This window comes from Ochlerotatus camptorhynchus, unplaced genomic scaffold (genome assembly GCF_037179485.1).
Source record: "Ochlerotatus camptorhynchus isolate MF236.1 unplaced genomic scaffold, CSIRO-AGI_Acam_v1.1 ptg000005l, whole genome shotgun sequence".
Lineage (NCBI taxonomy): Eukaryota > Metazoa > Arthropoda > Insecta > Diptera > Culicidae > Ochlerotatus > Ochlerotatus camptorhynchus.
The window spans coordinates 487,683-776,040 of NW_027040497.1; the positions used below are offsets into that span (position 1 = coordinate 487,683).

Sequence of the window (288,358 nt, forward strand, 5' to 3'; positions counted from 1 at the left end):
TAAACCCATTACCCCATGAAAAACGCTTTTTTTTTGTTAGTGAAAATTGTAATCCTCTAGTTCAATGACCAAGTCAGTGGAAAGTAAGTCCTCTGTAGTTGGATATTTTTTTTAAAAACCGTCAACAAAAATGACCATAATGACTACCACCCAAAAAGAGGCATTTATTATGCCCACCACAGACGGTTGTCGTTGCTTGACCAGCAATAGGAGTCCATCTGACTCTTGAAGTCCATCTTGACCCGTTAAAATATTTTAAAATAGTATTTTCTGCAACAGTTTTTAACTAGAGGGAGTTTTTATTTTTATTGTAAAGCCATTGTAGTAGTACTCAATTTAAATACCGTTCCGATTCAAATTTCGGACGATTCAAATTTCGGACACTTTCATTTTTAATTAAATATTACATCCAGTTAGAAACAAAGTAATAATGTTAGATGATCGTGGAGGGCACTAGTCAAAAAATTTTAAAATTTACAAGACATGTGGATCACATTCGACCGAGATAATCAACTTTTAAAAGTGTCCGAAATTCGAGTTTAAGTGTCCGAAATTTGAATCGGCACGGTACGTCTAAAAGATCTTGAAATGGCATTGTCTTGATTTTGACATCATAGCAGTTGTGCCTAATATGAGAACGCGCTGTAACTAAGTAGCATTTTCCACCTGAGTTCTATTTAAAGCATGTAAGGCATTGTAAGCGTTGATTATCAGGATTTTGATGCATTACGGTACGCCATGGCATCAATACGAATAGGTTTATACAATCTATCATCAGGTAATCTAGGTTTAATTTTCCTAACAAATTACTAATGGCAACCAACAGTGACCACATTCTATTGTGGTCAAATGGTCAAAGCCATCTATGCTCTCTACAATGTGACATGTCCATTTTCAAAGCTATCTTATATCTTATTGTCACTGATGTTCCGATCGTTGTCAGTGGAAATGTTATGTGTCCATAGGGCATAACTTGTTTCAACGATGAAGATATACATAGACATAATGTCTGGAAGCTCAAAAAGCGAAATGCAACGGATGGCATGCCACGGGTGTGGGCAGTAAAATGTTTAATTAAATTAATAATCTAAACATGGAGCAATTGGGATAGATAGAGCAGTGTGATGATGTGAAAATCAGATGTGTTATTCAGCTTTGGTTTCAAACAAGCTTATCTTGAAAGTTCTGAGTTTACATTATCGCAGATTGCTTGCTGCTTTCTCAAAGTACCTACGAATAATAGCCGTCTCACAGACAAAACCTATTTTTCCATCATAGCTATTGACTATCATAACATAAACATTCAATGACCATTCAGATCCCATCCTTCTGCATCATGTTGCAAAAGAAAATAGCCTCCCGTGGACTAGTAAAAGTGCGACTATAAAGTAAAACGATGCTGCAGGCGGTGAGTACTCTGTCAATTCAAGGAATTTTTTGGCTACAAAATGTCTTGTTTTCCCTGACACAGCTTTAATTTTACAGCTGTAGAAGTGCTCAATGCACATTAAGTTGAAGGAAGTGCGTAGTTAATGTAAATTTAGGTGCTCTGAGCGTGACATATACGAGCGTTAATTTTGACATAAATTTGAGTCATAACAGACGCAAAATATAGCTTAATCAAAAGTACTTTTCGTCGAGCAATGAACTTTTCCGTCTCGGAGCACTCAATATTACATGACATGTTTGTTTACGTCTCATCTTTTATGTCAAAGACGGATTCCGTCACGTGTAAAATTAGTTATTTCTAAAGGCCCAAAAGCAATGTGGGCGGAAGCTGAACAGAAAAGGAAAGTTTGACAGTTGTCACAAATGCCATCAAGATGTCTAACTGAAGTCAATTTGATACTAACTAGCTTTCAATCCGACAGATCACAGCAAAAAAATAATTTTGATATCACGTCAAAGTGGATGCACTACAATCATGTCGAAAATATGGTGTAAAATTACTTGCTAAAAAGGACAAAATTATCATTAATACAATACATGAACTGACATTACGCTGCTTTTACTGCATTTGCTTATTTATGTGGTCATAAAAATTACATGAAATTTTCAACATGATTGTAGTGCATCCACTTTGATGTGATATCGAAATTATTTTTTTGCTGTGTACGCTTACTCAGATCGGGCTTTTCCGCTGCCGCTTCCGCTGTCATTGCGCTTGGGCCTTAAGCGAGGGGGACGACTCTATCTACGATGCAAAAAAGATTGTGTTTTGCTGTGGCTAGCTGCACGCACGCTGAGTAGATAGAAAGAAGATTGATGACGATTCTGAAGATTTCCTGCAAAAAATTGATGAGCAATGCAAGTAGATGCGACAAATGAAAGAAGATTGTTCGAAGATTGATTCGCTAGTGTGAGATTTGTTGACCATCTAAACTTGAGATTTAGATGTGTCGCCCCCCTCGGCCTTAAGTGTGTAGTTTGAATGCAATAGCCAAGAGAAAAAACACCCAACTAATAAATAATAAAAAATCTCAATTGGCCACTCGGAACACCTCTCTACGCTTATCTTTGTCTGATTGAGTCTCCCTAAGCGCGTCTTCTGGCTCTGAGACAGTGTCTCGTTCCAGGAAGCTGGGCATCTTAAAACAAAAAAAAAAATACTAAATAAAACTAAATTTTATCAAGGTATTTTGCAACGGACTTAATCTTTGCAACGATTTTTTCCTGAAATTATTAATTATTTTGTTGGACATTTGTTCCAAAGTCTCAACTCTCAAAATTCGAAATTCTATGTACCTCGGTAGTACCAACAATCAATACGAAACTAACGATTATAAATTGGCTCACTACTTGACTAGCCTATTGGTCCCAAGTAAACGATTAACGTACCCTATTCTAGTCGAAATTCTACTACTAGACAATGTTTGTTTTGATTCGCTATAAAAGTTTGACAGATAAAATGAGGGGTTAGTGAATTTTCCTATGTTTCGAGGGGTGAATCGATTAGCTTGGGACCGAAGAGAGTACCAGAGCTGAGCCAAAAAGTTGAGCACGTTTCTTCGGGACCTACTAGTCTTAGAGTTACCTCTATGGTAGTACTGTACCAGGGAGGCAACTTTAAAATCATCTTCAGAACTTTGTTCTGAATCCTTTGAAGTGCTATTTTCTTGGTAGTGCAACAACTAAAAACTTGTTCAAATATAAGAAGTTTATTTTTCAGGCAAAGTTTTGATTTCCTGTTTATAAGAGAATACGAACATTTTATTTATATTTTACATTTGGCTTGAATGCCCTCAATGTGATCATTAAAAGTTAATTTTTGGTTTAGTACTAATCCAAGCTATTTCACTTGACTTGACCACGAAATTGGAACTCCGTTCATAGTGACTGTGTGACTACTACTAGGTTTCAAAAAGAAAGCTCTAGGCTTATGTGGGAATATTTCAAGTAGAGTTTTGGAAGCATTCTGAGAAATCTTCCATTTTTGTAAATAAGAAGAGAAAATATCTAAACTGTCTGTCATTGGCGAACGAAGATTTGTGGCAACCCTGAGGCAAATCAGGGAGGTCCGAAGTGAAAATGTTATACAATATATGCCCGAGAATGCTACCCGAGGAACTCCAGCTCTAACAGGTAGTCGTTCAGATTTGAAATTTTGATAGTTTACTTGCAGAGTTCGGTCAGTTAAATAATTGCATAATAAAAAATTAAACTTTTCAATTATGCAACCAAACCTTCATGCCAAACACTGCCGAATGTTTTTTTTTTTTCTATCTAGAAGAGTAACTCCAGTAGAGCAGCCTTCATATTTGTTTGAACGAATTAAATTGGTAGTTGATGAGTAGTTGAATGCCCATGGTGAAATCCAAACTGCTCTTCTGCAAAAATCGAGTTCGTATTGGTGTAAGGCATCATTCTATTCATTTTTTTCCAAAAGGTTTACTTATTGAAGAAAGCAAACTTATTGGACCGTAGTTAGAAGCTTCAGCTGGATGTTTACCTGGCTTCAAAATTGGAACAACTTTCGCATTTTTTCATTTATCGGGAAAGTTCTTTGCGAAGAGCATAGAAATCGGAAGTGGTTACAACAATATGGGGAACCTTTTCCTTTTTGGCATCAAGCCGGGAATGTTAAATGGAATTTTGCCTGGATGATGGATCATTCGTGAGCATATCAAATTGATTGCTCAATTGACATCAGAAGGGGGATCAAGCGATTGCCCTTTTCTTTTACGCTTAAGCGCCATGACCAAGTTTCTTCAAATCGACTTCCAAGCAGTTTACAATAAGAATCGAAAGGATCGAAGAGGAATTTTTCAAGTCGATGGCCAAGCAGTATTACCAACAATCAATACGAAACTAACGATTTTAAATTGGCTCACCACTTTAGTAGCCTATTGGTCCCAAGCAAACGATTAACGTACCCTATTTTCGAGGAAATACGCGGTGATAGCATAGAGGTAACTCTAAGACAAGTAGGTCCCAAAGAAACGTGCTCAACTTTTTGGCTCACCTCTGGTACTATCTTCGGTCCCAAGCTTGTTGAATCACCCCTCGAAACATAGGAAAAACCAATAACCCCTCATTTTATCTGTCAAACTTTTTTAGCGAATCAAAACAAACATTGCGTAGTACTAGAATAGGGTACGTTAATCATTTGCTTGGGACCAATAGGCTACTAAAGTGGTGAGCCAATTTAAAATCGTTAGTTTCGTATTGATTGTTGGTATTACCTCGGGTAGGGTCGGTCGATCCTTGTCGAAGAGGAATTAGATTCAAACAAGTTAGAAATTTTACAGGTTGAGCACTGAAAAGTGCTGTTTAAATTTGTTGTACCTTTAGGTAGGAGTAACACTTCCTTCAGCAAAAAGCAAATAGATCCGCACGATGCGGTCTGACCGTTTTTCCTTCTGATTTTCAATAGTACACTTCCATTCATTGCCTTCCTTGTCTTAATTGTGTTTTTCAGCTCATCTGTGCTCATGCACATCTCAAAATCTCTGCGCTAGCTGGCATTGCTAGATTCCTGTTAATCTCTCCATTTACGTTGTAGCTTCTTTTCGTCACATTTCATCGACGACATTCTCCGCGTTAAGGGCAGGCATATCCCTTTGCGCTGCTCTGAATCAAGGGCATTTCCGAAGTTTACTCAAAGCGTATGATTTTTCTCCTACACAGCATCAAAATGATTATCGGGGTTTCAGATTTATGAAGAGCGGAAACATTTAATACATAGCTTTCCGTTTTCATGGATCAGATCACCTTTGTACACCCAGTTGCGATAATGACTAACTTATCTTCTTATCGGAACCGGAAATCTCTTGATTTTGATAAGCAAAACGAAATTGTTCGTTATTCCATTCGTATGCTTAGTACCCTCGAAGTTCACCATTTGACTAGTCACACTCGTCGCTGCTTCCTCCAGTCATAATGCTCAAATCAACTACTCATACCTTAGTTTATATTTTTGCTCTGCTAGTCTCGATGCAAACCCTTTCAGCAGATCCTCTTCCCTTGAACAGTCTGTTTGATCAAACACTGTTAGGAATCAGACAAAACGAAGGCCTAGGAGCACCAGCTAATGGACCAATTAGCATCCGAGAAAGTACGGTGGGAGATATCATAAGCATTACTATCAACATAAACGGTACGATCCAGTCCGACATTTCTATGCAATTAGTCAATGTACTGGTGACGGCGTTAAATAACTTTGGGAATTATGGGATTACCATGAGCGACGTGCAAGCAGCCTTGCTTAGTTATATGGCTAAGGTACCACGAAATGATCCATAATTAACATTGATGATAATAATAGAATGATTAAAATAAAGTATAATCTTACGACAACAGTTTGAACCATGGTCATAAATAATCCGAAACTACCTTAGAACCTAAAAATATAGTGCGTGTCAGAACAATAGAACCAGCATAGTGTAACAGTCCTGGTCGTTGACGGCCGGGTGTTGGTGTTTGGTATCTGAAGAGAGAAGCATAAAAAATGTAACAGTTCTGGTCGCTGACGGCCAGGGGCTACCTTCTATTAACTTTCAGCGGCAGACGAAGAAAAACCACGTTTAATGTTCCTTTTAGTAGCGATTTTTTTTTCTTTCACGAAAACTTCTTGTAAACTGGGAGACAAATTAACGAAGGAAGAAAAAATTCACTCCACAAGAAACTGACAACTAAGATTTGTTATTGGTTACTACGGTAACAGGTTGCAGTAGTTGACGTCATGTTGGGAACACATAGTGTCACTAAAGCACTTGTATCAGCCCTGTTTGGCCGACAAACCAGTGTTGCTTAGTTTTACAAAATTTCACATAATTTTTTAGGATAAACTTCTGAGACTAGGGATAATTATATAATAAAGGGTGTCCACGATGAAATTGCCACACTATGAAATTGCTCTAACTTTTTAACCGTTGGGTAGAATTTAATGAAAATTTGGGTGGATTTAGTTCACAGTGCATTATTTACATCCTGCAAGTTTTAAAGTCCTGTGATCAAAACTCGCGGAAATGGAGTCGAAAGAACAGCTCGTGCGTGATAAAATCTTGCGCATTCATCACGAGAACAAGGATCTCTCGCATCGTTCCATCGCTAAAACGTTGGGAATCGCGAATTCCACGGTTTCGCGAGTGATTAAGCGGTTCGAGGAACGGTTGACCACCGATCGGAAGCCCAGCAGTGAAGGAAAAAGTATTCCGTACAACACCAAAAATTATTGGACATATTTCGGTTAACTATTTTCTTTTCGTGATGTAAACGTATTGTGGGTTCAAACCCCAACGGTTGCCGTAGATTTTTTCGCAAATTTTCTCACACAAATGTGTCTTGACGATCAGGTGTACTTTGCTTCTCAGGATCTTCTAATTTTTCCAAAATCATAAATAACATGACTGAAAAGAGTTGTTTAATCTCAGTAAAAAGATGTCAATATATTTATGCCAGAATACCTGAGCATTAAAATAGGTAATCTCAAAATTATATGTTTTTGTTTTGCATAATATATATATATATATAGGGGAAATGACGGCTTAGGCATGACAGACTATTTTCGGCAACCCAAATTGAAACACTATTTTCACTGGATTTTCTTACGAAAACACTTCGCTGAATGCATGCAAACGATTCTTTATGCTTTCAGCTTCAATTTGACTATATCTTTACCACTGAGAAAAAGCAATCTAGCAGGGTTTTCTTGAAATGAAACACACGCACTACAAATTGTAGCTGATTTCGAGTTGCCGATAATAGAACAGCAGATTTACATGCAGTTCAAATGGAACGGTTGCCGAAGAAAAACTGGTTGCCGACAATACTCGCTCTCACTAGAGAAAATTGGAGCTTTGTAAAAGCGTTTCAAAACAGTTTTTGACAATTCTTTCGACTGAAATTGTTAGAGTAGCTGGCAGCAAAAGATTGTAAACAAACCAATACTGCATATGTGTGCGTTCTATAAAGAAAAAGGCTATAGAAAGAAGGTCGCTGCTTAGGTTGCCGAGAATACGTAAATTTCCCTATATATATATATATATATATATTTTTTTTTTTTAGGCTCATTGTCTCCTGAAGCCGAGGGACTAACATTTTTTATCAATATAAATATTCACATCACATCTCCATCGCTTCGTGAGGCACAAGATTCGCCCAATGTTTGCTTTCAGGTCGGGTTCCGACTGGGGGTGGCTCTGGTTTCCGGCGTCACCACGTCCATTTTTACCAACTCCTAATGCTGAATCTTGACTACATCCTGAGAGTACCTATTGCTCTGTCTTGTCCGTTCTTTATGTCCATCCATTCCTTTTCCCTCTTCCGGTTTCTTGTGGGCCTTCCGCTTGGAACAGGAATTCCTCCGCCTTACACAGGAAGCCTTTATCCTTATCCCCCTTCCGATTGAGGAAATTAAGCGAGGAGGGAATCTTCCATTCCACGTCCATTCAAATACCTCTCACACCTGTATGCACATCCAGGCCCAACTCTGGCGGAAATTTTTCCCGGCTGACACGCTTCACTTTCGCCTTTTTTTTTAACAAAGGCAAGACCTTTATCATGTATCGAATCATATATCAAGACCAACTATTGAAAAGGCCTCAACTACATTTTGTAAACAAACCTTGTAAGGCCATTTTGTCACGAACCAAAATCCGCCAACGGTAGAACAGGTAGGGTAAATTTTCCGCTACCCGCTTGTGTTTAAGGTTTGCGAATGTAGGTTTCGGTTCGCGAGAAGATTGCCTTACAAGGTTTGTTTACAAAATGGAGTAGAGGCCTTTGAACGTTTCCACCCGCAAGCGACATTCGTACTTTCACTGCTTTTCCATCAGCATAATGGAAAGTTAATTGCTCTGGGTTATGCGTCAAGGCATAATGCATATCGTGGACTCCCGTTAATCTGAACGACACTTCGTGCAAATTAACGCGGGTTATTTTTAATTTGCACTTCCAGTAACCCTATGACCACCGGAAAAGCGAGTTTCTGGTGGCCTTATTTCTATTTTATTAAATCTGTTCTTTTCAAATTGTGCTACATCAATAGAATCAGATTTAGTTAAATATGAAAATGCTTAATTAAGTATATTTTCTACAAATTTTTAGCGATGCAAATTTTACAATTTTGTAAACAAATTCCTGTGAAATTATGTGTTTATATTCATCAGTGTTTCGATAATTTATGGGCAACTTTTTGTATCATAATATCATTGTATTATATGTATAATGATTATATGTTTTTGTATGATATCAACAACATGAAGACCATCAACTTTTTCAGTAATAGTCATCCAATATTATATAATTGCCATTATCTCAGGAGTTTTATATTATAATGACGTGTAATTATGAGGAAAGATGAAATTTGGTTATTTCATAAGCCCTAATAATTGCATAACGATTGGTTGACAAACAACAGAGATACAATATTTTTAGTGAGAATATGATTAAGGTTGGCTCTATTATCCTGACACGCATTGAATGTGCATAAACTTCATAGAGTTCATTCAAAATAATGTAATGTCAATAATCATCAACTGATTTCGCGTGCAGTGTTTTCTTTTTCTTTCATCTAGATTTTGACAGTAATAATGTTTCATCATTTCCTTGCAGTTTTTCATACATGTCATTTGGTTCCCTCCTTGTACGAATTCTATTTTCATTTCTCAGGAACGTTGTCATAATCCGTCATAAAATATAAGGACATTCATTGCTACACCACGACAAAATTTATGACATCCATAGCACCAACAAAGTGACGGTTACAGCTCCCTCTTTGGATGCTGCTGCATATCGAAGGAGACATAGACCACTGCTCATGGATAGATTTGTTGACATTGAAATATGTTAAGAAAACCACAAATCTATTAGACTATGACGCTTGGTCCGTTATTCATCATACTCCGAGATGTGAACCATTCACAAGAACAATGTCAGGAGCAACTGGCGTGTTATGTCACATCTGATTATATATATTTATTTTTGTTGCGTCTGTTATAACGAAACGATTTAATTAAAAGTTGAATCAATTTTCATACTTGGACTGGTACCAGGAAACACTGATTCCCTCCCACCATCAATTTTCCATTTCGCAATCAGCAGTGGTATGCGTTTTTTTTTTTGCTTTTGTGGTTCATATGGGTTGCTATAGTATGAAAATGTATGGGAGAAAACAGATAAATTACTGCTACCGTAATAAAAGTTTTAAAACTGTCATGTTGGCCTAATATGTGTTAAACTGACAGTAAACAAAAATTGTTGATCAACTGTATTTTATCCGCCATAAAACTGATTTCAAACTAAAGAAATCGAGTTTCTCGATAAAAATAAACACCGATTCCTATAGGCTGTAGATGAATTTCATCCGGACTTGATAGCACCATCTCAGATTCCAATGAAATTTTGTTGGTTTAAAGACATCGACTATGTAAGTAACTTTGCATACTTATAATCTTAGAAAAGAAAACAAGGCTTCGTTTTGAAAAGGCAAAACTATTTTTCTAACTTTTATAAAAAATATATTACTAAAAGTGTATAAGAAATAATCGAAACCGCCCGATTATTCAAAAAAAAAATATAAAAGAAATTAGGGAAAATGTTTGTCTATGGATCTAAGATTGGGCCCATCGCTAAAAATCTGCTATTTATCAATTTTATCTAGAAGAACGCGTCATTGGGACGGCACTAATGGATATTTTTAGTTCAGTTCATTGCTGAATTTATGTATGGGTCCAAATTAGGGGCATTTAGGCCGACATTACATCAATTTTCCCTATTAAAAGAGTTTATACACTGAAAAAAAAACTAAAAGTTTTTAAATAATGTTTGAAACATATCAATTTTTAAATCATATATCATAACCTACAAGTCTTCGATACATCGCAAGATAGGCACTTTTTTGGAAAAAAGTTTTTCCAACAAAAACAATTTGTTTCATGCCTGCAGTGAATAAAATCTTAACAGACGAATTTCATGTCAAATCATCAGATTGTAATGAACCCTGCGCTTCGGTCAGAGAGCGTATAGGGCGTCGTTGAACCAATTTGGTCGTGGCACATTTCGAGTATGAGAGAGTAATTGCAGTTAGATCAAAAATGCCTGAGAAAAATGCAAGTACTTTCGCAAATTACCCGAAGTTGCGATAGTGAAGGTATGCTCACAGACAAGCAGACATAACACTCTTAAAACGGTCAATTTAAATGTTTCTTAGCTGGTAGTACTGCCACTTGTGGTGCACATAATCAATTACCTAACGTTTGATATTTACACACTACAACCATCTGTTGAGTGTATTGCCCATCATAGTGTATACTACAGATGGCGGTAGGGTTAACAACGATAAATGTTCAATGTGTTGTGTCTGCTTGTCTGGGATATAACATTGAGGTAACGTTAGGATAAATTCAAAACATTGAGAAATAACACGCAGAAATACTTCACTTCGCAACCGATGAACCATTCTGACGGCCATATGAGTACCCACACACTTAGATTTTTTCGCCGAGATGGGCACCACCGAGCAGCTCGGCATTTTTTTTTTTTTGAAAAACTTGCCGAGATTTAGCTAACAAACGGGAATTTTGCCGAGATCTCAGCTAACAAACATATTTTTTGCTGAACTTCGGTGGTGTCCATCTCGGCAAAAACTCGTTCTGCAAGTAACCATATAGTCGCAATATAGCTTGTATATTCTTACTTTGCTTGAGTATGGTTAGTTGGGGATTCTGATGAAACTGTCACTTCTTGAAACTGATCCCTTTCGTATTTCTTTCATTCTCCTTCCGCACACGGAGCGCTCGGTGGACCAGCGACTTTGGACGTGAGCCTCGTCCCAGATCACCATGGCAATTCAATAACATATGGTGGACATCAAACCGACCAAAAAAGGCGGGAAAAAGTCCAAGGGAATCCAAATTAACGGCGGTGGAAGAGCAGAATATGGTGAGGGCTGTCCAAATTTTTGTTTACAAATTAAATTTCAAAATTAAACTAAATACATGTATATTTTCGAACCTGGAAGTGTGTATGTATCACCAATATTTATTTATTTATTTATTTTATTGCGCATTTTGCACCTTACTGTACTCCGCACTTTGAAAGTGCGTGGATGAAAATATAAGTGCGGGCCATGCGTATGACAGATAGAGTTGTCAAAGTGACAGTTATGCTTATCAGTTATGCTTATCACTCTCATTGCATTCTACTCAAAACACGTGTAAAAATAATTTTGCAAAATATTTGCAATTTTGCAAACAATTCTAAATTACTTATTTGTGAACAATTATATGGTTTTCCAAGTATGAATTAGATTGAAAATGATTTTGAGACGTGTTTAAATTCAAATGGTACACCTTTTTTGTTTCCAAATGTGTTAAACTCAATAGCGTTCTAGGCGTGAAATAACCAAAAAGTTCGTTGTTTTTCGTCAGCGTACCATCAAAGTGCGACTCAAAATATTCCCAAAAATCCAGTCACCACTGCAACAAACAATACTAAGGGGAAGCTGGGATAGAAAAATCCCCAAAAAAATCTTTCGTAATAAATGCATGGTCCCTACAGAGCTGGTGGCAAAAGGCTTCCTGAACACAGGGTATCATTGGCCAGACAATTTTCTAGAGAAGAAATAGAAAAGAAGAAATTCCCAAAGTAATACATTCTTGATCTGGCTTAATCATCACTAACATTAAATGTTAAAAAAAATAGCACAACAACTTCAGAAGAATAGAAAACTACAACTCGTCTGGCAACTTTTTTATCTGTGCCCCATTCACTCATATATATTGCAAAACAAATGTCATGGACTACCTCTTTGAATGGCCGGTCAGCCAGTCTGTGAAACCAAGTGTTGAAAAATGTATGGTTCGTTTCGGCATTCCAGTGCTTCAATGAGATGAAAGCTTTAATTAAAAAAAATTGCATTATCATAATTCAATCAAATTTATGTATTTACGAATAATTAAATTTTCATTTCGAGGCCCACTCCGTTCTTTCCACAATGAAAATATCGCAATTGTTTCTTAGTGAATAATTAACCATAAGCGGAATTTTATTAGTCTACGTTGTTACCAATGTCAGCCATAATTGGTGCGGTTGGTGGCAAAACTGCTGGAACATGATTCGGCGTGAGTGCTGGTGGTGCAGGACGCTGCTGTGATTCTTTAATTGCATCCACCATTTTCTGAATCTGCTCCTGGCTAAAGAAAGGAATGCTATTGAAACTAGATCTCCATGGCATGCTCCGGAATGCCTTGGAAATGCCGTCCCATGCTCCATCATCTCCTTTTATATTGTTGGAAATCCTGGCTCCTAATTGTTGTCCAATGTTTGGCCATCTCTCTGGTACAGGACTACTTTCGGTCCCCGATATAACAACTGCGATGGCTAATAGCAGAATCACTGCCGACCTCATGTTAGCGCCGAGCTGTGGAATATACTAAAGGTAATGCTGAAAATCAACTTTATATCGATCAAAAGTTTATCAGTTGGTGATAAAGCTAACGAGGATTTAAATGGGTTACGTTGCAGCCTTGAAAATATATACTCAAACTTAATAACAAGTACCTACTCAATTTGACTATGACATTAATTGTTATCACTCAGAAAAATCTCAAAGCCTGACCACTGAAACAAGCTGAATAATATTTTTATTAGTGCCGTAAAGCGGGGGAGTCATACACCATTCAATTTGGGCTCAATCATATTGTCTGTTTCATTGGAGGCAAAACACACAGAAATCGTCTCCATAGAAATTCCTATGGCAACGATTTCTGCGACGGTTTCGGTGCTATTTTTACCAATGAAACAGACAATATATTATATCAAACATTTTCCGGAGAATTTATAAATACCCCAGTAGCGCATTTTTCCTATACCTAATACGTGTAATGCTCTGTAAGACTACTCCCATCCCCTCTTGCGTTATGTAATATTTTAACGGGTACTTTTCAAGTGTTCACATTGCGGAGTTCGAGTCGTTGTACCTTCGTTCAACGTACCTTAAGTGAACGAAAAGTTAAAAAATTTGATCATAACTTGTTATTCTATGCCTTTTCTACACAGATAAAAATTCTGAATTTTAATAGTGATGTAAACATTTATTCACGTAAACTTGTATTTCATTTCACGCAACCGAGCAACTTGTAAACAATGTTGTTTAAAACAATGGGCTTTTGTAAACAATATTTGCTACATTGCATGAAATGTCTCAGAACTTTACATGATATATAATGTAAAGTTATATGATATGTTATAGTACATTCAGGCTACAGAGTTATAACATGTTATAACGGTTGTCAAATAATTGCAACACAGAAACCACCATCAAGATAGCGCTATAACATGTTATAACTCTGTAGTCTGAACGTACTATAAGAGAGGATCTGCCAATATATAAAACTTGTATTCAGATACGTATTGGGAACTTCTCTGAAACGTTCTGAAACCATAGAGGATCTTCGGAAAATACCATCAAACACTGCTATTTTATAAAACCACAGCATTCTTCCAATGACTCTGTTAAAAACACTTATTTAATCGCCTCAAGAAATCATCGACGTTCCTCCTATTTGAAAATTTGACCTTAAAATGATTGGAATTGAGTCTTAAAATAATTAATTCTAAAACTTATCGGAATTCAGACTAAGTAGATCTAATCCGTGTGAAAGTCACGCCAGACCCAAAATCTGAAATTCAAATTCGAGTGAAATCCATGGAATTGCTAAACACGTGTCTCCCGAGTAGTACACCAGACGTTCGCTAACTGGAATTTATTTGATGTGTCAACATTTGCAACTAGAATGCATTTAATACACATCAACTAGAACATGCAAACCAAACATATATTACATTGAATGTTAGTCGCATTTCCTATCATTCTCTGCAGCGAATGATATAAGTTGACAATGCAATGAGCCGGCGCTTGTGGTGTAGTAGTAAGCGTGATTGCTTTCTCACCCCAATGGGTCTGGGTTCAATTCCATTGTCTGAGGCATACAAATCTCTGGTCACGTCTTCCTTCGGAAAGGAAGTAAAGCCGTTGGTCCCGGCCCATGTGTGTTGAATTGAATGGATGCGATATCTTACGCAGGTGTGGAAGCTGTCTTCCTGCTCATTCGACTGCTGTCAATAGATGGCAATCGATGTCCGTCGGTGATTGCACACCAAAAAATTCTGAATTTTACTGGCGATGTAAACATCCATGCATGCAAACATTCATACATGTAAAATTCCTTTTCACGTAAACTAGCAGCTTGCAAGAAAGGTTGCAAACAAAAGTGGACAGTTGAATACAATATATGGAATATTGCATGACATGTCTCATAAATTTACACGATCTATAATCTAAACTTGTATGATATACGACGCTCCATTTATGTGCATCATAGTAACGGAAATTTACACTACTTTTTTTTAGCTGTGTGGCATTAGATTGCGGAACAGAGACCGACGTTAAATAAAGGAACGACAAAACAATGCAATGATATTTTTTTCTTTTTTTTTTTCGTGTTCTGTCTACGCTTTCGACTATACAAGGAAGCATTTTATTTATAACATTGTAGAACGACGCACACACTTGCCATGATTCTCTCCAATTTCCGTTCAGCTGGAAAAGCACGAAATCGAGTTATCGTACTATGAGCAACAATCAATACGAAACAAACGATTTCAAATTGGCTCACTACTTGACTAGCCTATTGGTCCCAAGTAAAAGATTAACGTACTCCATTCTAGTCGAAATTCTAGTACTGCACTAGGTTTGTTTTGATTCGCTACACGCTAACTTCTGCTAACTCACCAGGTGAGTCGATCGTACTCACTTTCGTCCGATGTATCGAGTTGTCAAAAATTGAGTAAACGAGAAATGTCAAACTGAGTAAAAGCCCCTCAGTCAGCAAAATCCTGGACTTGGAAAAAATGCCAGTCATGTCGGAGGAAACCTCCTAGAAAATGTTACTCAAAACCGGCTGAAATACCTTCAGGTAAGTACGAATTGCTTAGGGAAACGGTGTTGAACCGTTTTTTGCTCCGGTAGAATGAATCCGGAGCAGGCAATTTCCATTTCTTTGAATGAAAATAAAAACAAACACCCTCCCCGCAACTGAAAATACCGGCGAGTGGATTTGACTCAGTCTACGTGAGAACGTAGTTTACTCAAAAGTGAGTCAACATAAGGCTACTCAATTTTGAGTAGCCATACTTGCCGCTGAGATGAGTACATTTGACTCAATTTTGAGTTGACCAGAATAAGCGTGTATGTAAGTTTGACAGATAAAATGAGGGGTTAATGGATTTTCCTAAGTTTTGAGGGGTGAATCGATTAGCTTGGGACCGAAGATAGTACCAGAGCTGAGCCAAAAAGTTGAGCTCGTTTCTTCGGGACCTTCTGGTCTTAGAGTTACCTCTACGCTATGAGCACTTCCTATTCGCTTTTAGCCTATCCATATTCCGAAGCATGGAGAGAGCAGTCAAGGTCTGATACTCATATCGTTTTTCGACATAATTAATTTCACACACTCCTCATTTTTTCGGCCTCCATTTTCTTTCTTAGGACCGTAACTTGCTATATCTCATCCTCCACAGGCGGTCTCCACTCACATCCTGCGATGATGAATCACTCATTATTGAAGCAAATTGTGGTTTGGTGAATCCATTGAAAATGCATCAATGTTCAATACGTAATGTTTACCATCGAGTTATGATTCATCATGATGATAAGGAATGCACAAATTTAACAGATAAGTGTTCGATAACTTAAACTTCTTTCAGTTAAAAGACATTTCAGTTAAAAGACATTTCAGTTAAAAGACCTTTCAGATAAAATACATTTCTGTTGAAATTCTTTCAGCTAGCGAATGTTAAGGCTGATTATAACCAACAATCAATACGAAACTAACGATTTTAAATTGGCTCACCACTTTAGTAGCCTATTGGTCCCAAGCAAACGATTAACGTACCCTATTCTAGTCGAAATTCTAGTACTACGCAATGTTTGTTTTGATTCACTATGAAAGTTTGACAGATAAAATGAGGGGTTATTGGTTTTTCCTATGTTTCGAGGGGTGAATCGATTAGCTTGGGACCGAAGAGAGTACCAGAGCTGAGCCAAAAAGTTGAGCACGTTATTTTGGGACCTTCTAGTCTTAGAGTTACCTCTATGTTATAACCCAGCATTTTGACAAATAGCTGCTGTAAAAAAAATGTTTTAAGCAAGTCAATTTTTTATTGAACTCTTTTAAGATGTTAATGGCTAATAATCAATGTCTGTTTAAATCTAAATATCTTAAACCAATGTCTGTATAATGGCTGTACTCTGTATGAAGTCTGTATGAATGATCAAATGGCTGTACATCGGGCATCCATGGGTTCTTTTGTGGCTTTTGCTTCTCTTCACTCCGCGCCAGGTTCCATCTGTGATCCACTTTTTCCGCTGAATGCTCAGCTCACCCAGGTTTTTCTCACTTGTAGTAGCATTCTTTGTGGCCGGCCACTGCTTTGCTACGCTGCTACCTTAGCCCGGGCGCCCACTAATATGGCGGAGGTGTGGTATCTGTCAGCATGTCCATCCATCATGTCGACGTGTGCCACACAACTTCGGCATGATGTTATGATATGTTGTATAATTACACAAATTTGGAGAACTTATTCAGCCACATCAATAAGCTGCTTGGTGTTGTTCAAGGTACATCGAAATGCTTTTATAATACTATACATGTGCTGTAACAGAGGTTATTCGATAATTTGATTGGCCGGCGTTTATTAGACTTCATTGATTTCTTAACCCTTTGCTTCCCAGAAGGTTTCTCATTGTTTTGAGATGCAGAAACGATTTTTTTAAATGCTTGAACAAACGATGTTCCATACAGCTTAAATTTATCAAATCCATCAAAACGAGGTTTTGTTTAAAATAGTATGCTTATTGTTTTCATAGCTACTTAGTTGAATCTTCAAGAATACATTTAGACTAGAATAAAGAACACACGGAGAAGCTGGTAAGAATAGATAAATAGGTACTGACTATTTAATGGTTGATTGACATACATGAGATGGACCGAAAAGTTGTGGATCATCTATGTATCATGGTAAGGAGAGGGTTAAACAGCAATGCTCTACCTATACGCTCGATTCTCATATGAAGTAACGTTTACTTATCGCGAATTCGTTTATTATTCAGTTCCAACCTGGATCGGGTATCAAGATTGGGTCTGCTTGTTTTCTGAAAAACGTCAGTTTGCTCGTTTGTTTTTAAAACCCAGCTCAGGTTGAGGTTCGCACTGACAAAAAGTTCGGTATAGCATTATTAACTATTATTCAACTACGGTTAAAAACAACCCGAAAATAAGAATGGAGACATGGATTGAAAAAAATGATTATGTTTTACATTAGATGATACCGACGAAAAGCACGCAAGCACAATATAATTTTATTAGAAAATTAATTACATCTACGTCGTTGCATTGGTTTCGAACCTAGAATACAACATACGACCAGCTCAATGATAAAAATGCGTACATGCCACTGAATAGCTATCAGCACTGAAGAATACAACTTTGACTCTAGCATGGTCTTTTGGGAATGATTAATAATTCAACAATACATAGTTAGAGATGAACGTTGCCTCTTCATCTCTAGAATTGCCAATAAAGCACAGCCGGAATTATGGTAAGGTTTCGAAACCGTGTTCTAAATGTCGCAATGATAACCCTCTCAAAAGTGGGACCCTCTTGATGAGGTCGGCCTGAGCCTGAATGCTTAGTAGGACACCAGAGGAGCGTTTTCACCTCGAATACCAGAATATAACAGTCCTTATACCGACGACACTTTCTGTTCTCAAAAGTTCAGCCAAAGGACTTCACTTAGTCCCAAAATTTCAAGCTTCATTCTTCATGTTGGTTGGTGATCTGTAAGAATTTCGGCTCTAGTTATAGACCTACACTGAAACAATGACCATAGTTAGGAATACTATTTTGCAGAAAACACTTATTATCAATATAACCACGCTTATTACTGTTAAATCTACTATGAATTCAGTATAGTTGGCTATGAATGTTAACAAATTTACTATGATTCTGGCAAAACTACTATGCTTGCTCAAAATACATAGTAAATAATAGTAAAATTAAATGAAATTGTTTTCTGCAAAAATCAATTGGTGAGGGTATTTAATCTTAACCATCAATATAGTATTTTTGCCAATGGATTTTGTTTCAGTGTATCGTTTGAACTCGCCAGACTGCTCAACTGTAACGATTATCATTTGTAACAGTTTAAACATCAGGCTTCTTTTCCGTTAAATTTCGCCTTTCGAAATTCAAATCAAGAGGAGTGTAATCATCTCACTGTCAACACGGAGAGAAAAAATACTCAAAATTAAGTTTAAAAAAACTCAACGTTGGGTTCTATCATTTGAGGTCCGCCGTTGAGTGAATCAGAAAAGCGACGTTGATTAAAATTTACTCAACTATTGAGTAATAATAAATGAACTCAAATATAAGTTTATTTTCATTGAGGTTGCTCTTATGCGCCTTTAACCATTTCATTTACACAAGCGTTGATAGACGAGTGGTCAACACACGGGTCCCATATTCTCAACGTCCATGGTTCGGTTCCAGTCTGCTCCGTTTTATTATTTTTTTGTCAACTTGGTCAACGTGGATTCATGATCAGGATTACTCAAAATTGAGTTTTCTTCTTTAACTTAATTTTACCTAGCCCCACGGAAGCCACGGGATGAGTGAAAGGAACTCAATTTTGGGTATTTTTTTCTTACCGTGAAGAATTCACTCCCAAGTTCGAGGGAACACACTTGCATGCATAAAGGGTGATACGGTCAAAATTTGGTCAATATCAACTTGACGTATTTCTTTCAATTTTGCATTTAAAAAACCTGAAAACCCCTCATTTTGAAGGTTTGTGTGTGTAGAATGTTGCTCCTATTTTGATTTTGGAATTCACTCTTCAGTTGTCAAAATGCCGTCCAAGCAAGAAGAGCAACGTATCATAATTTTGCTCGCGCATCGCGAAAATCCGAGCTACTCGCACGCAAAGTTGGCAAAATCGCTAAAAGTTGCCAAATCAACCGTTACAAATGTAATTAAAGTGTTTGGGGAACGTTTGTCGACAGCCAGGAAGTCTGGATCGGGGGGAAATCGAAAACCGGAAGCCGCTGAGACGACAAAGAGAGTTGCCGGTAGTTTCAAGCGAAACCCTAACCTCTCTCTCCGAGATGCCGCAAATAAGCTGGGTGTATCGTCTACAACCGTGCATCGAGCCAAAAAACGAGCCGGACTATCGACTTACAAGAAGGTAGTGACTCCAAATCGCGATGATAAACAAAATACGACGGCCAAAGCGCGATCCCGGAGGCTGTACACGACGATGCTGACGAAGTTTGACTGCGTGGTAATGGACGACGAAACCTACGTCAAAGCCGACTACAAGCAGCTTCCGGGACAGGAGTTATATACGGCAAAAGGAAGGGGAAAGGTAGCAGATGTTTTCAAGCACATGGAACTGTCAAAGTTCGCAAAGAAATATCTGGTTTGGCAAGCCATCTGTACCTGTGGCTTGAAAAGCAGCATTTTCATAGCTTCCGGGACTGTCAACCAAGAAATTTACGTGAAAGAGTGTTTGAATAAACGTCTGCTGCCTTTCCTGAAGAAACACGGTTGTTCCGTACTGTTTTGGCCGGATTTGGCATCTTGCCATTACGGTAAAAAGGCCATGGAGTGGTACGCCGCCAACAACGTGCAGGTGGTTCCCAAGGACAAGAACCCTCCCAACACGCCAGAGCTCCGCCCAATTGAGAAATACTGGGCTATTGTCAAGCGGAACCTAAAGAAGACCAACAAAACTGCTAAGGGCGAGCAGCAGTTCAAGGCAAACTGGCTTTCTGCGGCGAAGAAGGTGGACAAGGTGGCTGTACAAAATCTGATGGCAGGGGTCAAGCGTAAGGCCCGGCAATTCGGATTTGGAAAAGCGGAAGCCTAACTGAATATTTTTCCTGAATTTTAAACTAATTGAACTTGAAAAAGAAATTTAATTTGATTTTTTAAATAATCGATTTCACCGATTTACACGCGTTTTCCCTTGACCAAATTTTGACCGTATCACCCTTTATAAAAGCAAATGCGTGTGGGAGTTATATTAGCATTAGCATTAGCATTATTGACCGCTCATGGTTGCTAAATACGTGTGGGAGTTATGGTTCAATTTACTTTGATGCATTTTTTAAAAATTCAAAGGCAGTTTTTTTCGACGCATTATTTTAGATTGCAAAAAACTCGCGTCATTTTGTGTAAAATATCAACAGGAATCGAATAGTGCGAGCTTTTCGCAATCTGAAATAATGCGTCGGAAAAAAACTGCTTTTGAAATTTTCCAAAAAGCATCAAAGTTAATTGAACCTTATATGCACCAGTTAGTGTGAGAATCGTTTTTTGTGTTCTGGGACAATTAGACGGATTAAACAGGTACGAGGAACGATCGATTCCTGGAAGCTATGCTGGTCACTAGTATACATCGACGCTGACACGTGACTACTGCATGCAGCCTTTCGCTACCCACATCGTGGATCGTGGAAATCTACTACTTCCAGAACCATCAGAAGAGCAGCATCGTCAGGAGAACGGCCGCAACGAGAAAACACCAGTAACGTTAGTACCAAGTCCCCGGCAAGGTGACAGATAACCTTAGTTTCACGTACCCACTTGCAAATAGTAGATGTCACCATACGACGTAAACAAAGGGATTGTCCTTCACCGCCGCTGCGATATTTCTCTATGGAAAGCCAACTTTTTGTTTCACCATGTGTGGATGCCAAACAACGGACAAGAATGCCATATGAAAAGATCTAATTTATGATTTTCGTGGTGAAGTGAAATAAATCCATACAAATTGAACCTAGTTTAATTTTCTTATATCATCTAATGGCAATAACAATACTTTGGTTTCTTCAGTTATTTTTTGCTCTTGAATTTGACTATCCTTCAGTTTATTGCTTTCAGCATAGTTGTGCAATGAAGACTTGTCCTGGGCCCATAAAATAAAAAAAAAAGTTTACTTTCCCGTGTTTCTCTTACGGCGTAAGTAAAGTAAACTACTGAAATTTAAAATTAGTCAAATTGCATGATATATTATATATTTAGCTTAAATGCATTTAAGGCCTTCGAAAGACGGACAAAGTTCACCACTGTAATCTTTTAAGCAAGTTCCTCAAATTGTACATTTTGCAGTACTAGCTGCGTATACAGCAAATTGTTTTGCTGAAACAGCTCACGAAATTGTATATACATGCTGTCAAATGAACTCTTGGCTCTTTCTCCTCTGCTCCAGAAATAACGTATACATGGTGATGGGAGTGCACCTGCCCACAAAGCTCACATGACTCTTATCAAGTTTGATTACATTCTTGTTTCAGCAACCCAGTTTTGGCATTATTAATCTATATATATAAAAATGAATTTCTGTCTGTCTGTCTGTCTGTCTGACCCTTATAGACTCGGAAACTACTGAACCGATTGGCGTGAAAATTTGTATACAGGGGTTTTGGGGCCGTGGAAGTTTCTTATGATGGTTCGAGACCCCTCCCCCTTCTGTAAGCGGGGCTCCCATACAAATGAAACAGAAATTTCTGCATAACTCGAGAACTAATCAAGCAAATGGAACCAAATTAGGCATGTGGGGGCGAGTGGGGGGGTGGGGTATAAAGAGATAATCATAGGGGGTAGGCCCTTAGATAATAGGGGGGGGGGGGCTACGTACAATATAGCATGCTTTTTTTTAAATCGGCGCATAAACTCAAGCTAATATTGAATCCCGAGCAAGACCGGGCACACTCAGCTAGTATCAAATAAAAACACTTTTTCGAGCATCACGCTTACATTATCCGCCCACTGATGTTTCGGCAGTTTCATAATTATAATTCTTAATTTGTTTTCAGTAGGTGGCAACACCTCCTCTTGTGGTTCAAACAGTAACTACCTACGTTACTTCTGAGATCTTTTGAATGTTTGGCTCCCGTTTGACAGTTTGACTCGGCTCCCAGATGACAAACATTTTGAGTTAGTTCGCAGTACTCTGGTATACAGTATCTCCTCCGGCTTTCCTTAATCCGACATCACGGTCTCTAACGTAGCTTTTTTTACATTGGACTTGACAGTCAGATTATCAAATTTGGTTCTGTTCTGCTCAAAGACACACGAGACTACAAAAATAGTTTAATAAACTGATTATGAATTGTGCATGCGACCTCGCATACTACTGAAAATCAAAACGACATTTCTCGCTGGCATCACTGGACTCCCAATGCCACTAATGTTAATTTTGACGTGAGACGCGCGTTGCGGTTTGGTGTGCGCACGACAATGATATGAATTTTAAGCTTGGATTTTATTTATTGTTCATCATTTCCGCATTCGCCCTATTCAGATAACCCTTCTGAAACTTGTGAGTTTGACAGAACCACCAGAACCAAACTGTTGGGGTACTGGCAATATACTGGAGTTGTCAAGTTGCCCCCGGGTTGGTTAGTACTGGAGTTGTCAAGTTGCCCCCGGGTTGGTTAGTACTAGGGCATATACGGTATCACGGAGTAAAAAAAAACTTTGCTGATACCGAAAAACTATTGACTATATATTTACAACAGTTGTGCTGATTCATTGTTGTTTTGATTTGTGCATAATCATAAGTTCATTTATTTATTTGTATCGAGGTTAAATTATAAAGAAATTGCATAACTTACATGTCATCACCATCATTAAACCCGGTAAATAAAATTAAGTTACAAGATTCAGAAAACTCAAAATTGCGTTGATACTACTCACCGTGTTGTTTACTTCAGCGAACTTGACGTTGAGTAGATTTAACTCAAATTTGGATGAAAAAATCTAGCGGTGCGCTGTCGGCGCCGCAGCGTCAGTCAGTTGGAAGCAGGTGAAGTGGTGACAACAGGTGAAGTGGTTCGCGGATTTTTACGAATTTATTATCATCGTATACGTCTTTTGAGAGCTGCTTTGCGACGACGATTCCTCAAGTAAGTTAAACTATAGCTATTATTATAAACTATAAGCTTCTAATGTAATTTCTACTGGGAGTTTTTCGGCTTCGTGGCATACAGCAATCAAACGGTTATTTATTGCCCTTCATGAATGGCAATATTAACCATTTGATTAATGTTTGACTGCGAAGCCGAGAAACTCCCAATGATTAAGTACCATAGTCGAAAGCATATAATGTAATTTCTTCGTATTTGCAGGATCTGTCTTAGTCTCGGAATGGAAGCACTGGGAAGAAAGCTGGATGGTGACGTTCATGCCAAGCTAGCAGGTAAGTTTTGTCGAAAATTAGATCGAATTTGGGAAGAAAAAATTAAACCCAAACGCAGTGGCGGCGCCTTAACCTCAATCTACCTGTGCATTCTAACAAAGCACTTCTTCGAGTATCAGATGCTTCGTGAAAACAGGTACGGTTCATATTATCTGAGAATCAGCTAAATTGAATGCATTTTCCAATCAATCCATGTTTATTATTATTTGAATACTTTAACCATCTTGTAAATGCTTCTTTTTTATTAAAGGTATCCATCCTGGTACGATAAGCAAACGCTCGCAGGGAAAATTCTCGAAGAATTCCCTCAGCTAGAATCAACACGCGTGAGTGAAGATTCCCCACCGGAGGTATTTTAAACATGACACTAATATTACTTTTTCTCAAGTATATAAAATGACTCCTGTATTTATAGTCTTACTTCTTTTGGCGGAATGGAGGAAAAACTCAGGGTTGCCATACTGGCATTATTGAGACTCGAGTGGGGAATATGCGGAAGGATGTACCACGCGACGAAAGATTGTTTCAACGGAAAAAAGCTCCAAAGATTGTCGTACCCGATGGAATCGAGGACTATGCAGGTCGTTTGGCGGCGTTGACCTCAGCTCCACAAAACGCTCGTAATATCTCCGAAGGTATGGAACAGTGTTTCTCACTGCACCAATGGATTTTAAAATCACGGAAAGATGGACGAACTGATGACATTATAAAGGCATTCCCTCATCTGGTATCATACCGCGGAATTTTGGTACGTTAAAGTTTTAATTTAAGTCCATAAAATATTGCTTGTTTATTTAATTTTTTTTATTTTTTTTAGATCCAACAAGTATTCGAACGACTGATGATAAATTATGATGACTCAGCGAATTTGAGCGAATTTCTTTCAACAGGAATAATGCTGGATAACAAAAACTGGAACAATGTGCATGACAGTAATAATTTAAAATACCCCGTTCACATTACAGTCTATATCACGTAATATGGGCTGTCTTGCAATGAGCACTCATACAACTAGTTTTCACTGGAAATCCTGGTGCTCATCGCAAGACAGCTGATATTACGTGATATAGGCTGTAATGTGAACGTCAATTTAATTTCGTCAATTTTAAAATCTATTTCAAGAGCAACATGTTTTCACAGGGCATACAAGCTTCGCCCACGAAAACCATCAACATCAATGGGTAGGGAAAACTTTCTCCTTACCGATGGTGTTGTTGATTTACGTGGGTGACCTTCGGTTGGCGAGAAAAGGGGCTACAAAGGTTTGTTTACAAAAAAGCTTGTATGCCCTTTTCACATGTTGCTCTTGATTTAGGGAATGTTCGATTCTCGGTGGGAATCTGAAATTCGTGTGTATTTATAGTTAGTATTATATTGGGTTTTCACTTGTTTCTAGAGCATATCAAAGGAATGCTTCGGATTTTTAAATGCCTAACGAACAGAGGAATCAAACGGAAGGCCGAAAACAATGAAATGCAACTGGAAGAAATGATGGCATCACCGCTGATTAGATGGCTAAAGGTATATTAACACACTCATTGACATTGCAATATTTTAACATAAAACTTTATTTTACAGAGTGAAGACGGAACTGACATTGATGTAATAAATAATCACGTCAAGAGATCTGATATGCCGCATATTGTATGCCTTGCTGAGTTATTTACTCAAGGGCCGTACTATATAATCTTTGAAGGCTATGTGATTCCATGTGGAGATTCGTCTGCACAAGCTGTCGATGGGTTCTTCAAAATGTTCGAGGTATTTGGTGCTAATGTTCCGGTACTCCTCCGCAAGCTCTACGAGCTGATTTCGCTAAGAGTGTTCAAAACAGCCCTAAACTGCCGCAGCCAAACCGTGATCAATTTGGCGAAGCGATTTGAAGAGATTCATGGTTACAGGAGTAAAAAGTCAATTTGAATAGATTTCAATTGATTGTTATTCAATAAACAAAAATTTAAGTTTATTTTGTGTTTTAGTTCAACCCGCATTTAAGAAAAATGTTAGCCCTTCTTATTATCGTTCAGACTACAGAGTTATAACATGTTATAACGGTTGTAAAATAATTGCAATACTGAAACCCCATCAAGATGGCGATATAACATGAACAAGGCATTAGATTCGCTTTTAAAAGTATCCAATTTTGGGTTATTTGGCTTGTTCCTGAGTTGAGTAAAAACAACCCATTCGAAACTTTTGATGAAACTACTCAATTTTGGGTTTGACTATTACAACTCAATTTTAACTTGGCGCACGGAACTTGATAGTTGGGTGAAACAAACTTAATTTTGGGTACTTTTTTCTTACCGTGCAGTGTTCGGACATTAGTGATTTGTTGTGTTGATACCCTAATAAAAATGTAAGGAGTTTGGATTGTTTTTCGGGATTTTTGATCAGTTGATGGTTGATTGGAGGAACCTGTCCTGAGCTTCAGTCTCAGTTGTAAGTCGGGCGAGAAAACATCGATTCAGCAATCTAGGTTGTAAAGTTGAATTTGGGAATCGTTGTACTGAAATTTTCAGTATGCAGTGTAAGACGGAATTGTTCTGAATTTTACGAAACTTTTTTGATTTGGCTATGAAAGCAGTTTTGGAAATTAAACTGATGGAAATGGTGTTGTGGGTCAGATCCATAAGTTGAATATTCGCTGTAATCTTTTAATTTTTGTCGAACCTCTTAACGGAATCCCTTTATGAAGAGCTTTTGAGCAAGCTGTTAAGTGTGTTGATTATTTCCTTTTAATTCCGTTATAATTGCTTATCGTTTGTGCCAAGTGGTGTTTAGTACTTGGCACTGATGAAGTCTGCAAGTAGTAGACGGAACTCGCGTATCTGTCAAAAGACAATCAATTATAGGGTGTCCCAGAATGTTTAAGCACGACTTTGGAACACCCCTGCTTGTTGCAGATGACGTTTAAACAGCTGATTATCACGCTGAATCATTGTTTACAGTTTCGTGTATCGCAAGTGTCGGTTCTTTACATTTCAAAAGCGCAGAAAGATCGTGCACAAATGGTGTACTATCGCCAACATTTTTCTGAGTCAATTAGCGAAATTTGAAGGTGTACGCATCGGAGCCGTTCGAAATGCGATTCGGAAGTATGGTGATGAAGCAACTTTTAAGGACAAGCTAAAATCTGCGACCCTGGCTGCGACAGCTATTCAACGATTCAAAAATTGCTGACAATCTTAAATGTGCCCGAACGAAAACCGAAGCCATCGTGAACCGTGTCATCGTGCCCCACACTATGCAGAAAACTTTGGAGGCATTAAAGGACATTCGTTTCATCTCGGTCGCCACAGATGCAAGCAACCACAATGCTGAGAAGATATTTCCTGTCATCATTCAGTTCTACAATTGGGTGAGTCTTGGAATAGAAACTAAATTGATTGATGTAAACAGCCTACCAAACGCGGCTTCTAATACAATTGCTGAGTATTCACTCACATGCTTAAAGACCCATGGACTGGCTGAGAAGTGAATTGCATTTACAGGCAGGCTTGCTTCCACTCACTTGCTATAAAAAATTGTTTTTCGGAATTATGAAATCATTTGATATTATAATGATAGTTAGTAGTTGTAAGTCACAAGATAAGGTTGTAAACTAGGTGTTTGACACACAAAACCTGTCATTATTGCTTTCAGTGCGTCACAATCAGCGATTTTACGATTCGTGAACGCTCACTCTGAGTGAACGCTCACGAGTCATAAATTCGCTGATTGTGATGCACTGAAAGCGAAATTGACAGGTTTTATGTGTCAAATACATACTTTCCAACCTCTTCTTGCTTCTGACAAGTACAAACTTTCATAATAGCATCCAATGATTCCATAATTCCGAAAAACATTTTTTATAGCGAAGTGAGTGGAAGTAACCCTGTTTATAGGGGATAACGCTAATGTAAATTTTGGTGGCATCAATCGAAATCCTGGTCGAAACGTTTTCACTTTGCTGATGGAACGTTTGCAAATCCCAAATTTAGTTGGTGTCGGCTGCCCTGTACACATAGTTTCCAACAGCCTTCATCATGGCATTGATCTTATAAGTGTGGGTATGAAGTCTATAACATTGAATTTTTTTACATTTTTTTTTAATTTACACGGTAAGGCTAAGGACTTGGAGTATTTTGTGGACTTAATTACCAACCATTACCGAGTCATAGCAAAACTCGATGGTTGAGTCTGTGGAAAGTGTTCTTAAGCTTTATTCAGCTCTCAACTCAACAAACAATTGCCTATTTAAGAGACGACTTCTTGACGATTTTATTCCACTTCATGCTTAATAATACTTGTACTATTTTTAATAATAACTTCTGTTCAGGCTTTGTTCACACAAATCTGGAGAATTTATTCAACCACAACATCGAAATATTTGGTGTTGCATAAGGTAGGTCGAGAAGCTTTTATTCGACTTTCAACAATTGTAACAGAGCTTTATTCGATCAAATTTTTGATTATTCAGCGTTTATTAGACATCATGCTTCCTTAAACAGCGTTGGTATAAAGGTATATAGAGACGCTTGATTTTCATGTTAAAATAATATTTGATCAAACACTATTTATATATTTATTAAACGATTATTCAACTACGGGATAATTAATCCGAAAATAAGAACGGGACAGAGAGAGCAGGCAGGGTGTTTTTCTCTCTCGTTAGTGTTTGTAGTGTCATTACTTTTGCACGGCACATAGATCCTAGAAAATTTATTACATACACACATATCATAGGATGGGATTAGAACCATGACCTTCCGATCACCAGACGCTTGCCTTGCCATCTGAGCTATCCTAGAATACATCAAATGGGCTGCTAAATAAGTAATAAAAGCTTGAATCTGAAAACCTATCAGCACTCCCAGCCGTAACTCTAGCTAATTCAAGGAGATGTGAGAATGATTAATTCATTCATAGTTGTTTAACATGAGACCAACGCTACCTCTCCATCTCTCTAATTTCGATGGAAAGAATGCTATTATTTTCAATAGATCCATGAATTGGTTGTCGTTAGTGATACGATCTATGATTACGATTTAAATTAATTAGGCGTAGAAAATAAATTAGAAAATAAATAAAAAAAAGGGTTGAGGTTGGGATTGAACTCGCGACCCTCTACTTGGCAAGCGGAAACGGTAACCACTATGCTACCAATTTCGTTTTGTTGTTAGCCTGAAGCAGTGTTGTGGAATAATGAGTGAATACGCCGTTTGTAAAGCATTTACAAAGCATGAAATTAAAACATGGACAGCATTTACAAAGCATGAAATTAAAACATGGACGCATAGTGGTATAAGAGCTATTCTGCTGACTGTATTCACCATTATTCTACAATATTATTAAGCCATGCAATGGAATCTAATAATGAAGCTAGAAAACAGTTATTAGACGTATAATAAAGCATGTTATTAAATCAATTTAAAACAGTCGAATTAAAGCGTCAATGTATGTAAAAATTACACTTATTCAGTTTGTTATTAGATCAAACTTCTGGTGTTGAATCAGGAAGACAGTCATCGTTTGTATAGCTTTAAATAAGTATATTAATCAAATCAAAGCAATCAGCGGAATGAAGGCGCATCATCGATCTCAATGAGGTTTTCTGAGCACATAATTTGATAACCCGTTTTATTCAGCATTGTACACTGTTGTAAAGCATTTATTCAATCTATATGCTTATTTGTGACTCCAACTTGTTTGTTGGATAGTGTTGTGGAATAATGAATCTAATACGTCGTTTATGAAGCATTTACAAAGCATTCAATTGAAACATGGACGCATCGGGGTATAAGAGCTATTTTGCTGACTGTATTCACCTTTATTCAGCAATATTGTAAAGCAATGCAATGAAATCTAATAATGGAGCTAGAAAACATTTATAAGACGTCTAATAAAGCATTTTGTTAAAGCAATTGAAAACAGTTGAATTAAAGCGACAATGTATGTGCAAATTACACGTGTTCAGTTTGTTATTAGATCAAACTTCTGGTTCTAAATTAGGAAGACAGTCAACGTTTATAAAGCTTTTAATAAGTAAATAAGTCATATCAAAGCAAACGGCGGAATAAAGCCGCATCTATCGATCTCAATGAACTTTTTTCAGCACATAATTCGACATCCTGTTTTATTCAGCATTGTACACTGTTATTCAGCATTTATTCAATGTGTATGCTTATTTGTGACTGTGAATTGTTTGTTGGGAAGTAAACCTCCCCTTAAATTATATGGAATAATGGATTCAACCACTTGCAGATTTTAATATGTTCCGTTGGATGATTGAAAGCAATTATAAATCCATATGATGATCTTATTCTCTGTATAAACTATCTGACCAAAAATGGTATTCAAATTGATGATGTTAAACTACGATCAGTTTTGTAATCTTATTTCATTTCTAGACAGTTTAGATATCGATTCAGATTTTTTAGAAAGCTCATGCTCCATGAGCAATGGACAAAGTTTTTTTAAGCTTTTCCTGACCGTAGCACTTTCTTAGAACTAGAAGTACCTAATATGCCAGTACTATTTTTGCATTCCCACACATAACGCAAACGTTGAAAGGGTTTTTTCTTTGATGAACGCACAGTGAACGAAAGAACGAAACAGGTTTAATATTACTTCAATTAAATCACTCTTGCAAGTGAAATACAACATGAAACATAAACATGTTCTACTTTCTATACCGATTTGATTATAAATGACAAACTGCTTGATGCAATTGGAAGCTCGGAAAAGAATGATTAACAAGTGGTTGGTTAAAATGCGTTATTTTACTGTAAAAATGTGATACGATAAAGTAGAGCAGAAAATGTGTTTTTTTTTCATCTTGTCCTCTTTTAGGGTTAACTACCCCATTTCCGGCCTATTAAGCATAACCCGCACTTAGTCTTTCTTAATCTAGTTCAGTTTAGCACCAAACGGAATGTTTTATTACTGATGGCTTCCAAATTTATTTTCCTTTCCGTACGTATCGTAAGATTTGAAAACGAGAAACCAATCGTTGAGATATTGTCAAAAGTCCAACACTGCTTCTTGACGCCAAACTCGGCCTACGGATTTTAAACTCGCCCTAACGCATTGAAACGCAATTAAAACGCTAATGAATTCACTTCGGCCTTTCGGATGAAGATAAAAATTGATTCAGTCGGAGCGCTTCTTTTGTTTTTGGGAATAATGGGTGCAAACCTTCATACCACGCGTTCTCATTGACTTGGTTCGGTAGCTTATTAACTAGAGTATCGTACCAAACGCATAATTGACTTGTTAACTCTGAAATCATGGATTTATTTGAAGTTTTCTGCTCGATAGGCCCAAAATGGGCGATTAGGCCGAAGTAGTTCTCTACCCTACTATATAATTTGTATATAATTTGAAGCGAAAAGTCCTCCTTTCCGATTATTTGATATGGTAACCCTAAGTATGGAACATCTTCTGTTCAAAAGAACGAGAAACCATCGGGCGGGAAAGGGAACGTTAATCACTGAAATTTTCTCTTCCACAATCATCCATCCATCTAGGCGTCAAATTAAAACCCAGAAATTTAACCGATTGACAGCCAAAGTCGTCGGTATTTACTTTCTTTCAGTGCATTATGATAAAGGCATGCAGGCTTCGGTAGCTGTTGTGTGTTCTTCACTGAAATACACCATGTTTCGCTGATCTTTAGTAGAGTAAATTTTATTTACTTTGTATCAAACTTTTATTCTATCACTATCCACATAAAAGTTCCATATCCAGTGAAATTCCTTTTTACAAGGGAAGATTATGCAAATAGTGACAGCTTCACAAGCTAACTTGAAATTACCCATTCATGGGTAAAGAAAAGACCCTTTTTAAAGAAAAGTGTCTTAACTCTTTAATGAATAAATGTGTTTACCCATTAATGAGCATCTGTTAACCATTAATGAGTTACAGTTACTCATTAATGGGTAACAGATGCTCATTAATGGAAAAAAAACTACTCATTGATTTAGTTAAACCACTTTTCTTCACAATTGTAGTCTCGGAAAGCTCCTGCAATCTTGTGAATGGCTTCAAATGTTACCGCTATTCGAATATCAGTCTCATATCATGTGGGCTTTAGATTTATATGGAACTGTTATACGTATAGCGGCACCATATTACACAACAAATTGAATTTAATAGACCACAAACGGCAACTAAGAGGATAGTAATTACGGTGATAAATGTTTACAATATGTGAAGCGCTTTTTTTTTTATTTCGGCTGAACTAAAAATCCCCGTCTCATATCAAGTAAATTGTCACCCTCGCGCGCGTACAAAAGTAAACCGCAAATGTTGAAAATGGAAATCATCCACCGAAATAATTGTCCACGTCTACGTAGGTATACTTCGTGGTTTCCGGCAGCGGTCATCATCATCAAGTGCGACAAGCTTCGATATTTGCACAATATTGATGCGGAATAGTGGAAAAATCAGATTTACAAACACATTAGGCACATGTCAGTGCGAGAAGAGAGTTTAATTTCCACTCGCAATAGATGTCACGTCCCGTACTCCATAAATCAGTTGTATCATACTGATTTATGTATATTTGCATTTTCAACCCTACTTGTGCCCCATCCAAGCAAAAGAGCCATTATATTTTGAGCAAACAACAAAAAGCATTTCACCGGTTTATTTACATAATAAAACAATAATCAGCATAATAATCACCTAATACCATTGGAATTGTTTCATGCATGTGAATTGGATTTAAAATTATTCCAGTTTTTCAAAGCTTCGTTTCAGCTTCCGCATCCAAAATGTTCCTAATATCCTCCATGACCTGGTGGAACGCAGCACGCAATTTGTGACAGCTTGTTACTTCGGAATCCTTGTAAGCCGTCAGTATGGACCACACGTTATCCGTTAGCATCGAGTAAAAGCAACCGTACCCATCCATAACCATCGGGGCCACAAAACCACAGTTGATTGTAAATCCTAAGGTACTGGTTGATAGGATAAAATTTCCACCGCCACCACTAAAATTCAGTTCGATATATGAGAACAAAATTTAATTACATTTATTTAGTTACATTACCTCTTGTTATACAAAGGATCATCATACAGCTCTGGAATGGGTTGTCCTTGGTCATATGCCATGCACCATAGACCGAAAAGATGTCTGTCTATTCCCTTTCCTTTCCTAGCATCGCTCATCAGTTCCATTTGACGATTTGCCGCAGTTCGGAATAATTTTGCTTTGGCACTAGCCGTCTCTTGTGGATTCTCCATGGCCCTAATGAAATTCACCGTATCCACACTGCACGATCGGCAAGTTTCCGTTCTACCTTTGTAGTACTGCCGCATCATTGCCGTTTCGTAAGTTGGAGCGAAGCTTCCATGAAGTCTATAATAAGCCAAAACCAGGGCAGTCTGAATCCAGGAATCCGGATGGATTTTCTTAGATTTCATGTACTCCTTTCCATATCCGACGAACTGGTCTACTGTTACGGCAACACAATTTTGCTGAAAGTATTAGCTCGTGAATGTTAAATGTACCAACAAATAAAAAGGTAAGTTAGTACCACTTTATCCGCAGCATCCTTCATTCGAATAATTTCCGCTCGAATCTCATCATCTATGTCGAACACTAGTTCCGTCGGTTGCACCAATTTTCTCGGAGGTATCGACCAATCTGGAATTCCATCTTCAAACACGCTCAGCATAGCATACAGACTCATTGAGACTGAAATTGTCCCATCATAGCAAGAATGCTCGCCTAGGCAACCCATCCTTCCATTCTGGAAGCATACCGTCGCACAACTTTTATCCGCCCACCTCGAATTTAAATCACCAGCTAATGTTATTGCAGCCACCTCCGAATGATCATTCGGGCAGTTTGTATCCAGCGAAAAAATAGAAATGGCACTCTCAACGTCCATCAACGTTTTTTTGTTATTCTCCGACAATTCCAGCAAGTGATTTCTGTTGCGGGCCCATGACGTTCGATCGTCGTTAGTCAACACCGGTAGGTCTGTATCTTTGACATCCTCGCTGTCTACTTTATGCTTAATCTGCTGTAAACATAAAAGAAAGTCTTGTGGGGTCAAAATCTCCCCATCCTCATGGAGTCCTTCTATTTTGAAAATCCTTCCTTTATAAATCACCAAAATATGCGAGGGGCAGTGACCTTCCTTTTCAGTCTTAAAATAGCTTATAACCTTATCCATTTCCAGCCCTGGAGCTCGCACCGTGTTGAATAATCGTTTGTAAAGATCAGACGAAAATTTTATATTTTTATCGATGCTAACAATAGGTCGCAGCTTTTCTCTTCGAAGCAACTGCCAAAAACGCATATTTATAGTGCAACAAATGGATGCACTTTTCAAAAAATTATCTGGAACGGGATCCAGACCCACAGCTTCGAATATCAGGGGTTGTGCCATTACACAATACGGCATCAAGGGCATGCGTAACGTCAGATAGCCATAATCCTCCCACCATTTGTCAACCTGAAATGGAAATAGTAGAAAAAATAATCAATCAATCTTTAGCGATAAGCAACAATCGATTCATCAATTAAACTCGATCTTCAGCTATCACAACAATAGATTCTACAAGGCTCTCCTCTCTATATAAGTTACTGAGTCAATAATCACAGTGAGTAAACATTCGTTACAATGATTCTTGCAACTACAGTATTGTTTAGTCTCCTCTTGGTGATTGTCCAAGGCGATCCAATCATCTCTGGGAACACCGTTGGTGATATTGTGACCGTAAACGTTGAAGTGAAAGCAGATATTCACAATGAAATACACCAGAATTTCGACAGCTTGGCACCATCCATGGTGAATGTCTCTAATGAACATTCTATTTGGGACAGAATACAGGAAATTGTTGGTCAGTTACCTTTGAACCCACAAGGTAACGATGATCAATTTCCAGATGTTGTCAAACCGGATAACGAAGACGCCAAAGTAAACGAAATTGTTAAACAACTGTACGGAATACTGTCTGGAAAACCCATTGTGTGGAAAAAATTGCAACAAGTAATGAGACACTTGCCAGAAAATCAGGCAATCGAAAACCACAATAAGGACAAAGATAATAATCAATAAAGCGATAAAATGTTCATAAATTTAGAGTTATTTGTCCGAAAACTCCACAGAACAAAAATGATACGCATGTTTTAAAAAGATTCGAATGATAAAAGTAAAGATCTAGCGATAAAAGTAAGATGGGGCAAAAGTTCGAGTGGTACAAAGTTCATTTTGGATTGGAAACGTTTTCGAAACGTTACGGCATCAGTTTGTTTCTAGTACAGTTGAAAATCGGAATAACCAACTGGCGACAATCAATTTTACCCTCGTTTTGTACATTGAACATAGAGTCGGAAGTAGTGCGCTGAATGTCGCATCATTGCGCGACTGTGCCGCCAGGATGTTCTGAGGCATAAAATCTCTGATCAGCCTTCCTTCGAAAGGGAAGTTAAGCCGTTGTTCCCCGGTTCATGAGTTGATGGGTCGATAGGTAGGGTCCAGGTTTGGGAGCCACCTTCCTGGCGTCGGTAGCATTGGTACTCAGCATGGAAAATAAGTTCGACGGAAAAACAAATCAAGGAAAAAAAAAGCAATATTCCTAATATGTACTGAATATCAAACAAACATGTTTTATCATTCAAAATGTATTACTGATTAGCATGTCACCATGATCGGTAAATGCCATGGTCATACTTTAACTATTTGTTTTATTGTTTTACTTCTGCGTGAAGTCAACGATTTACATAGTTGAAGATGTCATGGTCATAGTTAAATGCTGCACAGTAAACAATGTAAAGTGTCCAACAATTGTCAAATTGCCCTATGTTTAATTGCATGAATTTTAATATTATTTGACTGACGCCCTTTAGCATATCATCATTCAAACAATCGATTTTAGGGCTACAGAGAATGCAGTTTTTAGTTTAAAAGTGGTTTGTTTGACTTAACTAAGCAACACTGAATTCGAATTATGAGATATTAAAGTAAACTAATTCCAATGTAAATAAATTTGAGGTTTTTTTCTGAATTTCCAACCATTTTTAGAAATGGCCTACATTTTGGAGGCAGGGGCAATTTGATCACGTTGGCTTTCGAAAGTTTATTCCCCAACCTGCCTCGACTCTTCCGTCGCTTACAGGTCCCTTAAGTATCGGAGCATGCGCTATTCGATCTCTAGAGAGCCTTGAATTTGTTCTCCTCGCTCATTCTGCAGTCATGTTATCGCAGTTGGAGGTTAAAATGCTCTCTCTCGCCAGTAAGGGCGGATGAAATTATTTGAAAATTATTACCGCTGCAACGAGAGCATTTCCGCTTTTACGTAGTTGATGGTTACCAGCATGGCAGGATTCTGATAGTAGCCATCATACGTGAGTCGTAACTGTTCGTATAGACGTTGTTCAACGTTGACGATTTTAAATCTTCGTTCGACTATCAGCGAAAAAAAATTTTGTTTCCGTTTTACGCATGAGAGCCACCATGCCATCCAGGTGGGGAAATTCCTGTGCTGGTGGGTCCAAAACTACCACCACACTTCGAATGTTCTCTGCGGTTAAGATTTGAGGGCGGAGGGACCAGAAACCACGTTCCTGTTCTCGACCAATTTGGGGAAGACAAAGCTTTGTGGTCAGTGAACGACCATACGTGCGTGGCAGCGCTCCGCAGATGCGGTCGAGCCTGGATGCCGCATTGTGTGTAACGTACGTGGGTGCGGGGGATGTAAGGTTCAGTATCAGTCACTTCTTTTTGACGTAGGACTACGTCTTTGATATCTATATGGGGGTACACTTTGTGAAAACCGAAAATGGAACATGTAACAAATTAAGAAAGATTTTGAACGTTAATAACTCAGCTGTCCCTGGTCCAATTTCAATAATTTTATCTCCAATCGATCAGAAATATGGCTACGCTTCCGAATGTTTATTTTCAACAGGAAACTATTGAAAAACTGGTAAATGTCCAGCATTGTCCAAAAGCGTTGAATTAACTAACCAATTACCTACATGCATATTAGAGTGATGCAAAATTTGAAATTTTCGCTCCACAATATTTAAACGATTCCAAATCGGACCTGACTAACCTCTCAAAATTTGAACCCATTTGGTGAGAAACTGAGATGGCACAAACCATTTGAAGTTTGTATGGGAATTACTATGGGAAAACCAAGATTTTTGTTCATGTCGATCTAATAATTCACTATATCGGTCTACTTCAAAAGTTTTCAACTGTGCTTGTAGGAAATTTTCCCAGCTACAACTTTGCTGAAGACCACTTTTTGATCAAATGCAAGGATCGAAAGTTATCAATGGTTCAATGCGCTGATGTCTTATGATCATGCTCAATCAACTGCTCAGCAGGCAACATTGGTGTTTCTGGGCGTTGAATAGGACACAAAAATCATGGCTACTATGTCAGACTACAAAATACAGTGTTGCCTACAGAGCAGCTGCTTGATCATGTCATAGGTTTACTAATCTCTTAAATAATTAATAACTTTCTCCTGTCTCGTTTTACATAGAAACGATCTTCAGCAAAGATGTAGCTGAGAAAATTTTCTATAAGTATAGCTATCGAACTGTTTCGCAGCTCAATATGGAAAAAAAACTAGAAGGCAATGAACAAAAAGTTGAGATTTCCCATAGTAATTTACATGTAAACTTCAAATGGCTTGTGCGAAGTCTGTTTCTAACCAAAAGAGTTGTAACTTTCGAAGGCTTTTCAGGACCCGATTTGAAACCATTTCAGCACTGTGGAGCGAAAAAGTCAAATTTTGCATCAGTCTAATGCATATGCTGCTTCCCCAGCACAGTTGTCAGAGAGTAGTAAGTAGACGAAACAAATCGAAGAGGCATTCGCCTCCGATCCTCGGGCGCGTGCGAATAGGGAAGATGGAATTGCGTAATATTTTGCACACTCATCGCCATATTCAGAACCAAACGCAAATTCTTCGAGATAACTACCATCCGTCGTCTGGCTCACCGTGGCAGTGTCTGACGTATCTCCGGTCTGATCGACGAGGTGTGCTGAAGGGGTTCCTGGAAAATGAGGTCCGTGATGCTGTCACCTACACTAAACACGCCAAGCGTAAGTGGCCATGGATGTCCTCTCAATAAAACGGCCCTTTTCAGGGCCATCAAGCTTACATAAGTAAAGAGTTGGAATAGATTTTATCTGTGCTTGTTTGTCCATATTCAGAACCACAAGCCCTCAACGACCACACAAAATGTTCTCCAGAGTTTTAATCTTGTAACAAAACTTGGAAGCAGGGGTGCAAGTGATTTTTTCTCTTAATTCTTAATTTTCTCTTAATCAACTTTCTCTTTGAAAAAGATTACTACAAATTTTATACGCCTAAATTCAAAAACGGAAAGAGTTGATATAATAGATAATTGATCAATTAAAAGAACTAAATGATCTTCACATTTATTCCGTCCACTGGCGGTCCTACGTCAAGCTTCCGTTCGTGCCCCTAGGCACAGACCCTTCTAATTTTTTTAATTTTCTTCTTTTTCACTTCTGTTAAGGTTCGACAGGTGACAGTAACCATAAATCCATCTGTTTCTTTTACGTCGATTTGACAGCCCGCCCCTATGGGTGCAGTTGCAGCGAATCGGACTGAGTAGGTGGGATAGCCGATCGTCTAATCAGCCGTTGCCTTGTTGTATTTTGTTGTAATAGGTAGTTGTTGTTTTTAACTGTTTAACACTATTTTTTGATCATTCTTTTTTTTTTCATATGTTTAGTTGGGTTTTTTCAAAAAATCCACAACTTCTCGAAGGAATCCGATGTCCTTCGCTTCGAATACCTGTTTGATGGTTTGAAATTTACCATCAAAGCCATGTATTTGCCTCATTTGAGTGTATCGTTTACAATGTAGTACAACATGTTCTGCAGTTTCAGTCACGTTGCATGTATCGCAATTTGGACTGTCTCTCAGTTTAATTTTATCCAGTATTTACTAGAATCGTGTCCGGTTAGCAGTCTTTTTAGCGTTATCGTTCCAATGTTGTTGAGAGATAAGTTGTAGTACCATAGTTTTTCTTTGAATTCCAGCTGGATCTCAAAGAATTTCTTTCCTTTCTCCTTGGCATAATCCTTATACCAAATATTTGTATTTATCTCTTTTGTTTTCAGCAATTGTAAATATGCGTCTTTCAACAATATAGGGTGCTTTAGAAGCTCGCCGTGCTGCGCTCCATGTTTGGCCAACGAGTCGGCCAGATCGTTACCTCGGATGTCGATATGGCTTGGAATCCACTAAATGTCCACCTTCCATTCCCGGCATGTTCGAATGATCTCGTCCGCTATTTCGCTTCTCTCCAGATGCCTCTGGCTATGATCCAACAGCATGCAAGATGACAGTGAATCCGTGAGAATCACGTCGTTCTTCAGTCGACTTCCACTGATCTCTTCTGTTGCAACCTTAATTGCTACCAACTCAGCAGTCAGCGAAATCCTTTTGTTCATGGATTCCACACAAACTCCTACACCGCAGGTTCCATCCGTAATCGAAGCATCCGTGTTAATTTTATTTATGGATCTGTACTTTCCGTTTAGTAGCCCTAGGACCATTTGTTTCATCATCTTCGGGTTAGTATTCTGTTTTTTGAATGCGGCCCTCACATTCATGTGGACCTCGATCACGTCCGAACTGGAATTTGCTTTAATCGTTCGGATAGGACTAATGGTCTGGAAGACGTTTTGATGTTCCAGGTATTGTTTTTCTAGGTATGTCAATTTGCCGTCGTCTCCTTCATAATTTTTAATCACTTGAAGTTGTTCGTAGATCGGATTTCGGTATGCAACGCTTTTGGCGATCTCCTTGCATGCTATATATTCGCTTCGAATATTCCACGGTTCCTGACTTGATATTGCCAATAATGAGTTCAGTGGTGACATTTTGTTACATCCAGTGGCCCTCCGTAAGCATCCATTTAGTACCGTTTGAATTATATTCTTGTTTATTGCAGACGCATTGTTGACCACAGATGATCCGTATTCAACGTAGCTTCTCACTAAGGCATTTTAGACCAAGTTCATCGTCTGTGGATGACCTCCGTTTCGAATGTTACTGATAACTTTTAACATTTTTAGCCGTTCTTGTATCTTCTCTTTTCCAATCCGTATGTGTGCTCCCAATCCCAGAAATCTATCGATTTGTTGTCCAAGGTATCTGTGACTGTTAACCATCGGCGCATTGTTAAGCTTGATGTTCAACGTGTTATTTCCTCCATGGAATAGGATTGCTTTGGTCTTGCTTGGATTGATGTCTAGGTTCAAGTTTTTTGCTTTAAGTGTGAAGTTTGTTAGTTGGTAATTCATCTTCTGATTTATAGCTTCAATGGATTTCGACTATCAAGGCGAAATCATCCGCGAACTGAATTAATACTACATCCGCATCCTCGTTTGTATGCAATTTAGTCGTATACACATTAAAAAGCGATGGAGACATCACATCGCCTTGTGGAAGTCCATTACTAACTATTCTAACCAATGTATTTTCTCCAACCTTCATTTCCACTTTTCTGTTTTTCAAAAAAGACGTGACCCAAATTATCACTTCTGATGGAAATATCATTTCGTGCATAATCTCTTCCAAAACATCTGTTTTAACAGCATTATATGCATTCGTCAAGTCCAGAAATGTCACGGCTGTGATAAATTCATCTTTTTTATTTTTTTTTATTACATTCACCACGTAATTAACGCAGGTTGACGTAGAAACATTTCTTCTGAATCCAAAGGAGAGTTTTGGTAAGATGTTTCGATCGCTCAGATGGGCATGAATCTTTTCCAAAACAGTATCAGTCACAGATCGTGAAGCTGTAGCTGTCATACGGTCGCCTGGAGAGCCGGGCTTGCGTTGGAACTCGTAGAGTCACTTGGACTACGTAGCACGCAGTTACAATTGACAGCGACGATGACGTGTTACGTGTTGTAGCGAAGGTAGTATACGATCCGTTGAAGAATCTCTCTTTTCGCACGAGCAACTGTCACCGATGGCGCATATACATTGCAGAGTGTCGTGTTTTCACCCTCAAAGCGATGAGACGGCCATCCAGGCTCTTCTCTGCATGCGAGAATTGAATAATAGTTTCCACCATCAAATCATACAGATGTCCCCGCCAGTGCTGGATAAACCAGTTTTGCAGTCCACTCCGCCGTTAGCAGGGGCTATTGACCTGTAAAGGGAGTCAACGACCCGCTGTCCGAGGGGGGAATCGAAGCTGAAAGGCTAACGTAGGGAAATACTGTTCAGTACGAATTGGCGATGGTAATAGCTTTTGTTGTTGCCGGTGGGGAATTGGTTTCGGTAGCGGTTGTCCGAGTTTGGTTCGAACCGAGACCAGGTAGCTTGGTTCGGAGGTTGTTTTGGTTTGGATTGCACTGGGATCAATTTAGTTCAAGTTTGCGTCGACTTGAGTCGTTTTTAGTAAAAACGTCTGCTTTTCAGTAAGAAGAATCATTCAGATATTCTGTTATATTATTGAACGTAGCTTTTCAGTAATTTTCGATATTAGTAATTTTATTTATTTTATTGACCGGGCAACTATAGATGGAAAATTAATACAAAGAAGCTGTTTTCCATGAAACGTTGCATGCCTTTAGGCGTTATCTCCGTACACAACAATCCAGGACCAATACTTCAAATACAATTCAATTATTGAACATTCATGTTAATCCTATAAATTTTACTTGGTTGATAAATGTTTTGTAATAGTCTGTTAGATAAATAAATAACCTTAAGTTTTCCGTACAGATTACTTAAGTTAAATAAATTTTAAGCTAGTAAAAGCTTATTTTTCAACTGAGGATTATTAGCTGAAAAATTCTCAAATCGCTTGAAATCACGTCATCGCACTTATCAAGGAACTCGGTGATTTTTAGTTCTGACACTTCGGACAAATCGTAGAGCCCCACCTCCACTGCTCCATCCTGCAACGTGATTCTCAACGGATAATTTTTCCAGGCAGGCCACGAGCTGATCCTCTGTAAGACCCGGGAACAACAGTGAAAGTTCTAAATTAATCAAACTGGCCCAAATCGTTATTATTTTTTAATAAAACACTCTACCTGTGCGTCGTTATGGCTATCCTTACAAAACCACTTGAGAGACAGCCGAAGACTGCTGAAGGAACAGTGAACACGCGTTTGTTAACGAGAAGCATGGAGATTTTCATCGCGTTTGCAGCGTTGATAAACGTAAACGTGTGCTTCTGTACACCCCTATGAATTCAAATTGTACCCAAATTTACTTCAGAATTGTCCGTAATCAAAATTTAGATTCCGACCATTTTGTGTCGAAACGAAACGAATTGAAATTGTTTATTTCCGGAAATATGAAATGCAAATCTTGTATTCTACTGAAAGATCTGGCCTGCAAAACCATTCCGACTTAAACCTTCTTCTTCTTCTTCTTCGCATTTCAAGCTTATTGCCCATCACATATTAGCTTATTGCGTGCTCTCAACTTACTGATGCACTTCCACAGTTATTAATTGAGAGCTTTCGATGCCTGTACCATTTTTGTATTGGTATAATTGTGTGGCAAGTCCAATCATACTTCTATGCCCAGGGAAGTCGAGAAATTTTCCTAGCCGAAAAATTCCTAGACCGGACCGGGAATCGAACCCAGCCACCTCCAGTATGGTCTTGCTTTGTAGCTGCGACTACACCGACTGAGCTAAGGGAGGCCCCTCCGACTTAAACCAGATACCCTTAATCAGTACCACAGCCATTTTATTTGAGAGCTGAGAACCAGAAAAGAGCAAAGAACACGTCAAAGCTCTGCACAATGTTCTATGTAATGCTTCCACGGGTCTAGATCGTGACAATTGAAAAAAATAAGACTAACGATTCTCGAGAGTAAGTTCATGATGCACGTGCGACTGACCCACCATGGTAGATAGCTTACCATATAGACTCTGCTTAGGGCACCTAAGTAAATAAGCTAGTACGTACAGGTTTTTTTTTTCATTTATTATATTTTATATCAAATATAAACACATAAGATAACATTTTGTTCCACACTACAGGAGCATGATGCGCTTCAGACCACCACGTAGCAGTTCATCGATATAATCCAGAGCCTCACGCAGCTGTTCGCGCAGATCATCTTTGGTAGCCTCAATACGGTCCCACAAGTCGGCCGAAAGATCCACAGAGCCATCGTTACTCAGAACGTAGTATAAAGTATCTTCCATCAGTTCCCATGGGATAGCATCGTACATACGATCAATCATATAATCAGTCGCCAGGAATATTTTTTGACGAAACTCATCATCCACGTCGATCAAATCTTCAAATACTTCGAACTCGTAATCCAGCAATTTTCTGCTGCCTTCTTTATAGGCAACCTTACTGTCATCGATCATAGCCAGCACTTCTGGACTCAAGTTGAAAGCACCTCCATTTGCAATAACTTCCTTCGTGATAGCTTCCATCAATTCGAACGGAGCCAAATCAAGCATAGAGTCCACAGCAAAGTCAAAGTAGGTGTGGAGCTTCTCCAGGATTTCCTCCGGAAGAGGCTGTCCATCGGCTGCAATTTCTACCAATGCAACCTTCAGTTTAGCACTCAGCTCACCACGTTTGTCATCAAGCTTAGCCCGTAGCTCCGGTGAAAAGTTAAATGCACCATCATTTTCCAAAACTTCATGAACAATTTCCTGCATCAAATCCGAAGGATAGTTCTCGACGACCGTACGATAAATTGTCACAAAGGAGTTGAATACCATGTCCAACGTCTCCTGGGGCACGGAACGAGATGCACGATGATGCACGGAGCCACAGTTGGCGACGGCCACTAGGGCCAACAGAAAGACCGCGATCAACTTCATTTTGGAACTCGAGCTTTGTAACTGACTACTGAACAAATGAAAACGAGGCAATTTATATAGCATCTACTCTTATCTATCAATGATTGAGCTGATGATTTCTCCAAAAATAAAGATGAAATATAATATATATGTATGTAAATCTTATCTTAAAACGCATTGTTCAATGCCAGCTCATTAGTCACGGTGATTCTTTGAAACATGACGTTTACTGAATATGGCGTTTTGAATTGTGTCTTCTGTGTGACAGAACTTGCATAAAGTTAAAGATAAAGATTCAACTAATCTTGTCAAGTCTAGATACCTATAGGAATCAATGCTAAATAAGATAGAAAATAGGTAATCATATAATTTTTTTTTTTTCGTATAATTTTAGATTTTGGCATCAACATTTCAAAAGGGCGAAAATGCTTATGCGCCTAGGGCAGAGGTTTTGGTGTTCCGCTGAACCAACGTGTGCTCCGTGGATCTTTTGTGAAGCATAACTTTTGAATAATTTCGAGTTTCGTTTTTATTTAACGTAGGTCTCTTCAATCACCGACGGGCATCGATTGCCATCCACTGATGACAATCGAATGTCCAGGGACCTGTGTAGGAGTATATCGCACCGATCAACACACTTGGACTGGGACCAATGGCTTTACTTAGCTTCCGAAGGAAGACGAGACCAGAGATTTTTATGCCTCAGAAAAACTCCACCGACCTCGGCTGGGATTGAACTCAGACCCATGCTTCAAAAAAAAAACGGGGTAATAGAGTGATGCAAAATTTGAAATTTTCACTCTACAGTGTTCAAACTGGTTTCAGTCGGGTCCTGATTAGCAATAGAAAGAAACTGACTTGGCACAAAAATCATTACAATGCACCATATCGGTCTACTTTAAAAAATGAGCACTGTGGAACGAAAATTTAAAATGTTGCATCAGTCGACTGACCAAGCACAAAAAACGTCTGTAAAACATAAAACCAAATGTTACTTAAGTAATTTTAGGGAGCTTTTTGTAATAAACCAGTTCTTGGAAAATACTGTTTCTGTTATTTTCAAGAAAATGAGAAAATTATACGTTTTCCTACACAAATCAAAGGTTGTATTGGAAGAATGTTTCGCAGGTTTAATGAAAATTATGTTGTAATGCTCATTTTCATTAATTTCTTATGCGGTCTGTCAACATTAGCATCATCATTGAGTGGTGAGTCATGAGTGGTTACGTCCACACATATGGTGAAACAAAAAGTAAACGTGAAACTAAGATTATCTATCACCCTGTCGGGGGCTTGAAAAAAATCTGCACAAAGGTGTTGAAAATTTGTCTGTCACATCATGACATAGCGAAATCTGACATCAATCCGCTTCCTGGTCTTATGTTTTACATCGAATTTCAACGTGGCAAGGTCGGCGATCATTTTAAGATAAACAAAAATTTTCGAAGTTCACTAAAAAATTATGTGGTATGGCAGACCATACGTAGTTGGAGATTGAAGAACAAAATCTTCAGAACACCAGGCTCGATAATTCAACAAGTCTACGGCAAAGGGTGAGTACAAAAACGGATACCGTCAACTACATTGAACATGACACATGTTCTGCGTAGTTCTGGCCTGATTTGGCATCTTACCATTACGGAAAAGCAGCTCAGTGATATGCAGATAATAATTTCAACATTTCAACGAAGACCTGCATCAAATCCGACAGATGTCGCCCCGCCAGTGGTGGCTAAACCAGTTTTGCGGTAAGAAGATTTTGGAAACTCGTCGAGTTCTCTTCAACCCTTGCTTCTAGTGGTGAGAAAATAAATAAATTTTGTTCTTTTTAGTAATAGTGAAACTATGTAGAAATAATATATCGGACAAATTGCAACATTATTGATACATTTAATTAAAAGTGAATTTCGCCATAGATTCACAAGTCGATTTTCCACCAGCGAATACGAGGCATTTTCCTTCTGGTGATGATTGCTGTCAGAAGCAGCATAAAGCGCTGGCCAGACTGACATGTTATAACGGTTGTCAAATAATTGCAACACAGAAACCACCATGAAGATAGCGCTATAACATGTTATAACTCTGTAATCTGAACGTTAATTGCAAGATATTGGGCAGCAAATCCTGAGACAATCGATACGAAAGGCAAATGATGTTAAACTGATTTCAAAAAAGTGGTCAAAGCTTCCAAGCTGGTGACTGAGGGCACTGTGCAAATCCTTATGGATGGAATCATACGTTAGGTTCGAACATTTGGATATAAGGCGTCGAATTTATAGTTCTGTTATGTGAATATGATATCAGCTTATCTTTTGTTTTAATGAATTATCCCTGTTTCGAAAATGAATTGAAATAAATTTTTACTGAGAGTTATTCTTTGGCTACACAGCAAAAAATTAATTTAGATATCACATCAAAGTGGATACACTTCAATCGTGTCAAAAATATGGTGTAATATTACTTGCCAAAAAGGACAAAATTATCATTAATACTGTGCATGAACTGACATCACGCTGCTTTTACAGCATTTGTTTATTTTTGTGGCAATAAAAATTACATGAGATTTTCGACATGATTGAAGCACAGAAAAACAGACATAACTCTCACAAGTTGTTCATCGAACAAGCATTTAACGGTCAATTTAAAGGTATCTCAGTTGGTAGTACTGCCACCTGTGGCGCGCATAGTCAATTCCCTTGCGTTTAACGTTTACACACTACCGCCATCTGTTCAGCGTACTACCCACCACAGTGTACTCAACAGATGGCGGTAATGTTTTAGCGACGATGTTTTACAATGAGAAATATTCAATGTGTTATGTCTGTTTGTCTGTGATTGAAGAGCAGCCCTCTTGGATGTAATATTAAAATTTATTTTTCGCTGTGCGCATACAGGGTGTTCAATAAGTTCGAATACAACTTTTCATCGTTGTGTAGGTGCGCACCATGTGAAGTCTGTGTATTGGCATTGGTGTCAGCTTTTGCCTCATATATAGGCTAATCGACGCGGACGGTGTCGACTTGCTGTCTTTTGTTGTTTGTTTACCGCGCACGATGAAGATGCCGAAGGAGCAGGTGCGTGCCGCGTGCGATTCTTTTGAGAAACGTCTCAAGCTCGTCATATAGCCCAGGGGGGGAGGTGTTCCCAGCTAGTATGTTAAAGGTTCTTAATAAACATTGCTTCAATAAAAATTGACTCTGAATAGAATATCTTGTACTTTCATTTTTTTTAAACACAGTTTTGAAGTGTATTCGAACTTATTGAACACACTGTACCTTAGTATTAACATATTTTTTCATAACAGTCGGAATCGGTAGTATTTCTTCAACTCCAACTCCGACTCCTTATGCTCAGAAATACGTCCGACTCCGACTCCACAGCCCAGAGTATAACTCGTTTTTGCAAAAAAAAAAAAAACTGTTAATTCATTGACGGCAATCGAATGTGCACGAAAGCAGCTTCCACATCTGCGTAGGATATCGCACCCATTCAAACACACATAGGCCGGGACCAATGGCATTACTTCCGTTCCGAAGGAAGACGTGGCCAGAGATTGGTATGCCTCAGAAAATCCCACGGACCTCGGCTGGGATTGAACCCAGACCCATTGGGGTGAGAAAGCAGAAACGCTTGTCACAACACATAGCTTTTATAAACGATGTAATTTCGCAAAGAGTTAACAGCCCAGAGATTTAGGAAAAATATCAATTGTTATTCCCCCACTTGCTCACTTCGGAATAGAAATTTCTTTAGTATTAACAACCAAAGAAGAGATGCCGGCGCCGGTATGACTGCTTTCTCACCCCAATGGGTATGGATTCAATCCCAGACGAGGTCGGTGGGATTTTTCTGATGCATTAAAATCTCTGGTCACGTCTTCCTTTGGAAGGGAAGTAACGCCGTTTGTCCCGGCCCATGTGTGTTGAATTTGAATGGGTGCAATATCCTAAGCAGGTGTGGAAGCTGCCTTCCTGCACATTCGATTGCCTTAAATGGATGGCAATCGATGTCCGTCGGTGATTGGCACAGAAACCGACGTTGAATAAAGGAAAAAAAGAAGAACAACCAAAGAAAAGACTATGCCAAAAATGACCTATTGAATAGAATGATGTCTTGCTATTATACATAGTGTGAATCCACGAGGTTAGCTACACAGCACAAAATAAATTTTAATATTACATCCAAGAGGATGCATTTCAGTCATGTCGAAAATCTCATGTAATTTTTATGATACTACAAATAAACAAATGCAGTAAAAAACGAATTTCTGTCAATGAAAATACGTTCACTGTGTTCCGGTAGGCAAGTAAAATGCAATGAACACATCTTCAAGAAACACACATACAAGAAAGTTAGAAAAGATTATGGTTAAAACGACAAGCAATTGTCATCTCTAAAAAGATCCATTTGTTCCCTCTTTTCCGTTCTTACCGAACAGATCAGACAAAGTAGGATAGTGCCACGATGTACGATGCTCTCGTTTTATTGAAACAAATTGTTTTTAATTTTCTTTGTCTTCTAGAACTATGGGAGAGAATCCTCAATAATAACGACAGAGTAATCGAATTTTTGCAAGGAAGAACCATCACCATCACCGTGGAAAGTACACTGATCAGAGACTTGCAAACATCCTTTGAGGGAATGAAAAAGGATGGAGCTGATCGTGCTATCCATCAGGAAAAGGAAAAATCCATTGAGCTGTCAACAACTTCAATGATCGAGTGAAGATAGCTTTCAACAGGAAGTAAACTCCATATTTGACCAAATACTTCATCAGATGGAAGAGCGTGGAGAAGCAATGGCGGATATAACGCCGGAATTTTTAAATTTTAACATGTTATAATTAAAGAAGGTCACGGCAGACTTCGGGCTAAAGTATTATTCTGAGATTGATACAGTGGAGCTTGCATATGAGCTCAAAACTCTTCATAAAGGAATTCCGTATAAGAGGTTCGATAAATTTAAAAGATTTTAAAATCATTAGATGTTATAATGATAATTAGTACTTGTAAGTTACAAGAAGAGATTGTTAAGCATGTATCTAGCACATAAAACCTGTCAATATTGCTTTCAGTGCGTCGCAATCAGTGATTTTACGATTCGTGAGCGCTCACTCTGAGTGAACACGATCGCTGATTGTGACGCTCTGCAAGCAAAATTGCCAGGTTTTATGAGTCAAACACATACTTAACACCCTCTTCTTGTTACTTACAAGTACAACATATCGTTACATCATCTAATAATAACCGTAACCGTTTGGTCACAAGTTCATAAACACTTAAACAGAGACCATGAGTTCGGTAAAAAAATTAATATTTTACTGAAGTTTCGGTAAACAAAAGCGTTCCATTACCTAGTTTGGTAACGGTCACAGCGAGAAACGTCAAATCTGCCATATTATGATTTTTGGTCGGCTTTGCAAACGTAAGTGGAAACCTCGGTGGAAACTGTGATACACACTTAAATTGTTTCGCCGAGATTCCAACAGCCGAATAGTTCTGAAATTTATTTTGCTGAGATTCAGTAAAACAATTACCGAGACTCAGCTCTAACAAATAAGATTTTGCTGAGATAGGTATCAGCTAATAAATAGATATTTTGCAGAGATATCAGCAAAAGTAAATGCCGAGATAATCGGCTGTTGAAGATTTTACCGAAGTAGATCAAGTGTGTAGTGAAAAATAAAAATTTAAATGATGGAGCCTGTTATGGACCAATAGCAACACCAATGAGCGAATCGCAGTTTTTTTTCCGTAAGTAATGAATTTTCGTAATCTAAAGAAATACCCATTGCTACAGATGGCCGATGTTGTTGCTTGTTTTTTCTGTTGGTCGCAAGTTCCATTCCCGTTGGAATCTTCATCCAATGGTTTCATGTTTTCAGTGAAACGCCGAATCCTTCCGACAAAAACTTCGTTTTGTTCATCGAGGGAGCAATTTTCAGCACTAATACATCGACCAGGACTGGAGCTAAATGTTTGCATGACTTGCAGTGACCACCAGCGCTACATGTAAGTTTTTAGGTTTGCGATTTCTTAAAACGTGTTCGTAACATTAAAAAAAATAGCGACTACTTAGGGATTTTTTTTTTTTGCAAACCAATACCACTTTCGGAAAGGTGAGAGTTGCCCGTAACCGATGATATTATTCACTCAAAAAATTCCACACGCCATCATCATGTGTTTCACACTTAATTTTGCGCTTATTGTGAAACACATCCATTTCATGTGTGAATCTTATGCTATGAACCATGCCTGAACACTATGGATTTGAATTGTGACACACTTGTATTCTATGTGTCTCATATGGTGATATCAATAGCTTTGCACACCATAGTTCAATATTCTACAATATTCTACTTTATCGACTTCTACTTTACCGACTCTAAAAATTGAAACGACAAATATATAATCAAAACTGCCAGAGGCCAGAGCTTTCACATATCTTTTTAATGGGTCTGATTTGGGATTCGATCATGGACTGTTGGGGTAAGCTGCTGCCGGAGTCTTCGTTCTATCTCACTGTGCCATGGTTGTTCTCATATATGAGGCGGGTTAATAGGATAAAGTGACAACTCTTGTTTTCGATGTTTACCTTTCTGAGCAAGCAATTCACATCGTATTGAAATGCAAAACACTTTAAATCCATCTGTTTTGAACAGTAGCGTGATTCAATGTGCAATACACTTGAATAGAAAGTGAAAAACTTTCAACATTTCAAAGTTTGAAACACTCTAAATTAACGTGTATAACACATCGAACCAAGGTGAAATACACTTAAAGTAAATGTGATTCTGCATTTAAAAAATCAAGTGTTTAAACACTTCGATCAAACGTGTGAAATTTTTTGAGTGTTGGTTTGCGTGAGCGTTATTTCGGTTCGCGTGCAAAGGACCTTACAAAGTTTGATTACAAAAGCTTTTGTGCCGTTATCAAATGTTACGCCTGATATATTCAGCAGAGTCAATGTTTTAACACAGACAAACAGACATAACACTCACAATCACATTCATCGCAAATAATGTTTTAGTTGGGAATGTGCTTGCATTTGTCATGGTGGCGCCACTGAAGCATTGAGCAAGCTACCACATTTTGAACTTATCAGTGATGTCAGTTCTTTTTCACGTCTAGTTAGTAGATGCCAGCTCTTGAAAACGATAATTGGTCAAGGCATCCCACTGGAGACACATACCACATCTGACGAATACAGAGTTGTTGAATATTACATCAAAACTGCTGCAGATTAGTCATTCGGTTCCTACACGCAGAAAAAAATATTTTAAACGTAATAATATTTGACGTAAAATCAATAAGAATTTCATTTTGTTTTGGCTGCAAAAAGAAATCATTATTGTTTCAACAATCCAGTATTTTTGTTCCTCAAAACCCATGGATTGTTAAACCAAAAAGAAAATCTTTTCGAATTTACAAGAGCTTTCATGGTTTTGACGTAAGCTGTCAAATTTGGCAGCTGGGTCATCAACAAAAATATGTTTTTTTTTTAAAGAGATTTCTTGTTGATTCAATCATATCTATTTTATGAAGTCTGACAATTCACGCAGTAGAAATAAAAATATGTTTATTGATTCAAAAATCCGGAGTGATTTGAGATTTGGGCGTAATTACTTTTGAAAACAAACACGTCAATCACTGATTTCTCTTGAATAAAAGCTCAATCTCACAAACAAACTATACCAAATAATAGAGGAATCATTTCTCTACTTCATAGTGTTATTACTTTTCGGGATTGAGCTTTCATTCGCGAGAAATCGGTGATTGACGTATTTGTTTACAAATGCAATTACGCCCAAATCTCAAATCACTCCGGAAATAATATGGCAAATTTTTTATGTTTTGTTTTCTTTTTCACTGATCATCCTTCGGAAGGGAAGTAAAGCCGTTGGTCCCCAGTTAATTAGTTGATGGGTCGATATGTAGGGTCCAGGTGTGGGAGCTGCCTTCCTGGCGTCAGGAGCATTGGTACTCAGTACGGAAAACAAGATCGACGGAAAAAAAAATCAAGGAAAAAATAGAAAATTGATTATATTTAGCAACTGCAGCATACTTACTTACCTAAGTCTCAAGATTTTCGGAAATTTTGCACTTATTTCCCGAAATTCACAAGTTTTGTTATTGTTTACATTTTTTTCCGGGTGAAAACGAGGGAATGGTTGGTAGTTATTTTTGCATTCATGGTCCGGGGAACGGACACAGCAAATAAATGCTAAATTAAAATGAACTATTGTTGGATTAATAATAGAATATTGTTATTTTTACAATAGTTGCAATTGAAAAATTTCAACCGGAATTGTTTGTTTAAATACAACTAAAGTTTTGTTTGGTTCAATGCAAACAATTTTCTGTTCGCGTAATATTACGTTGTACAATGTACACAGAATTTGAGAACAAATCATGTTGATGACTGTAATATTCTGGTAGTTGGTAAATATTAATGTTCAATAATTCACCATGAATATCATTGACTGATACATATTATTTATTTTTCTTCTGTGTACACATTAAAGTGATGAGCGGTGGTAGAAAGGGCACTAATAAGTGATGCATTACCTCGTTTAAAAACTTGTTTCCTGCAAAAGAAAAAAACACGCTAAGCAAACAAAACAAATCCCTAAAAAAAAATCTTATCTTCTGTGAATTTTTCCTACGGATCCGTATTTCTGCAGAATTCAGTCAATTCTATAGATCTTCGGAAAATTTCGTAGAACCGACATCACTGACATCCATCTGTTTTGTTTTTATTCAACAAAGCTGACGCGTTGACAGAACGAGGGAAAAGCAACTGAAAAAAATGTCATGCACGAGGGATGCTCCGGTTGCAAAACAATGCTTGGGAATGTGGATGATAGATGGTGCTAGTGCGCATGCAAAATACGCTTGACAATATTTTTGAAGAATTTTCTTCTAAGAGTTATGTCTGTTTGTCTGTGGTTTTAATAAGAGTCCCGCCAATTGACGAGTGCACGGGTGAACTTTTGTTCATCTACTGAACAAAAATTGACACAACAGCGGGGCCCTGTTTACTAAAAATGAACACACGAATAATGCTCGCGTAACTTTTGAAAAGGGCCTATCCTCTTTTGTAAACAACTTCCTAGGTCCTTTTCACGAGAACCAAAGTACGCTCACCCAAACCAAGAGCACTATTGGGAATGGGAGAATTTCCCCTACCCGATGGTGTTGTTAGTTTGCGTGGGCGTATTCGGTTCGCGCGAAGAGGACTTAACAAGTTAAGTGTACAAAAGTTGGTAGGCCCGTTTCAAATGTTATGCGAGTATTATTCATGTGTTCATTTTTAGTAAACAGGGCCCCGCTGTTGTGTCACTTTTTGTCGAGTGAGTGAACTCAAATCCATCGGTGCACTCGTCTATAGTGAAGCCAGAAGTACCAATAGAACTGTCAATCGGGGTACCAAACAAGCAAAGTAAATAAACCAAATAAACATTATTGTTCGCACAGCCAGTGAACTACAAGTATTGCATTCATTACTGACAATATTTTAGTAATTTTAGATGAAAAACATTTCTATGGTTTTTAAGTACATTGTGGTATTTATAAGTCGGGGGGCGACCCCGGCGTAGTGGTTAACATCCATACCTCTCACGCCAAAGTCACGAGTTCAAATCTCACCCCCGGACAAGTCACGAATGACACAAGAGTGTTAAAGTGACTATAATAAAAAAAAAAAAAAAATATTTATAAGTTATACCAAGCACTTGTTTGAACATTTTTCAGGTTCTATAATTGTTTTTGTCTCCCAGAAGCTCCGTTATCGACATGAAATTTTTCACTTCCGTTTACTCTGACGAAAAATAAATCACAGACAGTGCTGCTTGTTGGCAACATTTTCTCTTGGCTGGACTCTTATTATAACATCTCTGATATTCAGGACCTTCACGTTTCTTGTGCAAGAACAGTAGGTTCTGTATACCGCTGTGAAAATGTTGTGCCGTTACGATAGAAGCAGAGACCAAAATACAATATGGCTAAACTACGAAGACGGGATGAGGGAAATTTGTAAAAATAACGGCCGTTGCCCAAAACCGGGCTCTTTTAATATCAGGCGTTTGTGTGATAAGACGCATTTCAGTTAACTAGTGCAGTGGTAAAAGTTAAACGTTAAACAGCACTCAGGTCAGTGACAAGGCCACCAACAACAGTGTTTGAAAGTAGGCAGCATATCTCGGGCATCCCGGGCCTGTGCTGGGCCCGCTGTCACGGTATAACATGTTGTCTACGCGCCTGCCACTGGGTTGATATTATTTCATTAAAGAGTATGCAAGTCCAAAAATGTTGTAAGCTGCAGCTAAAATAGTAACAAGTTGTTACTGTTCATCAATAAACTTATTTCATTTTTCTATTGGAAACGGTGTCAATTAATAAGCACATTACCTTACATCTTGGCAATCAACAAACTGATAACTATCATTGAACAAGACTCCATTACGATATGAAGTAGATAGAACGCGACAACCTTTCTCAGCAATTTCGGTCAAACCGGAATGTCAGTCTCAACAGAAACATTACAGAATGTTCATTACATTCACTGTTTTCATTTTATTTTCGGTCCTTGAGGCAAGCAAATCCGAATCATCTATTTTAATAGATCTGATTCACCAATTCATCCCAGTGGCAATTCATATACATTTTGCCGAAGAGCTACATCAAAATGGCAACGATTTATTAATATCAGCAGATCTCAATAACAAAATACAAAACCATGTGAAATCAATGTTAAGCCAGCTTCCAAACTCCGATGCAATCAACAATTTTCTCGACCAATTTCCCTTGGACAAACAGGTAGATGTGCAGAAATCATTGAAAGAAGCTCTGGCAATTGGACTATCAGAAAGAATGATTGAGAAACCAGCCGTCACCAAGCCACTTCATCCAACTCTCATCAGCCCTAAACGTTTGCAACAGATTTTACCAGATAAACTTCTAAGGGAAATTCTCGAAGAACTATTTCTGCGGGGTGGTTTAGAGCATCTATCACCTAAGCTTCGTCAAAAAGTGCATGAACAAATGGAACAACTCCGAAATGCATACGTTCTGCCATCAGATGCCACGATTGAAGAATTCATTCAACATTTTCCATTGGAAATCAGACAAGATCTTAAAGACATTGCGGATAAAACCAAGGTTACAGGACATTTACCACGAGCAAATGATTTGTTGAGATCTGAAATACAGACATCTTTCAAAGCCAATGATCGTCTTTAATAAAAACAAAGACGATCTACAAACAAGTCGCAGAATCAGTCAACTTGGCTTCACATATTTGTTTCCCGAACTCAGTTACCCAGAAACACGATGTAATTAAAAGAAAACGATAAGATAAAGTCACCCTTGAGACTGTTATCAAGTTGAAATATATCGCCTTTGGTTATGCCTTCGAGGTTCGGAGACGAACCAGCGTTCGGCTGAAAGTATCCGTAATAAAGATAACTAACTCGAGTAAATTTACCAGAAACAAATGGTCATGATCACTTACCCAGTTCTTTTCATGTTGCGCCTTCTCATCTAGCATACGATGTAATTTAGCACCGACGCCCATCCGAAACTTCTCGATGATTTGTATTGAAGTCTTCAATTCCTCATCAGTGCCAAATGGTTTCAATGATTCAAAGTACCTTTTGAGGGTATCTTCCAGCTTCGGCAATGGAAGAGCTGGTAGCGATTCATCGTAGCAGAAGGTTGTTTCTTTGCTGCCCTCAGGTAGATGGTAGATAGAATCACGGTTCATTTCTCCTGGATTTCACGATGAAAATGCAAAGAAAACTTCCGATAGGTACGAAATAGACGTTCAACCAATAACGTTATGGCTTATAAAAATCAACAACCGCACTACGTTATAACACTGACTGAACACTCAAAGCGATCGATGGACTTTGGAATCAACTCGGTAACAACCAGCACGCGTAAACATGGACAATACATATATAAAAATACAATTTTAATCGCTGGAATACTTCAACTGAATGACTTTCAATTTCACGTTAGGTAAAGCCTGTCCAGTGGGTACAAAAACGACAATTGAAAGATTAGATGTACTACAGGTATTCCTTTCTTATGATATAAGTACCGATACATATTTAAAAGGGAAAAGAAAAAGAATTTTAAATAAACTAGATTCACGCTACTACTGGATTTTACCTACATGTAGTCGCTAATGTATATAGCGTAGCGGCTAGAGTATGCTGATTTGACTTCGAAAAGCTTATCTACGTACAGAAGAACCAAAACAAACGGTGAAAGCCTGTGAAAGGTATTCACGCTATTTCAAAACTACCCAAATTTGGGTAAAATCCACCCAGATCGGTCAAAACTGAACCTACTCAAAAATTGTTACACTATGTTTGGAGTGACAAGTTGACAAATGGACAACATCGAAATGAATCCGATCGTCTTTGTTCATTTGTCAAGTTGTCATTCTACACATAGTTTACCCATTTTTTTGTAGATTTAGTTTTGACCGATCTGGGTGTATTCCACTAAGAGGAAGAGGAAACCACTGGCTTCTTTTTGTCTATGACGTGTGCTTCTTCTCTCGCGGAAACGACCTTGCCAAAACTATTTGATCGCGCACGGATAGGACCCGATTTGTACGTTGTGTGATAATTAATTTAAACGAGAACTATTACATATTTGACCGTCCTGCCATGGCGGAGGTAAGAGAACTATACACGTTTATTGTAAAATAACAAGGAAACTACAAAAGCAATGATACGGGGACAAGTGGTGACATCTATAAGTAGGTACAGTAGTTACTTTATGTTAAGGGTAGAGGCAGTAGTAGTCGCCTGCACAAACACTATTAAATATAATGAAATTTTCTTTTTTTTTTGTCAATCTAGTGTCAATCACCGACGGACATCGATTGCCTTCCATTGACGGCAATCGAATGTGCAGGAAGGCAGCTTCCACACCTGCGTAGGATATCGCACCCATTCAACACACATGGGCCGGGACCAACGGCTTTACTTCCCTTCCGAAGGAAGACGTGACCAGAGATTTTTATGCCTCAGAAAAATCCGGCTTTTTCTGAGGCATAAAAATATAGACTTGCCGAGATTCAGCCAACAAACGGGATTTTTGCCGAGATCTCAGCTAACAAACATATTTTTTGCTGAATTTCCAGCAAAATAAAATGCCGAGCTGCTCGGTGGTGCCCATCTCGGCAAAAAAATCTAAGTGTATACGTGTTTTCACGTAGCATTGACGTGTGGATTGTTTTGAGTAATAGAAGAGCAAAGGATTTTAACTTTTTTATATAATATTAGAAATTAAAGAAATTTTGAACCAAAATGTTTATTCATCTTCACCTAAATTAGTGTATCCTCGGATCGAATGTACTCTCCAATATCAGCCTGATGGAAACATACCGTCACCAATGGATCAGCCAGCTTACAGTCTGCCGTCGATTTGGCCGCCACGCCGAATCCCAACGGTGTATCGTTCATCGACATAACAATCGCGCCTTGGTACATTGGTGTATTCTCTGTAATCCTGCCCAAACCGGTCTTGGTTATGTGGTTGCCGTAAAGGAATTGCTGTTCTGTTGACGGTTTGACCCAAATTTTATACTGAGCATAAGGAGCCAAGAAATTCAAGGCGGTTATGTGAAGGATAAATTTGTTTCCCTTCGTGAATTTTCCGAAACATGTACCAACGGAAACAAGTTCATTTTTCTTAAGCCCTTCAGCAAGCTTCAGTATTTTCTCCGACATATAATAAACACGGGAATTCATTTCTCTAAAACAATACGTTCCATCCGGTCGGTCGATTAGTAGCTTCACATTGGGACCAATGCTGTAAATGTACATCGTTAAAAAAAATCGTTCTCATCCACGGGAAACATCTCACTATCTACTTACTATTTGGATAGCTTTTCAAACAAAACTTTGGTTTTCTCTTCGGATAGTCGCTTCATATTGTAAAATTGTATGTATAGATAAACTAACTCAAATTTTATTGTAACTTTTAACGCGAAGCGACTACACGTTGTTTTGTTGTTTAACTCTTTATAGTTGACAGCCGACCACACTACTACATGCAAAAATAAACATGTGCGTCCAAAATGCGCAGGGTCACTGCATTCCTATACTCACGCTATTTCAAAACACCCAAATTTAGGTAGAATCCACACAGTTCGGTCAAAACTGATATGACACGGCCGATGAATATAACTCATATTTATATTCCATTTACTCAAATTTGCAAAATCGTACTCGCTACATTCAATAATAAATTAAATCAAAAAAGCTAGAAAGAATGCAAATTCCCGCTACACCTTATTGAGTCCGAGCCATGACTACTTCGGCAGTAGTCATGTATGATTAAATTCGAAATAAACATTTTTGATAAAAAATTAGAATATTATTACATAATCAATAATGATGAAAATTCAATCAAAAATGATTAAAATTCAATAAAAAATGTTTAAAATGAAATCAAAAATGATTAAAATTAATTCAAACAAGATAATGTTCAATTTAATCAAACATGATTAAACTGGGTTAAATATCAGATGATTACTTTTTAGCAAGAGATAATTAATTTTTAATCATTCGATATAACTAAACTTAGTTTAATGTAAAATTGATTCAATTTTAAGCAAAATGATCAGTGTAAAGCCAACAAAGAATGATGCGAAATCTATTTATCGAACTGTCAAACCACCTACCTATCGAGTAAAGTAAATAAACATATTGCTGCTGTAAATGCTTGCTATAAAAAAAATAATATTTCTAAATAGAGCTGGAATTATGGCGTAACCGAGGGCGTAACATGACGTAGCATTGGTGCTCAGAACGGAAAACAAGATCGATGGAAAACAAAATCAAGGAAAAAAGTGCGTAAGATAGAGACAGATATAGATATAGATTCAAGAGTAAGAAGCCAGTTGTCTTCACTCTTAGCTACGATTACTTAAAATTATCGGTAAAAAGTTATCGGTATTTTTACCGAAAAAAATCGTTACTCTTTACTTTAAATAGGTTTTTTTTTCTATAAATTAATGTAATTTTTAAAGTTGATTATTGGTAATCCATGATTACGGATAATTTAGGTATGAGCATGAGCATGAGCATGATTGACCGCCTACGGTTGCTACTCAGTTATTGCCAGACCAGCTGTGATTACACAGAGAACCATTAGACGATGCTTGGGACTAGCAATCATCCTCAATGTGTAAAAACTGGTGATCTCAAACTAGGCAATACCAGCGCCGGCCGCGCCCGAACACAGGTCAAGAAAGGAAGGGGTAGGAATGTGTTGACGTGACACTCGCTTTGATGGAAGCCGAGAACACCTCTGCACTTCCACGAGGAAGCACTGGAATATTGGGTAATAGGGTTGGGTTTGCAGCAGGGTTCGTTTTGGTAAACGATAAGCTGAATTGATGTCCTAACAATCATATAACGCGAAGGAGCTTGGGATTGAACCCATGGTCTTCTGCTCAGTAAGCAAAAACGTTTGCCACTAGGCAAACGAGCTCCTTTTTAATCATCGAGTTGCTGTTATTACCATGTAGTCATGTTAACAAATACAACGATTGACGAATCTAGAATATGGATGGGCTTGAGATTAGACTCATGATGTTCTGCTCAGTAAGCAAAACCGGTTGCTCTAAGGCCACCGAGCCCCTCATATCACATTATAGCGTTACTCAAGTTTTTATGACTATTCAGACCCGGCACCGACGACAACGAAAAGTTTTACGAAATACACGATAAACAAGCGATCTAACCATACATTTGTAATATGAAATGATCTGGGACCGCGTTTTACTGCTCAGTAAGCAAGCCACTGCAACCGACGATCTTTGAAATCCTTAAACTAAAAGCTATGAAAGAGGCCTTCATTAAGATCCATTTTCACGTGACGTTAAATGTTTCGATTTTCTCTTTACGCATGGTTCAGGTAATCATAACAAACTATGACCGACGTTACGATTGTTTAAGACCTGGTTGAACAAGCTATTCAAATGAAATTACGTTCTCGAATTTTACTTGGCATGTAATGAACAACAGAAATACGTGATAATTCATATTTTCAGCGGTTGGTGGTTAATTTTAAATATACTAACGGTACTGCCTACGACTACGACGGCGATTACGACAGCGACTACGACGGCGCCTACGACAACGACAACAGCGAATTTGTAACTTACCATTTGTCTAGTATAAACATCTTTACCCGGCACCTCCACTGGTTCTTCATGTCCGCTATCTGTCACTGTTTGCAAAATATCTAATAGCAATTACCTTCCAATACCAATACTTCGTGTATTGCCATGTTCATCTGGGAGGAGGGTCGCATCTAGTGCTTTCCCCAGGAACCGTTCACGGCCACCAGCTACTGCCCGTCCAGTCTTGGGCGTATCCAGCGAGGCATCCTTCAGATTACTTACAATCTCCGACACTCAATGCAAATCGCAGGCACACTTACGCTAGTTACAAAAAAAACACACACCCGTACCACAGACAAACAGACGTAACTCTTCATTGTGTATCTTCGTTCATGCATTTAACGGTTGATTTGAATATTATCAGTTCCGCGAACTACTCGCCGCAGCGCTGGCATCGGATCACTTTGACGTTTCTATATATTCTATAGAACTTTTATGCAATATTGTTTACGAGTTAGTGAGCAATCTTGTTTTCCGCGAGAAGCCAGAGAGATGTCGTTACTGAGGTTATATGTTTTGAGATACTATGTTTTCAAGAACAAGTTTTTCAAAGAGTTACGTCTGTTTGTCTGTGCCCGTACAAAGAAACGGATCAAATAAACGTCACTCTCGCGAAAGCACACCCGTCGTCGTCGAACGGCAAAAAAAGGAATCGGTGGGTAATTTTGTGATACGGATTTCCAAAATCAACCGGGAATGCACGAATTTCACCACACCCAACTACGAAACACGTTCAGAAGCACTTTTGGTACACTTTCGTTCGAAAACACTTATTTTTTTCAAAAATAGTTGCGAACCAACATCATTACCGCGTAAATAAACTAAAATTAAAATTATCGCTTGCGATGCCACAAATTTCTGGAACGGGAGAAAAAATCAAACAACGCAGATAGCACAGAACAGAAGGAGAAGTGCAAACAAATCGGTGAATCAAAAAGTGCTCGTTTTTCTGCTTAACAAGCGATGTATTGTGGTAGCGTTCCACACGGACTTGCACTCACACTATCATAGCATGCTGCCTATCTTAACTGCAGGCAGAAGATGCCTTCTACCGCTAGGTGCGCTAGTGTTCGCAAATGACAAGTGGAGCCACTTTCTGATCCAAAGTTCCACTCCTGTGCAGATAGCGTCAAATCTTCTGTTGCTTGCAAACATGATGAATCATGTTTTCTTTCTCGATTCTAAAACTTCTCGGAAAGCGAGAAAACCACCACTCACACACGTATAACCGTCCGGGAGGCAGAGTGCCAGCGCTAATCCAGCAAATGCAGCCGAAGACTATGGAAGCTAATGCATGCACAAAACAGAGGAGAAACTTAAGACACAACCGTATCCAAAGGCGTTCGAAACTCGACCTTCCCATGATTACGGATAATTTAGGTATGTGCACTTTCTTCGATTATCGGTAATTTCTACCGATATTTAGGTATTCTTTACCGACTTTAAGGTATGTGCATCTTAGCGTGTTCACTTAGCTTGGGTCCTATCAAGGGGGGGAGGTGGCTGTCAAATACGAACAATCGTCGCCTACCTCGCATAACAGTTACTGGTTCCAAACGTAAACAAGCCATAAGAAACCTACACACTTAATTTTTTTCGCCGAGATTCCAACAGCCGAGCGATTCTGCAATTTAATTTGCTAAGATTCAGTAAAACAATTGCCGAGCCTCAGCTAACAAATAACATTTTGCAAAGATATCAGCTAACAAACAGATATTTTGCAGAGATATCAGGAAAAGTAAATGCCGAGGTTGGAGATTTTACCGAGCTAGATTAAGTGTGTACAGCGTTTTTTTACGTTTGGAACCAGTTTCATACAAGAATGATCAGTAGTCTGATTTGACAGCACGTCAATCAATTTTAACAAAACATAAAAAAGTTTTTTTTTTTTATCTGAGTGTATACGCCCCTTAAGCGAACATTTTCACTACTCAATTGGCGTCTTGCAGTGAAACTTTTCCAAGCTTTCGCCACCTACATTTCGAAGTGAGAACTACTAGAAGGAGGATAGTTTCCAAATTTTCCAAGTAAAACAGACGCTTTTTGGGGCAAATCGGTCCATTAAGAAAAACTAATAATTTCCCGTGGAAACTTTTGCTTGAATCGTGTAAGAAAACGTGTTTGAAAACTATTTGTTATTATTTCGGTATGGATCGGAGATGTTTTCATGGCAAATTATGCATAACAAGTTTGCACCCACAGGGAGAGGTTACCTCCTGCGCAGCTGCATTTTTCAGAAAATGGTAAATATGTGAGATTTACACTAAGATGAAAGTGGAAATTAAGTTCATTTACTTATGAAAGGTTGTATCATGCTGGTGGTAATGGAGAATTGGTTGTATAGGACGCCAATATTAAATAAATGTTCATTTTGGCCTTTTCTAAGAAAACATATTGATACTCACAGCTTCGGAGGCGAACCAGCCTAAGGCTGAAAGCCTCCTAAATAAAGCTAAATTAATTAATTGATACTCACAATTTTCGACGGAAAACGCAACGGAACTTGCTTTACTCAACACGCACCATACTATAAAATGGTGCTAGATGGTCTTCAAAGTGATAACAAGAATACAAATCATCTTTATTTTGAGTAATTGAGCAATTTACTTCTGTTTACATCATATTTACAATGCAGCATTGATGGAGCCGCGAAATGAAATGAATATATCTAATGAAAGTTCAACTGGAAAAGTCAAAGATGCATATCAGTCTGATCGTGAAAACGTTTTCTTCTTCAATTCGAATGTTATATTGGAAGGATTTTACACAGGCTTGATGAAAATTATGATTTAACGCTAATTTTCACGAATTTTATATGCAGTCTGTCAACATTATCATCATCATGCAGTGGCGACATCTGCGTTGAGATTTTACGGCAATCTTCCAATTAAAGTGAACACAAAATGAAGAAACATTCCTCAAGACATCAAAATGCTACACTCAATTGACAAATCCATGTTTCAATCGACCGTGATAAGTCCGAAATAATGTGTCAAACTGAATACATTTTTGAAATTTAAACCAAAAAACTATTATTTTCTATTTATTCTAGCGAGTTTCTGTGGAAGTCAAAACATGATCCGAGCAAAAAAGTAGTACTCGTAATAATGGTATATAATGCTGAATTTTATCGTGCTTTGTTTCGAAAATATCTTCCAAATAAACAAACATCATCCAAATCACCCGAATCGTCCACCGACTAAATCTATTGTCACTTAAAAATTAATTTCAGTCGGTGTATTAATCAGCAGATTAAATCGTTTTTCGTCTGGTGCTACACCGAGCAATCGGCCTATTTAATAGTTTTTCGTCGATTGATTTAGTCGGCCAACTTTGTCTGTTGTTTAATCGGCAGATGATTTCAAACCTTAACATGTTTTCAGTAATTTATAAGTCTTGAAGTAGCTTTTTATTTAAGAACAATGCATTATAAAATAGTTTTATGGATTTTGTACAAGATTCATTCATGCTGACAAGAAATTTTCATGAAATTACATTGAAATTAAACAATTTTGCAAACAATAAATGAAATTGTCAAGGGCTGCCACAGACTTATCACCGTCGGTTAGTGCTTATTCCTGCCACCAGACGCGCAGGAGTTTAAGTTGGATTTCTCAATAGGTTCGTCGCAAATAGTCATGTCCCACTATTTTTGAAAACTGCAGCGAAAGTGGAGAGACGATCAACGAACTAGCAACGTATGCTAACAGAACAAAATAGAGGTGTATAAGGGCTAAGAGAAGAGGTGACAATACGGGGGCGAAAATGAACCATTTTTCTGTCAAACGGGAACCAGCTCTTCCTCTTAGCATGAGGGTAAGAACTACGAAGGGTAGAAATGTGTATATATGGTTTGTGATATTGCTATTCATTTTTCATGGTTAATTTTTGCATTTATTTGAATAAATTATAGCCTTATCACAGTTTTATTTATAGAATATTTTAAAGTATCATAGTACAATATCATCCTAAACGAGAAGTGGCATCCGAATGAAGAATTTAACTTTCATTCATCTAGTTAGTTGGCTAAAATTTTACTAACAAAAACTTAAAATATTAAAAACAATACTTCACATTCTTTTATGGCTTGACAATTGCAGTTCAATAATTTTGAGGATTCTGAAAACAAGCAGTGGTTCTTAAAAGGCGCATAGCAATTTGGTCATATTCGTGAATAAAATTTAACTCATGTTCCTATCTACTAGCAGGTGCACTCGTCTATTTATCCATGCGGTAAGTGATGGGGTGTTGGTTCAGAGAAGGCACGCTTCACTTGATATCCAACCGTCGAGAACAAAGTGCTTAGTCAGATAAAAAGCTTATATTTGTTGTTATGGTACCAAAGGCACGTAATAAATACATATGCATCTAATATAGTTTTAATTTACCTGTAACAGAAAATAGTTCTTACAGCTTTTTTAAATTATGAAAGATGGCAGTTGAATGCCACGCCATAGAGCTGATTTGATTGTTATGTAATTATTCATGCATCGTTAAAGGGGTGTTCTTGGCATGTGTAAAGACATGCTTTTATGCTTTGATGGAAACCCCTTCAGTAATACTGATGATTATTCCTGAATTGGTACGCCATTGAAAATTTAGTACAACTTCTAAGCACTGAGTACCTGTTTCGGTTTGTATGCTTTTTCTATCATCAACTCATCTAGATCTTCTTCTCGGTAGTAAACCACAAAGTCGACAGGTGATAGTCCTTCAAACACTGCACACACACTTGGTTTCAAGTTATAGAAGAATAGTGGCTGATCACGTTTGGCAAAGTCCTGGGTAATGCTTCCGATAACCATTGCAGCGGTATAGTCGGCTCCATAGACGTGCGAGCAATCTATCACAACTGGAAGTGATTGGCGGATGGAATGCTTTGTCACTAAATTCCGCACGTAGTCCACCGATGGAAAAATTAAGCATCGATCTGGAGTGATGATCAGATACTCGGTACCAGCAGGACTCTGTTAAATAATATTTCTTGTAAAGGTTGTGTCAACTTGAAGGACAAATGTTTACTTACAGTTAATCGCTCAACGTTTATCTTGGGCCTGGCTGCATGGTACAGAATGAATATCACATTAAGACCAACTCCTAGAAGAATTCCAATTTCTAGTGGTAGAGCTAGGCAGGCGATAAATGTTCCTAATCCAGGAATCAAGTCACTCTCTGGAATTAAAAAAGAAATAAATAGTAATGTTTATACGTCATTGATTTCAATGCACGAGACTCACTTTTTGTTCGCCACATGGGTTTGACAACTTTGACCTCTACCATGAAGACGACTGCTGCTATGATAATCGCAGCGAGTGATGCTTTTGGAATGTATGAAAAGTATGGAGTGAAGAATAAAAGCGAAAGCACCACCAAGGCTCCGGTGTAGATGTTTGCTAAAGGTGTTCGAACACCAGAAGCGTTGAATACGGCACTACGGCTAAGAGCTCCAGTTCCTGGGAAACCATGTGCAAAAGAATTTGCAATATTGGCAACTCCAATGGCAATCAATTCCTGGGTAGCGTCAACTGGTTTGCCGTTAGCTGCATGTAAAAGAGTAAATAATGAAATCTGGGCAGCATATGGGTAGAAATCTAGCACGTTACTTACAGAATGCTTTGCAAATAGCAATGTTTTCCATCAAAGAGATCAAAGGCACCACAATTAGCCCCGACCCCAAACTGGAAACGACTTCGGCGAAGCTTTCTTCTCTACCACTAGCAGTTTGATTGGCATTGAGTGAAAACGGAGGAACTTCAAATGATGGCAGACCTGGTGGAATATCTCCAATTAGCTTGAATGGCGCTGAAGCCGATGACTGGAACACGTATCCAATGGCACCACACACTACGACTAGAATGGCATTGCGTGATGTTCCGATTAACCACATAAACTTATTGATAATTCGATGCTTCTTCGATTTGAGGTCATCTTCGTGAGGCCCTACTTTCAGTCCTGCTACAATCTGAAATACACGATTCGTTACTTATTGTCTTTCTTAGTGACTGTATTTAGTAGCTTACTCTCATAATTAGCAGTACAGCAATGCAGGTGATACCAAGGACCGTGTCCCAAGCACGGATATTGTGAATATCCTTAAAGATTGATTGCCAGATCTCTAGGAACGTAGTTCCTTTTGCCGAAATTCCCAATACATCTTTAATTTGGGATGTTACGATGATCAGCGATACCGCAGACGTGAATCCCGACGACACAGGTCCGGATACAAAATCCACTAGAAATCCCAATCCAAAGACACCCATCACTAGTTCAATTATTCCCGAAAGGAAGCATAAAATGATAGCTTTAGATACATTTCCGCGCGCAGTTTGATAAGTAAGAAGCGCAGAAATGGCTGTTGGACCCATAGGTACATCTTTACAACTACCGAGGAATATGTACACGATGCAGCCAAGAAAGGAACCATAAAGACCATACTGTAAAGAGAAAAAAAAAAACAACATACACAAATATAGCTGACTAAAACTACCAAGATTGTGTAGGAACTTACCGCAGCGGGAAGCCCAGCAATACCAGAATAGGCAAGTGCTTGAGGAATCACAGTTAGACCAACGGTTATTCCCGCTACTAGATCACCCACAGCATCCGATCCATTGTACCTGATTAAAAAGAATGAAAACAAATCAAACGATGAGTGACCACAGATTAATTGAACCGCAATTGCATTGGAATTGGCTTAATTAATTCGTCGAACGCAATAAAGGCAGGCGTTACTCACTTTGGTAACCACCGTAAAATGGGTAGCCGTTTCAACAACATCTTTCTAGAACAGGCACTTCTAGCTTTGCGTTGGCACCATTGATTAACACCTTCGAGGCGGCTATCCGAGGAAATTTTCTGACCGCTTGGTGACACTGAAACCAAACCAAAAGGTAAGTAATGTGTATGTATAAATATTTTTTTTTAATTTAATAACATTTAAACGATTTCGTAATATAAGAGTACACTAATTTGTCGAGACTAATGCATCAAGCGTGAGATTAGAACCCTTTCCTTTAGCGTAGCTATAGGCACTGGTAGACGCTAGATACAGGATTATTAATTTTGATGAATTTAAATTTTCATTCCAAAACATGCTCAAAAATTAAAATTATGTTTTTTTGAGTGTTGACTACACCGGATATTTTTATTATCAAAATGAACCGAAGTGTTTCAGAGTTCTATGAAATTTTGCCCACAGGTAGGGTTTATGGTTATATGAAAGAATTTCTTTTTCCAAAAATTCAATTATGTGAAACGATAAGAAAATTATCACAGCAGTCCAAGGATAATTTGAAAAATATTTTCCACGAAAATTTTCACGCTGGTGGATTTTTTTTTTCACCATAAACATGTCGGTGGAATACAATTTTCAGATTAGATTTTTAAAGTATTGCTGAGATAATTTCTTTGTCATTTACCTATACAACGTTCTTTCGACAATACGTTCATGAATTATGAATTTCAAAAGTACGTTATGTCGGGGAAAGTACGAAAATATCAACTAAAATTTTTAAGGAAAATTACCCCACAATTTTTTTGATTTTTTTTTTTTTTTGGTTCCCAGGGTATCTGTTGATCACAAACTTTTGATTTCAAGGCTAATTCGTAGCTCAGGGTCATTTTTTTAGTATATCCTAACAAGTACTGGAGGAAAATCCTGCCCCAACTATTTGAAAATAAAGCAATTTGAAAAATTTCGGTCACTATGGGAGGTTTCAAGAAATTCAAGCAGGTGCAGGAGGACAAACATTTGCCAGGATTGTTTTGATACTTTTGTAGTTTTATTTAATCTCAATGTGTTGATGTGAATCAAAATATGTTGTTAATTAATAACATTTTTCAATATTTCATGACCAGCTTTTGAAAAAGGCCTAACTTTTTCATGAAAGAAATCATAATATCTTTAAAAAAGTTACAGCTAGAACCTTAACTTCAAATTTCGCTGTTAATAAACGTAGGAACTACTTCCCTAAAATATGGAAAAACTCATTTTAAGTGCTAAATATAGGCACGGGCAAAAATCTGACATACTTAATTATCGTGGCATAGCCATTATTTCTTGCATCCCGAAACTTTTCGAGGCGATTGTAAATGAAAAATTGTTTCTTCAAACTGAAAACAAAATAACTACTATGCAACACGGCTTCTTTAAAAGCCGTTTACGAACTACGAAACTACGCTCCCCTTTTAATTATTCTATTCGTCAATGACATCTTTTTCATTATTAAGAAAATGAAAAATTTAATCAAATTTTTGTTGGAAATAAAAAGTGTCTTAAAGACATTAACACATTCAACAAAATTAAATTTAACTAAATTAAATCAATTAAATGTAAAAAATGTAACTCAATAACCTTCAGTAGAAAACGACACATACCCGGTATAAAAATTACTAAAGGGAACCAAAACGTAGAAAAGTGTGATAGAGTCTGGGATCTGGGATGTTATCTTAGACTCAAAGCTTACTCTCACCGATCATTATAACACAATTATTAACAGTGCTAACAACATGCGTGGTTTCATAAAACGTTTCTGCTATAATTTTCACGATACGTATACGACAGAAACCCTGTACATTGCTTATGTAAGGTCGATATTAGAATATTGCAGCATAGTTTGGTCTCCTTTTTCAATCACACACGAAGAAAGAATAGAGTCCGCCGTTTCTATTGTATGATGGAAATTTTCCATAATGCAACACAGTGTTGGAAAAAATCGCGAGTCATAGTGAGTTTTGGTTAACGTTTCCAACACTGTTCCAATGTATATTAATAAATATCAAGCTTAATTAAGATTTTTTAAGTCGATCTAAGGAATAACTTACATATGAATTCATTGGATCCGGTCAGACCACCATGGGGCTCTCCATTTGGTATTGTTATGTCTAAAGACGAACAGTTCATCCCATCGTTAACGTAAGATCCATCTGGGCTGACGTGTGTTCTCATTTTGTTGTGATTATCGTAGCTCCGTAAACAGTGTGAATGTCTGAAATAAGGACAGAGATAAGATTTAATTACTAAATGAGTGCTTCTCTTACTATCGTTATGTATTTTATAATTTAAACCTCCAGATACAGTGACCCTACATTAATTCTAAATCTAAATTGCGACCGTCACGAAAAGGTGTTAGGGTTTTAACACTTATAACATAATCATTTATAGATGAAATTAAAATCCGAAAAAAACACGTGTTTCTAGTGCTTTAGAAGTAACTAAGTGCTTGTGGGCCTTAGATAACGCAGTAAGCACGGTATTACTAATCTATAACTGGGACGATAGATTGTCGTTAAGGCCTTGACAATATTTCATGCTGGAAATTTCCTTGTATCTATACAATATGCAAATACATGTATTGGTTAGCATAGAAGGCTCTTAACTGTGGAAATGTTTCAAAGAACGCTAAGCTCCTCCTCCTTCCACGCATTTCAAGATTATTGCTTATCGCATATTAGCTTATTGCGTGCTCTTTGTGTTCTACAGATGCACTTCCACAGTTATTAATTGAGAGCTTTCGATGACTTTACCATTTTTGAATCAGTATAATTGTGTGGCAAGTACGATCATACTCCATGCCCAATAGACTAACGCAAAATTTGAAATGTTCGCTCCACATTAGGGTGTTTCATTTTGAAAAAAGTGATGAATTTTTGATAGGCCACCCTCCAGTTCGATTCATAGCCCCAAAATATGAACCTGTGCAAAAAATGGTAAAGATTGATGAAGGTTTAGAGGTCGCGCCAATGATTTGGATTTTGTATGGAGATTTTGGTGAATTAGTATGGGAAATTATTGATTTTCGTTTACATTGCTCTAACTTTGGTTGTAGTTGTCCAAACGTTGAAAAAAAAAAATATGTGGTTGTCATGACAATGATCAACAAGCCTGTTGTTGTTGCGATGAAATTGGCGTTGTTGCCTTGTACATATTCATCTGTCAATTTACCCTATTTTGCCATTTTTTCACATTTTTATAATTCTTGGTACGCTGCAAAACTGAGCGTAGCAACTGTAGGCTTTTTGTTTATTGCCATAGCAATAACATACTAAATTTTTTCGACATTTGGACAAGTAGAAGCAAAGTTATAGCGATATAAGCGATTTTTTAAATTCTTCCATAGTAATTCCCATACAAATTTCAAATCATTGGCGCGACCTCTAAACCTTCATCAATCTTTACCAATTTTTGCACAGGTTCATATTTTGGGGCTATGAATCGAACTGGAGGGTGGCCCATCAGAAATTCATCACTTTTTTCAGAATGAAGCACCCTACTCCACATTTATAAATTGGATCATGATTTACTTCCCAAAATTTAAACTCATTTGGTAGAAACTGACTTGGCACAAACCATTTGAAGTTTATATGGAACTTACTATGGGAAAACCAAACTTTTTGTTCATTGTTATCTAGCCTTTTTCCATATTGCACTGTTGAAAAGTTCTATAACTATTCTTATGGGCTACCACTTTGCAAAATATCGTTTTTCCGCAAGCGTCAAATTAAATAGTTATTAATTGTTTAAGAGATTGATAATCTTCTGGCATGATCAAGCAGCTGTTTTATAGGCCACACTGTATTGTGCAGTGTGACATAGTAGCCATGATTTTTGTGCTTTATGCTACGCGCCATTGAGCATAATCATAAGACATCAGTGACTTGAATCATGAATATCTGTTGTTCCTTACATTTGATCGAAAAGTGGTATTTAACAAAGTAGTAGCTGGGAAAATTTCCTGCAAACATAGCATAGTCTAACATGAGGTTGCCCTTCTACGCCATTAGCCATACAATTTTCCCAAGCGTTGACAGACGAGTGCTCCAGTAACAGGACCAGTAATCTCAACGTCCATGGTTCGGTTCCAGTCTGCTCAATTTTATTATTTTTTTGTTGACATAATTTTTCATAAGGCAAATCTTTGAAATTCACACCGATTTCTTGTGACTAAAATTCATAATGTGGTTCTTTTGCCTCAGTGTAAAACAACTCATTTCTATTTACACGGTAAGAAAAAGTACCCAAAAGTAAGTTTTTTAACTCATCCCGGCACTATAATGCAGGAACCCAAGAGTAGATAAAGCGGGTAAACGTAGTTTTCATTTACTTGTGTGCAATTCGTATGGAATTTTCCACTCGGTTTCTACCCAAAAATAAGTTAGTTGTACACAAGAGTAGGTAAATATGATTTTACTCAACGTTGGGTTCCCACACTCACAAAGGCAGTAATGTTGGGTGGTTTACTCCTCCGTTTTTGACAACATTAAGCCTAGTATACAGATCGAAGCGAAACAAAAATTGAAGCACGCGAAAAATCATGAAATTTCGCTAGCGAAAAAGGTTGTGAAAAAATGTTTGTGGAACATTTTCCAGTTTCCTTTTTTCGCAGTTTACAGCTCACGTGAAACGAAATCGGTCAGTTTACACCTCCAGTGAAGTGAAAATATGACAGATACGCTCTTTCTCGAAACGTCAACTTTTCGCTTACCTGCTGCTCTTTTCGCTAGCGCTGCATGCGCGAAAAAAAAAATGAACGTAAGCGAAAAAGATACGATCCACAAAATAAGATTTCGCTGGATCGCATCTGTTTACAGTTCAAAGCGAAGCGAAATATTTGCCAATTGCGTTTAGTATTTTGTATGAATTTTTCGCTTCGCTTCGATCTCTATACAGGCCTTTAGAAGGAAAAAAGGAGACAAACTAGTCAAAAGTAGATAAAAGTTTTTTTTTTCTTACCGTGTATGCTGGGCGATTTGATAACGTTAAATATTCGATTGGTAACGTTTTGCTTTAATTATCATATTTCATCATTCATTGTATATCAAAAATGTTAAGGATTGTGAGGGACCAATTGAAGCCATTTGGATGGGGAGAGTGAAATTTTCAACTCCCTGTGGATAAAGGGCGGACTTCTCCACACTCCTTAGGGCATCCTTCTGTTTGACGACTATTTTTTTACCAAATTTTTGACAATGTTCCTGGAAGGACAGTCTCTATGGTCCCGTAAATTTACTTATAGATCCACCCAACCTGTTTTTGGCCCAGTGGACAATCAGAGGTTATTAAGCCAAATAGCCAAATAGTGAGGAGAGCCCACTGCTATCGGACTTAGTGTCCGTGCTACAATGAGTGGTAGACAATTATCATTATCATGCTCATCGGAGCACTTATTTCGTGCTTCATTAGAACGATTATACAAAAACACGCCCAGTTATCACCTTTTTTTTAGTTAGTGCAAACGTACTTATTTGTCTAATTAAATGTAAAATATGCAATACTGTTGCAGTGCGAGCAAATACTTAAGGACAAGATTGACGGTTTCCATCCTCTTCGCGTTTTCAGGGACATTAATCTCAACATCCATATCCGGTGCAAATTTTAAAATTAAACAAGGTGTCCCACAATTGGGGGGGGGGATGTATTCGTTGAAGGAGCCTCCCTTAGCTCAGTCCGTAAAACCGCAGCTACAAATCAAGACCATGCTGGAGGTGGCTGGGTTCGATTCCCAGTCCTATCTAGGAATTTTTCGGGTTGGAAAATTTCTCGACTTCCCCGGGGCATATTCCAGACACAATTATACTAACGCAGAAATGGTACACAGGCATCGAAAGCTCTTAATTAATGACTGTGGAAGTGCACTTAGAACACTAAGTTTAGAGCACACAAAAAGCTAATATGCGATAAGCAAGAAGCTTGAAATGTGAAGAAGCTGTAAACGTTGCTGAATTTAGCTTTGTAACACTTCAAACAAATTCCGCTGAACATTTTTTGTTTACTTAGACTAATAATACATATAATTAGCGAAAATATGATTTTTCTTTAACAATTTAGATACAACTCAGACAAAATTCGTATGTACTCCAACCCGTCATGAATTACCATAGAAGTTACAATGAATTATATGATCGTTGCACACTACTTAAATCTCTACGATTATTCGCGGAAAACTTTTAGCTGAACATCTCTACCATGAAATGTTAAATCAAAAATACTCCCACGATTTAAGCACAGATCTACTCATTTGAATCGAACTTTCTTAAAGATTCCTTAATAAAAATTAGACTTAATATTCACTTTGGTTTGTCACTGCTAATTCAACGCTTATGATTCACGTGTGGGTATTTTCGACAGTTTGTACATTGCCCACGCATAGTATACAATTTAAAAATGTTCAATGTTCACACAATATTTTTTATTTGCGTTACCTTGCCAACACTTATATCGTGCTAATTTCAGGACAATCCAACGATACACAGAACTTGTATTTCTGCAATAACTACAATAACTGCTAATTCAACGCTTATGATTCACGTGTGGGTATTTTCTACAGTTTGTACATTGCCCACATTGTACATTGTCTAGGATTTTAAAATGTTTAATGTTCACACAATATTTGTTATTTGCACCTTGTTAACACTTATATCTTGCTAATTTCAGAACAATCCAACGATACACAACGATTTTATCACTACAATAACGCGGCAACGTTTACATGCATAATGGTCGTAAGGAGATTTGCGAATAAAAAATGTCCTTCCACGAACAAACAAATTCACCCGAACAGCTTGGTGATGTCCTTCACGCGACTAAATTTCTACAACTGAAAATATTTGTGAGGGATCGCCATCTTCATCATGTACGATTTTCATTCCACCGAGGGTAGCAGATTGTAAAATGCCCCTCTACAATGCGCCGGAAGAGATACAAACGACACAAAACCAGTTAATCAGGCGTACACATAAGAAAGGGAATGCAAAACATACCACCGTCGGCCGCCCCTAAGAAAGACTCATCGCCGCTCGGTCAAATAACTCGATACATCTAGGAGCTACTCGGAATTTCCAGATCATACTACTTCAAGCTACCTCAATCGAGGCCCAAACACGTGTGCTTGGTAGAATTTGATGCTTGGCATAATCACAGATGGCCACAAAATTTCCCAGACATCACGGAACCTGAAAAGATGTCTTGAACATGTGCGTCACTCTGTTTACATACGTCAATACATTGGAAGGAACTTATTTTTTATTTGAATTTTCAATATACCTTGTGGGTAGTCATAGGTAATCATATAGCGAATGCGTTTATTATTCAGTTCCAACCTGGATCCGGGCATCAAGATAGGGTCTACATGTTTTCTGTCAAACGTCAGTTTGATCGTTTGTTTTTAAATCCTACCCCAGGTTGAGGTTCACACTAACAAAAAAAAATCGCATCGGATTCGCACTGGGTTGGAACTGGCAATAAAAAACGAATTCCTCATAGTCATAGTCTCACAAGCTTTGCGAAAAATATAATATGGGTGTTGAAAGAACGCTTCGTAAGCACTGTTAAAGTAAGTATCAGCAGTAAGTAATATGGTAAAGGATCGTGTAAGTATTTTGTAAAAAATATAAAGCAAAATTTTCAAGTAGCGAATTGGGGCAAGAAAACCATACGACCTATTAACTCAATCTCATTTTTTACAAACGCTTCTAATATGCATCTCCATGAAAACCGTATCAAAATTCAATTATATGTCTATGATAATGATGAAAATGTAACATTAGTTCAAAATCTCTAAGATTTGAGGTCAACAAAATAAGCGCTGCAGTTGCTAAAATACCTTTTGTTTATATTTCACATGATTCAAAATGTTATTTTCTTTAGAAAACATGTCAATACGTTAACTTTTACTAGGATGCTCATATTGCCATATATATCACAGCATTGCTAATAATGTATATATTTATATCTTCTACAGTACTATGGAGTAAACATTTATATCTTCTAAAGTACTATGGAGTCAAGAAAGTAAAAGCGAAAGATGGGCAGCAAAAGGGGCACATGCGATACGACAATGAAGTGATGCTCGTTAAAAAAATACCCGGAGATGGGCAATGTCTATTTTCCGCACTGGTGTTACGGTTTTATAAGACGTAACTAGGAACTCAAGATCATGATACAAAGATAATGGACGTTGAAATATCGTGGAACACATCAGAAATAACATGTGAGACTAGCAGGCAGGGGTTGAAACGGTCGATGTTTTTTACTATACTCGCTTCGTTGTCGTGCGCGAACGTCTATTCGTATTCGTACTCTCATGCTCTACCGTCGTCTCAACAACATTCGAGCAAAAAGAAAATTATCAAATAACTATCATATGACATCTGTGATTTCGTTCTAATTCCTCAATGTTTCCAGAAATGTTATTACTAGGACATCGTTGCTTGCTATTTTCAGAATTCACACTAGCACACTGTATCCCGGATAGGTAAACTATCTCACAAATGGTCCGGATGGTATCCCGAACACGTCGTTAAGCTTTTTTTTATAATTATTTTTATTAGGGCTTTCATATGACAATTTAATTTGGTACTGTAATTCGATAGCTTGTTTTGCAAGTGTCGGAAGCAAAGGCAGTCGATTATCATAGAAAATGTGTCGACTACGGTGATCACTTACAAGAATGCTAGCAGGGACTAGCAGCAATGCCGAGAAGGACAACGAGTTCAAAAATAGGCACGAGAATTGGACAGAAGAGTGAAGAAACAGCTAAAATTGGACAGAAGAGTGAAGTGCTCTTATTTATACAAAAATTGCTAATACTAAACACGCACCACTACTAATAGAGTAAACTATACGCGATTAAGCACGCTAGTGTACATTAATACACTTTCAGTGACGGTGTAGTGGCAAGCGTGGTTGCCTCTCACCACAAAGGGCCTAGGTTCAATCCCAGTCAGCGCCGCTGGGATTTTTTGAGGCATAAAATCACTGATCACGCCTTTCGGGAAGTAAAGCTGTTGGTCCCCGGTCTATGAGTTGATGGGTCGAGAGGTAGGGTCCAGGTGTGGGAGCTGCTTTCCTGGCGTCAGTAGCATTGGAACTCAGTACGGAAAACAAGATCGACGTAAAACAAATCATGAAGAAAAAAAAAAATCAATGCACTTTAAATGCATTTTAAAGGTGATTTGCGTTTAAAATTTTAGTTAGAGAATGCCGTTCGCTAGGTGAAAAGTTAACCTTTTTCAACCGGAAAATAGTTAAGAGCTAATATAAAATGGGCTCGGTGGTTCGATCAGAAGGTTCAGAATTCAATCCCAGGCCCGTCCATTAGAAATATTTGTAGTTTTGATCGTTTTGATATATTTGATTTATTTTGGCTTACACTTCCTACTAACGAAATTCGACTCCTTCCGTGACTCTTATGTAAGTATCCAACTAGGAATCCTTCCAAACCCAATCAGTTGCAAAACGTGGTCAGGCAGTTCTCGATCATTGGAAGTTGTATCGTTTCCATCTAAGAGTAAGTGATTAATGAAAAATTGCAGCATATAAAGTAACGGATGGACGCTCACAATACTCGTACAATAATCTAGGACTTGTACCACCAACGAATTTGTGCAACTTGATTAAGACGAAGATTCAACCAGGTAGAAGCTAATAAAAATTTACTGGAGAACTCTTTTTGAGCGTGCTTGTTTTTCTGATCACTTCTCCAGTGCTATTTATATCATAGAGTATAGAGATCCATTATGAACTAATTTCTATCTTTACTGAACTTATTTGTGGCTATTTTAAAAGCTGTTGAATCCTATTCTCTTATCATTTAGCGCTTCAGTATAAACAGAAACTTAAAAAGGAACCCCGAAATATCCGCATGACTAACTTTATTTCACACTTTATTAACTCTTCAGAGGTGCTAAAGTCCAATTAACACCGTATTTCGCCTTGGTTAAGAACATTTCATTGCCGTTAGTCTCGCAACTTTTGATTGTAATTCACGCAAGCCCCTTCCTTGCACGATTCCTCCTTTACCGACTTCGGTAATATTAATGAACTGTTCGGTAAAATTAAGGCATCTGGATGTATTGGTAATATAACTTCAAAACAACAGATATAGATGTTCTAATTTAAGACTGAGTCATAGTTTTCCGAACGTTGGAATGTACAAAATACAAAAATCAAAAAACAAATATTTATATATTTCAGAGTGCTGTGGAAGTTTGTACGCTCAAAAGTTGTAATGAAACAGGCAACGCTGTCCCAAGGCAAGGAAAGGGCGTGTTACATTCAGGATAGATTAAAATTTGAGAATAGAGGAGACAAAATAGAATGACCTTATGATGACTAGCAGTTGATGTTATTGAAAATTGTATTTTCATCGTGAGAGTTGAATTTTTTTTTAATTTTTTTTTTAAATTAAAGTGCATCTAAATATTGCTTATGATTTATTTTCTAATGAGCAAATTCTAGGAATACTGGAAAACTCGAAGTTAAATCCTAAAATATAAGAAAAGTTCTATGATAATCTGTATTTGAAATGCTAACTTTATCAATAAATTATAGCATTGAAGCTGCTCAATTTGAAAGTTGCAGTCTATAACTATTAATTCGTCCCAGAGGTGACACATTCCAACATGTTTCAATGATTTTAATCTACTAAACGTCAAGGAAAAAAATAATATATATAATATTAATATAATATATATAAAGTTAAAACAATAAGTAATACAATTTCTTTAATATAGACAACCAAACCAATCCAACTATAATAAAACAGATAGACAACAATAACTCCTAGTGAAACCGAAAGATTAACTCGAATAAAGGGTGATACGGTCAAAATTTGGTCAAGGGAAAACGCGTGTAAATGGGTGAAATCGTTTATTTAAAAAATCAAATTAAATTTCTTTTTCAAGTTCAATTAGTATAAAATTCAGGAAAAATATTCAGTTAGGCTTCCGCTTTTCCAAATCCGAATTGCCGGGCCTTACGCTTGACCCCTGCCATCAGATTTTGTACAGCCACCTTGTCCACCTTCTTCGCCGCAGAAAGCCAGTTTGCCTTGAACTGCTGCTCGCCCTTAGCAGTTTTTTTGGTCTTCTTTAGGTTCCGCTTGACAATAGCCCAGTATTTCTCAATTGGGCGGAGCTCTGGCGTGTTGGGAGGGTTCTTGTCCTTGGGAACCACCTGCACGTTGTTGGCGGCGTACCACTCCATGGCCTTTTTACCGTAATGGCAAGATGCCAAATCCGGCCAAAACAGTACGGAACAACCGTGTTTATTCAGGAAAGGCAGCAGACGTTTATTCAAACACTCTTTCACGTAAATTTCTTGGTTGACAGTCCCGGAAGCTATGAAAATGCTGCTTTTCAAGCCACAGGTACAGATGGCTTGCCAAACCAGATATTTCTTTGCGAACTTTGACAGTTTCATGTGCTTGAAAACATTTGCTACCTTTCCCCTTCCTTTTGCCGTATAAAACTCCTGTCCCGGAAGCTGCTTGTAGTCGGCTTTGACGTAGGTTTCGTCGTCCATTACCACGCAGTCAAACTTCGTCAGCATCGTCGTGTACAGCCTCCGGGATCGCGCTTTGGCCGTCGTATTTTGTTTATCATCGCGATTTGGAGTCACTACCTTCTTGTAAGTCGATAGTCCGGCTCGTTTTTTGGCTCGATGCACGGTTGTAGACGATACACCCAGCTTATTTGCGGCATCTCGGAGAGAGAGGTTAGGGTTTCGCTTGAAACTACCGGCAACTCCCTTTGTCGTCTCAGCGGCTTCCGGTTTTCGATTTCCCCCCGATCCAGACTTCCTGGCTGTCATTACATTTGTAACGGTTGATTTGGCAACTTTTAGCGATTTTGCCAACTTTGCGTGCGAGTAGCTCGGATTTTCGCGATGCGCGAGCAAAATTTTGATACGCTGCTCTTCTTGCTTGGACGGCATTTTGACAACTGAAGAGTGAATTCCAAAATCAAAATAGGAGCAACATTCTACACACACACCTTCAAAATGAGGGGTGTTCAGGTTTTTTAAATGCAAAATTGAAAGAAATACGTCAAGTTGATATTGACCAAATTTTGACCGTATCACCCTTTACCAATTTTTTAATTATGAGGACCTCCTCCAAGTTAAATTCTCAGAAGGATTTCAAAGGAATCCCGAAAAGAATTCCATTGGAGCATTCAAAGTTTCTAAAGAAGAGCTCTATGCGGAGAGCTTCAAGTGAATTGCAAGGATATAGGACAACTTCCATATGACAATTTTGGAAGAAAAATAAATATTTGCAATCCCTTCCTTCAACGACGTTAGTTTGATTCACAACCCCAAAATATGAATCAGTGCAAAAAATGAAAAAGATTGATAATGGTTTCGAGGTCGTGCAAATGGTTAGAAGTCTGAATAAAACCATTGTCCAACTGATAGGTTTCACATACTGAATAACTTTTGTAAAAGGCGAGAATCATTAGATTATTAGATAAGTACAAAACAAACCCATATTTTTACTCTTTAAAGCCACGTAGTGAACTATTTTTGTCATCATAATCAAAAAAAGGTTACTCATCTGAATAAGTTTTACGAATACAGGAACTTTTCGTATGGTCAGGATCATGAGATATGAGACTAAATAATATTTTTGCTAAAGAGACCAACCAGCCAAAGGTTTATAATTTCTATAATAAAAACAACAAAATATATATTATATAATTTATTAAGAGAATCGATCAACGTAGAGTTCAAATGTTACGCGAGGATCACTATATAACTGCACAGACCCATTTTTCAACAAAACAGGATAGGTTGGTTGAAGTGGTGTTTTTTTCCATAACATGTCCACGTGCAGGAAAGAAACAAGGGTAAGTGAACTGTTTCCCGACCTTTTTTCAATAAATTTGCACATAATTCGCCTATTTAGGATGCAGTTTAACGTTTTGATAACGATAAACTCGATTAAGTTTTAGTCACAAAGTATCGATTTTTTAATTTATATGGATGGGTCGATCGATATTTCTTGGTCGAAAATTTGTACGTTTACCCTAATACAAAAATGATACAGTGTACGAGCAAGTCAAACGCGCACTATTTTGCCTGTAGATTTGAAGAAACATTTCAAGTTTCCTCATCCATTCCTGTATGAGTTAGGTAAAAAAGTTAGGTACTCATTTTCAACTTCTATTCAATTTTCATACTGTCGTACTGTAGCGGAACTATCAACCTACCCTCTTCAGACCTTTCTCTAGCTAATACATTATCACACAAAAGCTTCATGTTATAGTACGTTCAGACTACTGAGCTATAACATGTTATAGCGCTATCTTGATGGTGGTTTCTGTGCTGCAATTAGTTGACAACCGTTATAACATGTTATAACTCTCCAGTCTGGACAGCGTTTTAAACGCTGTCCAGACTGGAGAGTTATAACATGTTATAACGGTTGTCAAATAATTGCAACACAGAAACCACCATCAAGATAGCGCTATAACATGTTATAACTCTGTAGTCTGAACGTACTATTAGATAGCCTTTTCAAGCAACTCTGAAAATTGTAAACTTCACGTATGAAGTAACATAAAGAGAGAAGAGAGAGAAAGCAGTAGGGTGGTTGTTGCGTGCTGTACCATCATCAGCATCTCTTTGGTTTACCACGGTAACATAAAAGAACTTCTCGCTAACCTCTCAGCACAGTTCGACAGAAGATGATGTTAGCTTGCGCCTGAATCAACACACTGAATGGGAAATTCATTTGCAGTCGGATTATTCGCGAAAGAGAAATTCGATGAAGAGAATCGATTAACAATGCTAGGCCCTTTTCTCGTGTTGTGTGAGTCAAGGCGGGAGTAGCTGTCAACAATGCTGATGATGGTACAGCACGCAACAGCCACCCTAATGCTTTCTCTCTGCGATGACTACGTTAGTCATGACGAGAAGAGCAACACAATAGCTGCATAAAGAAGAATTGCATTATAACACACTATCAACTGGAAATGTTTTCGGCAACGTGGGGCTTTAGGTAGTGATTAAACGTCGCTACACGGTAAGAAAAAAGTACCCAAAAGTAAGTTCTTTTCACTCATCTCGGCACTAGTGCAGGAACCCAAAAGTAGGTAAAGCGGGTCAAAGTAGTTTTCATTTACTTATGTGCAATTCGTATGGAATTTTCTACTTGCTTTCTACCCAAAAGTAAGTTAGTTGTACCCAAAGGTAGGTAAATATGACTGTACTCAACGTTGGGTTCCCACACTTTACTACCCTTGTTGGGTGGTTTTGCTCCTCCGTTTTTGACAACATTAGAAGGAGGAAAGGAGACTAGTCAAAAGTAGGTAAAAGTGAACTGGCCATTGGGTACTTTTTCTAACCGTGTAGAACTATTCCACAGAACTATTGCACAGCCGCAGACAGTATATGAGCAAGTCAAATGCGCACGTTTTTGCCTGTAGATTTCCTCATCCATTAATGTATGCGTTAGGTAAAGAAGTGTGCGTTTGACTAGTACGGCGAATTTAATGGCCCTTCGCTTATTTTCAACTTCAATACAATTTGCATACTGTCGTACACAGCAAAAAAAAAATGTAAAATCGATCAACGCAATTCAAGCTGATGTATGAAATAATGATGTAATAGCAGAAATCAGATACAATACTACATCAACAGATGTAATTTTGTTCGCAAAATCGGTATACATCGTGCAACGTAATATTACACCAACAGCGGAATGACCTCTGTGCAGCTGTTTGGGTGTAATATACAACAACTTTTTTTCTGTGTACTCTAGCGGAACTATCAACCTACCCCCTTCAGACCTTTCTCTAGCATTATTATACTTAAGCTTCATGTTAGATAGCATGTCCAACCAACTCTGAAAATCGTAAACTTCACGTATGAAGCAACATAAAACACTTTGAAAGAAAATACTATTAATAAACTATTACGCGAATTGTAGAACTAAACTATTCTAGAATTGTTACGGAACTATAATAAAACAAAACAAAAAAACGTTTTTTGATTCAATCGCTAAAGCAAAATATTTAATTAAAAAAAAGAGAAAGGCAAAACAAAGCTGAAAATATGTTCAATCACCTTTCAACAGCCAACTAATCACGACACAGTCCGCTTCCGCGTATCCTTTTTGGACAATCAAAGCACAAGGTCACTATTTTTTGCTGCTTGATCAAACCCGTCACTTGAATAGTCCCCCACTCTGCTACTGAGCTGGGCTACCTACAACTTGACTCAACGGCGATCGAACTATGACTGCGCATGCAGAGTAATTTTTTCCCGGTTGATATCATAACAAACTCCCGCGCTCGCATCACCAACAATACCAGCATCATAGACATCGACGCCACAGACAGCGACGACGACGGCACGGTTGATTTCTAACACCCCCTGTTGCTGCCGGTATGCTAAACAGTGCAAACCAAATCTCCCTGTAACCCGCTGATGTATAAATATGATTAGGAGGGCTACTGCACATTTAAATCCATCTCCTCACAGTCATAGATTGGCTTTTGATCAGTGGCCGATACACTTGATCACACGGCCGATTAAACCAACCCAAATTTGAGTTTCGTGCACTAAACATCGCAATAACGTATAAGTTACTTGGTAAAATTTTTGTCGATTATTCTCATATTCATCATATTCCAACAGATTTTTACGGAAAGGTGAGGAAAATTTTACACAGTCTACCAACGTTTTGTGAATTTGAGTGAAAAACCACTCAATTTTGAGTCGATCTCATCCGTTGTGTAGATTATGGGGCTTTCCATTGATACGCACTGTCTGTGCTTCCGAACAAGTTATTTTTTATGGTTCAAACGCGGAAAGTCACCCGCTTCATCGGTTTAAACGTTGCTTCCACACGTGTTTTCTTGGAATCACAGAATTCCCACTGATCACGTTTCAATTTGATGGGCTCATCAAGAATGTTAGAGTTGGTACATGCTGTGTTGCGTTTGGTGCTGTAAATTTAAAATATAATCTCGGGGATTTTCAATCCGTTGAGGAAATTGTCCCCAGTGGAAATATTCCATTCAAGGTGGGTTTTATCTTTTATAGAATGGACACTAAAAATCACCCCTAAGCAAGAATAGGCAGTTTATTGTTAATTATTCATTGCATTCACGTCGGAGGACGGAGGTATTATGACGATTAATGAAATGGTTTGATTCGTTTTAAGGAGCATGTATTAAGTACGTCACGTGAAATTTAGGGAAATCAACGCTCCCATGCCCCCCCATTTCGTCATGTTCGTCCTATACCTAATGTATTGCTAGCTACACATTTGCATACACCCCCCCTCCCTCCCTTAGAGCGTGATTTACTGATTTATGAGCCACGGAATAATTTACTCGAAGCGTATGCGCACAACTTGCACATTGCGCGTAACATTTACTCTATTAGTTGCGCTTATAAAACTACGATTTTACTTCAAATCTTTTTGGTGTCTTGGGGTCGGGGCACTTATTCTTTAGCTCATAAGGAATAAGTGCGCCGAAGACACCAAAAAGATTTAATGTAGAACCGTGTAACTAATAAAAAAAAAAAATCATCTTGCAATGCATAATATTCAACCATTCGAACAGTCTTTAAACAAGTTTAATTCTCTTGAAATGTGACAGTAATTATTATGATTATTTTAAGAATAGAGTTCTACGGGGCTGTTCATCAACTACGTAGACAGTTTATGGGGGAGGGTTTTTCCAATTATCCACGAACCATACAAATTTAAAAAATTGCGTGTTCATACACATGGGGAGGAATTCACAAAAAACGGTCTACGTAGTTAATGAACAGCCCCTAATATGGTTATCTATCCCACGCAGAATCCTTTCCTAGACCGTTTTGATAAAAAAATATGCGGTAGCAGGGTTAAAAAAAAATTGCTGGTTATTACAAAAAAATACGAAGATAGACGTATTTAAAACAGTGCGGGGTAAGTTTCAGTCAATACCGTTCAAATGACCTATAAAGATTGAAAACCGGTCGTAGAATGGCAGAGATATGAGCAAAACATATGTACATGTTTTTTAAAGGGTGACCCCAAACTTATAATCGGGAGCAGTGTATGTTTACATCATTTACCCTCCATGCACTGACTATCGCTTCTACCCAGTGTAGATGAATTTCGATTGTTTTGAAAACCTTCGCTGTCATCGTACGAGGGAAATGAACACATGAGTTCATTATCCATCGACGAATACGCGTTTGTTGATATTGACCAATGCGCGGAATGAACTCACGAAAAAAATTGACTTTTGAGCGGTGCCGTGTATACTAATAATGAACACATGATGTAATGCTTGCGTAACTTTAGCAAAGGTCCTGTCAACTTTTATAAACAATTTGCTAGGCCCTTTTCTCACGAGCCGAAGAACACCCACGCAAACCAAACTACTATCAGAAAGGGGAGAATTCACCCTACCCGATGTGTTGTTGGTTTGCATGGGCGTACTTCGGTTTGCGCCAAAAATGTCTAACAAGTTTTGTGTACATAAGTTGATAGGCCATTTTTAAATGTTACCCGAGTATTATTCATGTGTTCATTTTTAGTAAACACGGCACCGTGTTTTGTTCATGTTCAAATTTGTTCATACAGTTCATTCTGTGCATTGGTCAATTCATCAACGCTCGAGTTTCCAACCCAAAATTGTCAAAATCGGAAACGATCCTCAAAAGCAAAAAAATCAAATTCATTTTGCCATAAATGATTATTTTGAATATTATAGATTGCAGAGTCTAAAACCTTGATATTATCATCAATTCTGCAAAAGGCAATAATCTTTCATCGATCTGAATGAAAAAAGCATCATAACACGTTCCACAACGGTATATTTTGTAATATATATTTTGTAATATGTAAAACGAAAATAATCAATTCGCATTTGATACTCAAAATCATCCCCACCAAAATGATTATGAATATTGATATGACAACAGAACAGGCGATAATGAATACGCATCTTTGAATGAACAAAAACAAATCAGTGCCAACATTTCAAAGGGGCGTAATTGCTTTTGTAAACAATGGCTTTAGCCGTCGATTTCTCGCAAATTAAAGCCAACCCTTCCAAATTACCACTGCTAGCTGGTACAGGAAACATTTCTCTACCTGCTGGTATCATTCATTTTTATGAGTGAGCTTTCATTCGCGAGAAATCTACGACTTAAACTATTGTTTACAAATGCAATTACGCCCCTTTGAAATGTTGGCACTGAAATGTTGACTTCGAAACTCAGCAGTTTCCTTGATGAAGAGCATGTTATCATGTCAAAATTCAAATTCATGCAGATAGTTGGTTTTTCGCAAGGTTGCCTTGATTTTTAGCTTATTTGAGTGTAGAAGAAACAATTTTTATCAGCACTGATCGGAAGTGTAACTCATGAGTCTTCGTTTTGACGAATGCAGTCTGTTTTTGGCACCGTTTCGAATTCTTCTGCATCTTGAACGTCTTAAGACCGTTTCTCGCCTTAGAACGTTCCCAGTTTTTAGCCAAAACTTTAAAACGCTGGCCAGACTGAGCAGTTATAACATGTTATAACGGTTGTCAAATAATTGCAACACAGAAACCACCATTAAGATAGCGCTATATAACCATAGAGGTAACTCTTAGACTAGAAGGTCCCGAAATAACGTGCTCAACTTTTTGGCTCAGCTCTGGTTCTCTCTTCGGTCCCAAGCTAATCGATTCACCCCTCGAAACATAGGAAAAACCAATAACCCCTCATTTTATCTGTCAAACTTTCATAGCGAATCAAAACAAACATTGCGTAGTACTAGAATTTCGACTAGAATAGGGTACGTTAATCGTTTGCTTAGGACCAATAGGCTACTAAAGTGGTGAGCCAATTAAAATCGTTAGTTTCGTATTGATTGTTGTTATAACTCTGTAGTCTGAACGTACTATAACAGAGGCACTGCTTTCGATCTACACGTTTTGGGCTTAGGTTATTTTGCGGTGTGTCGAATCGATGCCGGTAACCTCCTCACCAAACTTTAGGATAGCAGTTCGGGCTGCTCCGATACATAGGGGAAGGTGGTGATAAATGATTTTGTTTATTTTTCTAATATCTTAGCCACACGCCTACGCTTCTCGCCAGCCAAAAACCCATTACATTTCATTAAATCGCATGACAATGTAAAATGCCGTAGATTGCTAAAGAGGATTTTTTAAATCGGCCGATGGGTATCAGAATGTTATGAAAGTTTGATCACATGTAGAGTTTATGGATATAAAGGGTGGAACCATAGAGGTAACTCTAAGACTAGTAGGTCCCGAAGAAAATCATTATTATTTTTGGCTCACTCAGTACCAGAACAACGGTCCCAAGCAGTCCCAAGCTATTTCACTCACCCCTGCATGTTCTGCATGAATCCACACACCCCTGATGTTATCTGTCAAACTTTCATAGCGAATCAAAACAAACATAGTGTAGTAATAGAATTTCAACTAGAATAGGGTACGTTAATCGTTTGCTTGGGACCAATAGGCTACTAAAGTGGTGAGCCAATTTAAAATCGTTAGTTTCGTATTGATTGTTGGTGGAACGGTCAACAATTTGTGGCACAAATTTGGTGATTTTTTTTTAATCGTGCATTTATAACAACTTAAACACCCCTCATTTTGTAAGCCTGTGCATACAGAATGTTGCCTCTATTTTGTTTTTGACATTTTCCATTCTGTTGTCAAAATGGCATCGAAGCAAGAGCGCAACAGCGTATCAAAATTTTGCTCGCGCATAAGCGTTTCGCGAAGTTAAATTATTCCCATGCAGATTGACTGCGTCAGAAATTTATTGCGTTATAATGAACGATGAAATATACGTCAAAGCGGATCTCAAGCAGCTCCCAGGACAAGAGTTTGCTCGGCTACTGCAAAAGGAAAGGTTCAAGATAAGCAGAAACAGTTGTCAAAATTCCCGAAAAAATACTTGGTTTGGCAGGCGATTTGCACCTGTGGGCTGAAATTCGAAATTTTCGTGACAACTGGCATTGTCAACCAAGATATTTATGAAAAGAAATGTTTGCAAAAACGGTTGTTGCCTTTTTTGAAGAAGCACAGTTGTTCCGTGCTGTTTTAGCCAGACCTCGCTTCCTGTCACTATGGGAAAATGGCTCAGGAACGGTATACCACCAACAACGTGTAGGTCGTACCCAATGACAAAAACCCTCCAAACTCGCCGGCGCTTCACCCAATTGAAAAATATTGGGCAATCGTAAAACGGAAACGCATGAAAGCTTAGAAAACAGATGGAAATGAGAAACAGTTCAAAGGAAATTGACGTTCAACATCAAATAAGATTGATGCAATACTTAGTGGTACAAAATCTGAAGGAAGGTGTGAAACGTAAAGCTCGACAGTTCGCATTTGAAAATTTTTCCTGTATTTTGAAGTCACTGAACTTCAAAAAGAAAAACAAGTTTGATCATTTATACAATAACATAGTCTTCTTCTTCTTCTTCTTCTTCGCATTTCAAGCTTATTGCATATCGCATATTAGCTTATTGCGTGCTCTCAACTTAGTGTTCTAGATGCACTTTCACAGTTATTAATTGAGAGCTTTCGATGCCTGTACCATTTTTGCATTAGTATAATTGTGTGGCAAATACTTCTATGCCCAGGGAAGTCGAGACATTTTCCAACCTGAAAAATTCCTAGACCGGCCCGGGAATCGAACCCTGCCACCTCCAGCACGGCCTTGCTTTGTAGCTGCGCCTTTACCGACTGAGCTAAGGGAGGCCCCATAACATAGTCAGTGTGCTCTTAATCACGTATAATGCCGCAGGCTCGCGGCATAATCAAGGAATGGATGCGGTGTCCTCATTTGTTTATCCCAGAGGGCAGAAAAGGATCGCAGAACCTTGGGGAATTTCTTTTCCTTTTACAGGTGTCCAAACCTGTGTATCCCAAGTTGGGCAGGAGAGGATCACAATCCAAAGTGATTTTTTGATCGAAACTATCTGTATTTATTAATGAACTGCTTGGGTTTATATACGGAATTATTGTCATAATACATTTTACAAATTGTTGCACTGATATGGTGTGATTTACATTTAATTATTGTAAGCAAAGTGAGATGCCTATATCGGTGTGACAATTCTATATATGTTTCATTGGTGTCAATGTGCTTGCTAGGCTATTAGCGTATTGAAAGATGTAGCATGATACACGCATTCGGGTTCCCTGCTCTGGGTGTAGGAAAGGTAAATGAATAATTCTGTTTGGCAAGGCTATGGTAGAGGTGAGTGCAATTGCAATGATATGCATTTTTCTGTCTTATCGGAAAATTTAGTAAGTTCAATTCTTACACTGGCGTAAATGGTTTTTAGCTACATATGACACATGATTGACGAATTTGTTACCATACCACCCTTTATGTTCGAAAAAAATTAAAAAAAAAAATTTCGGGGTGGTTAATTTTCCCATTCTATTTTTTTTTGTCATCACGTTCTTTGAAAATTCATAACTGATCGTAGAAAGAACGTTGTGTGATAAAATGATAATGAAATTATCTCAAAAATTAATAAACAAATATAATCTGAGAAATGTTTTCGGTGAAAATTTTTATGGTTAAACAAAATCGAAAGAAACCCAATTTTGAAAACTTCTGGTAAAAAATTCAGTATGCTATCTCATACCGTTTATGAGATATGACCGAAAAACTAACGATCAGTCATAGGAAAACTATGAAAGTTATCGTTTTCTCAGAATGGCGCCTAACCGGCCATTAATTTTACCGTAACTACTAAAAAAGGGTAGAAGATACCTATCACTCTGAATTTTTCACCAATGAAAGATAAAAACTTTTCTAGTAATAGAAAAGTTATTGAAAAAAATCACCACTCGAAAAGATGTTTTCCCTGTTGATCTATGCAATTTCCCTCCACCATGAAAATTTTCACTGACATTTTTTTCAGTTTTTTTATGGATTCCTTAGGGGCTACGTAGACAGTTTGGGGGGGGGGAGGGTTGTCAGTTATCCACGACCCATACATTTATTTTTTTATTTTTTAAGGGCAATTGTCTACGCAGGGGAAGGAGGGTGGTCAAGAATCCCAAAAACAAAAACTGTCTACGTAGTTTATGAACAGCCCCTTATCGTTTCACTAAAACGGTTTTTTCTACGATATTTGGCTCAGTTGGCGTAAGTTTTTTGCTTAAAAGAAAAGGAGACAATTGGCTTCTTTTTGTATGTGACGTGTTCTTCTTCTCTCGCAGAAAAGACCGTGCAAAAATTATTGCATTATGGGTGACGCTGTCGACTATCAAAACACAAGAAAATAGATTCCCTGTTGTAAAAATTGTCGCATTTCTTGGTTCGAAAAAGCCCCCCTATGGTCTCCTCTTCCTCTTAGTTTTTTTTTTATTTCAAAACCAGTAATATAAATTTGCACCAGTGAAAGAGAATAAATATTGAAGCATGAAAAAAAATCATTAAAATAAATTCAATCCCTGATTTGCCTCCACCGTGAAAATTTTCATCGATTTTTTTTTCTAATTGTATTTTTTTGGGTTACTGAGATAATTGCCTTAGTAGTTTCCTCTGCACAACGTTCTTTCTACGATGCTTGGTTTATAAGCTATGAATTTTCAGAATACGTTATGTCCGGGAAAATACATAAACTTTTTTTTTAATTCATGCCATCATAAACTCTAGCTATGGGCAAAATTCCATAAAATTCTGAAACTCTTCAGCCCAAACCTGCCCGATAATAAAAAAACATGCTCTAGTCACAAGGAGTATCAAGAATCATAAAGGTCTTACATTGTTCTGAAAGGAACCTGGGATATGGTATACATGGTACAAGCAACCGGTGGAAACTAAAGATTTTAAATTGACTCACTACTTGACTAACCTATTGGTTCCAAGCAAATTGATTAACGTAGCCCATTCTAGTCGAAATTCTAGTACTACACTATGTTTGTTTTGATTCGCTATGAAAGTTTGACAGATACAATGAGGGGCTCGTGGATTTTCCTATGTTTCGAGGGGTACATCGATTAGCTTGAGATCGAAGAGAGTACCAGAGCTGAACCAAAAAGTTGAGCACGTTTCTACGGGACCTACTGGTCTTAGAGTTACCTCTATGGTAGTTCCATGATGGTGTTTGATCATTTAATGAATTGAGTCCTATCTGCTTTGATCGATTCTCTTCATCGACTTTCTCTTTTCATATACCACTGCTATGCAAACAGATTTTGCGCAAATTTTACAACATAGTTTGATAAAGGAGATTCTGATCTAGCATCCAAAACGTCAAATACAATAGGGAAAGGTTTTGCAGCTGAGTTATTAACGGAAGAGAAAGTCGAAGAAGATAATCGATCAATGCAGATAGGACCTTGTGAAATGTTTATCTAGAAATCGAATCAAAACAAACATAGTGCAGTACTAGAATTTCGTCTAGCATGGGGTACGTTAATCTAATTGCTTGGGACCAATAGGCTAGTCAAGTAATGAATCAATTTAAAATCGATAGTTTCGTATTGATTGTTGGAACTACCCCCTTCTTATGGATCAAGTATATTCAACCGTCCGTTAGTACTTCCGTTTTGACCAATTGTCAGAGTGGCAAGTTGGGTATAGTGTAACATTTGTGTAAGGTCTGTTTGCACTTTTCCAGGAAAATGTCTCGCTTGATGATTTGGAGAAAAAATCACGCCATATGATTGAGCATTAAATAAGAGTGCATTTTACCGACATGCCCACCGTGCGTTTAGCTGTTATTTAATTATCGATCACGGTAAAGTACTTTCAGTGTGTATGCTTGCTCCGGGTTTTGAAAACATCTCGGAAAACTTAGTCGGTCTCCGTGGTTTGCAGTGTTGTAAGGGTCTTCGTGGCCTAGTGGTGACCATATTTGCTTACTGATCCGAATATCATGGGTTCTGCCCTGGCTCCTTTACATTACTGAATTAATAGGGCCGTATCATGCTTTAAAAGACAGCATCACTTCCCAAAATTAATCCAGATCTAATTTACCCTTCCCGCTGTCAAAAACGTTTCGGTCTCTAGTAGCATCGGCGACCTTTAACATAAAGCTCTAACATGAGCTCTTCAACAGTTGTTAATTGAGAGCGTTTTAAGTTTTTCCCATTTTGCACTCATAGGTTTATCATCTCATGCCACCTCCAACCTCTAGTTATTATGCTTTTTTATTAAAAAATCACATTATGCGATGCTAATAAAATGAACATAGAACGATTAACTTCAGATGGTACAGTTTTACGAGTATCATGCGGGTATACCGCCGCAGAAGAATGTGGATTTCATATAAGCGGTAAACTTTCCAAATCTGAATTATGTTTGAGGGTTACTTTTATTTTTTTTTCAGTTACCAGTAATTGTAAAATAAAATCAGGGAAAATGTGGATACAATATTTAAGGGTTCACAAAATCCCTCATAAATCACAGAACTGATGCATATTTTTATGCATTCAGCATATGCTATGCAATAATATCGAGAAAAAAACCAGTTCCCATGGCAAAAAAAACATTCATTTTCATGGATTATAAAAGAGACCAAAGTGATAATTGAAAAAAAAACAATCATGGCAAAATGTAGTTTTCATTTACCATTGGAATTATGTAAACAACAAAAAATATTAATAATGAAGGTTTCGTATGGTTGTTCGGGGATCCGAAACGCATCATCTCAATAATCATAAATTATCACCGTCAACGTAGACGGCGCCCGTGGTTGACTGGCAAGCGTGAGTGTTTTCTCTCCCCAGTGTGTCTAGACTCAATCCCAGCCGAGGTAATATTGCTTTTTCTGAGGGGAAATGGTTAAATATTATAAACAAACAAATACTGTTTAAACCTGTGAAAACAGACTAAGAGGTTGTTTGTTTTTCTTTCAGCTATGCTACATTTTCGCACACTACAGAAAACGAGACACAGCGGCAAGGGCGACACAGTTTTTTGATTGTTTCTGTTTTCTGGCTAATTACCGCATATATTTGAAGTTTATAGTATGAAATCATAAAATAAGAATATTTAAATACTATCCACTTCTATTCATAGAAGTTAAAATTGGGGAAAAAAAGTGGATTTTAAATTAATCCAGTGTTCACTCCGCTGTCGACAGAAGCAGACCACTCTCAATGTGTGCCACGCGATCGTCTGTTTACTCGGTAGCAGCCATAGTGTGGCCCTCCTCATTGTTCTTAATCAGCAGTTCTTTCAGTCGATGCGTCCTCGACTTTGGAAAGCAACCGTTTCGTGATGAAAGTGTGAGCGCTGACCACGTTTTGCGTCCATTGCTGTAATAGAAGTGCTCTGAGCCCCGTTTGGCGAATCTGCCATACAATAAAACCACTGGAAGCGGCTCCCGTTCTGGTGGAGGAGGCTTATTGGATAGCGGAAGATAAAATGTTTATTGTGTTGTACCTTTTGACTTCCCTAATAAACGGGTACCATATACTGACGATATCTTAGATGGTGTGACCATACCACATAAAGTTGGGATGATATCTCGAATTAGTGGTTAGGCGCATCTTATGGTTATTGTTTATGCGGGTTTAGTTTTAAGAGATGTATTGTAAAAAAACCAAAAACTTATACCAAAAAAATTTCCCGCAATACTATTCCAATACCAAATTATGATAAAACACAGGCATTCTTTTGGTATCCAAATATCCAATGTAATTTACAAAGTATTTTGCATGTATTTTTTTGGTATTATTCTTTGGTATTCTACCTCTTATGTTATGCTGCTCAACACCAAATTTTGAGTGGTGCCGGTGGTGTAAAGGTAAGCGTGGTTGCCTCTCACCCCAAAAGGTCTGTGTTCAATCCCAGTCGGCGCTGCCGGGATTTTCTGAGGCATAAAATCTCTAATCACGCCTACCTTCGGAAGGGAAGTAAAGCCGTTGGTATCTGGTCCATGAGTTGATGGGTCGATAGGTACACACCAAAAAATTCTGAATTTTACTGGCGATGTAAACATCCATGCATGCAAACATTCATACATGTAAACTTCCTTTTCACGTAAATTAGCAACTTGCAAGAAATGTTGCAAACAAAAGTGGACAGTTGCATACAATTTATGGGATATTGCATGACATGTCTCATAAATTTACACGATCTATAATCTAAATTTGTATGATACATGACGCTCCATTTATGTGCATCATAGTAACGGAAATTTACACTACTTTTTTTTAGCTGTGTAGGGTCCAGGTGTGGGAGCTGCCTTCCTGGTGCCGGTAGCATTGGTACTCAGTACGGAAAACAAGATCGACGGAAAACAAACCAAGGAAAAAAATCTCCAAATTTTGGTATCAGATTATTATTATTATTTAGCTTTATTTAGGAGGCTTTCAGCCTTAGGCTGGTTCGCCTCCAATTGGTATCAGATCAAAGGTATTGCATTTGCAAAATTTGGTATTGGAATGATATTGTGGGAACATTTTTTTAGTATTTTACCTCTTATGTAAGGCTCATCCTTACCAAGTTAAGGTATCGAGATATTCGTTCCTGTTCGGGATGAGACGTGGCGCGAGGATTTTAATTGTTACGTTACCCTAAGGCGCCGTACAACTTTTGGTAATCTTAACTCCAGTCCGACTTAACCTAAGAGGAAGAGGATACAATAGGGGGACTTTTATGAACCAATTTTCTGTCAAACGCGAACCAGCGCCTGATTGGTCGGGCGAACGTATAGAAACGCTAGAATTTTTACAACAGGGGATCTATTTTCTTGTATATTGACAGTCGACACGCATGGTTGTTTCCGCGAGAGAAGAAGAACACGTCACAGACAAAAAAGCCAGTTGTCTCCTCTTCCTCTTGAAACTTAACAGACTTAACAGGCAGGATTCAGTTCGATGAACACATTCAAATGTTTAGAATAGCATAGCATCAAGAGTGCTATAAAATATTTGAAACTATTTTCAATGCAGAACGTGAAACGCTTGGAACACCGCTGAACCAACCTGAACAATATTTACCATTTAGTTTACAAAACAAATTAAATTGGCAGCATATGTCCTTGATTCAACAGCTGCTGATGTTGCCACAAAATATCACATAATCAAATCTCCAAAATATGGACTTCCCAGATTCTGTTAAAGTTAAACCATCGAAAACAGACCCCAACTCGGATACGCTTGAAAACAAGCTGTATTACTTTTTCCCAATTCCTAGCTGCCTGCTCTTTGGTAGTAAGAAAACTGATCATAAAAGGTATCCTTATTACCAAAAATTAGGTATCAACAAATCCAAAAAACGAATACTGCCTAAAACTCCATCCGCAACAACGGTACCTCTCTGTATCAAACACCTACAAAAGCGGAACAACCCGATCCAATGATAGCTACGTTATTTCAACAATAATAAAAATTATTTTCCAGTTCTCTATCCATCAAAACAACATTAGTAGCAGGGATCGTTTTTGGGGGCACATGAAATTTTTCCATCGTATTATTTTGCTGTTCCTTTCTTCACCGAATTCGCACTTGCTTAGTCATACAAAGCAGCTGTGCGAAGATATTCATACATACCTACCTACATCGTTATTTCATAGCATCGAGGTGCGAAACTGCACACCGTGGACAGACGATCAACCACCACTCTTTCCGCATCACATTGATATAAAAAAAAGTGCCAGATTAAGTTTCCGCGAACTTTACTGCCCATAAGCGCATATCAGTCCTATTTGAAAAAAAAGGTGAACAAGTTTTTAACTGGGAAGTGTATAAACGAGCATGCTTAAATATATTGGGAGAAAAAATAGGAGCAGCTTTAATGTATAAAATTTCAGGATACAACTGATTTGCTTAAATGATGTAACTTTTTTTCTGCTCGGAAAAAAACTTTCTCATATAAATGCATAGCAATAAGTTAAACGGAAATTTATTATTCAAACAATAAAAAACAAAATAACAATCGATAATCTATATGTGTATGGGACTGTTCTGCAATAATGGTCAGTGATCGAACTGGCCGTTGTTTCGATAATCACTTTTTTTTTACCATCACGGTGTTGTTTGTATGCCTCTATTCGTCAGACTAACATATAGGGTAGATAGCTATACGTTCATATTATAGCATGTAACAATTATGGTATTTGGGAATTCCAAAAGCCATAATTGGAACAAACCATAATAAGAACGTATATTTGTATATAGCCCACAAAAATCACCGACCACTGACTGCAGGTAACCATCCATAACTATGTATCATGAAGACCAGAATGTCAGAAGGTATCAATAAAGCAAAAAAATAAATTACTACAAAACGTATACCAAATAACATGATTCCGGATTTTCTAACATTACAAAACAGAAATCTCCTGATAGTCTAGTCATTATTGACTTATTACCGAGGCATACCATGTCGGAGGTGGCAGGTTCAATTCCCTGTCCAGCCATACCGAGGGACTTGACTGGACCAGGAATCGCAGTCGTATGCAAGCACAATTATACAATATTATAGTGGTAAGCTCCAACCGGTCCTTGGCTGCTTTGTTATCGACATAAGATTTAATCAACACAATTCTAAGCAAACAATTTGCAGATCATCCAAACAGGGACGGAATTAAAAGTTAATTCGAATTGGAGCTTACCGCCATTAGTGAACGCCACATAACATTCGAATGCAAAATAATAATAGGGATACACATCAAAAAAATAATTTTGATATCACATCAAAGTGGATGCACTTCAATCAACAATCAATACGAAACTAACGATTTTAAATTGGCTCACCACTTTAGTAGCCTATTGGTCCCAAGCAAACGATTAACGTACCCTATTCTAGTCGAGATTCTAGTACTACGCAATGTTTGTTTTGATTCGCTATGAAAGTTTGACAGATAAAATGAGGGGTTATTGGTTTTACCTATGTTTCGAGGGGTGATTCGACAAGCTTGGGACCGAAGATAGTACCAGAGGTGAGCCAAAAAGTTGAGCACGTTTCTTCGGGACCTACTTGTCTTAGAGTTACCTCTATGCTTCAATCGTGTCAAAAATATGGTGTAATATTACCATAGAGGTAACTCTAAGACTACTGGGTCCCGACGAAAATCATTATTATTTTTGGCTCACTCAGTACCAGAACAACGGTCCCAAGCAGTCCCAAGCTATTTCACTCACCCCTGCATGTTCTGCATGAATCCACACACCCCTGATGTTATCTGTCAAACTTTCATAGCGAATCAAAACAAACATAGTGTAGTAATAGAATTTCAACTAGAATAGGGTACGTTAATCGTTTGCTTGGGACCAATAGGCTACTAAAGTGGTGAGCCAATTTAAAATCGTTAGTTTCGTATTGATTGTTGATATTACTTGACAAAAAGGACAAAATTATCATTAATACAGTGCATCAACTGACATTACGCTTTTACCATAGAGGTAACTCTAAGACTAGAAGGTCCCGAAGAAACGTGCTCAACTTTTTGGCTCAGCTCTGGTACTCTCTTCGGTCGCAAGCTAATCGATGCACCCTTCGAAACATAGAAAAATCCACGAACCCCTCATTTTATCTGTCAATTTTTCATAGCGAATCAAAACAAACATAGTGAAGTACTAGAATTTCGATTAGAATGGGGTACGTTAATCGATTTGCTTGGGATCAATAGGCTAGTCAAGTAGTGAGCCAATTTAAAATCGTTAGTTTCCACCGGTTGCTCTTCTGCATTTGTTTTTTTTTGTGGCCATAAAAATTACATGAGATTTTCGACATCATTCTTGGATGTAATTTAAAATTTATTTTTTGCTGTGTATTTACAAAGTGCATCGTAAACGTCACCCTCGTAAATGCGGAATCTTCCATTACACTTCAATGTACCCTGGTATTTATACGATAGTGTACATGTTTACGATGCGCATAGAGAATACCCCTAATATATAATTTACTGCGTAACAACAAACCCCCCTCCCCCTCCTAGCATGGGGTAAACAATAGCTTACAACGCATATTTTTCGTGATTGCCTCTCTCCCCAAAAGGTCTGTGTTCAATCCCAGTCGGTGCCGCTGGGATTTTGTGGGGCATAATATATCTGGTCCAGTGCTGTAAATTTTCATAAATTTTCATATCCCTCCCCATGGACATGGAGGTTGACGGCAGTGCTGAGATTTGTCATTGTCATTGACAGACTTTCGCGCGATATTGACAAAATTGTTCGTCACATAGTCACTGACAGACTTGATCCTCAAAAAAACCTTCGTCAAAATCTCATTCATTTTTTCGTCAATGACAAAGATTCACCTGGTAACAAAAAGTGTAATTTAGTACATTCTGTGTCACATTATTGTTATCCAAGTAGCTCAGGACGTAGATACTTGTTCACTGAAATGGATCCATGTAATTGTTTTGCTCAAGTCATTTAATTTCGTTACAAATTTAGCTAATAAACAAATCTGCACATGTTCGTCACTGACACCATTGTCATTGACAATTGACATGGTTTGCCTTGACTATGACTGTTTGCTCAAATGAGTGACCAAAGCAGAATTGTCAATATCACCGTGTACTGTCGAGATTTTGCAGCACTGGTTGACGGTACTGAAACAAAGGGTTATGTTTAATTTCTTTATATTTGCAACGATGATGATTTCCTATAGTGACACATATCACCTTCTTAATGCGTCAGTATGCCTCAAACGATAAATTCTTGGATGTTAATAGAACTTCCTTGATGAAATCGGCTGCTTCATGCAGACTGAGCAATTCTGATTATAGTATCAGATTTGCTCTGTATACAGTGGAACTGGGAGGGCTTATTAGAAACTTTTCACCAATAGAGTTATGATCTTCTAGTAAATCTTGCATGTAATTTTATTAATATTTTATTTTATTTAAGCATATTATTTTTGTTACAGTTAATTAGCATAAGCATACGATACAAGAGATTTAATATTACGTGCTCGTTTTTGCGTTAAATAATCAATATTTATTTTACTTGTAATTACCTTTGAAAGTTTTTCTCAAGTTTTTTTTTTTGGATCTGAGCATTTTCCCAGTTTGGTTAGAAGTTTCGAAGCTAGCGCATGTCAACAGGCCTAATAGAAAGATAGACAGAAAAAGTGTATCATGAAGAATGGTTGCATGCAGGGTTGCTTCCACTCACTTGCTATAGATTAGTGATTTTCGGAGTTTTGAATCCGATAGATGTTGTAATGGAGATTTGTGTTGTTATATGCGAGAGGAGATTGGAGGGCGGGTGTTTGATGCATAGAGCCTGTCAATTTCGCTTTCAGAGTGTCGGAGTCAGCGGTTTTATTATTCGTGAGTGCTCGCGATTCGTAGAATCATTGATTGTGACTGCAAGTGGATTTGGCGGGTTTTGTTAGTCGGACGCTTGCTTTTTGGCCTCTTCTTGTGTCTAACATGTGCAGAGTATCATTATAGCGTCTAATGGTTTTGAGATCCCTGGTTGCGTGAAATATATTTGTGAGAATATCTTTTTGAGATTTTAGTAGTCACGTTTTGTTTGTAGTTTATATTTTATTTATTTCATGTAATTATCGTAAATAATAGTTATTCAATATTAGATAGTTCATCCATATATTCGTACTTTGACGCGAAGCGCTGTGGATTATGAGATGGTCGATGACCCTGGAGGGATCGATTTTGCTTACTGAGCAGAAAACCAAGCTCTTCCACAGCACAATAAATCGCCGCCATTATTTGTATATTTGATATTGAACATTAACCTCGGAAACTATTTGCATATCAAGCGAAAACGTAGTCCTGTATTGTCGCGAAGCGTTATAACTCTGAGATGCTCGATGACCCTGGAGGGATCGTTTTTGCTTACTGAGCAGAAAACATAGGTTTAATCCCAAGCTCTCCGTCATGACTCTTAAAATTCACGATCACTAAACAATACATCATTTTGGTTGCATCGCCAACTTGAGGTGAATCCTAACCGAATACCCTATCCAACCCTCCAACTCCGAAGCACTTATGAGGGTGTCGCTAAGTCGGTGGCCTCTCGTTAAGTAAGTACTACATCAACATTTCCTTCCCTATCCCTAGTTATGGTAAAGGTGGGCGTGGCCGGGAATAGCGACAGTCACGCTTCTGTTACTCTTGTTTAGATTGGAACCAATGTTTACTCCCCAGCATTATTCCTGAAAGTAGTCTAACTGAGGATTTCAGAAGAGACGTGAGTGTCGCTGGTATCCAATCTACGAACTATATCATAACAACGCTAACGCTAACGCTAACGCAGTGCTGTAAATTTTCATATCATTCGATTGAAGATGAACCAATACAACCATTCAATCAATTCTGTGTAAACGAATTCTCACATGACCATAATTTGAAGAGCCCTTTTCTCATTCGAAGCTCATTGTCACCGTCAATTGAGTCACTCACTATCATTTGATATACGACAGTCAGTGGAGTATGGAAAAAATCCAGCAAAATGGTCCCAAACACAAACAAGTCGACCCGATGTCGGATCAATGTAAGGCTAATTTAAGGTCGATGTCGACCCTATGTTGTGTTGTTGTCGGGTCAATTTTGGGTTTATGTCGGTCAATATAGGGTTGGGGTTTGGTAGAAGTCAGGTTGGTGTCGGGTTGGCTTAGCTTTTTCGCCGGAATGTCGACCAGAGCTCCGTTTATCTGTAGATTACACTCAATTGAATGATATATAGCGATTCTCAAATGAGAATGATCCATGCCTTCGACAATGTAATTATGTAAATAAAAAAAACCTTGTAGGTAAAATAAAACTGAATAGGTGTAGAATTTCCAATCACAAAAAAAATCAGTGTTAGTAAGTTTTGATTGAGAGAGTATGAAGGTTGTTTCACGTTCCGTTCGTCATGTTTAGTATTTTTGTTGTTGAATTGGTTGTGTCTTCTAAATCAAGCTCGAATTGATGGGTCAGAGGGATTGCTTTCTGTGATGATACCCCTGTTCGGATTGGTTTCCGGTATTGGAAGTTTTTCGGACTCGTTAGTTAGGATCTTGGGATTTCGGTGGGTATGGTCACTCCTTTCTTGAGTCTCTCGGGTCTGTTGGTCTTGTTCCCGACACTGTTGATGAATTTTAGAACTGGCTCATTTAATCAGTATCTAGTCGGGCATCGTAAAACACGACAGGTGGTCCTCTTCGGAGGTGGCGCTTAAGCCATCCGTTTATTTAACCGATCGGGAACAAACAACAGCACCGTAGCTGCCTCGGGGCCGCTTCATATTGGCGAGATCGAGCACATAATGTAATGCTCGCGTAACTTTAGAAAAGGTCCTATCAACTTTTATAAACAACTTGTTAGGCCCTTTTCTCACGAACAGAAGAACACCCACGCAAACCAAATCACTATCAAAAAGGGGAGAATTCGCTCTACCCGTTGCTGTGGTTGGTTTGCATGGGCGCACTTCGGTTCTCGCGAAAAATGTCTAACCAGTTTTGTGTACATAAGTTGTTAGGTCATTTTTAAATGTTACGCGAGTATTATTCATGTGTTTATTTTTAGTAAACACGGCACCGCTCAAACGTTAAATTTGTTCATGCAGTTCATTCCGTGCATTGGTCAATAATGCTTCACATCATAGAGAATCTTTTGGATAGATTTCTGAATTTTCCCGTGCTTCTAAATTTGCATTTTTTAATAACGGAAAATCACATAATTTCCTGCGAATGCAATAAGGGCCTATGCATTAATTATGTCACGCTAAATCGAGGAGAAATTTACCCCCCCCCCCCCCTCTATCGTGACGTTTTTCCTATATACCTAATGCATTGCTTGTCTCAAAATCTTAAAAGAGCGTGACATAATATATGCATCAACCCTAATCGACAATCTAATTCATACATTTAGTACATTATCACATATATCAATTAAAAGTGAATTTCACCATACATTTTTATCTTGATTTTCCACGATAGAAGAAGGCTGAATACAAAGTATCCCATTCCTAAGGCAAAATTCTAAAATTCTAAATGTTGGAAAGATGGACAAATAATGATAATTACACTGTTTGCCGGTTGGGGTCCTGGAATGCAAATTAATTTGCTTCATACAAACTTAGTACGTCATTTGCCATCATACTAAAAAACTAAATCAACGAGCTAAAAAAGAACCGAACTTATAAGAAGGTAGTGTAGTCCCAAATCGGGACGATAAACCGGAAGCTGTACACGACGATGCTGACGAAGTTCAATTGCGTGGAAATAGATGACGAAACCAACATCAAATAGCTTTCTGGGCAGGAGTTTGATACGGTAACCGGAAGGGGAAAGGTGGCAGACATTTCCAAGCATGTGACACTGTCGAAGTTCGCTGTTTACAAAGGAACAAGCAGCGAGTGTCTGCACAAAAAAAATCTGCTGCCATCCCTGAAGCAACACGATTTTTCCGTGCTGTTTTGGCTAGATTTGGCATTCTGCCAATACGAAAAAAAAGGCCATGGAGTGAAATGTCGCTAAAAACGTGCAGGTGGTGCCCAAGGATAAGAATCCTGCCAACACTGCATTCTGCGGAGCACAAAGTGGACGAAGTGGCTGTACATAATCTTATGGCAGAATCGGATTCGGGCAACCGGAAGCTTAGCTGAATATTTTTCTCTATTTTATATTAATTAAACATAAAAAAGATAAATTATTTGATTTTCTAAATAAAAATTGCAAAATTAGAGTCTAAGGGGTGCTATGATCAAAATTTGGTCAAATAAAAATAGGTGTAAATTTTTGTTTGACAAAATTTTGATCGTAACCTAACCCTTTAGACACAGATTTTACATTTTTTTTTTTTTTTTCATACATATCCACGATCTTGGTTTTTCGTTTTCAAATACAACAATCTCGATACTTTAACATTTTTTCTATGCCTTGCATCTTGCATTTATTCTGAATGCAAGATATTGAGAACTGGATTCAAACCAATATTGTTTTTTCTTTTCAATTTTTGGTTCTGAGATTTCGTTAAAAAATATTGTCAAAATTCTTTTGTGCATTAATCAAAAGTACATGAGAAACATTTATCCAACGTATAACTTTATGATTTCATTTTAATACTTGCATGATAGTGATTTACACTAAAAAACTCAAACATTTTTCAGTCAGCGTCAGAGCCGGCAGTCATATTATTTAGGAGTAGGAGTTTTTCACAACACAATGCTATGTACAAGTAGAATCAATTTTAATCAATGCTGTTTGGTGCTGTTCTTTTGATATTTTATTTAGTTGGATTAAAAATTGAAAACTTAGTTTGGATAGTAGACTGGACCACAAAAATAAAAGTTCTTATTTTCCATGGGCCAACCATTTGTACCTTTAGGATAGAAAACCATTTTCCGAAAGTTTCAGCTCATTTGGTTCTAAGATGAGCTGGCCCTTTTTTGAATTTTTTATTGGGAATTTGGATAAAGTACTTAAAAAAATTACACTCCTACACTCAATCGATCATCGGATAAAAGTTTCCTTATTCTAGATTTGATTCAGATTTTCAAAACATCTAGTTCAATTAATTAGTAACCACTTTGCTCAAGATTGCATCATAAATAACTGTATTTCATTGAGATATTCGCTTGTGAATGTATATGAGCATTTAGTAATTGAATACTTCATCCAAATCCCATTTATAAACATTAAATCAAAAAAAAAAATGTTACGCCAAAAACAGCTGAAACACTATCTCACCTAAAGACACGAGTCTGGATGTTAGCTCGTGCAAAATATGAACTTTTAGTTTTTAGTGCATAATCTGCCTGTATTTTGTAGTAATATACGAGTAAAATAATTAATATCTCCATAACACTAACTTGAATCGTGATGCTGTCTTTAGCAATGTTGTTCCTTGTAGTTTAAGCTACGTGTGCTAAAATTCTGAGCTTAATCGAGTTTGCTGAACCACACGAAAGAGTGAAGGAATGCTTTATTTCCGTACATTTTTATAATAAATAAATTATAAATTTATTTATTTCGTCAAGCCAGTGTAGACTACATACAATGATTATTACAATGTTTACTTACACACTATGCACTAATTCTATTCTGTTTTAGCTTAGTTTTTAATTGCTGCTTGGATATAGTGATGTCAATAGTTCCGCAATGCAAATTATACAGGCGCATCATTCCATTGATTGGGCTATTTTTTGCATAGTTTGTTCTGTACGATTTTTCAGAAAATAAATTCCGTGTTATAAGATATCGACAAGGTGATTAAAACTTTAATTGTGCGAGCATTTCTGCCGAATCTATGCGCATTGAAATACTGTCGTTGATGAAGAAAAGCATTGCAAATTGGCGGGGCTCTTTAAGTGTTTGTATATTGATGAGCATGCAGCGCGCTTCATAAGATGGTAATGGGAATGCAGACCAATTCAATTTACCAATTCAACCAATACCATCATATAAACTTTAAATCAAAAGCGCCAGCTCGTGTTACATCCTACAAATGTTCGGAAAAACTCAAAAACTCAAATCTCATGCATGAGCTTATGCGCCTATGAGTTTTGCCTGCCAAAATTCAACGTTGCAGAAATCACCGCTGAGTTTTCAGGTTCAAAAATTCATTTCTTTATGTCGGAGCTATTAATTGTTATTACTCTTGTTTTTACATTAGGGGTTGGAAAACCAATACAACATGCATGAATTGACGTTTGAGTGGTTTTTATGAGTTTAAAGCTGGAATGATTTTTCGGCGTTGTGAGTTTGAGTGCGTGAATATGCATGATTTGAGAGTGATTTTCCCAACACTGCATCCTACTGTGGTGAAATTTTCAGAAAGTGGTTTTCTCCCCTAATGGCACAAATCTAGGGGTTGGCCCGTTGAAAAAAATGATAAAAAAATTCTACCATATAAATGTGGGCCAGTTTATTGGAGAGACTTGATCCCCTAATACTTGAACACACTTAATCCTGAGATATGAATTTGTACACACGTGACCCCGTGCAAATTCATATAAGAGTATAAATGCATTTAAGAGGATCAAGTCATTGTCTATTTTTAACGATGAGTTTTAGAAAAATCGGAAAAAACGAAAAGGAATACAATGTTTTAGATGATTACATTAATTATTAGATATTTTTTTATAAAGTGTTGAATATCATTTATATAGTGTATTTGGAAATGCAATGGTAGTTGATACGATTTTAGTTCTGTAATACTGTTCTAAACTGGTTTTAAATAATAATATGTTAAAGTATATTAATAAATTATACAGTTGTGTATGGAGACTCCTAATGCTTCTAACGTACCGCAACTATAGGAGCGATTACCCTATATAGTAAAGGACCATAGAAAGATAGTCGCATTTGACCAAGATCACCAAGATCACTAGATCTCACTAAATTATTTGCATATCTCGCGTTGTGACCATGAGTTATTAGGTAAACCAAATTGTGATGCATGTTTGGAATTATTATAATATCGTAAATAAATACATTATTATAGCTCACACAACTCGTGTATTGGTAAAGCATCGGTCATGCACGTTAGTGTGGAATAGAAGCGTAGAATATAAACCTGGTAGAGTATAAACTATTTTTAAACATCTGTTCTGCAAAACTTGCAGTTTGCGTTGCGTTCACGTAAATTTGACAGATAAACCATGCGTTAACTATCAAATCCACACAAACGCAAACGCAACCAATCCATTATGTGAGTCCCTTAACTCTAATGATGTAGTAGACCGATTCTACTGTTCGATTGTATGTTAATTGAATTACTATGATAGCTTTATTCAAGCCGCGATTAAAGCGTCTGTGATTTCTATCTATTATGTAAGTGAGATTGGCGAGCGTTGCGCTTTAATTAGTACAACTATCATTGATCTAAAGCGTTACAGGTTAGAGTAAGTATAAAAACAAAAGCTATCATCTCTTCGAAGGAAACATTTTACCCTCATAACATTCCCATGTTCTATGAACTTCATATTAGCATCACTCTGTTACGTGATGAGCTGCAGATTTCAGCTTATTGCGACGATGAATGATAAAAAAAAGATATGATCGAATGCTTGTTCCTTTGTTTCAGAACTCTATTACTGACGTCACGTTGTCGAAATCTTCCGATGGAATTTTCTAGCTAGGTTGCTCTGTCATCTGATAAACGATGTTAATTCATTAATTTGCATAGCTGGAGCTATAGTACAATTTCACACGATCAATTATTCAAATTCAATCAATTGATTGTGTGCCCATGAAAAAAAAAATCTATATAAAACAGTTCGTTTGGAAGATCTATTTCGGAAGTGATTGTTTAGCCATTTTCTTACGATTATCCTCAAGGAGGATGTTATTGCCACTTCACAGAAATCTTAGCATACATTATTTTTTCAGAAACAAGAAGAAGACACAACCGCAGCTATCATACATTCCAAACACTGAAACAAAAACTTATTATAAAACTAACCCTTTGTCTGTACCACTAAAATAAAGCAAATTTTATTGCAAAAATCCTTAAAACGGGTATTAAATAAAATTGAAATATGTCTCAACTAAGAGACAGGCATATCAGAAAGACTTTAGCATGACCCCAAGATACAGACAAAGTGTTAAGATCTAGTCTAAATAAATTCTACAGAGACACGTTCAGGCACAGGTTTGGGCATATTTGACACTACTATGTAATCACAACCGGATCAATTGTGTATGATTCTTAAACCTCGTTTACTGACCTTTTTTGAGGTCCTCCGGACATTAAAGGACCCTGTTTGTCCCGAATATCAAGAGATTTACAATGAAATAATTTTTGGAAGCTTGAGAGTAATAAATATCTTTTATTGCCCATTTAAGGTCAAAATGAACTGTTTTCCGCTGACCCGCTTGATGGACGGCTTCGAACGTGTTGAGTATAGCTGGATCACTCAAGGATCGCAAAAAAACTAGATTGCAGGCTAGAATGCACGATGAACTTCTGGTATATTTATAGGCATGATTGCTGGGTTGAACGGCGGCTGCATTGTCAGCTCGATTCTTGACTGCATCACTTTGTTTTGTACTTAAGATATTTTAACTCTTTATTTTCTTCTATCTAAATCATGCAAATCAGGGATGGCACAGCTGTAACGCTATAAATCCGCACACAAACTTCATTTTTCTTCGATTTTTACTCGGAGCTTTCATTTGTTTTATTTATGCTTAGTGAGGCTTTTCGTGTTGTTATTAGGGCATAGCGTTCTGCGAATGGTTTTGATTCAGTGCTTCAAGGTTTCATTGGCATAGACGTGACGATTGTCAATTTTGGTTTTCTAATCTGACAAAAAATGCTAATTTTTCTGTGAATTGGCAATAGTCCAAAGCGACAACAAATACACTGACTTTCTAGGACAGATAAATTTGACAACATGTTATGTCTCCTGAGTTAAAATGTAAAAAATAATTATGCCCGGAGTTAATGTGCAATGGAAACACATCATTTCAGGACCAGAACTGTAATGACATTAAAATCAAAACGCGCCTACAATTTTTATTTTCGTGCCGATAAACTTCACATTAACGCTGACACCTATCGATTAACAACTCTACTCAATACAAATAGAAACTGTAGAGCGGGTCAGGGTGTTGTAACAGACACATTCTACCGGGAGTTATCCACGTTTTTGGCTGAAGTTTTGACAAATTTTGTACTGAAACTGAAAAAAAGTGTTCCTTAAATATTATTGCAGATTTGAAAAGTGTGATAAATTTTCTACAATAATTGATCAAAAGTTTATGATTTAAGAAGGTCAATATAATTTGAAGAGCGACTATGATGCGTGCCGGTAGAACGTTTTGCTCTTCTCAACTACACTACTCACCAACACGTTTTGAGCTACTCAAATAAAAAAATCTCTTGATCAGGGGCTACTTTTCATGTTTTTTTACAGTTATTGTAAACAAACAGGTAAAATTCGATACTAACAGCAATTTTTATTGATTTTTTTCCACTTTGGTTAATCTGTTACGTACACGGTAAAAAAAAAGTACCCAGTTCACTTTTACCTACTTTTGACTAGTTTGTCTCCTTTTCTCCTACTAATGTCGTCAAAAACGGACGAGCAAAACCACCCAACAAGGGTAGTAAAGTGTGGGAACCCAACGTTGAATATAATCATATTTACCTACTGTTGGGTACAACTAACTTCCTATTGGTTAAAAAGCCAGTGGAGAATTCCATACGAACTGCACACAAGTAAATGAAGATTACTTTGACCCGCTTTACCTACTTTTGGGTTCTTGCACTATAGTGCCGAGATGAGTGAAAAGAACTTAATTTTGGGTACTTTTTTCTATCCGTGTAACATTAAACAATAAGTGCCGCAAGATCAACTCCCCTCCATTCGTTACATAATATGTGCGCGAAGCCTAACCGCAAACACGCTTATTTGTCCAGTTAGAAAGGAAATGGTTAAAACAACAATAGGAGTACGAAGATTTCTAAAGGATGTGCACGGCGAATGAGAACGACCCAAATTTGAGTTTAGTTCACTCATAATCGCCAAAAGTGCATGCACTCAGCGATGAGTAAATTTGCCTCATGTTTTCCTAGGATTTTCCAGGGAAAAAATCCCGAATTTGAGAAAAGATTGGATTCACTCAGTCTATTGGTACTACTGTGAAACTGAATAAAATTTTCGTCAATTTCCTCATTTTTCGGCAGATTTTTAAGGTTTTCCACAGGAAACCATGAGACAAATTTTACTCATCGCTGAGTTCCTGCACTTTTAGCGATTATGAGTGAACTAAACTCAAATTTGGGTCGTTCTCATTCGCCGTGTGGGTTCAATTAATTAACATTGAATAATGTGATTTGTCTCAATTCACACAGTTTGTTCGATAATACGGTATTGATATTGTTCAAAATGATGAGCCAAACCATTTCGACTCCGTAGGCATTTTGAGGACTAATCACTAAATGTCACCATGTTTGACAAATCAGTGAAGAGCAGATATCTGCAGTTGCTAAAATAATATAAAATTTCACTATCAATATCTTATTATGTTTATGATAGGTTTTGCGCTATTATTTACAAGTAAATAGCTTATTCTCATATTCAAGCATAATTTGCTATTGATATGATATTTTGGTAACATGAATTCAAAAGCTAATTTTGATCTGATAGCAGAATAAGCTATTAATATGTTTTCATTAAATGTATTAATTTAATGAGATATAATACAAAATGTGATGTTAATTTCATATGATTTTTTATACTACTCAGCTACGTTTCCATAGGTTTTTGATGTTCTGTTCCCCAATTGTAATAGTAAAACTATCAAATCAATATTATCGTCTAATCGGGATGATGTACTTTATAAGTTTTCCATTTTTGCCATGTATAGACCTTATGATTTATGTCAGCAATCTAAGCAGCCTGGTTTTATTTTATAGCTGCGACTTTACTAACTGAGCTAAGAGATACACAGCACACTGATAACAAAATTTAGTACTTATTCTGTGATTTACCAATCCTTTTATCATGTGTATAGATAGATGGTCGTCCAAGTGAAATACCTGTAATAAGAAAAATAATAGCGATTAAATTACTTAACATGGAAACTATTTACCCTTTAAAGTGCTTCCTACTAATACGAAATTCAACAACCCGGGAAAAAAATATACTGAACAGTATGGTGTTTCTACAATTTTATTGCAAATTCACACATATATTTCGAAGACTAATTTGAAATTTTTTTTTAACATTCGTGTATTCTATAATAACTAGCAAATGGCATCTGCCAAGTATATAATGGAATAGATTGGATGCTAACCCAACATGGCTGGTAATGATGTGCTGGACTTGTAAAAAGAATGCCGGAAGAGTGATAAGCGATGATAAAACTCAGTAGATAACCCGGAAGTCATCGGTGACACCGGAGCACATTGACCTTATGTCCTTCTCAAAAGCAAATAGGAAGCGAAAGGGACGACTCTACCCAAGGATTTTTTTTTTGCCACCGTGCCCGCACGTCGAGCTTGTAGATAATATGAAGATTGATGAAGTTTTTAAACGAAAATCGGTTATAGCTATCCACAAACAGAAATAGCAAATTGGTTACTTGAGCGAAAATATTACTAATGAAAACTTCTGAAACGGTCTCGAATATATTATTTAAGAGAAATCAATGGAAAAACCTATTTGTAGACATCAGTTTTAGCTACTTATTACAACTTGATAGAAAACATAAACAATAAGAGGTCTAAAATTGGTTTCATAAATAAAGTTGCCTAAAATAAACAGTTCTACTACTTTGTAGCACCTTATGACAGACTTTTTATTAAAAGATTAAACTAGAGAGGAGAAAGCAACGAGCAAATACACACAACTTTTTTTTTCCTTAATTTGTTTTCCGTGCTGAGCACCTATGCTACCAACGCCAGGGACGCAGCTCCCACACCAGGACCTTACCTATCGACCCATCAACTCATGAACCTGGGACCAACGACTTTACAATAGAGGTAACTCTAAGACTAGTAGGTCCCGAAGAAACGTTCTTAACTTTTTGGCTCAACTCTGGTACTATCTTCGGTCCCAAGCTAATCGATTCACCCCTCGAAACATAGGAAAATCCACTAACCCCTCATTTTATCTGTCAAACTTTCATAGATAATCAAAACAAACATAGTGTAGTACTAGAATTCCGACTAGAATTGGGTACGTTAATCTATTTGCTTGGGACCAATAGGCTAGTCAAGTTGTGAACCAATTTAAAATCGTTAGTTTCCACCGGTTGATATCACTGCTTCTTGATTACAAATTCATCCTACATGTTTCGATTTCGTACAAATTGATTGAAACGTCATTAGATTTAGTTCGTGATATGGATAAAGGTAAAAATAAAGGACTGCAGTAAGAGTACTTTAATTCTTTTTGAAAAAAAAGAGGTCACATATTCATATTATGCATTCTTATTGAAATTAAATTGTAGTGTTTGAACTAAAGTTTCGTACAAAACGTATGATTGATTCGTTCAGTTTGAAATCTTAGATATGTTTTCTTCTCGATAGGACGAAAATATGAACTAGGCCGGGGTAACGTTCTACCATATTCATAGTCTTCCCGGTCCTAGATAGACAACGTGTTGGTGAACTCTCATGGGCGTCTCGGGACGCCGTCCGATAGTCACCTTCCTTCTCCGATGACCACTCGCAAAGGTGCGTCGCACCGACTACCGGGCTGCCGACAAGGATCTGCTTGAAGGAGGACGCCTGCCCAGATGGTATCGTATCCAGCTGCTGCTGCACGTCACCGCTCGCCACTATAGAACCCGATTCAGTGCGGGTGTGCACTAACCGTGCGTGTCGATATCCGTACCGCTTCTAAAACGTGTATGAAGGAAATCTCCTTAACTGAGGATTAAAGGAAAAAAGCCCTACGGACGAATACCGTTTGTCCGAGTAATGCAACACGGTGCGATGGAGTCTTACTTCCAGAGAAGGCTCTTTTGTCTCGTTTAATGCGTCTGTTGAATCGTTCTATGCCGTGGTGTGTTTCTTAACGACTTGTTCAATGTAAAGAGCCTGAATTGGGTAAAGAGGCGACATCTTATTCATTTGAAAGGTCTTCTGCTCGATTGGAATAACTTTTCCTATGACTTTTACAGACAATCGATCGTTCCAATTTTGACATGTCGTCTCTTTATACATTCAGGCTCTTTAGTTCAATGTTGTCCGTGTGGGATGTGGGTGCGGATAGTTCTTCGCTGGACGTCCCATGCAGCACGACGTTTCAGTGATGTACGCTCGATGAACATACTTCATTTTGATTCCTTATTTCGGGTTGCATACTGAACTTATTTTCTACATACTCAATAACATATTAACGTAACAGAATATAAGGTTAATATAGGGCTTCCGAACTTTCTACTAGACGTACATCAGGCTTAACTTACAAAAAGGGCAATCAAATAGTTTGTTCATTGCATGGGTCATAGATCCTAGACAAAACAATAGCAGATAAAGATAGTGTTTAAGCGGCGCTGGTGGTGTAGTGGTAAGCGTGATTGCCTCTCACCCAAGCAGGCCTGGGTTCAATCCCAGTCAGCGCCGCCGGGATGTTCTGAGGCATAACATCTCTGATCACGCCTTCCTTCGGAAGTTTCATGAGTTGATGAGTCGATAGATAGGGTCCAGGTGTGGGAGCTGCTTCCCTGGCGTCGGTAGCATTGGTGCTCAGCACGGAAAACAAGATCGACGGAAAACAAATCAAGGGAAAAAAGAAGATAGTGTTTGATCTGTACGCACCAAAATTTAGATTAATGTTCCAGCAAAATGAAGTGCTGAACTGGTTCCAGCAAAACCACATTTCACTGACCATAAAGCATTCTGTAATGTTTTGCTGGATACCCAGTAAATTGTATTTGATCTGTCAAATGAAACGCCACTTGTAGAAAATTCAATTTCCCGTGTCGTATGGTTGATTACTGACTAAAATATTCGCAACAAATTTGCAGAATTCTAGCAAAATTTGCTCTTGAAAATGATGTTTTCTGTACCACCAATAAGTAAGTCCAACATTTTTCAAGTTTAATCGTGAAAATTCATGCTGAATTCAAGAAAAAATTATCGTTTTTTTCTTATGTTTGCAGCTTGAATCGAAACCACAAGGAACAGGTTTGTCTGCATTACTATTGAAATTAATCGAAAAATGTGTGTACCAAATACCAGCATGATACTAAATATGTTTAGCTTTGAATACATAAAGATATCTGGGAGGATTTTGTGACATCGATTGAATTCGAAAAAAAAATTTTCCATTTCCTCCCGCTGTAAATTAATTGCTTTTTCTTTTTTTTTTTTTTTGAAGCATCAGCTTAACTGACATACCAGTTTACTTGTCATAAAGCAAAAAAAAATTGCTGGAAAGATTGCTGAACTTCCAGCTCGGCAAAATCCAGCAAAATTTTGCTGGTCTGCGGCAATCAAAATTGGGTGTGTAGGAACTTTATCATTAATAAATCAATTAATAACCTTGGTCCGATCCCCTACACATTACCTGATTGATACACTTTTGTCACTCAGGATTCCAGTCCACGCGCTATCAGCAATTAATTTGCATTTGATTAGAATAACGAATCAGAGCTACAGATTTCATGGAATACGACCGAATATAGCTGCTAAACCGGACACGTTCGTGATCAGCGACAAACACCGGTATATTTACTGCACTAGTGTCAGTAAGTCAATTATGAAAACATTATAATACGTTCTCATTTTTTACAACGAACGGCATTTGGTGCGGGTGGTCAGTTCCCAGCATTTCCCAACCATTTACATGTGAGCCTTTATGGTTAGTCGCAAGTCATACTGCCCAAAGAAGGAAGCTGGTGAGTAACTACAAGCTCCACCCTTTTTTAATTCCTTTTGTGTTGATATTCACACGAGTCCGGTAGATTAATTTGATGTAAAATTTATTAGCGATTGATTAATGGTCTGACCGTCGGAACGATTACGAATCAATTAGTGACAAGCTTTTAGGGATGCTCTTTTTTGTAGGCCCCTCGATAGGTGTAATACATTTAAAAAAAAATAAAGATTCAACACCTATGAAAATAAGAGAACAAACGAATGCCTGTTTTATTCACGAGACCAATTAACAAGAGCAATAAAAAAAGAACGAACATAAGAAGGAAAATTAATATCATCAAACTTTCGAAATTCACTTTAAAAAGATTCTCCGGAATGAACATGTAGCTCTAGGAACAGAACCTAATGTTGCGGCACGTTCTTTAGGTGTATTAAATCAGGTTTTCTTAAATCCGATAAATAATTGAAAATTTAATTGGTGTTTTTTTCACACATTTTTTGTTTTAACTTTTGCCATCTAGCATGGGAAAAAATAACTGAGATCTCAGCGAACATGACCACAACTAATATTTAAAGACAACTCATTGGAATTAATCAAATTAAATTGATCAACTCTAACAATTGGGTCCAAGCAAACCTGTTATTGCAAGTTCACACGGTCAAATGTCGGTTTCACGCGCCCTATGCTTTTTCTATACAAAACCCCATTCAAGCGGTAGGCATAACTGTATGGAAGTAGTGATGCAATTATGAACATTTATTTCAGGTGAGCAAAACCAAAAAAACACATAACCCACCAGAATCTATTCAACATACGTCCTAATACGAATTGAACAGCTTTTAAAACTGATTAATTGAATTATTCATACGGCATCCGGACACGATTCCTCTGAACTAGTTATACCACCATTCGGTCAGTAAAACTGTATTTGTATAAAATTATAATCAAACTTCTCTCGCATATGCACACGCCATTATAGCGGTTTAGAAATAATGCACATATATAGAGAGGGCGGTGGCAGCCACTGACAAGAAGCTAAACGAATTAGTCAATAAATTAATACTAGAACAAAAGTAGCCATATGATAGATAGCTCCTTGCGCTATATTAATCAATCTCGATAAAGTGACACGCGGATCTAGTGCAATTGGAAAACGCAATACTTTTACGGTTACTAGATCAGGGGAGTCACAGGATCAGACTATGAAACTGCCATTGAATAGATTTGCTGGATTACACCCAGGTCAACCCACAGGCGCGTGGCCTAGCCACAATGTGCGGTAACATTTTCAAGTTCTAGCTGTTCTTTTAACGTATGTTGTCAATTTTTTTCATTCATACTTGAAAGTGATCTCAATGAAATAGAAGTTTACCTATTTATAGCTAAAAAAAACATTCCACCTCAGTTGACCGAGGCGTTACTTGCTCGACCGCAATTACGTGTTCAATACATGACAAACTACCCTAAGGGTATGCTTTCACGCGCAAATTATTTCCCACAGGCTTACCGACCAGTGAAGCAGAACAAAGTTAGAGTCGTATGATCTCATTTTCTGGATTGGTTCTCCCGGAAAATAGAAGGGGGTAGTAAGCAAAAACAGATTTCCAACCAGACAAGCAGTCGGTTGATGTTTATTAGTGACATTATTTATCCAGGTTCTGATTCGTTTCACGTTTCATCATACTACTGGGAATACCTAATTGTTCTTTTTATTTTAATCCATCTTTCTATTTTATTGTTTTGCAATGATTAAAACCCAGAGTTGAAGCCAAAATACCATCTCTATTATGATTTCACTACGTGGTGGCCGCTAAAACGAATATGGAAGGTAATAAATAGGAGTTTTAGCAAAAAAGGAAATGTCTGCATTCCACTCGGCACAATGTTATCAAAATTATATGATGACTACGTGTGTGACTAAGGCAAAAATAATCCAACGACACGTAAAAAACTAAGTTTGTGCAAAAAGTGCTTCCCACAGCTGTCACTAGAATGGCTGTACTATAAACAAACGTAGTTCGTAAATCGGTGTGAGTTGATGACGTATTCTGAGACAGTTAAAATTATCGTGTGATCGCAATATTAAAATCGTGCAGCTGGTAGCTGAAATACACGAGATCGCTTGTTTTCCGCACACGAACATATTATATTACTCAATCAGTCAGTTCAGATTCTGCGGTAGAACAAATTAGTATCAGATGAACCATGATTTCAAATGACGAGTTATAACCAGTATTGTGCGGTTTTCATCATCAGATAATTATACGCTATCACAACAGGTTGGAAACACCCGTGAAAGGCATATCAATTTTATATATGAATACATTACTTCTAAAGTGCCATTAACTATGTATATAGACAGTAAAGGAAGGAGAGGGCTAATAAATGTCTACCAGTTGTCTACGAAGGTGTAACCCTCTGACCTTGTGACTATGTATGACCTCCGAAGTTGTGCTTTAGTGAACCAAATGGATGCAATGGCCTCATATGCGAACTCACTCAATATGCTTGTCAACTTATCAACCGATCGAACGTTTGGTTCCGGAGATATGACCAAAATAATGGAATCTTGCAATAAAACAGCAATACTCACTCATTTTTCTCGGTGATGACATAACCGATTTGAGTGCAGCATATTCCATTTTGTTTGTGTCTGTTAACCATAGAACCTTATTAAATTTCATCCCGATTAGATGTTAAGTTCTGGAGGTAAAGTCTGGTCCACTTAAAATCCGGACACTTTATTTATTCTATAGCAGCACCTCTAGCAGTCGGATTTGGGATGTTTAAATAGACATCGATTTGTTTTAAAAGTACACGTGTTTCAGTGGTGAAAGTTTCGTATCGATACGTGCAATATTAGAAAAGTTGTACTAGATGGAAGACGAGAAAAGAAAATTGATCCTGCACACCCACGTCCAAAACTCGACGTGGTCAATTCGAAAAGTCGCAAAAAAGTTGAAAATTTCTCGTTTCCGGACAAAACTTTTATCAGACCACAACCCGGGATTATGTTTCCAGCAAATTCATGTTTGTTTTCGTCGATACATTCGCCCGGAAATGGCAAGGAATTTTCAGCTGCGAAGTCAAAATCAATCTTTTTATCACTCGAAGCTGTATTAGCAAAAGTGCCTGAAGAAATGTATACTACCTTTCATTAAGGCTCACAAAAGTCCAGTGAAGTTCTGACCAGATGTGGCAAGCTGCCACTACAGCTGGGAGGTGCTACAGGGGTACCACGACAATAAGGTGGATTTCGTCGGAAAGTATTGGGCAATTACTAAAAAAGGAAGTTAAAGAAAACGGGAAAAACTACTCACGACGCTGCACAGGTGGCTCGATGTTGGAAAAAAATGGCGGCTGAGTTTGACCAGTTCAGTGTGCGACAGATGATGGCGAGAATTCCAAAGAAAGTCTGCGAGTTCATCCGAACGCCGCACAGTGGGACGAAATAAAAAAAAAAGTGGGATATGGCCATTTGCGACAAAACTATTGAGTGTAGCATTTCGATGTCTTCTACAGTGTTTCTTAAATTTTTAAGCGCTTTATTTAAGTGGTGAAATTTTTTTCTTAAGGGGGGTTACACAAAGATAAAACTTTATTTTATTTGATATCAATCGAACTTCTGGTTTCGAAAATATGAACAGCAAAATAGTGCAATTTTGCAATAACACAAATACTCACGCATTTTTCTCAGCGATGGTTGAACCTATTTGAGTGCAACCAGTTCCATTTAATTGTATTAATCGTCACATCTAAATCGCAATTCTAGATGCTCAAAAAATCTCACACTAGCGAATCATCGAAAAATCTTCTTTCATTTCTCGCATCTACTTGCATCGTGCATCATCTTTTAGCAGGAAACCTTCAGAATCGTCAACAATTTTCTTTCTATCTACTCGCGCAGCTAACGACAGCAAAACAAAATCTTTCCTGCATCGTAGATAATGTCACCCCCCCCCCCCCCCCCCCGTCGGTATTAATCTACCTACCGGTGTCAAGTGGCTGTTTCGTGTAATATTAAATAACCGAATTTCACTGCTCACTATTGATTGACAACTCGGAACATGCAAGAGTGTAGAGTTTATTAAGGAGACTTTCAGCCGAACGCTGGTTTGTCTCCGGAATAGTAGAGTAATTTGAACATGAGATTGGGTAGCGAATAGCAGCTACTAATCAAAGAGCAAATCCATTCCAAATCGATCTGATACGACATTCTCCTAATTACATGAAACTACATAATTGTTCGTTATGCTCAATCATTCACATTTTTGCTAAAACAAAGCCATTTTGAATTTCACAAAAAAAATCAAAAAGGCGTATTTGAGATATTTCAACAAATCATAACTCGCAAACGTCATTTCCAATCGAAATGAAGTCTAAAACAAAGTTGTAATCCTTTAAATTTGTCGAACCTCTTAACGGAATCCCTTTATGAAGAGCTTTGAGTGGGTTGGTTTATTTCCTTTAAATTCCGTTATAATTGCTTATCTTTTGACAGATACGCGTATTTCGTCTACTACTTGCAGACTTCATCAGTGCCAAGTACTCAACACCACTGAAGAATCCATCTTTTATCTACGAGTTATATACTAATCAATAGGTACTAAAAATCAGCAGGTATCCACTGCCATGTCAAAATTTACCTAAACAGGTACCTAAATTTAGTCTCCAACAGGTAGAGGCATGCTACGATGTGTTGTTTTAGGTAGCATGCTAAAGAGTCTCGAGTATCCGTTGTAGGAAAACAAAACAAAATTTGAATTACGAAAAAAAATACACGCTATAAAAACATGAATAATGTTGGTAAAAATTCAAACAAGTGTTTTAGGTTTAAATAACAAAATATGTACCTTTCCAATATTTGTTAAGTTAAACAGCTTATGAAAAATGCTATATTCTGTGAAAATTTCAAGTTGGAAACTGACAATAAAAATTAACGACAACTATTGGCCAATTTTTTGAAATTATTACTAGCTGAAACATGGACACAGCTGGGTGGCGTAGCCTGGGCAATGTTGTCAAACCGACAATAGCAAAGTAAGGAAGTGCGACGCGAACACTGGCACGGTAACCATAGTACGGCGGTAGAGGAAATGCTTCACCAATCTGAGAGTCTGTCCACTACGGAGGTGCGGCTCAAACAGCTGGCTGACAGGCATCCAGCGGCCGATTTTTTTTATAATCACTTTTACGCTCTTGGGTCCGAGGGTGAGATATGAACTCGTGACTTTGGCGTTAGAAATATGGATGTTAACCACTACGCCGGGGTCGCCACCTTCCAGCGGCTGAATAAGATATGCTCTTCCTCGGAAGCTACACCTAATATGGCAGGATAGGCCAGCCACCGTCTACGAAATATATACCGTATGCGTGGTAATGTTTGCACCATCGTACAAATAAGGTTCCCGTATCACCTGTACATACAATGCCTTGGTTTTATTTGTATGCACGTAACCTATAGCTAATACCGTAGTAGGCTGTGTATAAAAGAAAATGGTTTACTTAGTTTGACAGTTGCACCATGACGAAATGGCAGCGTATTCGTGACTTGTCCCACGCGCAAATGTCGCAAAAAGACATTTTAATCACCGTGGGAGTGACCCGGTGCACCGTCAAAAGGGTTTTAGACCAAGAAAAGAAAGGACAACTATCCGCGAAGGTGGCCACAGGTCGTCCGAGGTCAGCTCGGGTTCCGAGGGTTATCACTGCTATCAAAAGGAAGATTCGGGTGAATCCAGTGCGTTCAATAAGGAAAATGGCAAAGGAACACGGGATCAGTGACTTTACGGCACGGAAGATCGTAAAGGAAGATTGCGGGGCAAAGTCGAGGGCACGAAAAAAAAACTCACATTATTACCAACCGCATCCGAGTCGAACGATGCAAGAAAATATTGAACTTCCTTAAGCGAAAAAATCCGGTTATCCTGTTCACCGAAGAGAGCATGTTTACCGTCGATCCCGTATCAAATTCTAGAACCGACCGGTATATTAGTTCTCTTCCGGTAAAAGACGTGGCCGACGAGCACAAGAACGTGTATCTGACAAGCATCCTACTAGCGTTATGGTGCTTGGATTGGTGGCTTCCGATGGCAAAAAAAATGGAACCGGTGTTCATTCCAGAAGGCGACAAGGTCAGCACGGAGGTCTACATCGGAATTTTAAATAAGTATGTTCTTCCGTGGATCAAAAATAGTACGGTCCGAAGCTAAATGTTGCATTTCAACAAGATGGGGCTCCGTGCCACACCTCGAACCGCACGCAGAAGTGGTTGCAGGAACATCTTCCGTTCTGGGCGAAGGATATGTGGCCGCCATCCAGCCCCGATCTTAATCCGTTGGATTACTCAATATGGCGCGTCATGAAGGCCAAGGCCTGTTCTAAACGCCACCCGAGTACAGCAAGCATCAGACAAACATTGACCCGTACCTGGAGATAAATGGATCCAGCTACTACATTATTAGAACCTGCCGTGCATTCCGAAAGCGTGTGGAAGCCATAATTGCAGCAAATGGAAACTCTATCGATGATTAACATAGTTTAAGGCTCTGAGAAACATCCCCCCTTTGAATAAATAAAAAAAACTCTGAATTTTTTAATTTTGACATTGCTCAATGGTGCAAACATTATCACGCATACGGTAAATTGTTAAGAATGTATACCAACAGAGAAAGATTACGAACCGATTTTACGGCAACGACTTTTAGCGCAATCAAAGGACAAGAATTCTAACATGGAATATACTAACGTTAGCTCAGCTTATCCTGCCACAACTCGCCAATGCGCGACGCATGAAACTCGAAACAGCCGTCGGAACAGGTACTGTTATAAATTGGAATTCAAGGTGAAAACGCTCCCCGGCACTGTGGAGTTGGTTTCCTATTCAGCGCCCAGGTACAGGCTGCGCTCATCAAGTGGGAGCCTATTAATAAGAGGATAATCGTTGCCAGATTTAAAACACGGGATCGAAACCTTACCATAATCCAATGCTGCCGAGATACATGACAAGGAGAATTTTTACAGTCTGCCATCTGCATGCCGTCGTGTATAAAGGGTGCCATCAAGATCTACACTGTAGTGCACTGGCGACTTCATTGCGAAGATACGCTTCAACAACACGGACTATGAGCGTGTCATGTGACGCCATGGTCTCGGAGAAATCAGCGACTCACTCTTTCTCCATCGACCAGTGCACAAAGTCCCGTGATGGACAAAAAGCAAATCAACGGAGTCTTCTTGACATCCGGAATAAACGCAGCGCTGACTTCGCGTCTGACCGATGGCGATGACGTCGGTTATCGATTATCAACGCTGACTGCTGACACGTTACTCAATCTGTATAGCGCCCTTATAACATGCATGCACCGCCCCAAACATCAATGCACTGCTCTCGATAGCCCAGTTAATTTTAGTAAATTAATCTAAACACCGATAAATACCGATTTCTGTTAACGGATGCTACCGATATTGGAAAAAAATTCTGACAACAACCGCTCATTAATCAATTTGAAGCATATTAGTATCGTGATCATTTAATTGTATTACAAGTTAAAGTATTACTGAAATACATTCAAGTAGCATCTTTATTTTTTAGAACGATCTGCATTCTCAAATGAAAAATGAAAATAAAATCAAACACATCCACTTAGAAAGCATTCTATAATAGCAGTATATCTTCCTCCATTCCCAACACCTGTTGTGAAACAGTGAGATATTGCAAAGCCCGAATATCAGCGTCGATCGCTATGCCTTTCGGAAACCCACTGCCATGGTCAAGATCGAGGTGGCCGAGGGAGCTTGCTATGGGAGAACAATGCAGTTAATGAGTTTGGTTGCGGCTGACGTGAAATCATACAAAACAACCCAACGATTGGCGTACTATGAATCACATTATGCGGATTGTGAAAACGGTTAGCTCCATGTGAAAGGGAAATGAGATATTGCTCGCTCAAATGACAGCAAACGGCAGCTTGCTTCCCCAAGAACCATTGGCAGACGATAATAACTTTATTATTTTGTATTCTACATTTGCCCGGATTAGTCGATCAGCATGTTGTAACACGTGAGTCTCATTTTTTAGATCTCGAAGAATATTTGAAAAGGCTCAATGAGCCAAGTGTAAACAATAACTTTAAACGTCGATTTATCATGAATCACAAAACACTCACGCAAACTATCAGCAGTCTCTAGGACAGTTGGTGTAGTTGGATTGCGTGGGAGTTTTGTGATCCGTAAGAAATCGACGTCAAACTCATTGTTTACACTTGGCTCATTGGCCCTTTTACATGTACGTCTAGAGATGCGAAATAAAGCGGCAAACATCCCATGTTCTTTAGAAAGGATTTAGACCACCCCAGCGTGGACAATCATCCATACATTTAAAAAATGGAATGGACTTTGGACATTTGCCATTCCAAACCAATCAAATTTTATTACACATACAAAAACATATCAGCTTACTTAGACTACAACATCATACAAACATTCCATCAACAGGAAATTATCTATTTTTTTAATTTGATAAAAACATAGGGTAAGTGAGCCAGTTATAACACGTGCTCCAATTTTTGGCCCTAGGGTCTAACTCAAATATGACATAGATTTAATGGCTTTATATATAGACATATGACAAAGTCAATATTCTAACCTGAAAATAAATTGGGTAACAAATTATAACAGTTTAAAATTAAGATATGGCCAATTAGGGAACCTCTTGGGCAAAAAACTAGCAAATTCAATCCAGATATAAAAAATGTACAACATGATAGAACATTTATTGAGCACTGTATAATAAAAAGTACACATATCTAAAGATGACTGATCAATAAACGTCCGTTAGCTGACAGTCTTTGTTTGAGCCTTATCTGACTTGTTACGTTTGCTGTTTACAAAGTAAAAAAACAACCTCAGTTCAATTAATCATCTCTCATCGTTCCTGATTTGCATTCATTTTGATTAACAGTTAAAATGGCCCATAATTTAGTCTCGTAAATTATTGAAAAGTAAGAATTTAATTTCAATCAAGTTGATTAAAACAATGGTGATTTAGTATTATTAATGGGTGAAAGATGGTGACTATTAACAATCCTAAAAACAGCTGGTAAAAAGCGTTACTTTGTCGATGCAGTATGGAGAGCTTCATAGTTTTATTTTACTGGTTTTTGACCAAAGCTGAAAGTTTAACATTAATCAATTTATCGAAATAATAATGCTCATAATGTATTTGCTGTTTACCCAATTTTTTAAACTGTTGCATACCATTTTGGTTGCGTTACAAATATTATGTTAGATGTCCGTCCATAAAATTTAAACGAAATTTCCGTAGCTAGAGCAAAAGCTGCAACAGATTGGCGATTGCCAATAAACTGATAACGAGCTCGTTAAAAAGCTGTAATTCAGTGAAAGCATTTCTGCTGCCTTTGCTCAACACTACAACTGCACTCAATGCCACCGAGGGCGGCATACGTTTACGTGAGCCGTTTGAACGATTAGCGCTCCGACTGGCTAGCTATGAGGAGCAATTGAAAATGTTCATGCCAAGCACGTGATGATTGTTATTCCCGTTTAGCGATTATGAAGGATGACGCGGGTCAGAGGAAACGACCTGCTGTAATTGAATACCCAAAGACCGGTTGAAACCGCGCTGTTGGGGATGAAACTGAAAATTCATTGGAAGTGGGACGACCCTGTCGATTTGTGTTGAATCACTGCTCAGTTCAAAGCATTACTTAATAATAACATTCTTCATATAGGTAGGTGGTCGCGCGTGTCGCAAGGCGTGTGTTTGATTGCAGATGGAATATTTTGAGAATATGCGAATTTTTGATTAAATGATTGATGTTCAATGTTAGACCCAAATTTACACAATCGATGTTATCAGACTCAGTGTTTTTCCATCAATTTTCGAATAGATGCTGTCTTTTTCGTAGATCAAATAATCGATTAACTTGTTTTAGTTACTACTGTAACCATAGTGGTTTTTTTTTTGCAATATCTATATAATCTTTGAACTACTATTCGATGCAAATTGAACACCAAACTACCATGGATTGCATACATCAAAGCACTTATCAACTGTTTTTAAAGTGTGTCTAATAATGTGGTGCTACATAAGTTTGGTGCATTTGTAAAAAAAAAAACACCACAAAATTAATAAGGAATGCAATTGCAAAAAATCTCCTTCCTTAATATTTGTTGCATACGTTTATCAAAAAGCATTTGAAAAATACTTCTGTGAAATTTTCAAGATGATACTTAAAAAAAAAAACAAAAAATCCTAGAGCACCAACATCTGGACAAATTTTTAAAATATTATTATTTACTCAACATGTTAGACATTTTTACGCATAGACATTGTTTTCTGTGCAAAGATTTTAAACAAATTTGCAATTAATGATAATAAGTTTTAACTCCATTCCAAGTCTTGTTTACTTTTCATTGATCTCTATTCCGCAAGTGAGTGCTAATCACTGACGCCAGGGAGGCGATTCAACACCTTGACCCTGGATATCGAACACATCAACACATGGTCCGGGACCAACGGCCCTAGTAGCACCCTTGTTATAAATATGTCTTGGAAAATTATATACGACTTATTTCAGTTATAAACAAGTTGCTGCAACTTTTTGGGACAAAATTGTGCTACTTGGGGGGTCTACTTCCCTAATCCACTTGGGTTAGAAAGAAGCCCCGTTAACCACTGCCGTCCGCCGGTGGTGTAGTGGTAAGCGTGATTACCTCTCACCCCAGCAGGCCTGGGTTCAATCCCAGTCGGCGCCGCCGGGATATTCTGAGGCATAACATCTCTGATCACGCCTTCCTTCGGATGGAAAGTAAAGCCGTTGGTCTCCGGTTTATGAGTTGATGGGTCGATAGGTAGGGTCCAGGTGTGGGAGCTGCCTTCCTGGCACGTCGGTAGCATTGGTGCTCAGCACGGAAAACAAGATCGACGGAAAAAAACAAACCAAAGAAAAAAAAAAAAACCACTGCCGTCAGACTCCGTTTGTAGTTAAGAAGATACAAATTCCTCGATATATAAAGTTTGTATAGAATAGCATACAATAAAAAGTAAGGGGTTTTCCATTAAGGTGCTTCATCATGATAAAAAAAAAATGCTTATAGGCCACCCAGCAGTTCGATTTGTAACCCCATAACTGTGCTAAAAATGGTAAAGATTTATGAAGGTTTAGAGGCATGGGAATAACTATGGAAGAATTTTAAAAATCACTTATATCTTATAACTTATATCTTATATAGATTTACAGTTGAAAATGTGCAAGACATCAGCACCAATTTTATCACAACAGGCGTATTATTTATTGGCATGACAGTCACATATCTATTTGTTCATCGTTTGGACAAGTACAACCAAAGTTAGAGCCATGTAATTAAAACTCAATAATTTCCCATAGTAATTAACCGAAATCTCCATACAAACTTTAATCCATTGGCACACTTCCAAACCTTCATCAATCTTTACCATTTTTCGCATAGATTCATATGTTGGTGTATTCAATTGAACTAGAGAGTGGCCTACATAGCAAAAAATAAATTCTAATATTACATGTAGGATGCACTTCAATCATATCGAAAATCTCATGTAATTTTTAGGCCACAAAAATAAACAAATGCAGTAAAAGCAGCTATCCCAAGAAATAACTTCTAATCCCAACAGCTCTACTTTCAATTGCCATAGAGCTGATTGGGAGCAATATCGAACATTTATGGAATACAGCTTTGATCCAAACATTCCGTTGCAAACCAAAGATGAAATCAATTATGCTCTTGAATCTCTGAGTCCTTCTATAGTTGAAGCAACAGCTGTCTCAGTACCAAAATGCGAGGTTAAATTCGATTCAATTATAATAGACGACGATCTTCAGCTCTTGATCCGTCTTAAAAATGTCTGTAGGAGGCAATATCAAAGAACACGCGATCCTGCCATGAAAGTTATGTGACGAGATTTGCAAAAACAAATTCAAAGGCGATTCTCTACCCTGAGGAACAAAATTTTTGAAAATAATGTTTCTAAATTAGACCATTGCTCCAAATCCTAGCCTATTCCAGCGCTTAAAGAAGGTGGTAAAATTTTGATCACAAATTCTGAAAAAGTTCAGAAACTTGCTAAGCAATTCGAGAATTCCCATAATTTCAGTTTGGGTCTTACTAGTCGTATTGAGAATCAGGTTGCTCGGGATGATCTGAATATTTTCTCTTTCGGGAAAATATTTTTGATGATTCCTGGGGGTAAGATCTGTAACAAAAAAGTTTCATAATATGAAAGCTCCAGGTGATGATGGAATTTTCTATATCCTCATCAAAAAATTCCCAGAGAGTACCTTGTCTTTCTTGGTAAAATTATTTAACAGATGTTTCCATACTTCCATAGTTTTTCCAATTTTGAAGCCGGATAAAAATCCAGCTGAAACTTCCAGCTACCGTCCAATAAGTTTGCTTTCTTCAATAAGTAAACTTTTTGAAAAGATAATTTTAAATAAAATGATGCTTCACATCAATACGAACTCAATTTTTGCAGATGAGCAGTTTGGATTTCGCCATGGGCATTCAACACGTAAGAGTTACGAATTTAATTCGTTCAAACAAATCTGAAGGCTGCTCAACTGGATTTGCTCTTCTAGACATAGAAAAAGCATTCGACAGTGCACAGTGGTCCAGAATGCAGATTTAAGTGGAATGATATGTTTTGAGCTTGAAATTGAAGCTTTTGGCTTTAAGTCTCTTCTACAAAGTTGTTCCTTATAGTTAGGCCCTCATTTTTATGATTTTTATTTTCTTCCATAGTATAACATACGCCATTTCAAATGCCGTAAAAACCTGTTTTTTGCTTGCCCCAACCAGAGATATTAACATTTGAAAAGTGCATATTTTTAGTAGAAAAATGTCAAAAACGCTTGATCGGCGAAAGAAATTGACAAGCTATGTGCGGCAAAGTTATTTGAAGACATCTTTGCTGAGAAATTTGATATAAGAAAACCAGAGCAAAACAACTGTTTTTTTTTAGAGACACCCTAACTCAATTCAAGAAAATAGCTCTAAATCGGTCAATTTAAAAGATACAAAAAAGTTGTTTTCAACAAAGTTGCTTGAAATTAGCTATAACTTTTCAGAAGAATGTATACCCTAATTTATTCAAACAAAAAAGTTAGATTCTTAATTTTAATGATAATAAGAACCACCCTACAATTCATTGTCATAAAAATGAGGGCCTAACTATAAGGAACAACTTTGTAGAAGAGACTTTTAGTCTAAAGTTTCAATTTCAGGCTCAAAACATATCATTCCATCTAAATCTGCATTCTGGACCACTGTGCAGTATTTGGCATGAAAGTTTGATTGCTAAATTGAAAAAGTTTAATTTTCCTCTCTATATTATGAAATAAGTTCAAAATTATTTAATTGACAGAACTCTGCAGGTAAATTATTAAAATTCCAACGACTAACTGTTAGAGCAGGAGTTCCTCAGGGTAGCATTCTTGGGCCTATAGTGTATAACATTTTCCCTTCGAACCTCCCTGATTTGCCTCAGGGTTGCCACAAATGTTTGTTCGCCGACGTCACAGGCATTTCTGTTAAAGGAAGAAGTCTTCGTGTTATTTGCAGCAGACTGCAGAAAAGTTTAGATATTTTCTCTTCTTGTTCACAAAAAATGAAGGTTTCTCCCAACGCTTCCAAAACTCAACTTATAATATTTCCACATAAGCTTCCTTTTGACGTAGAACTACGTCTTTGTCGACTATACTGGGGTGCAAATCAAAAAATATGTGTGGTGAAGGAGTGTTAGGTTTTGTACGCTTGTAACTTTGTCATTAATAGTTGAAATTAAAATCCAAATACGCCAATCGATAGGATATTACATTACAAACCTGCTGAAATAAATATTTTCCAAATTTTCTGTAGTTAAACTATTGAAAATGAACAAATGATAATTTTATCACTATTTTCATAAAATAAGCCTTTTTCCCAAACCCAGTCATCATTAACGAATACCACTTGGTTGCACATCATTCTGTTTGAACATGAAAAGATATAAATCAGCGCTGCTCTCCTGCCTCTGCTCATTCCCGCTTCGGACGGCGTGGCACTAGGTCCTGCAGCAAGCAGGACTAAGTCAGCGGCTAAAGGTGGATCACGGATATTATGTTATTATGTTGATGAATTACACATCACTGACTCTAAAAGTAGTAGTAGTAAAATTTCGTTTATTTCTGTTGATTATGGTGTATACATTGATTTTACATTTCAATTGATAAGCCTATCTGGCTCTTCATCTTTGTTCATTGGATATTCTAATTTAGTATTTGCGTATTTCATCTAGTTGACAGAATACCGCTTGGGGGGTGTGTTCTGTTTTAATTGAAAAATTTGATAACCTACCTAACTACGAGTCTAACTTAACTAACGTGCCAGATCACGTATGATCTGAAGATCTGACCCAGACAGGTGTCTCTGAACCTTTCCAAGGATACCGTTCGTCGCTCTTCGAGAGGCTGAAGGCCAGCCAGGCGGTAAACCTCAGAATTTCTGTTTAGGATGTCATCCTAAGGATCTTGTTCTGGAGTTTTATGTGTTCCACACATAAATTGTTGCAACGTGATCAACAAATCAATATCTATGTGTCGGCCACATACTTAATATATGTACATATAAAAACCATGCGTGACCACACATACTATTCATTTGCGTATAAATTTCATGTGTACTTCTGAGTGGATTCTGTTTATGTGAGGTCAAATGAAAATCATGTGGAATTTCACATTAATATATTTGTCAAGAAAAATGTTTAAATTGTTTTGAGTGAACCATAACCGAAACATTGAAATACTTGAAAATTTTAAGATAAAGTATAATAGTCAAAAATGCATGAAAAACATCAGTTTTGTGTGGTTCTACGTCATACTGCGGTCGTGTCTAGGACACAACCCTTTAATTTTTTAAAACCCAGTAGTATTCACATAGTCATTATGAACGGAGTTTCAATCTCCTGGTAAAACCAAGTGAAATATCATGGATTAGTACTGTACCAAAAATTAACTTTTAAAGATCAAATTGAGGGCATTCATGTCAAAAGTAACAAATATATAAAATTTTTACATACTCTTATAAACAGGAAATCCAAACTTTGACAAAAAGCACTTCAAAGGATTCAGAACAAAGTTCTGAGGATGATTTTGAAGTTCCCTCCCTGGTACAGTACTACAGAGGTACATGGAATTTCGAATGTTGAGACTTTAGAACAAATGTTTTTAGTTTTAAGATGTCAATTTTTATACTGACATGCATGTTTAGAAAACCTGTTTAAAATACTGAATTGCCAAGACAGGAACAATGTAAAAACACTTAGATATATATCATAACAATTAAGGCTGGTAAGTTACTGTAGTAGTTGGAGCACCTTGGCTAAAATGAAATGTAATTTATTTTGAATTTGTAGCAAATAAAGAGCTAAAAAAAAAGCAATTATATGTAGAAATTAGTTGATTTTATTGTACACATTATTCGTGTTAGCTACAATCTGCGTGATCAAATCATATTTCAGCACGCCAGCACAATTATGACTATATAAACAATTCAATTGATTGAGCTCTCATAAAATTTTTCCTGTTGCTGCCCTGTGAGCAAGCTGTGTTATTAAATTACGATGAGATAAACAATAAAAGTAGCCAGTGAGGGTATCTAAAGTCGACATACGTCATCGTGTAAATCATTATCCGTTAAATGAAAGCTAATAATTATCTTATCCAATCATTATTTCGCGTTACCATGTTCATGCAGGAATGCAATAATTATCACCTACTGAATCTACAAAGGGATTTTTTTTGAATTCACACATACTTACATTGAACCCCACGCAATGACGCAACAGTTTATTGTTCGAGTCAATAATAAGACATACCAGAGGCGTGACATTCCAAGAGAGAAGAGGTAAACAATGTTGTTGATTTCTATGATAGATTCACCGAAATTTGGGTAATTTACTTGGGAAATTAAAAAGTATTCTTAATAAATCCTAGAGAAGCATTTTTCAAATGTATGCAGTAGAATCACTGGAATTCTTTCAACAAATTTGAGCAAAGAAAATTATGGAGAGCCTTTGGAATAGATTAAATAAAACATTTGCTATTTGCTTAAAGCTTCCTGATGTAGACCTCTTTTAGTCTAATTAATATTCAGATCTGGTATAAATGTGTACTATACAGTACTATACTATAACACAGCTTACCGAATAAGTCCACAAAAGTTAAACAAATTGACAAATGATAAGCATTCATTGCGAAATTAAAAGTCAAGTTCCACAAAAAAATCTGTAATCCCTCCATAAAAAAACGAATGGAGATGATTTTCTGTAGATACCTAGGCTATGGATGACGCTAATCAGATACACAAAATCAGCGTAATTGGTTGAAGGGCAGCCGAGAAGTATCGGTAGATGGTTGGTTCCACCCACCGCATATCTGGAAGGGTTACTGTTACTGTTTTAGCTTTTGTTATTGATCATGAGTGTAACAAAAATAATAATCCATGATCTCGTTCATACACTGAAAAAAGTTTTCACTTAGTTTCTATTAGGAACGCACATAATATTTTCCAATAGCAAAAATAATGATTTTTATCTGAATCCCAAGCAGCAGACTTTCATCAAAATAAGTTGCTGCAACTTGATTGTGACTGGAATGGATTGCACACAAGTAACCACAATTGTTCAGTGACAAGTGTGCTGCTAGGGATGTCACATAACATAAGAAATTCTATGTGAGTAATCATATAGATTTCATTGGACACATGATTTAGTAGTGCAATTTCCAATTATGTTATATGAATATCACATGGATATTTTCATTTATAATCAAGATTTCGTATACCGTAAGATAGCGCATCAATGTGCGATTACAGCGCACTACTCCTGACACTATGTATAACGTATAGAACGAGAGTAAAATCGATTTTCGCTGGTAGGTTTCTCAAATTTTCAGCTGTAGCGTCAATAGTATTTCATCAAATGACTCTAATGATTGTTGGATAAGTTTTTTTTAATATATTTTACTGCATAAATTTCAACATTGATTTATTGGCGACCAATAGCTTAAAATCACAAACTATTACAACGGCTGTTGACATTAGCTTGAAAGAAGTCTTTTGGCTAAACTTAGTGTCAAGGGTTGATGCATATATTATGTCACGTTCTAGGGGGTGGAAGGGGTCTAAGATTGTGTGACAAGCAATTCATTAGGTATAGAAAAAACGTCACGAAAGAGGGGGGGGTTGATTTCTCCTCGATTTAGCGTGACATAACTAATGCATGGGCCCCAATGAATTCGAAGTATTTATAATATTACGTAAATTTCCTTTGTCAAGAAATTAGAGGATTCTTGGTGAATTTCAAACTATTTTTATCAAAACTGTTTATTTAATGGAAAGTGCAATAAATAGAACACACTATAATAGGAAAGAATAGCCATAACTTTATACATCTACCCTATCCAGGTATGAAATATATCAGGATCCTAGCTCCACCATTCAGCCTGCTTGTACATTTTTTACGGAATATTACAGAAAAATATTGATTATTTGAAAAACACCGCAAAAGGAAGGTATTCCAGTAAAACTGGTGTTCTGTTTTTTTAAAGCAATAAGAAAGTTTTGCTTGAATAATGGTAGAAAAGATTTTACTATTTGAACCTAAACAATTTTGTATATTTGATTATGGCTTATATATTTGAAACCTAAAAAATGACGCAAACAAATTAATTTAACTTAAGATTTTGAGTCGATAGTATTCTTCCAATTTTATTTTTATAGATTCCACTGTTATAGGAACCAAAACTAGCAATTACTACAACTATACGAACATTTTACTTCTGGAGGACGAGTTTTCCAAAAATGCATATAATTTTTTTTTTATTGATTTGTTTTCCGTCGATCTTGTTTTCCGTGCTCAGCACCAATGCTATAGAATTTGTATAAATTTAAATTTAATGTATATAATTTATACACAATGTAATATTTTCCCGGTGAAATCGTTTGAAAATTGTATCAAGAAATATTATAATATTTCAATAAACAAAAATGTGTAGTTCCTCTATTATTGACTCACCAACCCTATGGTATTTCAATTCTTTCTCCGGTGTCTCCTTTTATTACCAATAAGAACTGATCTTAAACAAAGCACCATGAATCGGTCACTAACCAGTTTGTTCGAACAGCAATGTTTATAAACACTTTTCATATTACTCGCTACAGCTCAACAACTGGTTTGCAATATGTGTTGAATGGAGGAATAGTGAACCATGAACTGAAGTGTTTAAGACAACGACGCGCCTCCATAAATCAGTGAGAGTGAGTTCTAAACTGGTTGACTCGATTCGTACAACAACAACGATCGAAGATAGTGAGCTTAAAGTTGAATGTGCGTCGTCATACAGTGGCACACCTAGATCATGGGCTGGATCAGGGGCTGCAAGGCTAACCAAGTTATTGCAGCACATGGAGTGTATTCAAAGGTATGGTTAAAACCTGGATGTATCCACCTATGGTGAGATCTGACCCTTCTTACGTATTAATTTTATGTATCGTCGTATGATGTGTTTTGGCCCTCGAAGAAAACTGTAAACTACCTGGAACCTGGAACATGTCCAGATGTGACTAATGTGATCTTGAGCACTTAATATAACCACCATTGCACTTGTTTTTGAACTCTTTGGGTTTTGGTTTAAGTCTAAAACTGGCCACTTCCCCTAGGGTTCCAACTTGTTTTTGAATTCTTATGTGTTTGGAGGTGTCGCAAACTGGCCACTTCCCCTGGTGTAGCCGAAACATGTTCGGAAGTGTCCAATGTGATCCTGGGTACTAAATATAACCATCATTGCACTTGTTTTTGAATTCTCATGTGATTTGAGGTGGCACATGATAGGTTTGGGTCCATATCAGAAACTGGTCACTTCCATTGGGGTAGGCGTATATGTCCGAATGTGGCCAATTTTATTCTAGATGCTCAACATGATAACCATTGAGCTCTTTTTTGAATTCTCATGTGATTTGAGATGTCAAATTATGGATTTAGCATGATTCAGGTTGTTTCTACACTCATGACCTATATTCACCGGAACATGTTCCACCCATATCTCTAGAACCAGTTTACCGGTTCCAGTTCCGTTCGGTGGGACCAGGATATCTTTCATTTGGTGATCATTACGTGCAATTCGGTCCAGTGGGTGCTAAAAAACACGTCGCCTAAAATTGTGTAACTTACATATATACAGACATGTTCTGAGTTGAATGGTATATGACACTTAGTCCTTTTTATTCGTTTTAAGACGGATTTAGTCTCAAGCATCCCTCTTCCCCCGGTGAAAACACAGAATGTGGCTCTGCGGTGCGGAAATTTTAAATGTTTATTGATAGGGAGATTAATAGCACTATACTATCAATTTTAAGATGTTTTAACTGAAAATTCAATTGGATTTAACGTAAACATTCTATATTTAAAAGTAATTAAGAAGTCCCAAAAGAGCTATCCATTCCTGGTTATAACCATTCGTTACCTTTAATTTATTAATATTCTTAAAACTTTTCCCAATATTATTGAAGAATTATTCCGCACACGCCTATGAATCAGAAACATCTTACTTCCTCTCTTTTCGTTTCGTCACAAGAGATACAAGAGATTACTCAAAGTTCCGTTGTTTTGGTATGCATACGGAAACCATCGCTGTGGCAAAACACTTAACTTACTTCAAGGTCTTTCCGGACGCTTTCGGGTATCAGATAGCATCATGCTCTCGATCAGGCGTTGCAAACTAGCAGCAGAGAGGATAGGAAATTTCCCACCTTCTTTTACAGAGATCATGCAACGTTATTGCTTGTTATTTGGATCGATTTGCATACGTTGTGTGGATAGTATTGCTACCATCTTTGTCATAATAGCGATAACTGTCGCGTGAGCAATTTGTTTCTTAATCGAGTAAGGTGCATCGATCTTGATAAAGAGCGTATGATCGTAAATCAATAAAAATGAGTAGAATACTTCTACAAATCAGCTGTCCATGCGTGACATGCATGCGACTGCGATGTGCTTGGAATGTTGATTAAGCTACGATTATGTTATTACCTGTGAGTCAGTCTGCGATATACTGTTTAGTCTAGATTGAAGCGTAGCTGTAAATTTACCTTTTTTGTACCATCAGCTAACGTGTCTGACCTTTACTGCAACGCTTGTACCCGGTGTAGAACAGATCTTCTCCAACGGAATTATCTGCTCAGGTAGTAGAATCTAATTATGCTTATTGTGCGTACTAATCTAGCAGTTAAGTGCATACAATACAAAAGCTGTGCGGAAGTATTCAGTTAATAGTGACTGTTAAACGAACGAGTGTAATCCTGATGTTTGCACGTTTTTGTTGATATCCAGCATTTACGTTCCATATTCCTATAGATCTGGTCAGTAAATTTTAAATGTACCTTTACAGCTACTTGGGAGCTTATAATTCCAACCAGTAAGCATAATCATTTTGATAACACATCGGATTCGCGGCTGCTACCAATGGCAACAAAAACTCGGTTCGGATTGATGTAACTAGGTGGAATGAACACAAATAGTTGCTACTGTTTGTGCGTGCTAAGCGCTATGGTGAGCAAATATGGAATTGTGCCTATAGACTGCCACTTTACGGGCTGTGAGCCTTCCTTTCCCGGGCCGTTGGCACGTGCCATAGACCGTGTATCTTACGACAGACATTTCAATGCAAACTAGCCGTTGGTAGTATCAAAACACTGTTCATCTAGTACAGTACGTTTTGAATGCAATATCCCGCTCCAATTAGTTGGCGATAATTGAACGTATCAATCTTTTTCGTATATCGGCGATGAATTAAAATTTAAATAAGTTATTAGGTGAATTCTAAAAGTATACGAAATAAAACTTCCTGGTTCGATTGGTTTTTACGGGATTTCACCTGCTCGCCATCCAGAAGTCATACAGATCTGAAAATTTAATGAGATGCTTGCTTCTCTGCAGCAGACATGTAGATTCATTAGATCGCCAGATGTGTGCCCGCGAAAAAGCGAAGTGGTAAAACAAATTGTATGGAAAATGGATTCCGTCATTAGTGTCCAAGCCATTTCACCAATCGAACTGTTGAGACTACTGAAGAATGAACGTGGAAGCAGCGTCCAAGAAAAGTCGTAGGAGGTAGCAGAAAGAAATTCGAAGTGTTCAAATGGACTCAGCTCAGTTCAGCTCATGTCGAATGTTTTATGAAACTTCCTGTTTCTGAAGAAGTGAAATTCACTGCAAAAATCTAATAACCAAATAGAAACCCCGTCGATCACTGTATCGAAATTTTCGTCAGTTTTTTTAAACGTGCGAACATTTCAACATTTCAGCATTCCTGTATACCGGTTATTAACTGTTCACATAAAAGCAAAACAAAAAAAATCTCTTTATCATTTACTCTATGATTAGCTACACAGGTAAACATAAATTTCATACTACCAAAACAGGTAGTTACTATTGATTTCGCCAGCCCGATATTCTTGGAAGAAGGCATTTTTTTTTTGTTAATTGCTCATTGTGTATACCACTGTCACATCTAATTGCCCTGAGGTGGCACACTGCCGATTGTAAAGCTTGTTCACTGCTAATTTCTTCACCTTTTGTAGGTGCATCAGCAATTTGCTAAGCAAATTAGACGATAGACGATCGTTTTCCATACACTTGTTGATGACCTTCTTCGAGCAAGTTGGTATGAAACATTCGAACCGGAAGTTTCTAGGCGGAACTGATAACGACAGACAGGAGGCTTACTGAAATATTAATTTCAGTTTGATTGAGGTATGGCTCAAAAGTCATTTGATTTTTTTAAATCCAATTACGCTCTACTTCAAGATCAATCATGTGGAAAACCGGCATTAAGATCTGCGTCTGCAGAGCACCAGTAAGGAAAATGTTGTATAACATGTTTGCATGTACAAACGTGGACTCTCATTATCGTTGCGACAGTATGGAGTAACTAAAAGCATGTCTAAAAATAACTGTAGACATGGAGTTGGCAGTGCAATTGATACAAGTTTCAGTTTTCAGTAATTTGAACTGAGTATAAATCATCTGAAATTGTCCAATCCCTAGAATCTAAACGCGAGGTAAAAATGTAGTAGTACGCGCAATTAACAATTAATACATTAAGTTGGTCAGATTGGGTATTTTTGGATAAATTCTAACTTGTAACCGAATTGAGTTTTTCAGAGTGGGATTTGGACCACATACGGTTAGATGTTTACCGTCCGTATCAAAGATAAGAATATGATATAAGCTAAACAAAGTCAATACTTAAACACCTTAAAATGATCACCAAAGTCGGTAAAGTTTTACTAAGTTTTTGAACAGCAGACAAAGTCGGTAAAATTTTAAATGCCAGTTACATGTAAGAAACCAAATAAATCGAATATATTATTAATTATCAGATTGAGATTTCTGAGGAACGTTGAGATGTCACAGAGATTTTTTATTTTGTTCAACCCTATCCTTCCTATGGTTAGTTAGTTTAGTTTTCTTTATTAAATCATTAATCTTAAAGATAAATCGTTCGACTAAAACCTTTTTAAGGGTAAAAGGTGGGTCTATCATGATTTGTCCTGATCTGCTTTGATCGATCTGCATAACGAACTAATAAATAATTTAGTTATTACACATTTATTACAAACGGATAACAGACGCTTTTTTAGATGCCATAATACCATAGTTTGTTATTTTGAAGGTCTTCTAATACGAATTCAATAACTTTTTTAGGTGTTATTGTCTAAAAACTGAAAGATCACATTTTGTTATTTTGGTATTCATTTGATATTTTACAAAATATTTCGATAGCTGAATAATATCAAAACAAGGTTTTATACCACAAGCATACCAAAATCTGGTATCATACCACATTAAGATATGCATTTGTTATCGATTAGCTACCCAAGCAGGAACCGATAGCTAATCGATAACAAATGCACATCTCAATGTGGTACGCAGATTTTGGTATGCTTGTGGTAACCTTGTTTTGATATAATTCATTTATCGATTTATTTTGTAAAATATCAAATGTATACCAAAATAACAAAATGTAATCTTTCAGTTTTTAGACAATAACACCTAAAAGAGCTATTGAATTGGTATTAAAAGACCTTCTAAATAACAAACTAAGGTATTCTGGCATCTCAAAAAGTGCCTGTTATCCGTTTGTTATTGTAATAACTAAATTATTTATTAGTTTGTTATTCGTAGAATATTTTTAAGGTATTATTTTTGGTATTTTACCTCTTATGTCAGCCTCACTAATACCATATTTAGGTTGCCAGTTATGCTATTTTCATACCTGAATTTGGTATTAATATGTTATTTTTTCCTGCTCGGGTATCGGTTTACATAACTTGCTATTTGAAAGGTCTTCTAATACCAATCCAATAAATGGTAATTATTAATTAAATTATTAATTTTTTTTTAAATTATTAAATGGCAATACCAAATTATGATAATGCAATACCAAAACAATACCAAACAGGTATTATTTCGGTATCGAAATATAATTTTTTGTTATTAACAAAGTATTTTGCATGCATTTTTTTGGTATTTTTCTTTGGTATTTTGCTTTTGTATTTTTCCTCTTATGTCATGCTGATCAACATCAAATTTTGGTGGATCAGAATTAGTTATTCATTAGATATTTTCTCCTGAAGGAATGTTTTTGCAGCTGAGTTATTCAAGGAAGATAAAATCGATTAAGAGAATCGATCTAAGCAGATAGGACCTTTTAAAAGGTTCATCGAGAAATAGGCTTTTAGCCTTTGGCTGGTTCACATCTGAAGGCCTTCCCAAGGTAGCACAGGTGATCCACAACTTTTCGGTTCGTGTCAATCTTTAATTAAATCTCGATGCATTTTTTAAATAGGCCATTCACATCTCTCTATCGTAAATAATTCAGCTAAAAATACGATTCCTGTCGTTACTGATGTCCTATTGATTGAGGAACAATATTTTCATAGTTCAGGGACTAGTTTACACACACAAACAGACGTACCTCTTCATTCTGGATCATCGTTCATGCATTTAACGATTGATTTGAAAATTTCCTCGAACTGCTCACCACAGTGCTGCATCGGCTCAACCCTTTTCTATATATTCTTATTACATTGCATGCAACATTGTTTAACGACCCGGAAAAAAATAACCACACAATTACCAGAAAATAATATAAAATCACAACAAAATCTATTGCCAACAATCGATCGTATTGTATGTATATCATACAAGTAAATTTAAAATATTGTTATTACAATAGATCTACGATACGTTACATATAGTATGAGTTTTCATCCAAAGAAAAACAATAAAATGTATGGTAAATGGCTCAAGTTTGTTCGGTTAACAAAATAACAACCCCCTTGTTCTATTGTAGATTTCCCCATTTACCATAAATTCTATGGTTGTTTTGTCGTTGTGGACAACACTATTTATTTTATGTATGATAAACTCTATTTCATGGTTACAATACGTTTCATTGTAAATCTATCGTTCTTTTTTAACGGGGAGCTAGCTTGTTTTTCGCGAGAAGCTCGAGAGATGTCGTTACTGATATCCTATTTATTGAGGAACAATGTTTTCTAGAAAAATTTTATCAAATATTTACGTCTGTTTATCTGTGTTGTTTACAGGGACTCTTTTCTTTAGCATCACTATTGTGTGTGCTCCAAAAATGATAAGGTTTCCTCTTTATTCAGGATTCTACAGCCACAATCTGGAAAAGGACAACGTACAAAAACCGTGTAAATCCGCCTCATAAAAACCCACCCTTAAAAAGCGCGTTAAAAGTGACTCCACAACTTCACGCTTGGGGATGCAAAGTTGACAGTATGCCACCTAACAGAAAATCCTGAGTACGGCTTTGTACTTTATTAATGACTTTAACGACATAGCGAGATCAATGATTGCTGCCGAAACTCGTGGGGTGATATTGAAAGTTGAAGCCACTCCTGAAATGAAACAACACTTCAAGGCTCAAAACTGTCAGTAATCAATAGAAGCAGTATGGAACGAAAAGATTCAAATCCTACATGGCAATTGTCAATTCAAGTGTTAAGTTGAAAAGCTCGAAACGACTGGATTATCATCGTAAAGCAGCATAGAAAAATATCAGCTTAAACTAAAGATGGCAAACCAGAGATGTTAACCAGTGCTGTTATCAATTTGACTCCAATCTGTAACATACTAAGATTATCCAGATGCAAACAGTTTTTAGTTCAAAATAGTGTTTTGAATTTTTAGATATAATCCCAAGTAACCAACAAGCCCGCTAATCGCCCTTTTTGCAATACAAGGCGGATGTACGAGTAATACAAAGTACAGAAACTCTATATTTACATTATATCGCAAAAAAGGCAATTATCGGGTAGCGGTCTTGGTGGTTACTTGAGATTGTTATGGAGATAGCTGAAAAGGCTTTGAAAAATCTTAAAACGTAATATTGTTTGATTGATTTAATATGATACTTATAGATTATTAGAATCTATCATAGTTAACGTAAACCTTTTAATTACTCTATTTGAAATAAAAAAAAATGCACTTAATTAAAAAAACCATAGCAATAGAACCATTTGTACAGACAATAAATCTACTATTTAAGATTAAAGGAATTAGATATATTTACGGTACAAAATCATTATTTTTGCAAACAATGTTGTGCCATCTAATTTATTGATTTTGTAAAATTTTGTGATCTTCAGGTTGTTTTGCAAATATATTGTAAACGCAACCGGTTGTTGTTATAAGATAAATGTAGCATAAAATGAACTGTTAAGCTCATTGCAAACTATAGACGTTATATTATATCTATCTTTTTAATGATTTATTTATGATAATTGATTATCCGGGTTGTAAGAAAGAAAGAATAAAAAAAAATCCAAGGTTATGCCATTACTTGAATACACGTGGAAATAATGAGCTGAAACGCAGTCATACCGAGAAATAAAATCAACCTTCCACTATTGATTTTATCGTGTTCTATGTCTACAAAATTCATACAAAAGATACATCATATCAAAATTTTCACTGTAGCTTTTCGAAAACATCACCAATTGGTGTGATCTGTTGAGTAAAAGGCAGTCCCTGTAAAACCTTTCAATCAACTGTTGAAACATTTAGATTTCGTTTGCATATTCTTCAATAACTATAAACCAATTTTTCACCTCCAAATCCTACACGAGAAAGTTGTTTTGACAATGTCAAGATGGTTCATTAAATTTCGGTATAGTTATCCACCTTTAGCACACAATAGGAATCTAACGTTTCCGAACAGTTTGTGATTGTCAATAACGTAAAATAAATAAATAGCGTACACTTGGCCTTGCAAAGTGAAAGAACCCGTGCTGTAGTTGCACACCTCAGCAGGTTCCACTGTCTAAAGTTGCCAAAACAAGCCATTCATGCAGCGCAGTTTGGTTGGTTGCTCACTTCCCCTACACCGATTGTTGTAAACTTTTTGCTCGTCATTAAGTCCGTTGATTTCCAACGTTTTTTTTTTGTGAATTAATGGCTCCATTTATCGACACACAACACACTATATAGTACTGATGAGTATCACACAGAGCCAATACTCATGGCCATGGAACGGTCAAAGGTATAGACATATTTCGCATGCAACGTCACAAATTATCCAAGCCCCACATCCCCACCTCTTCACTTCCAACCTTGAAGACATATTGAACTGAACAGTACTTACTCGGTTTACTTGACCTGCATTTTCCTACACTCCAAAACGAACACGCCGGTTTCCTAAATATGCAAGTCATCTGACCGGAGCCAGCCAAATATCTACACCGATAATGCCATAGCCACTAGATAAAGCAGCCACTCATTTATGATGATTCGTTTTCAACGAGTTGCTAATTGATCCGAATTATTACGATCAACCAAGTGAACGAATAGATCGAAAGTGAAACTGAAACTTATTGATCATCGAGTGAAGGAAGTGTGAACTGCGAAGACCTGAAGTCGGAAATAATTAATTTCAACTTAAGAATGGTTAACGCCAATTACAGCAGGTATCTGTTTGTTTACCCCAACGTGTGAATGACCCATCTGTCTCGTTAAAAAAAATAACTTAATCGAAACGTTCTGATTAGTGCTGCAAATGAAAAATCGATTGAAAACATGTTTCACAATCGTAGGTCAACCATTTCCGCACTGAGTGTATTCTAAATTGAGTCATGTCTAATAAAAAGATGGTATGATGCAAACTAAACAACGCTATGTAGACATTTGAGTATATAGATACTTTTTATAAACGGAAATTGATAGAGGATGGACGCTAACAAGTAGGAAGAGTATAGAGCTTTTGCGCAAAATTCTTGATACTATCATAACTGGCTGTCTAGCCACGTAACTTGGTAGCCACTTCTCTAGACACATAGACACCTTTAACTGGAGTAGTTTGATTGGAATGCATAAAAGTGCAAAACACAGAAAGAAACCGTACACGCGAAGGGTAAAAAGCACCGGCGCTATGTACGTGATCCACCGCGCTATGTGGCTCGTACAATTACACAATTCTATTGTTTTCTAAGAATACTGTATGGTAGGAACGGTGTTTCAAGTGACCGGTAGCGTATAGAAACGATAGGGTTAACGTCGTGGAAATTCTAGATGATTGATTAATTGTAGGTATGCTTCTGTATGAGAAAACTCTGAGAAAATTGACCTGTACCAGTGATCAAAAACAATCAACATCAATCCACCATTCACACTTCAATTAATTAAGTTTGAAACATACTTAGCAAAGTGATTTGTAAGCCATATTTCACAAATATAACCAGCATAGCAATATGGATTCTAAATGTTAATATTATTAATATTAAGGAAACTAGGATGCAAGTTGATCAATTTTTACTAATAAAAATCGATATTTATCGATAAATATGTTCGATATGCAAACAAATACCTCTCTCTAAAACTTTTTTTTTCTAATGTATGTATGCAATTATCGTGCTTGGTTGATTTTCAAAAACGGCTTCAATTCTATTTATTCTGTTTTGAAAATATGGCACCCACACCACAGTACACTTGATCTTGGAACGTCAGTGAAGAGTCAAGAAGTACTCAAAATCGCTTAAAACATAGTCATGGACGTCCAAAGGTAATAATAGAGCATTTAGAAGCATTTAAGACACTACGATTCGTCTTGCAACAAACTGTGAAGGCTTCTAGATGTTCTTGAAGAAAAAAAACCGAAACTTGGTTTGTTGACGGCATTTAAGGACGTTGTTAACATTGTTGATATATAGCAGGAAAAGGAAAGGTCCAAGATGACTGCCTTGTGGTACTCGGGACTTAACTAGAAGACGACACATGATCACGAAGCTTGACGGACATTTTCCGTCCAATCAGGTACAAGCGCAGCCAACAGTGAAGGTTACCGTCAATTCCTTATCTTTCAAACTTGGCCAGGGCTATTTCGTGATCCATTTTATCGAAAGCAGCCGACAGATCCGTATAAATCGCATCTACTTGCGAACCTTTCTCCATTTGGCGAACGACGAAAGAAGTAAATGTAACAAGGTTGGTGGTAGTCGACCGTTTGGGAACAAATCGATTGTGAGCATTTCTGTGATAAAAAGTCCAGGACAATCAGTTCAAAAAGTTTTGACGACGCACACAAGGTGGAAATACCTCGATAGTTGGAAACAGTACGCTTGCATTCTCTTTTATCAACCGAAAAAAAGAGTTTATCCAGCAGCTAGGAAAAACACCAGAAGCCAACGAAGAATCAAATATTGATGCTAACGGAGATGCAATTGCATGGATGCAATTTTTAAGAATAATGGCTGGAATGCCATCGGAGCCTGGTTCGTTTAAGAAAACGCCGGTAAATTGTTCACGAAAAACGGATTAAATTTCATCAGTTGTTGAAACTTTTAAATCACTGTTGCACATGATGGAAGGAAGTACGGTATCTTTTCGTTGATCACTAACATAGCACCAATATCCTTTTGGTTTCGATTTTAGACTCCGTTGCAAACGATTTTGATGTACGTGAAATAGCTGCTTATTTAGTCCCTATTACCCTTTTGGCTCTTGATAACGGGCTTTCGACGACGCAGTTTTTGCTTTGCTGAATTTTTCCTTTTAACTTTTTTTTAGACTTTTCAAACGAGAATTGATCCAGACTGGGTAACGTTGTTCTTTTTGTAAATTCTTTGGAACAAACTGATTGATTGCGTACAGTAATATGTTACAAACAATGCTAGTAGCTAGATTGACATCGCAACCACGTATTAGTTCAGCCCAATCAATACCTGTGAGAAAGGAGTTCATACTGGCGTAATCGACTTTACTTAAGTCGTAGTATATGGTATTAGCACTAGCATCAACGAAAGTACTCCGAACATCACACTACAACGATAATTGCAAAGGAGGATGATGCCTACAATCTTTTTCCAACAAACATGAAGTTCGAGTCATACTGCAGTGACTACCGACTGTTTATCACTAACAACTAACAACACTAAGAACAGAGGTCCAACTAACGATCGTTTTCGTTCACGACACCGTTCAGCTGTCTAAGGCAAGGGGTGCTGAAAGCATTCAGCAAACATCCGGATGTGAAGCTATTCCCGGAAAAAGTGGCGTTAGGATAACAGAACCCATTGGGGATAAACTGCCAAGTGATGCCACGGAGGTTGAAGTCACCGATAATGATGATATTATCCCAATATCATATGAGAGACAACATACTATACTTTTTATGATACGACGACGATCTTTTTCCTATATCTGACTACAGATTTAGATTCAGGATTCAGCGACCAAAAATTAAGTAAAATTAGTCATATATTGCCAAACATAGCACCAGAAAGACATAAGTTCCCTTCGATAGAGCGAAGAGTGTGGTTGTGTTTGCGTTGCGCTGCGTTGTTGGATACCTACGGTCAGTCAGGACTACGCTTCCCAGTCTCTAGCTTTTGTGTAAAAAAATTTCGTGCCGTTTTAAGAAAAAAAAAACTAAATGATGCAAGTTAAGAACACAATAGAATAATAGCATAACTTATTTTCACAACAGATGGAACAGAGAGGAAAAGCACCAGAAGGTATACTGATTATGATAGGATATTGGAGAACAGTCAAAAGTTGAATATTCCATCACTTCCACAAAAGTGTGCCCATAGACAACTGCACCCCAATTATAAATATAAATATATAAATTTATACGGTACCCCCACGACATTGGACAAAAAGAAATCACATTTTAGCTAGGATAACAATGTTAAGCATGTAAATATATTCATCAATGACATATTTACGACAGTCGTGGAAATGTCTGATTGAAGTTGATATCTCATTTTACTAATCATCAATAAAAAATAGACCAAACCTTACATTGGGACATTGGGTAAAATTAATAAATTTTGAAAAAATATCTTAAAATATGTAAAATGTAAATGTAACTTAGCTATTAAGTAGGAGTACACTTGGTTATGAACATGACCTTGTATGTATGGGTAAAGAGTGCATGCAACGCTCGTCTATGCACGTACAAGTGTGTTCAAACTGTTGTTTGCCTGTAAACATGTTTAAAAACTTTTTTTGCTACTATTTCTGACACTTGACTTTACAGCGCTATTTAAATAAAACAACTCACTCGTTACACGGAGAACAAATTATAGCAGTCGCAATTATTTTCCGGTTAAAATAACTATATTGTTTAATTGTTTTAGAGATAACCCGAAACTATAGTTGATTTAACTATATATAGAGGGCAACAACTATAGTCCATAGTTGGCTCCTCGGTTGGCTTAACTATATTTTTCAGTAGATGAACAAACGTCAAACTTCAAAATACAACTATGCTTTAGTTGATTCAAGAAAACTATTGTTAGGAAAGCACAATTTTACAATGTTTATTAAACGAACTACCCTTCATTATCGACATATTAAGGAAGTTTGTTTTGCTGCTTTATCGATCTCAAAAACACAACTGCAAAATCATAAAGAGTGAACAAGAACATTCAGCTGAGATTTGAACCGTGTTCATCTGCGTGAGAGCCAGCTATCTTATCGCCTGCTCTACGCATCACAAGTTAAAAGTATGTGGATTTATAGACACTTGAAACCAAATTATATAAATAAATTACATTTGACGGTTGTTACACGGACAGAAAATTGTTTGCATTGAACCAAACAAAACTTTAGTTGTATTTAAACAAACAATTCCGGTTGAAATTATATTGCATTTTATTGTTTCTATAAAACTTATTCAAATAAATTCAACATAAGATTCTTTTTGTTTTAATAAGCCACTTTTCAATTGCAACTATTGTAAAAATAATAATATTCTATTATTAAGCCAACAATAGTTAATTTTAATTTAGCATTTATTTGCTGTGTCCATTCCCCGGGCCATGAATACAAAAATAACTACCAACCATTCCTTCGTTTTCACCCGGACAAAAATGTAAACAATAACAAAATTTTCTCATTTGATTAAGTATTGTTTTTAATTGTGAATTTCGGGAAATAAGTACGAGATTTCCGAACATCTTGAGACTTGAGGTAAGCAAGTAAGCTGCAGTTGAAGCTGCAGTTGTTAAATATAATCAATTTTTAAGTTTTTTTTTCCTTGATTTTTTTTTCCGTCGATCTTGTTTTCCGTACTGAGTACCAATGCTCCCGACGCCAGGAATGCACCTCCCACACCTGGACCCTACATATCGACCCATCAGCTCATGAACCGGTGACCAACGGCTTTACTTCCCTTCCCGAAGAAAGGCGTGATCAGTGATTTTATGCCTCAAAAATTCAATTGCAATTCTGTTTGTTGCAAAAAGAAAACAAAACACAAAAAAAAAATCGACATTATTTTTGAATCAATAAACATATTGTTATTTCTACTGCGTGAATTATCAGCCTTCATAAAATAAATTTGATTGAATCAACAAGAAATCTCTTTTAAAAACAAACATATTTTCTTGTTAACCCAGCTGCCAAATTTGACAGCTTACGTCAAAACCATGAAAGCTCTTGTAAATTCGAAAAGATTTTCTTTTTGATTTAACAATCCATGGGTTTTAAGGGACAACAATACTGGATTGTTGAAACAATAATGATTTCTTTTTGCAGCCAAAACAACATGAAATTCTTATTGCATTTACGTCAAATATTATTACGTTTAAAATATTTTTTTCTGCGTGTATAATTGATCAAAGTTATAGTTGAATTGAGTAAAAGTTGAACAGTTGAATCTATTAGGTAGATATGCTTGAGTTGACGGTCAAATTAATGTTGGAATAACTTTAGGTTTCTTTCAAACAATAATATTTTTCCATGTGAAAGTAACTATTAGGATTATTATCTTAACTTAATGAATTTGTTCTCCGTGTAGGTTATCTTCACTTTACTGCAGTAGGTTAAGAAACATGATCTAGTCATCAATTTATGTATATTCAATGTCACCCCGTCCTACAGTACTCTATTTCAAAGGTCTCTTACCAATAGAACACTATATCAAATGCCATTTTATGGTCAGAGATTTAAACACTGATAAAAAACTGCTATTGTATTTTTGAAAAAAGATTAGCGTACTCTTATTTCTTAAATCAACATGGTGTTTTAAAAAGTGTATTTACCTTTCCTGCTAGACGTTTGAAAACTTATAGACCCATGATCCATTTAGTTGTGCACGAAAATTTTGTCTAATTCTGGGTGACCAAAGCAACTGTCAGTCAATGAAAGTGGAGGTTAATAAAACGGGCCAAACCCTTTATGTGACACCTCAAATTACACGTCAACAACAAGTTCATTTACCGGAGCCAGTGGTGTAAAGGGTTATACGGTCAAAATTTGGTCAATATCAACTTGACGTATTTCTTTCAATTTTGCATTTAAAAAACCTGAACACCCCTCATTTTGAAGGTGTGTGTGTGTGTGTGTAGAATGTTGCTCCTATTTTGATTTTGGAATTCACTCTTCAGTTGTCAAAATGCCGTCCAAGCAAGAAGAGCAGCGTATCAAAATTTTGCTCGCGCATCGCGAAAATCCGAGCTACTCGCACGCAAAGTTGGCAAAATCGCTAAAAGTTGCCAAATCAACCGTTACAAATGTAATTAAAGTGTTTGGGGAACGTTTGTCGACAGCCAGGAAGTCTGGATCGGGGGGAAATCGAAAACCGGAAGCCGCTGAGACGACAAAGAGAGTTGCCGGTAGTTTCAAGCGAAACCCTAACCTCTCTCTCCGAGATGCCGCAAATAAGCTGGGTGTGTCGTCTACAACCGTGCATCGAGCCAAAAAACGAGCCGGACTATCGACTTACAAGAAGGTAGTGACTCCAAATCGCGATGATAAACAAAATACGACGGCCAAAGCGCGATCCCGGAGGCTGTACACGACGATGCTGACGAAGTTTGACTGCGTGGTAATGGACGACGAAACCTACGTCAAAGCCGACTACAAGCAGCTTCCGGGACAGAAGTTGTATACGGCAAAAGGAAGGGGAAAGGTAGCAGATGTTTTCAAGCACATGAAACTGTCAAAGTTCGCAAAGAAATATCTGGTTTGGCAAGCCATCTGTACCTGTGGCTTGAAAAGCAGCATTTTCATAGCTTCCGGGACTGTCAACCAAGAAATTTACGTGAAAGAGTGTTTGAATAAACGTCTGCTGCCTTTCCTGAAGAAACACGGTTGTTCCGTACTGTTTTGGCCGGATTTGGCATCTTGCCATTACGGTAAAAAGGCCATGGAGTGGTACGCCGCCAACAACGTGCAGGTGGTTCCCAAGGACAAGAACCCTCCCAACACGCCAGAGCTCCGCCCAATTGAGAAATACTGGGCTATTGTCAAGCGGAACCTAAAGAAGACCAAAAAAACTGCTAAGGGCGAGCAGCAGTTCAAGGCAAACTGGCTTTCTGCGGCGAAGAAGGTGGACAAGGTGGCTGTACAAAATCTGATGGCAGGGGTCAAGCGTAAGGCCCGGCAATTCGGATTTGGAAAAGCGGAAGCCTAACTGAATATTTTTCCTGAATTTTATACTAATTGAACTTGAAAAAGAAATTTAATTTGATTTTTTAAATAAAAGATTTCACCGATTTACACGCGTTTTCACTTGACCAAATTTTGACCGTATCACCCTTTAGTGGCAAGCGTGATTGCCTCTCACCTATAAAAAGGCCTGGGTTCAATCCCAGTCGGCACCGCTGGGATTTTCTGAGGCAATAAAATCTCTGATCACCCCTTCCTTCAGAAGGGAATTGGCCCCTGGTTCATGATTTGATGGGTCGATAGGTAGGATCCAGATGTGGGAGCTTCCTTCTTTGTGTCGGTAGCATTCATACTCAGTACGGAATACAAGATCGACAAAAAACAAATCAAAGAAAAAAAAACAAGTTCATTTGTGGTCATACTGAGTGCCCAAAACTACATTGGTTACATCCGGACATGTTCCGAGTGCCTACGGGGAATTGACCACTCAACAAACAATTTGTGCGGATTTAAGGCTGAATAAGCCATTTTTTAGCCAAAGAAGCACATTTTTGGAGGAATAAACTCTTAATCTGCTTCCAATGTTTGATGGGTAGTCTCTGACTTGACCAATCCTCATCATGCGACACCTCAAATAACATGAGAATTCAAAAACAAGTTCATCGATAGCCATACCTAGTACCCATGACCAGGGTGTTTGGACGTATATATGCAACGCCACCTAGGGAATAAGCTTTGAAAATGTTGTTTCTTTATACATTTTAAACTTCAACTTGGGAAAAATAGCTTCAAATTGGTAAATGTTGACCAATTTCGCTCAAATTTTGAAGAAAGCCTCAATACTGCATAGAAAACATGGTATTATGGTAAGGGGGGAGCATCATGTTCTAGTCACCATAATGGCATCTGATGTTAGAAAAATGCGATTGTTTCAAATTTAATTTAAAAAATCTCAACCAATTCCAGTAAAATCCAAAAAAATGATTGAGTTACTACTGTCGAGATTTCGGTAAAATTTCACAGATTTCGTTAAAATAATCTTAGTGTGTACGTTCACTAATCCAAAATCGGTTTTTTAACATTAACTTTGAATTTTAGGTTTGTTCGAACAATTCCAAATATGATTTCATGGTTGACTCGACTAAACTAACAACCTACAATAGTGCACTTGAAAATTTCATTCTATTTTCTTATTTGTAACACTGTGTAATAATCATGCTTATGCTATGTTCGCACTGAGTTTTAACGTGTTACAAGGTTATCTTGAAGGTGTTTTTCTTGGAGATAATAGCAATAGATTTTCCGAACTTAAACAATATTTAAAGGGATTTTTATTATTTATCATTATGATAAACTTTCAATTTCTCGTTAATCTGAGTTGAAGGTTTCACTCTAATAGGAGCCTAAGGCCGCTAGCATAGTGAATTCAAGAAACTGAACTGTCAAAAGATTATAGGGATTTTTATTATTTATTATTATTCTTTCTTATGGTCAACTCGGCATTCACTGTGCTAGTGGCCTAAGGGTTTCAAGTGACACGTCTTCTATAGTTTGAAGAGGTTTATTTGAAGAGAACCTTTTTACCTTTTAAAAGATAAATTCTTAATATTCTTATACAAGAGGTGAGGAGTAATTATGAAGCAAAGTTATGCAACAATCACCTGGTTCTAGGGCTTAAGATCAATGTACAAAGTGAGTTCTGTTTTTAATATAACACGTGCCTTAAGAGCGGCTGAGAAAGTTGAAGCCACTCCTAAAATGATTGATGAACAAAAACAACGCTATAATTGATCTTCGAAACGAACGGAAAGATTCAAATCCTACAGATAGGCATGGCATGGCGAAGTGAAGCAAGGTGTGCCAAAATGGCACCGCATCCTATTTAATCTTACACAGTTCGAAAAAGTAGTGTAAATTTCTTTTTAATATGATGCACACAAAAGGAGCGTCATATATCATCTAAGTTTACATTATAAATCGTGTAAAGTTCTGAGACATTTGTATACAAAAGGCCATATTTGTAAACAACATTGCTTACAAGTTTCTCGTTTGCGTGAAATTAAATTCAAGTTTACGTGAACCAATGTTCACATTACAATAAAAATTCAGAATTTTTTGCTGTGTAAAGTAAAAATTGAAAAATTTCAAAAGGTTTCAAACATAGATTAATTGTCGGTGTATTTATAAAAAAAATATTTGTAACATTTAATAATCGTCAAGTTTTGTGATTATGTTTATTAATGTGCATGGTAATGTAATTAAAATTGTGTGAAATTTGTTAGAACTATGAAACTGGTGTGTTCAAAAACACTGAACATTTCATATAAACTACAATGGTTTTAGTGATAGTATGATTTGAGCTGGTTCTATTATTGGGACTCGCACTGTATTGCACTGTGTATAATAATTATGAGCACTATACAAAAACTATACAAGTGTGATCATGGATAATGTTCTCATGTTCATAATTTGTGATAAAAGTGTATCCGTGGCATAAGTTGTGGTGAACTTTTTCATTACTGCCCATATGCCACAAAGGTTAGTCACACACAAAAACAAGAATTGAATTCAAGGTGATTTTCGTAATGTAACATATTTTGCTGACTAGGGACCCTTAATGTACATTGACCCTTAATGTGTTTGTTTACTAGGATTTGCGTCAAAATTGAATGGATCATATCATTCGATCTGATTAAAATGACGTTTCTTACTACTCGAACTTTATCATGGAGCATCATTATAAGATTTTTTCTTCTAGAACTTCGCAAAAAGAAGATTTTGCATAAAATTTCCAAATTTACTGGCCTTTTCTTAAAATCCCTGGTAGAAGGACGTCCCAAAACTGCTTGAATGTGTGATTAATTGCAGCCCGTGTAATTTCTATTTCAGGTGTGTTGAGTAATTGGATCCTCAGATAGCCTAGGAAGTTAAGGCACGGTATTATTACACACAGAGTTTAGATTACCGAAGACGGTAAAATTGTACTGGGTTTTCAAGCAGCTGAGTTTTCAATAATCAACCCAGTAGTTTTTGCTTTTGCTGAAAACTCCGTAAATCGCAGAATATCTGAACTGTAAAAAATTACCGTATTATCGAAGACAACATATCAAGAAGACTGGCAACGCTTTCATTTTCTCAAACGACTGGTATGAGACAGGCACAATCGCGTCATCTGCCGCTGAAAGGTAAATGCTCCGAATGAATTGGATAGTAAAGGTTCCATCCTCAGAAGAAAGGTTTGTGTATTTACTCATTTTTCTATGCGTTGCTTCCACCTTCGCTCGAACGCAACGCTGTGTCTGTTGCTAGATAAACATTTCAAAAGGTCCTATCTGCATTGATCGATTCTCTTCATCGTTTTTCTCTTTCGTTAATAACTCAGCTGCAAAACCTTTACCTGTTATATTTGACGTTTTTGGACGCTAGATAAGAACGTCCTTTATCAAACTATGTGATACAATTAGCGCGAAATCTGTTTGCAGCAGTGATTATGAAAAGAGAAAGTCGATGAAGAGAACCGATCAAAACAGATAGGACCATTTGAAATGTTCGTCGAGAAATATTCTTTTCCATTGATCGCCGGGGTGAGAATTATTATAATGCGTTGCGTTTACAGATGTTCTGTAGAAAATTTTCGGTAATAGAAATCAAGAGAAATATTGATAGAATTTTATCGAGGCCCTCTAGTGATTGTTTTTATGAGTATTTGTCAACAAAAAAGTATATTTCACTATATTAATTTCATTTTTATGTTACTGGTGTTAAATAGCATAAAATATCATTATTCAAATAATCGATTATAGGGCTGCCAGGACAGTTGTCATTAGCTTACAAGAGGATGCTTCTCTAAACTTAGTCTCACTGAACCCAAAATATTTTAACGAAATTAATTTTACGAAAAAAAGATTCCCAAGATTGCCAAGAAAATGGGGGATTTTCGTCAAATTTCTAATGATTTTGGAAGAAATAGCCTACATTCAGGCCAAACTGTGCGAAACAAGAATTCTAACGGGGAACCCAAATTTATAAACACATTTACTAGAAATGCACCGGATAGGGTTGCTCAATTTCAGTCCGTATTGAGATTTTCATATTGAGATTTCAAAAATGTCCTAAAATGAGCAAAACATCAAATAGAACGATAAAGTTATCATAGAGTACGCGCATGCTTGTGTAAGAGCTTCATAACCCAGTAAAGAAGAAGAATGCTCCTGAACACTCTTTACCTCAAATTCAAAGTGCCATTTATGAGCAATTAAAATGGTCTAATACTTATTAATAGTATTTTTGATCACATCACTTCATATCGGTTTATGACAACAATTGAAAGCTTTGTTCCTTTTTCTATTGCTCGTAAAAAACATAACCACAGAAACTAAACAGTTAACGATCCAGTTGTAAAGTAAGCTATGATCGGTTTAAGTTTATGACGGCATTGAACACAACTATGAGCATGTATTGTTGAAGAATAAATGGGGTTTAAAGATGTAAACATCCAACCCATTTTTGCGCGGTCCTATTTTCCTTTTTCCGATGTTCAACTTAAACAAGCTTAATGCAACTGACGTCAAAAAATTCGAAAAAAAAAATCATAGAAAATATGGTACCCACAGGCATTTTCTAACTTCACCACAGAAAAAGAAAATTGTGAAACATTACATGGTTAAACATGGTTTACACACTAAGACTGTGAACCATTTGCCGAGTTAAATTTAACTCGTGATTAAAAGTGACATTTCGAAAGTTATTCTTTATGTTCGAAAATCCCTGTGCTGTCGATCGACCGATTTTCGAGAAGAACTCAGCCATGGTTGTCAAAATTTAAATTCTTGTCTGTCAGACATAACCACGTTCGGATAGCAGGATTAATCGATAACTTTCCATCTGTCAAATTTTAACCAAAAGTTACAAAATCCACCAAATGGTTCAGAGCCTTAGAAATTACTACTGACTTCGGTAATCTTTTACCGAACTTTCAACAGCTGAACGTTCGATAAAACTTTGAGCCTCATTTCAAAAACTGTTTAACTAAATTTTAATTTCAAAACACTGTCAGTCTTGTTTAAATAATCGATTATTGCCATTGTTGTCAGGTTTGCAGCCATTCGATTGCTATGACAAATTGTTTCTCGGAATTATGAAATCATTAGATGTTATGATGATATTTTGCACTTACAATATAGAAGAAGAGATGATCGTAAAGTATGTGTTTGACATTTGAAACCTGTCAATTAAGCTTTCAAAGAGTCATAATTTGAGGATCAATGAATCCACTCTTCATGAAGAAAAAAAGCTAAATTGACCGATTGTATATGTCAAACACATAAATAGCAACTTCCTCTTGTACAAGTATTATTATTATTTAACTTTATTAGGGAGGCTTTCAGCCTTGGGCTGGTTCGCCTCCAACCTTGTACAAGTACAAAAACTCATCATAATATCAATTGATTTCACAATTCTAAAAAAAAAAAGTTTTGATAGCAAACGAATGGCCGCAACCCTGATTGTGGTGAGGTTTTCCATGTTTTGAAGCCTTAAAACGAATGAATTAAAATGCCTAATGTTTACCGAACGGTTCCAGCTGTTGAAAGTTCGGTAAAAATGACCGAAGTCAGTAATTATTTCTAAGTGTGCAAAGGTTTGCAATGTTGTTCCACTTAATAGCTGGAATGTAATTATAAGGAGGATTCAATGATGGAGTTAGAATTGGTATTCAAATTGGTACACAATAAAACTAAAAACGTTACTATGAACCGATTATACGAATATTAGCGCTTATTTTGATTGGATGATTAGAAAAAAAAAATTCATGCTATGTTTAATGGTTATTTTTAATAAGTCTACTTATCCTTTCCACAAATTATCAATCCCTTAAATTGCTTTTTGTTGGAAACTCATAGTAATCTTAAATAAGGCAACCAATAGAGAGTAGACATGATTTCCTTTGATTTATGTTATGAATAGTTATGACTTTAGTCACTTACAAATGCTACTTAGGCTGTGAACCATTTGGAGGAGTTTTTTAAAACTATTGCTTAAAATTTGACAGATAGAAAGTTACCGATTAACCCTGCTATCCATGCACCATGCTCGGTTATTTCTGACAGACAAGAAGTTAGGTTTTGACAACCGTGGCTGAGTTTTGCTCGGTATAATATATGTACATATATATATAGATATAAAACCATTCCATAGCAAAACGATATACTGGTTCTCAGAATTTCGTAAAAATTGGTAGTTTTGTTCCTTATCCATTTCCATGTTAAGGTGGTCCAAAATATTTTTTTATATCATAACTTTTGAACTACTGAGCTGATTTGGATGATCAAAATATCATATGAAAGGTCTTCAGACACTGATGAAGACTGCATATTGTAGTCGAAATACGTATCTGTCATGGATACCAAAAATGGTAATAGCCCTTTTTTGCTGTTTTATCTTTCTTGTCCCAAATGGCATTCATAGGCATTATAATATAAATTTTGTTATTGTTTGAAGACAAAGTCATCCATCCATAGCATGTTTTTTTTTACAAATTCACTGCTTCGTGACAGTGGCGCCGGTGGTGTAGTGGTAAGCGTGATTACCTTTCACTACAGCAGGCCTGGGTTCAACCGCAGTCGGCGCCGCCGGGATGTTCTGAGGCATAACATTTCCGTTCGACCCCGGATCAAGAATGATAGGTCGATAGGTAGGGTCCGAGTGTGGGAGATGCCTACCTGGCGTCAGTAGCATTGATGCTCAGCACGGAAAACAAGATCGACGGAAAACAAACGACAAAGTGACGTATACTTGGTCTATTTTCACATATTTGCATTTCCAAATGCAGCACAACCAACTATTGATGTAAACAAACTGAATTATGGACTGTTATTATAGCGAACTGTGTATGACAAAAGTTACATTATTGCAGAATTTCGTAGCCAAATCTTCTTTTTACAGCAAAGTGACGTGTGAGGAACTATATAGCAGCCCCGTAATGTGGGTAGATCATTTTTTCGTGGTACGTTACGGGATGTAAGATCTACCACCGATTCCTAGTCCTGATTATTTCAAACTAGTGGAACAGGATTTTTCAGTAATCAAAAGAACACATCTTAGTCCTTGTTACTTTTTATGCGTTGCTGATAGTGACAAGACTCGGCTTTGTCCACCGAGGATGATCTTGAAACAAGGAAAAAATTATGTGATTCCTAATCTTCTATTCGTTGTTCCCTAGTTTGAAGTGACTATTTATTTATTTATTATTTTATTGAAGAGGATTGAAGTGACTAGGGTTTTGATGCATGGTTATTATCAGTGCCATTCCTTAATTTTGTTGCTAAGGGATCCAGTTTTGACTGACAAAGGGTCGCGCCTTTGGAGGGTGTTTCAACACTCCGAAGGGTATAAATTGCGGGACCTTTCAAATAGAGTCGGATCCTTGCGATAAATGCAAAAATGACAACTGTAAAAAAATCGAAGATTTCATCATTTATCTATAGTGATGGAGTAATACGACATGCACTAAACTAAGGACATGTACTACAATAGATCAAACTACTGGTCGCAGTTATAGGTCCCGTACAGAGGAAAAAATAAATAAATACCAATTCTGTAAAGAGCATTAAATTATGGGAAAATGTATAGTTCTACTTGGGACTAAGAAGACGATATTCATACTGTAAATGTCTTTGCCAATCTGCCGTTGCAGGATTAGCAAATTGCATAGATCAACTTCAATAATCAATCAACCACCTGTTTCCAGAACAGCTACTGTTAGAATTAAATTGTTGCAAAAACCGCACACTGAGTATATCCTCATTAATTCACGACTCTTTTTTACGGCACGTGTCAGTCATTCATCTGCACAATAATGGCAGCGTCACTGGCAGGTCAGCAATGCGATAAGTTTTATTACCTTCTTACAGCAACGAATGATAGGCTAATACATTTATGAAATGTGGTATATCCATATATGGAAAAAAAAACTCTAAATTATACTAAACGTACCTGTTTTCCCGATCTGCGCTATGAGTGTAATTCCGAGCTCAACAGGCGTGCAAACTCTTCACGAACTCAAAAATCAGCAATTCACCCAACTAAAAGGAACAATGAATGGCACGCATCAATACTAATGGTTGACTAGAATCTCACGGAACCATTAAGCCACTTTCTACTGAATGAGCCTGCACTTATTACAACTGTATAAAGAATATAGATCGATAAACAACGGCTGTTTGATTACACGTTGATATTTTTTAATTAAAGATTTTTCTTCAAAAAAAAATACACTTTCAAGTTATTTTGAAGTTTATAGACACCGCCAAATTCTTGTCTCAATTCACAAATGCTTAAAACTTTCTAAAGCTTCTGAAACTAAATTGCGCTAAACTCTTAGTTCACCTTACTTCCCAAGCAAATCGATAAGACTCACACTTCCGTTTAATTTCCGAATCAATCACAACTTGTCTTGCAATACCTGCACGTGCAGTTTATGTGCTCGCAAGCTTACTCGATCACTTCCAGACGTACGTATGCATCCGAATTTGTCAGAGAATGCAGCCAGGTAAAAATGCGTCTTACTCAACCGCGATCTTGTACACAACTGAATGTGTACAGCCAAACCGACCGATCGTGTGGCATAAAGCGGTAAAAGTGTGTAAACAAACCATTTTCCGCGATCGTCGTGTCGTTCCGTTGCGTCTTGCTGCAAAGTGAAGTACCGAACGTAGGGTAAGTAAGGTGCTCCTATCGCAAACAAATTAATTTTCCACCCCAAGTCGGCCCGAGAAACACCTGTTCGCGCATGCGATTAGATGCGTGTTCTGTTATGCACCCACCACGACAAACGCATCCACACCGTTGGAACTCCGCATGTACTATAGCTATACTGCTGCAATTCGCATAGCAGCCCCATGTACATAGGAAATCCACAGGACATAAGACTGTTATGCGAATAGCGGCAGTATATAGAATGAGTGTAGACTACGGAAAATAACGAAGCGAACAGCTGATCATAATCGCCGGCATGCTGGAATAACCGTTGTTTGTTGCAGCTCTCGTGTGAGACATAAAAATGTTGCACATATGCTTTGTGACGTGACGTACATCACCGCACATGCTATACCTTTAAATAAGTATGTTATGCTTCATGTTGCTATAAAACTATTAAGGGACATTCTACCACAGACAAACAGACATAACTATCGTATGTTCTTTGTTGGTAGTACCACCGCCTGTGGCGTTGATAGTCAATTCCCTTGCATTAAACACTATCGCCATCTGTTGAGCGTGCTACCAGTGACAGTGTACTCAATAGAAGGCAGTAGTGGTTTAACGACGAAATCAAAAATATTCAATGAGTTATGTCTGTTTGTCTATGATTCTGTTGCTGATATACACGGTAAGAAAAAAGTACCCAAAAGTAAGTTCTTTTCACTCATCTCGGCACTATAGTACAGGAACCCAAAAGATCAAAGTAGTATTCATTTACTTGTGTGTAATTCGTATGGAATTTTCCACTAGCTTTCTACCCAAAGGTAAGTTAGTTGTACCCAAAAGTAGGTAAACATGATTTGATTATACTCAACGTTGAGTTCCCACACTTTACTACTCTTGTTGGGTTGTTTTGCTCCTCCGTTTTTGACAACATTAGAAGGAGAAAAGGAGACAAACTAGTCAAAAGTAAGTAAAAGTGAACTGACCGTTGGGTACTTTTTTCTTACCGTGTAGGGCTGTGAAAACATAAAGGGCCACGCACAATGGATCCGGTTGCATTTCGTTACTATCGCTAGAGGATCGATAACTGATACCGTAAAGCATCAAAATACGGGCACTTAGTCCCCGCATTCAGACACCCCATAAAGCTGATTATCAATGTCTACCATGACCATGCACAAAATAGTACATAAATTTAGGATTGAGAACAAAGTTCCAAAGATGATTAAGAAATTGCCTTCCTGGTACAGTACTACCAACCGGTGAAAACTAGCGATTTTAAATTGGCTCACTGCTTGACTAGCCTATTGGTCCCAGCAAACGATTAACGTATCCCATTCTAGTCGAAATTCTAGTACAACACTATGTTTGTTTTGATTCGCTATGACAGTTTGACAGATAAAATTAGGGGTTAGTGGATTTTCCTATGTTTCGAGGGGTGAATCGATTAGCTTGGGACCGAAGAGAGTACCAGAGCTGAGCCAAAAAGTTGAGCACTTTATTTCGGGACCTTCTAGCACAAACGAAGTGACAGACGGAGCGGCTCGAAAACTTTGGTGACTAACCTGCTATTTCAATTTTTCAGTGTACCACATGGCAACACCACTACTACTGGATTGTACCACATGGCAACACTTCTACTGGATTGTACTAGCATTTTCACCAAATGTATTAGAATGTTTTGGTTCTATCTCTTTCACTCTACTCAAAACTGAAATGCATAAAAAAATGACAAAATGATACACTCTTTGCACACTGTCAAAGAATCATTGTACACAAAATCAACTTTGTTCAAATCAAAACAAAAAAAAACCAACCCATCTAGCGGATGATGGCACAAGCTTCCAAGAAAATTCTATTACAGTGAACCACATTATTTTAATGGATTTCTACGCCAGTTAGTCGTCTGTCACTTCGTTTGTGCTTCTAGTCTTTGAGTTACCTCTATGGTACTAATTAATTAATAAATTTATCTTTATTAGGGAGGGGCTTTCAGCCTGGGGCTGGTTCGCCTCCAACTCTATGGTACTACCATAGAGGTAACTCTAAGACCACTGGGTCCCGAAGAAAATCATTATTATTTTTGGCTCACTCAGTACCAGAACAACGGTCCCAAGCAGTCCCAAGCTATTTCACTCACCCCTGCATGTTCTGCATGAATCCACACACCCCTGATGTTATCTGTCAAACTTTCATAGCGAATCAAAACAAACATAGTGTAGTAATAGAATTTCAACTAGAATAGGGTACGTTAATCGTTTGCTTGGGACCAATAGGCTACTAAAGTGGTGAGCCAATTTAAAATCGTTAGTTTCGTATTGATTGTTGGTAGTAGCAAGAGCACCTAGGTTAAAATGAAATTTAATTTATTTTGAATTTGAAACAAATAAAGAGTTTAAAAAATATAAAAAAACAGGGCTGCTAGTGAGTATGTGATTTAATAGTAGTGACTTTAGTGACTAAAATAACGAAAATAGATAGTGACTATTAAACAATAAAAAAGTGACCAATTATTGATCAGAGAGATATGGTTTCAATCTTCCGTTGATTGCGATTGCCACTTCGAGAAAATTTATAAACTCACAAACCCATCATGCACATTTTTCATGTTTCTAAAAAATAAAACAAACGGTTTAAGAATCCCATAAATTTTTTCCTAAAAAAATAAGTATAACTTGAATAAGCAATTTTTTTAAACAAACTATTTACTAAGTTGATATTAGATCCAAATCACACATTGGTGATTAGATCGCAAAATTGATGCACAGAGAAAAATGTTCAAATTCAAAGATTTAGATAAATATTGACAATTTCAGGACATTTCATTTTTAAATATCTATGATATATATGAATTGATGCGATTAGCGATTAGTATCTTAATAAAAAAAAATCGTTCTCCTCTTTGTAGCCGCTATAGCGCACTGGTCGTCTCCATTCCTTCCAAGAAGAGAATCTTATGTAACACATAGAAACAAATTCATAACTGTGGGACCTAGACCACTTTTCTAGATAGCAGTTTAAAAAAACATCTCAGTATTATGGAACGAAGAAAATTATCCCAGATAGAAAGGTCACGGAAATAAAACTAAATTTGAATGCGTCTAGGACTTAAAATCTCGATCGCGAAAAATTAGGGATTTAGGGTTTTATTATAGACCATTTTTTTTTTGCTGGACTTAAAAATTCGAGATCTTTAAGGCAACCAAATTGAGAAAATTGTAAGGCATGAAATAATTTTGTATATTTTCCTACTTATAGAATGTAAGTGACAACTATAGAAAATGTACAACTATAGAAAATATGTTATGATCATGGACATATTTTGTTTTATAAAACCTGAACCTGGAAATTTGTTTTCGTAGTACTGGATTGCAATTAAAATGCAATACAATTTAATGGACTTAAAAACAAACTCCAGATTTTTTGACATGATTTTTTCTCGGAGTTTGGACAAATGCCAAAGCTACCGGGTGTCAGAGATTATTCAAATTTCTGACCTTAGAAAAAAATGTCGAGAGCTTGAACACATTCCTAGACTATTTTTTGACATTTTAGACTTGGAAAACATGCAATATCTCGAAGGAAAATAACCAAGCTATTGGGTCTATAATTTTTTAGTGACTGGCTTGAAAATAGTGACCAAGTCACTAAAAAGTGACCTGCTACCAGCCCTGAAAGAAGTTCATAAATTTCTTCATATTATAATGTGTTATGGTGTAGGAAATCGAATTTGAAATTGCTTTCAAACTTGTAAGCAATAATGCGCTTAATTCAACATGAAGTATTGTGTAAAATTACGCCAAATATAGCGTTCAAAATGTGTGCGCTATCCGTCGCAGAAATTTACTTTATTTTTTTTTCATACGGTGTAAGAACTTTTGAAACTTTGACGATTAAATGTGATGGAACATCGGCACCAGTGGTGTAGTGGTAAGCGTGATTACCTGTCACCCCAGCAGGCCTGGGTTCAATCCCAGTTGGCGCCGCCGGGATGTTCTGAGGCATAACATCTCTGATCACGGGAAGTAAAGCCGTTGGTCCCCGGTTCATGAGTTGATAGGTCGATAGGTAGGGTCCAGGTGTAGGAGCTGCCTCCCTGGCGTCGATAGCATTGGTGCTGAGCACGGAAAACAAGATCGACGGAAAACAAACCAAAGGAAAAAAAAAATCAAATTGATTCTCAATTGAATTTCATCAGAAGTGGGATCAAGAGATGGCCATTTTATGGTCGATTACTGTATACGAAACTGTGCAGAATTAAATTTATTACCCATATAATCTTCGGTGATTCTAGAAGCGAATTGATGAAATTTTGATTTTTAATACAAATCTTTACGAAATCAATAATGTCAAATCAAAAAATAATTTTTACCACAGCGCTAGACTCGAAAACTTTCTGTTGTGTATACCTTTTTATTGCATGGGTAAAAAATGATGAAATTTTGAGGAAACTACTTTAGATTTTAATGTTCACATGTGCAAAATCTCGTCACAATCTGTCAAGCTTCCAAGTAAGAAGTGCTTCGACAAAAAATATGGGAGCGGTCGTGAAAAATCCAGGCCAGTCCGACAGGTGGATCGGGAAATAGCTTGGAATCGATAATTCGACCATGTTCCTTATGGTAAAATCGTTCAAGGAGACCCAGACAACAAATATATAAAGAAGAATGCCTGCTGTCCATCCTCCAGTCCCACGAAGGTGACACTCTGTTTTGGGCGCATCTGGCATCGTGCCATTACGCGAAACCGGTGATGGAGTGGTATGAAGCCAACGATGTTGTTTTTGTGCAGCCAAACTCGCCATAACTTCGCCCAATAGAAAAATTCTGGGCGATAATGAAGGGCAAGCTCCGGAAAACAAAGAAAGTCTTCAAACACGACAAGGATTTGAAGAAAGAGTTGTGAAAGAGATTTGTTTTTTTCCTTGATTTGTTTTCTGTCGATCTTGTTTTCCGTGCTGAGCACCAGTGCTACCGGCGCCAGGGAGGCAGCTCCCACACCTGGACCCTAACTATCGACCCATCAACTCATGAACCTTGGACCAACAGGTTTACTTCCCTTCCGAAGGAATGTTATGCCTCAGAACATCCCGGTGACGCCAACTGGGATTGAACCCAGGCCTGCTGGGTGAGAGGTAATCACGCTTACCATTACATCACCGGCGCCGCTCTCTGTTAACAGTTAATGGAATTAATTGTTTGTGTAATTTCCGATAGATATCACCATAAAGAACAGCACTGACATCTGAAGGAAAGTTAAAACAGAAGCATGCTGACATGATTAATTGGGTAATACTTTCCACCTGCAAATCCAACAGATGTCGTCCCGCCAGTGGTGGGTAAACCACCGACAAACCGACATGAATGATCATACAAATTACAAAGATATTTTTTATCAAAGCACAAAGTTAACATCTGCCACCGTGTTCGCGGAAAATATGTATCCTAGCTACGAACACGCGTACAAAATGTTGTCGTGTCAAATCTATTTTGGACAAATTATTTTCTAGATAAAACATTTCTATGGTTTTGGCAGATGGGATCGCTGCACATTTGAATCAACCGTTATGGATTCTCGATCAAGAGTAAGGTTTAAGTTTCATTTCGGTTTGTCGGTGGATAAAATAGGTTTGCGGTATGCAGATTTTCGATAAAACGTAAATTTATCTTCAAACATTGTTTCTTGCGGTGAATACATTTCTTCATTTTATTATTTTTAGTAATAGCGACATAATGTAGAAATAATATGTCTAACAAATGGCACCATTATCGACATTTTTATCTCAAAGGGAATTTAGTCACGTGCCTTCTTAGAATGCTCTTCAATTATGGTACTGGAACTTTCAAGTTCTTGTATCAACTCTATAATGTGGCTGCTTAAAATACTATGAACAGTTCTCAACCAAGCTGCTTAAGCCTTAAATAGCCTTGTTTCGGAACTTTTCGTTACGTGGAAAACTTGTTACAGAATCTTACGGTATCAAAATAATCAAGGGAGTCCCAACTATACATTAGGCTAGGACACTGATATATGAAAAAAATCTCTTTCCAGTATGCTTTCCGGGGGCCTTCTGGGTCCTAGAATAACTGTGTAAAATTTCAGGTCGTTCGGTGGAACTATATTTTAGCGCCAGCGGTTTTAATTTTACATAGGATTTTTTATGAGAAAACTTACTTTTTCAAATAAAAATCGGTCACTCATTATCTTCTAAAAATAAATTAATCCAACTACTCCCTAGGAAATTTTACAAGGAAACTTTTCTTGCGAGATCGCAAAACGATCCAACGCTTGTGGAAAAGTTATTTAGCCATTACTTACTGATTGCTAACCAAACGAACTGTTCATTATTCTTTTTTTTTTTCTAGTAGCACTGCCAGCTGCCGCCTGCTGCTGTCTGCGCGAGACAGTCACGTTATGTGGGGGTTCACTCAAATGGAGGAAAGCCGATATCCTGCGCAAAGAATCTTCGATTTGGATTAAAATTTGCACCGGTTTTCGGTATAGTACAACAATGTTTCACGGGAGTCATTTGGAAACAAGCGTTATTTTTCACAAGGGTTTATTTGCTTTGGCACACAATTTATTCAATCAATCCTACTAAGAAAAACTTCGAGTGTAGAGCAAAACCGTCTAGGAAAAAAATATAGGATGAAAAAGATATGATCAGAAAACAAAGAAATCAAAATCTATCTTTTGCAGAAGATTTACTCAAAATATTTCGAAACAAATTCTTATTTTGCAATACAAATATCACTTACAAATCTCTATGCAGAAAATTTATAGCTATTCATACAGAAAGCAACGCATTTAATTAAACCTTATTGGTCGATGTGCCGCTGTTCAGACTTTAATATTTCATCGGCTTTATTTTCCGGTGGTACTCCACAACTTGCAAGAGGTATTCATGTTGTTCAGGATTCTTGGTTACCGAGTTTTTGAGGTCGGAAACAAGCTTTACGGCCCTTTCCGCGACATCATTCACAACCCCAAGAGCCTGATATCGATGCTGCGCTGTTAAGTAGAAAAGAACCATCGTCAATTTCAATAATTTTAAAGCACTTTTTTTGTTCAAAATCGAATCAATGTTTATGAAAATGTATCACTCTCTTTTGGTTGGCAACAGTGAATACATTTTTATGAACATGGCACATCAACAACAAAATATTTTGATGCTGATGTGTGCGATCTCGCTGATGATGTGTAATGCTTCCAAAGAGACTGACTATCGAAATTTTCGCTGCACAACCACGATTCCAAAAGGTATATGCCGCGACCCATCCTCCTCGCCCAACTGAGGTTACCTGCCTTGTGGAATCTTAATCCTTTTGGAGCAACTCCACCCAAAAACACTCTACACTCGAAGTTTTTCCAAGTAGGATTGATTGAATAAATTGTGTGCCAAAGCAAATACACCCTTGTGAAAAATTACGCTTGTTTCCAAATGACCCCCGTGAAACATAATTGTTGTACTATACCGAAAACCGGTGCAAATTTTAATCCAAATCGAAGATTCTTTGCGCATGATATCGACTTTCCTCCATTTGAGTGAACCCCCACACAACGGGACTGTCTCGCGCAGACAGCAGCAGGCGGCAGCTGGCAGTGCTGCTAGAAAAAAGAATAATGAACAGTTCGTTTGGTTAGCAATCAGTTATGGCTAAATAACTTTTTCCACAAGCGTCGGATCGTTTTGCAGTCTTAGAAGAAAAGTTTCCTTGTAAAATTTCCTAGGGAGAAGTTGGATTAATTTATTTTTAGAAGACAATGGGTGACCGATTAATATTTGAAAAAGTACGTTTTCCCATAGAAAATCCTATGTAAAATTAAAACCGCTGGCGCTAAAATATAGTTCCACCGACCGACCTGAAATTTTACACAGTAATTCTAGGACCCAGAACAGAAGGCCCCCGGAAAGCATACTGCAACGAGATTTTTTTTTTCATATATCCGTGTCCTAGCCTAATGTATACACACCAAATTTAAGTTTTCATTATCATTGCTGGATCATGATCAGCAATCCAATGCTTTACTGAAAAACAGCAAACGATATTTTTACCGAAAAAAAACAGCTAACATAAACTAACATCCAGTCAAAGAGCTGTCAAACTGTTAACATCACAGTCGCAAGTATTTTTGCATTCGATAGTTGGAAAAGATCAACAATCTTTTACAGAAGCTGGAAGCTCATATAGTGAAAACAAATTCGATTTACTGAATTTAATTGTTTAATCAGCAAAATGCTGCCAAATGTCAGAATTTTGAATTACTGAAAAATCAGTAAAGAAACATTTCTGATTTTCGGTAAAAGGTTGTCATTTTGACAGAATTTGGAATTGCTGAAAAATTCAGCAGCATTATTTTGCTGGAACGGTTGCTAATCTGTCATCAAGTCAAAAATCAGCAAAATTTTGCTGATTTTCAGCAATTTAAATTTGGTGTTTCGTTACTACGCATGTGTGAGCTTTTATTCATGAGAAATCGGTGGCTAAAGCCAAAAATGAATCACATACATATTTAATTTAATTTATTTTAGTTTATTAAAATTTTCAATCATTACTGAAAAGCCACTGCATTATGGAACCTTCCATTGGAAGCATTTTACACAAATGGTACAGTTGATATCGGAATAATTACTTCCTGATGGGCTCGGTGTGGGGACCCCAACTAACAATTTCGCAATGTAAACGCTTTACTCATTTCATTTATACAGCCTCAAGCTGTATTCAAACGTTATACGATATGAGGCAACCTTTACTCAACCTCTATAAATACAAGCAAATCTGGCGAACTTAGTCCAAGGGGGAGAGGTGGCTGTCAAATACGAACAATCGTCGCCTACCTCTCATAATTGGTTCCAAAAGTAAACAAGCCATAAGAAACCTACAGCGATTGTTTACGTTTGGAACCAGTTTCACACAAGAATGATCAAGTAGGCTGATTTGACAGCACGTACCAAAAATATACGTTTAATTTTGAAAACTTTCATAGTTGAAACTACGAATGTTGGGAAACTTTTAATTTGATTATGCATTATTTTTATAGCAACAATTTTTGTTCTATGTGTGTAGGAGTTAATTAAACAAAAATTGTGAGCAGTCTACAAAGGTATGAGCCTCGCGCACGTATTACGGATATAGAACACTGAATTTAACATGTGATAAAAAAAAAATGAACTTTGAAGCTTATTTGGAAGATTCCTTGAATTAGTAATAAGTTTTCTGACTAAATATCGGGGGTTTGTGAGAATTCCTGACGTTGCTGAAAATAACGATACCGTCAGATGGCGGGGTTGCTAGTGCATTAGGATGCTTTGTGGTTTATAAAGGAACTCTTGATCGCTGGGAATGCTTGTGAATATTTAAGGTGAACAAAGAGGTGAACGCCTAAGCTTTTTCACAATTATATCGCTGTAATGCAACTGTAAACTCTATATCTGTAACTGTAATATACTGTAATAACTGATAAATCGTCTAGCCTAAACCTTTGTAGGGGTAAGAAGTGGGTTCATCATCATCACCCATAATTTGTACAATCGCATATGCTATGCTAACCTTTTTCATTTTAACATATTCTGTTTATGGGTTTGGAAAGAAAAATTTGTTCATAGCTTAGGGGCTGTTCATTAACTACGTAGACAGTTTTTTGGGATTCTTGACACCCCCCCTCCCACTGCGTAGACAATAGTCCACACACAATTTTTAAAATTAGTATGGACCGTGGATAATTTTAACCCCCCCCCCCCCCCTAAACTGTCTACGTAGTTAATGAACAGCCGCTTATGTTAGATACAGTCCTTAATATGATTGCTATTTATAGATTTATAAACCTCATAAATCTTGAGATTTGTGCTCTTAAAAATGCGAATTGTGATAAGGAAAAGGACTCCAAGGACTATATCGCTAATAAATTTTCCTTCCAAATCCGTAAAAATATATTTTGTAATAAAAAAAAAGATCTTCGATTATGAGTGTCATATTTTTCTTTAAAACTTAACAAAGTAAAACAAACCAAACAATATCCTTTAAGAGACTGGTATCATTTTGTTTCCCTTGATTTTCCGTCGATCTTGTTTTCCGTACTCAGTGCCAATGTTACCGATGTTAGGAAGGCAGCTCCCACACCTGGACCCTACAAATTGACACATCAAATCATGGACCGGGGACCAACGGCTTTACTTCCCTTCCAAAGGAAGGCGTGATCAGAGATTTTATGCCTCAGAAAATCCCGACGGCGCCAACGTTGGTCGCAAGTTGATTCGGCTGGGTGATACTGCGTCTTAAAGACGGTGAACTGAAGCCGTGATTGATGATGAAAAGTGGTCGCAACCCTTTTTTTCTCTGCTGAGATCTCTCTAGCCGGAGTATAGCTAGAGTGTGTTTCGTGGTTTATGGGAGTTTCCGCTGCTGTGTGAGGAAGGAAAGGCGAGAGTGCTGTTTTTAACACCGTTTTAAGAAGTAGCGGCAGCATATCTATGGGAGCTCTTCGAAATCGTCGTGATGTCATGGATTCCTTTGCAACATATCTGGGGAGATCTTTCCTTTGTTTTTCTATTAACTTTTATTCCATTAGTATATACAACATTATATGCTGGGTATGGGACGGTCCACCAGGGCAATCGATTGAAGCGACATGGAAATGCCACGGGACATTTCGTGAAAAGAGGGCGGGCTTTTCTTCCCACTCATTGGGACATCTTCCTGTTGGATGGTCTGTTTTTTGACCGGTTATATGATCCTGTTTTTGGAAGGAGATTCTCATTTATCCCGTGGATGCACGTGGGCGATGTTGCCCTCAGATTCAGTCAAGCCGTTTTTGGCCCTTCATACAATGGCAGATTGAGTACAATTAGAAGTTATTAAACTTGATCAAGTCGAACACCGAGGATAGTCCACAGTCTACCGACAGTTGTCTTGCTAAGTGAGTGGTAGTTTCATATCATCATCATCATCATCAAATCCCGACGGTGCCGACTAGGATTGAACCCAGGTCCTTTGGAGTAAGAAGCAGTCACGCTTACTACTACTATCGCTAAACTGATATCATGTTTGAAGTAGTTCCTAGATGTAGCATTTCCGTGTGTTTTTAACGCACCGTTACAGTATATTTTTGACTGTTGCATGGTTTTAGAACTCTTAATATCTTGTTTAAGATGCTCTTTACAATAACCATACCATCAATAATCGACTTTCAATAGGTTATAGTTGCGAATAAGTTGGCTTGGGTTGCTCACGGCAAATATCTAAACTTCTATTTGTTTTTGTTTTTTTGATATGAAATACAAAATTAATGTCAAATTATGCCAAAACAATTGAAAATTGTTGTATTTTCTTCACAGCTTTTTCCATGGATACTAAAGCTATTTAGATCATGAAACAACTTCAAACTTCAATGTGTACAGAAAGCGCAAAAACCAGTTCTGCCTCACTGTCCAAAAAATCATAAGAACACCTAAATCTAAGATCATGACAGTACCTAAAATAATAGTATTTTATTTGTTTTTGTGAAGTAAACTTTTTAAGAAGGGCATGACATACATGATTGAAAAACCTTTTTTAAATTTTAAAATATGTTTTATGGATTTGTTTACAACTTATTTTCGATACAGTCCTTACCAGAAAACACCTTAAACTAACTAAAAAAAATAGTTTGATCACTGACGTAGGCTACTGTTGAATTACCAAGCATGGAAAACGCTTCACTTTTTCAATTACTTCCTCGTAAATATGCAATCAGGAAGTTTCAAGCGTAAGGAAGCGGAATCATTAAATTATATAATAAGTGTAAAAGTCCGCAATTACAAATTACAATTTTCTCACTTCAAAATTGTTCACCAAGTTTAATCACATCTGTCGCTTCTCGCTGCTCGGTATAGGCAATGTATCTATTTACTTTCTAACCAGAACCAATTTGCGGCTATCAAGTGCAAATTCCTGTTCAAACAGTAATAATACACTTTTCCCCGTTTCGACTATTGTCCAGCGCCGCAGCTCATGAAAGAACATTCGAACGATGTGTACTTGCATTCACATTAATGTAGAAGTAAACGATTGTAGCCAAGCCAATCGTTTTATTGCGCATATGAATTAGAACATCACGCTTCACCGGTTTAGTAACGGTACCGGATAGTGGATAACAGACACGAGAACACGTGGCAGCATCTATGGCATAAAAGTTACGATTCCGCTGGTATCAGGATCTAATTAAAACAGAAGTTATCTGGATAAACAATTGAATCTTTATTTAACTTAACAGCAGTATATTAAATTAGGCCTTACATTTATTGTGCTGGACTTCAGATAGCCTAGGCCCGATAGACATTACAATACAAATAAAGAGTCGGTTTCGGGACTACAAAGGTGCTGATATTATTGTTGAATTTTCGTGAGTAGAGCGAGAAGGAATAGACTGCACGCACATGTTCAGTGACGTTTTAGTGACGAAGAAAAGAAAAACTCGTTTTTGCTTCGTAGTCTTTCGGCTTGACTTCCCTGTGCATAAAGCATGCCACACAATATACATATGTATGCCCTGGTTGGCTTGGAAAACTGTGGATGGGGAATGTCAATGTCAGGAAGAAGAAGAATAGATATAGTTAACAAAAAATTTTGATTGGATACAATTGTTAATTCATAAAATGGAGATCTCTGTCTTATGAAAGAACAATATGTAATATTGTATCCAATCAAAAACTCCGTTTATTTGTCCCGAGCTCAAATCTCATCACCGGACAATTCGCGAATGACCGAAGAGTGTTAATATAAAAAAAAATTGGCAAAGCTTTGAACTTGAAAAATAATTATACAGAGTTGCATGCATACATGCAAATCGGAGAAGGTAGTGTCATATTTATTCATCATTTGGTGTGGAACTACTCAATATTAGATTTTAACTTTTTTTTTCAATTACAATAAATCTTTCAATACATTACCAATTCATTTGAAAAATCATCAGACTGTATGTTGCTATTACCATTTTTTTCTGTTCAGAACATAAATCCATTACGACTGACAATTGGATCTATTATAGTAAGCCATTCCCAACAAACAATTTGAGTTGATCAACAGCTGAATAAGCTATTTTTTAGCTCAAGAAGCATGTTTTTGCCTGAATAAGCTCTTATTCAACGCCCAATGTTTGTTGGGTTATCATTACATACATCCATAAAGTTTCTGGTTTAATATTAAATTGGCAACTACTTCCTAGTTTCAACTTCCAGTTGCCTTCGTGACTTTATTTGGTGATAAGTAGTACACCTGAACGATTTCAGTAATAATTGCCTTTACTTTTGCCGTTACCTTTCCCCTTGCCAACTTAAATAAACTTCAATTACAAAAAAATGCCATTTAATCAATCTTCAACAAGTAACGAGTTTTCAATCGTGGAGCCACACGTGCACAGTGGTTCTTCCTTAGGCCATGAAGAGAATCATGTTTCCTGCTCGTCGTTAAACATATGGTGTAAGATCTATATTTAAATGTGCAACATTAGAGTTTACCTATTTTGAAAAGATTATCTCGAAATTCCATTCCAATTGTTAAATCCAAAGATTTTTGTTTTTCAGTTATAATACTTTGAGATGTTTTAACTGTTCGGAATTTTACATATGTGTTTAAATACCCAACTAACAATTTTCACAATGTAAGCGCTTTACTCATTTCATTTATACAGCCTCAAGCTGTATTCAAACGTTATACGATATGAGGAAACCTTTACTCAACCTCTATACAAGCAAATCTGGCGAACTTAGTCAGCTACTTATGGCTGTCGGAACGGTCGGGAGAAGCTCTTATTGCATATCCATTAACGCTTCTATACAGCTGTTATCCTGCTGTTTAGTTGTGTGTGAACTTGAAAGGCGCTTATTCAACCTTTTCCCGGTTATCCAATAATCACTACACAGCTTTCTCTTGAAGCCGGGTTAAATACTGTTTACGCTTTTTTATGAAGGAGTTTATTTTGCTGTGATCAAATTAATCGAAATTAGTTTACCCTGCACCGGAACCTGGAATCGAACTCGAGACGACCTCATTGGCAAACCTTGACACTACCAACTGTACTACACAGCAAAAAAAAATGTAATATCGATCAACGTAATTCAAGCTGATGTATGAAATAATGATGTAATAGCAAAAAGCAGATACAATATTACATCAATGGATGTAATTTTGTTCGCAAAATCGGTGTACATCGTACAATGTGATATTACACAACCGATGGATTGACCTGGTTGCAGCAGTTTCGATGTAATATTCAACAACTTTTTTTGCTGTGTACGCCAACACTTTGAACTTATGTAAACAAATCAACATTCCCTTCTACAACAAAATCGCTGAGTAGAGGCTTTATAATAGTGCACACTGCACTCTGCTCTCGACTAGTTATAAAAGAGCAGAGTAAAAGCTGTAAAACTGCACACGTCTAAAAATAAACCTAGTTGACTGTGAAAATGCTTCCGAAGTTGCTCTAACACAGTTTATAAGCTGAGTACAGGTTGTTTAGTTGTTGAAAAAGCACTTTTGATGTTTATGTTATTCAGCAAGAGTGGTTGGTTGTTTAGAAGCCATCAAATGAGTAATATATTCACTTTGTTAGCTTTGTTTTGCAGCTACAAGTTGAAAGTTGATTAGTGTGTGTATAGAAGTGACATTAGCGTTTATTGGCTGATGTTATTCAGTGCGACTGACAAATTGAATAATCGTTGTGAGAAAGTTGAGTAAACGCTCTCCAAAACTATTTTGCTAGCTTTTGCTTGTAGCTGTATCTGCAGCTTCTTTTCAGCTACTTTACAGCACAACGCTGGAAAAGTTGGCTTACAAAGCTGAAAATGTTAGTTGGGTAAAGAAGGTTTCAATGTGAATGTGAATTTAAGCGTTTCTTTTAATATCAAAAAGTGAAGGGAGTAAAACAACTTAAGTGAATCCTTCGTTAGTGGGGTCAGTACTTTCAATATAATTTTCGCGTACACACAAACTCACGGCCTCCCTATTCGATATTTTTTTATAGAGTTGTAAAACAGCAATCGAAAATTTTCTCAACATACAGACTGTGTTCTTTTCACGTTATTTGATGATAAATAATATTATACGTTTGTATTGTTAATTTCATTGCGTGTGACGGTTATTTCGGTTTACTATCTTTTTCAACTACTTGAAAACTAGAAAAAATACAGACCCCAGTATAATAATATATGTGTGTAACATGTGAAAAGAGAGCAGTATCAGGTCAAATATAAAAAAAAACTGATTTCTTGACTCGAACTTCTCCGATTTGCGTGCTAAAATTCACCGCATTCTGCCATTTTTTTTTAAAATATGGTGTTTTGACATTTACAAAACACGAGATGTTTGATTTTTTTTTTTTTTAAATTAGCTTATAAAAAATACCCAATTTTTAATTCGGTTGTTTGACTTCGAAAAATATACCGATTTTCATACATTATCGTGGGGCTTTAGGTAGTGATGAAACGTCGCTAGAACTATTCCACAGCCGCAGTCAGTTATGAGCACAACGAGGACACACATCTTTTGCCTGTAGACTTGAAGACATACTTCAAGTCTCCGCGTACATCGTACGGGTTAGGCAAAAGATGTGCGTCTGACTTCAAAAACTGTCGCATTAATGGCCTTTCGCTCATTTTCAACTTCTATTCAATTTTCATACTGCCGTACTCTAACGGAACTATCCACCTACCCTCTTCTAAAGATCATTCTCTAGCTAATAAATTATCACACTAAAGCTTCATGTGAGCATTTCCAACCAACTCTGAAAACGCTAACTTCGCATATGAAGTAACATAAAAACACTTTGAATGTCAAGAAAATCAGTTTTTTTTTTCTTAGATTATTAACACAATTGACATGTAAAAATACTATTTATTTCTCCACGGATACGAATTTTGTTCATTCAAATCAAAAATAAATCTGTTTATACTCTAAACATATGAATGATTCAAAGTAAATTGAAAACATGTTTAAAACTAAAATATGTATTTTGAATTAAATTCAAAAGCATGTTTTTTTCAGAAATATAGAAATCAATAGTATTTGAAAGCATCAGTCACCGATGTGTCTGTGTTTGACTGACGATGATCGATTTCTGTACGTGGTACCTGATCAAGCGGGAACGGTGACAAAGGCGCAGAAGGCGGTAGTTCTCTCGCTGGCCATTTCGCAGGATCAGAAGTTTTTTTTTGAGGCCGATAAGGGACTGTTCATAAACTACGTAGACATTATTTTTTGGATTATTAACCCCCCCCCCTCCCCTTGCGTAGACAATTGTCCATACAAAATTTTTAAAATTAGTATGGGGCGTGCATAATTGTCAACCCCCCCCCCCCCTCTATACTGTCTACGTAGTTTATGAACAGCGCTTAAGAGAAAGAGCTGAACGGACACTGCAGCTGGTGAATACTTTGGACATTCACACGCTGCGCTACTTCCGGGAAAAAATCGCAGCTAGTATGCAATTGTCTTCCCAGCACGGATAACTTGAGTGTTTCAAGTTGATCGGTAACGATCATTTCGTGTCCTGTGCAATGATCATTTCGTGTCATCGTTTCCTATCGGTTAGGAGTTCTGCCCATAGTATTGTTTATTGGAAAGACGAATAATGGGGAGGCGAATTTCATAAGTGCTATCGCGTCAATTCTGAATACGGATGTGATCATGATGGCGATAATACAAATAAAAGCACACAATTGATCATTTTAGATGGTCAAGTTTTGAAACCACCACAGCAAGCTTTTGGCGCTACTGTATATGGACGATCAAATGTAAAATACTGTGGTAGCCACAGCGCAGTTCTGTCAAAAACTCAGCATTTTCATTGATCCATTGGTTTGAATCATCTTAGTGTCTGCAACCACAACCTGATTATATATATATTTTTTTTTGTAATGAACTCTGCCTTAAATCTGTAAATTTTTATTAGTATAATAATCACAGGCGTGCGCAGCCCTCTTCATTTGGGGGGGCCCGCCTACCAAATGGGGCGCTTCATAGCTTTGAGGGCGCCAATTATTTAGAAGAGTTAATGTTTACTTATAGTTATTTCTATGGATTCCCAGTGGAGTTATTCTCCTTTTAAGGGATCCTTAAAAACACCAAGTTAAATAAACTAATTTACTACTACTACTGTTTATAATGAATCATACAGTTTACATAAGAAATTCATTGATTTTTCCTTTGAGGTAGTGTTTAACTTTGAGTTTAAATTGATTTCGATTTACGATTTGTTTTAGTTCACTAGGTAAAGCATTATATTTAAATGGACCTATATAAGATATTCGTTTTTGACCTTGACTTGTGGATTAAGTTCCCGGCTTGCCTGGTACTGTGAGAACGGTTGCCAATATTGATTACAAGATTAGAATGTGTTCTATCATTATGAATAATATCGTGTACCAATAAGAGTGTCTGTAGTTCACATAAACCTAAAATTGGAAGGACATTATGATTTCTGCTTGCATAGAGTTCAAAAGTTGAATATAACGGAGGTAGGTTGAAAATTATTTTTAAGCACCTATTTTGCAAAACTTGTAGTTTAACTAATTTTGATTTACATGCAAGGCCCCAAGCTATGATAATATATTGTAATTGAGAATGTATGTGAGCATAGTAAAACTTAAGTAAGACATGTTGCTGAACAAAGCTAGAAACCTTTCTCAAAACGCCACATAAAGCCGCTACTTTTTTCTCTATTTGTTTTACATGTATTTCCCATGAACACGTAGAATCCAGGTAAACACCCAGATGTGTAATGGGCAAGTGAGCTCGCGCACTAGGAGGGCGGTTGCATTGATTGCAAAATATTACTAAAATTTTGGATGCATAATAAATACACTGATTTTTTAAAATTGCCCTATTTGAAAATTACAATTATATTTCAGACTTGCAAACGCCTTCTAAACAAGTAAGCAAACGCACAAGAAGGGCGGTTGCATTCCTCGCAAAATAATTACTAAAATTTTGGATGCATAATAAATCAGCTGAATTGTTAAAGTTGCCTTATTTTAAAATTACAATTATATTTCAGACTAACAACCCAAGCAACACGGCTTGTCATAAAGAAGTCGAAAATACTTTGTAATGACTAACGCAAAGAATCACTAATACTTTAATATACATCATTTAATATATTTATACAACCTAAAAAGCGCAAGACGCGGAGCTTATACAACTAAATACTGGTCTTATAACATGTTTTGGAAACATCATTAAAACCAGCGACAAAAAAAAAACAATAAAAAATCTTGAGCATGGGATTCGATCACTGATCCTTGGCGTGGTAGACTTGTTACTACATAACTAGATCAACACCGCTTGATGAAGTGCTTCCGCTTGGATGTAATATTAAAATTTATTTTTTGCTGTGTAGAAATTATCGGTACTCACTTGAAATTTTCCTCAGAATCCCTTTGGAATTTCACTCATAATTTACTTTTCTTGGTATTCCATTCGGAGTTGTCTTGGAACTATCTGCAGGATTCACTAGAAATTATTCGCAGAATTTTCTTGGAATACTTCCTAGAAATCCTTCAGAACTGTCATCAGAATTCAAGAGCTCTTATGAAATGTTTCTTAGAAGTCAACTGGAATTATTAAACCCTTCGTGATTTTTTCTCAAAACACCGTGGAACTGAAATTCCCTTAGAGTTTCAGAAAAAAAATTTCCGGAATGAGCTAGAAATCATCATCATGGATTTTCACTCCAAATTTGATTTTCTCTGTATTCTTTTCGAAATTATCTTGCAATTAACTAGTTAAAAAATAATAATCTTGGAATTAACTGCAGGATTCACTAGAAGTTATCCACAGAATTTTGTTTGAATTCTCCCAAGAAATCTTTTGGAAATGTCCTCAGAATTCAATATCCTTGAGGTTCTTCTCTGAATTTTTTAGAACTTTTTTTTTTCTCAGAACACCTTGGAGCTGAAATTCCCCTAGAGTTTTAGAATTTTTTTTTCTGTATTCTCCAGAATTCTTCCCAGAATAAGCATGAAATTATCCTCGAAATTCCCTTGAAATCTTCCTCAACATCCCTTTGCAGTTTCAATCAGATTCAGTTTTTGCAGGATTCACTAGAAATTATTCTCAGAATTTTCATGGAATTCTCGCAAGAAATCTTTTGGAACTGTCCTCAGAATTCACTTTCTTGAGGTTCTTCTCGGAATTTTTTAGAACTCTCCTAAGAGCTCTATTAAAATTCTTCTCAGAACTCATTTTGAATTATTTTTAGAACTTTTCATAATTTTTCCTCAGAAAACCTTGGCACTGAAATTCCCTTAGAGATTCAGCAAAATTTCCGCAGTATTCTCCTGAAATCCTTCCTGGAATAAGTTAGAAATTAGCCTTGGAATTCTCTTGACACTTTTCTCAAAATCCCTTTTCTTGGAATCATTTTCAGAAATCTTTTTGAACTGTTTTCACAATTAAATACCCTTGATATTCTTCTCGGATTTCTTAGAATTCTCCTAAGAGTTCTTTAAAATTCTTCTCAAAACTCCTTTGGAATTATTTTTAGAACTCTTCACGATTTTTTCTCAGACCACCTTGGAACTGAAATTTCCTTAGAGTTTCAGAAGAATTTCTTCAGTATTCTCTAGAAATTTTTCCCGAACTGAGCTTGAAATTTTCTTTGGAATTCCCTTGAATTTTTATTTAAAATCTAGCTATCTGCAAAAATCACCAGAAATTATCCTCAGAATTTTCATGAAATTCTCCCCAGAAATCTTTTGGAACTGTCCTCAGAATACACTATCCCTGAGGTTATTCTCGGAAATGTTTAGAACTCTCCTAAGAGCTCTTTTGAAATTATTCTCAGAACTCCTTTGGAATTATTTTTAAAATTATTCACGATTTCACAGTTCCTGATGAATTTCCTCAATTTTCTCCAGAATTTTTCCCGGAATGAGCTAGACATTATACTCGGAATCACCTTAAAATTTTCCTCAATTTTGGAATTTCACCCAAAATTTTATTTTTTCGGTACTCTTTTTGAAATTAAATTCTGTTCCATTTAGAATTTGGCCGTACAAAATAGGTTATTTCTCCAAGGGGAAATAAAGTACAAAAAGGCTTAAGGTATCATTTTGTTGGATTTTTATTTAACTTTAAGGGAAAAATACAACAAAAATTATTCATCGGTAGTACTGTCAACCTCATCTACCATCCTTTTCCTCCATTTGCGCTTGATAATTGCCCAAAAATTTTCAATGGGACAAAAATCTGGACAAATTGGTGGATTGATACTTTTCTCAATAAAATCGACATTATTCTGCTTATACATTGACATCGCGGCTGTAATGGCAGCTGGCTAAGTCAGGCCAGAACTTTATGGGACCTTCGTGTGATTGAATGAACGGCAAAATTATTTTCTGGAGACACTCCTTGTAAAGTTGTCCATTCATAGTCGCTCCTGTGATGAAAACCTTTGTTTTCTTTCCGCAATTGCAGATGCCTTGCCAAATCATCAACTTGCGAGCGAATTTATCTGCAAAGACAAATTTGAATTTATCCGTTATAAATTTTAGCCCGGGATTTATCCAAAGTCCATTTTTACGTAAGTTTCATCGTCCATCAAAATACATCCGTTATACTTGGTAAGAACTTGCTCGTATAGCTTCCTTGCAGGGTTTTTTGCAACCAGGTTTTGTTTCAGCGTCCTTTTGGGATGTTTGCTGGCATGGTACGACCGGAAACCTTCTCGAATACAGATTCGCCGAACTGCCGCACTGAACCTTTTCGCCAAATCACGGCCGGAGATCCCAGGATTCTTTTGGAGTGCTCTTATAACCTTTGATCGTAGTTTTCGGTCATATGTTCCACTTCAACGTTTGTTTTGTTTTGTACGATCCAACTTCAGTGTTTCCCGGTAACGTTAGCACGGTATTTACAGTCGATTTTGAAAATTTGAGAGCCTTTGCAATCATTCCTTCAGGTGGAGGTTTTTATTCACCAGCGCTCGATTATCAAACCCAAAATTGTCAAAATCCTCAAAAGCAAAATAATCAACGAAATTTTGGGAAAAATGATTATTTTGAATATTGTCGACCACACTGTCTTAATCATCGATATTATCATCAGTTCAGCTTGAGGCAATAATTTGCCGTCGACTTATGTCTAAAAACCACGTTCTTCAGCGCTATATTTGTTTAAAATGAAAATAATCATTTTGCATTTGATCCTCAATATCATCTCGACCAAGATGAAGACGAATATCAATATCTACAACAACAGAGGCGATAATGAGAATCCAGCCACGAATGAAGAAAAACAAATGTTATTTTTGATACTCAGAGGCAGAGGTGGCAACAGTACATTTTTTGAAAAACCATCGTCCAGAGCGAAACAAAACAGCCAGCACACGGGCGGCCGTTTATAACTACATTCCAAGCGAACAACGGAGATAGAGAATAAATAAAATCTCGCAGCCTGATTTTTCCAAACAGTTTATTGTAATGAAATTTTAGCTGCAAGCTTGCGTGTGACAGTAAATTACCAACTCCCTTATTTACGCATAATTTTAACATCAATGCTTATGAGTGGTCAGTCTTCATTCTTATCTTTTAATTCCATGCAATAAACATCAAATAAATGCAGTAATTAGCCAGAAATCAGCAAAATTCTACACGACATAAATTTATGTCGCGCGCGCCGCCGGTCTTGTCTGCTTCTTTGTGCGAAAATGTTCTGTCGCTGGCAGAAAACAGTTTAGAAATGTCATGACATTTTTGCCGCTTGCCAGTTTGTTTTTGTGTGTCGTCAAAATGGTTATCGCAAAAAGTATCAAATGTTAAGGAAAAAATGTTAAACTCCAGGACTCGTGCCACCACTGCTCAGAGGTTGCCTAGATCAACGGAATTTGTTTATATCAAAATTCAAATTCATGCAGGTAGTTGGTCTATCTGTTAAGGTTTTCTTCATATTCAGCTAAATTGAGTGTAGAAGAAAGGATTTTTATCAGCACTGGTTACACGTACTTGGCAAACCGTGTTCATAAACCGAACTACATAGGCATCTCTTATTCGCCTTTTGCCTTCAATCTTATACAAGCACTGATAGTCTTGTGGTCAAAGTGTGGGTTTAGTGATCTCGAGGTTCTTGGTTCGAATCCAGTTTTGTTGCATTATTTTATTCTTTTTACATTTTTTTGGTTAAAAGTTAAACCCATGAATTTAGCTCATGATTTCAACTCGGATGATTCATGATTTTGGGAATGTTTGCTGCGTTACGCAAAAGTTGCTCATGATATCATGAATATTATTCATGGTGTATTTTCATAACATGAAAATACGCTGTGTTCATGAAATCATGAGTCATTTATCTCATTTCGGAGATGTTATTTTTTCCCGTGTAAATTTTCTCTAGCGGCGCCGGTGGTGTAGTGGTAAAGCTTGATTACCTCTCACCCCAGCAGGCCTGGGTTCAATCCCAGTCGGCGCTGCCGGGTGTGAGTCCTTTTTTACTGGTTGTTGAATTGAGATTCGATCCGAAACTTGTGAGAAAATGCAGGCTAACTCCCCTGCACTCGATCTTCCTCGTTGATAAGTTAATACATTCGACTGGAGAGAATCGCCCATGAAACATGCTTCCACCTGAGAATTCCTTCCTGACATCTTCAAGTGGTGGATTTCTTTTTATTATTATTATGATTATTGACTGCACGGGAAAGGTCTGCATTAAGCGGGATTTAGATGAGGCAGGTGAGTTGAATTCAACTCAAACCGATCTGGTCGTCGGCGTTCATTTGACTTGGCAACGAATAGAGCAAGTCCGATATCGGTCAGATTTTTGGACGTTCATTTCGCAGTTCAAGTGAGTTGAACGCTGAATTGAACCATCTTAACCCAGCTTAAAGCTGGGTTTAGATAGGGAAAGTCAATTGATCAAGTCAGTTGAATTCAACTGAGTTGAATGCGAATTGAACGTGTAAACCATGCCATTCAACTGACTTGATCAACTCACTTGAATTGAAAAAAGTTGGACCAGGCTCAACTTTTCAAGCCAATTAAATTCAACTGAGTTGATCAAATGACTTGCCTAGTCTAAACCCAGCTTTAGAGAGGGTCTAGGATAAGAGATGAGCGGACGTGGACTGGCTGGTTTTGAGTCAAACGAACTGTCAAAGCCAGAGCCATACGAGAAGCGCCTATCTTGATTACATTGGCAATGTTGCTGACCCTCTCATAGTCTGCATGCTTCAATTAGATTTATTTTTATTGTTCGTGACGTAACCCACAATGAAAACACATCAATATTTAATGTAGCAACAATTTTTATTGTAATAGAGTTGTTCATTATTGTTCATGATCGAATCATGTTAACAGTACAATAAATGAAAAATACGATAAAAATCATTGTAACAACATTTTATTATGTACATTCATTGTACATCTAGGTAGCAGTTTTGCCGTTTTCGGAAGGGTACAACATTATAACAATCATTTTTATTGTCGACAATAAATAGGTATTAATGTTAGAACATTGTTTCCACTGAAAATTTTACTGTAATTTTTTTTCGGGACGAGCTCTTTCAGAAGATGATATATTTTGGCAAAATTAAAGAACCCAACCTAATCTTCCATCAAAAAGAGCAGCCCCCCCCCCCAACCTTCCCCCTAATTCGAAACCTTGCTACGTCCATGTTCTAATTAGCAACTGTCAATGAGGCCACTTATGTATTTTAACCACAATAAATTGGTATGAATTTCATTGATTTGCCTTTTGAAAAAAATGTGGACAAAAAACTAATAAAACTGAGACGACTGGAACCGAACTATGGACGTTAAGATCACAGGTCCTGGGTCTGCAACACTAGTATATCATTGCTTAAAAGAATGAGGTGGCTAAAGGCGTATAAAAGCTATCTGATGTTAGACGAAAACCTTTTATAGCGAAAAAGTTTCCCGATGAAAACAAATCACTGACACAATCACACTTTAGCAATCTCTATGGTACACTGAGGCTTAAGAATTTCATAAGGCTCGACTTTTGAACTACACATCCGAATTTCATAAGTCGCGCTTATGAAATTCATATGTGTCGTTCATAAGTCGAGCCTTATGAAATTCTTAAGTGACTGTCTTGAGGGCTGTCTTGCATCAACGTAGAGAGAGCAAAGTCAGTGATGAAAAATATTGTATTAGGGTTAACTACCTCATTTCCGGCCTATTAAGCACAACCCGCGCTTAGTCTTTTTTAATCTAGCGCAGTTTAGCACCAAACGGAATGTTATTATTACTGATGGCTTTCAAATTTATTTACCTTTCCGCACGTACCGCAAGATTTGAAAAAGAGAAACCAATTGTTGAGATGTTTTTTTTTTTTTATCTAGTTCGTTTATTTGGAAGGCTCAATCGCGTTAGCTTTACGGAGCCGATAATTCATTGTTCACTGTGTGTAACAAGATTCACTTAATTCTATGTCTAGTAGGAGTTGAGCCGATTACTCGCGGCTTACTCGAGGTTAGAAGGGTACATTTTTGAAGGATAGGATCAGGGGAGGAGCTTGGGGTAGGGTTTCGTTGTCTCATCAGAGCGTTGTCGCCAGTATGAACGGTAGTGCTGTTCTAGCTTCGTCCGGAGTTCGACTGGCTATGGTGGGTGACCAGTGGGCGACGATGAGACTCATCGAGACGGGGGGACAAGACAAACAAAAACTAATAAAGAGAGACAAAAGACAAAAGGAATTAAATTCTTATACTAGACATTTGAAGAAAAACATAAACGGACTGCATATAGCAGAGATCACGGGTTGCCAACACGTCTCTGATAGGAACATAGGGTTGTCTTCCTTGGGCCTCGAGGGTATTCAAAAGTCGCTCTCTGGCGGCGTCATTATCCGTACATTGCCAAACTGCGTGTTCGATGTCATCGTAACCGTTTCCACACCGACAGATGTTGCTGTCCACGAGGTTTATTCTATTGAGATGAGCATCTAGCGAGTAGTGGTTGGACATAAGTCTACTCATCACGCGAATGAAGTCACGACTTAAGCCCAAGCCTTTAAACCACGCTCTCGAAGAAACATTAGGAATAATTGAATGTAACCACCGTCCAAGATTTCCAGTGTCCCAATCAGTTTGCCAACTCGAAAAGGTACTCTGACGCACTAAATGGTAAAATTCATCGTGTGAAATTTGCCTGTCATACAATTCGCCTTCCTGCGCGCCCACCTTTGCGAGAGAGTCCGCCTTCTCATTGCCTGGGATTGAGCAATGTGAGGGGACCCATACAAAGGTAATCATATATGATCTTTCGACCAGCACACACATCTGCTCCCTTACCTTTGAAAGGAAATAAGATGAGTGCCTACCTTGTTTCATCGACCGAATAGCCTCAATCGAACTGAGACTATCCGTGAAGATGAAGTAATGGTCTGCGGGCATGTTGGAAATCATCCCCAATGCGAAGTTGATTGCTGCCAGCTCAGCAACAAAAACGGAACAAGGTTCCTGAAGTTTGCGGAAGGCGCTAGAGTTTTCATTGAAGACACCGAAGCCAGTGGATCCATTGAGACGGGACCCATCTGTAAAATATCTTTTTATGCAATTGACTTGTTGGTACTTTTCAGTAAAAATACGCGGAATAATAATAGGTCGAAGTTGATCGGGAATCCCATGAGTTGCTTGTTTCATGGTCAGATCATATTCAATTGAGGAACTGCGATTGGTGAAGTGAACACGGTCTGGAGTATAACAAGGAAGACACATATCTGATGATATGTAGTGGTGGTAGATTCTCATAAATCGAGATTGTGTGTTCAGCCCAAGAATTTCTTCAAAATTAGCAATTATAAGTGTGTTCGTCACTCCGCATTTGATTAGTATTCTGAGAGAGAGCTCCCAGAAACGGTTCTGGAGGGGTGTTACTCCTGCCAGAACCTCGAGACTCATGTTATGCGTTGAGTGCATACAGCCTAGAGCAATACGCAGACAACGATATTGAATTCGTTCCAATTTTATTAGGTGACTTTTTCTTGCCGAGAGAAAGCAGAAAGAGCCGTACTCTAGAACAGAGAGAATAGTTGTTTTATAAAGCGTTATGAGGTCTCCCGGATGAGCACCCCACCATGTGCCGCAAATTGAACGGAGAAAGTTGATCCTCTGCTGACATTTTTGCTTCAAATACGTAATATGGGCATTCCAAGTGCACTTTGAATCAAACCAGACCCCAAGGTACTTGAAAGACAATGATTGAGTAATGTTTCTGCCTAAAAGATTAAGTTGCATTTGGGCTGGGTACCGCTTTCGAGTAAACACTACCAGTTCAGTTTTCTGCGGTGAGAATTCGATCCCTAGATTCATAGCCCAAGAAGACAAGTTATCTAAGGAATTTTGCAATGGTCCTTGCAAGTCCACGGCATGTGGACCTCTTACGGAAACCACACCGTCATCTGCAAGTTGTCTTAGCGTGCATTGTTCTGCCAAACAGTTGTCGATATCTTTGACGTAAAAGTTATAAAGAAGAGGGCTGAGACATGAGCCTTGAGGCAGGCCCATGTAGCTAATTCTGGAAGTTGTCAGTTTTCCAAGAGAAAAGTTCATTTGCTTTTCTGACAACAAATTGTACAAGAAATTATTTAAAATTCCAGAAAGTCCACATCTGTGCAGATTGTCTGACAGAATTTCAATGGAAACTGAATCAAAAGCCCCCTTAATGTCCAAGAATACTGAAGCCAATTGCTCCTTGTGCGCAAAGGCCAGTTGAATATCTGTGGAAAGCAGCGCTAGACAATCGTTTGTTCCTTTGCTCTTGCGGAACCCAAACTGTGTATTTGATAGCAAGTTATTTGATTCAACCCAGTGATCGAGTCTCCGAAGGATCATTTTCTCCAACAATTTCCTAATGCACGAAAGCATAGCAATCGGACGGTATGAGTTATGGTCAGACGCTGATTTGCCAGGTTTTTTAATGGCTATTACTTTGACCTGTCTCCATTCAGGCGGTACAATGTTGTTTTCTAGCAAGGAATTGAATAAATCTAGCAAGCGTCTTTTAGCGATATCTGGGAGATTTTTCAGAAGATTGAATTTAATCATATCGCTTCCCGGTGAGGAGTTATTTGATGAAAGAAGAGCCATAGAGAAATCCAGCATTGTGAATGGTCTATCCAGAGAGCCGCCGCTAGGAGACGCTTCTCGAAGAATATTTTGTGCTGGAACTGAGTCCGGACAGACCTTTTTAGCGAAATCGAATATCCATCGGTTGGAGTATTCTTCACTCTCATTGAAAGATGAGCGGTTACGCATGTTGCGAGCCACCCTCCACAAGGTGTTTATTGAGGTTTCTCGTGAGAGTCCCTCGACGAAATTGCGCCAATAACCGCGTTTTTTTGCTTTGATTAATTGTTTCAGCTTTGTCTCAAGCTTTGAATATTCCTCGAAGTAAGTGGAGGTTTTGTGTCTACGAAAAGCTTTGAAAGCATCAGATTTTTCTACATACAATTTTGTGCATTCTTCGTCCCAACCAGGTGTGGCTGGTCTCCTTTTAAAGGGTGCACTTGGAACTTTTCTTTTTTGTGCTTCCAGTGAGCTTTTGTAAATCAAATCGGCTAGGAATCGATATTCTTCCAATGGTGGAAGCGCATCTATTGATTCGACACCGATTGTCACCGCCGTTGCATATTTCTGCCAGTTGATGTTCCTTGTATGATCAAATGGAACCCGAGATGGTTCTGCAGAGTGAGGGCCACACTTTATTGAAATGATGATTGGCAAATGATCGCTACCATGGGGATCATTGATAACCTTCCACTGACAATCCAATGATAGCGATCTTGAACACAAAGATAGGTCGAGTCGGCTTTCTCGAGCCGGAGGTTTTGCTATACGTGTCGCTTCACCACTGTTCAAAATAGTCAAATTGAAATCGTCACATAAATCGTAAAAAATAGCCGCTCTATTGTCGTCATATAGATCGCCCCACCCAGTACCATGGGAGTTCATATCACCCAGAATTAATACTGGGGATGGAAGAATTGAAACTAGATTCCAGAGTTGACTACGGCTAATGGAGGTTCTTGGTGGAACGTATACTGAAGCTATGCAAAGATCTTTGTTCTTCACATTTATTTGGCAAGCGACGATTTCGACGCCTGATAGAGCAGGAAGGGAAATTTTGTAGAAAGGGTAGCACTTTTTGATCCCTAAAAGTACTCCTCCATAAGAATCGTCTCTATCCAGGCGAATAATGTTAAAATCGTGGAAGTTGAGTTCTTTATCGGAAGAAAGCCATGTTTCACAGAGAGCAAATATATCACAATCAGAATTGTGAAGTAAAAATTTGAACGAGTCTAGTTTAGGCACTAGACTACGGCAGTTCCACTGTAGCACAGTGATCATATCTTCAACCTCGTTCGACGAATTATCCATCGAAAGATATGATTGATGCAAGGAGGGGCCATGAAACAGTCAATTGCTTAAGATATGATTCTAATGTTGGAAGCAAGGCAGAAACTAAGCTTCTAAGAGGGTCTTGTATGTTGAACATATTTAATATGAATTCCACAATGTCCGAAAAAGCTAGCAAACCTCGTTCGGACTTGGATTTCTTTTGAGAAGTTTGAGGAGCAGCTTTTTTATTTTTTTTATCTTTGTTGGGCAATGGCGGAAAATTCTTGCTGCATCCAGGGATTGGATCAACAGGAGCCTTCGGTTTTGTTTTTTCATCCCCATTACCCTGGGAATTTGGCAATCGTCTGGAGGTGACTTTAGTTTTCTTACGGCGCACTTTCGGGGAGGGGCATTTTCTTTTTGAGGAACCGTCCATTTTTGAAGGTGCGTGTACCACCGTAGAATCACCTTCATCGGATGAGTCAGAGTCCGATTCTTCAACTGACAAAACCGAAAATTGGTTTGCATCTTGGACGGCTGATGCAGCCTTCAACATTTGAGCATATGTCTGCTTGGAGCGTCCAGAGATTGAACGCTGCACTTTATCGGAGTGCTGTCTGTACATCGGGCACTCCTGCAAGGGGTGAGGATTCTCGCCACAGTAAGCGCATTTTACTGATTCTTTGTGGCAAGAATCCTCTTTGTGGTTTTCACCACATTTGCCACAACGAGTTTTGTTGCCGCAATGGCTGGCCGAGTGTCCCAGCCTTTTGCAGTTGGTACAATTATATACCCTCTGTACAAACAACCGCACCGGAAAAAAAGCACCATCAATTTTAACAAAGTTTGGGAGAACTGAACCTGCGAAAGTCACCCGGAACGAGTCTGAATGTTTATAAACTTTTTTACCGTCTAGCAAAGATGCTGAATGCAGTTGCCTTACATCCAGTATCTTAACTAGCGCGGTAGCGAATGTCGAGTTTTTAAAAGTTCCCGAGGCATGTTTCAAGTCCTCGACAGTCAGACTCGCGTCGGAGACCACGCCTTCTATCTCCACATCTCGAGAAGGGATGTAGATGTTATACTCAACACTAAAAAGCTCGTGATCAGCAATTTTATTTGCCACATCATAAGTCGGTGCTTCTACACGCAGTTTGTTGAATCTTTCTTTGTGTACCAAGATTCCCGGATACTTACGCAGCAAATCTCTCGTTATGTCGAGAGTTTTCAAAGGTTTATTTTTGGGCCGAAAAAAGACAACCCATGGTCCTTTCGAAGACGGTTCATAGTATCTGGTTCGCGTAACGTAGGCATCGGAAGATGCCATAAGTGTTGCGCAAAAGCGGTGCGCAACCACTTAAGAAGGAAAAAAAAAATAAAACCTTCACTAATTAATTAATTTTAATTACTAGTAATTAAATTTTTTGCCCGACGTACGAACAAATCAAAAAGAAAAAAAAAATCGAAACAAAAAAAAAACAAAAATAACTTATATCTACTTGCAAAAAGTTGTCTCACTATGACCCATACTCCCCTACCAGGGGTGAGAGACAGAGTCACGCGCCACGAGGCAAAATTTAACTACAATAGGGAGGCAATGGACTTGCAAAATGTATTGTCTAATACTTATGCCGGTTGTAAACAACCTATCAGCCGTTGCAGCTAGATGGTCCGTTTGCTGCTGCTGGTGGTGATGTTGGTGTTGGTGGGTCGGCACGATGATGAAAAAATGGCTTGACGACCGGATGGATTACCGGGGTGAATTAAAGCTGGATGGCAACTCCAAGGGGCTCGGCCCATGGAATTCCACTTCCTCTGTTGCACACTGGTCACTTGGGGCACCCAATGGGGGGTGAAAAAACCGCTCGGGCGGAAAAAAAACTCCGAAAAAAACTAGATGCCGCGTGACTGAGACCGGGACGTTGTTAACCGACTGAGTGTTCAACTAGGAATGAATTGTTGAGATGTTGTCAAAAGTCTAACACTGCTTCTTGACACCAAACTCGGCCTACGGATTCTAAACTCGGCCTAACGCATTGAAACGCCAATGAATTCACATCGGCCTATCGGAGGAAGATGAAAATTGATTCGGTCGGAGCGTTTCTTTTGTTTTGGAAATAATGGGTGCAAACCTTCATACCACGCGTTCTCATTGACTTCGTTCGGTAGCTTATTTACTCAAGTATCGTAACAAACGCATATTTGACTTGTTAACTCTGAAATCATGGATTTATTTGAAGTATTCTGCTCGATAGGCCCAAAATGGGCGATTAGGCCGAAGTAGTTCTCTACCCTACTATCTTCATCGCACTCCAAGCAGCGCACGACAAATTCCGTATGAAGACAGTCCATTTTTATTTACGTCGTGAAAAAACTAGCTCAGTACGTTCTCTCTCTTAGATCTGTCGGTTGCTCGGAGAGGATTAAAAACTGCATGTTTTAGTCAGCCGTTCCGTTTGTTTGACAAAAATTATGATCGTTGGAAGCAACACAAAAAACTTAAAATGGGTATAAAAAACGGATCCGAACAAGCAACGTTGAGATTTACAGACTTGAGTCTTTCTCACTAGTCTATAAACGCTTTGGAAAAAGATAGGCTAAAGGAAAACAAGAAGCGCTCATAGTGTGGTTGCTAGTCTGCTCACATGCACGTTCGACGGTATTTGCTTTTTTTTTGTCCATGCATAATACAAAAAAGAGAAGTGAAGGTAAAAGATGAGATAGGATTTGTTCAAAGGGATTACTGTCGGCTTCTCTTCGTCAATGACAAAGGATGTATGAAAATGATGGTTTTTGTACCCCACGACAATTTAGTTTTGGTTTTTGTTACATTGTTTTTAAATGTATTTTTGTTGTTATTTTTTTTCGGGGTGCTCTGAGCACAATGATATTTTTTTCGATCCCAAAGATTTTCATCTCAATGTTTAAATCGGAATTGAAAACAAAATTATAATTTCGTTATTTAACACTTAATTAACAAATTGACAGCTCGCTCCCATACAAACACCCACCGAGGGGCGGTAAGATGATGATTTGGACTGGATGGAGTGATCACTAGTTTAACCGAAACTGAATTTTCTGTCAAACTTATTAGTCATATGACACCGGTGTTTTTAAATTTTTCAATCAAAAACAAGTTTCTATGTATTTCCATGTTCATTTTCACAAGCTTCGATTGCTATTTTTTTTTTTAAATAATGCTGCATTTGATGAAATTATACGCTAGAGGTAGTTGTAAATGATTGCGTCATGTAAGAACAAGTTTAAATCGATGTTGCCAAAATTATATTCGATTTTGACAACATAAAACTTTGAATTTTCTTTAAATATTCTTAAATAGCATTTCTTCATAGTTTTTGAACAGTTATTCCAGTTTTCAACTGTTTTTTTTAACTTTGCTAGAATTTTATCCATTTAGTCAGCTTTCAAATGTTCCCGGTACAAATAAATATAAATTAGTCATAAATTCATGGTGCCAAAATGTATTTACATAATCTCCCTAAAATGAAGAGTTTTCTAACTAATGCAAATTATTGCTAAAGAAATACTAACGATGTTGGGAATATAAAGATCTATATAATAGAAATGAATATTGTAAAGTCTTTGTACTCATGTTTTTCGTATGAAATCGAAAATTTCAACAATAAGTCAATTCAGGCTGCGATGGATGGTTTAAAAAAAACTTTTGGCAAAATGGCGGCCTTTCAATTCCCTATGTTTTTTCTTCTGTCTGTTTCATTTCATCTTAGCTTTCTTCTTTGGTTATATTACACATTCTACCGGCTTGTATTCACCAGTTTTTTTTAACAGGTTTGGTATTGTTACTGTAAAGTCCATTAAGTCACCCTTAAATATACTCTTAATATTTGACTAGTGCTATAAATTTTCAATAAAAATTGGTCATAAGTTTATGATTTGAGTAGTTCTAAACGATTTGATGAGCGGTTATATAACGTCACGTATAACGTATTGTAGTGCAAAACTTGATAAATCTGCAATAATATATGGGGGTTGCTTTAATTTTCATTAAGTTACCGTAAAAAAACTTATTCAAAGATAGTTCAAAACCGTTGAAATGTCACTAAGAATGTGTCATTTAACCCTTTCCAGGGTAAAAAACGATATTATTTTTTTGCACATTCTTAACGAAATTTCCAGGGGTTGTTATTTATTGTAAGTATATAAACAGTGTGACACAGATGTATTCGAACACATAAAAATTATGTACTTCTTTAAGAAAGCACATTACTTCGGATTGAATATCCGGAAGTTATTCATTGAAAATTTATAGTGGAAAAATTGCACCATTCTGCATGAAGAGACAAAGTCTGAAAATTGCACCACAAAAGGTGCATTGTGAAACAAACTTCACTGACAATTTATGGTGCATCGTTCTGGTGAATAGAGGAGCAAGCTTTATAGAAAATCTCTGGTGCAAAATTTGCATCGCATTGATAAATGAAATGAACAGAAAGTTTCTGGTGGAAATCTTGCACTGGTCTGGTAAATGGAGACACAAGCTTTATTAAAAATTAAGCTACATTGAAAATTTCTGGTGGAAAATCTGCATTCTTCTGTTGTATAGCGAAACAAACTGTAATAATAATTTCTGGTGTAAAATTTGCACCGTTTTGATGATTGGAAGGAAGAACTTAAAATTTATGGTGAAAAACCTGAAAATAGCGGCAAGCTTTAATGCAAATATTTGGTGGAAAATCTGAAACATTTTGATAATAGGAGAAGCTAGCTATATTGAAAATGTCTGGTGGTAAATGGAAAATGGAACCTTCAATGAAAATTAGTGGTGGAAAATTTACACCCTTCTGGTGACGGAGGGGCAAGCTTAATTGCAGAAAATTGGTGAAAAATAACTAAGTGTTGGTGAAAAGGGAACCCTACACGATTGCTTTTATTGACAATAATCGTATTGTCAATACATGCTATATTGACGTCAATATATCGAGATTGACAATATTTCTGAATTCACATCATCAATATTATTGTCAATAATTCCCCTTCGCGTCAATATATTGATGCGTGTGGGGTTTGCTGAAGGGCAAGCTGTATTGAAAATATTGGAGGAAAATTCGAACCGTTTTTGTAAATGGAGAATTGTGCAAGCTTTATTGAAAATTTATAGTACAAATTTAGCTCCTAGCTGGTATATGGGGGAAGGAAAACCTTCAATGAAAATTAGTGGTGGAAAATTTACACCCTTCTGGTGATGGAGGGGCAAGCTTAATTGCAGAAAATTGGTGTAAATTACTAAGTGCTGGTGAATCGAAGGGCAAGTATTGAAAATATTGCAGGAAAATTTGAACCGTTTTTGTAAATGGAGAATTGTGCAAGCTTTATTGAAAATTTGTAGTACAAATTTAGCGCCTAGCTGGTGTATAGGGGAAGGGAAAACTTCAATGAAAATTAAGGGAGGAAAATTTACACCCTTCTGGTGATGGAGGGGCAAGCTTAATTGCAGAAAATTGGTGTAAATTACTAAGTGTTGGTGGAAGGGCAAGTTGTATTGAAAATATTGGAGGAAAACTTGCACCGTTTTTGTAAATGGAGATTTGTGCAAGCTTTATTGAAAATTTGTAGTACAAATTTAGCTCCGAGCTGGTGTATAGGAGGAGGGAAGCCTTCAATGAAAATTAGTGGTGGAAAATTTACACCCTTCTGGTGATGGAGGGACAAGTTTTTCTGAAAATTTATGGTAGAAAATTTACAGCGTTCTGGTCAATGGAGGGGCAAGCTTTTTGTTTTGGAAAATTGTGGTGTGAAATTTGCACCGTTATAGTGAATGGACGGGGTTTTACTGAAAATTCCTGATGTTAAATTTAATAGTACTGCTGACTAGAACTGCAAGGTGTATTGAAAATTTATACACAGCAAAAAAAAATATTATAATATCAGCCTGCGGTTGAAAGTCTCTTAAATAAACAAAATAAATCAATCAATCACTTCAGTATCACATCAAAGTGGATGCACTTCAATCTGTCGATAATATCGAGGGGGGCGACACATCTAAATCCCAATCATAGATGCTCGAAAAATCTCACGCCAGCGAATAAATCTACGTAAAATCTTCTTGACATTTTAAGCATCTAAATCCATCTACTCGCATCGACTTCCATCTTTTTGCAGGAAATCTTCAAAATCTTCATCAATCTTCTTAAAATCTACTCATCGTACGTGCAGCTAAGCACAGCAAAACAAAATCGTTTTTGCATCGAAGATAGAGTCGCCCCCCCCGGATAATATGGTGTTAAATTACTTGCCAAAAAGGACAAAATTATCATTAATACAGTGCATGAACTGACATTACGCTGCTTTTACTGCAATTGTTTATTTTTGTGACCATACAAATTTCATGGGGTTTTTGACATGGTTGAAGTGCATCCTCTTGGATGTTATATTAAAATTTATTTTTTGCTGTGTAGTGTTAAATTTGCAACGTTCTGATGAATGGAGGGGCAATATTAACATTTATGGCATTATTAACATATTAAAAAATGGCCTATTAAGACAAGCTTTATCGAAGATTTCTGACTGGAAATTTGCCTCATGCTGATGAACGGCGAGGAATAAAAATATTATAAATAAATATTTCTCGTGGAACAATCGCACTGAAATGGTCCATGGATGTCTAGTTTTCAGAAAATTTCTGCTGTGAAAATAGCACCGCATCGGAGCATTTTGGGAGGAGGTTAGTTTCATAGCAAATAACGGGTGCAAAAATTGGTATGAAAAAGACAAATACTCAAACTGACTCTCTCATACCATCGCAAATTCTGCACAGTGTATATACACACTATAGTAAAATGAAGCAATCGTTCTGCCCTTTTTCGGTTGCTGCGCTGTATGGAAGCAGGTTTATTTTTAGCATTTCTGTTGCCTTCCCGTTCTGAATGAAACCTTCTGCGTGTAGATTGTATCGTACCTCTCGTCACTCATTTTCCATGGGCCCAAATAGACAACTAGTGAAGACAAAAAATTTAGGATTGAGATTGAGATGTACGCTGTTCGTATCCGATGTTAGAGAACTTGCATTTCCCTTAATTATTTCGATGCCACCTTTCATCTAAGGAAACAATGAATGTTTATGTAACGAAACTGTTTTTCAGGATGAATGAAAAAAAAATAAAATCTTTTCCCCTAACCCGAAACAAGAATCGAACTCGAAACTTCATGATTAGTGACTCCGCACTTTTGTGCTGTGCCATACTCAACAATTAAATTAGGGGTATCCAGTAATCAATTTATATCAATATCGAATATATTCATTGCGATGGAATTGAACATGTTCAGCCCAGAAACAGACGCCACTATTTTAGCGCGAATGTGCTCTTCCAAGCGTTAGAAAATAGGATTGTGATTCGAGTTTTGGGGGCATCTGTTTTGTAAACAAACATTTAAATCACCGATTTCTCGCGGATTAAAGCTCAATCTTGCAATCCAACTTAACTAAAAGGATAGAGGAATGATTCCTCTATCATCTGGTTGAGTCGAATTGCAAGATTGTACTTTAATGCGCGAGTAATCGACGGTTTAATTTTTTGTTCACCAAATAGATAAGCTCAAAACTCAAATCACTCCGGAGTTTCGGAGGAAATGTAACCCCCTACTTTAATTTTTATTAAGTTACCGTACAAAAACTTATACAAAGATAGATCACAACCGTTGAAACGTCACTTAGAATGTGTCATTTACCCTTTCCAGTTAAAAATCGATATTATTTTTTTTGCACATTCTTAACGAAATTTTCAGGGGTTGTTATTTATTGTAAGCATATATACAGTGTGACACAGATGTATTCGAACAAATAAAAAATTATGTACTTCTTTAAGAAAGCACATTACTACGGATTGAATATCCGGAAGTTATTTGTCCTTGTAAATAGAACATACATCGAAAATAAATATTAGTTATTTCTTTTAAACCCGTTTCGTATAACTGAATATCGTATATAAAACACATCTTTCACAAATGGTACGAAACATTCGTTTGTCCTGTCAACTAAAAACCGGTATTTTCGGTATTATTGTAATACATTTTTTATGTTTAACTTGGATTATCTTCAGAATGTTTAGTAAAAAAAAAGTCTTGAATATAACGATCACATATCGTATTAAACCAATCAAATTTGATAGAGAGCCGGCAAGGTGGACTTACCTCAACACGTCCGACGAACACACAAAATCTTTCAAATCAAAAGCACCCCAATCAAGCCATCCACATTTTGAGATTTTTTAAGAGTTATTCAGGTTTCTACAAGAAAATGACACGATATTTATCCAAATAACAGCTTCTATCTTGAAGTCCATAAAGTACCACAGATTAGAGTTGAAATAGTATTCAATTCCGATGGGATCATTTATTATAAACTAAAACTATGCATCATGCCGGAATTATACAGACAATAACTTGTACTATCAATTGAACACTGTTTGAACAATTGAATGGTTAGCAAAAATGTTTGCTATAAAGTATCTTATTCAGATAAAATAATCTTATTAAGCTAAAAAGAAGCTTATTCTGCTTCAAGTCAGCAAAATGTTTGTAGGATAGCAAACTCAGACCATTTGATCTTGGAAACCTACGTCAAAATATTTTCTAGCAAACCTGCCAACGAAATCAAAACAGGCTTTGCCCAATTTTATTCGCATCTTTTGAGTACCCGTTTTTGAGTCAAGTTAACTAAATTTTTAGTAACGTTTCTTCAGTTTTGAGCAATGTTTCTGCGCATATTTGAGTAACTACAATTTAAAAAAAAAATTAGTGGAATCCTGTTCACTTTTGAGAAGGTATCAATGGCCGTATAATAAGAATTTTGCATTTAAAATAAATGGAAAGAAATCGTTTTTCTTTTAAAAGACACCTCCTGATCCCGGAATTATTTAGCTCTAATCCCATATGCAACGTAGAGTTAATCAGAGCGGTTACACAAGTGAGGTATCAATTAATCGCGCTAACAGGAAGAATGACTTCATGAGCAACAATTTACATTTTTTTTTATAAATGTTGCCCAGTATCGGTTTTACCGGTATTACATTTCTGAGTACAGAAAAACCGGTTTTGGGAAAACAAGCCCGGTATTACTAACCCTATTCATGAGATGTTTCTGATTATAGCTGATTTTTCAACTCAAACATTTTCAAGTCAACTTAAGTGCTTTTGTAAACAAAGAATTCAGAAGTTAATTGCCCTCACAAACTAACATTACTAACAGTTAGAAAGAACTTTACGCTATCTGACGGTTTTGTTAGTTTTCGTGATCGAATTATCCATTTTGACAAATTAATGCTTTAAGCCATTTTGTTACAAAAATTCTTACGGCGGCTAAAAACATTTCCTCCGAAACTCCGGAGTGATTTGAGTTTTGAGCGTATCTATTTGGTGAACAAAAAATTAAACCGTCGATTACTCGCGCATTAAAGTACAATCTTGCAATTCGACTCAACCAGATGATAGAGGAATCATTCCTCTATCCTTTTAGTTAAGTTGGATTGCAAGATTGAGCTTTAATCCGCGAGAAATCGGTGATTTAAATGTTTGTTTACAAAACAGATGCCCCCAAAACTCGAATCACAATCCTATTTTCTAACGCTTGGAAGAGCACATTCGCGCTAAAATAGTGGCGTCTGTTTCTGGGCTGAACATGTTCAATTCCATCGCAATGAATATATTCGATATTGATATAAATTGATTACTGGATACCCCTAATTTAATTGTTGAGTATGGCACAGCACAAAAGTGCGGAGTCACTAATCATGAAGTTTCGAGTTCGATTCTTGTTTCGGGTTAGGGGAAAAGATTTTATTTTTTTTTCATTCATCCTGAAAAACAGTTTCGTTACATAAACATTCATTGTTTCCTTAGATGAAAGGTGGCATCGAAATAATTAAGGGAAATGCAAGTTCTCTAACATCGGATACGAACAGCGTACATCTCAATCTCAATCCTAAATTTTTTGTCTTCACTAGTTGTCTATTTGGGCCCATGGAAAATGAGTGACGAGAGGTACGATACAATCTACACGCAGAAGGTTTCATTCAGAACGAGAGGGCAACAGAAATGCTAAAAATAAACCTGCTTCCATACAGCGCAGCAACCGAAAAAGGGCAGAACGATTGCTTCATTTTACTATAGTGTGTATATACACTGTGCAGAATTTGCGATGGTATGAGAGAGTCAGTTTGAGTATTTGTCTTTTTCATACCAATTTTTGCACCCGTTATTTGCTATGAAACTAACCTCCTCCCAAAATGCTCCGATGCGGTGCTATTTTCACAGCAGAAATTTTCTGAAAACTAGACATCCATGGACCATTTCAGTGCGATTGTTCCACGAGAAATATTTATTTATAATATTTTTATTCCTCGCCGTTCATCAGCATGAGGCAAATTTCCAGTCAGAAATCTTCGATAAAGCTTGTCTTAATAGGCCATTTTTTAATATGTTAATAATGCCATAAATGTTAATATTGCCCCTCCATTCATCAGAACGTTGCAAATTTAACACTACACAGCAAAAAATAAATTTTAATATAACATCCAAGAGGATGCACTTCAATCATGTCAAAAACCCCATGAAATTTGTATGGTCACAAAAATAAACAATTGCAGTAAAAGCAGCGTAATGTCAGTTCATGCACTGTATTAATGATAATTTTGTCCTTTTTGGCAAGTAATTTAACACCATATTATCGACAGATTGAAGTACATCCACTTTGATGTGATACTGAAGTGATTGATTGATTTATTTTTTTTATTTAAGAGACTTTCAACCGCAGGCTGATATTTTAATATTTTGTTACATACAATTTTGAATGTAACAACTCAAGGCGGGAGTAGCCGTCAACAATGCTGATGATGGTACAGCACGCAACAACCACCCTACTGCTTTCTCTCTGAGATGATCACGTTGGTCATGACGAGAGGAGCAACACAATAGTTGGTTAAAGAAGAACTGCATTATAACACACCATCGACTGGAAATGCTCTCGCAAACGTGGGGCTTTAGGTAGTGATGAAAACGTCGCTAGAACTATTCCACAGCCGCAGTCAGTTTATGAGCAACAGGAGGGACGCACATTTTTGCCTGTGGACTTGGAGACATACTTCAAGTCCCCGCGTACATCGTACGGGCTAGGCAAAAATGTGCGTCCATCTTGTAAACTGTCGCTTTAATGGCCCTTCGCTCATTTTCAACTTCTATTCAATTTTCATACTGCCGTACTCTAACGGAACTATCCACCTACCCTCTTCCAAAGATCATTCTCTAGCTAATAAATCATCACACTAAAGCTTCATGTTAGCATTTCCAACCAACTCTGAATATTTTGTTGTACTGTGTATAAATCTTCAATACACCTTGCAGCTCTATTCAACAGTACTATCAAATTTTACATCAGGAATTTTCAGTTAAACCCCGTCTATTCACTTTAACGGTGCAAATTTCACACCACAATTTTCCAAAACAAAAAGCTTGCCCCTCCATTGACCAGAACGCTGTAAATTTTCTACCATAAATTTTCAGAAAAACTTGTCCCTCCATCACCAGAAGGGCGTAAATTTTCCACCACTAATTTTCATTGAAGGCTTCCCTCCTCCTATACACCAGCTCGGAGCTAACTTTGTACTACAAATTTTCAATAAAGCTTGCACAAATCTCCATTTACAAAAACGGTGCAAATTTTCCTCCAATATTTTCAATACTTGCCCTTCGATTCACCAGCACTTAGTAATTTACACCAATTTTCTGCAATTAAGCTTGCACGTCCATCACCAGAAGGGTGTAAATTTTCCACCATCAATTTTCATTGGAGGTTTCCCTCCTCCTATACACCAGCTCGGAGCTAAATTTGTACTATAAATTTTCAATAATTTTATTTAAAATCAAATTCAATTAAAGACCCTCAGCGCCCTCTGTAACAGCAGAGATATTTGAAATCACACATCCAATTTCCCCATTTTTCAAACGCCCTCCACGAGCATGCTCATCATCAAAATAAACACAAAAAATTAAATTCAATCAAAGACCCCTACCGCCCCCTGATACAAACCAACAATTCCAATTTCAGGAAACAAAAATTAAAAAATAAAATCAAACTCAACTAAAGACCCCTAGCGCCCGTTTTGCTTCAAGGAAATTAAAAGCAAAAATTCAAATTTTCTCAAACATCACAAACGTCTTTAATTTGCATTAGTATCATTAAAAAGAAATAAAAAATAAATACTCTTAGCGTCCTATAATGCAAACCATTTATATTTAATGAAAAAATCAAAACGACTTCCAGAAAAAAAAATATAGAAGAAAAAAATATTTAAAATCAAATTCAATTAAAGACCCCTAGCGCCCTCTGTTACAGCAGAGATATTTGAAATCACACATCCAATTTCCCCATTTTTCAAACGCCCTCCACGAGCATGCTCATCATCAAAATAAACACAAAAAATTAAATTCAATCAAAGACTCCTACCGCCCCCTGATACAAACCAACAATTCCAATTTCAGGAAACAAAAATTAAAAAATAAAATCAAACTCAACTAAAGACCCCAAGCGCCCCTTTTGCTTCAAGGAAATTAAAAGCAAAAATTCAAATTTTCTCAAACATCACAAACGTCTTCAATTTGCATTAGTATCATTAAAAAGAAATAAAAAATAAATACTCTTAGCGTCCTATAATGCAAACGATTTATATTTAATGAAAAAATCAAAACGACTTCCAGAAAAAAAATATAGAAGAAAAAAATATTTAAAATCAAATTCAATTAAAGACCCCTAGCGCCCTCTGTTACAGCAGAGATATTTGAAATCACACATCCAATTTCCCCATTTTTCAAACGCCCTCCACGAGCATGCTCATCATCAAAATAAACACAAAAAATTAAATTCAATTAAAGACCCCTACCGCCCCTGATACAAACCAACAATTCCAATTTCAGGAAACAAAAATTAAAAAATAAAATCAAACTCAACTAAAGACCCCTAGCGCCCGTTTTGCTTCAAGGAAATTAAAAGCAAAAATTCAAATTTTCTCAAACATCACAAACGTCTTTAATTTGCATTAGTATCATTAAAAAGAAATAAAAAATAAATAATCTTAGCGTCCTATAATGCAAACCATTTATATTTAATGAAAAAATCAAAACGACTTCCAGAAAAAAAAATACAGAAGAAAAAAATATTTAAAATCAAATTCAATTAAAGACCCCTAGCGCCCTCTGTTACAGCAGAGATATTTGAAATCACACATCCAATTTCCCCATTTTTCAAACGCCCTCCACGAGCATGCTCATCATCAAAATAAACACAAAAAATTAAATTCAATTAAAGACCCCTACCGCCCCCTGATACAAACCAACAATTCCAATTTCAGGAAACAAAAATTAAAAAATAAAATCAAACTCAACTAAAGACCCCTAGCGCCCGTTTTGCTTCAAGGAAATTAAAAGCAAAAATTCAAATTTTCTCAAACATCACAAACGTCTTTAATTTGCATTAGTATCATTAAAAAGAAATAAAAAATAAATAATCTTAGCGTCCTATAATGCAAACCATTTATATTAAATGAAAAAATCAAAACGTCTTCCAGAAAAAAAATATAGATGAAAAAAATATTTAAAATCAAATTCAATTAAAGACCCCTAGCGCCCTCTGTTACAGCAGAGATATTTGAAATCACACATCCAATTTCCCCATTTTTCAAACGCCCTCCACGAGCATGCTCATCATCAAAATAAACACAAAAAATTAAATTCATTTAAAGACCCCTACCGCCCCCTGATACAAACCAACAATTCCAATTTCAGGAAACAAAAATTAAAAAATAAAATCAAACTCAACTAAAGACCCCTAGCGCCCCTTTTGCTTCAAGGAAATTAAAAGCAAAAATTCAAATTTTTTTTTTTTTTTTTTTTATATTAATTTATTTGTACAGGCTCAATCGAATAAACTTTACAGAGCCGAGTTATCATTTGCATTATACATGAATAATGTCTTAAATCTAGAGTTAAAGGAATTGAACCGATTACTCGCGGTCGTCTCGAGGTTAGTGGAGATTTACAATTTTTTGGATGGGGAAAGGGAGAAGGAGGTTTGAAATATGATTTATTATATAAATATTTAATTAATCCTAAAACATGAACTTATTTCTATTCATCTTGAAAACAAACATAATAAAAAAAAAACTACACGCACAATACACAAACTAAACACAAGGTTAATCAAACTTACAATCTAAGGTTAGTATTCTTAAAGTAAAAATTCAAATTTTCTCAAACATCACAAACGTCTTCAATTTGCATTAGTATCATTAAAAAGAAATAAAAAATAAATACTCTTAGCGTCCTATAATGCAAAACATTTATATTAAATGAAAAAATCAAAACGCCCTCCAGAAAAAAAAAATATAGAAGAAAAAAATATTTAAAATCAAATTCAATTAAAGACCCCTAGCGCCCTCTGTTACAGCAGAGATATTTGAAATCACACATCCAATTTCCCCATTTTTCAAACGCCCTCCACGAGCATGCTCATCATCAAAATAAACACAAAAAATTAAATTCAATTAAAGACCCCTACCGCCCCCTGATGCAAACCAACAATTCCAATTTCAGGAAACAAAAATAAAAAAATAAAATCAAACTCAACTAAAGACCCCTAGCGCCCCTTTTGCTTCAAGGAAATTAAAAGCAAAAATTCAAATTTTCTCAAACATCACAAACGTCTTCAATTTGCATTAGTATCATTAAAAAGAAACAAAAATAAATACTCTTCGCGTCCCATAATGCAAACCATTTATATTTAATGAAAAAATCAAAACGCCTTCCAGAAAAAAAAATATAGAAGAAAAAAATATTTAAAATCAAATTCAATTAAAGACCCCTAGCGCCCTCTGTTACAGCAGAGATAGTTGAAATCACACATCCAATTTCCCCATTTTCAAACGCCCTCCACGAGCATGCTCATCATCAAATTAAACACAAAAAAAAAATTCAATTAAAGACCCCTACCGCCCCTGATACAAACCAACAATTTCAATTTCAGGAAACAAAAATTAAAAAATAAAATCAAACTCAACTAAAGACCCCTAGCGCAAACAAACTATTCTAATTTTATTAAACATTCTAACAGCATCCAGAAGCATGAATGTCATCAAAGTAAAAAATATATAAAATTTAATCAAATACCCCTGGTGCCCTTCTGTTGAATCACACTTTCAAATTCCTTATTTTCCAAACGCCTTGCTGTTTTATGACATGAGTATCATCGAAGTAAAAACAAATTAAATTTAAATTAGATTCTCCTAGCGCCTCCTGTTGCTTGTTGTAATTTAAAAATAAAATCATCTTTTTTAATTCCTCCGTCGAATTTGCTTTTGCTTAACATTTAGAAAATAAATCAAGTTTTTAAAGATCGTTTTGTGTAGAGGCATTTAAACTAATCTTACAATTTTGTTAAACACTTCATGATTGCCTACGGCGGCTGTCTCAGAGAACTTAGGTTTTTTTTGTTCACCTTGCTGATACATCACAAGAAAGGTGTGTGTTATGTTTATGGACTTTTGATTTTTTTATAATGTGTATGAAAACAATAAGAGGGCGTTAACAGTAAAGGTCTAGCATGAGGAGCATCAGGAGGGCGCATAAGGTATGAAACACAAATCATTTGGGGGGGCCATGGCCCCCCCTGGCCCCCCCTTGCGCACGCCTGTGATTAACGTACGCACACTACACAGCAAAAAAAGTTGTTGAATATTACATCGAAACTGATGCAACCAGGTCAATCCATCGGTTGTGTAATATCACATTGTACGATGTACATCGATTTTGCGAACAAAATTACATCCATTGATGTAATATTGTATCTACTTTTTGCTATTACATCATTATTTCATACATCAGCTTGAATTACGTTGATCGATATTACATTTTTTTTTGCTGTGTAGCGGGTTGCATCACCGTGAAAGTTGTTTATTATTTTCCTCTGGCTAACCTAAAAATGAATGAATTTAGATCAATCAAAAAAGCGGCGCCGGTGGTGTAGTGATAAGCGTGATTACCTCTCACCAAAGACATCATATCTAGAAGACTGGCAACTCTTCCATTTTTTCATACGAACGCTATGAGACAGGTACAATCGCGTCATCTGCCGCTCAAAGGTAAATGCTTCGAACGAATTTGATAGCAAAGATTACATCCTCAGAAGAAAGGTTTGTGTATTTCCTCATTTTTCTATGCGTTCTTCCACCTTCACTCAAGCGCAGCGCTATTGTATCTGTCGCTTGGATTCTGGCAAAGTTGCCAGTCTTCTTGATTTGTTGTCTTCGCTCTCACCCCAGCAGGCCTGGGTTCAATCCCAGTCGGCGCCACCAGGATGTCCTGAGGCATAACATCCTTAATCACGCCTTCCTTCCGAAGGGAAGTAAAGCCGTTGGTCTCCGGTTCATGAGTTGATGGGTCGATAGGTAGGGTCCAGGTGTGGGAGCTGCCTCCCTGGCGTCGGTAGCATTGGTGCTCAGCACGAAAAACAAATCAAAGAGAGAAAAAAAAAGAAAAGAACAATCAAAATGAGTTTGCCAGCGATTTGTTAGGTATTTCCTCGGATTTTCACTAACACGCTCTCACATATACCACCAATCTACCGGACGTGAAAATCTCAATGGAGAATTTTCTAAAAGCGTACACGGTTAGAAAAAAAAGTCCCCAAAATTAAGTTATTTTCACTCATCTCGGCACTACAGTGCCGGAACCCAAAGGTAAAGCGGGTCAAAGTAATTTTCATTTACTTGTGTGCAATTAACCACTTCATTCGAGCCAGCTGGATGGCATTAGGCATGGAAAATCATTTGCATTCATTTCGTGCATTCATTTACATTCATTTGCCCCTAACATTTTTCATCAATAGAATTCCGCAAAATGGTGTATGGAGCTTTTGTAGGTTTTGTTATTAGCTACAACTTTTGTCAAAATGTCAAATCCGTATCTCTTATGCATGACAAACCAGAGCAAACAGAATCCACTACTGTTTTTCAGTGAATGTATTTTACATTCACTGAAAAATAGTAACAAGTTATGCCCGCTCTAGTTCGTGATGCATAAGAGATAAAGATTTGAATTATGAGCAAAAGTTGTAGCTAATAACAAAACCTCTAAAAGCTCTGTACATTATTTTGCGGAATTATGTTGATGAAAAACGTTAGAGGCAAATGAATGTAAATGATTTTCCATGCCTGGATGGCATCCCTATCTTGTTTGCCTTGCCTTGAAAAGAGCTAACATCGCTGCGGGCCCGCGAATCGTGGGCCCCACTGACAGCTCATAATTTGTAAACAAATAGAAGATTCAATCCAGAATTTCAAAAAAGGTGTGACTGATATAATGGATATTCTTAATATTTTTGCTTACATTTTGTGAAAAATAAACTTAGGACTCATAAAATATTATTTTCTGATTTTCTACCACGAAGTCAACCATTTATATGGCATAAAAGGGAAAATAATTTCATTTGATAAAAATAAGACAATTCAGTCACGCCATTTTTGCAGTTCACACTGGAATTGTGACGTTTCAGATGTTGGTTTCAATAACATGGCGGCATGCCACCCAGCTGATTCGAGCAGATAAAATGACGTTTACTACCATTCGAACTTTGAAATGAAACAATATTTTGAGATTGTTTCTTCAAGAACCTCGAGAAAAGTTGCCAAAATTTGTGCGTTTCATAAAAAAAAATAGAAATTAGTTGGTCCAGTTTTGTAAAATCGCTGGTAGAAAGTCACGCCAAAACTGCTTGACAAAGTGGTCAATTCGTGGAATTTTCCACTAGCTTTCAATCCAAAAATAAGTTAGATGTACCCAACAGTAGATAAATATGATTATACTCAACGTTGAGTTCCCACACTTTACTACCCCTGTTGGGTGGTTTTGCTCCTCCGTTTTTGACAACATTAGAAGGAGAATTTTTTTATGGATTTTTTTTTATATTCGAACAGATTTTTTAGGAAAGCGAGGAAAATTAACCACTTCATTCGAGCAGATAAAATGACGTTTACTACCACTCGAACTTTGAAATGAAACATTATTTTGAGATTTTTTCTTCTAGAACCTCGAGAAAAGTAGCCAACATTTGTACGTTTCATAAAAAAATAGAAATTAGTTGGTCCAGTTTTGTGAAATCGCTGGTAGAAAGTCACACCAAAACTGCTTGACAAAGTGGTCAATTATACTCAGTAGAGGCTCATAGGAATGACCTATAGCAGTGATCCCCAAAAATCTGCTCGATTATCAAGCTAAACATTGCACTAGGTCCTAAGTAACATTGACAGATTCTCTTCGTCGAAATTCTCTTTGTATCCCCATGGTCATGTAAAGACATTCCTGTAGGATATTTTAAGATTATCAATGAATAATTCGAACACTGCACAATTGAAAATAGAACTTACATTTTATTGTCTAACCACGTTAATACACTTTATTTTTCCGTCCTCTGTCTCGCGCCATCGACCCTATCTCACGCCAACTCAAATCCTGTCTGCAGGGTTGCCAGATCCGTTGTAGTTTCTTTAAGGGCCAATGTTGTATCAATCTCTACATTCCCCCTGTACTTGAACATTGCCGAGCGAATTTATTTGGTATTCATCCAGATAGGCTGGTTTGCGAAGAGTACGGATTGACCGTTTCATGGATTTGTGAAAATTCGTGTCAAGCGTTGTTTCCTGGTTGTTGACACTTTCCTGGATCGGGTATGTAAGGTTTTCGGTCTGATGATCTTCATGGCAGTTGGTTGATTCTTCGGTTGAATTACCCAGAGTGGTGCTTCTTGACAACAGCTTAAGATGGGCGACATTACGATGGAAGATTCGACCAGTATCAGTTGATCGTAGCGTTGCATCAGAGCCATTCAATTTAGTTATTTCGAATTCTTCCGGGGTAAACGTCAACGATAACTTGTTCTCTTTTTGCATTCGCTTAGTAACTACCACGTCCCCCTCCCTCATTTGTGATGTTTTAGCTTGACGGCGTGAATCACAATATTCAGCATCTTTAAGTTTCTTCACCCAGTCCTTATCTCGCGCTTCTTCCTGATCTACACGACAACCCGATTCACTGAATTCCGGAAGCTTATCACGGAGTATTCGACCGAACATAAGCGATGAAGGAGCTACTCCGGTTATGCTGTGCGGTGTAGAATTATACATTAGTAAAAATGTCCGTAGATCCCAGATCCAATCAGAGTTGGATTCCTGGCTTATTTTCAAGTGCTTTAATATGGTTTTGTTGGCACGCTCTACTTCGCCGTTTGCTTGTGGCCAGTAAGGTGTCGTTTTACGGAGAACAATGCCATATTCCTTGCAGTACCGCTCAATTTCCTCACTGATAAATTGAGGTCCATTATCCGATTTGATAGTTTCCGGAACACCAAATCTACAAAAAGTCTCATGCAAAGCCTGTACTGTTCGCTTTGCTGTGATTTGTTTCATGACTATTGCCTCCGTGAACCTGCTAAAATAATCTACCAATACGAATAGCGAATGACCGGTTGGAAGCGGCCCCATAAAATCGACAGCAATATCAGTCCATGGGTGGTCTGGCATTCTCGTGCGCTTAAGAGGTTCCGGTGGTCCTAATGAAGATACCAGAATGCACTGCTTGCATTTCTTTACACAGGACTCCGCTTGCTTATCAAGGCACGGCCACCAAACTTTCTGACGCAAACGACGTTTCATCGCAGATATCCCCGGGTGTGATTCATGCGCCAGACTGATTATACGATCCCGTAAACTCGAAGGTATTACCAACCGATTTCCTCTTAGCAGTACTCCGTCCGCACTGTATAATTCACTTGCGAATGGCTTGAACTCCTTCGGTAATGTTTCTGACGAACCAGCTTGCAAAGAATCCAAAATTTCTTGAATAGTATCATCTCTTAGGGTTTCTTCTCTGACTTCATTGAGCGTTACTGCAAAAGGGATTGCTAACTGAACTACGTTGTGTATATACCCTTCGATTGTTTCATCGAACGGTTCAGCTGAACATTCACTCATCCTAGACAGGCTATCGGCAATATTAGCACATCCTCTTATGTGTTCAATTTCAAAGGTATAGGCTTGTAGCCTTAGGACCCAGCGCTCAATACGTGGACACGGCCTTGACCGTGGGTTGAATAAAAACTTCAAAGCCTTGCAATCAGTTAACAGAGTAAATTTTCGTCGTAGGAGGTACAATCGAAATTTTTCAACCCCCCACACTAATGACAGTGCTTCACGTTCTGTTTGAAAGTACTTTTTCTCCAGTTCTGTCAATGCCTTGCTAGCATACGATATAATCTTACAGTTGCCATAAGAATCCTCCTGTAACAAAACAGCTCCCAAACCAGTTGCACTAGCATCTGTCATCAACTTTGTGTGATCCTTCGGATTGAAGAACCCAAGGTGGTGGATTTGACACATTGCGTTTTTGATTGCTTGAAATGCTGAACTTTCTTTGGCTGTCCAATTGAATTGAACACCTGATCGAAGAAGCTGTCTAAGAAGATCAGTTTTAGAGGCGAGATTTGGTACGAATCTTCCGACATAGCACACTAGTCCCAGAAAACTTCTGAGCTCCGAAATATTTCCAGGTTCTCGGAAGTTCTGAATAGCCGCTATTCGACTCTCTGTCGGTCGAATCCCCTGGACTGAAAGGTGGTGACCCAAAAACTCCAAACTCTCAACATTATACACACATTTTTGTTCATTAAGGAGAACTCCATACTGCGACAATCGATCTAATACTGCAGTAAGCCTTTTATCGTGTTCTTGTCTAGTTTTACCATGAACTACTACATCATCCAAGTATACAATAAGCCCTTCTAGTCCAGCAAGAATCGACTCCATAACCTTCTGGAATAGCTCGGGCGCGCAGCTAACCCCAAACATCAATCGTTTGTACCTAATTATACAAAATAAGAGAAAAACAATAAAACAAAATAAAAATATTTGCCCTTTCATAAGAAAACCATTTATTGGCATTTTGTCTACCTGAACAAACCATATTTGGTAATGAACGTTGTGATTGGTCTGGAGCGCTCGGAGATTTCTACCTGATGATAGGCATCTTTAATGTCGATTTTGGAGAACCTTACTGCACCGTTGACTGATCCTAGTAATTCGTCGACTAAAGGCAACGGATGTGTTTCGCGCAATACCGCTTGATTTGCCCGCCGCATGTCATTGCATAGCCGAATTTCACCAGAGTCCTTAACCACCGGAACTACCGGGGAAACCCATGGTGATGGTCCTGGTGCAGGCTCAATTATGTCACGTTCCAATAGCGATCGTAATGTATCTTCAATTTTTGCTTCCATGGCAATCGGTGGTCTCCGGTATGGTTGCTGAACTGGCTGCACGCTTGGATCGATGGGAATCTCAACGACTACACCACGAATTTTCGGAAACGGACTAATTTGTTTCATTTCGATCGACCCTACGTCAAAACCAACCTTAAGCACGTGTAAATCCTTTGCTGTCTGGTCTCCCAGCAAGCATCGCTGGCCGTCTTCTACTACATAAAATTTTGCAACAGTTTTGTTACCTGCAGCTTCAATCTCCGTTCTGAACATGCCTACTATCTGCATGGGCTCGTTGGATGCATATGCGAGAATTGATCGATCAGCCGCAATGCTCATTTCTGACACATTCACTTTAGCTTCCTTCATTTCCTTCCATACGCTCTTTGTGATTATATTGGCATCTGCACCCGAATCAATTGTCATAGGTATATCTACCCCACCGACCTTGAAGATAAACACATTACGTCCCATTGCATAGAAAATGTAATCTTTTTCAGCTTCTTCAGAGATAGCTCGAATGCGCTTGACTTTTGGTCCCGATGATGGACTTCCTGATCGACGTTTAAAACTTCCTTTGGAACTAAAACAACGTTTTGCCCAGTGGCCCATCTTGCCACAGATTGCGCACTTCGTTTGTTTTGCTGGACACTCATAGCTGCCTTGAGTGTGGCCTCGACGTCCACAACTATAACAAACAAACCTTCCACTTGGCTGATTCCGAAAAATATTCGTCTCAGGATATTTAGCAACACGTTGTTCGGTATGTGAATCACTTCGAAATGTACGACGGAACGGTCGAGAAACAGCATTTACTTCATGTTCTTGTCTGGGTTGCAACCCAGGTTTCCCAAACTTCTTAGACTGCTGAAGCGACTCGGCCATACTTGTGCCCAGTGCAACTACTTCCTCCAGACTACGATCTTTCTGCAACAGCTTGGTACGCAAATCTTCGGAAAAACATCCTTGTGCAATACGATCAGCAATCAACTCATCCACTACACACTGGTCGTAGCTGCACCTAGTCACTTGTTTCCGTAGCCGCATGACAAAATCGGTAAATCTCTCATCGGAATTTTGCACAATTTGATTAAAAAGATGTCTTTCATATGTTTTACGGCGGAATGGCTCGAAATAGTCGTCCAGACATTTAATTGCCACATCGAAATACGGTGGGTCTGCAGTAACGTGGTGTACCTGGTTAACTCCTGGAAGATAACGGAGCAAATCTTGTAGCCCGGGTCCTCCCAAATAGGCCAGCTGGGCTCGCTTTTCGAATTGCGAATCAATGCGTTGCGCTAAGAAAAATGACTCCAAATCATTCTTCCAAGATTCCCACTCAGATGGTAGGCGACTGGCTTCTAATGTCACATCAAATGGTTTAATTCGCGAGGAAGCCATCCTGTAAAACAATATTAAAGTACGCTCTTAGATATTTAAATCATGTTAAGGCTTACATTTTACTCCAAAACTTGCATTCTAGTGTCACATGCAATATGACATGGACGCAAGAGGAATGATATCGCTGTATTTTAAAAATCAATTAATCATAGCTAAATAAATGCATCCATCATATAACAGCCTCCACGAGATTTATAGTTATCAACCATTTAAACATTCAGAAAAAAAATAATAATAGGAAAAGAGATCCACATGCCCCGCCAATATGCTAACAAAATTATTGGTGCACAACCATCACAATTTTGGTACCCAACCAATTCCAGCTCTGTTCTCAATCAATTAAAATATGGTACACAACCAGCACACTTGATATGTAATTACAATAAATAGTACACAACCATCACCGTTCTGGTGCATAACCAATTCACCGCCTATTTCCCCATCTATTAAAAAATTTTGCATTGGTACACTGCTCACCATACAACTTCGACTTCCTATACACAACAATAACAATTATCTTATAAATACTTTTTAAAACATTTGCTTCATGCTTCTGTGAGTACTGGTGTATTGTGCCATTCCTCTTGCCGTTAAAGTTTTCCTTAACATACACTGGAGCCGCACATTATGTAAACAAACCCGAAACAAACAAAAAAATTGCAGTGACAGTAAAAAAAAATATATTTGCCACTTCTTATTTTTCTCTGAGGTTCCTATTTACTTACGTTGGTTACCATAACCTCAAATTTCCCACTGCCACTTGCTAGCGCTCCAGCTATCCAACACAAAACTTTTACTCCACCAATTCCACCGAAAATACGCCCACTAGAAATAACAATATTCACTCAGTTGAACTGTTTTATCCTCGTCGCCAAAATGTAGGATATTTTAAGATTATCAATGAATAATTCGAACACTGCACAATTGAAAATAGAACTTACATTTTATTGTCTAACCACGTTAATACACTTTATTTTTCCGTCCTCTGTCTCGCGCCATCGACCCTATCTCACGCCAACTCAAATCCTGTCTGCAGGGTTGCCAGATCCGTTGTAGTTTCTTTAAGGGCCAATGTTGTATCAATCTCTACAATTCCCACGTATTTTCAGCACAGATCAATAAAAGAAGCATTTATCTAGCTTATAATTTGACACAACAAGAAACGGTTATGTACTCAAGTTTTTACCGAAAGACAAAGTTGACAAAAAGAATCGATTAATGTTACTTTGAACCAAATGCAATGTTCAGCTTGATACGAGGAAATTCGAGATAAACTTCACTCAGCTTACGAGTATACACGTCAAATGAGAACAATCTAACAACAGACAAATGTTATGTCTGACACTCGCAAGTTGTTCATCGAACAAGCATTTAACGGACAGTTTAAAAGTATCGTAGTTGGTAGTACTAGAAACACTGGAATAAGAGACCAGCGGAGAAAAAAAAACATGAATTTGGCAACAAGATAAACATCAAAGCAATCCTGGCATCACTTGCATTTGTAACTGCTTGCGAGTGACTTCGCCAATGAACCGACGAGCGAGTTCATGAGTGATTGTTAAAAGATTTTAATACTCCTCCCTAATCGAAGGAAACCATTTGTAAACATTGCAAATTGGAACCGCTTTTGACAGTTCGATTGGAATCATAACAGTGTCTCCGCTGGTCTCTTATTCCAGTGTTTCTAGGTAGTACGGCAACCTGCGACGCGCATAGTCAATTCCCTTGCGTTTGACGTATACACACTACCGCGATCTGTTCAGTGTAGTGCCCACCACAGTGTACTCAATAGATGGCGGTAATGTTTTAGCGATTATGTTCTACAGTGAGAAATATTCAATGTGTTATGTCTGTTTGTCTATGATCCAACTTTGAGTTTAGTTAACTCATAAATCACATAAAGTGCAGGAACTCAGCGATGAGTAAATTTGCCTCATGTTTTTCCAGGTTTTCCAGGTTTGTCCAGGAAAAACTTCCCGAATAGGAGAAAAGTAAAGATTGAATTCATTCAGTCTATTGGTACTACTCCTAAACTGTAAAATTTTCGTCAATTTCCCTCATTTTCCGCCAGATGTTTTAGGGTTTTCACAGGAAACCATGAGGCCAATTTACTCATAGCTCAGATACGTTCAGACTAGAGTCGGTGTATAATGAGTCACGCCAAGAGTGAAGCCAAGTCTACCTATTGGACTGTCAAACTGGCTACCTATCGTGCAAAGTAAACAAACATTACGATGCTATGAAAGGTCCACGAAAGGTATCGCAATAAAATATAAAATATAATCGAAGAAATGATCATAAACACGCAGTGAGCATTAAATTGTCATGGGATACGTTTGGTTACGATCAGTAATGAGAATTTCTACTATTTATTGTTAAGATGATTGGACAAAATCACTGATAGAATGATTTACAACAGCCGCTATTTTTTTTGCTCGCTAGAAGTCATTTGAAGTTGATGTAGCAGTCCTCTGTTGCCAAGTGAAAAGAAAGGGAATGTTTCGAAAACCGTGATGCGAGTTCAACTGTTTTTCTCTTGGCGTGACTCATTATACACCGACTCTATGACAGACGACTAACTGGCGAAGAAATCAATTAAAATAATGTGGTTCGCTGTAATAGAATTTTCTTAGAAGCTTGTTCTATCATCCACCAGATGGGATAGTATTTTTGTTTTGGTTTTGCACAAAGTTGATTTTGTGTACAATGATTCTTTGACAGTGTGCAAAGAGGGTATATCATTTTGTCATTTTTTTATGCATACCAGTTTTGAGTAGAGTGAAAGAGATAGAACCAAAACATTCTAGTACATTTGGTGAAAATGCTAGTTCAATCCAGTAGTAGCATAGAGGTAACTCTAAGACCACTGGGTCCCGAAGAAAATCATTATTATTTTTGGCTCACTCAGTACCAGAACAACGGTCCCAAGCAGTCCCAAGCTATTTCACTCACCCCTGCATGTTCTGCATGAATCCACACACCCCTGATGTTATCTGTCAAACTTTCATAGCGAATCAAAACAAATATAGTGTAGTAATAGAATTTCAACTAGAATAGGGTACGTTAATCGTTTGCTTGGGACCAATAGGCTACTAAAGTGGTGAGCCAATTTAAAATCGTTAGTTTCGTATTGATTGTTGGTAGTAGTGTTGCCATGTGGTACAATCCAGTGGTAGTGGTGTTGCCATGTGGTACACTGAAAAATTGCAATAGCAGGTTAGTCACCAAAGTTTTCGAGCCGCTCCGTCTGTCACTTCGTTTGTGTTATAACTCTCCAGTCTGGACAGCGTTTTACTCACTCACTAAGTAACCAAAGAAGAAACCAGGTTGGATTTGATCCTCCAATCCATAGAGATTGCTGACGTTTATCGTACGCACACTACGTCACGTATACGTATACGCAAAATGTTTTCATCGGGAAAAAAAACTTCATAGCGGAAAATTTTCCCGATGAAAATAAATCACTGACACAATCATACTTTAGCAATCTCTATGGGTTCCGTACACGGAGAAAAAATACTACCCAAAATTTGAGTTCTTTTTACTTAATATTGACTTCAGCCTCTCACTTGCACTCGTTATTGTTGTCAAAAAAGGAACAAGAGATTCGACCCAACGATATAGTTCAGCCCAATAAGTTACTTTTGAGTAAAATGCATATTCTCAAATTTACGTGAATTAAACTTAATTTTGGGTAGAATATACTTAACAGTATGTATTTTTTGTTGGAAGGTGTTAAATGAAAACTACTATATGCGATTTACTCAAATTTGGGTTATTGGGCTGAACCCCGGAATTGAGGAAAAAGTACTTAATGTTGGGTAGTTTGTCATCTCCGTGTAGTTTTGTTTTTCTCGACACTTTGCATCTCATTTCGTGATTCACAGGAATGATCTGTAACAAGCCTGATTTCGATTGCACTTGCTCATTCACATTCTCCTTAGTACACAATGGATCCTCCTCTTCCGGTTATATAAAAACACTCGCTTATATGACTTTACCAACTACCGAACACATGATATCAAGAGCCACATGTGAAAAGGGCATACAAGCTTTTTGTAAACAAACCTTTGTAGGCCCTCCTCTTGCCAACCGAGAGTCGCCCACGCAAACTAATAACATCATCGGGAAGGGAAAAGCTTCCCCTATCCGGTGATGTTGATGGTTTGCGTTGGTGTCATATGGGTGGCGAGAAAAGGGCATAAGGAGGTTTGTTTACAAAAAGCTTGTATGCCCGTTTCACATGTTGTTCTTGATATGGTGGTAACACGCGACGTTATTGGAAACGGTCATAAGGGAAAATTCGAACCAACCCAAAAACGTGACAGCTAAATTGGCAAATCAAAGTTGGCACTCGTGGAGAATAGAAGAACTATAACAGTGATGATGGTTTCAAAATTTTCCACGGGGAAGTATACGAATGCAATCTTAAAATGCTTTTATTTTGCAAATGGAACATTTTATTTAAATCTGGTTGCTGCTACAGTGGTAGAAAAGCTCAAATTTATGAGTACACCTAAAAATCTGAAAAGAAATTAATTTTTCTGTATTATTTGTCTATTGAGTAGTCCTTAAGTTTTCTACTAACATAGCATCAACCAGATTTAAATAAAATGCTCCATTTGCAAAATAAAAGCATTTTAAGATTGCACTCGTATACCTCACCGTGTAAAATTTTGAAACCATCATCACTCTCATAGTTCTTCTATTCTCCACGAGTGCCAACTTTGATTTGCCAATTGAAGATCAACCACTCTCGAGCAGAACCTACTTCGATCTCTCTATGGTATACACTGAACGAGTTCTACACCTTTATTAGGGCTTCCAAATTTAAATCCGATCAATGTATAAACATGTCTTAGTCGTAAAATGATTAAACTTTATACTATCTTCAATTATCAATATTTTTAAGTGCAAGGTTGTCTCTCAGTTGAGCCACGGCACTTCAACGAGGAGAAGATTAGTTATCATACAGGAAGCAAACCCATGTTTTCCTTGCTTCAAGATCACGTCTTCAGTGGATGCGACCCGAGACTTGTCGCACTAAATTGAAGAAAAATCACCCCCTCCATTTCGTGACGTTTTTCTTATACCTAATGCATTGCTTGTCTCAAAATCATACACCCCCTCCCCCTTTAGAGCGTGATATAATATGTGCATCACCCCTATAGCAACAATCAATACGAAACTAACGATTTTAAATTGGCTCACCACTTTAGTAGCCTATTGGTCCCAAGCAAACGATTAACGTACCCTATTCTAGTTGAAATTCTATTACTTCACTATGTTTGTTTTGATTCGCTATGAAAGTTTGACAGATAACATCAGGGGTGTGTGGATTCATGCAGAACATGCAGGGGTGAGTGAAATAGCTTGGGACTGTTTGGGACCGTTGTTCTGGTACTGAGTGAGCCAAAAATAATAATGATTTTCTTCGGGACCCAGTGGTCTTAGAGTTACCTCTATGCCTATATGGTCTTATGGTACAGCTATTCCCCGAAGAACGCGTTACGCACTGAGTAACACCAACCGCTTTTTCTCGGCGGGGTTTCAACCAGTCGGTCTGATTTTTTGCATGTGAGTAGTGCCAATAGAGAACTAGTCACTCGCAGAAAATCAGAGCGCTTGGTTGAAAACCCACCGAGAAAAATCGGTGGGTGCAACTCAGTGGGTAACGCTTTCTTCGGGGGAAAGCTGTATATCCTACACCGAAACGCACCACTTCGAACAGGTGATGAATATATGGGTCAATATCTTAATACAAAGTATGTATGACTTATTACCCAAGTAACCAAAAGTTCTGATAAAAGGCTATTTGCGGCTTAAGCAGCTTGGTTGAAGGTGGTCTCTAGAATTCGAAGCAGCCTCATTTTTAAGTTGTTATAAGAACTGGAAAGTTCCGGTACCATAATTGAAGAGCATAAGGCTGTCCACGAGACAGCTGCGATCAGCTGACTTTTTTGTTTACCAAGAACTTTTGACAGATCACAGTAGAACTTTCATATGAATTTCTGCTTTGTTTATGTTTACATTCAGCACCATTAGCACCAGATCACTCACACACTCTTGATTTCTAGCTGTCAGTTCCACTGCGAAACGTCTCTTGGATCACCTTATTCTAAGCAGCTTCTGGCGGAACTTCAACGTAACTTTTAGAAAATAAATTAAAAAAAGGTTTTTGTCCTCTACACCAATTCTTTATTTAGTTCGCACTTTTATGAAAGTTATTTCTAAAGGCAGGTATTAATGTGTATTGATTTATCAGCATTAGTAGTAGAAGAATTGGAGCTGTTGTTTGAAAAATTAAACCCAGTCCGTCTGCGTTGAGAGCCCTAGCACGAACCGCTACGTCATCTGAGATACATTAAAGTGAGCTGTTGTCCCGCCTACTGTTGGAGTTTTCAGTGTCAGCTGACTGACTTGAATCAAAGACATCATATGATTCAGAGACTTTGATAGAGACGCGCAAGGAAAATTTCTCTCAAAAAAGCAGCACGGTTTTTGAGGAATCTTTTGGCAATGTCACTGGCAACCATGTTTCTTCGAGTGGCTTCAAATGACTTTTACACAGTGCCGCAATGCTGTTGAGAAAATTTGAACGTTCGACCGGAACCTAATAAAAATGAACACTTTTTTCATCATTCAGAACAATACTCCTTTCGATGAATTGAGCGAACAGTAATGTTTATTTACTTTGCTCGTTTGGTTCAGCGTTTGATGGTTCGTTTGGTTCTTCTTGCTTCAGTCTATGCGTGTCTCTATTCAACGTCTCTGATATGATTGATATGTTGTCTTTGCTTGAATATACAAAACAAAACACCTCGATGAATTTGAAATTGGTGTTTGCCCGCATGGTATCCCAACTAGCATTGGGCGATCTTGAGGCAAGAATCGAACTAAGCGAATCGATTAATTTTTTTGAAAATAATCAATTCACCGATTTAATCAATCATTTTGAATCGATCTTTTTCAAAATGGCACAAAAATGTTTCAAACATATCGGATCATAGGAAAGTTGGCGAAGATTAACGCCAAGTTCAATCCAAAGTCGATATTTCGTTACATAAGCTATCTTGTTATGACATTTCACTTATAATAGTCATTTAGTGTGATGATTGATATCATTTAGAAATAAATTGTGTAGATACTTGATTAGGTGAGTGATTTTGATGTAATAGGTTATGATATTCGTTTTATTGGTATTAAATGAACGATTTAAAAATCGAAAAATTAACATATGAAACAAAACGATTAGATGGTCGGAGTGTAAAATCAGGTTAGCGTTAGCGTTAGCATTGTTATGATATACTTCGTAGATTGGATACTAGCGACACTCACGTCTCTTCTGAAATCCTCATTTAGACTACTTTCAGGAATAATGCTGGGGGTAAACATTGGTTCCAATCTAAACAAGAGTAAAACAGAGGCATGACTGTCGGTATTCCCGGCCACGCCCATCTTTACCATAACTACGGATAGGGAAGGAAATATGGATGTAGTACTAACTTAACGAGAGGCCACCGACTAAGCGACACCCTGATAAGTGCTGCGGAGTTGGAGGGTTGGGTAGTAGACTGATGCAAAATTTGACTTGTTCGCTCCACAGTGCTTAAATGGTTTCAAATCGTGTCCTGATTAGCCTCCCAATGTTACGACTCATTTGGTTAGAAACAGACTTCGCACAAGCCATTTGAAGTTTACATGTAAATTACTATGGGAAATCTCAACTTTTTGTTGAGATTGCATCTCAGAACCATAACGCTTCGCGACAATACAGGACTACGTTTCCGCTTGATATGCAAATAGTTTCCGAGGTTAAGGTTCAATATCAAATATACAAATAATGGTGGCGATTTATTGTGCTGTGGAAGAGCTTGGGGTTAAATCCATGATTTTTTGCTTATTAAGCAAAATCGATCCCTCCAGGGTCATCGAGCATCTCATAATCCACAGCGCTTCGCGTCAAAGTACGAATATATGGATGAACTATCTATTATTGAATAACTATTTTTTACGATAATTACATGAAAGAAATAAAATATAAACTACAAACAAAACGTGACTACTAAAATCTCAAAAAGATATTCTCACAAATTTCTAAAATTTTCTAAACTAAATTTCACGCAACCAGGAATCTCAAAACCATTAGACGTTATAATGATACTCTGCACATATTAGACACAAGAAGAGGCCAAAACGCAAGCGTCCGACACACAAAACCCGCCAGATCCACTTGCAGTCACAATCAACGATTCTACGAATCGCGAGCGCTCACGGATCATAAAACCACTGACTGCGACACTCTGAAAGCGAAATTGACAGGCTCTATGCGTAAAACACCCGCCCTCCAATCTCCTCGCGCATCCAACAACACAAATCTCCATTACAACATCTAACGAATTCAAAACTCCGAAAATCACTCATCTATAGCAAGTGAGTGGAAGCAACCCTGCATGCAACCATTCTTCATGATACTCTTTTTCTTTCTATCTTTCTATTAGGCTTGTGGACATGCGTTAGCTTCGAAACTTCTAACCAAAGTGGGAAAAATTTCAAATCACAAAAACAAAACTTGAAAAAAACTTTCAAAGGTAATTACAAGTAAAATAAATATAGATTATTTTACGCAAAACGAGCAAGTAATATTAAATATCTTGTATCGTATGCTAATGCTAATTGACTGTAGCAAAAATAATATGCTTAAATAAAAAAAAAATATTAATAAAATGATATGCAAAATTTTACTAGTCGATCATTACTTTATTGGTGAGAAGTTTCTAATAAGCCTTCCCAGTTCCTCTGTATATAGAACAAATCTGATACTATAATCAGAATTGCTCAGTCTGCATGAAGCAGCCGATTTCATCAAGGAAGTTCTATTAACAACCAAAAACTAATCGTTTGAGGCATACTGAAGCATTAAGAAGGTGATATGTGTCACTATAGGAAATCATCATCGTTGCAAATATCGAGGCAAATATAAAGAAATTAAACATAACCCTTTGCTTCAGTACCGTCAACCTCCATGTCCATGGGGAGTGTAAAAGCAGGTAAGTACCGAATGTACTTAATTCAGATATCCCAAAACTCATCCGAGAGGGATCCCAAAAAGCTAATTGAGCCATGCGTTTTGCATTGAGCCGATATAGATTTTGTGTGGTTTCACCAGTTTAAGACAATAGCCTCTATGACGGAACACTTGTTAAATAGTCTCGAGCAATGGGGTATACATGGGTATATTTACAATAGATTTTCTCCCATGCTTGAAAATTATCGACAGAACGTGGGAAAACAGGCTGATGCAAGAAAATTTTGTTATTCTGCCGATATGCCCTTATGACGATTCTCGTTCTTGTCTACTGAACTGTCACACTGGTTGTTTGCAGAATTTATGTTCAAGGCAAGTGATGTGCAAAGGTGAAGACAAAAAAATCAATGAAGTAATGAAATTGGGTTGTTAGCGGAATGCTAAATAAAACAGCAAAAAAGGTTATCTTCCATTTAATTCCACTTAATTAATGTTGGTATCCATGACAGATACGTATTTCGACTACAATGTGCAGTCTTCATCAGTGTCATTCCCACTAAAGAACTTATCAAAATCTAACCCCCTCAATATTTAATTGCAAATGCAAATGCACTGAATTTTTGTTTATGGATCGATACAAAAATCGAATGAAAAGGATCGATCCAGTCGATTTTTGTCGTGTTTGAGATCGATTCAAAAAATCTATTAATCGAACCAAAATAATCGATCTTTTGTGTTTCGATCCTAGATCGCCCATTGCTAATCCCAACACACTTGTGGCGCAGTGGTTAGCAATCGTAGATTGCATGCCGAATACATGGGTTCGAATCCAGGAAATTACTCTTTTTTGTTTTAATCAACTGCATAAATATAAGAATTATGATTTATTCGGGCCACTGATCGTTTCATATTTGCGTACATTACATTTTGTTACTAATATAGACTTGTGCGGATTGCTTCATGTGGCTTGAAAGTTCTGTCGGAGCTTTATTTGAACTTTATGGAACTTGGAAGTGATTTTAATCGTTGAATGCGGAACTTTTGGTTACTTGGGTATGAATCTCTTGTTTTAGCATTTCTGCGAAGGTTAAGCATTCAATAGCCTATGAAATATTATAAAATACTAATTCTCTAAGTAAACACTAACCACACCCAAAACGCAATACCTCTAAATATGTTTCTCACAGTCGCAATTTTCCCAAACAGCACTTTCGCTCAAAATCCGACTGTAGTGAGCTAGACCGAACTGCAAACCACAAATCGTATTTTAATGTCCTTTCCCGGCGATTCCAATCTCTCGACTGCAGTATCAGGTTGTTGGTTTCTGATTTCATCAGCAGCTCTGGATATCATGTCAAGTGGTGGTAACTGGATTAAAGGGCGTTGATTCTGGCTCATGGCTGACCAAGTCGAAGACACCGAAATTATGTCGTCTCCGAGCTCAACCAGCATCCCTATAATTAGGACCATTTTGGGATGATTATTTTTTCGCAGTCTCTCACTCACAGGCTCAGTGGCTTAGTGGCTCAGTGAGATGGCTCTGGAGGGGATTGGTCGGGTTCGGGGTCGGAGTCGGGATGGATTATAGTAAGGAGTCCAAAGGCACGAGGTTTCGTACCGCAAGGGATTTTCCTTGACGCGGTGATAATTTGGCCTTAATGCCACTGTCATTAGGCTGCGTTGGTAGTTTCAAGTGATTCCTCTAATAGAGATAAAATCCCTTTCGGGGTCTCCTCGGTATCATTTACTTCCAATTTACACAAACATACGACGGGATGAGACTACGTTTTCGTTTGCAATTTGTTGTTGAAGTTGCATGAAATGATAAATTTTGGATCATGAAGCTAATTTTCTTATTATCGTTATTATAGCTCAATTGAGGTAATTGAAATTAGTGCAGCGATTTTTCAACATTGTTCGCACCATGCGTGACTTGCTCGGGCTGGGAAGGAAAATCGATTCCTGGTTTTGCTTCCCTCTTCCAAATTCTCTGAGAATATAAAAATAGGGTCCACTTAAAAAAAAAAAAAACAAACATTCGAGGAGAAAATAATTCCACGCTTTATCCCCTTCACATTTGACGTACGGAACACCCGATCGCAAAGCGGCGCTGTAAAACCAAAACTATTTAATACGCTATTACACCCTCAATTAGGGATTCAATTAATTTTATGCCTTGTTCTTAGCCGTAGTTCCGCTTTTCGAGGGTGAGAGTTCATTTTTTATCGAAACTAGGACGACTTAATCCTAGAGGGGTGGATATGACAAGTTGTGAGTGCGTGTTGGGAAATCTGTTCGAACCAACGAACCGTGTTCGATTGTAGACAGTTGTCACTGGTTCTTGTTACGCCCGTCCGGATGGAGGCATTGAGCAAGAAACAGGGCCATGTTGAGCATGTTATTTGCAGATGCATTATTCCATTCCGAGTTCCATTCCACCGCCGTTTCTAGGCAGCATGTGTAGTAGGAACAGCACCACTATACTGGAGGGTGACCCTTTCGATTGTCTGTGGTATTATCTGTCTCCGACAATGCTGACAGTGCTTGCCATTTGATGATGTGTTCATCCTGCTCTTGATGTTTGTTGAAGCGATTTGCCACTAAATCTGGTTCTTTGTTGTCACAACAGCCAGCGACAGCTTTCAGCAATTTGTTGGAAAGTAATTAGCCTGATAGATGGGTGCGATTATGTGAAATGGATTGGCTCGAGAGGAAACGTCAAGTGGGTATCATCAACGGGGAGTTGATCGGTCAAGATTCTTCACGTACACTGGTTATAACATTCTTGGACAAAATATTTGTATTGCTGTGTTAGCCGATTTTGAAAATTTGTAGTCCAAACCACTTTTCTTGTTTACGAAGGTGCAGGAGAAAAATAAATAAAATCATAGTGACGGATACGGTCTGATCAACTCAGGCACTAGAACGAATCTCGGCTTGAAGGAGGATAATGCCCATAAGCGAGGGATACGATCTTATCGGGGTAGGCATATGAGAAATATTGTCTAAACTATTCGCAACCTGGTAAAAAAGGAACAAAACTCCACTACACAGGATTTTTCTCCATAGGATCGAGATTGAATACAACGGTGATTCATTCGCCTTCTTCATTCAGTGAGTATGTATTTAATATCCAGGACATTGTGAAGATCAAAAGAGGAATTGAATTTATGATAAAAGGTCTAAATGACAAAATGTCGAAGTGACAAGAGGTCGAAGTGACAAAATGTCAAAGTTACAAAAGGTCGAAGTGATAAAATGTCGTATTAATTCTAATGAGACAAAAAGTCGAAAGGACAAAATATCGAATGTACAAGAGGTAGAAATCATTCTAGTCGGACAAAAGGTCGAATTAATTCAAGTTGGAAAATAGGTCGAAAGGACAAAAGGTCGAATAAATTGTAGAGGGAAAAAAAGGTCGAATTAATTCTAGTGGAACCATAGGTCGAAATGACAATACTGGACAAACTCAATAGTAGTTTTCCTCTGGGAGGGAGCAGCAGACTCGAAAATCATCCTTTATATGGTTCTAAAAATCAATCTGAAGTTTAGATCCTAGAATTCTACAGGCGCAACAGTGACTTGTACGATGTACCAACATATTTTGTTCACCCAACTTACATCATATAGCCCCATTAAAGGCTGACTAAAAGTAAATTGGTACGCACAAAAAGTCCTGTAATTCGTGATTAAATAAGTTTAAAAAGTTCATTACTGGTTGCCTTACAGTACTTTTATTAAAACCTCAAAGTTACAGCATTAGATGGTTACATTTCTCCAGTTCGAACGAAATCTCGAACCTTCCTATTGATGGAGCCCATCAGCGCCCGCTCAGTGTAAACGGACACGGAATCAGCGCATTTCTTCCATTTTGCCCGCATTTGCTGGATGTTTTTGACTGCCCCACCGTTTCGTCGAAGTCGCTGCTTTGAAATTACCCAGTATTTTTCGATTGGCTGAAATTCCGGGCAATTCGGAGGATTCATTGACATGGTGACAACATCGATCTTGTTGGCAGCAGACCACTCCAGAACCACCTTGGAGTAGTGTCAGCTGGCCAAATCGGATTCTAAACTTGGGATGTCATCGTCGAGGATGTGACAGATGGTTCCGTTTTCAGGCCACAACTGCAAATCGCTTGCCAAATCATGGCCTTCTTCGTGAACTTGTGGGCAAACACGAACTTGAATCTTCCCGGCACATCCCCACGTCCAGTCGCGATTGTAAAACTTTTGACTAGGAAGCTGCTTAAAATCGAGTTTGACGTATGTTTCGTCATCGATCAAAGTGCAGCCCTTTGGTTTCGTCAAAACACGGTCGTACAAGAGCCTTGCACGCTTTTTGGCCACGCAATTCTGCTTCATGTGCCGGTTCGGATGTTTACTGGCTTTGTACGTCTTGAAGGGACAAACGGGAGACTCCAAACGAAGTATACGGTTTAACAGGAAAAACGGAGAAAGGTTTATTTAAACGTCTGTACTACAGGAAGTGCGATTGTGGAATGAACAGTTATTAATTTTCACAAACAGGTAACGGGTCGTTGCCAGGGAGTGCTTCCCAACAACGTAACAGGGGAAAGCGACGGCTGATTGTCTACTACTCCAACACCCCCTCTCAATCGGCCATTCCAAGGCCTTGGCTTCTCCATGCGCACCGCGTCCACCGGTTTGGTGAATAAATCCGCCAGTTGCTTCTCGGTACTGATATACTTCACCGCTACACGTCCATTCGCAATGTGGTCCCGAATGAAGTGGTGCTTGATATCTATATGCTTGCTTCTCTTGCTTTCCCAATTCTTCGCCATACCTATCGCTCCTTGATTGTCCTCAAATATTACGACTGGATCCGCAGGCCACTTCAATTGAAGATCTTCCATCACTCCGGACAACCAGATCGCTTCTGAAACAGCAGAACTCAGCGACACATACTCCGCTTCACTCGAGGATGTAGCAACGGTAACCTGCTTTTTGCTCGACCACGATACAGGATTACCGAATACCGTGAACTGGTAGCCGCTGACTGACTTCCTGTCTTCCGCATCCGATGCCCAGTCGGCGTCAGCATATCCGACCAACGCTTCCGCTGATTCGTCGCGTACAAACTTCAGGTGCTTCGTTTTCGTTCCTTTCAAATACCGTACTATACGCTTGAGGCATTGCCAATGGTTAACTGTTGGGTTCTGTTGGTAACGGCCCAGGAATCCGACGGGGAAACACAAATCAGGCCTGATGCACAGCATTACGTACATAATTGTGCCCAGCAGCTCACGGTACGGTTCTTGGGTTGAATCACCATCACGGGAAACAACCAGGTTCTTCTCCATAGGCGTCTTGGTCGGGTTACAATCCGTCATCCTAAAGCGTATCAATATTTTTTCAAAATACGTTTCTTGAGATTTTCATGGAATTCGTCGACGGTCGTATTCTAGTTTCATACCTAGGAAACGACTGATCTCACCGCAGTCCGTCATCTTGAACGTCGAACTCAGGGCTTTCTTCAGATTCACAGATTCACTTTTCGTTCCACCACCTTGGGGATTACTTGAGGCCGTACAGGGACTTGACTAAGCGGCACACTGTATTAGGGGACACTGCAACACCGTCGGGAACCGCCATGTACAATTCTTCTTTCAGGTCTCCGTGCAAAAACGCCGTCTTGACGTCCATTTGATGGACGTGGAAACACTGTTGCACTCCGACCGCGAGAACCGTCCTGATGGTGGCCAGTTTTGCAACAGGAGCGCATGTCTCCTCGTAATCGACTCCAGCCTTCTGCCGGAATCCTTTCACCACCAGTCTCGCCTTATGTTTGACCGCATTGCCGGCCGAATCGTCCTTCAGCTGAAACACCCATTTCGATTTCAGAGGCTTCACTCCCTTCGGACAGCTCGTAAGACGCCAGACCTTGTTCTCCTCCATGGAACGTAACTCATCTCGTACCGCAGCCAGCCACATGGCTCGGTCAGAACGCTGGGGCAGTTCATCAAACGATTCGGGTATATCTGCGGAAATCAATTCGCCAGAAATAGCTCTATACCCGATAAAGTAATCAAATAACTTACCGGTGAGCCTGTTCTCCCGTCCGCTATGCCTCGACGACAATTCACTAGGAATTTGGCGTCTTTCTGTGAGCGAAGGGAGCGCATTTTTTGGTTCTTCAATCGGTTTTTCAAGATCATCGTCGGGTTCTGCTTCAATTCAATTGATTTCAGGTTCATCATTGGCTTCACGAATTTCATCTGGCAACGTTCCCCCTCTTGCTCGAACGGGAAGTGGACGGTCAATGGGACATCGTCTTCTTGCTGCATCACAGCGTACGGGAAGGACGACTAATCAAACTTGACGTCTTGAGCAATCGTAAGCTTTCGAGCCACTGCGGTAGCCGTTCGGAGCGTACCCAACCATGACCATCTCCTCCTTTGCTGCTTCGGAATCCACACGAAACTCTTGCAGCCAAACACACGAAGTTTGTCCTTATCCGGTCTGATACCGAACCACATCTCATCCGGGGTAACACCAGAGGGCACTGCACTTGTTGAGCTTCGGTTCATCAAGTAAACGCAGGCGAGGGCTGCTTCGGACCACAGCTGCTTCGGCACATTGGATTGGATGAGCACGGAACGGACTTTTTCAACTAAGGTTTGGTTGAATCTCTCCGCTACACCTGTTGCACTCCGACTGCTGGGGCGTGTACGCAACCGTTGTCTCTAACTGTATCCCTTTTCTCTTGTAGAACTGCATCTGATTTGTGGAACAGTACTCTCGTCCTTGGTCCACCGTCATTCTTGAAATGGACTTACCCAGCATAGCCGTGACCTTTGCTTCGAATTCCTGAAATTTCTCGAATACCTCTGATTTGCGCTTCAGCAAATATATCATCGAGAAATGAGTATGGTTATCGATGAAACTGACTATGTAACGAGAACCATTCCATGCCGGCGGATCTATCGGTCCGCAAACATCAGAATGAATCCGCTCCAGCGGCCGGCTGACCCTAGCTCGCGTTCCGTTGAACGGTTCTTGGCATTGCTTGGCTTGCACGCAGGCGTCGCAGAAATCAATTTTGGTTGTTTTTTCATTCATACCTTTCAGCATTCCTTTCCGGGCCATGGTCTTCAATCCGCGTTGGCCGATATGCCCCAGTCGACGATGCCACAGGTTTCCAATCGATACTTCGCAGTGATTCGCTTCAACTTCCTCCAACGACAGCTCAAGCTCATACAGGCTGCCTCGAAGGTGTAGTTCTGGAACGTAGAGCAAATTCTTCAGATTGAAATGTACACCTTTGTTGCTGGTCATGTTGATTTCGCCAATCTGTTCAGCAAGTATAGCTTCTCCTTTCTTGGCGACCTTGATCTCCACGCGACTGGTCATCTTCTTCAGGGCAGCAAAAACGAACTTGTCGCCAACCAGGTGGTCACTGCACCCGGAATCAAGCTTGAAAAGGATTCGTCCAGGCCACTTTTCCGCAATGTTTGCATCGGTCATGAAACTGATGGCATCCTTCTTCTCTGAATTGGCTTCACGCTGGCGACAATCCTTTTCCATGTGGCCGCGACGCCCGCATTTGTGGCACTTACCGAGGAATTTCTGGGACTTCTTTTGGGATCTTGAGTCACCCGAGAACGCTGCCGACTTGTCTTCAACTGAATCGCCCTGCCGGTCGGATCGCTTCCTTTCTTCAGCCAATAGACGCTGCTTGACGAGGTCCAAATTCAGGTCTTCTTCCGCGACGTTCTCCAGGGCCGTGACTAGGGGATCGAAAGAGTCTGGAAGCGTCAAGAAAAGCTGCGACACCAGATCACTTTCCGCCAGAGTTGCTCCGGCCTTCTTCAATTTTCTCACGAGCCCGTCGAATTCAAGTAGATGCGGCCGCATGTCCCCTTCCTTCATCCGCAAACGAGCCAACTGCTTCCAAACTAACGTTTGGCTCGCGACAGACTTCTTCATCCAGACTAACCCACATCTCCTTCGTGGTCACCTTCTCTCGAACGATCTCGAGGCATTCGTCCGACAGGCAACCCACCAGCAACGCCTTGGAGATCCGGTCCGTTTCTTCAAACTTCTTCTTTGCAGCTTGTTCCGTTGGAGCCACCTCGGTCAGCACATCTGCGACGCCTTTGGCTTCCAGGAACAGGCGCACTCGATAACTCCAGTTTTGGAAGTCTGCTCCGCTTGCACGCAGCAACGGGATGTTCCACGAAACGTCCTTCGCGGTGGTGCCCATAACCTCTTGAAGGGACACACGGGAGACTCCAAACGAAGTATACGGTTTAACAGGAAAAACGGAGAAAGGTTTATTTAAACGTCTGTACCACACGAAGTGCGATTGTGGAATGAACAGTTATTAATTTTCACAAACAGGTAACGGGTCGTTGCCAGGGAGGGCTTCCCAACAACGTAACAGGGGAAAGCGACGGCTGATTGCCTACTACGCCAACAGTAAGATTTGTATCCTTCCCTGGCAAGGATGTTCCGCACCGTTTGAAAGTTGGCTTGTACCTTCTGGCCACATCTCGGATCGAAATACCGGGGTTGGCTTTAACGCACCTCAACACCTTGCTGCGCAGCTGACGATCCCTGGTTACAGTTTTTTCGTAGGTCCGCTAATTCCTTTCCACACTCAAGGTTTCCTTGTAGGTTTTGAGCACTCGACAAACTGTTGTTTTCGGAATCTTCAGCACTTTAGCCAGCTTGGCACCGGACCACTCCGGATTTTCCAGGTGTTTGTGCACAATATTTGCTCTTCTTTCGAGTTCCATTTGACGTTATTTCTGAACGCGAAATATAAATATAAATAACGAACGATAAATATGAAATACAGCTGAGCCGATAGCTCAGTCTTGTTCTGATCAGTAAACTGAAAAGTTGTTTTCAATAAACGGAAGCAATCTTACACACATGTATTATACGAACCCATGAAGTACCGTGGGACTTTGTAAAATCAAGGGAGACAAAAAGTTTTATTAACAAAATATGTTCCATAATCCAAATTGTCCTGGAGTTCAGATCTTGATGTTCCTCAGATTCAACGAGGTATTGAACGATGTCTTGACTATATTTGTGAACCCGAAAAATTTCGTGGAGGCGTATTGCATCATGTGGAACATGTACATGTAATGACTACGTGTTTTGGGGTCTCCAAGTTATATTGAAGATTGGGTCGTCCAAAACGAAGCTTGCTGCAACCCAACCCTTTTATCCAATATCTCAGTGATTTCCCGTGGAAGTGCAGAGGACTCCTCGGCTTCCAACAATGCGAGTATCACGTCAACACATTCCTACCGAATCCTTATTGATCTGCATTCAAGCGTGGCCAGCGCTGGTATTGCCTAATTTTAGATCACCAGTTTATACACATTAAGGATGATTGCTAGTCCCAAGTATCATAAGTTGGTTCTCTGTGTAATAACAGCCGATCTGGCAATAGCGGAGTAGCATCCACGGGCGGTCAATTATGCTCATGCTCATTTTAACTATAGATATATCCTTCCTGATATAAGAGGGCTACATGAGGCTCCGTAATTGCCAACGTTAAGTTTGAACTTCGCTCAAAATCTCGTTGGGTCGGTAGAACATCTAGATCTGAACTTTCGGATGATTTTGAGAATCTCAGATATTTTGTTTACTCTAATACATATATTCTTTGATGCAATGAGGTCTTACAAAGCTCTCTGGAGTCGTATATTATGTCGGGACACCGAGAAATACTTAATTGAGCATTTAGAACTTCAAGATCTATCCTTCAGGATGATTTGAAGATATTAAGGGTTGGAAGGGCAGATGGTGCATGGACAAAAGGTCGAAGCGACAAAAGCTCGGATCATAAGAAACAGTCTAATAGGACAAAAGATAGAAATAATTCTAGTGGGACAAAAGGTCGAACGGATAAATGGTCGAATGGAGAAATGGTCGAATGGTGAAATGGTCAAAGGGACATACGCAATAGTAGTTATCCTTATAGAACTTTTTCTTCACAATTGAGTCCCTGTTGTAGGACACAAGGTCAAAGGGATGAACGGATTATAAGAAACACAAAAAGACAGAGTACGAAGGGACAAAAGGTCGAAAGAACAAAATGCCGAATGGACAAAATTTTTATAACGCAATATTTACGTGATTTTTCATTTATTTCCCTATATTAGCATTACATCATATCAATAAGACTGGCAACTCTTTCATTTTCTCATACGAACGCTATGAGACTGGTACAATCGCGTCATCTGCCGCTCAAAGGTAAATGCTTCGAACGAATTTGATGGCAAAGATGACATCCTCAGAAGAAAGGTGTGTATTTACTCATTTTTCTATGCGTAGCTTCCACATTCACACAAACGCAGCGCTATTGTATCTGTCGCTTGGATTCTGGCAAAGTTTCCAGTCTTCTTGATTTGTTGTCTTCGATTTAGTTCGATATATTTTAAGCATTAAGAAAAAACAACACTCACCAAAAAGACAACCATCATGCTTCAGAAGTAATGGAATCGGTGCTGGTCCTATTAAAAACAGGTCATGTGTGCAAACAAGAAGAACATCATTTCGGTTTTCCCCAAATTTGCGCGACGTAATACAGAAACGAATTTACTAATAATGACTTTCGAATGCTCCTGAAGATACCGACGGCAAAGCTGGAGGTCAAATAAACTTCCGTTGTATAAGTCATAATTCCCAACTTGCAAGGATACATAATCTAGTCCTGGGCAGTAATTTGAAGGCATTTAATGTGCTGTAATAGGTTTTCTTTTCTGCTTGCTCTTGTAAATTTTCCTCCCTTACTCAAGAGAACAAAGCGACCATCAAAAGATCATTATCATAAATCACCAGATTTTATTTTTTTCCCTCTCTCCGCACCACGCACCCTGGTTCGGTTATCGTAACTTGACCGCGGCGTGAGGATGTTGATTTTTTCTTTCATTTTGTTGGCTCTCTCCTGCTTGTTTTCTTCAAATTGTCAAGATTTCTTTTCAAAACTCACATTTGAAATGTAAATTGAATTCTTCCCTCGCCTCGGTTCAGAACCCTCTTTTGGTTTTCTTTTTCTATTTCGTTTCCCTTTGCAACCAGGCATAATTTGAAATCAATCCCAATTCTAATGGATTTCGATTGGATCAAGAAATCGAACATTGATTTGAATATTTTGATTGGTTTTGGATTTCGTTTGTGATTTTTTGCTATCGGAGCTTTGTATTTTTTTTTTGTTATTAATTATTACAATGACAATTAGCACGATTTTATCTCGACAATCTCAAGAACTACTTAACTTGTTTACCGTGAGTAGCAAACTCACAACCGAAGCGGGGTTTCTTTCGTTTATGTTTGCTTCCAATCATCCACCCCTTCATTTCGATGCAAGTTTGAGGCCCGAACCCGAGCACAACAGAAAGGTAACATGCTCTTGGATGATCTCTTATTTAAACATTGCTCCGATGATTAGCATCCCTTGCCATTGCGTTCGCACTCAGTATGGCATTTGTTGCATACAAACACATACAATGGGGATTTTCCGACCTTCTTGTTACAATGAAGCAAACCGGGTGATAAATACCTTAAACAGAGCACTTCACATGATTAGAATGAAATATGTTAGCATTTTTGATCCGAGTGAGAGAGGAGTGAGAACATTGGGTTTTTTTTTGGTCGTTTACCCGATTTACTCGATTAGAAATTTGCCAGGGCTAACAAAGCTTCGATTGGCCGGGCCTCCGGACAGTTCGGAGGATTCATCTCTTTGGATACGAATTGAACTGCGTTTGCTTTGTACCAAGTTACCGTGTTTTTTGGGTAGTCAAACCCGAATAAAAAAGTACTGGGCCATCGTGGTGTTGTAGTTTTTGTCACAAATGGCACAGTCACATAATCTATTTCCAAATCGTGGTCTTTTACCGACTATTAAAGTGAAAAATTACTTATCGGCACCCTGGCAGTGTCTCAAGTAAAATTTGACGAATGAATCATCGTGCATGATAACTGATAACACACACCGGGTTTCCCTAAATCATGCTATCATAAAAGTTCCGAAACTATTCTAGTTTTGAGCCGGTATGCGGAGTCGCTGCAAAATATTCCGACTTCAACTCCGACGCGGAATCCTCAAAATCATGTCTGCCAACTCCGACCCCTACTTCGACTCTAGTATGTTTAAAGAAAATGATTATTATTTTTCCATTGGTTTACTCATGTAGGGTTTTTGATCTAATTTCCGTCCTACTAAGCAACGGGTTTGAACAAAAATTTGAATATTTCTATCCAAGGCGACTTTTAAATTTATTCACCTTTCTATACAACCCGTTGGATTTGATAAAGAGACACAAATTGTTGAGATATTGTTTAAATTCTTATACTGCTTCTTGATTCTAAATTCGTCCTACGAGTTTCAATCCCGTTCTAACGCATTGCAACGCCATTAGATTTTCTTCGTCCTACTGATAAACGTTGAAAAAGGGGAGGAAAGGAAAGGAGCACTTCTTTTGTTTTGAGAACAATGAGCGTAAATATTAATACAAAGCGCGCTAATTGGATTTATGTTGTAGCTAATAAACTAACGCATCGGAATAAACCTATTATTACACGGTAAAATCATTGATATTATTGATCTTTTCTGATCGATAGAACGGAAATGGGAGATTACGACGAAGTAGCGCTCTACTCTATAGGAATTTAAATGAATGCATAATTTAATTATAAATTTAAAAATAATTAACACAATTTGTTATTCAACCTATAAGCACCTGTTTTTAGTAACAGTAAGGGTCCGATTTTGGTAACACACAATTTATGAATTTAGCATATCACCAACTGTAATGAATCTTAAAGCTGATTATCTTATCACATCCAAAGCTGCACAATTATCCGGAAAATCAATGAAAAGTTCTAAATAGGGTTTGATACATTAAAGTTCAAATCACAAGCAAATTAAAGACATTTCAGTCAGTCCGCATCGTGTTCTCTTGCCGTGCGGATCTATTTACTTTTTGCTGACTACCTATAGTTACAACAAATTTAAACAGCACTTTTTAGTGCTAAATATTACCCGCAATTGTCTACCTTGTTCGATTGTTATTCCTCTTCGATCCTTATTTGGACCCTACCCAAGGTAATCGTGCTTGGACGCCTTTTGGGGTGAGAGACAATCACGCTAACCAATACACCGCCGTAAGTTTGAATTACATATCAAATGTAAAATTAAAATCCCCGCCCCGGCCAGGCTGCCTGCTTCTTCATTTCCAGGCATTCCGCAGTGGCAAGGGATCTAGACAAACACAGTGCTGATAGGAGCGAAACGGATCCTGCTTTGAATCCATGAATGAACTGGAGCCTCAGACTGGAGAGCCTGGATAGCACTGTGGGGGTCCGTGAAAACCGTGGTTGGGCAGAAGGAGTGGTTGCCGCGATTTGTATAGCTCTGACTTCAGACGAAAACACCGGCTGCTACTAGTCGTTGCACCTTGGCCGGAAACGCCAATGCCCACGCCTGCTTGCGACCGTGCTATCTTCAAGCCAGTGACTCTTATTCACAAGGGGAGACCCACGTTGGCGGCCGTGCGGAGGATCCTTTTCCACTTGTGGAGAAGAAAGATCCTATCAGCATCCGGGGTTTTTACGAAAAAGGTAGCGGCCTTGCTGGCAATAGCTGCGTGGGTGCGGAACCGGAAAGGAAGTATTCCCGCTTAGATACAGCATGCATCAGCGGACGTCGATAGGAGAAGGCCGGATGCAATACGGCCGTAGCTGTTGAAGGTCGGAGCGAGGGTTTTAATTAGCTTTTCGGAAGCGACTGTCAATAATTGCCCACGCCACTTTAAACCGGATGTCACGGTTGTTGGATCGGTACTGCCTGGAGATAGTCCACATCAGGTTTAGCCTGCTAAGACAGCTGGATTTAACGGCTAGGCTTCCGGTCGATGAGAACACTCTGAGAGGAAGAGGAGACAATAGGGGGACTTCTATGAACCAATTTTCTGTAAAACGCGAACCAGCGCCTGATTGGTCGGGTGAACGTTTAGAAACGCGAGAATTTTTACAACAGGGAATCTATTTTCTTGTATTTTGACAGTCGACTGCGTCGCCCATAATAAAGTTTTTGCAAGGTCGTTTCCGCGAGAGAAAAAGAACGAGTCACAGACAAAAATAATAAGCCAGTTGTCTCCTCTTCCTCTTAGAGAACACACACACACACACACACACACACACACACACACACACACACACACACACACACACACACACACACACACACACACACACACACACACACACACACACACACACACACATACACACACACACTCACACACACACACACACACACACACACACACACACGCACACACACACACACACACATACACACACACACACACACACACACACACACACACACACACACACTCACACACACACACACACACACACACACACACACACACACACACACACACACACACACATACACACACACACACACATACACACACACACACACACACACACACACACACACACAGGGCTACAAATGGTGAGTTGACAACCTAGCTCTGGTTCTCACAAGTTCCTACCTCACGCCTCCCCGTGGTGTAGCCTGGGCAATGTTGTCCTTCTGACAATAGCAAAGTGAGGGGGTGCGACGCGAACACTGGCGCGGTAACCATAACACGGCGATAGAGGAAATGCTTCGTCAACCCGCAGGAGTGCCAACCGGCACATTAGGATCGACGCCAGTAAGATCCTTATTACGGCATACTGGATACGGCATGGAACTATGGACACGACACGGCACAATGGATTGGATACCACGCTACAGGGCTGACAGTCGTGCTATTCTGCTCCCTAAGTAAAGAAGGGTGACACCTTCTTGAAATGGCGAGTGGGCTAATAGTGCGGCTGCCCCCGTCCCGGTAAAACCTTGGCAGGCCTCCGGATACGTTCAAAACTCGTCACCAATTGGTGATTGGTGAGTAGTAGGCTCAGATGTAACATTCCTGACTTACGCCGATCTGGCTCTGAACACGGCCCCCATGAAGGACCGTGTCAACCCTAGCATGGCCTCCCTGCTTGCATAGATAACCATGGGATCACGATAGGAGACTACATACAACGAGTGGAGATAGCGGCCCGAAGGGGGGACCCATCAGAATGGATAAAATTGGAGAAAAAAATAAAAATGAAGAAAAAGAAAAAACCAAAAAAAATATGAAGAACGACGGCAATACGCCAGACAGTGAAAACGGAGGAGCAAACGTGTTCGCAAGGAGTGGGATATTGCAGAGATCACCAGTGTCGAACCTGGGGGTCACTGCGATTTCCAGCAGCAGCAGTAAGTTTCAAGAAGAGCAGCCAGGCGTTGGGCTAAGCCAGATATTCACACCAATATCCAGTAGTAGCAAATCCCAAGAACTGCAGCTCGGGAGAACCAAAATGACGGAGGTCAGGAGGAAGATCGATGATCTCTATGTGTTCGTGAAGGATAAAAACAACGTACACAAAGAGATCAAGCAACTTGTGACCGGTATCAAATCCGGCATAACAGTGGCAGATCGGGAATGTCAAGAGTGGAGAAAAAGGGCCGAAAATGCCGAAAAGGCTCTGCTGGAGGCCAAGGAGAGCATAAGACTGGCTCAAGCACATGAGACTCCGAAGGGACCCACAAATCCACGTCCTGAAAAGAGAGATAGGGACACGCCAGGAGATGAGGAGGAGCCCAAAAAACGCAGGGACGACGAGGAAGGCATCAAGGAGATGGGAGAAAATGGTGCGTGGCGTAAAGTCGAGAACCAGAAGGAGAGGAAGAAAAAACAGAAGGAAGATGAAGTGAGGAAGAAGGAAGAGGAAGCGAGGAGGAAGGAAGAAGAAGCGAGGAAGAAGGAAGAGAAGAAGAAGGAAGACAGGAAGAATAAGGAGAATCCTAGGCCTCGTAGGGAGAGAAGCAAGGGTGACGCTCTGGTTGTTGAGGCGAAGGACAAAACGTCCTACGCAGCACTCCTCCGGAAAGTGAGAGATGATCCGGAGTTGAAACACTTAGGCGAGAATGTGGTGAAAACCAGGCGAACCCAGAAAGGCGAGATGCTATTCGAGCTGAAAAGGGACCCTACGGTTAAGAGCTCAGCTTTTAAGGAGCTCGTCGAAAAATCTCTTGGCGAGACGGCGAACGTAAGAGCCTTATCCCAGGAGTCAGTGGTCGAGTGCAGGGATCTGGACGAGATCAGAGATCACAACAGAAGACGAGTTGAAAAGTGCGCTAAAGGTGCAATGCAACCTGGGAGACGTACCGATGGCAATTCGGTTGAGAAAGGCGTATGGTGGCACGCAGACGGCGTCGATACGACTTTCTTCGGACGCAGCTAACGAGCTGCTGAAGACTGGCCGAATCAAGGTTGGGTGGTCAGTGTGCCCGTTGAAAGCTATTCCTCGGGTATCTAAGAAAATGGAGAGATGCTACAAATGCATGGGCTTCGGTCACCAGGCGAGACACTGCAAAGGCCCTGACAGATCTGATCTGTGCAGGAAATGCGGAGAGAAGGGGCACGTTGCAAAAGACTGTACAAAGCAACCGAGGTGCATGCTCTGCAAAAAGGAGGACGGAAATGGCCATGTGACGGGAAGTTTCAGGTGCCCTGAGTTCAAGAAGGCGATGGTGGGCCAGCAATAATGAAGGTAACCCAAATAAATCTCAATCATTGTAACACAGCACAGCAACTGTTGTGGCAGTCAACAACGGAAACAAAGTGCGACGTTGCAATCATTGCAGAGCCATACCGAGTCCCTCTCGATAATGGTAACTGGGTGGCGGATAGAGCAGGAATGGCGGCCATACAAGTCATGGGCAGGTATCCCATACAACAAGTGGTGGCAAGCTCATATGAAGGTTTCGTGATCGCCAAAATCAATGGAATCTTTGTATGTAGTTGCTACGCACCCCCGAGATGGACAATTGAGCAGTTCCACCAGATGCTAGATGGGCTCACCGAAGAGCTCATTGGACGGAGACCAGTCGTCATCGCAGGAGACTTCAATGCTTGGGCAGTGGATTGGGGGAGCAGATGTACCAACACAAGAGGGTATAGCCTGCTGGAAGCTCTGGCAAAGTTGAACGTCAGTCTGGCCAACGAAGGAACCATCAGCACCTTCCGCAAAGATGGTAGGGAATCCATTATCGACGTTACTTTCTGCAGTACGTCGCTAATGGCAAATATGAACTGGACGGTGTGCGAGGAGTACACCCATAGTGACCATCAGGCGATCCGGTACAGTATCGGCGAACGAACACCGGTGGAAATGCGGAGGACGAAAGTAAGCGAGCGGAAGTGGAAGACGAAGGCATTCAATAAGGATCTCTTCATCGAAGCTCTAAGGGTAGACAACAGCGTCCCGGGCCTAAGCGCGAATGAGTTGACCGAATTATTAGCAAGGGCATGTGACACAACTATGCCGAGAAAACTGGAGCCAACGAACAGGCGGCGTCCAGCCTACTGGTGGAACGAGGAAATTAGCACCCTCCGTGCTACTTGTCTTCTAGCCAGAAGGCGTGCTCAGAGAGCAAGAACAGAAGCAGACAGAGAGGAGCGCAGGGTGGTGTTCCGAGAGGCCAGGGCTGCACTGAAACGAAAGATAAAGCTGAGCAAGTCAAATAGTTTCAAGGAGTTGTGCCGCGATGCCGATGCCAACCCCTGGGGCAACGCATACCGAGTTGCGATGGCGAAGATCAGAGGCCCAACGATGCCGGTTGAAATGTGTCACAACAAGCTGAAAGTCATCGTGGAGGGACTTTTCCCACAGCATGACCCAACGAACTGGCCACCTACACCATATGGCGAGGTAGATGAAGACAACGTTGAACAAGTCTCCAACGAGGAACTCATAGCAGCAGCGAAAGGGTTGAAAGCGAATAAAGCTCCCGGCCCGGATGGAATTCCCAACGTGGCGTTGAAGGCGGCGATCCAGACGTTCCCGGACATGTTCAGGATGGTGCTGCAGAAATGTCTGGACGATGGTCAGTTCCCTGATAGGTGGAAGGTACAAAAGCTTGTGCTGTTGCCGAAGCCCGGAAAACCGCCGGGGGATCCTGCATCGTATAGGCCAATATGCTTGCTGGATACTGTAGGAAAGCTCTTAGAGAGGATCATCCTCAACAGGCTGACGAAATGCACGGAGAGTGAACACGGATTGTCGGAGAGACAGTTTGGATTCCGGAAAGGGAGATCGACGGTGGATGCAATTCGGACAGTGATTGACAGAGCCGAGAAAGCTTCCAAACAGAAGCGGAGAGGAAATCGATACTGCGCCGTGATTACGATCGATGTCAAGAATGCATTCAATAGCGCCAGCTGGGAGGCCATCGCCAAGGCGCTCCATAGAATGAGGGTTCCAGGCTACCTCTGCAGGATTCTAAGTAGTTATTTCCAGAACCGGGTCCTTGTCTACGTGACAGACACGGGGCAGAAATCGCTTAGAATCACGGCGGGGGTTCCCCAAGGCTCCATTCTAGGTCCCACGCTGTGGAACGGAATGTACAATGGCGTGCTGACGCTCAAGCTGCCCAAAGGAGTTGAGATCGTTGGCTTTGCGGACGATGTCGTCTTGACGGTAACCGGTGAGACGCTGGAAGAAGTGGAAATGTTGGCGACTGAGGCGATAGATACGATTGGTAACTGGATGCAAGGAGCGAAGCTGCAGATAGCCCACCACAAAACAGAAGTGATGTTGGTCAGTAACTGCAAAGCAGTGCAGCGGGCAGAAATTACCGTTGGAGAGCACACCATTGCTTCGAAGCGCATGCTTAAGTATCTGGGAGTGATGATCGACGACCGGCTAAACTTTAATAGCCACATCGAATATGCTTGCGAGAAGGCGACGAAGGAGGTCATCAACGCAATAGCCAGAATCATGCCGAACAATTCTGGTCCAAGCAGCAGCAAGAGACGTCTTCTGGCTAGTGTTTCCTCATCAATACTAAGGTACGGAGGTCCAGCCTGGATTGAAGCGCTGAAAACGAAGCAGAACCAAAGGAAATTGAGCAGTACGTTCCGGCTCATGGCCATGCGAGTCGTGAGTGCGTACAGAACCATTTCGATGGAGGCAGTATGCGTTATCGCCGGTATGATCCCAATCGGCATCACCTTGGCGGAGGACTACGAGTGCTATATGACGAGAGAAACCAGAGGAGTACGAAAAATGGTGAGAACGGAGTCGATGGCTAAGTGGCAGCAGGAGTGGGATGCAGCAGAGAACGGTAGATGGACACACAGGCTAATACCGACTCTTTCGACCTGGGTGAACAGGAAGCATGGAGAAGCCAACTTCCACTTGACGCAGTTCCTGTCTGGTCATGGCTGCTTCAGGAAGTACCTGCATCGGTTCGGACACACAACGTCACCCTTCTGTCCGGAGTGTGGGAATGTGGAAGAATCACCAGAGCACGTGGTTTTCGAATGTCCTAGATTTGATGATGTGCGAGAGGATATGCTCGCCCTTAGCACGGAGAATGTTGTCGAAGAAATGTGTCGAGAGGAGGGCACCTTTAACGCCGTCAGCAGAGCAGTAACGCAGATCATGTCAGCGCTGCAGCGAAAATGGCGGGAAGACCAACTAGAAAGTAGTAATGTGCTCACACAAGTGCGAACTGAAAGCCGAAGCCGGGAGAACTCTCCGTCAGAGTAGGCTGTATCCACCACCAGGGATAACCGAGTAGAACGTGACGCTGGGAGATAAATGGCTCACAAATTGGAGAGACGATCAGCGAACTGGAAGCGCCAATTAGCTGAGGTAAAGTGAGGTGCGTAATGCACGGCCCCCTCCGAAGTAATACGACAAGTGGTTCCGGGGGAAAAGGGCAAGGCGTCTAAGGAGGTTTTAGTGCGGTAAGAATCCCACACACCGTGTCACCGCGACTGTGCGCCCAGTCGTCAAGCGGTGGCACGATGGCCTTTTTGAAGGTTTCCTCCTTGCCAAAAAAAAAAAAAAAAAAAAAAAAAACACACACACACACACACACACACACACACACACACACACACACACACACACACACACACTCACACACACACACACACACACACACACACACACACACACACACACTCACACACACACACACACACACACACACACACACACACACACACACACACACACACACACACACACACACACATACACACACACACACACATACACACACACACACACACACACACACACACACACACACACACACACACACACACACACACACACACACACACACACACACACACACATAAAAATTATTAAAATTTACGGTGATTTGATTTGAAATGTAATTCAATAAATGCTAACGTAATGCAATATTGCACATAATTTCAATCAAATAAGACGCAAATAAAAATTACATTACATCCAACTTAGTATTGGATCTATTTTTATATACACACTTAGAAAAATGGATGTAAATTTAGGTGCTCTGAGACTGACATATACGAGCGTCAATTTGGCATAAAATTGAGTCATAATAGACGCGAAGTTCAGCTCAATCAAACGTACACACTAAGAAATACCTAATCTTATACGTGATGGAATCCATCTTTGACATAAAGGATGAGACGTAAACAAACATGTCATGTAAAATTAAGTGCTCCGAGACTAAAAAGTTCGATAGTACGTTTGATTGAGCTGAATTTCGCGTCTATTACGACTCAATTTTATGTCAAAATTGACGCTCGTATAAGTCAGTCTCAGAGCACCTAAATTTACATCAATATTTTCAAGTGTGTACTTTCGAACTTTTCAGTCTCGGAGCACTTAATTTTACATGACATGTTTGTTTACGTTTCATCCTTTATGTCAAAGATGGATTCCGTCACGTGTAAGTTTAAGTATTTCTAAGTGTGTAATTTTACCTTAGTGGTTTAAATTTAAATTAAACACCATGTAATTTCATGCAGCACATTCTAATTTCCATCTTAATCGCTATAATTTTACATGTTCTTAACGTAAACGCATCATGTCTTTGGCTTGCAGCGTTTGACGTTTGTCAGCAAAGTATCATAGCGGCCAGTAGAAAAGTTGCACGCATTTAAAACAGTCCTGCTCTTGATTTGAAATAATTGTGTCAGATTATGCACACTTAGAAATAACTAATTTTACACGTGACGGTACCCGTCTTTGACATAAAGAATGAGACGTAAACAAACATGTCATGTAATTTTAAATGCTCGGAGACTGAAAAGTTCGTTGCTCGACGAAAAGTACGTTTGATTGAGCTATATTTCGCGTCTGCTATGACTCAACTTTATGTCAAAACTGACGCTCGTATATGTCACTCTCAGAGCACCTAAATTTACATGATTTTTTCTAAAAGTGTGGTTTATTTTTAAATTGAATCTAGCAAAGTTGTTATCAACTAACTCGTGGGTGTTCTGAATGACGGGAAAATGACGAAGCCTCATCACAACACACTTAGAAATTATTATTTTTACACGAGACGTAATTCAGGTTTGACGTAAATAAACATGGCATGTAAAATTAAGTGTCCTGAAACTGAAACATATGTAACTCGACGAAAAGTGCGTTTGGTTGAATTGTTTTTCTCGTCCTTTTCAACTTATTCTTATGTCAAAAGGGCCGCTTGCATCCCAAGTAGTATTTCTTGTTTTATTGCACTCTATTAGTGGTTATTGAGATCAATTTCATAAAACCGCCAATAAAATTAATAGCTCCAGCGCAACCTTTTGATAACCGCTATAAGATCGTCATACAGCTTAGTGGACCACTCTTGATAAGGTTTATAAAGCATGTTTGAGAATCACAATAAAGCTGTCTTAAAACCCTTTGTCAGGAAGCCTCATACTCTACAAAAGGTTCTCATAGCTTCTATAAGAGTAATATTGTATCCAAGCAGTTTTATTACGCTTTGGTGAAAATCAGTTATAATGCCAATTTAATTTTTATTGGCTTCAAAGCAACCGCCATAAATTAGCTTGTTGTTGTTCTGTTCTGTTGAAACTTTTTTTTCCAAATGGAAATCTTTAGCGGTAAAAATAGGTTTGAGTGTTGGTGTCAAGATCACCATGCAATCAATTTTTTTTTTCATGGCGACATTAGTGAAAATCTTAAAGAAAATATATTACTTTTTAGAAGTTCCAAAACATATGCGCTTGAAATGTTATCGTGTATATTGAGATAATATGAGCGTTAAATAAATGCGCCTCCAAAATAATTCAAGTCAACAAAAAAGATTGTTTCAGAAATCAAATAAATTTGATGGAATCACCTTAATTTTACAGAAAATAGATCTCAATACAAAAATTCATACCAATGCACACTGGAAATCATTTCGGATCTCTTATTTAGCCATTATTTTATTGAAATTTCTTGGATTTTATTCCAAGACTAATGGCATTTTCATAATGACAATATGGCGGCAGAGGACAGCAGGCAAGAAAAACACCAAGCACAATTTCTTAAAATGTCTTACATTGCACACTGGGTCAGGAATGCAACCTAGCGGAGCAAAATTAATAACTCCGAAACGAAGCATTTCCGCGACTTGGTGTCTTCGGCAAAATTTCTCATCATAATAAGGACCATCTATTGACATAAACAAATAGTTCAAAACTCTTCCGCAAAGATGGTGCCACAATCTAACTTCTTTCTCTGACGTTTTGGAGACTTGATGTCTTCGGCAAAGTTGTTTATCTTGACAAAATAAACAGCTCTTTCAAAGACGGTAAATTTCCACTGTCTACTGGTTCCAAGTTATATGGAGTTAAAGAAAAAATGTCGAAAATATGTTTTTTTTTTCTGTTTTGTTTTTTTTGCTTACAGCTTTATAATGTTATATTTTTCTCTTATGCAAATACATTAAATAAATAGCTTTTGTCAAGAAACATACTGGATTAAGCTTCAAATTTCAAAGATATTGTTGAAAAAACGAGAAAAAACACAATTTTTGAACATTAATATCTCCCAAAGCGCAAAAAATCGCAACCTGACATTTTCAGCAAAAATTAAGCAATACTCGATAAACAAAATATCAAAATTTGAGAGAGGTATATTTTGGTGTTTTTTTTAGATTTCTTCATTTTAGTGGAACATGATTTTTTTTCTATAACTTTTTTAAATAAATCACCTAAGTGCATGGGATGAAAGCAGAACAGAAAAGCATAATGCATGATTTTATTACGAGAACTATTTTCTTTTTACAAGAGCAATTCAAGCTGAACTTTGCATTAGGTCCTAAGTAACATTGATCGATTCTCTTCGTCGACTTTCTCTTTCGTTAATAACTTATTCACAGAACCGTTTCTTGATGTGTTTGTCGTATTGATGCTAGATAAAAGCTTCTTTTATCGATTTATGTGCTGAAAATACCTGGGAATGTCTTTACATGACCGTGGGGATGCAAAGAGAAAGTTGACGAAGCGAATCTGTCAATATTACTTAGGACCTAATGCAATGTTCAGCTTGAATTCATTTTTTTATTTGAGGGCAAATGTATATTCTACGGGTGCAACCGATGAATTTTACAAACATTTAGAAAAGTTTTGAATGGTACATTAACCTTTATGAAAAGTTATGCGTGATTTCAACCTTTTTGCCCTAGGACTGTCACCATTCCATGTATTTCGACCAAGATTCGACCGTGTCACCCCATGTATATGCGAGCGAGAACGGAAGAATCATGGAGATTGCTGACGTTTTTCTTACGCACACTACGTCGCGTATACGTATACACGAAATGTTTTCATGCTCATGCTAACAATTTTGTTGATTTTCTTTGCGCTCCGCTTGGAAGTACCGGAAAGTTTTGATTCTTTTCTATGTTGTAAAAATAAACCACCTATTTACATTTCTGACAAGTTGCAACTGAATGCTTATAATTGTTTTAAAATAACTGTTTCATGGCCAACTAGTTTTATTGCGCTTACTTATAAAGCAACGAAAGGATTTATTTTTTGGTTTTATAAAGGCAATTCATATTGATTTTTTGTATGCTTCAAAGCAATCATAAAACCTTTCATAAGTTGAAATAGAATAAGCATCAGTTGGTTTTTTAATTAGCTTTATAGGGGTTTTGTAGATAGCTATAAGAATGTTTCATGACTTGCATTGTATATGACCGTGACAAAGCTGTAGGTAATGGTTGCAGCTGCAATAAAACCTTTATAAATTTTGAATATAGCCAAGCAGCTCTAGATTTGTTACTTGGGATGTGTCGGTCTCAGGGCACTGAAATTTACATGTCTTTTTCGTAGTGTGAACCATACAGCAACAAGTCAAGAAACAACTGATATGCGGGCGATCCGTCTACATTAGAAATCGACTGTGTTGCTGATCCGTTTTCTGTTCCTGCGTTTGAAACGTGATATTGTTCAAGTCTCTAAACCCATATCTGCTCCTCAAAATCTCGACCATGATGCAAAAGTCAACGAGGGTTATTTGTCAGGTTTGATCGATTCACTAATTGGGGTGTCATCCCCATCCGTGCCAAACAAGGCACCGTTATTTACATTAATTAATTCAACGAGAGCTTGCCTAAATAGTGTTATTGTGAATATTATTGGAAACAAAGCTAGTGAATATATGTAAACAATCAATAGTGTCCTATACCTAGAATTAATTCCAAATAATTAAAAAAAGAAGAATATCAAAATAATTTTATTTCTAACCTCTAAACACCATAATAAGAGCAAAATTACATGGAGGTTTAATTTTACAGAATAGACATGTCAATTTAATGGTCACAAAAAGCAACATCGGTCGTAAGGGCCCATCTAACAACCGCGGAAACGGCTGCCTGTGCTCTCTTTCGGGTGCGGATAGACTGACAGAACTGTTCGGTAAAATTTATGCAATTCAATTCAATTGCTTTTCAGCCACTTTGCAACTAAATCTCCACTAAAATGACAAGATTTGATCATTTAAACAAGGTTGAACATGTTTTGAAATTATTTTCAAATTAAATAGCCTTTAAAATGAAGGTCAAAGTTTTACCGAACGTTCAGCTGTTCTGATTTCGGTAAAATTTACCGAAAACAACATCTTAGTGTGTATGAGGACATCATCGGAGTAAAGAAAGATGAAGATGTTGCGTGAAAGTCGACTAACGATTTCAGTTCATTTCCATCAGGAATAGCGTGAATGCAATTACTGATCCCTGGGGAACCCCCGTTTCCTCACGGAACGGCTGGGACCGCGTATCGCTAATTGTGACTCGGAAAGAACGATCGGTGGGGAAGTTTTGGACAAAGTGGATTAACGACCCTTTCAAACCCCAACCGACGAGTTGGTTGTGAACGTTCTATTGAAATCCTTAGAAATATCGAGGGATACCATCACAATGTGGTTGCTGTTGATCTTGGCTTCCTGGAAAACGTCTCCGAGTGTCGCAAAGTACGTGGTGGTGCCGTATCCCTGTCGAAAAGCATGTTACCGGTTGTCGAGTAAGGAACCGTTCTCGAGGAATTGTTTAAGCCTTCGGTATACCATCGTTTCCATCACTTTGGTCATTTAGTAGGTGAGAGCGATCGGAAGCGAAGGGCCTATAAAAAAAATTGTTTTTGGACGGATTCTATGCGTTCCTCGTGTATGGCAATGTACGGATTCCATTAAAGTTGCACTTATACTGAAGGCGGTTGGCTATGCAGGAAAGACACATAGGTTCACACAGTGTCTATGATTGTAGGATCCGCGTTCAAAAAGCGTCCGTCGCCTGTTGCAGATTGTTCTGTAAGCCTTACGATAGGTGGGCGCATTGGGTCCAGGAATGGTGGGTCAGGATTTTCGGTGCGGTAAGCGTTAATGGTTTCACCTTTTTGAAGAAGAAGATTCTAAAAGAAGCATCCAGAGGATTATTAAAGAAGCTTCTTGTGGACCAATCATACAATTTGCTGTTCCACCAAGTAAAGACAGTACTTTACTGGGTGGAACAGAAAATTGTATGATTGGTCCACAAGAAGCTTCCTCAATAATCCTCTGGATGCTTCTTTTAGAATCTTCTTAAGGAGCTCTTTCAAAAACTTATTGCAGTAGCTTACTCGTCGCTAGACTCGTCTGATTAAAAACACGGGCAGAACAGTAAATCTGAGTAGCTACGCAATTTTCAAAAGTTTATGGATCAAAATTTACATGAACATGAACAATAAATGTCAAATTTATGAATTCTATATATATTATAATATTTGGTAGTGCGCAAACTTGATTTTCTATGGATCAATTACGCTCGTACATGGTTCATTGTTGAACGTTTTATGGATCATTTGCAATATTTTTATGGGTAATTTGTACAATTTCAATGCACATTCTTTAGAAATTTAGCGGTACAATTTTACAATAGTGTTGCTGTATGTATTTTACTTAAAATATGGATCATATTTATATGTTTATGGATCTTTCACACTTTTCAGGGATTTTCACCGGGGTTATATGAATCATTTGGGGTGTTTTCATAAGGAGCGTTTTATCAATTCTAACGTAGGATTAACCTTAATCAATCTTTACCCTTATTTTTGCACCGGTTCATACTTTTGGAATATTAATTGAACAAGAGGGTGTCCCCAATGATTGCAAACATTCTTTCCAAAATGAAGCACCCTAATGCGCACCTCGAGCACACACAAACGATGAGTCCGCGCACGAGGTTCGTCATTATTTATTGAGCACACACCAAGCTCAACCTCCCTCTTTTTAGTTTTCAGGCACATTTACCCGCGTACCATCCGCAAGATAACCTCAAGCCCCTGCTGAACACCCGAAGCAGCGGAAAGGAAAATCTGCACCAACAGCAACGATGCGCCGGGATATTTTCCCTGCACCGAGAATGGTATGCGGCGGCGGTCCATTGCCAGCATGTTTGTCTCGGGCGGCGTTATGCGCGTGCTTAAATCGTGAGGTTACGGGGTCAAGTATAGTGACCCCTCCCCCTCGCAGTCCCTCGTAGTGCTCGAAAACTGTTCAACTGCAACTTTGGAGGTGTATCGCACGCGCGTACTTGCTCCCTAAGTCAGCGATTGCGCACAGGACGATTGGTCAGTTTTAAAACGGTCAGAGCCAGAAGGATTACCTGGCGACCGTCTCGCATCATCGTCGTCGTCGTCGTCGTCGTCGTCGTCGTCGTCGTCGTCGTCAGGGATTTAAGATCGAGTCAAGAATAACCAAACAACCATGAACAGAGGCTTAGCATCGACGGCGCGAGAGACAGTCATAAAAGAAGGTCTTGGGCCCTGAAGCAATGCGACCGTGATGACTGATGTTGAGTGTTCTCGTGCGACTCTCTTGACGGTGGATGTGGTTGGTGCACCATCAATCCTCCGATTCGGTTGTGGTCGGGCCTGGTTTTAGTACGAGAGTGACTAGGTTGTCGATTGGCGCGAGCCAAGAGTTTTTCGTTTATCCTTCTTCGCAGGTTAGCTTCAGGTTGGATATGGTTCAGCCACCAAGTCAAGTACCCTATTCGACGAGATGTTCGCGCGATGTCAATCACAATCGATAAATTATGTTGCCAATTATCCTAGCTCAAACCGAAGCCAGAATGCTTGTCGGTAGTTATGGGTTGGTAGGTTTCTGGTTTTCCATCCTCGTGCGAGCCGTCGACTGAAGTCTAGGACACGATAATGGACGGCAGCTAAGAAGTGTGCGGCGCACGGAGTCAGCCTTGTGCGATTTGCAGTCCATGGCGGAGTTAGGCAGGTAGGATTGAGCAACATAAATTATCTTGGCGCTCAAATTGGTAGTAATCGCGCATGCTGATGGGATCGAACATTGCTCAAGATATTTCGCTGTAAATGCTGAAAGAGTTTGAAAAACACTTCGGGTTTTATTTGGACGTCGTAAAACGTAATGAATTCTTATTCGCTGTTTTTTACTGTTCACCAAACAGGCAGCTTTTAATTACTAACCATGTACGACTCGCAATCATCAATATCCGCTTAATTTTACGCGCATCATCGGAAAAGATAGCCTGGTGAAAAATTCAAATTAGTGTTCCCATGCCAAAATTACAAGATTTGAACGCGATTTCCAACATGCAGACCAAACAAATTTTGCCCAGGCAGTATGGAAATGTTATTCTGCAGAAAATAAACATGCAGCATCGCATCGGCTGACCAGTTGAGTGGTGGTGGAACAGTCAGTGGTGAGGCAACATTTGATCCAGAACCCGATTTCCGATACAACGTTCCGAATGGTGCGCATCAATATCCACCCCGTATAGGCAGGTAGGCAGATATGAATCAGGAGATAAAGAGAACCTAGGACGACATATATGCGGCTTTGAGATTCACGGATGTATGAACGCTCGCATTTGCCCGGCGGCTGCATGGCAGATCGCGAACAACATTTTTACACATCGTTCGTTCGCTAACAACCGCGCGTCCCTTGACCATCGCGTCCGTCACCGTCACACCCGTGATCGAACTGCTGCAGCGTCCAAAAATTGATAATATAGATGGCAGGGGGTCTACTTTTGGGAATCAAGAATTTGGAACAGAAGTTTGGTATGAGAAAACAGGGTGTCGGTTTGTGAACTAAATGAACGGATTCTCAATGTTTCCGGTTGGCACTTGGATTAATCGAAAAGACGAAAATGTCTTATAAATTATTTAAATGATGCAAACAAACGACAAAGTGATGATAGCACACAAACACTAAAAATGTGTTACAAATGTTAACAGAAGCTTGTAAAGGTAAATTGTAAAGGAGAGAAACTCAAAAGAGCTTCATTGATTTACTTTAACTAATCATGTTTGTATTACTCCATGTGTGAAGTTAACAATTTGCAATTGAAGATGCTTAACGTCAGATAATAGACTTAAAGTGGTCATTTTTATACGATAGATGAGGAGATGAACGTAAAGAGTTGATAGTTCCGTTAGAATACGGCAGTGTGAAAAATAGAGAGTAGAATGCGAGCAAAGGTCAATTTTGAGGAAGGCACGAATCGGGTTGATGCTTACGTCAAATGGCAACTTGAGTGTGAAACAACCGATAAAACTGTTTCCACACATCGAAGGTACGTGAGCAAATTGGCGATCATCTCTTTTGCCAGCGGTGGCGGTGGGAGATACCCTACACCTTCCCTCCCCAACAGAGGAGTTTGGTAAAGCAGATGATCAACCCGATTCGTGCCTCCTTCAAAATTGACCTTTGCTCCCTTTCTGCTCTCTATATACAATTTTAAAACTGCCGTACTCTAACGGAACTATCAATTCTATACTTAAATCTCCTCATCTATCGTATACAAGTGGTCATTTAAGTCTGATATATGACGTTAGGCATCTCCAACCATATTAATTTATTTGTTTATTGCCGACGATCAGATGTACACCGTGTTGTTACAGTGATAATCAAAATGTTTTATCATATTGAAGCCTGAGTAAAAGTAAATCTTGAAGCAGGTTTCAATGTACCACCGAGCCCCTAGTATTTGGAACCAGAAACTTTTTATATCAATTTGATTATTATAGCTTGACAAATAACTGGTGATAATGCCATCAAAATTGATCAACGAGTTTCAAAACTTTAGGCCATGGAACGTGATATAAGAAAATGAATTCTGCACTAATACTAGGTAACCCTGTAATGGTGTCCAGGTAACAACTTGATGCTTACCAAGTGTTCTTTCAACGATTTTAATTCAGCCTTAGTTTGAATAGTTGTTGTACATAAGCCACGTTAACGTTTGTTCAGCTTTTAAACATCTAAATCTGGTGATTTTAATCAGCCCAAAGCTTAATAGTAATATACATTTAAAGCTTTTCAAGGCATTATATAACAGTCTTTGTTCATCCTTTTTCAGTCTGCTATTTTAAAATTTTAAAAAATCTTGGAAGACCGCTTTATATATTATACTTGTACTGGGCCTGTTTTGCCTCAAAGCTGACAGATTGGATTCACATAAATATTTAGATTGTTATTCTAAGTCTTAAAACTGGCAGTCGCTGATCTACAGGTGTTCACCATACCTACTGAACCGCTTAAGCATATGTGTGTCAAAAGTTATGATCGTTAACTTGAAGAACGCCAAATTTAAGTTGAATAATAGCAACCGGAAGAGTATAGTACAGCAATGTAAAATTGTAAACAACAAACGATGACAGTTAAAAAAACACTCCTCTCAATTTCAAGGGCAGTAAACAAGTGCATGATTTATTTCGATTGTGCTTTGGATGCTGATTTAGTGCCATATTTGGATTATATTTTTGGAATGTAGTTCTGAAAATTCAGTGCAGTGAGTGTATACAACCAAGTCAAAACACAGGAATACGTCGTTGCAGTCCACTTCTACCTGAAGATATTCCTCAAAAGCTCCTCTTCCTTGTCGCGACTTACCTGGTGAAAAGCCGGTCCGAAAGTGAGTGGAGAGTTGCCCGTGTGTGTTTATGAAGCGTTACCATAGAGACCTCCGTTTACCGGCACACACGGCTTGCTCACTGTTAAGCGTCAAGTTAAGATCTACTTACACTAGCGCTAATATATGCCACACAGTAGGAACATTGAAGAAAGAAGAATTAAAATGCCGAAAATGCAACGCGTAGAACTGACGACATTTAACAATATTGTGCAATATGTTAAATTCTATTCTATCAAGCTATCAACATATTTGTTTTGGAGTAGTGTTAAGCTTAAATAAGTCTTGTTCAGTCTTTAGTTCAGCTAACTTATTGAGGTTGCATTATGGGGCTACAATTCGCTTTATGCACTACTAATCAACTATATATTCAGCCTGGTGTTAATCAGCTTCGTACATCTTAAATCAGCCAATAATCAGCATCTGTTCTTACTTTTCAGCTTGAATTGTTACTTGGGTGGCTACTTATGATTACGCATTTACTTAATCATACATTTTCAGAGATTTAAAACTTTTTGAGGCACAACAACTTCCTAATAAATCCAAATTTTGAGCTTCTAAAATTGCAAAAGCATCTTAGTCAAAATGATTTTGAGCTCTTAAAAGCGCAACAGAAATTTTATTCAGATCCAAGTTACCATAACTAGGAAAATTTCTCTTCCTCTAATTCCATCTTAGTAAAATAATTAAAATAACTATAGATGCACAGTATATATATTTAAAAGACGGCTACAAGTATTACCAGTAAACATCCATATAACTCTATAAAACAACAACATTTAATGACCCAAAAGTGTGAAAGAATTGCATACGAATAAGTAATACAGGCATTTCATAGCTAAACGATATAGTGGTTCTCAGAATTTCGTAAACATTTTTTTTAGTTTTTTTTTTCCTTATCTCAAAATATTAGACTCGTATTTTTATTTTATCATCAGGGTGACCATTTCCATGTTCGGGTGGTCCAAAAAAACGATACGAAACGATTTCAAAAAAACGAACACTGTCAAGTTTTGTGTTTTCGCTCAAATAAATGTAGATCAACTCAAATAGGTATAGAATATGTAATGTGATTAATGATTATGATTAATGATTAGAATTAATGAATAAACCTAAATTTACAATGATTAATGAATATGATTTATGAGTAAACATTATTCTGCAATGTTTGAGTTTATTTTAGACACAAAAAGGTCGACAGGCTAAATAACGAAAAACTAATGGTCTAAAGGAATAAAATGTCGAAAGAGACAAAAGCTTAAATGAACATAAGGTCGAAAGGATGACATAATCGAACTTTTGATCCTTTCGACCCTAAAAGTGTATATTTTGCTGAATTGTATGTTATGTAAATGATTTTTTATGATATCGATATAATTTTCAAAATTTTCAAATTTGATTTTATACTGAATTCACTTCTTTTAAATCTATTCGTTATTTAACATTTGGTTTTCAGATGTACTTGTAACACTTCATTAATTTTGGATTTGGATTTGATTTGAATATCGTCCATTCGACCTTTAGTATCGTTTGACCTTAAGTCCCTTTTGACCTTCCGTATTTTGTTTTGACCTTCTGTCCGTTCGACCTTTTGTAATTCTACTTTTTTAATAGATTCTAAAGTAAACATGCAAAAATGTGTTAAGGCGATTCCTTGTGGAGTCCACAAATGGCTACAACGTAGGCAATCCCGAGCAAAGGATGATACCAAAAAATAGCCGGTTATCAAGATTTGATAATTGAACATGTTATCTTTGTGGTTGAATAAACAGCCAACAAAACAAAAATTATAACAAAAGAATATTTCTGGGATATCACAAAAATAACCGATTTAGTTATCATTGAAAACATCTTGATAACAAATCCTGTGATCCATGCCAATTTTTTCAATAAAATTCCACACTATTTTATCGATTTGGTATTAAAGTCTTACGCTGAAAACTGAAATATGATTGGCAGTGTTTTTTTTTCACACTATGTGGATAATATTTGAAGTTTAGAACTAACCTTGCATCATTTCATATTCTTTCATGATATCAACTGAAAACAAATTTAGTCGAGATTGATAACTAAATTAGTTATGCGATAACAACTGAACACAAAATGATATCTGGAATAACGATACTTGTTTTCAAGATGATATCACGTTAATATTTTACTTTGCTCGGGTATACATACGCTTCCACTTCGAATTTTCAATTACACAAATCTCGGAAATCAGTGCGCCATCTCATTTGAAATTGCTACTTCATGTATGCTGCAGTGCAGCAAACGGGGAGTAACAATTTGAATGTTGGACGTGTCGTAGAAGCTGATATTTGTGCACTTAAAGTTTCGAAGTGTTTCCGAGAAAAAGGAAGTCACAGCGATTCACCTTAAACTGGAAAATATGAGGCTAAATTTAATGCTTCTGCGCTTAGTAATCAAGATATCCTGTATTTAAGATGATCCTGATAAGGGGCTTGGATTAAATACAGGATGAATTGGGTTCTTTAATTTTGAAAAATGTATCGGTTTTTATACATCATCTGAAAGAGCTTCGTTTTTTGAGCACACTTCACTGTTTGACTATAAACTAGCTCAAGTCGGTATTGCTATTTTTCTGAATCCTCGAAATACTCTAAGCGGCGACACTAAGGTAATGTTTCATCGATCCTTAAAGAGTTTCAATGAGTAAGAATGACATTCCGAAAAAGTTCAAAAGAACTTGGACTCATTGATCTGGTCGTATATGAAAAACTACTAATGATTCTTCTAATGATTTAATTTTCGATACACATATAAGAAATAGGTTTTCCTATTCATGTAAAATTAGTGGAAAATATCATAGTATTGTCCACTCAAGATATCATTAATCCCGCTAATGTAAAAAATGAAATATAATGCTAATATAAGGCTAATATTGCGAAAAGGGCCCTTATCGAGCTATTAACGGACTTGGTGGTTATTTAGGTAGGGTAAAGGCACCAATAGTGGAGGTACGTTAGTTCAATGTGTTCACACAGTGGCTTATGGAGTTTCTCTCTCTCTTGACAAAAAATCAAATACTTAGGAATATATCAGAATTGTGGAAACCTTTAAAATGGTTTTGTATTGAAGAGAAACCAAAAAAACTATATGTGAAACCAACAGGACACCCCGAAAAGACCATTCTCATAGATTTTCAAAATGCCCTTTTTGGCAACAATTAGATGAAATATTTAACATCGTCCTCAGGAGGTGTAGTCCTTTGAGTTGGAGGGACCTAAATATTATGTATTATTAAAAACTGTTTATGTTACAATTATAAATTATCTTCAAAGCATCTTGGAATATAACTCACACTGCAATTGTATCACAGTCTCAATGTTCGGAATTATTTTCCCTATAAACTAAATAATGGTGCCAGATAACCCAGCTGTAGCTAATTGGTGCCACGACTTGAGCGCTGTTTATCGTTGTAACCATATTTCTATTCTATTCATTCATCGGCGATATGCCACACCAAAGTAATGAGCTAAGCAAACGATATTTGCATACGTCTTTCCGAGCTGATGATATCGTAATCAAATTATACGGATTATTATTAGTCCCGGTTGGATGGTGGCTGATTGTTCACTTTTACTTACCCTGTTCGGTGTCGATGAAGCAGGATGTGAGTTTGTTTTGTGCTAGTCGTTGCGGGGACGGACGACGAAACAAAACATACTTACACGCTTATATCTACAGTGTATCTCATAATTCAGTGAACACCTGAATGGGGAATTTGTTGAAACACTGTGAATTAATAGATTTTTGAAATTTTGGCTGGTGGCTGATCAACTATTTATTGATGTATAGGTATAGTTTTAGACTAGTGATTCACCAAATATTCGGCACCAACATTTTATCTTATTTTTTCCCTTGATTTGTTTTCCGTCGATCTTGTTTTCCGTGCTGAGCACCAATGCTACTGACGCCAGGGAGGCAGCTCCCACACCTGGACCCTACACACTTAGAAATACCTAATTTTACACGTGACGGAATCCATCTTTGACATACAGGATGAGACGTAAACAAACATGTCATGTAAAATTAAGTGCTCCGAGACTGAAAAGTTCGGTACTCGACGAAAAGTACGTTTGATTGAGCTTAGTTTTGCGTCTATTACGACTCAATTTTATGTCAAAAATGACGCTCGTATATGTTAGTCTCAGAGCACCTAAATTTACATGAATTTTTTTAAGTGTGTACCTATGGACCCATCAACTCATTTACCGGGGACCAACGGCTTTACTTCCCTTCCGAAGGAAGGCGTGATTAGAGATGTTATGCTTCAGAACATCCCGGCGAGGTAATCACGCTTACCACTACACCACCGGCGCCGCTCCAACATTTTATCTGATATTCGACCTTTTGACGTAGGACTACGTCTGTGATTTCTATATGAGGGTACATTTTGTGAAAACGGAAATGGAAACATGTAACAACATTATGAAAGATTTTGAACGTTAATACATCAGCTGCCCCTGGATCGATTTCAATAATTTTATCACCAATCAATCAGAAATATTTCTACGCATTTGACTTTATCATTTTTCACAATGTCCATACTGAAAATTGCACGAATGTGCAACTGTTGCTATCATAATTAAAATTATCACCTATTGCCTGCGAAAAGCGATTTCCCTAGCATCGAGCTGCAGTGGACATGAGCATCCATAGAAGCGGGAAGAGCCGCACCGCTATTGATCGGAATCAGTAGCTCTTCGTGAGTTGCTGTGAGCCATCTATGTCAAGCGAGTCATACTAAAGAGTGCAAACAGAGACTATACGACTATATAGATAAAGTAATTTTACTAAAATACTAGATTTTCTTATTTTTTCGCAGTCGACGGATTTTAGTAAAATTAGCGGCATACAAAAGATCTTTATTATGACTACAAATGAGCAAAGTGTCAAAAATTTAGTTTCATAATATTTCAAGAAAATATTGTTTTCTGATAAAAAGGCGTTTTACTTTAAAGCTCTAACTTCGAACACACTCACCCAACTAAGCCCAATACTTACTTGATACTTGATGGGCTACGAATCGCCAGGTTGATTCAACGCCGAACGAAGTACTCTTCTCCATTGGACTCGGTCCTGAGCCAATCGCTTCCAGTCGCCATGAACGTTTAGCGACCTGATGTCCTCCTCAACTGCAAATAGCCAACGTGTCCGAGGTCTACCCCGGAGTCGACGACCTCTACCGGGTTCTCTGCTGAATATAATATTTGCTTGTCGTTCTTCCGGCATCCGCACTACATGCCCAGCCCACCGTAGTCTGCCGTGTTTTATAAGCTTCACTATATCCGTACCGTTATACACTTGGTACAACTCGTGATTCATGCGACGCCGCCAGATGCCATTCTCCTGTTTACCGCCGAGTATTGTTCGCAGCACCTTACGCTCGAAGACACCAAATGCTCTCCGGTCAGACTCTTTTAACGTCCACGATTCGTGGCCGTAGAGGGCTACCGGAAGTATCAGCGTCTTATACAGAGCGAATTTCGTTTTCGTTTGCAGGCTACGGGACTTCAGCTGGCTACGTAATCCGTAAAAGGCCCTGTTTGCAGCTGCAATACGTCTCTTCACCTCGCGGGTAACATCATTATCGCATGTCACTAGTGTTCCAAGATACACAAATTCTTCCACTACCTCAAATTGTTCACCATCTAACAACACTACACTACCAACACCACTATTGCTCCCACGCTGTCTACCAACTACCATGTACTTCGTTTTGGTAGAACTTATCGTGAGCCCAATCCTCGCCGTCTCCCTCTTAAAAGGCACAAACGCCTCTTCCACTGCTCTACGGTCAATTCCGATGATATCGATGTCGTCCGCAAAGGCAAGGAGCATGTACGATCGTGTAATGATAGTACCGTTCCTCTGCACACCAGCTCTCCTAATCGCTCCTTCAAGAGCAATGTTGAACAGTAAGTTTGAAAGTGCATCACCCTGCTTCAATCCATCTAAGGTCACGAACGAGGTCGAAATCTCATCTGCAACCCTTACACTTGATTTCGATCCATCTAGCGTTGCGCGAATCAGTCTAATTAGTTTCGCCGGAAAACCATGTTCTAGCATAATCTGCTAAAGCTCATTTCTCTTCACTGAATCGTATGCTGCTTTGAAATCAATAAACAGATGGTGAGTCTGCAAGTTGTACTCTCGGAATTTATCAAGGATTTGACGCAGGGTAAACATTTGATCCGTCGTTGATCGGCCCTCACGAAAACCAGCCTGGTATTCACCGACGAAGGACTCCTCAAGCGGTCTCAATCTGTTAAACAGAACGCGTGACAGTATTTTGTACGCCGAATTCAGAAGAGTTATTCCTCGATAATTGGCGCACTCGAGTCTGTGCCCTTTTTTGAATAATGGGCAAATGAGGCCATCCAACCAGCTAGCAGGCAGTTCTTCGTCCTCCCATATCTTCGTTAGAATACGGTGGATTGCTTGATGCAGCTGCTCACTTCCGTGTTTGAAAAGTTCGGCCGGGAGCTCGTCCTTCCCAGCAGCCTTATTGTTTTTCAGCTCACGTATTGCCTTTTTAACCTCGTCTAGCGTTGGAGGCTCCACAGCTTGATCGTCGTCTGCGATGTTTACTCTGTTCCTCGATACTCCCTCACTCTCTCCATTCAACAATGTCTCAAAATGTTCTTTCCACCTGGCAGCCACCATTTGTTTTATCTGTCAGCAAATTCCCCTCAAGGTCATTGCACATGGCGGGAGATGGCGCTGTTTTACTCCGCACACCATTGACAGTCGCGTAGAACCTTCGCATATTGTTCTGTTCCATACTTTCTTGCGCCTCAGCAATCACGCGTTCTTCGTATTGCCTTTTCTTTCTGCGGTGGGTTCGTTTCTCAGCTGCCCTTGCTACCTTGTACCGCTCTCTGTTCAGCCGGGTACCAGACACTAACATCCGGCTTCTGGCAACGTTCTTCTCATCCGTCAACCTCTGGCACTCCTCATCAAACCAGCCATTACGTGGTCGTCTTTGAGCTGTACCTATCACTTCTTGTGCTGTTGTGTTCACCGCTCCGTGGATTGTGTTCCACAGATTGTTGAGGTCCTCGTTCACGTTGATTTCGCTAATCCGCTCATCAAGCTTCTGGCGGTACTCTGCAGCAACACCTTCTACTGACAAGCGATGGATATTGAAACGCATCGATCTCCGGTTCGTTGAATTCGTAACGGTCGATAGACGCGCCTGAATTTTGCAGACAACAAGATAATGATCTGAGTCAATGTTAGGCCCCCTAAAAGTCCTTACATCAATGACATCTGAGAAGTGCAGGCCATCCACCAACATGTGATCGATCTGGGTGCAAGTTTCGCCATTTGGGTGTCTCCAGGTGTGCTTTCGGATATTCTTGCGTGCAAAGTAGGTGCTACTGATGGCCATACCTCTAGCAGCGGCGAAGTTTATCAGTTTCAGGCCGTTATCATTGGTTACTGTATGTAGGCTCTCTGTACCAATGATTGGACGAAAGAAATCTTCCCTCCCGACCTCCGATTACAATCTTCACGTCGTGTTTTGGGCACTCATCATAAGTTTTATCGAGACTGTCATAAAACGCGTCCTTCACGTCATCGGATTTATCGTTGGTTGGCGCATAGATGTTGATCAGGCTGTAGTTGAAGAATTTGCCCCGAATCCTTAATACACAGATGCGGTCGCTTACCGGTCTCCACCGCATAACACGCTTCATCTGCTTCCCGATCACTATGAACCCTACTCCATGTTCTGCCCTATCGCCACCGCTGTGATTTGTTTATTTGTTTGTTTATTTGTTTATTTAATAATTCAACTGACAATTAATGTCTTAATGAATAAAACTTAATCTAAATAGTTATGGTCAACGAAACGAAAACGGTCAAGTAACCGGTGACGAAACACATTTGCTGATACGTTAAAGTCAAATTCGCAATAAAAATAGTTAAATTGTCGGCTGATTGCACGAATTGGCTCATTCTGCGTATAATTTCTGCCTCGTGGCTCCAAAAACAGAAATTCGCGTTGACGAAGAGGTCTCTCAGGAGCATACATATTTAGCTGGGCCAGCAACGTTGGACAGTCGATGTCACCCGTGAGAAGCTTTCCAGCAAACATAGCTTGAGCGACCGTCCGTCGCACCACTAGCGGTTCGATGCCCAGAAGACGGCAACGCTCCTCGTACGGTGGCAGGTTCGATGAGTCACGCCAGTTCAAGAAACGAAGAGCATATCTCACAAACTTTCGTTGAACAGATTCGATTCTAACGATCCAAGTGGCTTGGAAAGGGCACCATACAACTGCACTTGATTCTAATATAGACCGCACAAGTGAGCAGTAAAGTGATCTGAGGCATAACGGGTCCCGGAACTCATCGGCAATTTTGAAAATAAAACCCAGTTGGCGATTGGCTCGGGAAATGATGTCGTTATAATGGATTTTGAAGGTGAGTCCGCAGTCCAGAGTAACACCGAGATCCTTTATTTGTTCTACACGGGCAATGCAACGTCCAAAGAGCACATAGTCAAACATAATTGGTTCGTTTTTACGGTGATAGGAGATGACGTTGCATTTTTCGATGCTCAGGCCCATCAAATTTCTCGTGCACCAGTCAGCGAAAATACATAGCATATGCTGGAGATCCCAACAGTCCGAGAGGCTTTTGATAGATATGATACTTGAAGGAAGTGTTGGCGATGGGGTCCACCGCCCGGAATTCACGTTCTCCGGATCTAGGCCACCGTACTTCCTGAATAGCAGCTACGCTCACATTCACTTTTTGCAGTTCACGAGCCAAAAGGCCCGCTCGTCCAGGTTCATTTAAGGTTCTGACATTCCAAGTACCGAGTTTCCATTCATTGTCCTTATTTCGTTGCCGGGTCGGTTGCCGAAAATTCCGTTCGTTGTTTTCTCTTTCTTCGTTTTTCTGAGTAATGTTGGGGGTTTCAGTATGCTACCTTACCGGGGTCGCGATACCTACATCATGTTGGTGGGGCTGCCACCTTAGGTGTAGCTGACGTGATACAGCATTTCTTATTCAGCCGCTCGCTCCGAGACAGACGCTGTTTGAGCCACACCTCCATGGTGAACAGACGCTCGAGGGTCGCACCTCCTCACTTTGCTATCACCACGATCCGGATCCATGTTTTTATCGTGGTGACATTGCCCAGGCTACGCTACCAGCATCTTTTGCTGGCGGTCTTTGTCATCGGCTGACCCGTGGAAGCGTGAGGTAGGAAATTGTGAGGACCAGAGCTGTTGGGACAACACTCCTTCCAGTTTGTCGACTCACCATTTGTAGCCCTACTAAGCCCAATACTATACCAATAACCGATAATTGTTTGATGACGAATGATGCTGAATTGAGGGACAGCTGTACGCTAAATTTTGATATACACTGTATGTGTATCTTCATATACATAATGCAAGCATGAGCAGCGAGTGTGGTTTCCGAAGCGTGAAATGGTTTTATGAATGCAAATTACCCATTATGCTAGACACAACTCTAGCCATATCATAATACAGCATAATCATAAGCCGGTCGCTGCATACGCTGTCGTCAAAGAACTTGAAGGAGGAGGGATTTAAACCACTGGCTTCGAAAATGAAACTTCCCAAAGGAGATGCCAATCTGCCACTCGGCTGTGGTAGACGATGAAAGGAGCCGGGGAGGGAGTCGAATGCGAATATCATTAACGATTACTATGGAGGATGACTAATTGGATCAGCGTTCTCTCGGGTTCGGCTGAGTATGAGTAGCAGCAACATCAACCGCCGCTCGGTTGCCTGATTGGATTGAGGTAGGCACCCTGGGAACGCTGGCTGGTCTTGTAGAAAGGGAAGAAATTTCACGCTTCCTACGTAGGCCGGCATCGATCAGAGAAGGTTGCGAAAAATCCTTTACACAAACAATCAATTGATAGGAGCTTTTCTCCCAAAGTAGATATTGACGGCGAACATGGGAGAAGGAAGAAGTTGGAGGATTTTGGAGGAAGGAATCTAGCAAAATGTAGTTCAGGATAATCCAATTTGGATCATACACAAACATCTTTTTTTCTGTGGAGAGAATGGTGTGCTCATTTTGTGGATTCGATTATTGTTCACGTACCATCTGGTGCGATGTCAAGGCAATACCATTAGTGATGCGTTGCAAAATTCTTTTGACAATAAAGGGCACATTCTTGAGAAGTTTGTAAAACAAATTCTAAATATACTTGATATCCGATTGTTTCTCAATATTCTAAAAGATTTGTTAGATTGAATTACTAATCGATACCACTTAGAATGATTCCAGTTGAAAATATGCGTATCGGTCGAAGATAATCAAGAAGCAATGTAGAAGTCCGTCGTTTTAACAATTCCTGCAGAGAACAAAAAACTGCTCAACGTGCCTCCTAGATAAACCCTGCCTTATATCAACCGTTAACTTCAGCGATGCAGAAATTCATCCCGTGTGTACCGACACCATTCAGGCGGCAGGAAACGGATCACTGAGTGCAATTTATTCCGAAAAAATATCAACAAATAAACCAAAAAGAAAAATCATGGAACGATGATGCTCATAGCTTACAGCCGCACAAGTTAATTCACCGAAAAGTTGAATTTTTACGCACGCTGGCTGCTTCAATGGTTGTTTAATAATGGCGTCCTTTTTACCATTCATTGCCTGATTCGATCGAGTTTAATGGAACTTTCAACCCAAACAGACGAAATTGACGTGCATCCCCAAATGAATCCAATGGACAATTAAAATGCTACATGCATTTAGTGTCTTCTTGAGCCCACCACCGCGTGTCCTCCACACTAAGATGGGACGGATATTCACCGAAAAGATCGAAAAATGACAAGCTGAGACAAGACGAAACCACTTTTTGTGAGGCCGGGGGAGCCAGCCAAGTCGTCGGATATGTTTTCGTCGTCGGTACACAGAAATCAAATTAAATATTCAGTGCAGAAATCCTATGGGGTGTAGCCCCTGGCAACCAATAAGAGAGATTGGGTATCGAAAGAGAGGGAAAACATCGATACATCGTTGCTTCTTGGGTTGGCATAGAGTCTGTGATGTGTCTTGGTTCTCCTCTCCACGCGGTCCATGATGGTCCATGCTCGCCGGAGCGGGAGAAAGACGTATGTGCTTCTACAGTCTGACGAAAGGCATGGTGGAGGGGCATGTCTTGCGTGAGATATGCTGCGTTCCTTGGGCTGCTGCTGCTGCTGCTAGCTTGGAGTCAACCATGGAGATGGTTCTGGGTAGACACACGCATATTATGGATTCGATGGAAGATAAGAGATTGGGAAGAAGACTTTGCAAGAGGAGGCAAGACCGCGTCGAACGCATACACGACGTGGGTATGACTTGTAAGAACATCGATTTATGTTAAAATTATTACACCGCATACAATAAGCATATTCGAGATCGGCATAATAAATTGGATGACAATCTTCTCGGTAAGGAAAATGGCTGAAACGAGATGTTGTTGTGACGAATTCTTTGGAATGGCTACTTATATACTGCCTATGAGTGGGAAATTATGGATTCGCGTATTGTGAAACTTATATTCTGCCCAACAACAACTCAGCAGCACGAGACTCTGCGAACTGTGTCTCAGCGTCGGCGTACTACAGGGCAAACTGGAGGGGATATGCGTACAAAAAAGGCACTCAAGCTTTCGAATTATAATACGAAGTGGATCAACTTAACCACTATATTCCCTAAAAATTCATTGATACACTTAGCAGTGGGTAGTAGACTGATCTAAAATTTGAAATTTTCGCTCCACAGTGCTCAACCGGTTCTAGATCGGGTCCTGATTAGCATCCCAAAATTGGAACTCATCTGGTAAGAAACTGACTTGGCACAAACCATTACTAAGGAAAATCCAACTTTGCGCAAGATTGTTGTTCAGCCAAACGTCAAATTAAATAGTTATTAATTGTTTGAGAGATTAATAATCTTATGGCATGATCAAGCAGCTATTTTGTGGACAACACTGTATTCTGCAGTATGACATAGGGTAGAGAAAGACTTCGGCTTAATCGCCCTTTTTGGGCCTATCGAGTAGAAAACTTCAAATAAATTCATTGTTTCAGAGTTAACAAGTCAATTATGCGTTTTGTACGCTGCTTTAGTTCAAAAGGTACCGAACGAAATCAATGAGAGCGCGTGTTATGAATGTTTACACCAATTTTTCTCAAAAACAAAAGAAGCGCTCCGACCGAATCAATTTTTATCTTCATCCGATAGGCCGAAGTAAATTCATTGGCGTTTCAATGCGTTAGGCCGAGTTTAGAATCCGTAGGCCGAGTTTGGCGTCAACAAGCAGTGTTAGACTTTTAACAATATCTCAACAATTTGTTTCTCTTTATCAAATCTTACGGTACGTACGGAAAGGTAAATACATTTAGAAGCCATCAATTATAATAACATTCCGTTTGGTGCTAAACTACGCTATATTAAGAAATAATAAGTACGGGTTGTGCTTAATAGGCCGGGAATGGGGTAGTTAACCCTAGTTACCATGATTTTTGTGATCTATTCTTCGCGCCAGAAACACCAAAGTTGCCTGCTGAACAGTTGACTGAGCATGATCATAAGACATATGAGGTTTGAATCATTAATAACTTTTGTACCTTACATTTGATCGAAGAGTGGTTTTTCTCAAAGTTGTACCTGAGAAAATTTCCTACGAGCACAGCTATTATTTTTTAGAGCAAAGCAATATGATGAATTTTTACATTTATTTATTTATTTATTTATTTAATATTTCTCATCTGACTTTGTGTTGTCTTAATGAAATTTGATAATTTGATGGGGAAAAGCCAAAATGGCGTAAAAACCCCACATCTTTTCACAATACACAATACAAAATTGAAAATTAGGAACATAACATTTAACAAACATGATGTCAGCAGCAGTCAGCAGCAAACCTCGTCGTCAAGTTAAATACAGAGAACATGAAACAAAAAAGATTCAGGTAGCACATTTATTAAGCTGCGAGAGCATTGGAATGTAACTCACCTGTTGCAAAATGTAATTTTGCCCATCATTGCACGTCGAGTTACTCCAATTTTCAGTAGATTTCATCCCTCGTGCAGACTTCGTTGAATTCGGTTTTTTTTTTGGGGTTTGTACCACTGCGACCATTAAGCTGATCTTTTGTGGTATACCCCTGTTTAGTATCGCATCTGTTCAGGCCGACGAGTTACTATTTAGGGTAACTGCCATTGTTGCCTGATAATGCGGAGTACCCCAATCTGGTATGATTCTTAGAATAAACTCAATCACCATTTTGGGATTTTTTAACCATATCTCAGAAGGACTTAGTATGCTTTTGTTGAAATATTGTCTTCTGCGCACGAATAAAGGGTGATACGATCAAAATTTGGTCAAGGGAAAACGCGTGTAAATCGGTGAAATCGTTTATTTAAAAAATCAAATTAAATTTCTTTTTCAAGTTCAATTAGTATAAAATTCAGGAAAAATATTCAGTTAGGCTTCCGCTTTTCCAAATCCGAATTGCCGGGCCTTACGCTTGACCCCTGCCATCAGATTTTGTACAGCCACCTTGTCCACCTTCTTCGCCGCAGAAAGCCAGTTTGCCTTGAACTGCTGCTCGCCCTTAGCAGTTTTTTTGGTCTTCTTTAGGTTCCGCTTGACAATAGCCCAGTATTTCTCAATTGGGCGGAGCTCTGGCGTGTTGGGAGGGTTCTTGTCCTTGGGAACCACCTGCACGTTGTTGGCGGCGTACCACTCCATGGCCTTTTTACCGTAATGGCAAGATGCCAAATCCGGCCAAAACAGTACGGAACAACCGTGTTTCTTCAGGAAAGGCAGCAGACGTTTATTCAAACACTCTTTCACGTAAATTTCTTGGTTGACAGTCCCGGAAGCTATGAAAATGCTGCTTTTCAAGCCAAAGGTACAGATGGCTTGCCAAACCAGATATTTCTTTGCGAACTTTGACAGTTTCATGTGCTTGAAAACGTCTGCTACCTCTCCCCTTCCTTTTGCCGTATAAAACTCCTGTCCCGGAAGCTGCTTGTAGTCGGCATTACCACGCAGTCAAACTTCGTCAGCATCGTCGTGTACAGCCTCCGGGGTCGCGCTTTGGCCGTCGTATTTTGTTTATCATCGCGATTTGGAGTCACTACCTTCTTGTAAGTCGGTAGTCTGGCTCGTTTTTTGGCTCGATGCACGGTTGTAGACGATACACCCAGCTTATTTGCGGCATCTCGGAGAGAGAGGTTAGGGTTTCGCTTGAAACTACCGGCAACTCTCTTTGTCGTCTCAGCGGCTTCCGGTTTTCGATTTCCCCCCGATCCAGACTTCCTGGCTGTCGAAAAACGTTCCCCAAACACTTTAATTACATTTGTAACGGTTGATTTGGCAACTTTTAGCGATTTTGCCAACTTTGCGTGCGAGTAGCTCGGATTTTCGCGATGCGCTAGCAAAATTTTGATACGCTGCTCTTCTTGCTTGGACGGCATTTCGACAACTGAAGAGTGAATTCCAAAATCAAAATAGGAGCAACATTCTACACACACACACCTTCAAAATGAGGGGTGTTCAGGTTTTTTAAATGCAAAATTGAAAGAAATACGTCAAGTTGATATTGACCAAATTTTGACCGTATAACCCTTTAGTGCCGAACATTCGCAGAGCAAATGTTGAGAGGTCTCTGTCTCACAGTCACAAAACCTACAGATATGTGTTTGACTTCGATTTATCTTTTTCAAATGATATCTAACGGGACAGTGTCCCGTAAGTAGCCCAATAAGCGTGTTTAGTGATTTTTTATTTAAATTTAGTATTTTTTTTCCGTAATTCCTTTGTTTGGAGTAATAAACAATATGGATTGCCTTGAAGTATTCGTAGCAGCCCAATTTGACTGTATCATATTGTCTTTCCATTTTTTCATTTCCATTTGTATTACACATTTAGATACCCCACAGAAAGGTTCTGGTCCTATAAATTGGACACTTGAGCCTTGTCTAGCGAGCAAATCGGCTTTTTCGTTTCCTTCGATTCCGCAATGGCCTGGTACCCAGTACAGATAAACCTGGTTTTTGACTGCCAGTTGCTTCAGAAGTATTATGCATTCCCACACCAGTTTTGATTGGCATGTGAAAGATTGTAGTGCATTCAATGCTGCCTGGCTATCTGAAAATATGCAGATTCACGTGTGTCGATAATTTCGTTTTCGACAAATATATGCACATTCTAAGATAGCGTAAATTTCTGCAAGAAAAACAGTTGCCCATCTTCCCATTGGTATTGAAACATTAAGCCCCGGGCCTGTGATCCCAGCTCCAGTGCTATCATTCATTTTTGAACCATCTGTGTAGAAAATTATTGATCCTGGTGGAATTATTGGCCCTCCTTATTCCCATATTTCGCGGTTAGCATAAACTACTTTATACGGTATATCTAGGTTTAAACTTTTTTCCATCCAGTCTTCGTTCATTACTACTAATGGATTAATGAGAAAATCTTTCAGATAAAGAATTCGGCAGCCGCAGAAATGTTGAAATCGAAGTATTCGTAGAAGCTGTTAAAACTAGCAGACATGAATCTTATTGGATCATGCAGGCCATAATTTGTTGCGCGCGCCCCAAGATGTAAGAAATTCCTTGTCCGCAATGGTCGTTCAGGAGCATAAATTTCCAATTCTCCTAGCATACTTGGAGAGTCGATACCGCCCAATAATACCTTAGGAACGAACACTGCCTGAGCGATAGTGCGTCTACGTTCTAATGTATCAAGGCCCAAAAGTTGGCAGCGATGTTCGTATGTTGGGAGATTGACAGGATCGTTCCATGGGAGGTGGCGTAATGCATAACGTACGAATTCTTTCTGAACGGATTCGATTCTCGCTATCCAAATCGCTTGGTATGGGCACCAGATGACATTTCCAAATTCCAATATTGAACGCACGAGAGAACAGTACAGTGCTTTCAGGCATGTTGGATCACGGAATTCATCAGCAATCTTGAAGATAAACCCGAGTTGTCTATTAGCTTTAGCGATGATCTCAGAATAATGCAGCTTGAATGTAATTCCAGGATCAAGCGTAATTCCTAGATCGCGGATACTGCTCACACGTGGCAAAGGTTCATTGTTGATTGTATAGTTGAACTTGATTGGCTTCTGCTTGCGATGAAAAGAGATGATGCTGCATTTTTGAATACTCAGCGTGACGAAGTTCCTGGAACACCAATCCTCAAAGTCTTCGATCATATGCTGTAACTGTAAACAGTCAGTAAGGCTTCGAACTACAACATAAATCTTAACATCATCTGCATAGAAAGAGAGACAGCCAGCCGGAATAATCAATCCAACCTCGTTAATGAAGATTGAAAATAGCAACGGTCCTAAGTTGCTGCTTTGAGGGACACCGGATGTATTAGTGTAAAAGTTTGATTGTGCTGCTCCGATTTTCACGCAGAGCTCTCGATTTGTCAAGTAAGACTTGAACCAACGAATGAAGCCCTGTGACACACCAAGCTTATCCAGTTAGGCTAGCAGGATAGCATGATCAACTCGATCAAAAGCAGCCTTCAAATTCGTATAGACGACATCTGTTTGTGCTCCTGCTTCTATATTCCGAAGGCAGGAGGATACGAATGGTGCTAGATTTGTAGAGACACATCTCTTGGAGTAGAACCCATGCTGGTCCGGAGTAATATAGCTACAGCAGCTTGCAAATAGGGCGTCATTAATGATTATTTCAAACACTTTAGAGTAGGCACAGAGTGAAGTGATTCCGCGATAGTTTTCAATTTCGCGCTTTTCTCCTTTCTTGAATACTGGGAACATAAAGGAGGATTTCCAACTCCTAGGGAATTCACCTTGCTGCAGTGAAAGGTTGAACAACTTCTTTAATAGCTTAGAAAGTGCGGAGGAACATTTCTTCAGGATACATGCAGGGATCCCATCAGGACCAGCAGCAATCGAATACGTTTCATCTTGTTAATGGCAGACTCCACTAGCTCCTCGGATATCTCAAAGATGTCGAAACGAAACACATCATTTGGCGTGTCTCTGGTTGCCTCGTTCACTTGATCCGCTGAGGCAGTTGTGTCGTTGAAGGCATGTCTGAAGTGTTCTGCCAGAAGGTTACATTTCTCGAATGGAGTGCGCGCATGTCTATTTCCAAGAGATATTTTTTTTTTTTTTTTTTTTTTGCTTTATTAGAGAGATTTTCAGCCTTGGGCTGGTTCATCTCTTTCCAAGAGATATATGAACAACAAATTTGGTGTTCCCATAGTAATTTCCATATAAACTTCAAAACTTCAAATGGTTTGTGCCAAGTCAGTTTCGAACTAAATGAGTTAAAATTTTTGGAGGCTAATTAAAACCCGAATAGGAACCGTTTGAGCACTGTGGAGCGAAAATTTCAAATTTTGCATCAGTCTAGTGCGTAGTGTTGTGTGTGGTGTGTTGTATATTCTGGTACGTACCTTGACGATGACTACGACGAATGCAGTCCACGAAGTGCTCGCTGAAATTCCGGAACGATTCCGGCGATGGCCGTCTGCCCGAGAGCAGTATCCTCCTTCACGAGGAACAATGGTCCTTGGCAATTAAAAAAAATCGGATTGAAGGTTTGCAGCAGAACCGTTACAATTTTTTGATGATTTTGGTGATTTTGTGATCATTCTATACACTGCAACCAGTTGGATTTAACTTCGATTGATTGATGGACTTTCTCGTTATAGTTATCAACCACTTCACGTACATAGCAAAAAATAAATATTAATATTACATCCAATCACTTCAACATGTCGAAAATCTCATGTTTGTGGTTTCCGTAATAAAAATAACCATAAAAGAGAGCTTAACGACGTGTTCGGGGTATCATCCAAACCATTTGTGGGATAGTTTACCCATCCGGGATACAGTTCATTTATGGTACATGTTTATTGTAAACAAATTCAGTAAAATCAGCGTTATGTCAGTTCATCCACTGTATTAATGATAATTTTGTCCTTTATGGCAAGTAATATTACACCATATTTTCGACACGAGTGAAGTGCATCCACTTTGATGTGATATTAAAATTAATGTTTTGCTGTGTACAATTCAATCGAGCACCAACCCGACCTGGTTGCACAATAAGGTTGTAGTGTGTATTGGCCCGATTAGACTGTTCAACCCGACCTTTGACTATGAATTTAAAGACAGTTGTTGAATTGGTTGGAAAATAGGAGCAATGTTAAGAACCTTATGAGTCTGTTGGTTTTAGTAAACGGTATTTAATGGGTATCCTTGACGTGGTTGATACTCAATCCCCTTTTAAAAATCCTATCTTTTTCGCTTGTGTGGGGAGTTTGGTAAAGGAGATGATCAAGCCGATTCGTACCTTCCTCAATTTTGAACTTTCTGCTCTGTATATACAGTTTTCATACTGCCGTACTCTAACCGAACTATCAACTCTATACTGTCATCTCCTTATCTATCGTATAAAATGATTACTTTAAGTCTGATATTTTACGTTAACCATCTCCAACCATATTAGATTGTTTTGTTTCGAAGACGATAGCAACAACAAAAGACACTAATCAAGCTGCCGGCGAGCTTTCATCGTATAAGTGTTATCGCTTTTTTGAGAAATACTTTATTTGTACAGGCTCAATCGAATAAACTTGACAGAGCCAAATTATGATTTTCAATTATACAATACACATCTTAAAACTAGAGGAGAAGGAGATTTCAAATATGTTTTCCTAAACCCAATAATATGTTTAAACGTTAACTTATTTGTATGCATCTTTTGATATCAGCATGTAATGTAACTATGCAATTATTACATTTAATAAAGAACTAGCATAACGAAGAAATTAGAACATTTAACCTAAACCATGCTTTTTAAAACCTTGGTGAACTACGTGGTTTCGAAAAAAAGTGGCTTTCGAGAAACCGGTGCCAAGTTAGTTCTTGAACATTTATCAGTTGAATAAAATATCAGTTAATTCATAGAGTATTAATTACAGTGAACCGTGGCGATATTTATTTGTTATATATGTGTTATATATTTTTCAAACATATTGAAAAACAATTTTTGGGTTTTTGCCTGTTTGAAAAAAAAAACACTCAAACCATCACGTATGAAATGTATTTCTGATACAACCAGCACATATGTTGTATTATTATTATTTTCAAGAAATACATTGTTTGGGTTTCACGCATTTTTTTCTACATTCATCGAGCATTAAAGGGTGTACCGTTTAAAATCAATCTCAAAATTCGAGTTCTTATCCGATTATCATCATATTTTCAGGGAGTAAAAAGAAACAATTCATGTTATTTTTGGCATAGTTTACTTAATTTATTTCGCCTTTACATCCGAATGCGCGAACCTTGGCCTTAGCCTTAGCCGTAAGGTTCTGCACGACCTCAGAATCGACATTTTTTTTGCAAATTAACCCATGCTTTCTTCATTTATTCTACATTCTTCACCACTTTAGGTCGTTTTAGAAGGTGCTTCTTAAAAATGGCTCAGTATTTTTCTATTGGGCGCTGTTCCGGAGTGTTTGGGGGGTTCAGATCTTTCGGCACGGAATCGACATCATTCGCCTTTTACCACTATAGCACGTCGTCCGTGTAATGGCATGATGAAAAATCCGGCCAGAAGATTGTCGGATCGTCGTGAGCCTTCAGAAGAGGGAGAAGCCGCTTTTGGAGACACTCTTCCAAATACACCTGTCCATTCATGGTGCATGCGGTAATGAAAGGTGTACTCCGCTTAAAACAGTTTTTATAGCAAAAAGTTTTTATTTTTAAATTCTAGACCTTCACAATGCTGGTAATAATGCACACGTTTCGCACGTTTCGTTTCTTTCGTGCGCTCAATCACAATTACTCCACGGAGCCGAGCACTATTAAATAATTAAATAATTTAATAATTAGATTAATTTCAATGAAAATCCCTCAAACGGAAAATTTTCAAAAATTCCGGGAACAACCGGGAATTTGCTAGATGTGATTTGCTGATCACTATGAATATAGTCATTATATGTAGTTCAACTCAAAATCTACTTCAAATCATTTTACCAGACGCTTTTTCAGTTACTTGAATGATAGAACCCGAGTAGACGAGAATATCAAATCTGTTGGGGAACCGGATAATCAGCTCCTTCGACTGGGTGGATCCTTAACACCAGGCTTCTTGGAATGGGTTAGTGATGGTAATCCATAGGTTTTGGTGGGGAACTCTTCCTTAAAAGTCAGTATACACTCGCGGCTTAGTTAAAAATACTCTATTTATCAAAAACAATAACTACACAAACTACGTTTATTTACTTAAACTAACAATCAAAACCTAACCTAACGATACAAAAACTAACCATGCGTGGCTCTTGACTGGCACTTACAATCAGAGGAAAGTCGAGATGCAAACGAAAAACTATTTTCTCCTAAAATGCCACTGGTCATCCACAGACCGACGATCGATGATATTCGAGGCCAGCCGTTGGGACAGCGAGAGTCTCTCTTTTTACTGGCTCAACTTCCACGAGCATAGACGAGTGCACGGATGGATTTGAGTTCACTCGCTCGACAAAAGTGACACAACAGCGGGGCCCTGTTTACTAAAAATGAACACATGAATAATACTCGCGTAACATTTAAAAATGGCCTATCAACTTATGTACACAAAACTTGTTAGACATTTTTCGCGCGAACCGAAGTACGCCCATGCAAACCAACAACACCATTGGGTAGGGTGAATTCTCTCCTTTCCGAAAGTGGTTTTGTTTGCGTGGGTGTTCTTCGGCTCGTGAGAAAAGGGCCTAACAAGTTGTTTATAAAAGTTGATAGGATTTTTTCAAAAGTTACGCGAGCATTACATCATGCGTTCATTTTTAGTAAACACGGCACCGCTCAAAAGTCAAATTTTAACGTGAGTTCATTCCGTGCATTGGTCAATAACTCCTACAATCTCCCATCACGAAGGGTTGTTTACCACTCCAATTGTTCCTACCAGTTTCTGCTATATCTGGCTTGTATACTGGATGGATGATCGGCAGAACGATAGGAGCACCAGTGGACACCCGGGTTGTGGCTAAAAGTAGACGAAGATATCACTCCTCAACAAAATCAATAGCAATTTTTACTATTGAAATAAGGGAACAGACCAAGGTTACAGATACTCGCATCATTTTCCCGCATTCGCTCATCGCGTGCGAAGGTCTTCGAAGCATCGGTATCCCACAAACACTATCGAACAAAGATGATACCAGCCGAAAAGTAAATCATAGTGAGTGATCTGCTTGAGAGGAAAAGGATTGATTTTTTTTCCTTCTTCTTCTTCTTTCCTTTATTTAACGTCGGTCTCTGTTCCGCAATCTAGTGTCAATCACCGACGGACATAGATTGCCATCGATTGACGGCAATTGAATGTGTAGGAAGGCAGCTTCCACACCTGCGTAGGATATTGCACCCATTCACACACATGGGTCGGAACTAACTGCTTTTACTTCCCTAGACGTGACCAGAGATTTTTATGCCTCAGAAAAATCCCACCGACCTCGGCTGGGATTGAACCCAGACCCATTGGGGTGAGAAAGCAGTCACGTTTACCACTACACCACCGACGCCGGCTTTATGAGTGTCGATGCAATCCGCAAATATTCGTGTTTTTTGCTCTTCGGCACTTCCTTGTTCTTCGCAAGATGAATACTCGCGTAACATTTGAAAAGGGCCTACCCTCGTTGATTGATTCTCTTCATAGACTTTCTCTTTGGTTTACCACGGCAACATAAACGAATTCCTCGCTAAGCTCACAGCACAGTTCGACAGAAGATGATGTTAGCTTGCGACTGAAACAACACACTGAATGGGAAATTCAATTAGCAGTCGGGTTATTCACGAAAGAGAAAATCGATGAAGAGAATCAATCAACAATGATACTTTTATCTTCATGAAGATGCAAAGTTTTTGGTTCATTATTCATCGCGAAGGTGTCCATGGTCGGATAAATACCAAAACGCGGTATCAATCAATAGCTCCTCAAGGATGCATTAATGCATAATTGTGGAAGCTTTGTGTCTTTAGCAAAGTTGATCCTTAGCATCTGGGCCTTCATTTTGAGAAATCAAATAAGTAAGGAATTCTGCTACTAGGCCGGCGCTGCTAATAACTTTTTAATAAATCATTATAGAAGAATGGTGTCTTCAGCATGTCTTTCAAGAATGCCATTTTAAAGAACTCTCCTGGAGCTACTAGCTTTACAAGACCTACAGTTTTTTTTTTTAAATTAAGAGCTTTTTTGTGGAAGAAAAAATGTTAATGGCTCATTTTTTACCGAAAATCACCTATTCGTTGTACTATGGTGTACTTTTGTTATGCATACTGCTTCATCCATGAGCATAACTTACTACATCATCGAAACAACTCAGATATGAAAGCATGGTGAAAATGTGTAATTTTCGATAAAGATAAAAAGGAAATGAAAACCGATATAGTGTTTCTGCATCGAACCAAATCTTGAAGCTACAAAGCAACAAACTCTCACAAAATTTGCTGTGATCATTTGCCACACGCCGTGTTCAATGGTGTAGAATAATCATCTTTCATGTACATCCGATTTTTCTTTACCAAATGTTGAAAATTGAAAATATTCTGTACGAGGACATTTTTGGCGCAAATGAATATGGAAAGATTTTAGCTCTTCAGAGCCATAATCTTTTATTTGCATAGACAATTATGATAAAATTTAAGCATATTTTAAATACCAGAACCAAAAACCAGACCTTACCAGACCTGTTTCATACCCCAATAATGAAATATATAAAAATAATTAAACTTAAATTTCCTTAAGAATTTTAGGAAAATTGAGATTTGGATTTTTTATATCTTTTAAAATATTTATAGAACAATCTGGATCTTACAAGTTTATTTCGGATCTTACAAGTTTATTAAGTTATCTTCATACTAACTCAGTAATGCAAATCTTTGAGTCCTCTTTAGGGCAAAGAAAGATTCCTATTTATGCATTATCCTTGACTCTTTTTCAAACAATATACCGTTACTAAAAACAGACGAAACAACAAAACGCACAAAGCATCTTTTAAATGATTAGCTAGACCTAGGACTGAATACAGCTCACAGACTGAAATCATTCCGCGGGCCGCACAAAATTACTCACAGGGCTCGCAAAACCTTCGCTACAGACGGCAATAGTCTAGAAGAAGAAGATTGCAAAAATTCAAACGATTTCAACTTTCGTTACACGATTATTGTTCTAAGGTTATACTCCTTTAATCTAGTACGTGAATTGTGGTACTAGATTAAATGAGTACAACGATACTACACTCACCTCTGATATAGGTATTACAATGCAAATATGCGTATCAGCATATCTAGACAAACAGCAACACTAAAATCAGCACACAAGATTATGTTCGTTCTTGAAAAGATTTCACCATGCACAAATCAATAATAGGTTTGTTCCGATGCGTTAGTTCATTAGCTACAACATAAATCGTATTAGAGCGCATTGTATGAATATTTACGCTCATTGTTCTAAAAACAAAAGAAGCGCTCCTTACGAATCCCCTTTTTCTACGTTTATCTGTAGGACGAAGAAAATCTAATGGTGTTTCAATGCGTTAGGACGGAATTGAAACTCGTAGAACGAATTTAGAGTCAAGAAGCAGTATTAGATTTTAAATAATATCTCAACAATTTGTGGCTCTTTATCAAATCCAACGGTACGTATGGAAAGGTGAATAAATTTATAAGTCATCTTTGATAGAAATATTCCATTTTTAGTTTAAACTCGTTCAGAAAAGAAAGGTAAAGTGCGCGTTGTGCTTTTTTTTCCTTTATTCGGGACCTAACACTACTGCGACAAGTAAATTGATCTATTGTAGTATATCCCGTGTCCTTAGTTTAGTGCATGTCGTATTACTCCATCACTATTGAAAAATGATGAAGTATTCGATTTTTTTTACAGTTGCCACTCTTGCATTTATAGCAAGGATCCGAGTCTAATTGAAAGGTCCCGCTATTTATACCCTTCGGAGTGTTGAAACACCCTCCAAAGGCGCGTCCCTTTGTCAGTCAAAATTGGATTCCTTAGCAACAAAATTAAGGTATGACACCGATAATGGCCATGCATCAGAACCCTAGTCTTAACCACTTCTAACTAGGGAACAACGGATAGAAGATTAGGAATCACATAGATGAAGACAACTAACTCATTTTTTTGCCTTATTTCAATATCATCCTCGGTAGACAAAGCCGAGTCTTGTCACTATCAACAAGGCATAAATAGTAACAAGGACTAAGATGTGTTCCTTGGATTACTGAAAAATCCTGTTCCCCCCTAGTTTGAAGTAGTCAGGACTAGGAATCGGTGGTAGATCTTACATCCCGTAACGTACCACGAAAAGGTGATCTACCCACGTTACGGGGCAGCGCGTTGTGCTTAGTAGGACGGAAATTAGATCAAAAACCCTATATTCGTCATTGAGTGGTATCGCTTGCGAAGAATGATTATTGGAATCGTGTTGCTACCAACTTGTGAGTGAGTGACGCATGCGTAAATTGGTGCATGTAGTAACTCAGCGAATGAAGAGAAGGTAGGAGAGGCGAAATACCACAAATCGCTTCGTCAGTGAGAGCGTTCACCCATGAAGAATAAACCGTATACGCATTGCTGCAATCAGGCTTGCCTAAACTCCTCGAACTCAGATTATGCCGTATTGATGCTCATTCATTGTGAGCTAATTCATCCCTCACATAAAAAGAGCAATGGTGTCAAATCCAAAGAGCGCAAAAGAGCTCGATGAGTGATGCGGGGTGCGTTCTTGAGTGAGGCGTGATTTACATCGGCTCTTCTCATCAAACAACATTTTGAACTTCAGGATGGACTCGGTGAAACCGTAAATATAGACCTTCGTTATGCATTCGGAGAGAGCACGACTGGCTCTTGATTTATGCACGGTTCTTCCATTCAGTATTATGATACACAACAATACATTCAATTGACTATAGGACAATTCGCTACCCTCGCTGCACACACGGTAGCTCGGAAATCTTTATTGACCAACAATTAAAATAGGCGGAACAACCCAACGTAAGCAATGGCCTAAACTCAGAATTCTCGAGAATCAAAACACTAACACGCAAACTAAAATTGCCATTCGATAAAGGAAGTTTGCTCTATCAGATGATGGTGTTAGATTTCTTGGATGTGCTTTGATTTTCTAGGATTTTTTGTTTAAAGCCATTGTTTACGTTTGGTTGTTCCGCCTATTTCAATTGTTGGTCTAGCGTTGTTTAAATCAGGTGGAGTCTGAGTCGATACATTCATAACCTTCAGTTGGTTGTGTTGTCCCAGAAACGCAAATTAAAGTTTATGCATGTATGTATACGTTCCATAATGTTTTGTTTTTTTTTTCATTTCTTCGTTGTTTTTTTTTTCATTTCTTTCTCGAATACAATACAAAATCACTCATCATGCGCACTGGGAGAAACCATCAAGAGCCAAGCTCTCTACGAATACATCACGAAGCTCCAAGTTTACATCACGCACAGAAATTCAAAACAACCCAAAATTAAGTTCTTTTCACTCATCTCCCATGTTCCGTACAATAAGCCAAATTTGGGTAAACCGGCTCAAAGTAGTTTGCATTTAAGCACGGCAAAAAAAATTACCCATCGCTAAGTTATTTTCAATTTTTTCTACCCAAAATTAAGTTCATTTAACTCAAATTTGGGTATATCGCATATTACTCAATTTTGGCTTCTCGTACGGAACTAGACGGTTGAGTCGAATCTTTCGTTCTATTTTTGACAACAATAGCGAGAGAAAATGAAACGGGCTGAGGTCAAATAACTCAAATTTGAGTTTAAAAAACCCAAGCGGTGGGTAGTTTTGTTTTTCTGTGCGTAGTTAAAATTTCTGCTCCGTAGGCAGAGTCCACGATGGTAAATGACAGGTGGGCAGGAACTCACAGTCTCCCAGTGTTGGTGAGTTCTTTGCCGTTAATGTTCATGAAAAGTTCACTATTTTGCTATACAGAAATTCAAAACAAAAATTTTTATCTGCGGATTTGAACAGTTTTTGACCTGTTTCATACTACCGGAAGGTGCATGTTGGTCACAAATGCCGTGCCAAACTGATTTCCTACTCAATTAATCAATCTTTGATGTGATCGCTAATAAACACGAGGCGCATTTCTTATAGCAAACATGCCATAACAAAATGGGCATGGTTCATTTATGTAAACAAACTAACACTTCTTCCGACTGTGGCACCTATGTATTTCCCATCGTGGGCAGAGTCGATGTACACCCGAGAACGAGCTCCGCATATCTCTCAGCGATGCGGATTGGCAAGAGTCCTGCTTGAGCATCAAGTATAGCTCCGTGTGAGCAAAATTTATCATCATCAAAATATGCTGGAGCTAAGCTTATTGATGACTCTTGAGGGAGCTTGTGGCAAGCCTGGCTGCAATTCTTCTACGGTGATGGAGAAATATAGTGAGTGACGATTCAGTGCGATAATAAGCAACCTTGGAACAGACCATCAAAAATTGATATTATTTTTTATTGATATAAGAGGTAAAATTTCGAAAATAATATCAAAAAATCTATGGGATCATAACTGAGTAATATCAAAGTCAGTTGTTGTCATATCTAAACATTAACAAAAATCATACCCAATTATATCACATTTTGCTATTATATCTCATCATCTCGTACATATTATATGCTTATTCTGCTATCAGATCAGAATTAGCTCTGGAATTGATGAAACAAAAAAATAATAACAATAGAAAATTATGCGTTGATAGCAGTATAAGCTTTTAACATGTGATAGAGCACAAGTTACCAATAACATAATAATATGTTGATAATTCTACTATTCTTCTCTACGCGAGATGATACCCAAGCTACATTAAAAGTTTTATTAGGTTTTAAAGCGTTCTTCTAGAACAATCCTGCACCTCCTCCCAATAATTTCATGAAGTTTTCTTTCAGCAGCTAGGGCTGCTAGTAGGGACCCATCGTCTGACAATGGTTTCTCTACTCTTTGGGCCATCCTCGAATATTATTGGATCTGATGACGCTAGGAGTCAATTTAAGAGATCACAATTTGTAACTTAAACTCGCGATATCTACATATTCAATAAACGAGTGGAGAGCAGAACAGCTTCAAATTGTATACCCGGGAAAAATCTTAACTAGTTATATTTAAATTAGATATGCATTAGCATTCATATAAAAAATAATACCAAAAAATAGCATGACGAATACCATTTAAAAACAAATCCTGATCATTGCATATCAAACAAATACCAAAAATTTTAGTAATTTGTTATTGATTTAATACCATAATTGCTAAAATTGTTATTAAAACGATATTGCTGGCACGAATTTCAGATATTATTTATTGATATTTTACCTCTTACATCGTGCTAATGCATATCATTGTTTGATATCAAGATCATATTTTTGTATGACTGAGATATCTTAGCTCCCAGATAGTGTTTTCCTGAATTTCTCTACTTTGTGTCAAAAATGTATTAAAATCTACAAATTGTTCGGAAAGAATCACAACTATAAAGCAATACCTATCACATCCTAATGACATGTGTTACATTGATTGCCACTCGTTGCATCAAACACCTCGAGTACACTTCAATAACGATTGCTCCCTCATTTACATTTTTTTTTCTCCGATGGTGCCATTTGGACGAGTAAAAAAGTAAACTGCGTTACAACACACCTCCTTCAGAGGGGACGAAGCGGTATAAATGATTCCACCATGCTCGTCAAATAATGGAAGCATATCAAATCATTGCACTGTTCGTCAGTAAAGTAAAACGTACCTACATTAACGAGAGAGAGAAAGAGAAAGAGCGCAGTTGTCATCGATATGATTTACGTCACCCGGTAATCATAGGTTACGGTTTCAGCTAATAAATAACTTCTTAAAATGTGTATTATACCCTCTATCTTGCGGGTGACCGTCGTCGCCGTCGTCGCGTTGCACCTTGCGTTGCGGGAAGCAGCGACCGCCGCGGTTGGCACAAATCCACATCAAACTGGGTCCCCGAGGCAATCGAAAACGAGCGAGCAAGCGGAAGCCTCGTAAGGAAACCGGGGCGTGTATGTGCCGGTAAAACAAGCATACAATTTGTTCTATTAGATTTCGGTCACGTCCAATATTTTCCCCGGTGCAGAACACAGCGTGGGTTCTTTTGGAAAGAAGTGATACTCATTCATAACTCTATTACCAACGACCGGCACCCACGGAAAGTCGTGCATCGCTAATTTGACGTCGTCGTCCTCACGGGTGTTGTTCATACATGGTGAAGACACCACGAATGGTGTAATGGTACCCTGTGGGTAAACTAATTTGTGTCCAATTACTAGCTTTTCTTGCAGCTTTTTATTGCATTGACAATAGCCTGTCACTAATTGTGAGGTCTTTGCTTGGTTTGGTTTGGCATGAATATAATGCTGCCGTTTCTTACTTGAAGTTAGTTAAGAAAATTTTGGCATAGGTTGGTGATTAAATCGGTTTTATTTTCGACATCAACCTCGTGAGCATCTTACAAAATGTTGAATTTGGGTCTCAGGTAGGAAAACTAGTTTTGAAATCCGGCAATCATTTGTGGACAACCAAGTCGTCCAAATTTTAACTCCTTGGTGGAGAGCATCTAACTAGAATGTAGATCCACTATGAAACCAAGAAACAAATTTTGCAACTGCGACCGGAAGTATCCTGCTGTTTTTCGTATCACCCATCGGTATCTTTACAGCTTCATAAAATTTATGATCACCGCCACAAATCCCAGCAATAATAAATGAAGATAGCGTTCGCGTTTTCGGTGGTTTCATTTCCCGGCCGCGCCACATGGCACTGTACCTATTGCCAGAGTATGAACAAAAAACGAGGGGCACTCTGGTAAACCCATCTGGACAGACTCATCTTGTTCTTTGGCTACATCAGCGACCATAGCATTGGCGGTAGGAGCGGGGCAGAGGTAGGCGAAAAGAAATGTGCACTGCGGAGGCAGCAGATTCGAGAAAAAAAACAACAATGTCCCCAGGCGGAAATGCGCGCAACATAACGCATATACAACACGGTATACAGCACATACACACACATTTGGTCCAGGCCCCTGCCCGGTTGTTCGAATCCAGGATCAGCCGCACCGAAGCCGAAACCGGGCGGAATGAAAAATTAAGCTCAAATCCTTGTTTTTTGCCTGCTTTTCCACCGCGCGTTGTCGTTTCTGTAATGTTATTGCGGTCGTCCTCGATGGTGGGTTGTCGTGTTTTATGCTTATGATGATACGGATACGTCGCTGGGGCGGCTGCCTTGGCAAAACATGTTGATAACGCGCATTTTTCCAAACTGCTGGCTATACGGCAATGCAGCTGCCGCGTTTTAGTTGGTCGTTTGCACAAGTTATGACTGTGTCGGTTTTGTTAGAGGAGGATCTCCCGGTTGTTGGTCGGTGCCGTGGTAACTGTACGATAGGAATATTTCTCTAAACGGCCCATCAGAGTGGATGGGACCAAGAATTATGACCGGTCGAAATAGTTCTCCACGAGTCCACGCGCAACTCGAAAGTTATGGCTGCCCCGAAACCGCTCGGAGAACTGTGTCTATGGTGGATGATCGTAATCATTATACCATCCCGTGTCCCGTGGTTGCCGTTTGTCGTCGTCGTGGTCGTAGCTGTCGTAGCCTTCGCTGTCGTTATCGTACTGTTTTATGGTATCGTCATTACTGCTATTATTATTATTACTGCTAAGCCTTAACATCTAAACTTCTAACGTGCTTATGAATGCTGGGGTCTGGGGGCACACAAAATACCGACCGGCCATTACGGGAAATTCACGCATTCGAGTAAGTCAATGCATAGGAGAGATGTTCATAATGTAATTAATGTCAATACAATATTGGAGTTTTGTGCATCCAGTTGAAAACAAGATCTGGAAGTTGATATTATGCACAGTCAGTAGAAGATACCTTATGATGAAACTGAGAAGCATTAGGTCTTTGGAGCTAGTGATTTTTTTTTTATATTTAGGGGAAATGGCTCTAATGTTGGCCTATGGATCTAAGATTAGACCCATGGCTAATAATAGTATTCATAATAGTCGAACAGAAGAATAAAACATGTTGATGATTTTCGTAGCAAAATTGCCCTATAGATTGAACACCTTCCGGAAAACTCTGCACAGTGAATCAAAATGATCTTTGTGTAGGACTGGACACCAATGCACTGTGGGGTGACTCGTAACAAAATTCGGACAAAATTTTGAAAGGCCTCGTAAAAGGCCACCGATTAGTTTCAAGACTAAGAACCATTTTTATCGGCAACGGTGGTGTAGTCGAGCGTGACTGCCTCTCACTTCAAGGGCCCGGATTCAATCCCAGTCGGCATCGTCGGGATTTCATGAGGCTTAAAATCTCTGATCACGCCTTTCTAAAGCCGTTTATTCCCGGTCCATGAGTTGATGGATCCTATTTTGATCATAACCTACTTTGGTTCCATGCTTGTCATTGCGTCGAACCGATTTGTGCAGCTTATTAGATTTCTTAGAAAGTTTCCGAAACATACTTACTTACCTTACCAATCACGCTAAGACCTTGTTGTCCTCTGCTGTCCGAAGAAGTAGTCTCCACTCTACTCGATCCATTGCCACACATTTCGCCAGCCTCGTAGTCTGCGAAGCGTCCGCAGGTCGCCTTCTACTTGGTCGATCCACCTTGCCTGCTGCTAGGCTCTTCTTCTTGTTGCTGTCGGGTCGCTTTCTAGAACCATTTTCGCTGGGTCGTCTTGCGGCATTCTTACGACGTGCCCCGACATTCGCCTCCTCCACATTCCGTCATCCATCTGCACTCCACCGTAGATGGTACGCAACACCTTTCGTTCGAAAACACCACGAGCATAGTCCAGGTCTCCTGGCCGTAGAGAACCACCGGTCTAATCAGCGTCTTGTAGACAGTCAACTTCGTGCGGCGGCGAATTTTATTCGACCGGTGCGTCCTCCGGAGTCCAAAGTAGGCACTTTTCCTTGCCATAATGCGTCTTTGAATTTCTCTGCTGGTATCATTTTCGGCGGTCACCAGTGAGCCCAAATACACGAACTCATCGACCACCTCGATTTTGTCACCGTCAATCTGAACTCGGGGTGGGAGGCTAACATTGTCTTCCCTAGAACCTCTTCCTTTCACGAGTTTTGTCTTTGATGCGTTGATGGCAAGTCCAATCCGCCTAGCTTCAGCCTTCAGTCTGATGTACGTTTCCGCCATCGTCTCAAAGTTCCGTACCATGATGTCGATGTCATCGGCGACGCCAATTAGCTTCTGATTACGGGGCTTATTACGGATGTCACTTCACGGTGAAAACTTGTCACTTGTCGTCATGGTGAAGCGATTCCCATTTGATTTTCACGGCAATCACGGCTCTTATTATTAGTATCACTTCCTTATCACCGTGTAGTGACACCCGTAATAAGACCCTACATCTTCTAACGCGATGTTGAATAGCAGACACGAAAGTCTTGCCGTAACCCCCTTCGTGATTCAAAGGGACTCGAGAGTGTCCCCGATACTCGAACAACGCACATTACTCGATCCATCGTCGCCTTGACCAATCGCGTCTGTTTATCCGGAAATCCGTACTCGTGCATAATCTGCATAATCTGCATAATCTGCATAATCTGATCTCGATGGATTGTGTCGTGTCGTTTCCAAAACATGGGGATGTTATTTTTTAAACTCTGATACAATTTCCTTTTAGACAGTGCCAACTAAATGCCGATTAAATTTGATGATTTTTTTCTAAATCATTATTGAACATTGACGTTGGGGAAAAGTTATCAAAAACAAACCTTTCTATTCAATTTTATCGGTCGGAGGTATGGTGAAAAAGTCTACAAACATTTCCAATGATGTACACTTCAAATTAAAATAAAAGCGTTGACGGAATTACTAAAATTTTATTTTTTTTTTCAACTCCGTTATATAGGCTTTCAAGTCCGTTGTATTCAAAATTTGAAAAGATTCTAAATTTTCAATGTTTTCCCTTTTCTGAAGTCTCGAAATTGTCATAGACCTATTTAAAATTTTCTGAGGCATCGAAAAAAATAAATAAAAATCTAGGCCCATTATTCTGGGTCTTTTACTTCGTGATCTTGAAAGTTTTCCAAGCCATAGATGTCGAAAAATGGTCAAGAAAATTTTTCAAACTCTCAAAATTGTTTCAAAGGCCAGACATTTGTAAAATCTTTGGAACCAGGTTGCTTTAGAATTTGTCCAAATATCGAGGAATAATAATCATATCACAGAATTTTGGGTTCATTAAATTGAACTGGTTTCTCTCGTACCAATCCGGAATCAGTTTTTCTAGAATGAGAATATCAGTTCTAGATGTATGCCAAATTTTCCATGTCCGTGATCTTTCCATCGTTGAAAATTTTACTCGTTCCTAATGAGATTTTTTCTTAGACTGCATGTTGCTTAGATCTTTAAAATTTACCGCTCTTCTTCTTCTTCCTCGCACTTCAAGCTTATTGCGTATGGCAAATTAGCTTATTGCGTGCTCTCAACTTAGTGTTCTAGATGCACTTCCACAGTTATTAATTGAGAGCTTTCGATGCCTGTACCATTTTTGCATTAGTATAATAGTGTGGCAAGTACAATCATACTCTATGCCCAGGGAAATCGAGATATTTTCCAACCCGAAAAATTCCTAGACCGGAACGGGAATCGAACCCAGCCACCTCCAGCATGGTCTTGCTTTGTAGCTGTGCCTTTACCTACTGAGCTAAGGGAGGTCCCAATTTACCACCCTAAAATTGTTAAAATTTGTCTAAATCCGTGACATCGGTAAATTTTATCTGGAGACGAACCAGCCCAGGGCTGAAAGTCTCCTTAATAAAGATATAAAAAAATTTTAACTGTATCTCAATATTTTGCTCCAATCACCAATTTGCAGCCCCTTATAATATTAACTTAGTTGAATTGATTGTTTAAAAAAATCAAGGTCGACAAAAGAGTGCCCAATTAGACCGTATTCTTGTTAACTCAATTAACTCTTTGTCTGTGCAAAATCTATAGATAATTGATAGCGCAATTTAATTGTTTCAAAATTAGCGCCATCTAGTGTGAAAATTCCGTTCAACACTACATACACTACCCATAGTTTTGAAGGTGCTGTATTCCTGAACATGTTTGCCGAAGTAAGCAATATCCTCCAGTCATCCCAGTATCATGGGCCAACTAGTCACTATTATGGGTCAGTAAGCTCTGCGGTTTAATCGAAGTGGCCCATAATTGTGGGTGACCCATAATACTGGGGTGACTGTTTACGGTTAGGATCTCGTGATATAAACATTTATAACATAGAAATTTCCCACTTCATGGGTTTTTTTTACAATGAGAGTGACTCCAAAAATGTTTGATAATTTTAACACTAAAAGTCCACTAAATTTACGTTGTAAAACATGTGAAATTTTGAGTACCCATTAAAATTTCGCTGAGATACTAGGTTATTTGAATTTGGGGTTCAATGGACCAAGATTCCAAACAGTGTTTTTTTTTTCAAGTTTGTTGATGCAGATTCCATCTACTATTACAGAAATCCAGTGGACACACCTAGCTCATCAAGGGTCCGACAAAAAGTGCCCCAAACGCGAGGAAATCAAGAAACGTTTGGTGTCTCAGCTGGACAAAGCTCCCTGAATTCTGGAACCTTCCTCATATCCACACTTCTATCATCGAGGCCCTTAGAGTGGAGGTTGAATCGTCAACCGGAAACGTCCTGTTCATAGCCGTGTATTGTCCTCGCACGTGTGCGGCAAGCAACGGACTAAGGATGAAATTCAAGAACGACCTCACCGCTATCACTCACGCGAACTCCCCATTCATTGTTGGGGGCGATCTGAATGCTCGCGACGAAGCTTAGTGCAACTACCAATGGAACCAGAATGGTAGCCTATTATTTGACCACTCGCAGCATGGGATGTATACAGTGCAATTTCCGGATGAACCAACATTCTCTGGCTGGAAACCCTTCCACGCTGGACTTCTTCTTGACGAACTTCGGGCTATCCAATTTGGTGGCAATCAATAATTTAAGCCCCGACCACCAACCGCTCCAAGCCTGCACAAGGACTACCACCGCGCAAACTGGGCCCAGTTTGGACGCGTGGTAGACAGACACATCATCGACAACCCTCTGCTTGACACCGTGGAGGACATCGACCGCTTGGAGGGACTTCACCAAGCCATAACCGTGACTGACGAGGCGTGCGTCCGACGAGTTCCTCTAAGGGGTAAGTTTATTGTAATTGATTCCCATACCCATCTCTTAATTTGCCTGAGAAATGTTCCTAGACGTCAGTTCCAAAGAACCGGAGATTTAGCGAGGAAACGTGAAATGGCATCATACATATTCGTAAACCCGGGAAGGACCCAACGCTATAGCTTCAAGCTACAGACCGATCAGCCTCCTTTCAGCGCTGAGAAAATTGTTCGCGAAACTTATTCTCAATCGTTTGCTCAATTTTGTCGAGGAACAACATTTTCCTACCGAAACAGTTCGGGTTCAGGAAGAGGCACTCCACAAATCATCAGCTAGTACGGGTGATGAGTAACACCCGAAGTAACAAGGCTGTATCCAAGTCCACAGCCATGACATTGTTAGACGTTGAGAAAGCGACAACGTCTGGCACAATGGGCTTCTATACAAGCTTTGTAACTTCAACATTCCTTTGCATCTTGTTAAAATCACCCGTAACTATCTTCAGCAAAGGTTGTTCAGGGTATCGTTGAATGGCTGCCTTTCAAACACGTTCTCCATTCCAGCAGGAGTTCCTCAAGGAAGTCTGTTGGGCCCTTTGCTTTACAGCATCTACACTTCAGACATTCCTCCCCTCGGTGACGGTTGCATGTTTTTCCTGTTCGCAGATGATACCGAAATAATCGTCAAGGGTAGGATGCCTGGCGAAATAACAAACAAGCTTCAACGATGTCTTGACGCCTTTGCTGATTATGCCACCACGTGGAAAATCAAAATCAATGCCTCCAAAACACAAACAATCATGTACCTCCATCGACAATCACCCAAACTAAAACCGGCTCCCTCTTGTACTGTAATCATGGATGGCACAAGGGTTGAGTGGTCCGTCAAAGTAACCTATATCGGGATGTTGTTTGGCGAAAAGCTCCTATTCCGCTCGCATGTGGGTAAAACCGTAGTCAAGTGTTCCGCCTCTCAAGGGTAAACAAACTGGCTGTCTACAAACAAATTATAGCACCTGCGATCCTCTACGCAGCTCCGGTCTATTCAGGTCGCTCAGAATAGAGTGCTGAGGATGGTACTTGATCGTCCTTTCGACACTAGAATAACAAATTTACACGAAGAGGCAAGCATTGCCAAAATAGATTCTAGAATTAACGAAATTAAGACTAAATTTGCACAAAAATGTAATTTATCAGAACATGCTTTGATAAGCAATTTGTATATAGTAGATTAGGTGTATATAGTAGATTAGGTGTATATAGTAGTTGTAGGTTAGTTATAGTTGTAAACAGTAGTTATAAGTAGTCTCCTTTTCCCAATTCAAATCAAACAAATCACACCAAGGTGGTCATACTTTAAAACAGGCCTGATAGGATAAGGAACTGTAAATAATAATTAAAATCTCAAATGCACTAAAGTTGAACAGACGCATCTGTGTCACTTGAAAATTCATACATGTAAACCACACAAACACAAGAAATAAAGATCATTTAAAGTCAAAAAAAGGGAACGCTGGTGCAGATGATTCTCTGCTTGACCATCAAGCTGTACAGTCCGATCTTCTTTTCGCTCGCTCTCTCGAGTCGTTGTCGGTCATTAGGTCGTGGTACCCGTCGCAAATTTTCGCTTTGGCTAGCAACGTGTCGCCAGTTTTCGCCTCTCTTGTGGAAGTCACTAAATCGGCGGTAGTTGAGCAACAATTGAATGCCTCCACTCACCCGTTGAAAAAAACGAAAAGTGATGGGTCACCAAAGTTAGGATGCAACCGCATCCGTTCAAGATGCCCCGGAAATGCCTCACAAGAAAGCTGGTGCCAGCAACCACACGGAAAGGTTGCTTCAGAGTAATTCGGAGTGCTCCCCGAAGAAGCAGATATAGATCCAGTTGAGAAGTAACTCGCGTTGCTCAGGAACTCGACGAAGGAACTCGCGTTGCTCAGGAATGAGATGGCTAAAAATTAAATCCATCCGCTGTTCAAGCTGTGCAGAACGAGGATCAAAATCTTGGGCTCGACGCTGGCGGGCTACAACGCTGTTGGCACTTTTCTTCAGCTGAACCGGTTTGAGTTCTACACTCACGACGACCCTGGAAGCAAACCACTGAAAATGGTGATCCGTGGTCTTCCAAATCTCCCTGTTGCGGAGATTAAAGCGGAATTGGAGCACCTTCATCTGCAACCAATCAACATTTTTCCCATTGCGAGACGTGATGAAACCAGTGCATTCCGGGACCAGTTGTACCTGGTGCACTTCTATAAGAACTCCACCAGAGTGGCTACTCTGCGGTAGATTCGCGCGCTGTTCAACATCGTGATTGAGTGGGAGCAGTACCGCCCTCGGCACGTGACATAGTGCACTAATTGTCTGGCATTTGGGCGCGGTACGAAGAATTGTCACATGAAGGCTCGTTGTGGCAAATGTGCTGGGGCTCACAATATTACCGCCTACAAGAAGGAAGAAGAAGCTGAGCCTAAGTGCGTGAACTGTGATTCCAACCATCTGGGCAGCGATAGGAGATGTCTCAAGCGAGCGGCCTTCATCCAGATCCGACAACAGGCTTCCACGAGGAACCAACCTGGTCGACACCGCAATAATCGTGCTCCAATAATCGTGGACACGTTTCCAATACTTCAGGCTCGTCGTATGGTCCCGAACCTAGCACCGCTTCCACTAAACCAGCGCACTCCCCCCCCCCCCTCCTGTTGCGAATCCAGCATCAGATCAAGCCGTTGCCAGGCACCATTCAGTTCAGCATCGCCTCACTGCCACTGCGGCCCAGCCGAGCCATGGCTATACTGCCCCGGTATTATGGTACGCCCGTGCTGTGTCAGGTGAGACAGAAGACAATTCTCCACTCACAAGCGACGAACTAGTGATCCTCGTTACTGAGGTGATCATAATTGTGCGCACCACCAAGACACTACCTGAACAGCTTCGAGCAGTTATGACCCTCGTGCAAAAGTATGGACCGTGAAGCCATCAAAATAGTCAACTGGAATGCTTGCTCGCTCAAGAGCTAAATTATTGAGTTCGTTGATTTCCTCAATGAACATAGCATTGACATCGCTGCCATCACCGAAACACATCTGAAGCAGGAGATAAATGTCCAGACCAGCACCTGCGGAAGAGGAGTGGCTATCGCATTAAGAAGAAATATTGGCTGTCGACTGCTACCGAGTTTCCAGCTGAAGATGATCGAAGCGATGGGTGTGGAAGTCTCCACTCCTGTCGGCCCTATTACCATCATTGCGGCCTACTGTCCCAAACAAGTTACCATCAAGGACGGGTCGGCAGCAGACCTACGGAAAGACATCATCAGACTAACTCGACGCTGTGAGAAATACATCGTCGCTGGTGACCTGAACGCCAACAGTCGACGCAACCAAAAAGGCACAATCCCGAACGATGACGTGCAGGAGGCTCACTACACCATAATAGCGCCGGACTCTCCCACCCACTTGAGTCGGTTTGGCGTACACTCCACCATGGACATCTTCATCAGCAACATGGGAGACAACATCTCGCAACCTGTGACCCACCAGGAGCTGAGTTCGGACCACTATGACCGATGTGGGCTCATCCGCCAACCGATTCCAAGCTTCCCGACGCAACTACCATCGCGTCAGCTGGGATCAGTTCCAACACTGTGTCGACTCCACTGTCGCCTACGGTGTCCTTCCGGAGGCGCCCGAAGACGTTGACCGGTGTCAGCGTTCCATCGAGGAGGCGATATTCCGGGACAGGGAACAACACGTGCCACTATCCAGACAGGTGAGCAATACTCTGAACCTTGATAGAATAACCAAAAATCTCATTAGACTCCGTAACTCTATTAGAAGGCAATACCAGCGTTCTGGCTTGCCTGTCTTGGAAACCCACTGTAATCACCTAACATAAACCATGCAAGCAAGGATGATGGACCTCGAAAAATCAGAGCTTTGGTAACAGGATCCGCTCTCTCCCAGATTGTGCAAAAACCTTTTGGAAACTAACCAAAATCCTTGAAAATAAGCCAAGACTCATTCCACCCAGTGGTTCATCTGATAACTCCTGAAGAGAAGGCTGCCACGATAGGTCAACACTTCGTCAGCTCCCATAATCTCGGTCAAAACATCGTCAGCCCTCACGAAGCTGAGGTTTGCTGTAAACGCAACCACCTCCATTATATTCTTAATATTTTTCCCGAGGAATCCGAGATTACGGCTGACAAACTGTTGGCCGGTATCAAATCATCTAAAAACATGAAAGCCCCAGGTTTCCACAACATCCTGAATTTGAAACACAAACACTTGATTTTTAATCTGTGCCTCCGACTTGGCTACTTCCCCTCGTGTTGGAAGGCTACTTCCCCTCGTGTTGAAAGTCATACCCATCCGGAAACCTGGGAAGGATCCGTCCTCTCCTTCAAGTTATCGGCCAATCAGCCTTCTCCCAGGGTTATCAAAACTGTTCGAAAGAGCAGTCTACCACCGGCTCCTAACATCTGCCAAAGAAAACAACTTGTTTCTCGAGGAACAGTTTAGTTTTCGGAAAGGGCGTTCGACCGTCCACCAGCTGACTCGAGTAACAAACATTCTCAGACGGAACAAGTCTGTGTCGAAAACATCTGCCATGGCCTTATTGTACGTTCGACAATGTCTGGCATGATGGTCTGGTGTTCAAATTGCAGCAGTACGGTCTTCCAAGCTTCCTAGTGAAGATAATAAATAACTATCTATCGGACAGAACGTTCCGAGTCTTTCTGAGTGGCATCACATTGGATGCTTTCAACATCGGTGCGGGGGTTCCACAAGGAAGCATCCTTGATTCCATTTTATTCAACCTCCGATATGCCGGCTCTCCCTGAGTCTACAAGGGTAGGGTCATCAGAGCTCTGACTGCCAAACTTCAGATAGGCCTGATAGGTCTGAATATTTCAACAGCTGGAAGATCCGTTTCAACGCTGCAAAGACCCAGGTCATCATCTTTCCACACTCTAAATCTCCCAGACTTGTTCCGTCGGAGAATAATAAGATTAGCCTGAACGGCACAGTGGTGGAATGGTCGAAAGAGGTAGTCTACCTAGTTCCTCACTTATTATTTTTTGTATACTGAGCCGTTTACGATTGCTTTCAGCTGAATGAGCTGAGTGAGAATTTTGCAGATTTTTGTAGTGATTCTCACTTTATATTTTCTAGCTTTAAACATAAATTGGTATTAACATGTCTCACTCGGTTTTTTAAATCGTTTGCGTTCGCATTCAATCGGGTTCTCCCTCAGTGGGGAAAATTGTTCGGCTGCCTTTCAGTTTATATTTTATTCTTTCTGCTGCTGTCAGTTCCGAGTCTACGTGCAGAGTCACTTGGTTGGGAGAATGTACAAAGGTTTGGAAATCTGTGTGTACACAGCAAAAATACAAATTTTAATATTAAATTCCATTAATTTTTTGCTGTGTAGGTGAGAATGGCTATTTTGATTCTGTAGTGCTCACGTAAGTGAATGAAAATGAAGTGAATTTTCCATGCTTTTTTTTATCTAGTTTGTTTTTTGTAAGGCTCAATCGCGTTAGCTTTACGGAGCCGATAATTCATTGTTCTTTGTTTGTAACAAAATTCACTTAATTCTATGTCTAGTAGGAGTTGGGCCGAATACTCGCGGCTTACTCGAGGTTAGAGGGGTACATTGTCGAAGGATAGGAAAAGTAGAGGAGCTTGGGGTAGGGTTTCGTTGTCTCATCAGAGCGATGTCGCCAGTATGAACGGTAGTGTGGTTCTAGATTCGTCTGGAGTTCGACCGGCTATGGTGACCAGTGGGCGACAAGACAAACAAAAACTAATAAAGAGATACAAAAGACAAACGAATTAAATTCTTATACTAGACATTTGCAGAAACACATAAATCGACTCCATATAGCAGAGATCGCGGGTACCCAACACGTCTCTGATAGGGATATAGGGTTGTCTTCCTTGGGCCTCGAGGGTATTCAAAAGTCGCTCTCTGGCGGCGTCATTATCGGTACATTGCCAAACTGCGTGATCGATGTCATCGTAACCGTTTCCACACCGACATATGTTGCTGTCCACGAGGTTTATTCTATTGAGATGCGCATCTAGCGAGTAGTGGTTGGACATAAGTCTACTCATCACGCGAATGAGGTCACGACTTAAGCCCAAGCCTTTAAACCACGCTCTCGAAGAAACATTAGGAATAATTGAATGTAACCACCGTCCAAGATTTCCGGACGTTTGCCAACTCGAAAGGGTACTCTGACGCAAGAAATGGTAAAATTCATCGTGTGAAATTTACCTGTCATAAAATTCACCTTCCTGCGCGCCCACCTTTGCGAGAGAGTCCGCCTTCTCATTGCCTGGGATTGGGACCCATACAAAGGTAATCATATATGATCTTTCGACCAGCACACACATCTGCTCCCTTACCTTTGAAAGGAAATAAGATGAGTGCCTACTTTGTTTCATCGACCGAATAGCCTCAATCGAACTAAGAACTATCCGAGAAGATGAAGTAATGGTCTGCGGGCATGTTGGAAATCATCCCCAATGCGAAGTTGATTGCTACCAGCTCAGCAACATAAACGGAACAAGCTTCCTGAAGTTTGCGGAAGGCGCTAGAGTTTTCATTGAAGACACCGAAGCCAGTGGATCCATTGAGACGTGACCCGTCTGTACAATATCTTTTCACGCAATTGACGTGTTGGTACTTTTCAGTAAAAATACGTGGGACAATAATAGTTCGAAGTTGATCTGGAATCCCATGAATCACTTGTTTCATGGACAGATCATATTCAATTGAGGAACTGCGAGTGGTGAAGTGAGCACGGTAACTTTCCATGCTTGATTATATATCCCGGTTAGGGCGCATGCATTAATTATGGCATGCTGAATCGAGGAAAAATCTACCCCCTCCACCCTATCGTCAGTTTTTTCCTATACCTACCTTAATACCCCCTCCCCCTCCGTGACATAAATATATACATCACCCCTTAAGTGTGAGTTTTTAAATTTAGCATTACATCTGAATTTTCATAGTATTACATAATATTTCATAATATTCATATATTTATATAAGAATTCATTATGTTTCATAACATTTCTATGAACTGAATGTTTTTGAACGTTTTCTGGATTCTAAAGATCAGTGAGGCGCTATTAATTCTTAACCTGTTCTTAACTCTCCACATAATTTTTCGCTAATTTTCTAAAAACTGAAAATAATGTTAGTTACATTTGCTACGATTTTTCTCATTTGTCTTCAGAAATTTTGATATTTAAATCAATAGCTTATTGCATAATCATTGCATTTCTCAGACACAGATGAGCATAGTCACATCGAAAAGAAATTATTAGCAAATGAGGATATATTTGACTCTGAATTATCCCCAGACAACCAGAAGTCGTATAACAATGTACAGACAGCATCGTAAATTGCTACAGTTTAAGTCAAAATCGCATATACGAATGGCATACCTCACATTATGTTTAATTTAAATCGTATATAATGCAAATTTCCGACCCATATGCGATGACTCATTTTTTCGTTGTACTGTATCACAAATTAAATCTGATTACATCGTAAGACTTTTCAAAATGAATTTGTTGTTACCGATTATATCATGTATGATTTTAAATCAACTCTTTTAAAATCAAATTAAAATATGCATGAATATGGCCTCCACTTTTGTACGTATAAGCAATTTCTTTGCATTCTATACGAATTGTTTGTTAGTATATGTGTTTGTATATCACGAAAACAACTTTGAATATACGTGCATTCTGGTTGTCTGGGTCTGCAACTATGTATTTTCTTGGGTACAGTGATGATCATAGTCATGTTATTATTAATGTGATACCACTATTAGACAGACTTTCTGCCTTTAACTGGTTCGTCTATTATGATTAAAACATGAGCCAAACTCAAAATTACATTTTCTTACTGCTCTGATCATCGAGATGATCAACTGCAAAACCCACATTCCCGAATTATTCCATTTCCATCAAACATCTTGATCACCTCTACCCTAGTAAATAAGATGGCACCGGTCCGCAAAACTTGGAGGCAGTTATGATGCGCGTTTCCTCAGTTGCTCCATCGCATCCCGCAATGCTCCACCAAGTGATGATGCCGGTTAGTAGCATTAAAATTGCGTGCGTTTACATTCATAGCACAGCGGTGACTGCACGAGAAGAAGGGGAGTGATTGCGTTTGGCATAAAAACGAGTAATATTGGAATCGTAAATCACGTCGATATGTGGGCTATATGGTCCCCCCGTGTACCAGTCGACGCAAAATCGTCATCATCGTCGTCGGTAGGTCGGTCGTTTACTACGTTGTTGGCGTCCGTGTAGAGTGGCGTCACAAAGCTATGAAATGGAGTCTGGGGCAAGGGAAATGTACTGGCAGTGCCATCCTTGCCATGGTAATAACGACGACGACGACGACGACGACGACGTTAAATGTGAGCCGTGTGGAGATAACGTTGGGAGGTTGGGGAGTGCGCTAGTAGGAATACCCATAACCATCGTCATAACTATTCTTGCTGCTGGAAGCGAAAAATCATAATTTCACATATTGCTCCAAAGGATATGTATTGTTTATATCTCTGTTTTTATGGCGGTTTGTTTTTCCAGGGGAAAGAAAAATATCTACACATGAACAGGGAATGCTTTGAGGGCCTGGAACAGGGATGGATCGCTCTTTTGGGACTTTTTCGTTACTTTTTAATATAGAATGCTTACATTAAATCCAATTAAATGTTTAGTTAACCCATCTTAACTCTTCGACTACCACACTGAAAATGAAGTCGACACTTTTTTTCAAAATAATGTATCTCGGGTTCTACTCATCCTTTTTTAAATGTTTTTTTACCGTTTTAAAGGTTATTTTTTCAACTTTTTTGTGAACTAGCTGATAAGGCTACACGGTCATGTAAAACACCGCAAATTTCGGGTTAATTTCTGTCGAATTGGTAGACAAGCCGTTTCTGAAAGTTAAAATGAATTGATTTGGGGTTTCGTATTTTTGCCTGAAAGCTTATAAAATTATCTAATAGAATGTACCACTTACAAATTTTTAACTGTACTACTGACCGAGTTCTGGACTTTGAAAGATAACCGATGCAAACCTCAAAATGACATTTGTTTTCGTGAGATAATCATGGTTTTTTTTTCTTTGGATTTGTTTTACGTCGATCTTGTTTTCCGTGCTGAGCAC

The 288,358-nt window shown here is 38.5% G+C and overlaps 3 protein-coding genes across 4 annotated transcripts; all 3 read right to left on the bottom strand.

Moving 5' to 3' along the window:
• Nucleotides 1-32,380: 32,380 nt before the first annotated feature.
• Nucleotides 32,381-55,712, bottom strand: CROT (Carnitine O-octanoyltransferase). Its single transcript, XM_065238851.1, has 4 exons — nt 55,070-55,712; nt 33,288-34,214; nt 32,801-33,228; nt 32,381-32,741 (listed from the first exon to the last, which is right to left on the bottom strand). The coding sequence occupies exons 1-4, from the start codon at nt 55,319-55,321 to the stop codon at nt 32,492-32,494; spliced, it is 1,857 nt and encodes a 618-aa protein (XP_065094923.1). The 5' UTR covers nt 55,322-55,712; the 3' UTR covers nt 32,381-32,491.
• Nucleotides 55,713-56,885: 1,173 nt separating this feature from the next.
• Nucleotides 56,886-57,590, bottom strand: LOC135716980 (60S ribosome subunit biogenesis protein NIP7 homolog). The gene is made up of 2 exons (XM_065239046.1): nt 57,453-57,590; nt 56,886-57,387 (listed from the first exon to the last, which is right to left on the bottom strand). The coding sequence occupies exons 1-2, from the start codon at nt 57,506-57,508 to the stop codon at nt 56,901-56,903; spliced, it is 543 nt and encodes a 180-aa protein (XP_065095118.1). The 5' UTR covers nt 57,509-57,590; the 3' UTR covers nt 56,886-56,900.
• A 6,072-nt stretch (nt 57,591-63,662) lies between these two features.
• Esp (Epidermal stripes and patches) lies at nt 63,663-154,319 on the bottom strand. Of its 2 annotated transcripts, XM_065238782.1 has the most exons (10): nt 154,168-154,319; nt 153,744-153,832; nt 68,591-68,754; nt 66,504-66,639; nt 66,276-66,384; nt 65,788-66,201; nt 65,375-65,729; nt 65,005-65,307; nt 64,794-64,939; nt 63,663-64,734 (listed from the first exon to the last, which is right to left on the bottom strand). In XM_065238782.1, exons 3-10 carry the CDS (start codon nt 68,712-68,714, stop codon nt 64,378-64,380), a joined length of 1,944 nt encoding a protein of 647 aa, XP_065094854.1. In that variant the 5' UTR covers nt 68,715-68,754; nt 153,744-153,832; nt 154,168-154,319; the 3' UTR covers nt 63,663-64,377. The 2 variants fall into 2 exon arrangements, with proteins under 2 accessions (XP_065094854.1, XP_065094897.1); XM_065238825.1 differs by lacking the exons at nt 153,744-153,832; nt 154,168-154,319 and adding an exon at nt 81,612-82,055.
• Nucleotides 154,320-288,358: the final 134,039 nt, after the last annotated feature.

Excerpts from the sequence above, each read along its gene's own strand:
- Esp (XM_065238782.1), bottom strand. The coding sequence starts at position 68,714 with ATGAGAACACACGTCAGCCCAGATGGATCTTACGTTAACGATGGGATG. Across the intron at positions 65,730-65,787 it reads CTGTACTGCTAATTATGAGA|ATTGTAGCAGGACTGAAAGT; the intron begins GTAAGCTACTAA and ends CGTGTATTTCAG. Across the intron at positions 64,940-65,004 it reads ACCCATGTGGCGAACAAAAA|AGAGTGACTTGATTCCTGGA; the intron begins GTGAGTCTCGTG and ends TTTTAATTCCAG.
- LOC135716980 (XM_065239046.1), bottom strand. The coding sequence starts at position 57,508 with ATGAAGCGACTATCCGAAGAGAAAACCAAAGTTTTGTTTGAAAAGCTA. Across the intron at positions 57,388-57,452 it reads TTTGAAAAGCTATCCAAATA|CATTGGTCCCAATGTGAAGC; the intron begins GTAAGTAGATAG and ends GTACATTTACAG.
- CROT (XM_065238851.1), bottom strand. The coding sequence starts at position 55,321 with ATGAACCGTGATTCTATCTACCATCTACCTGAGGGCAGCAAAGAAACA. Across the intron at positions 34,215-55,069 it reads CGCAACATGAAAAGAACTGG|GTTGACAAATGGTGGGAGGA; the intron begins GTAAGTGATCAT and ends TTTCCATTTCAG. Across the intron at positions 33,229-33,287 it reads AGGATGCTGCGGATAAAGTG|CAAAATTGTGTTGCCGTAAC; the intron begins GTACTAACTTAC and ends TAATACTTTCAG.